Here is a 288,358-nt window from a genome sequence, read left to right as displayed (position 1 = left end):
CATTCAGCACAGGTGCTACTTCCAGACCAGAAGGTTCTGTGACATGCCAGTCAACTTCGTCTCTGCCTAGTTTCCCAACAGTTTTTTCTGTCCCCCTCCCCACACCACCATTACCAGTCGTCTAGTTCCCATCCTATCCTGACCCCCCCCCCCCCCAGCCAGTGTAATACCAGACTTATACATGCCTTTTGCCCCCAGGCAGCTGACCAACACCACACCCCAAGATGAGCAACTTACTCCAGGTGTTGCACTTCCTGGACTGCCAACCAAGAGTAATTCAGGATGACAATGAAGGCATGCCACTGGTTCTTCCTGCTGTGCTGCCAAGATCAGCACCACACAACCTTCACCACTGGTTGGGGCATTTTCATCTGTACGCTCCTGTGTCCTGAGTCACTAACACCACTGAAGACCCGGATGACGACCCCATGGATGTAGTGTTCATTTGCAGCAGATGCTTCCCTGCTTCTGCAGGGGGAAGGGGTATGGTATCCATCACTATTAAAGCTCCATACTGAACATTACATTACTTTTTTATTGGTCCGTTTGATCATTAGTTGTACAAGGTATACAATATGATATTGGACAAGCCATCATGATTTACAATACATGTTTTTAAATCATACAAGAATATTTACACTGATTTAGGCTTAATATTATAACAACTGATGATTCAGCTTCCATACATTATATTTAACGCAAGTAATTATATATAATAATTTTTGTATTTGGCAATAAATTTTTATGTTTCAAGATATTCATCTATACTACACTGTTGGCCATTAAAATTGCTACACCATGAAGATGACATGCTACAGATGCAAAATTTAACCGACAGGAAGAAGATGCTGTGATATGCAAATGATTAGCTTTTCAGAGCATTCACACAAGGTTGGTGCCAGTGGTGACATCTACAACGTGCTGACATGAGGATAGTTTCCAACCAATTTCTCATACACAAACAGCAGTTGACCGGCATTGCCTGGTGAAACATTGTTGTGATGCTTCATGTAAGGAGGAGAAATGCGTACCATCATGTTTCCAACTTTGATAAAGGTCAGATTGTAGCCTATCGCGATTGCGGTTTATCGTATCATGACATTGCTGTTTGCGTTGGTCGAGATCCAATGACTGTTAGCAGAATATGGAATTGGTGGGTTCAGGAGGGTAATACGGAACGCCATGCTGGATCCCAACGGCCTCGTATCACTAGCAGTCGAGATGACAGGCATCTTATCTGCATGGCTGTAATGGATCGTGCAGCCACGTCTCGATCCCTGAGTCAACAGATGGGGATGTTTGCAAGACAACAACCATCTGTACGAACAGTTCGACGACATTTACAGCAGCATGGACTATCAGCTCGGAGACCATGGCTGCGGTTACTCTTGATGCTGCATCACAGACAGGAGCACCTGCGATGGTGTACTCAACAATGAACCTGAGTGCACGAATGGCAAAACGTCATTTTTTCAGATGAATCCAGGTTCTTTTTACAGCATCATGATGGTCACATCTGTGTTTGGCGACATTGCGGTGAACGAACATTGGAAGGGTGTATTCATCATCGCCATACTGGCATATCACCTGGTGTGATGGTATGGGGTGCCATTGGTTACACATCTCGGTCACCTCTTGTTCGTATTGACGGCACTTTGAACAGTGGACATTACATTTCAGGTGTGTTACGACTCGTGGCTCTACCCTTCATTCGATCCCTGTGAAACCCTACATTTGAGCAGGATAATGCATGACCGCATGTTGCAGGTCCTGTACAGGCCTCTCTGGATACAGAAAATGTTCAACTGCTGCCCTGGCCAGCACATTCTCCAGATCTCTCACCAATTGAAAACATCTGGTTAATGGTGGCCAAGCAACTGGCTCGTCACAATATGCCAGTTACTACTCTTGATGAACTGTGGTATTGTGTTGAAGCTGCATGGGCAGCTGTACCTGTACATGCCATCCAAGCTGTGTTTGACTCAATGCCCAGGCGTATCAAGGCCATTATTACGGCCAGAGATGGTTGTCAGGGAACTGATTTCTCCGGATCTAGGCTCCCAAATTGCATGAAAATGTAATCACATGTCAGTTCTAGTATAATATATTTGTCCAATAAATACCCGTTTATCATCTGCATTTCTTCTTGGTGTAGCAATTTTAATGCCCAGTTGTGTATAATAGCATTTTTGCAATAAATATTTATGGACAGCAGTTTTAAATTTTGAAGCTTCTTTTATTGTTTTAGTGTTTGTAGGTAGCTTATTGCATAGTCTGTTTCCTGTTTGAAGTGGTCCTTTCTGCTTTAGTGTTGGGTGTGCATGTTGAACACGTAAGTCCTGCTTTCTCCTTGTGTTACACAGGTGGATACTTTGGTTAGTTGACACAAGATTGTTGCTATTTTCTAAGATTTTCCTTACAAATATGATTACTTGTAAAATGTACAGACATGTAGTTTCTTGAATAAGGGCTTGCATGAGCTTCTTGATGCAGTATTTTCTATGGCTCTTACAATTCTCTTTTGGCATACAAAACAACTTTTGCTAGCTGATGCATTTCCCCAAAATATTATGCCATTTCGCAGTAAGGATACTGCCTGGGCGAAGTATACATCTTTTAGTGTCTCTTTCAATGAGCAACCAGAAAGAATTCTGATAGTGTAGCAAATGGTATTTAATTTATTTGTAATGTATTTTGTATGTCGGGCCCATCTTAGATCTTCTTGGATCCATATCCCAAGAAATTTTGTAGAGCTTACATTTTCGAGGGTTCTAGTAAACAACTCCGTCTGGTGATAGTGGACATTTATTTTGCACTGCATGTATATGCATTTTAACTGTTTTTTCTGTGTTTATTACTAAGTTGTTCCAGAAAACCAGTCTGTAATGTGGGTGGTACAATTTTTAATCTCATGTAGTAATTCTTCTTTGGTTCTTCCTTTTATCATCACATTTGTGTCATCCACAAATTTTATGTAATTATGGCATGGGCTAGTCGGTTCCAAGTCATTTACAAAGAGTAGAAACAGAACTGGTCCTAGAATGGAGCCTTGTGGTACACCATACTTGATGCTCTGCTTTTCTGAGCAGTAGGGCTTTATCTTGTTCCCTTCTTGGATAGTGAGCTGAACTAATTGCTCTATGTTTTGGAGATACGATTTTATCCATTTATAGGCCGGGCCCCTAATTCCACAGATTCAAGTTTCTGAAGCAAGATGTTGTGACTGATGACATCAAATGCTTTTTAGATTTTCGGAATCCATGTTGAGTATTTGAGAAATAATTATTTTTTATATGAAACTTATTAGTCTTTTATTATAGATTTTTCAATTATTTTGGAAAAACCAGATAATAGTGAGATTAGCCTGTAGTTTGACACCTCTGTTTTTATCCCTTTCTTGAACAGAGGTCTATCTTCAATTTTTCTGGGAACACTCCTTCTGATAGAGACCAGTTACAGATGTTGACAAGTGGCCTGGCTATGAGGGGAGCACATTTCTTCAAGATGTAGTCAGGGATTAAGCTGTAATGTTTGATTTGCAAGATGTTCAGCTATCTGTGTAAAGTAGGAATTAAATTTATCTGCAATTTTTGTAGGTTCAGTTATCACAGTTGAGTTCTCCATTAGCCAGTTAATGTTATGGAAGTCTATCTGTTCTACTGCAGTTTCTTTCCTGACAATATTCCCAATGGCTTTCATCTTATTGGTGGAATTTTTTATGTATGTGTCATTTGTCATTATTTTTGCTTGTTCGACAACATTTTTGAATATCTTTTTATAGGTTTTGTAATAAGAGTCAAATTCTGGTGATGTGAGATGTTTGGACAATCTGTGCAGTAATCTTTTCTTGTTTGAAGATACTAGAATCCCAGGAGTAATCCATTTATTTTTTGTTTTCCTTGTGTATGTTTTCCTCTGGGTTGGAGGGAAGCACAGTTCAAAATAGTAGGAAAAATTGTTAATAAAGTTATTATATTTTCCATCTGTGTGTTCACGGTTATAAATCTCTTCCCAGCTTTCTTTGCTCAAGTAATGGAGAAAATGATTTATATTTTCATTACTGTAGTTTCTACTGGTGGTTGTTAGGCAGTGTTTAAGCTGTAGCTCGGTTTCCATACTCAGAGAGAGTTTTTGGGCTGTGAGATCCCTAAAGCCTGTGTTTAGTGTTTCTATTGTATAGTTAATTTCTACATTTACAAATATCTGGTGAATCGTGGTACATGAAGTCTTTGTGATACGAGTTGCTGTTTCTATCGTGGATTTCATGTCAAAAGTTTGCAAGAGATTCAGTAATTCATTCTTTTCTTTGGTGTCCTACGTAAAATCAATATTAAAATCACCACATAGAATAACTCTTCTGTTTATTTGTGTTAGTCTGTTACGTGAATATTTCAAACTTTTTAGGGGAGTATTTATGTCACTAGTTGGAGCTCCGTATAAACAAATAGCAGCTAGTGTAATGTCTACTATCTTAACTCCTAATAGCTCTACATCTTTTTCCTTCACTATTTCAACAGGAAATTTTATATTTACAAAGTTTATATTATTTCTTATGAATATACAACTGCCATCATGTTTAATATTTTTTCCACAGAAATAACCACCAAGCAAAGTTAGGTAGGGGCACAATATGTAACTTGTGCTCATCAAGCCAATGTTCTGTGAGACACAATAATGAGGTACTTTTAATTTGCTTTCTAATAGGATTTGGATTTTGCTTGTTTTACTAGTTAGTGATGGCACATTTTGGTGAAAAAGAACCAAGTTCATATTTTTGTGTTTTACTTGTGAGTTTTTATTTTGTGTCCCCACAGAAAATCCTGGCTATGAAGTGGAGGGCTAAATTTCATCTGATACACTATTTCTGGTATTTTTTGAATTTTCTTTCCAGGGAGATGTTTTACAATGGGAATTTAACATTTCTCTGGAATATATTTGCATGCATGTATTTTCACCCCTATTACTGCTTATAAGTTTCCCTTGTTCATTATAATCTGACAAACATCTATGAACATCTTACTAAATATTCTAGAGCCTAATCTTTTAAGATGCAATTCATCTTTACCAAGACACTTGTCATTAAGAAATTTATTTGGATCAATGAATATTACACTCAGTTTATTACATTCCTCTTTAATATTGTCATTTATTCTGTGTGTATATTTGTCACTTACCGACCTTCTGTACACGATGCCACTGATTATAATTCTTGAGGTGTTGTAGTTGTTTCTGGCAGTTCTTATTAGGTTCCTCATGTTGTTGATGATTTCTTCTTCACTGCTGCTTCATAGACAGTTCCAGCGTGAATAAATACACCTTTGGATTTCTGTCACATATCTTTATGGCGCTTGTTGCTGATTTTAGGATATTGCTGAAATGTTTTTGTAATTGCTTAGTCCTGATTCCAGGGCGAATGTCTGTTTTCGAGTTTGGAACTATGATAATTTTTAATAATAACTCATTTTCTTTTGTACTACTCAGAGGACGTTTTTTTTCATTTTCGGCATTTGTATCACTTGCCCACTTATATATGCTTTTGTTTTTTGTATCTACAGCATTTTCTACTGTAATGGCGATTGAGTTGTTTTGACTTTTGATCATGTGTATCACTCCGCGAGTGCGAGTATTTGGGCCCATTTTCTTCTATCACTTCAGTTGTTTCACCACTAAGTGGCCGCTTCTTTCGTTTTCGTCATTTTTAGCACTTGTCCACTTATATTTATTTTGTTCACATGTCTCACTCTGCTCTTCAGTTTTTTTACAAACACAATCTTTTGTCTTTTTCGGCGCACTGTTTTCTTCCTGTAGCGATGACAATTCTGCTCTTAATGCGTTTATATCATTTTGCAGGATACGAATAATTTCGTCTTTTGTACTTATGGCAGAAGTCAATCACAGCTGTTCATCACTTAAGCACTTGGAGCATGTCCACTGCATATCCTTCCTTACAAATTTTAAACACACTTTGGCGCATTTATCATGCAGCCAGAAGTTACACACTTTGCACCGAATTCCTTTTGCTACACGTTTATTACACTTCCTACATGAATTTCGACTGTTTCTGGAGCTTTGTGACACTACACAATCCTACAGGCACCATACTTTACTCACAGTGACGTGCTCCATTACCAGCGGCCAAGAAATGCATTGTTGGCTATTTCTCTGAGCGCGGCCCACTGCTAACATCACAAGGCACCTTCGCGTGCACATGCTTCAAACCACAGTGATTGGCCACTCATAACACTCAGTGATTGGTCACCCAGAATTTACAGCGACCTCAGGCACCAGATCTGTTAACTAGGGAGCCTTATTTAACGCTGCTACTGATGTCTTCAAGCCAATTCTCATCGTGCTATGTTCTGCTCCACTACTCGAGAGTGCTACGCTGTGGTGGACCTGCTCTTCAATGTTGATTTGGCAGCACTCTGGACTTAGACTCTGAATGCTAAACTGGAACTTGGACTTCAACGCTCACTATGCTTAGTATGTCAATGGACTAGTGATTTTGCTGGAAGTCTGCATTTCACTTGCACTTCCTGGATACTGGTATAACCAGCATCAATTTATATAATTTTCCATAAAATGTTCAGCTAAAACTTGGTGCTTGGTAACAGAATTATTTGTATCAGTGTTGTGTCTATAAACCACTGAATGGGGATACATTTATTGTGTTATTCCTGGTTATAACAGTAACCAATCAATTTTAAGGAGTATATCCCCCCCCATGAACCATGGACCTTGCCGTTGGTGGGGAGGCTTGCGTGCCTCAGCAATACAGATAGCCGTACCGTAGGTGCAACCACAACGGAGGGGTATCTGTTGAGAGGCCAGACAAACGTGTGGTTCCTGAAGAGGGGCAGCAGCCTTTTCAGTAGTTGCAAGGGCAACAGTCTGGATGATTGACTGATCTGGCCTTGTAACAATAACCAAAACGGCCTTGCTGTGCTGGTACTGCGAACGGCTGAAAGCAAGGGGAAACTACAGCCGTAATTTTTCCCGAGGGCATGCAGCTTTACTGTATGATTACATGATGATGGCGTCCTCTTGGGTAAAATATTCCGGAGGTAAAATAGTCCCCCATTCGGATCTCCGGGCGGGGACTACTCAAGAGGATGTCGTTATCAGGAGAAAGAAAACTGGCGTTCTACGGATCGGAGCGTGGAATGTCAGATCCCTTAATCGGGCAGGTAGGTTAGAAAATTTAAAAAGGGAAATGGATAGGTTGAAGTTAGATATAGTGGGAATTAGTGAAGTTCGGTGGCAGGAGGAGCAAGACTTCTGGTCAGGTGACTACAGGGTTATAAACACAAAATCAAATAGGGGTAATGCAGGAGTAGGTTTAATAATGAATAGGAAAATAGGAATGCGGGTAAGCTACTACAAACAGCATAGTGAACGCATTATTGTGGCCAAGATAGATATGAAGCCCACACCTACTACAGTAGTACAAGTTTATATGCCAACTAGCTCTGCAGATGACGAAGAAATTGAAGAAATGTATGATGAAATAAAAGAAATTATTCAGATTGTGAAGGGAGACGAAAATTTAATAGTCATGGGTGACTGGAATTCGAGTGTAGGAAAAGGGAGAGAAGGAAACATAGTAGGTGAATATGGATTGGGGGACAGAAATGAAAGAGGAAGCCGCCTGGCCGAATTTTGCACAGAGCACAACATAATCATAACTAACACTTGGTTTAAGAATCATGAAAGAAGGTTGTGTACATGGAAGAACCCTGGAGATACTAAAAGGTATCAGATAGATTATATAATGGTAAGACAGAGATTTAGGAACCAGGTTTTAAATTGTAAGACATTTCCAGGGGCAGATGTGGACTCTGACCACAATCTATTGGTTATGACCTGTAGATTAAAACTGAAGGAACTGCAAAAAGGTGGGAATTTAAGGAGATGGGACCTGGATAAACTAAAAGAACCAGAGGTTGTACAGAGATTCAGGGAGAGCATAAGGGAGCAATTGACAGGAATGGGGGAAATAAATACAGTAGAAGAAGAATGGGTAGCTTTGAGGGGTGAAGTAGTGAAGGCAGCAGAGGATCAAGTAGGTAAAAAGACGAGGGCTAGTAGAAATCCTTGGGTAACAGAAGAAATATTGAATTTAATTGATGAAAGGAGAAAATATAAAAATGCAGTAAGTGAAACAGGCAAAAAGGAATACAAACGTCTCAAAAATGAGATCGACAGGAAATGCAAAATGGCTAAGCAGGGATGGCTAGAGGACAAATGTAAGGATGTAGAGGCCTATCTCACTAGGGGTAAGATAGATACCGCCTACAAGAAAATTAAAGAGACCTTTGGAGATAAAAGATCGACTTGTATGAATATCAAGAGCTCAGATGGAAACCCAGTTCTAAGCAAAGAAGGGAAAGCAGAAAGGTGGAAGGAGTATATAGAGGGTCTATACAAGGGCAATGTACTTGAGGACAATATTATGGAAATGGAAGAGGATGTAGATGAAGATGAAATGGGAGATATGATACTGCGTGAAGAGTTTGACAGAGCACTGAAAGACCTGAGTCGAAACAAGGCCCCCGGAGTAGACAATATTCCATTGGAACTACTGAAGGCCGTGGGAGAGCCAGTCCTGACAAAACTCTACCATCTGGTGAGCAAGATGTATGAAACAGGCGAAATACCCTCAGGCTTCAAGAAGAATATAATAATTCCAATCCCAAAGAAAGCAGGTGCTGACAGATGTGAAAATTACCGAACTATCAGCTTAATAAGTCACAGCTGCAAAATACTAACACGAATTCTTTACAGACGAATGGAAAAGCTAGTAGAAGCCAACCTCGGGGAAGATCAGTTTGGATTCCATAGAAACACTGGAACACGTGAAGCAATACTGACCTTACGACTTATCTTAGAAGAAAGATTAAGGAAAGGCAAACCTACGTTTCTAGCATTTGTAGACTTAGAGAAAGCTTTTGACAATGTTGACTGGAACACTCTCTTTCAAATTCTAAAGGTGGCAGGGGTAAAATACAGGGAGCGAAAGGCTATTTACAATTTGTACAGAAACCAGATGGCAGTTATAAGGGTTGAGGGACATGAAAGGGAAGCAGTGGTTGGGAAGGGAGTAAGACAGGGTTGTAGCCTCTCCCCGATGTTGTTCAATCTGTATATTGAGCAAGCAGTAAAGGAAACAAAAGAAAAATTCGGAGTAGATATTAAAATTCATGGAGAAGAAATAAAAACTTTGAGGTTCGCCGATGACATTGTAATTCTGTCAGAGACAGCAAAGGACTTGGAAGAGCAGTTGAATGGAATGGACAGTGTCTTGAAAGGAGGATATAAGATGAACATCAACAAAAGCAAAACAAGGATAATGGAATGTAGTCTAATTAAGTCGGGTGATGCTGAGGGAATTAGATTAGGAAATGAGGCACTTAAAGTAGTAAAGGAGTTTTGCTATTTGGGGAGCAAAATAACTGATGATGGTCGAAGTAGAGAGGATATAAAATGTAGGCTGGCAATGGCAAGGAAAGCGTTTCTGAAGAAGAGAAATTTGTTAACATCCAGTATTGATTTAAGTGTCAGGAAGTCATTTCTGAAAGTATTCGTATGGAGTGTAGCCATGTATGGAAGTGAAACATGGACGATAAATAGTTTGGACAAGAAGAGAATAGAAGCTTTCGAAATGTGGTGCTACAGAAGAATGCTGAAGATTAGATGGGTAGATCACATAACTAATGAGGAAGTATTGAATAGGATTGGGGAGAAGAGAAGTTTGTGGCACAACTTGACCAGAAGAAGGGATCGGTTGGTGGGACATGTTCTGAGGCATCAAGGGATCACCAATTTAGTATTGGAGGGCAGCTTGGAGGGTAAAAATCGTAGAGGGAGACCAAGAGATGAATACACTAAGGAGATTCAGAAGGATGTAGGTTGCAGTAGGTACTGGGAGATGAAAAAGCTTGCACAGGATAGAGTAGCATGGAGAGCTGCATCAAACCAGTCTCAGGACTGAAGACCACAACAACAACAACAATCCAGAATGGTATTAGGTATCACTAGTAATATTTGCATAAATTATAATTATTTACTTTTACTGGCAGTCTAATTTCTTCATTTATTAATTTTCCTGTATTTCCTGCAATTCCCACAATATATACAGCAGTTAGAGGTAGCAATGGACACTTTCTTGCATCAGATTGTTGCTGGGAAATCTTGGCATATTAATGAAGTTTCACTTCCAGAATATATGTAGATACTGACATTATTACCATATACATTTCTGATACTTAATTTGTTCTTCACATTTTATTTTGTCTTCTTCTGACAGCCACACGCATGTCAAAATGGCATGGGTGAATGCCATCAGTCTTCCTTATGATTACATTGTAACATCCTTGATCCTTGCCCCTACACCAAGACATTCCATTGTCCTGACATTGGCATGGGATATGATCCATTTGAGGACACATAATTTGGAAAAGACATATCAGAGGGTACATGGTTCTCTGGAATATTTGCTGTGTTGGGTATACATACTTGGGACGGATTATTTGGCTGGCTGTTTCATGTTTTGTTTCTGTGACTGCTGTTCCTTTTATTTACTTGACAGAAGTTACTTTCTTTCCTCTTTTGAAATTTAGATGAATAACAACTAACTCCCTCTTTTTTGTGGCAGTTTTCTCCCTTTGTGTAATCCCTGCATTCTTTGTTGTGTGTGTCCAAGTCTTCAGTAAAGGTTAACAGATCATCGAATAGTGTTCCAGCCTGATGCTATATTTCTTTCCCCACATAGTAAGATAGTCTCCTAATGAGGATGTTTATAAAAGTGTTTTCTCAAGTGGGTTATCTAAATGTTTAGACCTAGTCAAGTGCCACTCAGTGTATTTCATGTAACTGCCCCATGTACCGTTATAGTATTTGGGAAGAAGCAATTCCAGTGTCAATTTCTCCTGTATACTAAATGACCAATATTTCCTTTTGAATTTTTCATGGAATTCTTCTTTAGATTAAAACTCTTCTGAATAAATGGTTCTCCACTCAGCTGCACCACCTAACAGGTAACTAAGTGGCACGAGTGACCGATCGGACTTTAAAAACAACAACATTTCAAGTGTTCCCGTTGATGTCTCGGTAAACTCAGTAAGCCAAAAACTGGAAGATAAATATAAATGGAAGGTGGTGACATACAGCAAAAGGAAAAACAAGGTGACAGATACACAACAAAAGGAAAACGACTTTTTAATAATTGGCGATTCGCTGCTGAAGAATATCGCTGTCCCCAATTGCAAGATCGACGTACGACCTGGAATTAGAACGCATCAACTCGGTAAACATTTTAAAAATATGGTAAATGCACGTCAAGATACTACAGAACCAGATTCTGAAACCAGACATAATTATAAAGTGGCGTTTATACATATTGGAATGAATTCGTTAAGGAGCAGCAGTGAGGAAGAAATGGCAAACGAAACAAGAAACATGATTCGTTCTGCAAGAAATATGTTTGCAGGATCTCAGCTAATACTTAGTGGAATTATAAACAGAAGGTCGGTGAGTGAAAAATATATCGCCAAAATAAACTGTGCTCTTAAAGAACAATGTGATCGTCTTGGGGCAATTTTTATAGACCCAAACAAATTCCTATGTGAAAACTCACTAGTGAAGGATGGCCTGCATTTAAATAGACTGGGGTCTGTAACATTCAGTAGAATGTTTGCAGATGTCTGCAAAATCATTAGAAGCAAGGGAAACTAATATGGCCTGAAGATGGTGAAAAATCATATACTCTACCTGGAAAAGAAAAATATAAGCACCATATAAAAAAAAGACGATACTAAAGAATTTGCCCCAGAATACAGCTCACAACATGTAAACCAACAAAAGAAAAATTACATAAAAGTACTTCATCAAAATATTCAATACTTAAGTAACAAAAAATTAGAAGTACTCCTGATTGAAGTAAGAGCAGACATATTATGCGTAAGTGAACATGGACTAACTGAAAGTAAAATACATAATGTTGCAATAAAGGACTACAAACTAGCTAGTTACTTCTGCAGATCTAAATATAAGGGTGGTGGCGTTTGTATATATATTAAAACAGGTACTCTATCAAAGAATGTAAACAGTGAAGCTGCTACATTGCCCACAGCTAGAGAAAAAGACTTTGAAGTTACTGGTATAGTGACAGAGCATTTTAGAGTGTTTTGCGTGTACAGGTCACCATGTGGCAATATTAGCATCTTTCTGAAAAAAATTGCCAGCTTATTGAGAATGAATATGAAGAGAAATCTTATTATATGTGGAGACTTCAACATTGACATGGGAAAAGACATAAAAATAAGACAGGATTTTGAAGAATTGTTAATACAGCATAACATGAAAGTAACAATAACTGCACCAACAAGAGTGACTTCACAAAGTGAGACAGTTATTGACAACATAATTACTAATATGTGTAACTATGAGTCACATGTAGTTCATACAGAAATATCTGATCATCATGGACAACTAATCAGCTTTTGCAGAAGTAATGACACAGTATCAGAACCAAAACAGACAACCAAAGAAATTAGGATCATCAGTGAACAAAATATCAACATCTTTAGAACAATGTTAAGTAAGCAAACCTCGAATGAAATCCTACAGGCCCAGAGTGTAAATGAAAAATATGATGCATGTATTTCAACAATTAATTACCATTTTAATGTAGGATTTCCCAAAGTAAATAGACAAGAAAGGCAGCCAGATCAAAAACAGTGGATTACCAGTGAAATACTAGAACAGTGAAGGAAGCTTCAGGATGTGAGATGGATGGGCGAAGTTGAAAACTATAAAATGTTAAAAAAGAAGTATAAAAAAACAATAAGAGAAGCCAAAGCAAGAGCAATTGACACCACCATAACAAACTCAAAAAACAGGGCAAAGGCAGCTTGGAATGCAATCAATGCTGAGAGAAAGGAAAAAGATGGGTCAAACAAAGGAGAAGGTACTAGGTCAATTAAAATAGACAACACAGTGGTCACAGATGGTATGGAAATAGCAAACATACTGAATAATAACTATATCAGTGTAGTAGAAAACTTAAAATTGGAAAGAAATAGTCAAAAACAGAAGCGTATTAAGGTACCAAAAAGATCATGCAGTACTTTGTTCTTAAGACCAGTCACGGAAGATGAATTGTGGAAAACTATACAGAAACTGAAGTCCAAGAAATCAGCTGGTGATGATGAAATATCAAATCATTTAATAAAGCTGGTAAGTGAGGAGATAATAACACCACTGCTGAACATAGCAAACTGTTCTTTCAGAGATGCAATTTTTCCAGAGGAACTGAAGATAACGAAGGTAGTGCCAGTGTACAAGAAAGGGTATAAGGATGATCCCAACAACTACAGACCAGTTTCACTGAGATCAGGTTTCTCAAAAATCCTAGAAATGCTTATGCATACCAGATCAGTTAACTATTTGGACAAACATAACATTCTCATACCCTCACAACATGGTTTCAAATGGGTAAATCTACAGAATCAGCAATTGCCAGTCTAACAGAATACATTTTACAGTCCTTAGATGAGAAAAAGGTTGTCTCTGCAACGTTTCTGGATCTTTCAAAGGCATTTGACACCACTGACCATGAAATGCTGATACAAAAATTAAGCAACTATGGCATTCGAGGGCAACCAGGTGAATGGATAAAATCATACTTGTGCAACTGCAAGCAGTACGTATCATTAGAAAACTCATACCAATCAGAAACCAAACCCATCAAATATGGAGTGCCGCAGGGTTCCGTAATGGGGCCATTGTTATTTAATGTGTTTGTTAATGATATAGGTGTTGAGGAGGAAGAAAAGAAAATATTGTATGCTGATGACATGACAATACTAAATAGTGACCAAGATATGGAACAGCTTGAGAGAAGAGCATACATATCTGCAAATGTCACAGCTCAATGGCTGTTGGAAAATGAACTGGTAATAAATCTAAAAAAGACTATGTATGCAGTGTTTAAAAACAAGGAAAAGGCTGTAGACATGGATTTGGAGGTTAATGGAACAAGGCTGGAAGAAGTAGAATCTGCTAGATTCTTAGGTATTCTTGTGGATAATGAACTGAAATGGAAAAAACATATTAATAAAGTCTGTAAGAAACTGAGGTCTGTCATATTCTTAATGATGCAGCTATCGCAGTATTCAGACAAGAACCTTCTGTGTACAGTATATCACGGACTTTTCGAACCATACTTACAGTATGGAGTGACTGTGTGGAGAAACTCAAACAAACAAGAGACAAAACGAGTGTTCACATTAAAAAAAAAAAAAAAAAGAGCAATTAGGGCCATTTTAAAAAGAAAGACCTCTGAAACGTGCAGAAACTTTTTCAAGAATTTTGGTATCTTAACTTTTTCATCATTGTATATATACAAAACAATAATGTACATCACACAAGGTAGTTAGGACTGGATTACCAATGCTAGTGTACACACCCACAATACAAGAAGGAAGAATGAAGTATGGAGCATACCCCACCGACTGGCAATGCTAGAAAAAGGACCCCAGTACTCTGGTATCAGACTACTAAGAAGTCTGCCTAAAAACCTGCAAGGTAGCGTACTTCACGACGACTTTCCAAAGAAACTTAAGGACTATCTCATTGAAAAAGAGTTTTACAGTGTTGCAGAATACTTATGCCATTAAATATGTATATATTGTTATTCATTATCAATGATGTAAAAATGTAAGCTAAAGGTGTAGAAAAATAAGTGATAATGAATGTTAATACTTTGACATGTCCTATATTACACGTACATTTACTGTACACAATGTAACCTTACAGGATCAAATAAAATTCAATTCAATTCAATTCAGTTTTCTTGGAATATCCTCACCTCTTTGGTTAGGATCTAGAGAACATACTAATTTTTAACTAAATCACCCACAAAATTTGGTGTACTTACAGTTGAGTCCATTCTGGCTTGCACCTTCTGCTCAACTAGATCATTTATTTGTTCCTCCAAACTAGTAAGAACAGGGTGGGGCCTAATTGTTGCGTTCAAATCCTTAATCTACCGTAATACATTTAGGCTCACCTCAGAATCTGAGATTTGCTCATGAACATTGTTAAACTCTTGTTCTGTAAATTATTTCATTTGTTTCAAATATGATGTAATTTACAAAATTAAAATCAAATCAGTTGTTCACCTCTATGTAATTCACCTTTTGAAGTGATTATAGCTGTTAGCAATTCTGAAATCTTAACACTAATCTCTTTCTTTTCCCATCTGGACTCCTTAGACAATTCATCTTTACTGTTCTCTATATTAGTACTTAACTCATTTTTTAATTCATCATTAGAGATTGCAGAATAATTTCTTAAGTCAGAATTAGACTGAATAATTCTTCCAATTTTTTAAAACATTTATTGAAAATTGCTCTCAATGCAATGGGTAACTACAGGTGTACAGTAAATTCAACAATACACTCCTAAAAAGAATTAATTTGGTATTGTAGCAGCACCAAATCACTAACTGGTACTACTAATTCACAAAAAGTCCACCCATTGTTCAACAACAACAACAACAACAACAACAAATCGTGCATCACAGATATATCTTATCCAAGTTGTGTATGCACACGTCATCATGATGAAGTGGTGGCATCAATGTAACCTGTTGCTGTTCACACCCCATCGGCAGACTTGCTCGGAACCCTGAAACTGGAAGGGCAGTGGGTGGTGGTGTGGCTGCACAGTATGCTGCTACTGTTGCATTGTGATGAAGCTTCTGTTGTGCAATCATGGTGAACGGATGTTATAATGGTAACCTGTTGCTGTTCACACCCCACTGGTAGATTTAAGTGCATTGCCAAAGTTTGAATGGCAGTGGGTTGTGGCATGGCTCCGCAGTAGTCCACTAGTGTCGCATCGTGGTGAAGCTGTTGTGACAATCGGAGCTCGTACAAGCAGCTGTTGTTGCTCTTCAGACTCGTGGACTTATCAAACTAGTTCCATGCTGCAATCTGTCATTGTAATAATAAAAAAAACTGTTAGTTAATCAACTAAATATATTTTCTTCTCTTTATTTACAGGCAGTGTGTTTTAGTAACATTTACACTGTAACTTAATTGTGGCTGTTGATCCTCATTTTCAAGATCATCATAACATTACTCCAGTTTCTTCTCGATAAAGTTATAAAAAAAATCTTATTCTTCTCTGGCACAGCTGTATTAGCATCCTTCCCTAGGACACCAAAACAGAATGTTTATTTTTTATCTGTGTCTTTTGGTTGATCAATGAATGGTACATGAGGTATTTCACATGGATACCAATGTCATGAATTACAATTCAGAGCTGCTAATCAGATCCGAATAATTGTGCTTCTATTCTTCTTAGTGGTCTTCTTTTCCTCTGCAGTATCTTCGGTGCTCAAGGCTGAAAGCAAGCTGGAATCCTCCTCAAATCTATGTACTGTCCAAGGAAATTTGTTTCTTTCAGTCGCAATCTACTAAAACTTCTTTATAAACAGACACACAACTTCCATCTGACACATATAATACAATCGTATCAAAATTGCTTGAATTACAGATGTCTTGTTTCATTAGATTGCACAATATAAATAAATTTCAACAGAGCAAAACATCTGATAATGAATGACAGAATGACTGTGTTAAAATTTCTTCTGTTTTTGCTTCTATGACATCACTATTGTTACTGTGAATGCTGTTCTTCCATTGTCACAGCACACCTCTAAGCCACATCATCAAAGAATAAATGATCCACAGCAGGTGGAGACCCTGAATTTGTTGTTTCATTCTAATGTAGCAGAACAGTAAAACATTTAATGAAAACTATGATACCGAGAATAAAGAAGTATGTGATAGTAGGTTGCAAAGTTATTTAAATGAAAGAGGCTGTATTATAATAATACTGGATTACTGTATTTATGAAAATAGGTCAATTTGTAACATATCAAGACAAAATTAAGATGATATACTGGAATCTCTAAATAATAAAATGAAGGCAGTTGGAATATTTTGTGATCTGTCCAAAGCCTTCGACTGTGTGTACCACAGAATACTCCTCAACGAAGCACGCCACTATGGGATCACTGGGGCACTGGGAAGCTGGCTAAAATCCTACCTCCAAAACGTGAAGCAGAAGGTAATTCTCAATGGGAGCAATAAAGAGGGAGAGGTAGTAGAGTCAGACTGGAGCACTGTACTCCATGGAGTACCCCAGGGATCCGTTCTTGGTCCGTTGCTGTTTCTGATATACGTAAATGACCTACCTTTTTCATGCAATACGTGCAAGTTCACCATGTTTGCTGACGACACCAGCATTTTGAATAGTAACAAACGGCTCACTGATATAGAGGTTGATGACAACAAATTACTTACAGTACTATTAACCTGGTTCCAAGTGAACTCGCTCACAGTAAACCTGAGCAAAACAAATTATATCCATTTCAGCCTTGACCACAAACTCCCCCAGGAGATTACTGTTTTAAATAACAATAATCAGATAGAAAGGGTACACTGCACCAAATTCTTAGGCCTCCACATAGACAGTAGGCTCAACTGGGACCACCATGTCCTCGAGACTGTAAAAAGGCTGTCCTCAGCAATTTTTGCCGTTAGGACAATCTCACAATTTGGAGACACAAATGTCACGAAGTCCACATACTTTGCATACTTCCACTCCATTATGTGTTATGGCATCATCTTCTGGGGCAATTCACCATCATCAAAAAAAATATTCCTCATGCAGAAAAAAGTAGCCCGTATAATGTGCAGAGTACCCCCGAGAACCTCCTGCCGTACGCTCTTTAAAAAACTTGGAATACTTTCCACAACCTGCCAGTATATTTTTTCCCTAATGAGTTTCTTGGTTGACAATCCTGCCCACTATGAAACCAATGAAAGCTTCCATCATCATAATACAAGAAAGAAGGCTGACCTCCACTTTGAACTAAAAAGTCTAACTCAGGTACAGAAAGGTGCATTACTCCAGTGTCAAAATATTTAACTTATTACCAAGCTATATAAAAAGTCTACGTAGTAACAGTGCATCATCCAAAAACAATCTAAAGACATATTTAATCGAGAAAACGTTTTACCCACTTGATGAATACTTCAACAGAGAAAAGTAGTCTTTGTATGTATTTATATTTACTGTTGATTGTTTATGTTCTTTTTGTTCCTATTTGTAACCATATACTTACTGTGACAAATAGGCTTTTGCATTGTGATAAACGTATTATTCCTACAACTTTATTTTAGTTCATTATTATTTTTGCAAGTCTTATGTAATTTATGTCTAGTTCTGCTCTTGTAAACTAATTGATACCATGGTCTGTGAACATATATTACTCAAGTCATTCTACATCCTAGCGACATACGCATAACAGGATCTATGGAATTTGTAGATAAATAAATAAAAATAAAATAAAATAAATAAGGATAATTAAACACAAAACTAAAAAATATCAACATCAATATAAACAAAAGTTCAATTTATCATTCACAGAATTTGTACAGATAAAAGTGATTCGAACTCAGCTAATTGTAAAGTCACAGAATTTATGTTAGTAACAAAAACTAATCTGTGCTTATAAAATTGTCACTGAACATGATTAGAACATTATTGTGGACACTTATTTCATGTAATGTCATGATGAGTATTGCAATATTTCGAAAAGCAAATTGATTTAGAAACTTGTAACAAATTAAGATAAATTTTGTAATAAATTTTGTAAAAGCAATGAAATCTTAATTTTAAATTCTATGAACACCAATTTAAACAAAGCAGAATGTAACTTAATGATTTTCAAATGCTATATCAGGGAAAGCGGCCGTAGTCATACACAGTCATTCTCACATTATCTTTAGGCACTAAACCAGTGTGAAACCTTTGTCAATTTGTGAAGTAATAAACAAGTTTTAAAGTATTTTGACTGTCATGGCTTCAGTATTTATTTGATTAACTTGACACAGAGGGCTTGATATGCAATAAGTTGACCCAGATGCTATTTCAGGTGGAAAAAATGCCCCAAAACTGAAGTACAGACCTCAATCAAGAATGTCGATATTCAGCAAGTTAAGCACCTTAATTGTAGCCATGCAAGCTAGTTATGTTTTACCATTTTGCAGATATTGTAATAAAATGTTAGGAAAGAGAATTCATATCCTCCCAAGATATGAGAAGATGCAGAAATTATATCCTCTGTGTAAATTGTTTGTTATGTTTCAGTTTTTAAGTAACTGATAGAGCTAGCTCAGTTCTTCTTGTACCGCTTACTTCCTGGCTTCTCTCCTGTCTGCTTGGAAACCAGACAGTGATACTACACTGAAGTGCCAAAGAAACTGGTATATGCATGTGTATTCAGATACAGTGATATATAAACAGGTAGAATACAGCGTTGCGGTCAGCAATACCTATATAAGACAAAAGTGTCTGGCACAGTTGTTAGATTGTTTACTGCTGCTACAATGACAGGTTATCAAGACTTAAGTGAGTTTGAACATTGTGTTATTGTCGGCACACAAGTGATGGGACAGAGCATCTCTGAGGTAGCGATGAAATGGGCATTTTCTGTACAACCATTTCACTAGTGTACCGTGAATATCAGGAATCCACTAAAACATCAAATCTCTGACATCGCAGCAGCTGGAAAAAGATCCTACGAGAATGGGACCAATGGTGACTGAATAGAATCTTTCAATGTGACAGAAGTGCAACCTATCTGCAAATTGCTGCAGATATTAATAATGGGCCGTCAACAAGTGTCAGCATGCGAACCATTCAATGAAACATCATCGATATGGGCTTTCAGAGCTGAAGGCCCACTCGTGACCCTTTATGACTGCATGACTCAAAGCTTTAGGCCTCACCTGGGCCCATCGACATTGACCTTGGACTGTTGATGACAGGAAACATGCTTCCTGGCAGACAAGTCTCGATTCAAATTGCATCGAGCAGATGGACGTTTACGGGGATGGAGATAACCTCATGAATCCATGGATCCTGCATGTCAGCTGGGGACTATTCAAGTCAGTGGAGGCTGTGTAATGGTGTGGGATGGGTGCATTGGAGTAGTATGGGACCCTGGATACGTCTTGATACAACTCTGACAGGCGACACATATGTAAGCATCCTGTCTGATCACCTGTATCCATTCATGTCCATTATGCATTCCAACGGACTTGGGCAATTCCAGCAGGCCAATGCGACACCTTATACATCCAGAATTGCTACAGAGTGGTTCCAGGAACACTCTTCCGAGTTTAAATACTTCCGCCCACTACTAAACTCCACAGACATGAACATTGTTGAGCATATCTGGGATGCCTTGCAGCTTGCTCCTCAGAAGAGATCTCCACTACCTTGTACTCTTACGGATTTATAAACAACCCTGCAGGATTGATGATGTCAATTCCCTCCAGCACTACTTCCGACATTAGTCGAGTCCATGGCAAGTTGTATTGGAGCAGTTCTGCATGCTCGCGCTGGCCCTACATGATATTAGGCAGGTGTATCAGTTTCCTTGGCTCTTCAGTGTATAATTCAACGTACAACTTAGATAGTGACATATGATCTAAAACCCAATTACTCTTATATCTTTCAGAAATGTCTGAAAGAACAGACACTGTTTTTGATCCAGCAGCCATTATGAATTAAGGCACATTGGCTGCAAGTCGTGATCAAATTAAACCGATGGAGAAAGTTGAAAATTTGTACCAGACTGGGGTTCAAACTTGAATCTCCTGCTTACTAGGCAGATGCTCTGACCACTAAACCATCCAGACATAGTGGTCATCACAACTGCACAGAGTACCCTAGCATGCCACTTGTCAGTCCCAAATTCTCAATTTATTAACACACTACTAACTTTTGTTTAACATTAGTAGTATTTCTTGTCCTAATCTTCTTTTTAAATGCGTTTTTCAGGATTGTAATCAGTGAGCAAAAAATGACGTTGGTGTTACAAGTATGGTGAAGCTATTGATTGGCTGCCATCACTGCAGTCTTAAGTGCGTATTACATAATCAATAAAAGAACCTGCATTTATTCTATTTGTTTTTTTTTTTCTACAAAGCCTAATCTATTTAAAAGAAATACTGCTATGTAACACAACTACTAGGGTGGAAATAATTACATTTCTTTCCATAATTATGCATCGCTCTATTAGTAGTGGACCAACAATCACTGGTTGTGCCGATTTTTTAATGCCACTCCCATCATTAAGATAATTCTGTCTTCTCTTCTTGCTAATACTATAAAACATATAACATTTAATTACTCATGAAAGAGGAGGAGGAACTGTAATGGCAAGAGTGTGACAAGATCTGTAAATGTCTTACATTGTTTGTTATACATTTCATGTCCAACACATAGCTGGAGTTGTGAAATTATTGTGTTGGAAATGAGAAGAATCCTCCATGGAACAGGAAATAAATAAAACAAGAATGATTTTTATGGAAAAAAATCAATGGGAACTGGGACAGAGATTACAACATGCCACTACTTATTTTCCTTGTCTTCAAAGGGTGTACAGTTTTCGACATTAATACCTTCATCCATCATTAAAAAAAATTAATTAACTACATATACAATTTTTTTCACAAGATGGTCACTCTGGTAACATACTCCATTTAATGGCAATCAATCTGTGCTGCTATATGTCTGATGCTTTGTATTTTATTGAGATAAATGTGAATGTTCAGTACTGTTACTAGTAGATGCTGTTTCAGATCATAAGTCATTCAAAATTCTTTTAGACATCTTTGCTTGACTTTCATGTTATGGTAAAAAGAGGAAAGAATACAAAAGTGGCTACTGAAGAAAATAGTAGCATCAAGCTTAACACTGAGCACAATGAAATCGGTAATGCGGAAACTGAGAATTTACACAGTTCAGAACACAATCTAAAATCATGCTCTGAAAGCGATGCAACTACTTTTAACTGATAATCTTTTGCGTGAAGTTGATGCTGATAGATAATTCTTCACGTAATGCAATTGTTCAACATGATGACGCTTCACATGAAGTAAAAGTTTCAGTGGATGATACTTCACATGAATCAGATGAGCACATATGTGGTCATCTAACTGATCCAATTACTCTATTATTATTAAGTTATAAGAAGTTTGTTTGTGTTATTGCCCCGGATGACAATTACACAAAATTTTTGTCAGGATTTGTAACCAGTGGGTCCTTGGGGTACAAAAATACGCAAACACCGAGAAGAAAATTTTAACAGTTTATTAACAAAAGGCTGGTTATAAGACATGCATGCTATGTGCACCCATCATCACTGTGTCTGACATCCTAACTCTGGCTAATTACAGTTGTATCAAAAGGCTCCATGGTGAGCCAAGAAGAGAGACATATTCGCGCCTGAGGCTGCGCTAGTTATCTGACATGCTGTGGACGGTGGCCAGTGGCTTACTCCCTGTGGTGCACTGTGGCCAGACGCACATCTACTGACCAAGCAATTTGTCAGCATTCCAAGATAGCTCGGCTGGCGAGCACGTGATATGTACTGTATGGCTACATGCAAACCCATACACCCTTACAAAGTCTAGGATCAATGGAAGAAAAAAAAAGCCTTAGAATTGAACAACAAACAGACATTAACCATGTATCAACACAACAGAAAACATGTTAGAAGATTTATAGAAACAATCCCATGATTTACAACAACAATCCAATGATTTGAAGAAACAATCAGATGGTTTAGAGGAACTGACTATTATTTTTAACACTTTGTCAGTGCAGTCTAATACTTTGACAAATGATGTTCCACAATTAAAGAAGACTTATTGTGGTCTCTGAGAAGACACAAAGATATTGTCTAAAGAACAAAAACAATTAAAAGAAAGTGTAGTGAAGTTAGAAAATAAAGCTGATAGCTATGTGGAAGAACAGGGTGCAAAAAAGCAATTTAATGATCATTGCAAACGTATTGCTGAAGCCTTTTCAGAAGATCTCTTGCACAAGGATGTAGAAATTAATGTTAAATTAAATGCAGAATTAGAACGCATGGTAAGTGAAACAGTCACAACAGCTATGTCCTAGCAAGACAATTCTGGTGAACCAATAAAGTCCAAATTGACAAAGATAAAAGTCACTTTAAGCAAGGATTTGCCAGAATGATGTGACAAAGCTACTGTGCAAATAACAACTGTGCAACAGCAACTGTCTGAGGTCAGGGGCATAGTACAAGCCACCCCATCATCTGCTGATAAAGTGTACAGTAGTGATAGCAGTCCTGCTGTATACTGTGCGATGTATGGTACCAAAATGAATTCCAATGATTTATCATCAAACCACATACTGTACAAAGTACAAATTGTGCCTTTAATATCTCCAGTACCACTTGAAGAATGTATAATTAAGCACACACAATTCCAGTCTTTTTCCCATATTAACTTGTATGACAGCCTATTGTGTTCATAAAGGCTTTCAATGGTGGGTTGCCCCCATCCTGGACTGAACAACAAAAGATCTGCTTCACAACAGGATGAATCAGAGTGATGGCATCCTTTGGGCCGCAGACACAGTAGAACTTTGCTAAACATGTGAACAATGTGAAAGAGCATTTCTATCTAAATATTGTAAAGATATCAGGAGGAGAAACTTACGAAACAGGTATTCAATCCTGAACCCTATCATGCCAAACAATGTGATCTCCATAGATGTTTTGAGAAATACTTAAACAAAATTTATTTTCGGGATGAACCTATTTCTCATAAAGATGTGTTAAGAATTCTTAAAGGGAAGTTGCCTTAGACATTCATGAGAAATTAGTATGTCACGGACAATGACTTGAACATTTTATCCCTTTGCAGCCCATGAATAAACACAGGAGGGAAAATATAACAATTTCTTTATAAATCTATCTGTATTGTTGCAAAAAGCAATAAGGTGATATAATAACAATAAAATTTGAATTTCATAATAAAAAAATTTGATTGGTTTCAAAGGAAATCACCGGTTTGTTATGATGATTTTCATGGTCACATTTCTTTTTGTGAAATTCCATGAAAAAATTCTTTGTTTTTGTTAAACACAAACCAAAAATAAAATAAAATAAAAATGGTTTAAATGGCTCTGAGCACTATGGGATTTAACATCTGAGGTCAACAGTCCCCTAGACCTAGAACTACTTAAATCTAACTAACCTAAGGACATCACACACATCCAGGCCCGAGGCAGGATTCGAACCTGCGACCGTTGCAGCAGTGCGGTTCCGGACTGAAGCACCTAGAACCGCTCGGCCACAGCGGCCGGCAAACACAAACCAACATTGCTTGTATTACACATTGATTGTGTATGACGCGGTACTTTGGAAGTACCACAGTGTGCATATCTTCGAGATGGTCCGCTTTCCGATATGTGGAATGTGTTGTCAAAGTGCTTATATGGTGAAAGAATGGCTTGAATCTGTTCTGCTGGATCTGAGACCTCTTGCAATTAGGAGATGATGAAGATGCTCCAACTAGACCAGCAATTACAGAGAGTGTGAAATGCTTCAAGGATATTTGCTCGTGACTGCATGTTCCTTATAATGATGAAGGCATTTACTGCAGTGACATCAAGAAAGTGCGAGAAAATCTTGTGCCACCACTTTTTGCTTTCACTATCAATCTCTTGGACTGAGTTTAACACGTCATATTTGTCTACAAGTCCCATATTGGCATTGTAATCCTTTACAATATCTGTGTGTGAAATGACTACAGAGGCACCATCATAACATTTCTGAGATGTTGAGTTACATTTTCAATATTGTAGAAATTTGAAAGAAACTGTATTGGTTTGCGATCTTTCAAAATGACTGCTGTAATACCTCACCTGCTACATTGAAACTGAGATTCTCCCCGAGACATGTTCTTTTTATTTTCGAAGGCTTTTGGGAATCCAGCTCTCCCTTTCCTCACAATCCCATGAGCATATATTCCCGGTTTCTGCAGATAAAGCATGAGGGATACAAAACAATGATGTTTTACAACTTGGAAACCTAAGCACCTTACTGTCTCCCGGTCAACTTTCCCAGAATAGAGCTGTAATTTGGCAACATAACCAGTTTCATTCGTAAATACCTAAATTTTGTATCCAAATTTTATGGGTTTCTACGGCATATACTGCTTGAGGCTTGACCTAACTTTGAAATGAATCAGGAATCCATCCACAGTGAGATGTTCTGTTGGCTTATAGCTTTCAGGGTAACTCTTGCTAAGATAATCCAACAGTGGGCGCATCTTGAACAGTTTATCGTAGCCTTCCTCCTCCTTTGTTGGCTGCTATCATTATCATTCACATGCATATTTCTTAGCAACCATTAGAATCTGTTCCAAGGCATGAGAACTGGAACATAGGAATCATGGAGAGCTGGGTCAGACAACCAATAATCCCTATATGAAGGATATTTCTTGATGCCCATTAATAAATTAATGACAATAAATTTCTTCATTTCATCAATATTAGTTAGTACGAAAGCTGCAGAAACTTTAAGCATTTGAGTTACATACAAATTGGTTTGAAATACTAGATGGTCTTGTAAGTCATTACAAAATAAGCAGCCAAATATGTCAATGGGGTATGTGTTGACAGATAGGATATTTGAACCATAATTGTGAGAAAATTCAATAATTTCTTTTGCATGTATCTCTTGTACCCATTCAATATGCTCCATTAGTTCTACACTGTCATTACATTATTGTGACTTTCAACACAAAATCTGTGACCCACTTTGTCTCCAAGTTCAACTATGTTCTCTACAGGTGGAATTAGTTGTGGTTGTTGATCAGTTTCACCTGATTCACTTTCATTGTTTAAAGCAGTACTCTGGATCACTTGGAATTTCAGCAAGTATCTCCAGTAGCATATCTGTGCAGAGGTCACAAACTCTTGGCAGTGGTTTACTATCTATACTAACACTCTATTTAAAAAAAAAAAAAAACTGCGTCTTGATTTATTGTATGAAGGTTGTTTCTTCCCCGTGCTTTCAGAATTAGTGTGCAGTACTGGCTTCAATATAAAACCAGCTGGGCACAAATAGGAGCAAAATAAAAATATAGTTTCAAGCTTGGCTCAGCCAAATGAATATCATGTTGTACACATGATATCACCTCCCTCGCCACCTGGGTATAACGCACAATGTTCTCACTACAGACCACCGAATTTGAATCATAATAGCAGCAGAAAATACAATAATCAGTATCATCATGGTTACCAAGGAAATGCGGTGGACAGTTATATGGGAATAACAGCAATGGTTACTGGAATTCACAATATGTGAATCAGAACCACAGAAATGTGAATAATATTCACCTGCCAAATGGTCCACTTGATACTAGTTGATAGTTAATAGTTATAGTTTCACAGTGATTTTAGATGTGTTATGTTGCAAATTTATAAAGAAATAAACAAATTTCTTTGAAATGTGTCATTTGATACATGAAATAATTCTGTAGTAATGTTCACTGATAATATTTTTACTCAGTGATATATGATTGCCTGCATTGATTTATGCAACAGTCTAGCACACACAGGGAAAGTCTACAATCTAATTATTATTTTTTGTCATACTGCTAATAATAATCAATACTACGTTTAGAAGAACTGACGACTAATTTTTTTAGTTCATCTATGTTAAACTCTCAGCGTAGAAATATTAGGACATTTATAAATTACTGCAACACTTCATCTTAATCTGCATGTTTTCTTCTATATTTTTGGCACTACACTTCTTTTTCCTTTTACTTCTTTTGGGAAAATTTGACATTCCATCTTATATTTGACCTATGGATTTACCAACAAGTACTGGTTCACCTTATACCAGCATCCAGAGATGAGGTGTTCCTTGAGTTTTCTTTTGAAGGTGCTCAGTTCCTTTATGCTCTTGATGTTAGATGGTAGTCTGTTATAAAATGTTTCCATCAATTGTAGGGTCCTTGTCTGTCATTTTCAATCTTTTGGTGCAGATGTGGTAATTTTCTCTGGTTCTTGTGTTATGGTCATGAAATTCTCTGTTCAGAGGTGCTGTACTATTTACCTTCAGACGAAGTATTGTCTCATATATGTACAAACATGGTACAGTTAATACTTTAAATTCCTTAAATTTGTTTATCCAGGATTCCCAAGGCGATAGCTTAGCTATGCATCTGATAACTTTCTTTTGAAGTTTCAGGACACGCTGTAGATGTACACCTGCTGCATACAATACGTGTGGGAAAATAAGTTCATAGTACTTTTTAAGCAAGGTTTCTGTGTCAGCCGTATAGCACATTTTTTTCATTAAATATATTTGTAGTTATTTTGTCCCCCCCATGAACCATGGACCTTGCCGTTGGTGGGGAGGCTTGCGTGCCTCAGCAATACAGATAGCCGTACCGTAGGTGCAACCACAACGGAGGGGTATCTGTTGAGAGGCCAGACAAACTTGTGGTTCCTGAAGAGGGGCAGCAGCCTTTTCAGTAGTTGCAAGGGCAACAGTCTGGATGATTGACTGATCTGGCCTTGTAACAATAACCAAAACGGCCTTGCTGTGCTGGTACTGCGAACGGCTGAAAGCAAGGGGAAACTACAGCCGTAATTTTTCCCGAGGGCATGCAGCTTTACTGTATGATTACATGATGATGGCGTCCTCTTGGGTAAAATATTCCGGAGGTAAAATAGTCCCCCATTCGGATCTCCGGGCGGGGACTACTCAAGAGGATGTCGTTATCAGGAGAAAGACAACTGGCGTTCTACGGATCGGAGCGTGGAATGTCAGATCCCTTAATCGGGCAGGTAGGTTAGAAAATTTAAAAAGGGAAATGGATAGGTTGAAGTTAGATATAGTGCGAATTAGTGAAGTTCGGTGGCAGGAGGAACAAGACTTCTGGTCAGGTGACTACAGGGTTATAAACACAAAATCAAATAGGGGCAATGCAGGAGTAGGTTTAATAATGAATAGGAAAATAGGAATGCGGGTAAGCTACAACAAACAGCATAGTGAACGCATTACTGTGGCCAAGATAGATACGAAGCCCACACCTACTACAGTAGTACAACTTTATATGCCAACTAGCTCTGCAGATGACGAAGAAATTGAAGAAATGTATGATGAAATAAAAGAAATTATTCAGATTGTGAAGGGAGACGAAAATTTAATAGTCATGGGTGACTGGAATTCGAGTATAGGAAAAGGGAGAGAAGGAAACATAGTAGGTGAATATGGATTGGGGGACAGAAATGAAAGAGGAAGCCGCCTGGTCGAATTTTGCACAGAGCACAACATAATCATAACTAACACTTGGTTTAAGAATCAGGAAAGAAGGTTGTATACATGGAAGAACCCTGGAGATACTAAAAGGTATCAGATAGATTATATAATGGTAAGACAGAGATTTAGGAACCAGGTTTTAAATTGTAAGACATTTCCAGGGGCAGATGTGGACTCTGACCACAATCTATTGGTTATGACCTGTAGATTAAAACTGAAGGAACTGCAAAAAGGTGGGAATTTAAGGAGATGGGACCTGGATAAACTAAAAGAACCAGAGGTTGTACAGAGATTCAGGGAGAGCATAAGGGAGCAATTGACAGGAATGGGGGAAATAAATACAGTAGAAGAAGAATGGGTAGCTTTGAGGGGTGAAGTAGTGAAGGCAGCAGAGGATCAAGTAGGTAAAAAGACGAGGGCTAGTAGAAATCCTTGGGTAACAGAAGAAATATTGAATTTAATTGATGAAAGGAGAAAATATAAAAATGCAGTAAGTGAAACAGGCAAAAAGGAATACAAACGTCTCAAAAATGAGATTGACAGGAAGTGCAAAATGGCTAAGCAGGGATGGCTAGAGGACAAATGTAAGGATGTAGAGGCCTATCTCACTAGGGGTAAGATAGATACCGCCTACAGGAAAATTAAAGAGAACTTTGGAGATAAGAGAACGACTTGTATGAATATCAAGAGCTCAGATGGAAACCCAGTTCTAAGCAAAGAAGGGAAAGCAGAAAGGTGGAAGGAGTATATAGAAGGTCTATACAAGGGCGATGTACTTGAGGACAATATTATGGAAATGGAAAAGGATGTAGATGAAGATGAAATGGGAGATATGATACTGCGTGAAGAGTTTGACAGAGCACTGAAAGACCTGAGTCGAAACAAGGCCCCCGGAGTAGACAATATTCCATTGGAACTACTGACGGCCGTGGGAGAGCCAGTCCTGACAAAACTCTATCATCTGGTGAGCAAGATGTATGAAACAGGCGAAATACCCTCAAACTTCAAGAAGAATATAATAATTCCAATCCCAAAGAAAGCAGGTGTTGACAGATGTGAAAATTACCGAACTATCAGCTTAATAAGTCACAGCTGCAAAATACTAACACGAATTCTTTACAGACGAATGGAAAAACTAGTAGAAGCCAACCTCGGGGAAGATCAGTTTGGATTCCGTAAAAACACTGGAACACGAGAGGCAATACTGACCTTACGACTTATCTTAGAAGAAAGATTAAGGAAAGGCAAACCGACGTTTCTAGCATTTGTAGACTTAGAGAAAGCTTTTGACAATGTTGACTGGAATACTCTCTTTCAAATTCTAAAGGTGGTAGGGGTAAAATACAGAGAGCGAAAGGCTATTTACAATTTGTACAGAAGCCAGATGGCAGTTGTAAGAGTCGAGGGACATGAAAGGGAGGCAGTGGTTGGGAAGGGAGTAAGACAGGGTTGTAGCCTCTCCCCGATGTTGTTCAATCTGTATATTGAGCAAGCAGTAAAGGAAACAAAAGAAAAATTCGGAGTAGGTATTAAAATTCATGGAGAAGAAATAAAAACTTTGAGGTTCGCCGATGACATTGTAATTCTGTCAGAGACAGCAAAGGACTTGGAAGAGCAGTTGAATGGAATGGACAGTGTCTTGAAAGGAGGATATAAGATGAACATCAACAAAAGCAAAACAAGGATAATGGAATGTAGTCTAATTAAGTCGGGTGATGCTGAGGGAATTAGATTAGGAAATGAGGCACTTAAAGTAGTAAAGGAGTTTTGCTATTTGGGGAGCAAAATAACTGATGATGGTCGAAGTAGAGAGGATATAAAATGTAGGCTGGCAATGGCAAGGAAAGCGTTTCTGAAGAAGAGAAATTTGTTAACATCCAGTATTGATTTAAGTGTCAGGAAGTCATTTCTGAAAGTATTCGTATGGAGTGTAGCCATGTATGGAAGTGAAACATGGACGATAAATAGTTTGGACAAGAAGAGAATAGAAGCTTTCGAAATGTGGTGCTACAGAAGAATGCTGAAGATTAGATGGGTAGATCACATAACTAATGAGGAAGTATTGAATAGGATTGGGGAGAAGAGAAGTTTGTGGCACAACTTGACCAGAAGAAGGGATCGGTTGGTGGGACATGTTCTGAGGCATCAAGGGATCACCAATTTAGTATTGGAGGGCAGCTTGGAGGGTAAAAATCGTAGAGGGAGACCAAGAGATGAATACACTAAGGAGATTCGGAAGGATGTAGGTTGCAGTAGGTACTGGGAGATGAAAAAGCTTGCACAGGATAGAGTAGCATGGAGAGCTGTCTCAGGACTGAAGACCACAACAACAACAACAACAACACTTATTTTGTAACGGATCATGTCAATGTGGTTTTCCAATGTCAGGAATTTGTCCACACCTATACCCAGAAAACTGTTACAGTCCACTGATTCTAAGTGTATATCTCTAATACACAGAGTAATTTTCCTCTGCTCTGTTGGATCTGTTTGTTTCGAAATTTGTACACACAGATTTCTTTCTGTTAATCAATAAGTTATTTTCTGTAAAATACCTTTCTGCCATTTACAAGTTCTCACTGGTTCTTTTTCCCAACTCCTTCACTGAGTCACTACAAATTAGTAAAGTTGTGTCATCGGCATACATGATCACTTTTTCATTTACAACAGTGGGCATATCATTTATATATAAGATAAACAGCAGAGGTCCTAGTGCTGAACCCTGAGCTGCTCCATATTTTACCTGCAAAAAATCAGAGTTGACATTTCTCTCTGTATTTCCAGATTTATGTTTTATTTCAACATGCTGCTGTCTGTTTTCAACAAAGGATTTTATTATATCAGCAGCTTTCCCTCTTATACCATAGCAGTCCAGTTTCTGTAGAAAAGTTTTATAGCATACATAGTCAAAAGCTTTTGAAAGGTCTAATTAGACACTAGATACTTTCTTTTGCAGATCCAGTGCCTCACTGATGTGTGTTATGAAGTGTGTCACTGCAGACTTGGTGGATCTTCCCTTTCTAAATCCATGTTGTGCCTTATTTAAGATGTTAAGCTTCTCTATGAAGTTAATAAATATATCTTTAATCTCTGTTTCTATTATTTTAGACACAACAAGTGTGACCTTTATGGGCCTATATTTTCCAGGGTCTCCTTTACCCCTCCTTTGAATGCTGACACAACTTTATTCATCTTTGAACATTTTGGGAATACTTCCTACTTCATTACTAAATTTGTCACAAATGCTAGAGGCTTAGCAAGAAATCTAGCACAGTGTTTGACCGTTTTTGCTGAGATACCATCCAGACCTGCAGTTTTACTTTTTAGTGCTCCAATTTTTTTAAGAACTTCCGATTCATCTGTAGGGAGGAGATATAAACTTTTGGCCACTGTTTTGGGAATTTTCATTCTTATTGGTACTGATATGTTTTGTTTTAGAAGTTTCTGCACTATAGTGCTGGTTGAAAATATTGCACAGTTTTTGTGGATCGGTCACTTCTTCCTCCTCCCTTGTCATAGAGGGTTGGGTGGTTTTGGGGAAGGAGACCAGACAGCGAGGTCATCGGTCTCATTGGATTTGGGAAGGATGGGGAAGGAAGTTGGCCATGCCCTTTCAAAGGAACCATCCTGGCATTTGCCTGGAGCAATTTAGGGACATCACGGAAAACCTAAATCAGGATGGCCGGATGCGGGATTAGTTGTCCTCCCGAATGCCTTGTCATAGAATCAGAGCCTGTCAGTAAACATCACAACTGACAAACAATAAAGAAGCTTCATCAAATTAATTCCAACCTCATTAAACCCTTTGAGGATGGTTGTTTATGGTGTGGAGGCAATCAAGTTAACCTGTTAAGGTATAATGGAGGTATCGATATAAGAGATGAATTGAGTATGAATCAACACACATTCTAATAATTTACAAGTGTTAGTTCAAGCTTCGACTGATGCTATAGTTGGAAAAATACCTTTTTAAATTGTTTTAGATGCAAGTCCTCTGTTAACATTATGTCACAGAACTTATTCAATAAGGTTTCAGTGACACACAGAAGTGCCAACCAACGAAGTACAGAACTGCTGCATAACTGGAGCTTTAGGTGCAAAATCACAACCTGTCAAGTGGCACACGTAAGTATTTGTCATAATGGGAAATTGAGTCCTGTTACGCCCATTCCTAATTTTGAATGGTCTCGTAGTTGAATGTTTGCTTGGCATGGACTTTTCCGAGAAAAGTACATAAAGTTAGACTTTTCTTTGGGTAAATGCTATTTGTGCAATCAGGAAAAGATATCATAGCTGATTTAATGCAAACCCCAGTAGCACGTGGCAAATATTATCAGGATATTAAGGTGAAATTCCTGAAAACAAAGAGTGCACCCATGAATAATTCTTCAAGTCTCTGTAGTAAGAATGTGGATAACAAAGCTTACATCCATGACAAAGTAACTAAATACACCTATCTCAGTCCGGAACAACAAAAAAATACAAGGAACATACTTATGAAGTATTAACATGTATTTGACGAGAAATCCAGTGTAACAAATATGTTTGTGATTCCACATGTATGATATATTTTGTCAAAAATCCTACTCTATCACATCCTTCCAGTTGCCTGAGAAATAAAACAAATGCTTTGTTTGACTGTCATTGAACCACCTTTCTCAATGTACTGTAGTCCATTATTATCAGTAGATAAAACCTGATTGATTTAGTCCTGAATGCATGTGCCATCAACAAAATTATGGCAGTTCCGACACAGCTTTAAAGTTTAGACATGCTATTGCAGAAATTTCACGTTGTGCAATGTTTAACTGGCATAGATCTCAGATATTCACAGTGGTAGGTAGCCCTTATTGCCCAAAGAATTTAAAAAGTATAAAGCTTTTGTCCATGCTGGCAGAAGCTACCATTTTCAGGTATTACCCTTTGGACTCAATGTAAGTTCTGGGGTGTTCACTGCTGATCTGCATACAGTTCTAGGACCAGACCTGCTAGATAAAATGACATTGTATGTAGATGACATCTTAATTGCTACTGCTATGTGGGAGGAACACCTTTATTTACTTGATAGGTCACTACATAAATTTTAACATGCTGAAGAGACAGCCAACATCCAAAAGTCAAACTTCAGCAGAGAATAAATTAAATTTTTAGGACACATTTTCTCTCCTTCAGGTGATAGCCTAGTAAAATAAGTACAATAAAGAATTTCCAAGCTCCTAAGACAAAGAGGCAGTTAATGGCCTTTATTGGTCTCTGTTCATTTTTCCGTCATTTTGTAAAAGATCAATTGCTAATTAGCTCAGAACTGTTGATGTGAAAGAAAAATGCAGTATGATGTTGGACAGACAAATTTCAGTCAGTTTTAGATACTATAAAAATGCTTTGGTAAATTCTGAAGTCTTGTGTCATCCTGACATGAATTTGGACTTCTGTATTGCCACAGATGTGCCTGTCTGTTTCAAATGCCTGGCAGACCGACATGACCAGGAACCCACAGAAATATCACACTGGACCCACCACGAGTGAGCAAGTGACAGTTTTCCTGGACCTGCTCCACTAATGGATGGGCAGTGTACAGCGCATAGACTTTGAAGGGCACTAATTGAGTCTGAGCAGAGGACACAATTGAAAAGGCTGTGTCGCCAGTTGTATTTCGTGGCCTGATACAAGGCGAAGAGCTTGGCTGTAAATACTGAGGAGTGTGCCAGACACCGATATCAAAAGACATGGGTACCAATGACGAAGGCACACCTGACCCCACAGTCAGTCCGAAAGCCATCAGTGTATACAAAAGTACGATCATGAAGTTTCACGCAAAGGTCGTGAAACTGAAGGTGAAAGACCGAGGCTGGAGTAGTGTCCTTAGAAAGCAAATGGAGGCCAAGGTTAACATGGGCCACTTCACGATGCCAAGGTGGTGAAGGGTTCACACCCTTCAGGAAAGTTGCGGGTAGTGTGAAGGTAAGCTGCCGTAGCAAGTGCTCGAAGTGGACTCCAGGAGTAACAGAGAAGGGGGACGAGCCCCATACTGATGTTTAAAGGAATCATCAAAGAAGGAGGCGTAGGATGGATGGCCACACATGGTACACAAATGGCATGCATACCTGCTTAGGAGAAAGTCATGGCGGTAGAACAGTGGTAGTTCAGCAGCTTCAGCATATAGACTCCCAACTGGGCTGTGTAAAAGCACCCATGGCCAAACGGATGCCATGATAGAGGATAGTGTTGAGATGGCGTAAGTGAGATGGGCATGCAGATGCATAAACACAGCACCCATAGTAGAGTTTCAAACGGACAATGGACCGGTATGAACGGAGGAGGGTGGCTCGATCGGCACCCCAGGAAGTACGATTGAGGACACATAGGACGCTGGGAAACCACGTACAGCGGTCTGCCAGTAAGACACATGGGAAGACCACGAGAGTTTCCTATCAAGCATGAGTCCCAGGAATTTCATAGTTTCAATGAATGGCAGGACAATAGGCTCAAGATGTAAAGATGGTGGGAGAAACCACTTACGTTGCCAGAAATTCATGCAAACGGTTTTGTCAGTGGATAAATGAAAGCCATTGTCGATGCTCCAGAAGTAAAGATGATCAAGGCATTGCTGAAGACGCCGCTCAGTGACACAGGTCCATGGAGAACTGCAATAGATGGCGAAATCATCAACAAAAAGGGAGCGGGAGATGCCCGGCGGGAGACAGGCCATTATAGGGTTAATGGCGATAGGAAAGACCACGACACTCAGGACGGAAACCTGAGGCACACTGTTTTCCTGGATAAAGGTGTCCGAGAAGGCAGAACCCACACGCACCTTGAAAACTTGATCTTTTAAAAATACCTGAAGGAAACATGGCAGACGGCCATGGAAGCCAGACGTATAAAGAGTATGGAGGATACCAGTTCTCCAGCAGGTGTCATAGGCCTTCTCCAAATCGAAAAACATGGCCACAGTCTGGGATTTCTGCAGAAAACCATTAATGATATGAGTGGACAAAGTAATGAGATGGTCAACTGCAGAACACCGGGCTCAAAATCCACACAATGCATTCGTCAGTAAATTGCGAGACTTGAGCCACCATACCACCTGGGCATGAATCATATGTTCCATCACCTTGTAAACGCAGCTGGTAAGAGAGATGGAGCGGTAGTTAGAAGAAAGGTTTGTGTCCTTACTGGGTTTAGGTATGGGTATGATGGTGGCTTCATGCCAGCGTACAGTAAATGTGCCCTCTGCCCAGATGTGGTTGTACATGTTAAGCAGAAAGTGCTTGCACACAACAGAAAGGTGCTGAAACATCTGAATGTGGATGGCATCTGGCCCTGGGGCAGAGGATCAGGATGAACTGAGAGCATGGTCTAGCTCCCTCATAGTAAAGGTGGCATTGTAGCAGTCATGATTCGGAGAAGAGAAGAGTATCACCTGAGCCTCCTCCACACATTACCAATGGAGGAAGGCAGGTTGACAGTGGAAAGAGCTCGAAACTTCTGCAAAATGGTGGCCCAAGGTGTTGGAGATAGCAATAGGGTCCACAATAACAACGTCTGCTACAGTGAGGCTGGAAATTGGGGAATGGATCTTGGTTGCATAGAGCCATCAGAGGTTGGCCCACATGACAAAGGAAGGGGTGGAACTGTTAAAAGAACTAGTGAATGAAATCAAGCCAGCTAGTTTGCTAACCCGAAGAACGCAACGACACTTTACGCGCATCTGTTTATAATGAATGCAATTTGCCATCATAAGATGACAGTTAAAAACACAGAGAGCACGTCTCAGTGCGCGAATTGTGTTGTGTCAAGCCTCAGTCCAGCAAGGGACTGGGACATGATGTGGTAAAGAGGAAGGGAACATTCTGCAGCAGTAAGGGTAATGCTGGTGAGATATTCGACCTGGTCATCACAACTGGGGAAATATTATTCTTCAAAGGTTGCGAGGGAGGAGTAAAGCTACCAGTCAGCCTTAGTAAGCTACGATTTGGGCATGCATGCAGATGGGGTAGGAGTCAGCGAACGGAGAACACATGGGAAATGGTTGCTCGAGTAGGTGTCAGAGAGAACGGACCACTCAGGATGATAGGCAAGCTGAGAAGTGCACAAGGATAGGTCCAAATGGGAATAGGTGTGCGAGGAGTCGGAAAGGAAAGTGGGTGCTCCACTGTTAAGGAAGAAGAGGTCAAGTTGGTTAAGGTCAGCCAGGAGGGCACCTGTCTGACAGGTCCCAGGAGAACCCCAAAGGGGATGATGCGCATTAAAAAGTCACCGAGTAGCAAAAATGGGGGAGGTCGCTGCCCAATAAGCTGAACAAAGTTTACTCTTGTGACGTAGAATGACAGACGGGTGTAAATGGTACAAAGGGAAAACATTAAGTGAGGAAGGAAAAGGCGAACTGCAACAGCTTGAGGATGGGTAGTCAGGGAGATGGGTTGACTGTGAACGTCATCCTGTATGAGCAGCATGACGCTCCCATGAGATGGAATGCCGATCTCAGGGGGTAAGTTAAAATGAAATGCTAAGTAATGTGGAAGCTCAAAGCAGTCGTGTGGGCACAATTTCGTTTCCTGAAGGCAGAGTTCAAGGGGCTGCTGCAATGCTAAAAGCAGCTGTAAATCCTCTTTGTGGGACCTAAGGCCACAAATGTTCCATTGGAGGACAGTCATGAGGAGGAAGAGATGTAGGGGTGTCAACTTGGCAGCTGCCGAGTGACAGCCTGTGTAGAGTTGTTACTACAAGGCACAGAAGCAGGAGAATTCTGTTCCATGGGGTCTGTTCAATGGGGTCCACAGAAGCATCAGCTTGCTTGTGTGTTCGGTCTGTGGTGTCCAATGCTGAAAAATGATTGGTGGTGCACACCAATTATACAGAGGCAAACTGAGCTAAGGTACCAAGTGGTGACACCGTCAAAGAGGATCTTCGAGTTGGCGAAGGAGAAGACTGTTGGCCTTTGGTGGGTTTCTTCGAGCCGTTCCAGTTAGAGGAAGACTCGGGCGTTGTTTGGCTGGTCGGATGGAGGAAGTCTACACAGGAGCAGTCCTTCTATCCTTACTGGCCTACCGGTTGTGTAGCTGGTGGCTTTGCCCCTCGAGGTGAGAGTTAGACAGCTTGTTGCACAGCTGGATGGGGGGATGGCGATGCTACCTTGACAACTGGGTGATTTCACAACCTCAGACCTGAATTTGAGATCGCATGTCTGTGTGGCCATGTCCTTCATGGAACAAGGGGTAACAAGAACAGAACTATAGGTGCCAGATGGGAGAACACAGGGTTTTCGACTAGCCAGTAACTTATGAGCGACTGGGTAAGGAACATTTTCCTTTACGCAGGTCTCTTGGACAGCCCACTCACTGAGATACATGGGACAATCCCGAGAGGCGGCGGTGTGGCCACCATTGCAGTTGATACAGCAGGGAGAAGGAGGCGGAAAATCACCCTCATGTGCATCCCTACCACAGGTTACAGATTTGGCTGGGTGTCAAAAAGACATTCTAGTGTGGTTGAAACAATGACACTGGTAGCAGCGCATGTGATAAATTTCATTGCCTGCTTTGATCTTGGACGGCAGCACCATTCTATCAAACGTGAGAGAGGAGTGTGGGTGGGCACTAAGGAGGAATCTACCTTTTTCATTACACGATGGACGGCAATGACACCGTGATCAGAAACGTAAGATTGGATTTCGGCTGTCGAGCAGCCTGGTGTAAATTACACCATGGAAATCCTCGACATGAACAGGGTAGCCATGGAGAAGCGAGATGGCAGGCAGTAGTTGTGCTTGAGAATCAGAAGTAGTCTCCAAAAGCAAAGTGTCATTCCGTAAATGAGAGCAGGATTTCACAGGGCAGGCAATTGCATCAACACCTTTCTGAATAATAAATGGATTTACGGTGGCATACGTGAGACCATGAGGAACCATGGTGCAGCAGGAAGGGTCTTTGAATTATTAACCTCATTACGTTTACATTTTGTAGACATTGATTGGGAAGATGATTGACTCATAGGGAAGAAATCTCCCATGATTGCCAGCATCTCCAATAGTGTGCTCCTTCCAACTGGAGGTCCCCTTCACAAGGGGGCACACTCACCTTAGGTGATTGTTCACACCTCAGGTCACACTTCCAGATTACCTGACAGAGGGACCAATCACCAATTTGGGAACATTGCAATGCAGGCAACCACCCCTCCCAGGGCCTGGCCTGTACCAGGGGGTATGAGTGAACCCTACCTATCAGCCCGGGACTAGGAATTACATGTTACCCAGTCCCCAGTCCCCAGATGCATGGGCTGGCCTTCAGGAATGCACAGGGAGGAAGTAGAAAAAGAGAAACTGAAGCGGAGGAACGAGAGGAGAAGTGAAACAAAGAAAGGAAAAGAGAGCAAAAAACAAAGGTTAGACTGTTCTTATGTCAGCGACAGACTATGCAGAACATTCCCAATAACATCCCAGACATGTTGCCCAGGGGAGGGGAAAGAGAGCAGCAAGAGGACAGACATGCAGCACGGAAGGGAAAAGGTGCTGCAAAGACTGTGGCCCCATGGTAGCCAAGCACAAACCTGCCAAAGAGTGGCAAGTCCCTTGGGGGTCGTGTGTGTGTGTGTGTGTGTGTGTGTGTGTGTGTGTGTGTGTGTATTGTCTATTTTTGATGAAGGTCTTGCTGGCTGAAAGCTTATTTGTGATGTTTTTGTTGTGGCTATCTGCGACTCTGCATCTCCGCTATATGCTGAGTAGTAACTTTCCTTTTCAAAATATTGTAAACTTTCAAACTTGTCAGATATGCCAGAGAACAAAACCGACAAACAAGTCCTGCTATACAAAAGTACACCCTATGTTATTAACTCAACCTCTGCCAGTAGTATCTGTCAATGTTGCTGGTCCAGTACCCTCTGCAAAAGATGGAGTTAAGCACATGATAGATCTTCATCATCTTTTTTTTCAAAATGTGTCAAACTGTATGCTATAAAGATGACAATGATATCTGCCATTGTATCAGAATTCTTACGGACTACATACCAACAGCTGGTAAGACTGCACATTGTAACAAATAACGCTTCGGACTTAACATGCAAAAAATGTGAATATTTCCTACAGGATTGTAAAATGAGAAACATTTTTATACCAAAATTTCATCCACAAGGTAACCTGAATGAACGTGTTTTCAGAGAATTTAATTGTTCTGTATACACACATGTAAGTGCACAACATACACATTGGGTGGAATTTATTGAACCTTTGAGTACATAGTTAACAACTTCTAATTTACACAACTCCTTACACACCTTCAAATTAATTACTGAGTCAAAAAGAAGTTAACAACTGGATAAACACTGGGAGAAAAGGTAAGGAATACACTGATTACACTCATCCGACAGGCTAGAACTCAAACGAATGCCTATTATACAAGAGGTTAGGATGTGCACAAGGATATTCAGCCGAAGAAACCATAAATCACTTCCAAAATCTTCAGCCTTACAGAAAAGAAATAGTAAATGCCAACTGTACATAGGACCATATAACATCCTCCAGATCCAGCATCCAGGGAGTTATCTTTTGGCTTTTCCAAAATCAGACAAAGTTAAAGGGTTTTCTTCTGTCTGATTCATGCAATTGCATAGAAACACATATGTTTGCAAATTTCAGGCAAAAACAGTTTAGAGCTTTATGCAGCATTCACTGTACCTAAATTGATACACTACGACAGAACTATACAAATATGAAATTTTTGTGTGAATCATTAATTAAAGATTTATACCTTTTATATTATCTCGATTCAAAGGAATGAAATCATCACTATTACTGATGCAGATACCTTTTGAAATCATGCAGAGATTGGGAGGGCAATGAAAAGTTATTCTAGGTGTGGCAGGCAAAATCTCAGACAGAATGGATCTCATTTCAGGGCATGATTTTAGGAATTCACGGCCATGTCAAAGTAGCTGATTGATACATCCAAGATCAAGATAATACTGGGTGACAAGTGTTGTGCTCTGAAGTTGCTTTTTGAAGAGATCAGCAGTACCAGGACTGGATGTGATGGCCTGGAAATCTGCTTTTGAACTACGCTGTTGGGATAATTACATCCATTGAAGGCTGAAGTGAGAGTGGCGGTGTATTGCTGTAAAGAGTCTGCATCTGAACAAATACGTTTGCCTCGAATGCCAAGGCTGTATGGGAGGGAACGTTTGACATGAAAAGGATGGCAACTGTCAAAATGTAAGTATTGTAGTTTGTTAGTAAGTTTGATGTGGAAGGAAGTGTGTAGCTGGGTTTTGATGAGGATGAGATCAACATCAAGAAACGTGGCATGGGATTCGGAACAGGACCATGTGAAATTTAATTGGGAGAAGTATTTAGAGATTCCAGGAATTTTAAAAGGTCACTCACCATGAGTGCATACAGCAAAGATGTCATCAATGTATCTAAGCCAAACCAGGGGCTGAAGGCTTTGGATCCCAGTAAAGCCCCCTCCAGGTGACCCATGAGAAGGTTGGCAAAGGATGGAGCAATCCTGGTTCCCAGGGCCATACCCCTGATCTGTTTGTACACCTGCCCTTCAAAGGTGAAGTAATTGTTGGTAGTATAAAGTTAAGCAAGAAGGATATTATAGGCTTGGAATCAGGTGGGCACTGACTGAGGAAGTCTTCAGCAGCAAAGTGAGGGGAGAGTGCTTTGGATCAGAGGTTGACAATGCTGATCCATAAGCCTTCAGCCCCTCGTTTGATTCAGATACGTTGATGACATCTTTGCCACATGGACACATGATGAGGCTGACCTGTTAAAAATTCCTGATCCATAAACCCCCAGCCCCTCGTTTGATTCAGATATGTTGATGACATCTTTGCCATATGGACACATGAGGAGGCTGATCTGTTAAAATTCCTGGAATCTCTAAATACCTTCTCCCAATTAAATTTCACATGGTCCTATTCCGAATCCCATGCCACTTCCCTTGATGTTGATCTCATCCTCATCAAAGACGAGCTTCGCACTTCCTTCCACATCATACTTACTTACAAACAACAGTACTTATGTTTTGACAGTTGCCATCCTTTTCATGTCAAATGTTCCCTCCCATACTGCGTTGGTATTCGAGGCAAACGTATTTGCTCAGATGCAGACTCTTCATATCAATACATCACCACTCTCACTTCAGCCTTCACTGGAAGTAATTATCCCAACAGCCTAGTTCAAAAGCAGATTTATCAGGCCATCAAATCCAATCTGGGTACTGCTGATCTCTCCAAAAAACAACTTCAGAGCACACAACTTGTCACCCAGTATTATCCTGCTCTCGAATGTATCAATCAATCAGCTCCTTCGACAAGGCCACGTCTTCCTAAAATCATGCCCTAAAATGAGATCCATTCTGTCTGAGATTTTGCCCACCACACCTAGAATAGCTTTTCATTGCCTTCCCAATCTCCTATGCTCTTTCTGCACCCATCTCCCTACCCTATGGCTCCTACACTTGTGACTATTCCTGCTGCAAGCCTTGCCCTGTTCATCCTCCTACTACCACCTATTCCAGCCCTGTAACTGGCAAAACATATACTATCAAAGGAAGAGCCACCTGTGAAATGACACTTCACATACCAGTCATTATTTAAACACTGTTCAACCTTTTACATTGACATGACTACCACCCAGTTATCAGTCATGATGAATGGGCATAGGCAGAGGGTGTACACAGGCAACGCACAATATCCTGTTGCAGTGCATGCTGTACAACATGACAGTTGTGACCTCAGTGCCTGCTACACCACACACAACATCTGGATTCTTCCCCCAGAAACCAGTTTCTCAGAACTCTGCAGGTGGGAACTAGCACTACAACATGTCCTTAGTTGTCGCCACCCACCTAGCCTTAATTTACGTTAATTTCTTCCATCTTGGCATTTATTCACAGTAACTACTCCATTTTAGTTTCCTACATCTTTCATTTTCTGACTTGTCTATTTTTCATGATCCCACCTCTGTTACATACAATGCACTTAGCTTTTCACACTTATTAACTCATGCATGGTGTTTTAGTAGTAATCTCTGTCTTGCATATTACCTTGTCTTCAACCTTTAAGCTCTCAGGTTTTCAAATCTCATCCGGTGTAGTCACCAATCATCCCGTCTGGTAAATCTCCCCTGATCCGGGGTTCTGGGCGACTTTTTTTGAACTGTATCCCTTTTCCTAAACCTCTCCAGTCCTTTTCCTTCCCCTTCAAGTCTTCTGCCAGAAAAAGGAGCCACTGGATCAGAAAGCTTGTAAAAGTTACATCCTTTTGTGTGTGTGTTCCTCTTCTGTCATCACTTGGTGAATAGATTTTTTACCTATCCATTTATAAGAATATATGTAGTAAGAAAATATTTTTGAGTTTCTTGAAGACTAACAAGATCAATGGGGACTAATTTGGAATATGTTCATTTAACATAAAGCCAATGACAAAACCATTGTGAAATTTGTTTATGCACCTAAAAAAGAATTAAACATTTGAGACTGGAATAAATATATTAAAATACTGGGCAACATGTGAGCAAAATCCTATACCTGGCATGTGTTGTGCAATGCCACCAGACAGTTTTGCTCATGCAGATGCTTCAAAGAGGTGAAAACTAACCTTACCTGCATTCAATCCCATGGGCTTCTAGTTGCCTGTGGTTTGGTGTGCAGAAGAGGGACATACGGACATATTTGAGTTGATTGACGTGGAATCCCACACAAGAACACACACAAACACAGTAACCATCATGCTGTATCGCCAACTGACTGTGAGCCTTGGCCGTGCACATAACCAGCAACAATCACATGCAGCAAGAGGAATATGATTGTTAGTGGTGTGATGCAGAGGTGGCACCGTTAAAAGACATTCAAATGACATGATCAGGGTTAATACAGAAATAGGTCAGGTGAAAATGTTTGCAACTATGAACCTTAGTGAAATGTAAGACTGATTGAGCACATGTTGTGTTCCACAATAAACAAGGAGATAGTGAATTCTGCTACAAAAATGTTTTTATAAAAAAAAGAATAAGCTCTAAAACCATGTACCCAAAGCAATAATAATAATAATAATAATAATAATAATAAGCACCACAAAATGTACTGGAGAATGATGAATACAAATTATACTGGAACAGAACCATTACAACAGATAAAACAACACCACATAACAAACCTGACATCATACTCACCAATAAAAAGAAGAAATTAACACAACTAATCGAAATATCCATACCCAATACAACAAATATACAAAAGAAAACAGGAGAAAAAATTGAAAAATACATCCAAGTGGCTGAGGAAGTCAAGGACATGTGGCATCAGAATAAAGTTGACATTATACCAATTATACTATCAACTACAGGAGTCATACCACACAATATCCACCAGTACATAAATACAATACAGCTACATCCAAACTTATATATACAATTACAGAAATCCGTAATTATTGGTACATGTTCTATTACCCGAAAGTTCCTAAATGCAATATAACATATACCGTACAGTTAAAAGGAAGTGACGCTTGATCAAGGTCCGTGTCACGTCCCATTTTTAACCAGACTTAACGTCTGAGAAAGTAAAGAAATAATAATAATAATAATAATAATAATAATAATAATAATGTATATGTATTTCTTATATAATCTAGGTTTGACTTGTAAGCAAAAACTTATGTTTTGTAATAACGACATTTATTTCAGCACTGCCACTGTGAGCTGTGCAAAGTCATTTCTGATCCTACATGGCTGTTCCATGAAACCTGTCCTATGCTGGAAACCTAATGCTTGTATGAGTGACCACCTGGATTATTTCAACCACGTAACTCATTGTCTGGGTCCTATCCTTCTGATTGGCATCTGACAACCACTGACATCACCTGTCATATGTCCCTACGTCCATTTTGTCAACTGTTGAAAATGTGTTAACCAGACTACTTTAGGCTTTTTGTAAATCAGCCCTAACATCAATATTTAGTCTTCATGAAATGAAAATCAAACAGTTGTTTACTTGTAGCAGTTACATAAACACACTATGCTTTGTGTGTGTGTGTGTGTGTGTGTGTGTGAAACTGTTTCTTAATATGAGTGAACTGTCACAGTAATGGAAAATGAAAAGTAACAAACTCCCTTATGTGAGTATATCTGCAGGGAGGTGATTCTTTGAATGGCACTGTCAAGTTGACTACAAAAAACTGTGCCAATACCATTCAAGGAGACCACGTAATAGAAAATTATGAAAGAGAATCCACAGCCTCTCAAGATCTGAGATGATAATTTTTGTTTTAAAACAAGTTATAGGTCTAGCTCAGTTCTTTTTGTACCACTTACTTCTTGGTGCCTCTCCTGTCTGCATGAAAAGCAGAAGGTGATAGTATTATTCGACGTACAACTCAGATTAATTACATAATCATGATCTAAAACTGAATTACTTTTGTTTAACATTACTGATATTTCCTGTCCTTACCTTCTTTTTTAAATGTTTTTTTTCCAGGACTGAAATCGATGAGTTGGTGTTACTTATATCATGATGCTATTTATCAGCCACCATTGCTGTAGCCTAGAATACATATTGCATGACCAATAAACGAACCTGCATCCATACAAAATTTGTTTTATGGAGTCCAATCTATTTAAAAGAAACACTGGTATGCCACATAAATACTAGCACTGAAATACTTATTGTTGTGACTCGCCGATTATTCAAAGTGCCGCCGCGCAATTACGCACATCCTCTACGTGCGGCGCTGTCTGCCAGCCATGCAGCAGGTGCGCCACCTAAGCGGCCAGCCGAGCAGCGGCCGCTAGACTGAGACTCAGTGTTTAATCGAATGCCAACTTGTTCACAGGTCCACTTACTCAGTGACTTATATGTGTTGTTGTGTTGTCCGAAATATATGTGTTAAATTTGAAGATCTAACAATTGGCGACGAGGTAGTGGATTTTTCCTTTTCACCGTTGACTCACAGGGTTCCATGGCTACTGTCGAGCAGCTCTTGCAAAATCTCCTTGAACAGCTAACGCTTCTAACAGCGGCAATTCGTGATTTCGTCGCGGCGTCAAATGCGGGGCGTTTCTCGTCGTTGGCTGTACCTCCTTTTCCACCTTACGACGAGACGGCGGAAGATTGGTCTGATTATGAAAAACGTCTTCGACGGCACTTCTTGGCATTTCATGCCATGGACGAACAACCATGTAATTCTCTGTTCCTTTCCTGGATTTCACCTCAAATGTATCGGTTGTTGTCGCAATTGGCTTCTTTGAAGGATCCTGCGTCTTTGTCCTTTGCTGAAATGTGCTCCCTTCTGTCTGTCTATTTTCAAAAGCAAACGCATGTGGTAGCCTCTCGTGTTGCCTTTTATCGTTGTCAAAAACAACCAAATCAGTCCTATCGCGCTTGGGCTGCTGAACTTCACGGCCTCAGTCAAAAGTGTCAATTTGTTACTGACGTTCACAAAGAATCCTATGCTGATTCCATGGTATGGGATGCTATTATCCGGTCGGCGCCCGACAAAGAAGTTCGGCAACGTGCCCTTCAGTTGGCGAATCCGACTCTCGATGAAGTTCTCTCCATTGCGCAGTCTTTAGAAATTTCTCGTGCCGCTGGGGCGCAAATAGAAGCGTGTGGTGACGTCGGGGAAATACAACCTCTGTGCACTGTTGTCGACGCGTACGGCGCGTCCCCGCCGGCCGACGTGGCCGCAGTACGCTCCCACGCACAGCCTCGGCCTAGCCGTAAACAACCCATTAAGAAACTGCAGCAAAATCCCCGGCAACTTCCTTCATGTCCGCGGTGTTTTACGAAACATTCACGCGAGAATTGTCCCCAACGTTGGGCTGTGTGTCACAATTGCAATAAGAAAGGTCATGTGTCTTCCGTTTGTAAATCCGACCGCATTCACGATGTTCATGAACATGACGCTGATTATGATTCTGTGTTGTCTGTCAATTGCACTTCTTCCCTTTCAGGGAAGTTATTCCTCACTGTCCAAATCCTTGGTCGAGATGTTCGTATGCAAGTGGATACCGGTTCTGCTGCCACTATAATTAATTCTCAGACGTATCTTCAGCTGGGTTCTCCACTCCTGTCCCCCGTCACTTGGCAATTACGGACGTACAATAAACAGAAGATTTCTCTCTTGGGACAGTTTAATGCTGAGGTATCTTACAAATCCGTCGTTCGCACTGTTCCCATATTTGTGATCAACCAGAGCAACGCAGAAAATCTTTTTGGTTTCGATGCCTCTTGCGTTTTTGGGTTTTCCATAGATGACTCTGTCAATATTGTCTCTGACGCTATTCCTTATGCTCAACTGGATTCCTTGTCGACAACATTTTCGTCCCTTTTTTCTCCTGGGTTGGGCCGTGCAAACGACTTTGAAGCTCATATCATGCCCAAACCTACTGCTCGGCCTAAGTTTTTTCGGGCTCGGCCCATTCCTGTGGCCCTTCGTGATCAGGTAAAACGGGAGTTGGATCGTCTCACTGCTTCAGGGGTCTTGCTTCCTGTCACTTCCAGTGAGTGGTCCTCTCCTGTCGTTGTAGTTGCTAAGCCCAATGGTGATATTCGTCTCTGTGGCGATTTCAAAGCCACTGTAAATGCTCAATGCCTCATCGACACTTACACTATGCCCCGTCCTGAAGAACTGTTCACTAAACTCGCTGGAGGACAGTATTTTTCTAAAACTGACCTGTCGGAAGCTTATCATCAACTTCCTCTCGACGCTGCTTCCCAGCAGTTTCTGGTCCTTAACACGCCTTTCGGCCTCTATCAATACCAATGCTTGCCATTCGGGATTGCTAGCGCTCCTGCTCTTTTTCAGCGATTCTTGGAACAATTATTGCTCCCTGTCCCGGGGTGTATCAATTACATGGACGATATAGTTGTCACTGGCTCCACCACTGAAGAACATCTTCAAAATCTCCGCACACTTTTTAATGTCTTACAGACTGCCGGTCTTAAGTGTAATCTTCAGAAATCACAATTTTTTCAGGCATCTATCACGTACTTGGGGTTTCAACTCTCTCGGGATGGTATTCGTCCGCTTCAACACACTATTGCTGCGATCGATGCCCTTCCTTGCCCTACATCTGTTAAGGAACTGCAGGCCTTCTTGGGGAAAATAGCATACTATCACAAGTTTTTACCATCTGCGGCGTCGGTGGCTCAGCCGTTGCATCGCCTGTTGCATAAAAATGTGCCTTTTCACTGGTCCGCGTCATGTGACGCGGCTTTCCGGAAATTAAAGACTATGTTGAAACAGGTCCCGTGCCTGGCTACTTATCAACCTGGCCAACATCTTATTCTTGCCACAGACGCCTCTCAATATGGGGTCGGTGCAGTCCTTGCGCACCGTTTTTCTGACGGTTCGGAACAACCCATCGCTTATGCCTCCAAAACGCTCACGGATGCCCAACAAAAGTATTCTCAAATTGAGAAAGAAGCTTTGGCCATCATTTATGCTCTTCATAAGTTTGGTGTTTTTCTCTATGGCTCAAAATTTCATCTTGTTACGGATCACAAACCACTTGTTTCCTTGTTTCATCCATCAACGTCACTTCCCGACAAGGCTGCACACCGCCTCCAGCGTTGGGCTCTTTACTTGTCCCGTTTCAATTATGAGATTCATTTCCGGCCAATGGCTCAACATGCGAATGCTGATGCTTTGTGTCGCCTTCCCATGGGTCCGGATCAGGCATTTGATAGGGACGAACTTTTGTGTTTCCACCTGGATGTTGCCGAGCAGCGGGTTGTGGACGGGTTCCCCATCACTGGGGACAGGCTGGCGGCTGCTACGGGTTCTGACCCTACCCTCTCCCGGGTTTTACGCTGTATTCAGAAAGGTTGGCCAGATCGCCCGTCCGCTAAGACTTCTGATCCGTTGCGGAACTACTACACTTTGCGCTACCACCTCACGGCTAGGGATGGTGTTATCCTCCTCTCCACTGACAATGCTTCGCCGCGTGTTGTGGTACCTGCGTCTTTGCATGCTTCGGTCTTGCGCCTCCTTCACCAGGGGCACTGGGGTGTGTCTCACACAAAATCTCTGGCGCGCCGTCATGTGTACTGGCCTGGCATCGACTCTGAAATCGCACACATGGTCGCTGCCTGCGGCCCTTGTGCGTCACAGGCCGCTGCCCCGTAGTCATCTTTGTCACCGTGGCCTTCGCCTGAGAAGCCCTGGGAGCACATTCATGCTGACTTTGCGGGACCCTTTTTAGGTACTTATTGGCTCCTCGTAATTGACGCCTACTCTAACTTTCCTTTCATTGTCCGTTGCACGTCACCTACCACCACGGCAACCACCAGTGCTCTCGCCTGCATTTTTTCTTTGGAAGGCCTCCCCTCTACTCTTGTTACTGATAATGGTCTGCAATTTGCCTCTTCCGACTTTGTGGATTTTTGTTCTCGTCACGGCGTTACGCATGTCACGGCCCCGCCGTTCCATCCACAATCCAATGGTGCGGCTGAACGACTGGTCCGCACATTTAAGGCTCAGATGCGGAAACTTCTGACTTCTTCTGCTGCTGATGATGCGCTTCTCCAGTTCCTGGCGTCTTACCGTTTCACCCCCATGGGCAATCACAGCCAGGCTGAGCTCTTACATGGCCGACAGCCCCGCACGCTACTTCATCTTCTGCAGCCTCCCACCTCATGGCCGCGGGTGCCTTCACTTGGCCGGTTCACTGCCGACGACCTCGTCTGGGTACGGGGATATGGCAGGCGGCCAAAATGGAGCCCGGGCCGCATCTTGCGACACTGTGGCAGATGCCTGTATGAAATCCAGACGGACACGGGTGTTGCAGTGCATCATTCGGACCAGCTTCGGCCTCGGGTGCCAGCAACGCCTGTTCCGAATGCCACCACACCACCTTTGGCTCTACCTGATGCTCGGGATCTTGGCATCTCTCAATACTCACAACGCAGCCCTCTCACCGTCATCGCGATGCCAGCACCAGAACGGCCGCCACCAGGAGACGTGCCCATGCAGGAACCGGAGGACCATCCTCTGTCAGAGTACATCTACTCGCCTTCTCCTCCAACGGACGCCGACACATCGCCCATGTCTCCTGTCATATCAAGTGGACTTGCCACAAGGGGCGGATTGGTGCATGGGGCCCCAGCAGATTCGACCCCTACGTCTCCTGTCATCACGACCCGTTATCATCGGGGACACTTCCGTCCGCACGGGAAGCCTCCTCCTCGAGACTTTACGGTGAGTCAAACAACGCCTATGGATGTTAGCCATCTCCAGGACACCTCCATCAAGACCAGTGCAACCATTTCAAAGGGGGGAAAAGTGTTGTGACTCGCCGATTATTCAAAGTGCCGCTACGCAGTTACGCACGTCCTCTACGTGTGGCGCTGTCTGCCAGCCATGCAGCAGCTGTGCCACCTAAGCGGCCAGCCGAGCAGCGGCCGCTAGACTGAGACTCAGTGTTTAATCAAATGCCGACTTGTTCACAGGTCCACTTACTCAGTGACTTATATGTGTTGTTGTGTTGTCCGAAATATATGTGTTAAATTTGAAGATCTAACACTTATATTTCTTTCCACAATCATGCATCACAATATTAGTAGCAGACCAACAATCACTGATTGTGACAATTTTTTAAAACCACTCTTATTCTATCTTCTCTTCTTGTTAATCACATAAAACAAGTGATTCTTAAGTTATTCACAAGAGAGAGGGAGGAATTATAATATGCTGTGTCCATGTACCTTATATTAACTGCACATAATAATAGACCATTTCTCTCACAATATGCTGCCTGAAACTTAACTATTAATAAAAAAAATTAATATCTCCATCATCTCTCATCTTTTAGAAGTACAGACAGTGTAACCCATCATTTGCCGTGATATAATGCATTACACGTTACTGTTTTCAAGAAGTTTGCTACCTTAGTTGAAAAGGATACAGAAGGGATTAAATTAAATGATTGTGCTGCTGCAACAAACTTTTGCTACAAGAGTGTTTTAAGAAACTGTATTTAAACTGTCAGCAAACACTTTTTTCTGTAAGCAGACCCACTGAACATGCAGATGATTTATGATTTATAGATATGTTAAAATACCCTGCAGGAGATCAGCATGCATACTAGGTTACATAGGATTTGCTATGAAATGCCCTTTTTGTTGTACATGTACACAAATGCTGCTTGACAAAATTTATTGGTACCAATGTCCTTAAATATATAGCAATTCCTAGTGTAAGTGACAACTACTGCCACCATATTTGCTAACTTAAGTCCTGTAAAACATAATATATATGTATATTAGTGATCAAATATGTTCAGAGAGGGGGCATTACGTTAACTGGGTTTAATGAATCTAATTCATGAATGTAAGTAGTTCATTAATTTTACTCTTTCATCTTTGAATAATCTGTTGCAACAAGCACAGCTGACATTTATACTGACCAAATTAAAATTGGGTGAGGAAAAGTTCTGGTGATTCCTAAACATTTTTAATAACTGTCTGCACAGCTGTAATTTGCTTGAGTTACACTGTTGTTATTTTTCTCTGTTAAAACTCCCTACCATAAAAAAGGTCTGCTCTGATACTCACAACCATTCATATTTTAACCTCATGACAATGATGGTCACTTCCATTTTTTAGTTACTTTGCTATTAACCAAGCTGTGACTGGTGTTATCTAACCTAATGATAGAAGTAATTGGAACGACACCATATGTGACTCTGCCACCAGGCGTAAACAACTGTTCTAACACCAACTTAATTCTCTTGAAAGAAATTACAAATGACATTGATTATGATAGCTGTCTGTACTTGTTTACCCTCTACAGCTCACCTGCAATGTCTTGCTTTGTAAAATTTTCATTCTGGGACTCTATATCCCATATTGTCCGCCGCTCGTGGTCTTGCGGTAGAGTACTTGCTCCCCGCCCACGGGGTCCCGGGTTCGACTCTCGCTGGGGTCAGCGATTTTTCCTGCCTCGAGATGACTGGGTGTTGTTGTGTCACCTTCATAATCATCATTTATTCCCATTAAGGTCAGAGGAAGGCAATGGCAAACCACCTCCACTAGGAACTTGCCTAGTACAGTGGTGTGGGTCTCCCGCATCGTCCCCTAGGCTCCTCGGAGTATGGAACCTCTCATCATAATCATCATATCCCATATTACCTGACCCAAAATAGCACTACGTTTAAAAACATGATTTGGTATTCATCCTGCATAGTTAGCTGACATTTCCAGTATGAGAGCTATGAAACAACAAAATTACTAATTTTTCTACATTCTTGTTACTGAAAGTTTGTAGCGCTCTGTGTACACTTGCATCTGCCGGAAGCAGAGGGGTGAAACACTGTATAATGGCTGAAAGAACATAGACTTTTATATCCATTAGAATCACAGCCTGGTAAGGGCTCACCAACTTAGCACCCAATTCAGTGCCAGTTAGCACTCCATGTCCACAAATACTACAGCAAAATAAAGTTTCTGGCAATACACAGTACATCTAATAAATGTTAATGTGAGTGTAATGCCCAGAGGCTCAATATGCAAGAGATGCAGTACAATAGAACTACACAGTGCCAGTACTCAGATATCTATCATCATATTTATGTGTATGTCATAGTCTCTTTGTAAAACTGTTTCACTCAAATTAATAACATGTAATATAATCTAGTAAGGGACTTCAAGTGAGAGAAATAAATCCAGATTGTTTAATTTCTCTTACGCTTATATAAATTACCAATATCAAACATAAAATGACTCACCTCCTCACAAACTACTCAAAATTCTGATGACTTTGGAAAGAAAATCATTAATAATGAAGGTATGAATATTAGTTCATATTTCATGAATAATGTATGGAGAATCTATTTTTCTCCTAAAGCGATCTAAGCAATATGAACACTACCCTTTGGCTTACTTCTAAATCTACGAAATACCTCACTTATGCTGATTATCTGCCAGAAGGTTGGCAAAAATAATTTTACAATAAATTACTGTTGTGTTCTTGAACATAAACTTCTCTTCTCTGGATTTATTTTCTTTGAAATGACAAATGACCATTAATCATCATCGTAAGACCTGTGTTGATACTGCTGCAAATAGCACACTTACAAATGGTTGCAGTGCAAAAGTTTTAATGACAACAAAAAGGAGAAGGTTACAGACTGCACACTGAATCATTTGTTTTAAAGTTATGAATTAGTCTTTCTTTCATAAAATTTACTTTTTATTTTGGTGCTTAATAGTTATTTAATTTAGTTACAATGACAACACGTAATGTCTGATCAAATGCTGTACATAAGGCCAGTCCTATTTTATCTGGATTCCAGTCATAGCTTGAGATTGGCTGACTGGATAATGTGTTGTTTTGCAGTAAACTAACTGTCCCCACTACACCTACTGCTCCATCATCTGTTGTTTTCACTCGCTGTGCAGGGTAATTGCTGGAACAACCGAAATGAATAATTTTACTATTCTAGAGTGACTTTATTAATATGCAAGCTAAGAGGTAATAAATGGCAATGCTATGAATGATTCACATTAAAATCCTATTGGCTATAATATATTAAAATAGCCATAACTCTCTTTTATGGCCAGTTCTCAACAATCAAATTATCAACCACAATGCAAGAGAAACATGTGTGACACTGGAGACTGTCTGCAGAAAAGGCAAAAATTCGCTGTTCTTCTTTAGTAACAATATGGTAGTACATGACATATGAGGCTCCCTTCTTACAGTCATGCAACATCAAAGGAGTAAATTACAGCATAAGCATGGTAAGGCTAGCTGTAATTCAAAAGTAGCTTACTGAAGTTGGTCATTAAAAAAATGTAAATTTGCTTAAAAATTCCAAATAAATTATCTTATAACATTATAATGAGTATGTAAAATAAGAGAAAGGCAACCACTCACCTATAGCAGACTGATATGTGAAGCATAGAGACATTTAACAGAGAACACAGTTCTCACTACCTTTCAAACTTTTGCTCTTTTTTCTAGTGAAAGTACACACAACCCCAGGGACACTGAAATGCACACTTTCATGACCATGGCAGCGTGCATTTGGGTGTCTGTGTGTACTTTTACTAGAAAAGGAGCATGAGCATGAAAGGTCATGTGAATAGTGTTTTCTGTTATGTGTTTCTATGCACCACACATCTGTCCGCTGTAGATGAGTGGTTACCTTTCCCTTATTTCACATGTTGCACCTTCCAAGAGTTTCCACGACAATGGGTACAGCATTTAAGAAATTACACAAAAATTGGTTTTAGCCTTTAATTAGACAAACATACCTATACATCACTAGGCTCATAAATTGATGTTTTTGTATTACAAATGTGTTTTAAGTGACACATGAATGTTAGTATGAAACAGGAGAAATCAGTAACCTTTTGTTTCACAGTAAGCACACAAATCACATTGAGCAATTAATTATGTTTACAGTGATCATCCAATAAATTTACAAATCATATAAGTGAATTTTACATGAGAGGCTTATACCTTTTCCCAGAAACTGCAAAAAGAAACTGCCATTAGTAGACAAGTGATAAAATAGAGTTTTTTAAAGATTATTAAATAAGGCACACAACAGCTTTTTGCCATGTAGGCAACAAAAGGATGAGGTATTTCTTTATCCCCAAACTATTACACATATGGCTGCTGAGGATGTATCCGAACCAAGAGCTGCCAATGAAATTTTGAGAAGTGAGGAAGTGTAAAAACTAATTTACTACAGCTGTTTTAGAAGGCACAAGAAAAATATTCCACAATTCTCGTTCTCGTGCATGCTCTGGTAGATACTGAGAACCCAAATATAAAGCTAGTAAAAATTAAAACAGTAAATATATATCGGTTACCTCTCCATCAAAATGGAACTTCTTGACATGCACTGCTTCTATGATTTTCCAAGATATTGACTACTGCAATGACTTCACTGGCAGGAGGGGTGGGATGGACAACAACATGGTGCCTTTCTGTCCCAGAATAGGGCAAGCACAAAACTTGTTGCTTACAGGTGTATGAAAACTTACACAGTTTGCGTAATGAGGAATTTCACCATTTTTTGCTCGCTCTCTTCATCTCTGATTGACTATAATGGACCCAGGTCTTGTCTCTGGGTTCTTCTCTTCACAAAAACTTTTCACATGTGCTAATACATTGCTCTTTCACCTCATGAGTCAGCTCCCGCAGCATACATCTTCCAGACACTTTATGAAAATTGAGTTCTTAATCATTCATGTGGAAAGTATAAACATGACTAACATTTAGAGTTGTTGCAATAGTGTTCAGCAGTTTTTCATTACAGTCAATCCCATGGCTGTAGCAATCCTGATAACATAATGCAATCTGCCTGACCCAGAGAAAACTCTAGGTGCCACAAGTGTCATATAGTTTCTGAACTTCCAACTCCAATAGTAGATTCGTTGCTGTCACATATGCATCATTGTACTGGACCTTTATTCTCCAATTAATTTCAGTAGACATTAACTACACATAATTCAAATAAGAAATCAATTTTCATCCCTGATGCAAGTTGCTAATGGGGCAGCCATCTTCCCAGTGTCATGTGGCTATGTGTACAATGCTAATCTATGTAAATAAAAATATAAATGTTCGTTTGTACAAAATTGTAAATCTCCAAAAGTTCTTCACTGATCGCTTTGAAATTTTCCCACAATGTTGTATAATATGAGGGTTTGAAAGGTTCTCAGAACAGAATAGAAAAAAAGTAACATCACTGAAACTTTTTTTTATTTTCCAATGTAGTCTCCTTGTAGATTAATTCACTTGGTCCAACGATGTTCCAGTTGACAATGAGTTTCCTCCAGTCCTGCAAAATAGTTGTCAACTCCTGCTATCAATTCTTCGTTTGAAGTGATTCTTCGTTTGAAGTGAATCTTCGTCCACCAAGAAAAATTTTCGGTTTTGGGAAGACACAGAAATCTGATAGAGCTATATCAGGTGAATAAGGTGGGTGTGGCAACAATTCGTATTTTAGTTCGTGTAATTTTGCCATAGCAACAGTACATGTGTGCGGGCGCCAGTGTCAAGAGTCGTGGCACCCATCTTGCAGATAATTTTTTCATTTCTAATTCTTCAGTTAAAATGTGATATACCCTTTCAGATGATATCTGGCAAGCATGAGCAATATCATGCACTTTCAATCGGCAATCCTTCATGACCATTTTGTGTACTTTTGCAATGCTTTCTGGAGTAGTGACACATCTTGGCCAACCACTGCACGGATCATCATCTAAGATCTCCCGACCAAATTTAAATTCATTTGACCACTTGGCAACAGTTGAGTATGAAGGAGCAGAGTCTCCCAGTGTATTCTGGAAACAGGCATGAACGTCCTTTGCTTTCATACCTTTCTTTACAAAGTACTTAATCACTGCTTGAATCTCCATTTTTTCCATCTTCACAAATCACTACGCGGGAACAACAACAGAGCCACGTCACTGCCACAGCTCTCTTCCAAGAGCACTGATGTGGCATGTGTTTACAGGCAACAGTCCAATGAATATTACTTGAGCAACTCATTGCGCTAGCGCTGACCTCTCATGGTGGTTCCGAGAACTTTTCAAACCACCCTCCTATGTACAATACACATATTTATACACTCTATGACACTCCACGATGCATATAAAAACATGAGCACATTCAAATGCAACACTGTGTCACAATTTCGAAGGAATCAGTGAACAAATTTTGGAAATTTAAGATTTTGAACAAATGAACATTTACCCACATATAAATAAAAATGTAAATGTTCATTTGTTCAAAGTCTTATACCTCCAAAGATGTTCGACAACTACTTTCAAATTTTGACACAATGTTGCATTAGAATGCACACATTTCTTATATACTTATGGGACTGGAATATAGTGTGTATGTGTCTATATATGAATGTTCGTTTGTTCAAAATTTTAAGTCTCTGAAAGTTATTCACTGATTCCTTTGCAAGTTTGAAGCAATGCCGCATTTGAGTAACTGCATATTTTTATATACATACTGGAGCACCATACGGTATACGACACCTGTCTAAAATGTACCCAACCTTTGGCCCGAAAAAATATTTCGAATACCTAATGGGGTTGGGACCCTAATCCCCTTCAAAGTAGGCCCCTTGTGCATGCACACACTTAGCCCACCGATCCTTCCACTGCCGGAAACACCTCTGGAAGTTTTCTTTTGGAATGGTGTTCAGCTCTGTCATTGTGTTCTCTCTCTGCTCTCTTCTCTGCTCTCAAAATGGGATCCTTTCAGTGGCCTTCAATTTTGGAAACAACCAGAAGTCACAAGGAGCCATGTCTGGAGATTAGGGAGGTTGGCGAACAGCTATAATTGCATGTTTGGCCAAGAAATTTTGGATCAAGTGGGATGAATGTGTGGGGGCGTTGTTGTGATGTAGTTGCCAGTTTTTTGTCATCCGCATGTCTGATCTTTTGCGCCGAACTGCGTCACAGAGTCACAGGAGAAGATCTCGATGGTACTCCTTTGTTACTGTTTGTCCTTCCAGTGCACATTCATGATGCACAATTCCACGGACATCAAAGAAGACAGTCAGCATCACCTTGATTTTGCTTCGCACCTGCCGGACTTTCTTCAGCCTTGGAGACTCGGGATGCTTCCATTGCAATGACTGTCTTTTTGTGTCTGGGTCATACCTGTACACCCATGACTCATCTCCAGTTATCACAGCGTTCAGAAACCCAGGATCAGTGTTGGTGGTGTCCTGTGTAACGTCAAAATGGAGGTCTTTTGTTCTGGTGACAACAACTTGGGCATGAATTTCACAGCCACTCGGTGCATGTTCAAATCATCATGCAAAACTGCATGTGCAGAATCTTTACTCACTCCAACTTCTTGGGCAATCTCCTGCACAGTCAAACAATGATCTGGCATCACCAAATTTTGCACCCTTTCAACAACAGCTGCACTACAAGTAGTTGGGGCCTGCCAGAACACTGGTCACTCTCCACTGATGTGCGGCCATTTTTGAATTTTTTTGTGTTACACCCATCACATCTCATCCAAACACCTGCTGAATCTTATGAATTGTTCGCTTGGAGAATCACAAAGCTTTTGACAAAATTTGATGCAGTATCTTTGCTCAACGTGTTCAGTCATCTTGAGAGAATTGGTAATCCTACGAACACGTGTAGCATCTCACTCAGCGACCGACAGGCAGCAACTGACATGCTGGAAAGCAGGGACAAAATTCACGCATGCACATAAAGGTCTCTTCCTTTCCTGTGTACAGCAGTACCGTGCTATCGTCTCTATTTTGTGCGGGAAAATCAAAGGTCGGATACTTTTTAGACAGACTTCGTATATATTCACATTTTTATTTAATATGTATATAATTTATATAGCACATGGTGTTCCAGAAGGTACGTAAAAACACGTGCTTATTCGAATATAAAATTTTGTCAAAATTTCAAAGCAATTGGTGTAGAATTTTCAGAGATATATGATTCTGTACAAATAAACATTAACATTTTTATTTATACAGATACGTAATATGTAAGGGAGAAACATTTTTATGAAAGATATCACAACATTCTTCACAAAAATGCTCAAATGGTTCGGACCACTATGGGACTTAACATCTGAGGTCATCAGTTCTCTAGAACTTAGAACTACTTAAACCTAACTAACCTAAGGACATCACACACATCCATGCCCGAGGCACGATTCGAACCGGTGACCGTAGTGGTCGCGCGATTCCAGACTGAGGTGCCTTGAACCGCTCGGCCACACCGGCCATCCATTCTTCGCAGAATTACTTCAAATTTTAAATGATGCTCTACTAAACACTCAGATGGACATAGACTATATCATTTTTTAGACAACAATATATACTGTTTCCAATGAAACTGACTGTAGGAAAGAAAATTCTCTGCTGTAAAAATGTGTGGATTTGATGCCTTTATCGCAGGCAATTTTAATCACAACAGCAGAGCATTTAAACTGTTTCTCACACACAAATATTCTTCCTTATTACATATATTTTAAAACATACACTGTACACATTACAATGTGCTGTTTTGGTTTCTTTCTCACAGATGGTTTGTACAGGCAAAAAAGGAAAGCTGTATTTCTGGCTTGTGATTAGAAAACTGCTACAGAATCTGAATTTGCAATAACAATAAACAAAGCTCATAGTCAGAGAAGAGAAGGGAAGGGGTGAGAGGAGATGGACATAGAGAGCAGGAGGAGGAGATGGATAGAGAAAGGGGCAGGGAGAGATTATGATGTATATCCAATTCCCACATAAATTAGAAACATGTCCTCTCTATTTTCTCTGTTTTCCATTTAACCAGACTAAGCTACAATGAAGTGTGGCTGGGTGCAGCTAGTACTTAATAAATTAATGACCCTTCAGTGCACTGTAATAAGCTTACCAACTTACAAGCTACAGATGCCACATTTTGATTTTTTGTGACATGTTTATGGCTTTCATTTGACACACTTTCTATTTTTTACAAGGTTTTATAATTAAGATTTAGCTATGCACATCAATACACACTGATGGGTCAAAACATTATCACTATTGCCCACCATGAAACTGAACGAACATAGTGGTAATGTGGGCACTTGACATGGTCAGGAAACTACATAAGCAGAGCACAGATGAATGGGGAATCATTCTAGTGACAATACAGGGTGCAAATGTGGCAATTCACAGACATAAACGACTTTGACAAATGGCAGATTGTCATGGCCCAGCGTCTGGAGACAAGCATCTTTGAAATGGCAAAGATGGTTGGCTGTTTTATGGAATGTGGTTGAAGTACAGTGAACTCGTGAGTAGGTGATGGGCATCCATGCTTCATTACAGAATGTGGATTTCCAATGCATTTTTGCCCTGTGAAGAGGGTCAGGTGGCAATCTCTCACAGATCTGATAACAGAGGACAGTGTTGGTGTTGGCACAAGTGTTTCAGAGCACAATGTTCTGCACACATATTTGAACATGGAGGTCCACAGCAGATGATCCTTATGTATTCCAATGTTAGCCCACTGATACCATCATGATTGCAGTGGGCATGGGATTGTAAGGACTGGTCTGTGGATCAATGGAAACATGTCACCTAGTCAGATGAATCACAGTTCTTGTTACACCAGGTTGTCATCTAGGTGATGGGCTGCTCAGAACTTGCGCCATGTCACACACACAGACCAGTGGGAGCAACATTATGCACTGGAAGTGAAAAGGGGGGGGGGGGGGCTGTATTCACCTGGGCTTCCATGGGACCAGTGTTAATAACCGAAGGCTAAGTAAAATGATGGCAACAGAAAAAAAAAAGAGCACAGAAAATATGTCACAAACAGCACCAATAATTGCTTAAAACATGCTGTAGCATACAATAAATAAGGTAGTATGAAAGTATCAATATAAAACTATATTTCAAAAGATGATTAGTAAAAATGTAATAATGTTTTACTGTGTTTGTACAACCATACCATTTTCTGCATTTAGATTAAAAAACCGCACTGATGATGGTGATATTTGTTGTCGAAACTAGTTTGGGATAATTAAGAAATAAACGAATAACAAGGTCTTTTGTATCAAGGCAGACTCAATTTGTGATATTACTGTAATGCTGTTCAAACCTGATCTGATAACTTCTTTATCGGAGAACCAGGTGATTTTTACAGGCATGGAGTTAGTGAACTACCTGAGTTTTGTTGGTCTGTTAGATAAAGCAAAAGAATATATACGGTGCCCCAGGAGGAATGTTCAGCATTCGCAGATATAACAGGAATGATTATTTGAAGCAAAAAAGTCTAGTAAATGTGGGCTCTAAGAACCAAACATTAAGAGCTATGAGCACTTCTTTATCTTCAATATTGTGAAAAAAAATATCTTCTACTGCATGCTCTTTGCTTTCCATATTTTTAGAGGTTTTAATATGGACTAAAGCAAAAAAAAAAAGGCTAGTGAACATGGACCCTAAGATGCATACCCTCAGAGCTGTGAGCACTTATTCAGTAGAAGAGATATGTTCCACCGTAGCAACATTACAGTATGCTCTTTAGAGCCCATGTTTATTGGACTTTTTTTTTCTTGCTTTGGTCCACATTACCACCTCTCAAAATATGAGAACCTTGGACTTCAAAATGGTCTATGTGTACTTGTCATCTTGTGTCATAAGCAAATACAATGGAAATGTGACATTTCAAAAAGAAAATGTGTATTCACAGCTACCAAAAATTCTCTCAGCAGAAGTGGATGGAGGCATTATCAAGTTTGCACTAACATAAGTTATTCAACCTTACACTACGAAATACTGGAGATAGTGAGACAACTTTTGATGGAGAAGATCTCTGATTTTCGATCTGGCTGCTTGTAGCTTTGTCCCAAAAAGTTAAGAAATCTGGTCTTCAGCGAGACTGGAACAGCGAGCCAAAGCAGCCTTAATGTTACAGGCAACTATGTCACCTCAGAGCTGAAGTATTGGTCTCTCCATTATTGTCCTAGGTATCTAGGAACGATAAATCACAATGTAAAAGACGAGATTAGTTGCAATTTCCACATGGAATGACTTTCCTGGACTAAAAACCATAAATTGATAACGTTATGTTACACTCTAAGTGAAAATCATTCTGATTATTCGATAGAAATATCATGAAAAACCAAGTGAATTTAGCAGGATAATTCCGTGCTAACCAGGAAGTAACTCGTTGGTCACAGAGTTGCCACAAATATTCTGTTTTGTTGCCAAAAACTCGCCTACACTATTATCAGGAAAGATACCAGCTCATAAGTTCCCTCAGCAGGCTAGGAAGTGGCTGCAGTTTGCTTTTCTCAAAGATGCGCCTGTCAAGGGCTCGAATATCCAAAGTATGAGCCAATGAGTCTTACTTTCATTTCTGTAACTAGTTTTCGGGACTAGAGTGCAGTTATGAATAATACAATGATGCACTAGCTGCAAAATAAACATCATAAGTCAGTAACTGTCACAATTAAGTGTGTTTTTCTGTCTTAAGTGTATAGAAAACTAAAACACTCATTCACCAACCAGGGTTCACATTTTTGGAGCCTTCCATTATGAATAGGCAATGGGTCTTTTGATCACTGTAGACTTTGAAAATATTTTTCTTAGCAACATTGTCATAGGCACTATTCCCAAAATGTGAGAACACGACTCACAATTCCTGAATGAGATTTTCACTCTGCAGTGGAGTGTGTGCTGATATGAAACTTCCTGGCAGCATTGATTACAGAGTGTAAACATCCACAGAGGGACTCTGAATGGTATGAATAATATAAATTCCATATCAAGAAAGTTTACTGTGCACAGAACTGATAGCCATGACCAAAAGACCCAAAACCATGATAAAAAAAGGCAGTCTCAAAAATAGTAGAGAAAGTCAAACCAGCCAACATGGAAGGAGAAGCAACTGTTATGAGAACATGGAACAAGGACCACAGAACGCTCACAGTAATGTCTAGAATAAGTCATTCTTAAGCAAAACTGTCTTCCAGTCTATAAACACTGAAAGCATAATAAAAATTATCTATTCATCATGATTACAACACCACCACTTCTGATGCTTACTCAATAAATGCAAATAGCATCTATGTTGAACAACTTATCAATTGGCAGTACACTTTAGATAGAGAGAACAAAGTTAAGTGTGGTGCTAATTGTTTATGCAGTACTTCACAATTGGTGCAGTGTATTATTAATTTAATCCCTGATGGTTCCAAACAAACAAACCAACTAAGGTGCCACAATATTCATATGAGAATTAACAAGATGTAATGTGATGGCTGTGTTAGTAGGTGGTTCCCTCCCATGGCATGGCGAGAGCAGGATTATCTCAGGGACTGGCAACCTTGCCCTAATCAAACATTTGTTCTTATTCTCCTGCAAATACTGAGGAGAATATGCTGTAACACCTTAATCCATCCAAATATCTACTAATATAATAGAGGGAAACATTCCACACAGGAAAAATATATTTAAAAACAAAGATGATGTGACTTACCATACGAAAGTGCTGGCAGGTCGATAGAAACACAAACAGACACATACATACACACAAAATTCAAGCTTTCGCAACAAACTGTTGCCTCATCAGGAAAGAGGGAAGGAGAGGGAAAGACGAAAGGATTTGGGTTTTAAGGGAGAGGGTAAGGAGTCATTCCAATCCCGGGAGCGGAAAGACCTACCTTAGGGGGAAAAAAGGACGGGTAAACACTCGCACACACACACATATCCATCCACACACACACAGACACAAGCAGACATTAGAAACTTAAAACAAGCACACCCCAGGCAAGTATGTGTCTGTTTGTGTTTCTATCGACCTGCCAGCGCTTTCGTATGGTAAGTCACATCATCTTTGTTTTTTTACGTTGAATGTTTCCCTCTATTATAACCAAATATCTACTAAAGCGCTGGCAGGTCGATAGACACACAAACAAACACAAACATACACACAAAATTCAAGCTTTCGCAACAAACTGTTGCCTCATCAGGAAAGAGGGAAGGAGAGGGGAAGACGAAAGGAAGTGGGTTTTAAGGGAGAGGGTAAGGAGTCATTCCAATCCCGGGAGCGGTAAGACTTACCTTAGGGGGAAAACAGGACAGGTATACACTCGCACACACGCACATATCCATCCACACATACAGACACAAGCAGACATATTTAAAGACCTTTAAAGATCTTTAAATATGTCTGCTTGTGTCTGTATGTGTGGATGGATATGTGCGTGTGTGCAAGTGTATACCTGTCCTTTTTTCCCCCTAAGGTAAGTCTTACCGCTCCCGGGATTGGAATGACTCCTTACCCTCTCCCTTAAAACCCACTTCCTTTCGTCTTCCCCTCTCCTTCCTTCTTTCCTGATGAGGCAACAGTTTGTTGCGAAAGCTTGAATTTTGTGTGTATGTTTGTGTTTGTTTGTGTGTCTATCGACCTGCCAGCGCTTTTGTTCGGTAAGTCACCTCATCTTTGTTTTTATATATAATTTTTCCCACGTGGAATGTTTCCTTCCATTATACAAATATCTACTAAATCATACACAGAAAATCCACCTCTTGTCAACCCACATTGGACCAAAATAAGAAAAGATGGTCCAAACCTTCCCTGAATGAAAATTTAGAAACTTAAAACAAGCACACCCCAGGCAAGTATGTGTCTGTTTGTGTTTCTATCGACCTGCCAGCGCTTTCGTATGGTAAGTCACATCATCTTTGTTTTTAAATATACAAATATCTACTAAATCATACACAGAAACTCCACCTCTTGTCAACCCACATTGGACCAAAATAAGAAAAGATGGTCCAAACCTTCCCTGAATGAAAATTTAGAAACTTAAAACAAGCACACCCCAGGCAAGTACAGGTGGAGACTTGGAATCTCTCACTGAAATAGCAGTCTGCCCCACAGATTCCAAATGATGGAAAGGGGAGAGGCAAAAGATCAACTACTCATATTAAAGTACACAATAAATGCACAAGAAGAACATTTTGGCCGTTTGCAACATGAACTGCAGAACATCAAATGTTAATAATCAACTTTTGAAAATGTAATGTAATTGTATAGATGGCAGCACAAGAACACACATGTTAAGGCATTGACATTTGCTAGCTTTTGGAGCCAGTGGCTCCTTTTTCTGGCAGAAAGGTTAAAGGGAAAGGAAGAGGGGTGAAAGAAGAGGACTAGTGAGTTTTAGGAAATAAGGAAAGTTTTGTAAAGTAACCCAGAACCCTGGGTCAGGGGAGATTTACTGGACTGAGGAAAGACAGACTGTTGGGGACTGTACCAGATGAGATATGAAAACCTGAGAGCTCAAAGATAGAAGATAGGATAATACCCAAGACAGGGATTACTGACAATACACTTGCACAAGCAATAAGCTAAGTGGATTATATATGGTAGATGTGGGAGAAGGGAGGCAGAGGTAATGGCAGGTCAGAAAATAAAAGATACAGAAAACTGAAAGGGAGCGAAGAAAGGAATAGTTATTGAGAAGAAACGCTGAGACTGAGTAGGCCAGGTGGGTGGCGAGAACCAAGCATGTATTGTAATTCTACTTTCCTACGTGCAGTTCTGAGAAACTGGGGTCTTGGGGAGGAATCCAGATGACACATGGGGTAAAACTGGCGCCAAGGCTGTGACTGTTATGTTGTAAAGCATGCTCTGTTGCAGGATATTGTATGTTGCCAGTATACACCCTCTGTCTAGGCCCATTCATCCTAACTGATAACTTGGTGGTAGTCATGCTAATGCCAAGGCCAAACAGTGTTTTCATAACATGTGTCATTATACAGGAGGCTCTTCCTTTCATAGTACATGTTTTGAAAGTTTCAGGGTTGTTATAGGTGGTGGTAGCAAGGTCCATAGGGCAAGTTTTACAGTGGGGCAGTCATAGCAGTAATAGCCATAGGGCAGGGCAATGGGTGCAGAAGGAGTATAGGGTCAGACAAGAATATTGCGGGGACTGGGACGGCAGCGAAAAGCTATTCTAGATGTGGTGGACAAAATGTCAAGACAGAATGGGGCCTCATTTCAGGGTACAATTTTACAAAGTCATAGCCTTGTCAAAGTAGCTGATTAACACATTCAAGACCCGTATAATACTGAGTCACAAGAGGTGTACTTCTAAGTTGTTATTTGGTGGGATCAGCAGTACCAGGATTGGATGTGATGGCACGGGAAATCTGCTCTTGAAGTAGGTTGGTTGGGTGATTATGTCCCCTGAAGGCCAAGTTGAGAATGGTGGTGTATTGCTGTAAAGGAACTGGAACAAATACATTTTTCTTGAATACCAAGGCTGTATGGGAGGGCACATTTGACATGGGAAGAGTGGCAACTGTCAAAATGTAAGTACTGTTGTTTGTTAGTATGTTAAGTGAAAAGAAGTGTGTATCTGGCCCTTGGTAAGGATGAGGTTAAAATCAAGGAAAGTGGCATGGGATCATGTGAATCTTAATTGGGAGGATGTATTTAGAGAGTCAAGGAATTTTAACAGGTCAGCTTCACCATGAGTCCGTATGGCAAAGATGTCATTAATGTATGTAAACCAAACCAGAGGCTGAAGGCTTATGAATTCCAGGTAAGCCTTCTCCAAGCAACCCATGAAAAAGTTGGCATAGGAAGGAGCCATCTCGGTTCCCATGGCTGTGCCCCTGATCTGTACGTAAGTCATAAGGTTGATTCAGTTGAGCAAGAAGGACATCTTATATTTGGAATTAGGTGGGCCTTGACTGAGGAACTGTTCAGCAGTGAACAGACCATGCACATGTGTGATGCTGGTAGCAAGGTGTGTGGTGGGAGAGGGATAGGCACAGATCTCAGACAATCTAGGAAATGGTTGGTGTCTTTAATATAAAAGGAAAGTCTTTATACTGTAGGTTGCAGGTGTTGATCAACCTTTCAGCCGTTATATGTGTGTTCTCCTGCCACTGCTTGGTGAATTGATATTTTATTGACCCAATTACAGAACTTCAAATGGGACATACTCAGAAACAGTGAGACAAGATTCAAAGACGAAGGAATTGCTGTCCTCAAGTCTGGCCACATCCTATTACAGAATAACTCAGATATAAATTCCCATATTGGCCGGGTAGGTCTGCTAATTCACAACAGGAGGGAACATTTTATAACCAAGACTATGATCAATTCAGACAGAGTGATCTATGTAACTCTTCAACTGAATCGTAAAATTAGCAGTCAAATCACTTGTGCCTATACACACCTACTTCCACTTCAACTGGTAAAGAACCAGAACAGTTCTGTGAAAATCTGACAACAGCAAAAAATTCAGAAACCAGCACATTTTTATTAATACTCAGTGATTTTAATAAAAAGATAGGAGCAAAGTTCACACGAACTGATCTCTTCAGTGCAAACTTTGGACTCTCCACATGAAACGTGAGAGAACAAATGATGGTGAGTTTTCTTAACAACCAACAGAAATCTGAAGAGCAATGGAATTGAATGAGCTCACAATAAAAAATTACAAGAAGTAATTGATCAGCAGTAAAGAGAGTCAGTGCAATCCAAAAACAGAAAAATTCAAGATTCGGCCTTGAAACATAACACCTTACAGAGGAAAGGTGAAACACTGGCAGAGATGCACCCAAATACAGAGACATCAATAAAATCATAAAGAAGGTGATCAGAAGAGATCAGAGAATGCAAAACACAAGACTGATAGAGGAGGCCATTAAAATAAATGTAAACTTGAGAGTATTTTGTCCCAGTCAGTCAAAATGCAAGCTTATCATGCACAATATTTGGAACAACCAAGCTGGAATTGTCACTAAAAGAGATGAAATTATAAAAGCTGTTGATGACTTTCATCAGAAGCTCTGCAGTCAATCACTATCATGCCAAAGCCTGCATAATGAATCACAAAGTTATGTTATGAATGTGGCACTGGAAAAATTGGAACCCATCAACAAAAATTAAATGGAAACAGTTCTGAATAATTCAAGAATTGTAAGGAGCCAGGAGAAGACCAGGGCATGTGTGAGATGCTTAAAATTGGGAGAATAACGAAGAAGCACTCTTAACTATATTACATGACTTGAGGAACAGAAGATTCCAGAGTCACGGAAAAATGCAGAGTTCATTCTCCCCTTTGAAAAAGGTGGCAACACAAACATCAAGAATTACAGGCATATTAGTCTTTTATCTATATTTTATGAGCTGCTAGCAAAAATCATTAAGAACCACTTGTATCAGAAATTTGACTTTTATCAGCCAGCCAAACAGGCACGGTTCAGAAAAGGATCAGTGCTGTTAACCATATACAAGCAGTACACAGATGACAGAGAAATATATGAGGTACAATGTTCCATGGACTCCAGAGACATGAGAAGGCATTCAGAAAATTGAAACCTGGACAATATTGAGGACAACACACAGACCCCATGTTGACTAAACAGATACAATCTGCTAAAATCAAACAATGGTAAATCCAGGATGGACTGTAACAACATTATGAGAAGGAAAGTTGCTACTCACCATATAGTGGACATGCTGAGTCACAGATAGGCACAACAAGAAGAATCTCACAATTATAGTTTTTGGCCATTAAGGCCTTTGTCAACAATAAGACACGCACACGTACAGGGTGCATTCTGGGTTCCTAGGATTCTAGGGTTCCTAGGTTTAGGATTCTGGTATCCTAGGATCCTAGGGTTCCTAGGCTTAGGATTCTGGGATTCCTAAATCCCTCACCTGGCTCAGATTCATTGATGACATCTTTGCTATTTGGATCAAAGGTGAGGACACCCTATCAACATTCCTCCAGAACCTCAACAACTTCTCCCCCATTTGCATCATCTGGTCCCACTCAACCCAACAAGCCACCTTCCTAGATGTTGACCTCCACCTCAAAGATGGCTACATCAATACCTCCATCCATATCAAACCTACTAACCACCAGCAATACCTTCACTTTGATAGCTGCCACCTGTTCCATCCAAGAAGTCCCTTTTGTACGGGCTAGCCACCCATGGTCACCGCATCTGCACGGACGAGCAGTCCCTCTCAAAATATATCAAGTGTCTCACTGAAGCCTTCACTGACCACAATTATCCTCCCAACCTTGTACAAAAACAAATCTCCTTTGCCTTGTCTTTCCAGTCTTTCTCCACCTCCCAAAGTCCCACCATTCGCCACAGAGGAGCATTCCCCTCGTAACTCAGTACCATCAAGGACTGGAGCAACTGAATTACATTCTCCGCCAGGGTTTTGATTACCTCTTGTTATGCCCTGAAATGAGAAATGTCCTGTCCACTGTCCTTCCCACCCCTCCCACAGTGATATTATGTCATCCACTGAACCTACACAATATACTCTCCACCCTTACACAACCCCTGCTCCCCCCCTGACAAACTGTTGCCAAGAAAAGAGTGAATCACCCTGTTGCTGAACATGCTGCCATACACGATATCCTTCATTTCAATGACTGCTTCACAGCCTGTTCCATACAGATCCTTCCCACCAACACCAGATTTTCTGAACTGCACAGGTCACAACTTTCCCAGTAACACATCCTACATTTCCATAACCCTCCTGGCCTCAACCTTTGTTAGTCACTATCCTCACCCATCCTGTTCCCATTCCATCAGCACTACACAGCCATTATTCCACAACTGCAACGGGTCTTTTTATTTCTCTCCTTTTCTGCTACTCTCCCCCCCCCCCCCCAGCTAACCTGCAGCACTTCACTGTGTGCCTCCCCACCCCAGCCTCTTCCTTACCCCACCCAGTCACCACTCCCATCATCCACTGGTGCTGCTGCTTGCAGTGTGGTTTCAGCAGTTGCCTGAGAATGCAGTTGTGTGTGAGTTGCATTTGTGTGAGTGTGGGTGTCTTTGTGTATGTGTGCCTATTGTTGACAGAGGCCTTAATGGCCGAAAGCTATAATTGTGAGAGTCTTTTTGTTGTGCCTATCTGTGACTCAGCATCTCCGCTATATGGTGAGTAGCAACTTTCCTTCTCATAAAATTAAACTGCTACATTTACAAGAATGATCATCTAGATATGAAAAATGTAGGACAATTGGATTATTGGAAACATTCCTGTGGGAAGCAGCATCATACAAGGAGGGACAATCTCACTTAAGCTATTCATTTTCACTATGGGGGATGTTTTAAATTATCCATCCTGTGGATATAAAGGTACCAACATGAAAAGTTTCCAAGTCATCTTTGCTTCACAGATGATATTATCCTCTTTAAGAATGGCACAAATGAACTGTCAAATATGATCTGAGAATGGAAAGATGTTTTCCATGCTTTAGTCTCAAAATTAACTTTCAAAAGACAAAAAACATGAGCTCTGTCAGTATTGTAGGCTCCATCAGAAGCTATGCTCTGGAAGTAATAAATGAAGACCTTTATCTGGGGCACAAAATCTAACTTGGGAAAGATAACCAGAGAACAGAGATCATGTCATGCATTGGCCTCATCTGGGTGACATTTGGGAAACTTGGTTACGTTCTTTGTAAACTGAGTATCCCCAAAAATTTTAAAAGAAAGGTTTACAATAACTCTTTATTAAACCAAAAACAAACAATATCTCACAAATTTTAGGCTTTTTCCAACATGCAGCTCCATTTTACAATGCTTAAACATCATTCATAAGCTTCATGTACTTAAAATATAAAACATAACAGCAAGATAAATACTAGAACTTCAAACAAGGAAATTACAGTTGATAAATTCATGTGTAGTGATGCACCATAGCCGGCCGGGGTGGCCGAGCGGTTCTAGGCGCTGCAGTCTGGAACCGCACGACCGCTACGGTCGCAGGTTCGAATCCTGCCTCGGGCATGGATGTGTGTGATGTCCTTAGGTTAGTTAGGTTTAAATAGTTCTAAGTTCTAGGGGACTGATGACCTCAGAAGTTAAGTCCCATAGTGCTCAGAGCCATTTAAACCATTTTTTTGATGCACCATGGTCAACTGTTTGGACAGTGTTTGGTGGAAGGTGGAAGGCGGCATGTGGCTGGTGGCTGCAGAGGGGTGAGAAAACTGTCAAACATGGATGTGATGATCTTGAAGCAGCCAAGAGCTGTTTTGCCAAATTGTTTCTGGAAGATTTTTCTGTTACTGGTGGATTAGAAAGTATGTGCATTATCTTTGAGATTCCATCACACTATAACTTTAGCAGACAGCCAGACTCCGGTTTAAAAGTAGGGGAATGTGTGGACTCGAACTCACAACTTAGTGTCTATGTTACAATTTAAAATTCCTTCTGAAGTACATATAAAATAGCTCGATAAAATATGCCCCCCCCCCCCCTTCCTAGAAGCATATACACAAATTCATTCACACAAGCAATTACACCGCACACACACGTGACCATCATCTCCAGCATCCCAGACTGTTGGTAGAAGATGTTTTTGAAAGTGTGTTGATATTGCTAAGAGCATGCTAAAAAGTATGTTGTTAATATAGGTTAGATACAATTATAGTTTTTTTATTTTTATTTTTTAGGTTGGGCATAAAGTATAGTCCCCCTGCCCCCCCTTGGTAATGCGCGTTATCGAAAATACGTTGATATTGTTAGGGTTAATGCAACCTTTGCTGACCCCGCACAAGGATCAGCTTGTTATATGCTCCATTATGGTTCCACTTGTGTGCTCCAATTGGAATTTCACTCCACATAACTACTGAGTAACACCACATAATACAGGAGTACTATTCGAAGCATCCCGTTATGATATCCTGGGGTCTGGATTTCGGTTCTCCACACAATGGAAAGAAATTTTGAATGCCACTATTGAATCATTCTTGTTATGCATCCTTGGAACTTAACTTCCCTCTCAGTATGCATCCTGTCTGATCAGTTCTTTTGGATACTAACAACACTGAATTGCTCAAGTCCTCCGATCAGCTGATGGCTCATGACCAGAAACGTATCACTAGATTGAGATGCTGCCCATGTTATGGCATTCCTGCAGCAGGTTACAGTACTCTCTTGACTGTCTGGCTCATGACTACCCACCCTCTGTACTATCCAACCTACTTACTTCATATCATTTTTTTGAACCTTTAGCAAGAGGATGCCCACTACAATGCCGTGTGGCCTTTCAAAATGTATCACGTGTCTTTTGTGCTTCTAGCACATCTGGATTCACAATTATAAGGGAAATACTGTGTTGTTAATAATGGATAAATTTTCAGAACCACTCTTCAACAAACAATCCTTAGACGCCTCCTTCCAGTGCTCACAAACAAGAATGAACACACTGTAATATCTCTTTATATTCTACTAATTATCCCTGCACAATTCTATGAGTGAATTATGTTTCCTACTTGACCATCTATATACTCACAGAATCAATGAGCAAAGTAGTACAGTACTATTACTAATCCATGAGCGCATAATTACTCTTTGTAATATTCTCTCTGGTGTGTTGAGAGGACTTTTAGGATCTTCTCTTTGCCGAATATCCGCATTGAATAATTGTAATTTTGCTATCAAGATTACTGGAAGACAGAGATTGAAAATATATTGTATGCTACTCAAGAAAATATATATTGAGCATTTACATCAAAGGTGTATAAGGAATTTCATTACATATGTATTCTCTAATTGGAAATTTGCACTGAGGTGTTGTTTCATTGGTAATCAGAAGGGAACTTCCGATGAATTGGAAATGAACCTGCAATTATTAGCTCCAAGAGCTCCATTATTTCATCGGATAATTAAACTCTATCGAAGCAAACTTTCCACTTCATCTGAGGTTTCCCGACTGACTACACAATGCAAGAAAACCAAGACATTTTATTTACACAGGATTGCAGATCGCTTCGAATCATTGAGATTGTGGACAAGGAGAGTCATCGTCCAATTCTGATTAAACAAGTAAAGCTTAATTATAACTTTCTGGAGCGACTGTGATGACTGTGATATGGCTGCTTATGAATGAGATCATTAATAAAATAATAATAACTAACTTTCCTCCTCACCAGCAACCAGTATAAACACAATATTAATTAAAATTATAATATGGAGAGAGCAGCTGTGTTGGCAAACCTTTGTTCTTTGTTTCTTCAGTTGTATATCAGATGCAAAATGTGTGTGCATTGTTGAATTGTTGTTTTGTGTCATCCTTTATATTTTAATTAGAGTCTAAAATGGGTGGTAAATGAAAAAAACTGTAGCATCTATGGATCAACATTACTTGTATGGTCTCGCAAAATTCTTCTAGACCAAGAAGGTGGACACTTCAAGTTGGAATCCATGTGTGAAACTGAAGTCAAAGAAGGAAACGATGATATCATTTTGTTACTAAAAAATATACCGGTGTGTGAGGCTGTCGATGCAGAGGACACCATAGAATGGATAGGAAATGATAAAGCTGATGAACTAACTGAAAATAATACTGTGGAAAGAGGCATGCAGGGGGAACTAATAAAGGAGAAAAAGGCAAACTTAGATGACTGGAGAAATCTCATCCCAGAATTGGAAGCATCCAAGATGACTGCAGTACAATGGTGAGCAGGAGGAAGTAACACCAACTGATATCATCTGTTTCCATAAGTGAAGGGATACTGCAGCATGGAAGGGTGTTAAAAGAGGGAAACAAAGACTCTTTTAAAACCTCAAACTTATAAGTTCATCTTTTTTGCTATGCCTGGCTTCTCACAAGTAGGTAATCATAAATTCATACTTTTCAATGCTGATCATTTTCTTTAATTACTTTTGAAGGGTGCAGTGTGTACATATATACACTTCAGATGCTTATTGTAAATCATTTATTATTTATTTATAGGCTGCGTTAATCCAATGAGAAGCGAAATGTTTGCAGTTGTCATTTTATACTTTGTTAGTTCAATCTATTTAATTTCAGATGGCATTCTGGTTGGTGTTCAGTTAGATTTAATCACGTTAATATGTTAATATATTTCCAGTTTTGCAACTTTTCTTTGGTCAGTTAAATAGTTACAACATTATTTATAGGACATAATCAGTGGTGTTAATGATCTTGAAATAAATTTTACTTATATCACTTCAATCCTCCCTCCAACCTCCCTGATTACAGTTAAAATAACTGTTGTGTTTCAAAATTCTGTTTCGTGATTTTAGTCTGCCTCACTGTCAGGCTGGCAACCAAATGGGGACACATTGGTGATTATCTGGCCACAATAAAGACAAGAGACTGTGTGCTCAAGTTGTCTTCAAAAATTCGACAGCAGTCTGACATGGAGGTCTTTAAACATCAAGTGGCCCCTATCAGTGGGTCCATTAACTCTTCTAATGCTAGGAGTCATTCAGTCACTGCTTTCATTAATCTTGTAAAACTGACCTGTAAACATGTATTGCTTATTTTAAATAATGTTTTAATCTTTGTCACCCGAGTGTCTCAGTTACCTCTACTTCTTAAAACTGTCTCTGAAACCAGCTTTGGCTATCTTGGGATGCTGCCACAGTCACAGTCCTCTGCTGCCAATTATAGACACTGCTGAGTGATGTAACAATTAAACTCACATTTCAAGATTTCAGTTGTTAAATGAAATTAAAATAATGAATTGTCAAACAAAGTTAAACGTTGTTAGCCCTAGATTAAGGCCCCACTGAGACTGGTGAAGCCCTGCCATTAAATCATGCTGCAGAGTCTGACTTGTGAAACTGTGCACTCTTGGAGCAGCAGCCGAGAATCTCTCTCTCTCTCTCTCTCTCTCTCTCTCTCTCTCTCTCTCTCTCTTGTGTTCCACGCCAATGCCTAACACAGAAGCTAAATGACTTAGTTCTCTTTGCATTTTCCTTCTCCTCTGAGATAGGTAGGGGCACCTGGTGCTACTTTCTGTCATTCCCCTGACAGTCCTCACTGTGTAACTCCAATGAATAATAAACCACTACGATTGCTTTTTCTAAGTGTGAGTACCGTAAGTTAATTATGAGTCTACACTGCTTTCCAATCCTGACTACAACCCCAAGCAGGTGTACAAAAAACATGGCGAGCTCAATGAGTATTCCACAGGAAGTACAAACAGGTGGACTTTTTAATAACTGCAGATAGCCATAGATTAGTGAACAAATTCCTTACACAAAGACAGGTCATTATCATTTTGTCCCATTTCTGTGATCTGAGGGTGGAACACAAAAACTGAATAATTAATTTCAGTGACTGTAGCTTGCTCTCTCTCTTGTCCAGTGACTCTCTGCCCTCCCACACATACACACTGAAAAATATCCTTCTGGCTCAATTTTGTCTGTTGAAATGCTTGTACGGCACCTAGGTCCTGAGCAGTTGGTCTGCAATTGAATTTCTACAGATCCATAGCTCATTGTATCCAGCAACAGGGTGCCTTCTTAGCTGTCTTGAAAACTTTGGAATTGATGTATCAGTTGTATGGCAAGCTGTGCTGCTGATGTGAGTCACACAATCCTGGATCCTATCTTTACATTCAGACACTACCAGTATATGCTATAATGGACATTAAATCGAGCCACAACCAGTACATTTTCTTGAAAAAATATGCTCATTTACTGTTAAATACACCCAAACATTAGACAAAAGGAGGCCTATCTTCCACCAGGAATGAATGAATGTATCAAGTTGATATGTGGAACAGTTTGGTCTATACAGCTTTGATAGATATTTGTGTATTATTTATTCAAATAGATACACTGGAATATCATGCCATCACAAAATTTATTGTTTTACATGGTTTATTGTTGACAAATATTTTTCCTACATTGGGGAGGCTTACAATCATTCAGTTTCTTCACTGTCAATACTTATGACTTGGATCACTGAATTCAAAAGTGCAAATTTCTTATCAATGTGATTCACATGAAGGATGAAATTCAGCGATGTTGAATCCAATTAGTAATTCATCACATGAATTTGCAATTGCGAATAAGGATTACCATCAGCTGTTGAATGGAATGACAACAATGAAAATTTGTGCCGGGCTGAGACTTGAACCTGGATTTCCCACTTATCGTGAGCAGTTGCCTTACCATTTGGCTATCCATGCACGACTCACGGCCAGACCCAAACTTCAATATGTCGTCAACCATGCATCTACAACTGGTACTCATACATCCATTATGTATATTCCCGTACAGGTCAGATGCTGTACTCGAAAGTCGCTTGCCCAGTATCGGCAAGGAAATACGATATTGCAGTGCCTGTGTTATTCTGATCATGATGCACTGTGGCGCCCACTGCCCTTACAAAACACAGCAAATGAATTCGCAATTGCAAATAAGGATGCATGGTTGACAAAACATGTAAGTTTGGGTCTGGCCATGAGTCATGCACAGATAGCCAGATGGTAAGGCTCATGATAAGCGGCAAATTCAGGTTTGAGTTCCCCGTCTGGCACAAATTTTCATTGTTGTCATTCCATTCAACACCCGATGGTAATCCTTATTCACAATTGTGAATTCATTTGATGTGTTTCATAATGGCCGTGCCACAGTGCATCGTGATCAGAATAACTCAGGCACTTTTCAATATTGCAATGAGTAATTGCATGGCTTGGATGGGAACAACAGGTGCTGTTGACTCAATCCCAAAGATGTGCCCAACTGAGACTTGCACTAGGTTGTCGAACCATTCAACATTATTATTATTATTATTATTATTATTACTCTTACTATTATTAATATTATTATATAAAGGACAATCAAAAATGCAATGACAGATGAAAACATGGTGAATGTGTACAATATGGTATTAGAAGAATTAAGCATTGGGCATACTCTAAGACACTTGGTTCAATTACAAATTCCATTAATCGAGTCTCAATCCAAGTTAGATTACTTGGTCCAAACAAAATCATTACTTTATGGGTGGCAGGAAGACAAGATGAAAGATGTTGAATCTTCACCTTTTGGAATCAAATTCATCAAGCACTAAAAAGTACAACAGAGAAAGAAATATTTGTTAATAGCAGAATAAGAAAACAGAATGCCAATTAATATCAGATTCTTTTGCAATACACAGGGTTGGTGCACACAACTGGAATGAGATGCAAATAAAGGTTTGAAACAAGCAAAATTCAAGTTCAAGGGAAGTTTGAAACCTTTTGAAGTATGAATGGTAATTAAGTGTTCAAATTGCTTCTGTTTTCTAAGCAACTTACAGATGCAGGGTGTATGAAGATAAAGACCACTCAGCATTAGTACAATATCAAATGGAACCCTGCAGATATAAAGGAGGGATATCAAATAAGAGTATAAAATGTTATACAACTCACCCACTGTTTCTCTGAAACTGTGACTTACCTACTCAATTTAATATAGTATTAACCTCAGCAATCAACTATTACTTCTCAAGCAGCCAGTTGTTAACTGTCAATGAATTTTAATTTTATATGCTGATTTAAAAAAAAAAAAGTGCCTTCACATCTTTGCTAATGAGAAATCACAAAATTTAACTACAGACGAGGCACCTCTGGTAGGAAGATCTTGTTGACAAGGCTATCAGAGTTGTGCTGTGTCATACAAACTATTGTTTCTTTAATTTAACATGCATCTGTTCCAAGAAAGATTCACTAGAGAAGTAAAAATCATTCATTTCTTAAATTTATACTTGCAAAAATTACAATGAAATCTATGATTCCCTAAATTGAGGAAATTGTGAAATTAATTTGAAGACTCTAAAAGTGTTGCTTTTCATAACTTGTAAAATTATGAAACTTACTATTTCCATAAACATACTGAGCCACTTCCTCCACAAGTGACAAAAATGTCACGATTCTGTGGTAAATGGCGCGCTAACCATATTGTTGACTTGTGAGCCTGGAACAAGAATAAACACAAAAAATATTGTTTCAGTTCCTACAATGGGTTAAACTACTTTTCAGAGATAATAAAAAACAATGAACACCAGCAATAAAGAACCACATACACTATCTGATCCTACATAAAGGATCCTCCATGGAAAATAAAAGAACAATTTATAGTCATGAATAAGGCATTACCGATAAGGACAAGGCTGTTTAGAAGCTTTTAACACTTTAAGCATTTAAATAATTAAACAAAGCTATGGGAATACATCAACACCCAACCAAAAAGCATATAATGTCATTAGCAGAGCACCATTAGGCAAATACACTGCCCAGTCAAAATAATGTGATCACCTGGAAAAAGCCTGAATAACCATCCTTTGCAGCACAGACTCGTGCGAGACATGCAGGAAGAGAATCAGTGCGGCTCTGGAAGGTACTGACAGGGATGTGGAGCCATGCCGATTCTAGTGCTGTTGGCAACTGCACTAGGTTTCTCATCTGAAGTTCAATGGCACAAACAGCCCAATCAAGGGGGTCCCACAGATTCTCCATTGGGTTTAAGTTCGGAGGGTTTGCTGGCCAGGGGAGTATGATGAATCCATCTTGGCGGTCTTCGAACCATGCACATCAACTGCAACATTGTGCCAAAGAAAAACAAACTGCAGTAGATGACATTCCGCCGATGAAACTGTGGTAGAAGACACTGTGCTGAGGAAAAACAAACAGCATGTAGGGGTGGACATGGTCCCCAAGTATAAATGCATACTTGTATTGATCCATCGTGCCTTCCAGACTAACAAGATCATCCAGGGATGTCCTCTAGCCTGAGCCCTTTTGATGATTGTTGCAGGGTGTTTACTTTCAGACATTTCACAGCGTACATGCCAGTAGCCATCTGTGCTATGGGGCATAAAACATGATTCATTCGAAAAAGCCAGTTGTCACCATTCAATGGACATACAGCTGTGGTATTAGTGCACAAACTCCAGCCTTCATTGCCCCTGAACAGCAGTCAGTATGTGTACATGAACCACGTGCTTGCTTCAGAGACCCATATGCAACAATGTTCACTCAATGGTCATTGCGGAGACAATGTTGGTAGCCCCTTGCTTCATCTGTGCAATCAGTTGCCCAACAGCTTCATGTCTATTTGCCCACATACACCTCTGCAGCCATCATTCACCCCAGTCACCTATGGCCTGTGGTGCACCACAGTTGCCTCAGCAGCAGTTTTGGATAGCGCCATTTTGCTACAGACGGTATATACTTCAAGCACAGTGGCACGAAAACGGTTCACGAACTGAGCCATTTCGAAATGCTTCCACTAGAGCCCTGCAACTGCCTACCCTATGCACATGGCTCACATGCACCTGCGGTGTGCGAGTAAGAGCACTAATACGCTTTGCAAACATTGGTGGATGTTGCCAAAGATTACTACGCGGATTTCCTGCACCTGCACCCACTTGTACATAGGCTGTGAATTTACAGTGTGCGCACGTGCAATGCACTTCTGTTAACTCCACACTTGGGCAAAATTTATGTGAATGACAAATATTGTATAGAGATATAAATTGCTATTCATTATTTGTGAATAACAAAAATTGTCTGAAATATTACTCACTTACACGAATAAAAACAATTAGAAATCATCTGTGGATAAAAAGTGTTAAGGATAATACCTGCAGATGAATTTGGAATCCAATTGCATTTATAGCGCCAATTCTTTGTCATTTATTAAACAAATGTACCTTTTGTTCCTTTTAAATTAGTTTTCAGAACAACTCTTTTATTTGAAACATTCCACCATTTATTTGATTTACAAAGATTTACCATTGTGAGACTAAAGAAAATACATTCTACACATGGAATGCATTCCTGGATTGATCTATAATCATGACTTCAATGTACGAGTTTCAGCAAATATGGAGAATTTTACTTCACTTCTCAAATCACATTCCTAATAAAATCTTCTTTTTATGTCTTAATGTCATTTGAAACTCGTGACCAGATTTCTTTGACATTTCTTTGGCTACTATATGTCTGAATTGTTTAAGCCTCCCTTGGTCACAGCCACAAATGGAGGTGAACTACTTTCTTTTAAATCATGAGAATGTCTCTGTAACAATAAATGCACTCAGTATATAGAGAGAAAAAAGTCTTACAATCATCATTTGACGCTTCCATGACACGCAAGTTGCAAGCATGCTGCAATATTACGAACTCTTTTATATACAAAATTTTTAAGGCTTTCGTGGTCACTTGTTGACAAACTGCCTATTGGCTTCTGTCTTGGGTTCTTCGGCCACATTCATCTGATGATTTTGTTGACGTTTCACCAGCACGAGTGGCTGGCAGTGTCAAAGATTCACCCTCCATTGCCAGTGGTGAACTGGAGCCGAGCTCGCGGTCACAGACTATATGTATCTGGCGCACCAACGTCTGAGGGCTTCTCCGTCATAATTTCCGGTGTGTTTCTCCAGGTAGCAAGAGGAGAAACGCACTGGAAATGACCGCGGAGAAGCCCTTGGACGTTGGTCAACCAGATATATACAGTCTGCGGCCGCGAGCTCGGCTCCAGTTCACCACTGGCAATGGAGGGCGAAGCTTTGACAATGCCAGCCACTCATGCTGGCGAAACATCAGCAACATCATCAGATGAGCATCGGCTGAAGTACCCGAGACAGAAGCCAATAGGCAGTTTGTATCTTTTATATACTCACACCCAGTGTCTCTTCTGAAATTTTTGAATCTCAAAACTCTATATAATTGCACAGACGGATGTCGAAATGAAAGCTATTCCATATTCTAATGGCACGCTCACTCAGAATTAATCCTGAAACACTCTGGTTGATTCTGGATATTGAGCAGCATTCCATAAACTATCAGGAGACTTAATATCAAAAGTCTGGAGATGTTAATCAATAAGAACCACTGGGTTCTTGCTTGGATCACTCATTCTATAGCACTACAACAACAAACTGCATAATTATACTAAGGAGACACATATTCAAAAGTGTTAGCAGTCTAAGAAAGGAGTTTTTGTCTGCAGCATTCTCATCACTGGCTGCTTACACAGAGTTCTTGCACCATGTTAGCAGTGAGATGGGGAGACGTATTATCTGGTGCACAGAGAAATGTAAGGGGCTGTAATGTTCTAGGCAGGCCTTCTGCATCAGCCAATATAAAATTGAAGTGATGTAGCCCGCATACTGGGCCTCTGCGACAGCTAGCTGGCTCCGTGCTGCCACTTATGAGCAGGCTGTCTCATGGAGAACTTATGTGGCTGCCTTCAATGTCTGTGCACTTGTCAAAGTAACCAGACATTCCCTGAATCCTGAAACAAATTTCATGATGACTTTTAATAACTTGTAAGACTTGGGGAAATTTCCATTTTGAAGGGACATACAATAGGTCTTAAAATTTTCACTCATTGCTTTCTAGCATGTTAGCTTGTAAAACACAGCATGCATTTATTGCACCAATTGCAAATTCATCTCAAACATCCATTGGGTGATGAAAAATGTTCTGTTCTCCATTTATTTGTCAGTGTGTATTCTATAAATTGCTTAGTCTGAGACAGTCAGTTTTTAAAGGTCCTCTTATTGTTTGTTGAACTCCTTCCTCCATAAGCATGCATTAAATTTTCAGATATACCAAATGCCTCACCCGCGACAATGACGCATGGTGTTGGTACTCTGTTGTTTGATATGGGGCTTTTCTCCGATATTTGTAAATTTTTACTAATGAGAGTTTTGTGCAAAACTGTGGAAAAATAGATGAGTCACTATATTTCCTATGTACATGAAGTTATAAACCACAGTGTATAAAGCAAATAAAATGATGGAAAAATAAATTTTACAATTACAGTAAAGTACATCAGATATGAGAAAAAAGGCATAACATATTCCACATCCATCTCACTCAGCTTATCGGTCATGACTGACTGTCAGCTGGCTGACTAAATTGGCTGCTTAACATTGGGGCTACCTAGTGCTTTACGGCCCAAACCACTGAGCCTGACTGCCGATAAGTATTTTTATGTTTTATTTGTTACACTGCAAATCAAGTAAAGCAGTGCTCAACTTGATGGGTGGTTTCAGCACTGCAGTGACTTACTAGGTGTGGTTATGTGCCCTTGACTTCCTCCCACCTATGAACAGATACAGCCAGTTAAAGGGGGACCTACATTTCAACACATACCCCAAAATATGGTGCAACTTGCCATGGGGTTACTGCCATTGTTGTTGCTGTATTGAAGTTCATTCAATATTTTGTTATCACTTTAATTTTTGTTACACTGTGGTGACTCTCACGTGTACAGTGCATACCTTCCCCTTAGAAAACATGGAAAATCGGCAGCTAATAAAGAAATTCTAATTCTAAATTCATTCAAACACTTGCTAGACCCATTAGTGTGGCTATGTTGTGTTGAAGCTGTATAGGTAGCATCTGTGTTTCCTTATACCTGCTTGGTAGGGCCAAACGGCTGTTGCCCATCACTCCATGAGTGAGAATTGCTTTATACCAAGTGAGTCAACTGGCAGCCTCGAGCACTATTCAGGCTGATTTGCCATGTGGCTCCTGTTCTGCAGCTGTGACTGTAGCTGTATAGGTAGAAGCTATGTTTCCTTATACCTGCTTTGTAAGGACACATGGCTGTTTGCTGTCAGTCCATGAGTGAGCATTGCATGATACCAAGTGAGTGAACTCCAGTCGCATGCCTCCGCGTGCACATTAATAGAGAGTAATTATATATAAAAACAAAGATGAGGTGACTTACCGAACAAAAGCGCTGGCAGGTCGATAGACACACAAACAAACACAAACATACACACAAAATTCAAGCTTTCGCAACAAACTGTTGCCTCATCAGGAAAGAGGGAAGGAGAGGGAAAGACAAAAGGAAGTGGGTTTTAAGGGAGAGGGTAAGGAGTCATTCCAATCCCGGGAGCGGAAAGACTTACCTTAGGGGGAAAAAGGGACAGGTATACACTCGCACACACACACATATCCATCCACACATACAGACACAAGCAGACATATTTAAATATGTCTGCTTGTGTCTGTATGTGTGGATGGATATGTGTGTGTGTGCGAGTCCACACATACAGACACAAGCAGACATATTTAAATATGTCTGCTTGTGTCTGTATGTGTGGATGGATATGTGTGTGTGTGCGAGTGTGTGCCTGTCCTTTTTTCCCCCTAAGGTAAGTCTTTCCGCTCCCGGGATTGGAATGACTCCTTACCCTCTCCCTTAAAACCCACTTCCTTTCGTCTTTCCCTCTCCTTCCCTCTTTCCTGATGAGGCAACAGTTTGTTGCGAAAGGTTGAATTTTGTGTGTATGTTTGTGTTTGTTTGTGTGTCTATCGACCTGCCAGCGCTTTCGTTCGGTAAGTCACCTCATCTTTGTTTTTATATATAATTTTTCCCACGTGGAATGTTTCCCTCTATTATATTAATAGAGAGTAATGTAGACGAGTGCTATTCACGTACATTTGCCATGCAGCTGCTGCTCTCTAGCTTCCACCCTTGGCCAGAAAGTCAGTGATTATGACCCTTCAGATGTGAGATAAATAATTTGGTTTCCACATTACGACTGCACTGTTTTCCGTGCCCCCCTCCCCCCACCATACTTTATATAACTTCCTCTGCTAATGCTGCCACCTGCCATCTGTGAGTCATCATTGCACGCTTATGTAAAACATAGGTGGAGGACACCTTAATGTGACTGGACTGCACAGGATTACACTGTTTTCCCCATCCCCCTGACATGCTTTATATAACTTCCACTGCTAATGCTGCCACCTGTCATCTGTAAGGCGTTACTGCATGCTGACATCAAGCACAGATGGTCGACACAGTAATGTTAGTGGAGCATGATTTGTGGGTTATAATATTATGTAGTTACAGCTAATAATGAATAGATTCAATACATTTCCAAAATAAACACGGTCAACAACTGAAGTGCTTTTATCTCTATAGGGAGCAGAAGCTACATAAATATCAAGTCAGTGTGTGACAAGACAAGTCTGAAATAAAGCAACTACCAAATACATGATGTCACATTGCTAGTGTTACTGATGGTGTATTAAAATGTTGCTAAGCTTTGTTACCTTGTTAATCACTGACAAAACTTAGCTGAATATTGAAACTGGCATCTCGTGGGCGGGGAGGGAGGGGGGGGGGGGGTGCTCATGTGCCTCAGGTATTTTATGTGACATCTGTATTCGCAAAACATTCCCGCAGTGTTGTGACTTCTGATAAAATATCAGCTGCTGTTGGGTGTGAGTTTTCATCATACAGTTTTGATTCATTTGATCCTAATGGTATACTTTTGATGTCATGAAACAAGTGCTGGAGATAATGACACCTTGTGTATGTATTTAAAAAAAAAGTGAGAATATTAAAAAATTATTAAGTGTATCGGTGACTCTTATTTTTCCTAATAACAGCTTTACAGCAACGTATCTATTACCTGTATACCAGATTTTATTTCTACATAAACATCGCTAGCTGGTGAAGAAATTATTTCACATTACAATGGGAGCTGATGGGGTCTCTATTCTCTCGCATATTAAAAAGTAGTTGTTGAGTAAATAACTAATGAAGCAAATGTAATGGAGTTTACCAGTTAACATAAGTTAACAAACAAAATATTTGTTACCCCCTTGAAAAGACCACTTTGTGAGCCTCCTGCACTGACATAAGGCATGGCAGTGAGGTCGTCTGTATAAGCCACCCAGTTGTATGGAATCAGTACCACAAGATGAATTGACAAGGAGACATGACAGACTGTCAGGAAGAAGCTAACATGTTTGGGTGTGCCCATGACCATTGCCAGATTTGTTGGTGTATCAATGCAGTTGTACAACATGTTTACAATGAATGGTCTACAATTAACAGCATTCTAGCTGACAGGTACTGGAGACGAGACACACAGTAAAAGCTGCTGTCAGTGATGTAGGCCCATGTCAACTATTTTCTGGGTTAACATTGTGAAGGGAATAGCATGCAATGGACATTTTGAGTCGAATACAACACAAGAGGTCATTATTAAGAGAATCATGTAAAGTTGCATATATTCAATGAGCCAAACAACACAGAAACTGAGTAGTGGCTGACTACAGGCTTGTAATGTTGACTGAGACGTCAGGATTTCACCTTTGCAAGAGATGAAAGGTGTTGAGTGCACTAACAGCTTAAAGAAGCATTTAATCCACTGCATGCTGTGAGTGTAGTTCAGGCCAGAAATAGTTCTGTGATTTTCTGTGGGTATTTTTCATGCCACGACTTGGGCCAATTCACTCAGGTTACCATGAACAAGAACTGAATTGTTTATTTCAATATTCTTGTCAACTGAGTGTTGCCTTTTCTTCTACATCTTCTGATCACCACCACCTTCTGTAACCCAAAGTTGATTTAGTAACATGAATCTTCAAGCTTTACCAGTGGATGTGTTGTAAATAGTCTTCATGGTTTTGCCACTGGATGACATTGTGCGAATTCTAAAATATTTATTAATTCTGAAGTAAGTTAATAATTTGGGTAGCTGGTTAATTCAGAGAGAAGTAGCAATGGTAGAATTTGAATATACAGTTTTCATAATACTCATCTTTTATTCTTCTTCTTTGTTGTAAATTGTAGGCTCATAGTCCATTCTAAAATGTAACTTTTTATACTGGTCTAGAGGAAGCTCAGCTTCATTTTGTTGAATAATATGAACACTGGTGGACTTTCTGGTGTTGAACACAAATATTTTCAGTCATTTCACTTCACAATACAAATCAACATCAACCAAATGCTAACACAGCACATATAACTTGTACTCCATCCTCGCACTTCAAACTCATACTACTAACTACCCAAAGACAATGATTTACATCTAACAGCATGTAGCAAGGAAAATACTATCATATGTCGATCTATTTGTGCAAAATATCTTTGAAACATACAGTTCAAACATAAAATAATTGTTTATCATTGCTTATCTTTTTAAGAAGTCCATAATCATCAATGTACTACATTAAGTGGTTACATTATACCAATATTTATACATTTTCGTATAGCTATATGGTAGAGGATTTCTGGGTTTTGAGTCTTCAACTTGGGAATCAGTTATTTTATATAATCCAAGATTGGTTAGAATCAAACAATGGAAAATCCAGGATGGAATGTAACAATATTATGAAAAGGAAAGTTGCTACTCACCATATAGCGGAGATGCTGAGTTGCAGACAGGCACAATGAAAAGACTGTCACAAATAAAGCTTTCAGCCAGTAAGGCCTTCATCAACAACAGATGACAGAGATACATACACACACACTCATGCAAATCCAACTCACTCACACATGACTGTAGTCTCAGGCAACACAGTCGTGTGTGTGTGTGTGTGTGTGTGTGTGTGTGTGTGTAACTATACTCCCACAACAAAGATTCCAACGCCCATTTCTGATTATCAGTTAATCTTTTTGCTTCCGAAACCTTAGTTATTTAAATTCTGTATCTAATTCTGGGATATCTTTGACTATAAATCTACTATCTTTTAAAAATTGTATACTATTTATTTTATTGTCCTCATAAGATATAACTGACTTCATATAATTAGTACAAATACAATCTCCATCAGATGCATTAATAATCAACTTCTGTCCTCCCCAGACAGAACCTGCATTCACACTAACCATCCATGACATGCTGAGGATAAGATCCGCATCAAGATCCTGAATTATTAAACATATATGTGTGTAAAAGTTACTCCCTAAATTGTAAAACTATTAAAGCCTGCCTTTTAACCACTTTATTATGTCTCCCAGTTGCACCTTTCATCTGTACTAAAATTACAGTCCTCATAATGTTTTACTTTTTTACTTAAGGATTCAGACACTCCTGAAATTTGGCTGCCTGTGTCAACATGACACCTGCCGTCCCATGATCCTATTCTGAGTTTAATGAACAGACAAGAAACATCAGTACATTCATCGGTCTTAATACCCTCATATGACAGGTCATCTTCTCTCTCTTCAGAACTAAAGCCACCAAAATCAGTGTTGTTCTTACCATTTTCATTGCCTTGGCACTGTTTCATTAAATTAGCACAGGCATCACTATCACTGTCACTAAGAATTTTATCAATCCTTGCACACTTACTTACTTTATGTAGATCAACAACATGGTACTTATCTGTAAGTTGTTTTACAATAACATATTTAATTTTATGCCACCAGTCTGGATATAAAGTTAAATACAGAGTTTTTTCACAATTCTAAAGCTTTCATCTTTCTCAATAGCACCTCTATTTAGCCACATATTATATAAAAAAGATTCATTCTCATTCATAACATTAAGCATCTTACTGTGAATTTCATAACTGGTAACTGAACTAGTATGATTATCTATACATACTAATGTCCCTTAATCCTTTAACAGTGTCCTTGGGTACCTCTACAGTATCATAACCACAATTACACATTTCCTTATAATTACCTAATGCCTGTATATTCATCATCACTTACCCTTAATTTATTATATTCAAAAATACCACAAACATCTTCAATATTACCACACAAATAACCAACATCTTAATTCCCTATTTCATTACTGTTTACATACTTACTTTCACTCAACTTTCTGTTCATTAACAAAATATTCACTTTTTTCCTCACCTGGTTCTTCCACTAATTTCTGAATTCCAAAATCCTCACAAAAATCAGTTCCTTCAGCATTTAACAAATGAAACATCTCAATCCAGTTATAGAATTCTGATAAATTAAATTCTCCTGTATCTTCTTTTCTAATTTCTATGTGCTCACTTACCTTATTCATGTGTTTTGCCGTTCCTGGTGAGCATACCTCTTTCTCAACAGATTAAACAGCATAGTACATATCTTCAAGATAGATCCTGTTCACTTCACTAGAGTGTTTTTCTTGTGTGTCAGTATTTATGTAATTTCTGGTCCATTTGTTATTTGTTTCATGAGCCCCAACTTATGGACTAACAATAGGGCCCAAGCTAGTTTTTTGTTTCCTGAATTAATACCACATCCTGTTTCCTTGTATTTTAATTATCCTTTCTATTCCAATTTCTGTTCCAACTATTGCCATGTTGCTCCTCAGGGTAAAAGTTGTTACCATTTACCATACTATGTTCCTTCTGTTGATAATTGTTACCATTGTAGTTACTATATTTGCTCCAGTTGTGATTATTACTGTGCCAATTTTGATAACTACCACTTTCAAAATGTGTGTGCCTATTGTGGCTGTATTTCCCTGCTTTTTCCAAAACTCTAATTTATCTACATATTTCAAAAACTGGTCTATTGTGTCATCTGGCTCATAGACTAGGACCCACTGTACTACAACTGGTTAGCTCTTTTTTTTATATCATCTATCTGGATGAGTTCATTGAACAGTTTGCTCAAATAAGCTAATTTTTTAAGTTGATTTTTGCAAAACTGTTTCGTGCTACTATGTCCATCCCTGTAATTTGGTCCACTGAGAAATTCGCTTTTTATTCTATTTTGTTCTGTCCCTGACCAAAATCTATCTAAAAATCCTTTCTCTCAAAATCTGCATAGTTGTGTCATCCTAAGTATACTGATTAGCCCAACTTAGTGCTTCACCTTCCAGAAACTTCTTAACAAACTTGATTTTCATAACATCAGTCATATTAAACACAAAATTATCTCTGAAATGCTGCGGAAAATCTACAGGATGTAAACTATCTTCACCTGAGAAGTTTTTTACTGGAATGTTGCACACACATGGCACCAACATTGTTTATAAGATTTCTATTAACTACTTCATTGTACAATTCTTTAACCTTTTTGCATGGAACGTAAACACTACTTTCTAGGGTGCTGGTTTTGTTGTTACAAAATAATACACTTTCTGTGAGTTTGCTGTCTGCTGTCTTCAATATTTTCAATGAAACTGCTTTCAGCAAGTAGCAGTTTAGTATCAACATTAGCTTCCAAAGCTGAAACTCAACTATATAGATTTTTTTTTCAACAGTACTTATTTCCTCTTACACTTTTTTGAATTAATTTTTTCCTACCTTCAGCGACCTCATTTTTGACATTTTTGACTTTCAGTGCTAAATTTAATTTCAATTTCTACCAAGCATCGGAAAATCCAGGATATTAAAATGTAACAATAAAATGAAAGGAAAGTTGCCACTCGCCATACAGCAGAGATGCTGAGTTGCAGATAGGCACAACAAAAATACTATCACAAATAAGCTTTCGGCCAACAAGGCCTTTGTTGAAAATAGATGACACACACACACACACACACACACACACACACACACACACAAAACTCTCTCTCTCTCTCTCTCTCTCTCTCTCACACACACACATACACACACACACACACACACACACACACACAACTGCACTCTCTGGCAGCTGAAGCCAGACATTTATACAGTTTCAAATAGCTATATGGTAGCGGATTTCTGGGTTTGAGTACATGAAGAGCTCTCCCTTCTTGGATTCCCAGTACACAAGGTCACCCAAATGTCCATCCTGGATGCAGGCGCCACGGAGAGGAGGTTACGACCAAACTTCATAGTAGAACTGGAAAACTCAGATGAAGGCAGAAAAGTATACAAACTTAAGTCACTCCTTCACCTCGGAGTGACTGTAGAGTCATACAGGGCCCCCAAAGGCCCAACTCAATGTCACAACTGCCAAGGTTTCAATCATGGCGCCAGGAACTGCCATCTAAAACCAAACTGCGTAAAATGCGGCAAACAGCATGCGACCGCTACCTGCACCAAGAAACGAGAAGAAAAACCAAAATGCTACAACTGCCAGGGAGAGCATACTGCAAACTTCAAAAAGTGCCCGGTTTACCTAGAAATTCTCAAGAAAAGGGAGGAGAGAAAAAACGCCTCAACCACAGCCATGAATCAAACTAAACAACCACCAGTACCTGCGATGACCGGGAAAAGCTGGCCAAATCTATGGCGCCGACAAACCATGACAAATCAAAATCCGGCAAACGCACCGACTTCAGCGGCCCAGAACGAGGCACCAACCGCGCAAGACGAAGGTGCCAACACCCCCTTCCCTGGAATCGCAAGCCTGGGAACAGATGTAAAAGAAATTCTCGGTCTCATCAATCAGTTCAATGTCCCAAAAATACTGGGAACAATTCAGAACACAGCAGCCCAGCTAAGGCAAGCTGCTGATGTTGTTGTTGTTGTGGTCTTCAGTCCTGAGACTGGTTTGATGCAGCTCTCCATGCTACTCTATCCTGTGCAAGCTTTTTCATCTCCCAGTACCTACTGCAACCTACATCCTTCTGAATCTGCTTAGTGTATTCATCTCTTGGTCTCCCTCTACGATTTTTACCCTCCACGCTGCCCTCCAATACTAAATTGGTGATCCCTTGATGCCTCAGAACATGTCCTACCAACCAATCCCTTCTTCTGGTCAAGTTGTGCCACAAACTTCTCTTCTCCCCAATCCTATTCAATACTTCCTCATTAGTTATGTGATCTACCCATCTAATCTTCAGCATTCTTCTGTAGCACCACATTTCGAAAGCTTCTACTCTCTTCTTGTCCAAACTATTTATCGTCCATGTTTCACTTCCATACATGGCTACACTCCATACGAATACTTTCAGAAATGACTTCCTGACACTTAAATCAATACTGGATGTTAACAAATTTCTCTTCTTCAGAAACGCTTTCCTTGCCATTGCCAGCCTACCTTTTATATCCTCTCTACTTCGACCATCATCAGTTATTTTGCTCCCCAAATAGCAAAACTCCTTTACTACTTTAAGTGCCTCATTTGCTAATCTAATTCCCTCAGCATCACCCGACTTAATTAGACTACATTCCATTATCCTTGTTTTGCTTTTGTTGATGTTCATCTTATATCCTCCTTTCAAGACACTGTCCATTCCATTCAACTGCTCTTCCAAGTCCTTTGCTGTCTCTGACAGAATTACAATGTCATCGGCGAACCTCAAAGTTTTTATTTCTTCTCCATGAATTTTAATACCTACTCCGAATTTTTCTGTTGTTTCCTTTACTGCTTGCTCAATATACAGATTGAACAACATCGGGGAGAGGCTACAACCCTGTCTTACTCCCTTCCCAACCACTGCTTCCCTTTCATGTCCCTCGACTCTTATAACTGCCATCTGGTTTCTGTACAAATTGTAAATAGCCTTTCGCTCCCTGTATTTTACCCCTGCCACCTTTAGAATTTGAAAGAGAGTATTCCAGTCAACATTGTCAAAAGCTTTCTCTAAGTCTACAAATGCTAGAAACGTAGCTGCTGATCCGATCTCAAAATTCACGATTATATGCCATGCAGTTGTCAGTCTTCTCGGGCCTTAATCAAAGAAGCACAATCATGACTTGGAATGCCAATGGCATTCTATTTCAAAGGAATACCCTCCAAGAATTCCTTGACTCATACAACGTTGGTGTGGCACTAATTACAGAAACGCACCTAACACCAGATGATAAAGTTAAAGTACGGAACTACACAATGTACAGAACTGACAGGCCAAACCGGCAAGGGGGCGGTACAGCCGTGTTAGTCAAAAACAGATTGCCGCACAGAAGACTAAACACGCCAAGACTCAGAAGAGCAGAAGCCACAGCAGTAGAAACGACAATAGAGGGGAGAACAGCCACCCTAATCGCTGTCTACAACCCTCCATGCAAACCAAATATACAACCTGAAGACCTAACTGACCTGACAAACATGGCCGAATATATCATTATAGGTGGGGACTTAAATTCCAAACATGGCACATGGAACTGCAGGGCCACCAACACCAATGGAAGAATACTACGAAAATACCTGGACAACCATAGGAGCCTAACAGTCCAAGCGCCAGACACCCCTACTCACTTCCCATACTACTCGACACACAGACCAGACATACTGGACATATTTATATGCAAAAACCTGAGACACCAGGCCACCATTACCGTGGTAAATGATCTGGACTCAGATCATAATCCAGTTTTATTGACATTAGATGACAACCCGGCAAGGCAGTTCGACACCAGAACTATTAAATCGTTTCACACAAACTGGGAAACGTTCAACAACATTGTTCAGGAAAAAACACCGGAGATTCCTCAGCTCCACACAAGGAGAGCAATCAACACAGCAGTAGAAAACATCAGCAAAATCATAGTAAAAAGCGGGAAGAAAGCCACTACTGCTATAATCCACACCACCTCCAGAAATGCTCTCCCTCAGCACATCCAAGACTTACTGCAAGAAAAGAAACACCACCGCCAGAGATGGCAAACCCTTAGGGACCCAGCAGACCGAGCCAGAACCGACAGACTCGCCAGAAGAGTCAGACGAGAACTTCAGGCCTTTAGAGAATCCACCTGGGGAGATGTTCTACGCGATGCAGACAACAACACCGAAAAGTTCTGGAAACTTATCAAAACCAGAAAGGGGAAACCAGTTGACAATAAGCCACTCCACGGCAGGAACGGAATCGTTTACGAACCGGAGGATAAGGCTGAAACAATGGCCGACACTCTCGAACTACAATTCACCACGCCAGCAGCTGTGGATGACGAGAGCGACGATCACGAGGAACACGTCATAAGACATGTCAACAGAATACTCAGAACCCCAAGCGACACCACATTTCCACCAGTGGACTCTGAAACAGTCAGAACATGCTTCAGAAACATAGGAAACAAAAAGGCGCCTGGACCAGACAACATCCTACCTCTTCAACTGAAACATCTACCTCAAAACGCACTAGAGTTTCTAACAGCAATCTACAACGCTTGCCTAACCTTGCAGTATTTTCCCATGGCTTGGAAACAAGCTAAAGTGATAACCATACCAAAGCCAAACAAGGACCACCTTTTCCCCCAGAACCACAGACCAATTTCCTTACTGAGTTTCTTGGGGAAAGTCCTAGAAAGGTTCATCTACAAGGAGCTCCAGAAATTCAGCACAGAAAACAACATCATCATACAGGAACAGTTCGGCTTCAGGGGTGAACACAGCACCATTCACCAATCGATGAGACTGACTGACGAACTATGCAGAGCTCGAAGTATCAGGCACAGCACAGGGGCAGTCTTCCTTGACATAGAGAAGGCCTTTGATAAGGTCTGGCACCAGGGCCTTATCTACAAGCTCAATCTACAAGGCTGTCCCAAACACATCATTCAAATCCTGGCATCCTTCCTTAGGAACAGAACTTTTTATGTAAAACTATCAGGTGCCCAAAGTAACATCAGACAAATAGAAGCTGGAGTGCCCCAAGGTTCAGTATTGGGCCCAGCTCTCTACTCTCACTATACAAATGACGTACCAAAGCAACCAGGGGGCCACCTGTCACTGTTTGCTGACGACACTGCGGTGTACAGGAGCAGTAAAAACTTACTGTTCATCGCCAGGAAACTCCAAGATCACCTACAATTAATCCAGAACTGGGCCAACCTGTGGAAGATAACCATAAATAGTGCCAAAACATAGGCTATTATGTTCACCCACAGGAGAATGAGCCCCAACATAGCCATTAGATTTAACAACGTAAACTTAGAATGGAATGATCATGTAAAATACTTAGGCATAATATTTGACAAAAGACTGACATTCAGCGAACATGTCACCCAAATCTGTAACAGAGGGTCACAGCACATATGTACATTATACCCCCTCCTCAAAGGAGAAGGACTATCAGTAAATACCAAGTTAAAACTATACAAGTCAGTAGTGCTGCCATCCATACTATACGGTTCAGAACTCTGGTCACTGGCTTCAAACAAGAACATCAAAAAAGTTCAAGCAGTGCAAAATAGATTCTTGCGCTTGGCACTAAATGCGTCCCGCTATTTGCCAAACAGACACCTGTACCTCTTGGCAAACATCGAGCCCATCTCCCAACTCATCAAAACAAAATCCGAAAAATTTTTTGCCTCAGCCTCCATTTCTAATCATCCAACCATCAGAAGCTTAGGAATCATTCCCGACAACCCCACAGCAAAATACCCGAAAATGACGCTCACGCGACAATTTCACATCTAAAAGAAAACAAACAATCCGACTAACATTCAATCATGAAACACTACTCAATTCATTATCAAACACATCCCTTATCATCCTACCACTTTATCATGCAACACGACTCATGACGCACTCCAAACCCATCATTCCAATCCCCACATCTCAGACAGAAGGTATGGGCTTCAATCAGTCCCGGTCCTTCGAAACAAATAAGGGGTCCAGAACCCATCCGACATCCCACGCGGTTTTGAGTCTTCGTCTTGGGAATCGGTCATTTCATATAATCCAAGATCGATTAATACATTTATCTCTCCATAACCAGTTTCATTACAATCTTCATGACGAGCAGCCTGTGGACACTTCCATCTTCCAACAACACAACAGCTGTGTTCTCAGGGCTGCACATATACACTCAATCACCCTATGCCAGGCTCATCCAAGAATTTCCTCTGGCGGGCGCGCCCGCACCCCGCGGGCGCAAGGCAGTGTAGTTCAGCGCCCCGTCCGCGACCGTGTATCGCTAGTGTCGGCATAAGAGCTGCAGAGCGAATGAGACCACACAACACTGTGCTGCCCTGGACTGTCCCGCAGTCAGATCCAACGTAAACAAAGTAACAGAGGAAGCGCACCTCTGTAAAAGAGGTCGATGATCGGTAAAACAAGCAAACCATCTACTGTTTAGGTAACAACTAGGTTTCGTGTGGCAGAATTACTACGCAAAGCTTTAGAAAACAATATTCAAAACAAGAATCGAGGAACATCTTAGTTGTTTTCTGACCCACAGGTTCATTCTATTAGTACTGCACATGTACACTCGTCATATATGTACAATAGGCATCTTCTGAAAAATATATCAGTTTCTTAAATGAACTAGAGTCATAAATATTCTATTTTAGAAATAATTTTATGTAAGGGATATAGTCTCATTCATACTGTTTTCCTTCGGGGTACATGTTTTTGTATCCCTTTTCAGAGTTTAGAAATCGGATTCTTAGTTTGCTGTTTTGTATGTAATAATTTTAACTGTCCATGTTTGAATAATTATTAAAAAATAGAATTAAGGTTATAAAGTTCTTTAATTCTTACAATCAACATTCTTAAAGAAGACAATTACGTACGAAGCGCGTGTACAGCGGCATGGCGAGGCTCGGCTTGGCCACTGCGACAACAAACGAATTCGCCCGGGGCGCTGGCCGCGGGCGATCGCGGGCGCTAGCGCCCCAGGGGCACAGTTTGGACGAGCCTGCCCTATGCACCTCAACTGGTCTTCTAAAGCACCTGATCATAACCCCACAGAAAATGTCTGGCACTGTTTGTAACAGTGAGTGAAGCATAGCATACAACATCTCTACAAATTGGTAGCTCTACAGAATCTAGTCATGTGAGTTTCAGCTGGATATGGCATACCTGATCTCTTTACCTGGACTGTCTTCTTTGCCAAACTGAATAAATTATCAAGTCTAGAACAATGCTAAATGGTATTAGTGTGATGTCTCTTGGGGCTTTATAATTTTTTGTCCAGTGTGCTTGGATGAAAATACTGAAACAACACATCTGTGAAGCAGCTGCTTAAATGGCAGTGACCAAAATCCAATAAAAAAGAAAATATGTGCTTGTAATGAAATTCTTAAAACAGCTATCATCCACACGTTTTCCAATAATACCAACAGAAAAAAGGGAGCTAGCTGCATGTTCATTCTAACAGCATGCATCATTTAATGTCTATGACAGACAAAGTTACTCACTGGAGACAGTCCCATGCACAAAAAATAAATAAAAGTTTTCAGTTCTTAGCTCAGTGTGTACTAACTTAATGAACTAAATGAAACAGTTTTCTGATAACTGTATCCTTCAATCATATTTTTCAGTAAGATTAAAAACAACTTACCCTTTCTGACAGACTTGCAAAACCTTTCTTGGGATGAAATGTTCTTGTATCATACACATAAAATTTTGATTCAAGAGTTGTAGCTATGAGTTTATTCATTGGAATATCTTTTCGGTCAAATTCAAGACCACAAACCTGAAAAAAAAAAAAAAAAGAGTTTTGATTTGAAAATTTCACAGAAAATAAGTTACTAAAAACTGTTGACTAAAAGGTAAAAAGAAAAGAAGAATGGTTCCATGTCATAATCATCCCAGTTTCCCTCTTGGATCTTAAAGCTATGTTTGCAGTGAGCTGATTAGCACAACTCAGAATAGTTTAGACAACATTAGCAGCTAGAATTTCCAAAATTGACTTGATTCAGTGAAATCTAAATTAGAGAAGCCAGTTTGAAAACAATTCCTAAAAAATAAAAACACTCTGGTTTTCCCTTTCTACACAGTTGCTTCATTTCAAAGTCACAAAAAGCAACACCACATAACCAGCATACAAATTAGGAAAACATATTTAGTATTCAGAATGAGATTTTCACTCTGCAGCGGAGTGTGCGCTGGTATGAAACTTCCTGGCAGATTAAAACTGTGTGCCGGACCGAGACTCGAACTCGGGACCTTTGCCTTTCGCGGGCAAGTGCTCTACCAACTGAGCTACCCAAGCACGACTCATTCCCCATCCTCGCAGCTTTACTTCTGCCAATACCTCGTCTCCTACCTTCCAAACCTTACAGAAGCTCTCCCGCGAACCTTGCAGAACTAGCAATCCTGAAAGAAAGGATATTGCGGAGACATGGCTTAGCCACAGCCTGGGGGATGTTTCCAGAATGAGATTTTCACTCTGCAGCGGAGTGTGCGCTAATATGAAACTTCCCGGCACATTAAAACTGTGTGGCGGACCGAGACTCGAACTCGGGACCTTTGCCTTTGGCGGGCAAGTGCTCTACCAACTGAGCTACCAAAGCAAGACTCACGGCCCATGAGCACTTGCTCGCGAAAGGCAAAGGTCCCGAGTTTGAGTCTTGGTCCGGCACACAGTTTTAATCTGCCACGAAGTTTCATATCAGCGCACACTCCGCTGCAGAGTGAAAATCTCATTCTGGAAACATCCCCCAGGCTGTGGCTAAGCCATGTCTCTGCAATATCCTTTCTTTCAGGAATGCTAGTTCTGCAAGGTTCGCAGGAGAGCTTCTGTAAGGTTTGGAAGGTAGGAGACGAGGTACTGGAAGAAGTAAAGCTGTGAGGATGGGGCATGAGTCATGCTTGGGTAGCTCAGTTAGTAGAGCACTTGCCTGCGAAAGGCTAATGTCCCGAGTTCGAGTCTCGGTCCGGCACACAGTTTTAATCTTCCAGGAAGTTTCATATTTAGTATTGGTTATTTATAAGCTGATGGAAAATTGGATTGGCAGTGGAACAAAAATATGTAACTGGGGATAGATTATGGATATTTTTCTTAAAAATGTAAGTGTTCTTAAGTGACAATTTTTACTTAAAAATTTGTTTCTTTCACTCTAGTCTATGATCACTAATACTGTCTTTAGACTATCGATTTCAAATTGTCCTGACCATCCTCAGAGGCTCAAAAAAGAGGAACCAAATATAACTAATTTACAGTCTACATCTTATGTTCTTCTTCTTCTTCATCATCATAATCATTGTTTCAAGGATTAGGCTATTGCCTGTTCTGAACTCACACACAAAATCATTCCCCACTGTTTTCCCATCTGGCTTGTTCTTCATGATCTTCTGGGGAAATCGATGATGTGGGATTTTCACGCGGTGTTTTGTCTAATGTTCATGATACTGTTGGATAATTTCATTCTTTCAAACATTGGGCCGTAAAGTATAAAAAGAGCTCACCATGAAATTATTAAAAGAGATGGCGGTTCCTGTCGTATCCTGTGGAAGTGAAAGCTCGGTTTCCACAAAGAATAACAAGTAAACAAAATTTGGACAGCACAAATGAGGTTCCTGAGGAGAACAAAGGGTTGTACAAGAAGAGAATTAGTCTACATCTTGCAAATAGCAAATTATGATACAACTTAAGCTATTAATTTCACAAATATAAAATACATGAGTTTAAAAATGTGACAAAACATACCTGCATAAAACATGTACTATTATAATAAAGTCAGAGTGGCATCATCAAGGGATGGAAACAGAGTTAGCTAAGCATTGTCAAATAAAACTAATATTATGATGAAAATACGCCACAATGCCAACAGTCATAATGTGAATGGCACTACTGTTCGCAGCAATTTGAGGTGCAGCGGGAGCAAAAAAAATATGTTTGTGATGCAAATGCATCATGTATCATTACTGTAAATATATCTGACAAAAATGCAATTAAGAAACAACATACAATTAGGTAAAAACTATTTTGGAATTATAAGATGTTCTAAAAACTTTTACAGCAATAAAATGACATACATAAAAAACACAAGTGAATTTTTCTTTTAAATTATTAAAAACCTGGCAGATAGACAGGAAAGAAGAATAAGAATCTGGAAGTAAAAAGCAGTGATAGCATGGTTAAGTCTAAGAAGATGGTTAATAAGAAGAGGAACCTGAAAAGATACAAGAAAGCAAGGAGATGTGGAAGGAATATTTTGAAGAGCTACTTAACGCAAATTGAAATATGGAAGAGGAAAATGAGGAGCCTGGGTATGGGAGCTGTGGGGACACAGAGGACATCAAAATTGACCTAACCTAGGCAGAAGAATTTGTAGTGAGGGTATCTTCCAGGATGTAGAACATGTCAGGAAAGTCACAATACACAATAGATATTTACTAAGAAAAACAAATATGCTACTGTACCTTCCACAGATGTCAAGTGCAATGGCCCTAATAGATGTGGAATAAATAAAAAAAGTCTTTAAACATATCTTTATTTAAAAAGTAATAAATAACTAGTCACAAAGCCTGTAAATGTTCAATAACACTGAGGAGAATATGATCACTCAAAGCTTATTGTAACCAACAATCATCAAACAGAATAATCATTTTATTGCACAAATTTATATCAACAGTATCATTCTACTGAATTTTTATACAAAAGTCAGACTGTACAAATACTCACATAATTTGACATTATAAGTAATGCATATACATCAGTTGATTCTACAAGAAATTCATCAGCGGGGTATGAGTAGTTGGCCACCAATAAATACTTCACTCTTCCCTTAAACTGAACGTTATTAGTAGTTGTACTTTTTATGGTTGCTAGCAAGTTATTGAAAATGTGTGTTTCTGATTAATGGAAACATTTCTGGACCAAAGTAAGTGACTTTAAATCTTTATGGATATGATTCTTATTTCTAGTATTGATTCCAAGAACTGAGCGGTTGGTTTGAAAAAGAGATATATTTTTAATGAAAAATTTCATTAAGGAATAAATATTTTGGAAAACAATAGTTCATACCCTAGTTCCATAAATAGGCCTCTTCAGCTCACATCAGTGGCGGATACATATGGGAACTCGCCCCCCACCCCGTGGGACCAAATGCATTGCCACCTGCGCCACCCTCACAAGTCAGCCCACACGCTATTCGTTCATTTCTTTTGTCAGTTGACTTGACTGAAGCGAGTTATTGAGTACGTGTACTTTCCTATGTAGCATGCACGTCCATGTCAACATATTTTATACATTTCTGTCTGGCACACAGATAGCTAACACGTACCTATGAGAAAAGTTGCAGCCAGTCTAGTGATCTTGATACGTTATTCTGTCTGGAATATGTTTGAGAAAAGTCGCGATTATTCTACTGTTTTCTTGTACAGAGAACCTCCGATACATAGTGTTATAAATATGGACTATTTGCCGAATAGGAAGGTAGTTTACATTCAGAAACAGAAGTATTAAGACTGAAGAATGAATAAGTAAATAATCAACTTGTCAGGAAGAATAGGCGCTTGGAATTCATCATTTAAGGAAGAGAACCAAATTGTAATTTTTTATGTCATAAGATGGCACTGTATTTTATATGTGTATAATCAGTTTAAATAAAACTTTCTTAAACTTTGCATGCGACTTGATTATTTTTTATTATGGTAAAAGTAAAGGTAGTTCAGGATATCTTTAGTGCCCCCTCCTCGAGGTTTTTCTGTATCCGCCACTGGCTCACACCAGAAATAATTCTTATTAAACATTTCTGTAATCTGAAAACTTTAGTTCAGCTTGATGAATTACTTAAAAATAATCCTGCATGACACTATAGACTGAATGTAATCATTGTTTGCCAGCTTTTATATTTTTATGTCATCTACAACTCATAACATTCATACTGCAAATGGAGATGTGTTTAGGCACTACAACAGTTCTTTGGTATGTTCCTCCGAGTCGAATTTATCATCAGGCTGTAATCTTATGAATTAAATACTGTCAACTTCTTCTATCGCATTGTTGACCTATTTTGGGCATATATACTGGTGAGAAACCTTTTACAAGTTCTAAACTTATGTAATGAGTTTTTTCAAGTTTAGTGACAAAGAACTGGCTAGGAACCATTTATTAATGTCCATAAAAATTTCATTAATCAATTTTTCTAAGATCATACTTGATTTGGTATTTATTGCAATGTTTGTGTCATCTGCAAACAAAACAAACTTGGCCTCTGGTAATTTTAAAGATGAAAGGTCACTGATACACACAAGAAAAGTAAGAGCTCTAAGATGGAAACTTGTGGGACATCACTTGTAATTAGGCCCCAGCCCAATGATGCATCATAGCTCAGTACATGCCTCTTTCCTAATGATAACCTTTGTTTTCTGTGAGAGAGATAGAGGATTTGAACCATTTTGCAGAATTTCCTGTTACACCATAATATCCTAATTTATTTAAAAGGATGCTGTAATTTATAAAGTCAAATGCCTTTGACAGATCACAAAATGTACCAGTAGCCTGTAATTTATTGTCTAATGAATTAACTACTGTACATTCTTGCTGTATGTGTAGGTAGCCTTCTCAAAGTCAGAACCCTTTAGAAATCTGTTTTTTTGACAATATATTAATTGCTGTCAGATGGATAGAAGCCAATTGTATATTACCTTTTCTAAATTTTTTGAGAATGCTGGCAAAAGTGAACCTGGGTGGAAAATACCAGTATTTCTTTATCTCCTTTCTTAAACAAAGGCTTAACCTTAGCATATTTAAGACATTCAGGAAATGTTCCACTAAAAATTTACAGGTAACTTAATATGTTATTAAACTCAGAGGCACACTCTTTAATCAATTTTGTTGACTTTTGTCATAACCACTAGAACTTTTTGAGTTTAAACATTTTATGGTGGACATTATTTCTACAGGTGTAGTGAGGGTCATATTCAATTACTGAAGTTATTTGTAATTACTGGTCAGAGATATTCCACGCCATCATCTACTGAACTTGACAACCCCACCTTTTCAGTAACAGATATGAAATGATTGTTAAAATGTTTTGCAATGTCGCACACATCTGTTACTAATGTATTACCTATTCTTAATGCTACCTGCTCTTCTTCATATCTGCTTCTGCCAGTCTCCTCCTCCACTACATCCCATTCTGTCTGGTTATTTGATGTGATTACCTTTTCCTCATAATGCATTTGCTCTGAAGGCCATATTACTGTCTTCAATAACTTGAAGTATGCCTTGTAATGAGCAACAGAATCAACATCAGAGTTGTCTATGACTGACAAATACAGTTTCAATTTTGATTCAAAAGATACCTTTATTCTTTGAGTAATTCATGGATTCTTTGTAGATTTTGGTTTAATCTGAGTTAATTTTGGGAGAAATTGTATTCGAGCAAAGTAAGGACTTTATTAATAAAAGTGAAGTATTTTTCATTTATGGCTTTAGCGATTTGTACATCACTCCAGTTCATGTCTTTGAGAAGTGTCCTAAAATAATTAATTTCTGGCTTACTGATTACCATCTTGAATTCAGATTTAGTAGATTTTATATCTTGTTCATATTACTTGATTTTGACGAAAGTGATAGCTCTTCTACAGAGTCCGAAAGTTCTATTCATAAACCGTCCACGACAGCAGAGGTGTCAAAGCAGTCTCATGTTTCAACAAGAGATGTTAGTTGTTCTGAATCTGAAGAATCAGAAAGTGATAGTGAAATGCCTACGAAGAAAGCACGTCTTTGTGATATATGTGACTGGTAAGAAAATGACTTTCAGCCAGTTAATCATGTATTTGATGATACGCTGTCGGGACACGTGTGTCAAATAGGAAATGAGTCAAGTATTCTGTCAGTTTTCATGTTATTCTTTACACAAGAACTGATGAAATATATAGCTGACGAAATGAATCGGTTTAATTTATTCAACAAGGAGAATACTCCCGAATCAATGCATTCTCGAATCTCAAAGTGGAAAGATACTGGATATGAAGAAATGTATTGTTTCATAGCTGTTTGTCTTCTGATGCCTCGCGTGAAAAAACTGAAAATTAGCGAATACTGGACCAGAAATGTTGTTCTAAATACGCCAATTTTTAGTGAACTCATGTCAAGAGACCGCTTTTTGTTACTTATGAGAATGTTACATTTCAGTGACAACTCTGCCAATACTGGAGCAGACAGATTATTCAAAATTAGGAACATTGTCAATAAAGTTCGTACAGCTTTCCGTTGTGCATTTAATCCACATTAGAAACTCTGCATTGATGAAAGTTTGTTATTATTCAAAAGGAAAGTTATCTTTCAGAGAATTCATTGCCTCGAAACGGAGTAGATTCAGTATAAAAACATTTGTGTTATGTGATTGTAAGACTGGCTATGTCTTGGATTTCATTGTTTACACAGGGGCATCAACAGAAACTGAGTTCCACAATTTGGGGAAAAGTGGTGACATAGTGGCTACACTTATGAAGTTTTATTTAGAACGTGGACATACCCTCTACGTCGATAACTGGTACTCAATCCCAGACTTGTTTGCCTGGCTTCACAGTCACGAACGCATGTGGTACTATCCATAAGAACAGACGCAACATGCCGAAACTTCAGAAGAAACTGGAACGTGGACATATTTAATTTATGTGTACTGACACAATGCATGCTATAAAGTGGTGTGACAAAAGGGAAGTGTGGATGTTGACCACATGTAACACCACAGAAATGGTTGACACAGGAAAGATTGACAGGAATACTGGAGAAAAAATTAAGAAACCACACAGCATTGTAGATTATAACTTGAATATGGGAGCAGTTGACCGTTCTGATATGCTGCTTAGCTCTGTCGGATGTATACGGAAAACAATGAAGTGGTATAAAAAGTTCTTTCAGATCTGTGTGTTTTAAATGCTCATGTTCTACACAGATCACTAACAGGTTGTAAAATGATGATAGCAGAGTTTCATCTGTCACTGGTAAGGAAACTTACAGAAACGTATGCGTTAGAGCACGGAAAAGCTGGCAGAGGAAGGTGTTCTGATGATAACCCTCTAAGATTTGTGGGAAGGCATTTTCCACACATTATAACAAGTGAGCAATCCAAGAAAAGTGTGCTAACGCGTAGATGCATTGTTTGCTGGAAACTAAAAGTGCGTCGAGAAAGCAGGTACGAATATAAAACTTGCAAGGTACCACTGTGTGTCGTACCCTGTTTTGAAAAATACCACACAAAACAGAATTACTAATTGCAGCATAGAACAAATACAATAATGTTATTCGAAAAATCTTCGAAAACGAAAAAAATATATAAAAAGGGAAAAACAAAATAAAAATGTTTTTAACTTCACCACTGCCGGTCCAAAGCCTGGATCAAAAAGAAGGATGGGAAACATATTCACAACGTGTAAAAGTAACGCCTAAATTTACAGTTCATGACTTTGAATTTTCTCTATAAGTGAATTTAATGTGCTAACAGAAAGACAGAGATTTCACAGCTTTCAAATGTTGGAAAATCTGTTTAATACTTATGTGCACCAATCACAAGTATTGTACAAATTTCGCCAAAGAAATGAAATTACGCATAATCGGGTAATTGCAAAGTGTAACAAATATTCAGGCAATTCAGCGATACTAACCGTAGGCCATGTGAAATTTCTTATCACACCAGAATACGAATTTAACGACGTGAAGTAAAATTGTTCTTATCATTGCTCACAGTAAATTCCGATGTTGTAGCGCGATATGAAAGATGATCTGTATGTCTCTTTCTCCTATAAACGACGTAATACGATGTTGTGAACAACGAAAATAACATACAGTAATCTATAATCTATGGTTTATTTTATTCGTTCTTGAGTTAGTACGGTGAGGAATGCATAGATAAATGCAGACATTATAAATGGGTATCCAAGAAAGAACAATAAACTATTGATGTAAAGCTAACGAATCACATAGTGCAAGAAAACTACAAGCAAGATATCATTATTGGTGACGGAAAATAGTTTTACCAGACAGTTTGAGTCTGTAGAAATTCACCTGCAGGGGAACTACGTAGTGAGAGCATTTACGAGTATTCTGTATCAGCCGTGAGAGGACACAATATTTCGCGTGGAGTCGCAGTCACTGCAGAAATATTCAACACAGGGCGGGTGGGGCAGCGAGGGTCGCTCCGCCCCAGACGGCAGCTCGAGGGTCAGGCACATTAGTGCAGGAATACAGATGACAGTGCAGGCCGCAGCGCCTCAGCGTGCCAAGCGGATCGTGCACCTCCAGCAGTCAAAGGGTTAAGGTCAACTCTGAACTCATTTAGGATGTTCAGCAGGACCTTCCGGTCTATCGAGTCGTATGCCTTCTTGAACTTCACAAAGAGTGACACGTAGTGTTTGGACCTTAGAGTATAATATCTGATGATTGTTTTGAGGTTGTAGATCTGTTCAGCTTTTGAGTGACTTTTTATGAAGCCCCCCCCCCCCTCCTCCCTTGGTGTTCATCTATATGATGTGTGACGTGTGACTTGGCTTCTAAATGCTCCAGAATGGCGAGTGAGAGAATGTTATAGGTTACAGGTAGCAAGGATATTCCTCGGTAGTTGTTAATGTCTTTCATGCTGCCTTTCTTGTGCAAGGGATGGATCAGGACCATTTTCCAATCTTCAGGCAATGTTTCCTCATTCCAAATTTTTTCTATTTGTTTTTATAAGATTTCAAGTGATTCCTTTGGGGCATATTTGCACATTTCTGCTACAACTGAGTCTTCTCCAGGTGTTTTGTTGTTTTTGAGACGGGCAATGTGGCACTTGATTTCATCTTTGTCAGGTGGTCTGGACTCTGGGCACTTGAGCAGTGGTTCTTTGGTCTCAGTGGGGTTTGGCGGTTTATTACAGTTCAGTAGGTCTCAAAAGTAGTCTGCTAGAATCTGACAATTTTCTTCATTTGAAGCCACCAGTGTACCGCCCTTGCACTGAAAGCATAGTGACAGTAGTTTGTAACTGATCAGTTTGCGTTTGAAGGCTCTGTAGTACTCTCTGGTTTCATTCTTCCTAAAATTTTGTTCTATCTCTTCAATGAGTGATTTTTCATACTTGTGTTTCTCAGTTCTGATGCCCTGGCTGTTTGGGCAATGTTGGATTTTATAGGTTTCCCAGTCAGTTTCCAATTTAGTTCAGTAGTATTGTTTCCATGTGGTGAGCCTTTCCATGAGGACTGACTTGCATGTGTCATTCCACCAGGCATGCCTTTTGCTTCTTTCGATTTCTGCAACTTCTTTGGCAGCCTCCATAGGGCACTCTTTGGTGGTATTGAAGTCACAGTTTGCCTTTTCTTGGAACTCCATGACCCTTTGTCGAAGTTTATCATTGTCAAAGTGTATAATTTTTTTGGTCACCTTTCTGGTGCTTACGGGTATAGGTTTGAATATAATTATGGACATGTAATGATCTGAAGCTACATTTATGTTTTTCTTTACTTTGACAATCATAATTTCAGGGATGTTCCTCCTGGAGATCACGACATGGTCTATTTGGAACTCGCTGATGGTTTGGACGGGAGATCTCCAAGTGGTCTGCTTTCTGGGCAGATGGCGAAAATGAGTCGACATTACCTGCAGGTTGTGATTTTCACAGATAGATGCAAATCTTTTGCCATGTTGGTTGGTTTTCTATGGGCAGGGTAATTTCCTATCATTTTCTGGTATTTGCGTTCTTGGTCAAGTTGAACATTGCAGTCACACACGGAGTTTCACATGGAGCTTGGGAATTTTAGATAGTCTTTAATCCAGTAGGTCCCAGAAGTTATCCACTTCTTCTGGGTCAGATCTGTCTTCATCATTTGTAGGGGCACACACGTTTGCTAGGGAGTAGATTTTGTTTGCACATTTGACTGTCGGTATGGATAATCTGTCACTCACTGGTTCAAAGTTTGTGACTGATTTAAGGATGCTTTATATATATGCTTCATTTTGTTCCACTGCTCATGTCACCCCATTTTTTGACTCTCTGACTGTGTTTGTAATGTATTCATTAGCTATCTAATCTTTCTGATTGACTGGCAAAATGTTTTATCATTTTCTGGATAAGATGTATTGCGATGAATGAGGGGCCCTCAGGCAGGTGTGTTCATTCAGTCAGAACTTGCCTATGCTATATCCTGATGGCTGTACCAACATTGATCACCAATTACCTGCTCCTCTCTTAACTTTTGCTCACTTAACTTTTTTTCAGTAGTCATTTTATCATTTTTATGTATTTTTGTTAGCTCATTAAATGTGATACTTGGATAAAAATTATTATTCTTTATCTGAAGATACCGCAATAGTGTTTCAGACTCACATGTGGTCACTTACCTCTTTCCTTAATAATGATTTTTTAAAATTAATATTATTTGCATTTTTAATTGATTTATTTTTATTACTGTAAAAACTTATAACACTTTGTAACTCCAGAACTGCTTTTACCTAATTGTATGTTTAATACTCCCACCAGCAGTCATGCACATGGATGCAGATTAGCTGTCATGGATTATGTAGCAAAGAAGTGAAGGAAGCTGCCACAGAAGGCACATGCAGAGCACCATATGGGCAGAACTGCACACACAGGTATTTACTTGCTGGTGGTGATAGGTCAAGCCAGTAGATTCTTACGATGAGATTGACTAACATGGACTTGGCTTTCATACTGTACTGTGCTCTTTGTTCCACGCACTAGTTGTTTCAGCCATTCGCATATGTTGCATTTTATGCTTTTCTCTATCCCATTCTTAATGCAGTGTTCGGGCTCTCTGCCCAAGTAGACTGACCTGCACATCAAGTATTTCCTTTTCAAGATTTGAGCTCCCTTGCTTCCAGCTTGAGGACTCACCAACGGCTAGAGCAGTGACACTTGTGCTGAAAGGGTAGTTTCGCGGTATTATCACGCCTGTGCAGAAACAAAAGTGATAATGAAGGATGTTCTTCTGGATACGAAACTTTTTTTCCCCACAGTTGATATTTGTGGCCACCATGGACCCACTATTTTTGCAATGCTGGCAGGAACATTTGTACTTCCTGAAGCAGCAGCAGCAACAACAACAACAACAGGAGCAGATGCAGGAGATGCTCAAGCAGAATTCAGAATTGATCCACTATGATGCTGTGCTGGTGGCTGGCCAAGGCCTGCAATATGCCTTCTCCCCTGCCAACCCCCCTCACCACACCATTCACTAGTTTCAGTGAGTCTACAACAAAGATGGGAAAACTATCTTCTTCAGTTCTTGCTGCACTTGCATGCTGATAAGGGCAGATTGTTATTGTCCAGAAGTGTTGGGTTGTATACATGGTGCAAAATTTGAAGTCATCTGATGAGCCTGAGTAACTTAACTTTGATGAACTCTCTCAGCTGGTCATGCAGTGTCTTGGACTCAACCCTTGTGTTGGCAGCCTGACTGCTGTTTAATCAATGCCACAAGCATTACAGGCAGTCACATATGAATATGATCACTGATCTGCGAGGCCTCTCTTGAAAGTGTTGGTTTCAGTTTCCCAAATGTTCTGTCTCATATGCAGACTCGCTAATTAGGGATGCGATCATCCAATTAGAAACTGATCTAGGTCCAAACTAAGCCATTGACCTTCTCTGACCCGACCATTCTCTATCTGAAGTTGCCGATATCGGTGAATTGCGTAAACTTTTGTACTTCAATACACAATGTGAAAAACCCTCAGTGACCTTGCCTTTGGCTAAGACACTATGTGATAATTCCATTGATGATTTGAGTGTGTAAATGTCACAGCACTGTCCATCTTCATCTGTGGAAAACTCAGTGGGTCAAAGTAAGTCAAAAAAAAATCATGATCCCCACTCTAGACTTTTTCAGGCTCTTGATTTTGCTCTCCTTCTGCATCTGTTTCTGTTCAATAGGCAAGTCAGTGGTCTTGTCCCAGTTGCAGTTTGGTGCATATTAGACAGGACTGCCTGTACGTAGATACCATGTATGGGGTATGCTGAGAAGCAGGCCCTCTTAGTATAAGTTTGTGACAATCTGTATGCACAGGATGGCCCAGTGTTCTTCCTAGACTTGGGGGTTGTCTCCGATGCCTCACAAGCATCACCCCAGTATATTCTGATAATGTTGATTGTAGATGGGTGACTGACTGAGTTTCAGGTAGACATGAGGGCAACAGTCAGCCTTCTTCCTCTTCCTTTTTTTTCCCAGTCTTCTGACTGATTTGACGTGGGCACCATGAATCTCTCTCCAGTGGTGCCAACCTTTTCATCCCAGAGTAGCATCTGCAGGTTACATCCTCAAGTATTTGCTGGCTGTATTCCAATTCCTAATTTTCAATATTCTTCTGCACCCCACATCTCAAATACTTCGACTCTCTTCCATTCCAGTTTTTGCACACTCTATGTTTCATTACCATACAATGCTGTGCTCCAGTTGTCCATTCTCAGAAATTTCTTCCTCAAATTAAGGGCTATGTTTGATACTAGTAGACTTCTCCTGGCCAATCCCCTTTTTGCCAGTTATTCTGCTTTTTACGTCCTCCTTGCTCCATCCATCATGGGTTAATTTGCTGCTTAGGTGGCAGAATTTCTTATCTTTATGTACTTTGTAATTACCAATTCTAATGTTAAGTTTCTCGCTGTTCTCATTTCTGTTACTTCTAACTACTTTTGTCTTTCCCTGATTTACTTTAAATCCATATTCATTACTCATTACACTGTTTGTTCCATTCAGCACATTCTGTAATTCTTCTTCACTTTCACTGAGGATAGCGATGTCATTAGTGAATCTTATCATTGATATCCTTTTACCTTGAATTTTAATTCCACTCTTGTTTAATTCTGCTCTTGTTTAATTCCACTCTTGAACCTTTCTCTTATTTCCATCATTGCTTCTTCGATGTACAGAGTGTACATGGGGGAAAAGTTACATCCTTGTCTTCCATCTTTTTAATCTGAGCACTTTGTTCTTGGTCACTCACTCTTATTGTTCCCTCTTGGCTTTTGTACATATTGTATATTACCTGTCTTTCTCTATAGCTGACCCCTATTATTCTCAGTTTTGAATACCGTGCACTATCTGATGTTGTCGAACACTTTATCCAGGTCAACAAATCCTATGAACTTATCTTGATTTTTCTTTAGTGTTTCTTCCATTATCAACCAGAACATCAGAATTGCCTCTCTAGTGCCTTTACCTTTCCTAAAACGAAACTGATCATCATCTAACACACCCTCAATTCTCTTTTCCATTTTTATGTATATTACTCTTGCCAGCATCTTGAATCCACGAGCTATACGGCTGATTGTGCAATAATTCTCATGCTTGTTGGCTCTTGGAATCTCCGGAATTGTGTGGATGGTGTTTTTCCAAAACTCTGATGCTATATCGCCAATCTCATACATTTTACACACTAAAATGAATAGCCATTTTGTTGCCATTCCTCCCATTTATTTTAGAAATTCTGATGGACTCTAGTCTACCCCATCTGCCTTATTCAATCCTATCTTCCAAAGCTCTTTTAAATTCTGATTCTAATACTGGATTCACTGTATCTTCTATATCAATTCTTGTTTCTTCTTCTACCTCATCATCAGACAAGACTTCCCCCTCATAGAGGCCTTGAATGTACTCTTTCCCCAATCTGCTCTTTCTCTGCATTTAACAGTGGAATTCCCACTGCATTCTTAATGCTACCACTCTTGCTTTTAACTTCACCAAAAGTTGTTTTGACTTCTCTGTATGCTGAGTCAGTCCCTCTGACAACTATTTCTTTTTCAAGTTGATCACATTTTGCATGCAACAATTTTGCCTTACCTTCCCTGCACTCCCTACTTATTTCATTCCTAATGACTTATATTTCTGTATTCCTGAACTTCCCTGAACATTTTTGTACTAACTTCTTTCATCGATCAGCTGAAGTATTTTTTCTGTTACCCATTGTTCTTTCGCAGCTACCTTACTTGTACCTATGATTTTCTTTCCAACTTCTGTGATTAAACTTTTTTAGAGATGTTCATTCTTCTTTAACTGAACAGCCTACTGAGCTATTCCTTATCATAGTATCCATAACCTCAGAGCACTTCAAGGGTATCTTGTCATTCCTCAGCACTTCCATGTTCCACTTTGCACATAGATTACCCCTGACTAATTTCCTAAATTTCAGCCTACTCTTCATCACTACTAAATTGTGGTCTGAGCCTGTATCCACTCCTGAGTATGTCTTAAAATCCAGCATCTGATTTCAGAATCTCTGCTGCTTGACCATTCTGTAATCTAACTGAAATCTTCCTGTATCGGCCAGCTTTTTCCAAGTATACCTCCTCCTCTTGTGACTCTTGAACAGAGTATTCACTGTTACTAGCTGAAATTTATTGCAGAACTCAATTAGTGTCTCTCCTCTCTCATTTCTAGTAACAAGACCATATTCTCCCATAACCCTTTATTCTCTTCCTTCCTCCACAACCACATTTAAACCCTCATGGCTATTAGATTTTCGCCTCTCTTTACGTACTGAATTACCCATTCAGTACCCTCATATATTTTCTTTATTGCTTCATCTTCAGATTGCAATGTGGCATGTATACCTGAACTATCATTGTCAGTATTGGTTTCCTGTAGTTTCTTACAAGAACAATCCCATCACTGATCTGTTCACAGTAACTCACTCGCTGCCCTACCTTTTTATTCGTAACAAATCCTAATTCCATCATATCATTTTCAGGTACTGTTGATATTACCCTATAGTCATCTGACCATAAATCCTTGTCTTCTTTCCATTTCGCTTCACTGAACCCCGCTGTATCTAGACTGAGTCTTTGCATTTCCCTTTTCAGATTTTCTAGCTTCCCTACCATGTTCAAACTTCTGACATTCCACATCCTGACTCATAGAACACTATCCATTCATTGGTTATTCAATCATGTTCCCTCCCCCTTGACATTTCTCTCCCAGATATCTGAGAGGAGGACTATTCCAAAAATTTTTGACAATTCAGAGCTCATCATGACAATTTTTCAATTATAGGCCGCATATCCTGTGCAGTAGTTTCCATTACCTTCTGCATCCTCACAACATTGATTATTGCTGATTCTTCCCTCTTTAGGGGCAGTTTCCCACCCCAAGGGTAAGAGAGTGCCCTGAAGCTCTGTCTGCTTGTCTGTTCTCTTTGACACGGATGTTGACTAAATGAGGGTGACCTCTTATGCTGGAAGTCTTTGGCCACCAGTCAGCCTAATTAACTTAAAACACACCCATTCTCTTGGGCTGCATTATGTTGAATGACAGCTACATTCAATGTTATCTTATAGTAGATAGTGTATCCCACTATATGGGCAATTCTCTGTATCAGCACTTTATACAATAGTGGAATGGCAACTTGCCTTGTTAATGGTAAATTCACTGTTGGTGCAAAATATTTTTTGGCTAGATGCCTCTTCTGTTTTTGGATTCCAGATCATTAACAAAAACTAATCAGCGTCCCAGTTGGACCCATTTCAAGATCTGGACTCTTTCCTAAGGTCGTAAGACCTGCCGTTTGAGAATATCTTTGGTTGGATAGACAATTTTGATGCCTATGTCTCCTTTAAACCCTCAGCAACATCTAAATTGTTTAATCTGCACCACATTCCCTTTGCCACACATGACATGGTCAAGGCCAAATTGCAGGCTTGGAATTAAACTGGCATTCTCTCTCCTGTTTTATCTAATCAGTGGACCACTTCTTTGGTGGCGAAACAGAAGCCAAATGACACCAAATGCTTTTGCGTTATTTGAAAGAGACAGTCAACATGCAATGTGTCATGCACTCATATTCTATTCCATGTCCGGAGTAGTTGTTGACAAAGCTGTCACGGGGGGCCAGTATTTTGCCTGCGCCAACTTTCGGTCCTACATCTGCAGTTACAATTGGATGCTTTAACCTCTTGCCCTTTGGACTTTCATCTGCGCCAGGAAATTATTAAAGATATTAGGAGCATTTGATTAAGGGCTTTTCCTGTTGTGTCAGCTATCTTGATGACATCCGGGTCATTGGTTCCACGCAAGAGGGGCACTTACAAAATCCGCTGGCAATTTTTCATCGCCTGTTGGAGAATGACCTTTTTTGGAAAAATGTCCCCCCCCCCCCCCACACACACACACAAGGTGTGGACAAGTACATCAAAGCCAAGATCAACCTGTAGGAGCTCCAGGTTTTGGTGGGCAAGATTTCTTGTTTCGTTAAGTTTATTCCTCAAGCTAGGCACACCTGATGTCCTCTTAGCCAGCTTCAACAAAAAGGCATCAAATTGGTGTGGTCTGTGGACTGTCAATGAGATTTTCACCCCTCACACAGCATTTGTGCACCAATCTCCATTTGGCTTCCTTTATGCTGGGTAACCTGTTAACTGCGGCCACCGAAGCATCCTTGTGTGACATTGGCGTGGTTCTGTCATATCAGATCATGAGTGGCACCATATCGCCCATTGCTTATGCATCAAATATGCTCTCAGCAGCATGAAGTAGCTATCCACAGGAGGAAAAAGAGGCATTATCACTTTTGGCATTAAAAAGTTCCTTGTTCTTTGTATGGGGCAAAGTTCCTACTTATCACCAACCACAAGCAACTGATTTCATTATTTGACCCTTGTTCTAAGCTACCACATAGGACTGCTGATTCAGAGATGGGCATCCTTTCTCAGTAATTACTGTTAAGACATTCATTACTTGTCCACTGCCTGGCACAATAGTGCAGATTCATAATCGCTGTTGCCAGTGGTACCTGATCTGGAGTTTGATCAACAGGGGAATCTATTTTTCACACTGAACAATACTTTATAGCACACATTGCTGGCTTTTCCTTTGACAGAAAATCATTTCAGCCATCCAGATGGGATAGCACAAGCATGCTCCTTCAGGATCACATCTGACACAGCACATGTTTTTCTTTCTTCAAGATTGATTTAAAGATGCCTAGGGGTCTTCATATTTGCCACACAGGAGCAAAGCTATTGAGCAATCATCTCTCTGCCATTGTGTCCTCACCTATTCCAGCTGCTACATGCATCACACTTGGGTATGTCCCGAAGGCTCTGGCACTGAGACATTGAACATCTTGTGTGGCTTGCATGGCATGCAGAGAACCAGCCTATGCTGCCACATAAGCTTTTCTCTTTGGCAGTCTTGGAGAACCTTTGAGACAGGGTGCACATTGACTTCACAAGCCTTTTTTAGGGAAGCATGCAGTTGTTTATGGTGTATATATTGTCCAGTTCCCTGCATGTAGTCAAAACATCCTCCACAATGTCAACAGTAACTACTCACATGTTGTCAGTCATTTTTGTTATTGCGGTCTTGCCCCCTCCCCCTCTGCCCTCCAGACTATCGTATCTGATGACCATCAGCAATTTATGTCACAGAAATTTGAAGATTTTTGAATTTGAAATGGTATTCAGTATCTGACCAATGCCTGTTTCACCCATTGAAGTCATTCGAGAATTTCTGCGTAAATTCTAGGACCACTGAGCCTTCTATTGTCTCTAACACATGATATTCTGGATATGAGTGTGCGATGGTAGAATCCTACTTACTGCATGTCACATGTTTTTGTGTGCAGGTTTAAAATCAGTTGCGAGAAGAAAGTAGACGCGGCGGACGAATGGCGCCGACAAGTACCTGTCGGGCAATCCACAGATGTTTTAGTGAGTGTGTAAGGAAGAACCATGGAGTTTATATGGAGCTCTGTGCTTATTGGGACACTGACTATTGTTATTAAAACAAACACAGTTGAAAAAGAAGTCTTGGAAACTCTTGACGTAACCTTGCTATAGGCAAGACTTATTTTCTGATTTATGTTAAGAAAAGTTATGGTATCAAAGCCAACTTTCTTTTGACTGTAATTTAATCTGCTTCTGATGTTCGGCAGTACGAGGGACTTACTGGAAGTTACATGTTTATGTTGAAAGTGAGAGTTTTATTGTGTATGAAAGTCAAATACATTATTAATTGATGAAAATCAAAGTTTGTATGTCTACTTATTTCATAAGTAGAAAGAGTCTAAAAATTCCTGTACCTAGTGTTATTCAATGGAGAAGAAGTCAAGAGGGTCTCCAGCAGCTGGCTATCTACTAAAGAAGAGTGGCTGCAAATTTCAAGTCAGTCACCTCGTAAAGAAGTGGAAGTTGGTTTGGGGGAATAAGCCTAAATAACCCAGATTCACACTCACACTTTACGTTGGAAACGTTAGACCATCTTCTAACACAGAGGCGGAGCGATCCATGCAAACTTTCAAGACCCAAATGAAGAAGTCCCAGTCTGTCTCATCCCATGACAATGCACAGTCCAACTTTCTAGTCATGTACCAGGTGATGCCAGTCAATGTATGCACGCCTGCAGAACATTTGCATGGGAACCTTGAGTTGCATGGCCTGGAATGTCATGGCTTCCTGTGTTTACCTTGTACGGCTGCTGTTTGGGTCTGGTCTTTTTGGCAGCCAGGCAGACTGCCAGGTGTGGTCCAGAAAGGTTGGCATTTGTTTGTGATGGATGTCAGTTGGAAGCAGCTAACCCATTATTCAAATCAGTTGCATCTGTGACCCAAATGGACCTCCAACACTGCTGTCTCCATGCCAGCCAGACATTTTCCTGGTGCGAGGCTCCCAACTGCAGCAGTGTGAAAATCACTGGCATCCCCACTGTGTTCTCTGCCACATTACTTTCGTCTGCAGAATAGTAAGCCAGCAGCAATCTCTCCCAGTACACCCAATGCTGAGTCCTTGGACTTGGAATCTGCACTCTCCTTTCCCATTTGTCTGCAGATGAACCCTCATCTCTACCAATGGAGGCAGACCAACCATTATGCTTGACTCCACAACTTTCTGCCATTTGACCACAGTCAATCAACTCGCTGCTGTCTACTTTGGTGACAGACCCACTGCAACAGAATCTCAGACCCTCTTCAGTTTTACAATGAAGGTCAAAGCAGAAACTAAGCCTTTTCAGCCCTACACAGCCTTTTCTAGGGGTAGGAATTTAGAATCCCCATTGGCAGACACACATACAGACACACATGAGCTGGTGTGAGACTTGTGGCAGAGTAGTGCAGAAAGCAATCACATGGGCAGAACCAGTGACCAGATGTTTATTTGTATGCGGAAATAGGCTGGGCCAGATAATTCTTATGCTGAGATTGACTAACATGGACCTGGCTTTAGGATCATGCTGTGCTCTTGGTCTTTCTTGCTGCTTGTTTCAAGCATTCGTACTCGTCGCATCTTGTGCTTTTCTCAGTGCCAGTCTCTAAGCTGTGCTCAGACCCCTCACCCCAGAGAACAACATGCACATCAAGTTTCCCTCTTCTGGGGTCCAGTTCCCCAGCTTATGGACGAACACTCACTGTAGGCTAGAGTAAAGACATTTGTGCTGACAGGATGGTTTTGTGGCATTGTCACGCTTATGCAGATACAAAAGTGTGCTTTTACTTCAATCCATATTTGTCAAATACGAGTACAGTAGCAATATCTGATGAGTTTATGTCACAACATATTTTTTGTGCTCTCACCACACCCCGGTTTGCTGCAACCAGTAATGTCTCCACATTACACCTCTGTGGCACTGTGGCCTAGTACACACCATAATACTGCACTGCTTGACAGTTACTAAGGATCAGGGACATTGTTGGACTGGAATGATCACAGGAAATGATAGACAAGATGAAACACACTACCTTACATAACAGAGGTGGAGTGGTATACTTAAAACAAAAAATGATACAGATTTCATCATATGGGAAAGCAGGATAACAGACATAAACAACTTTCATGTTTGACACATGTCAGACTCATCTCAGACTTCCACTACCTCAGAGAAAGTGAAGGGAGGAAATAGTTCATAATGCACATTTTGCACCTGTTATTCGTGCTGGCTACCAAACTGTTCAGGAGTACTTGGGAAACATTGTTCCAGTCCTCTCTCAAGGCTGTTTTCAGTTCTTGTACAGTTCAACAAGGACGTGGTTAATGAGAAACACGTCTTCCAAGGGCATCCCAGGTGTAATCTATATGGTTTAGGCCCAGGGAGTGCGCAAACCATTTCATGTATTCAACATTTTCACTTTTCATGAGTGTGACACCTCAGCAGTTCTGTGTGGGTGGGCATTGTTGTGCATAATCAGAAAGTCAGGACCTACCGCACCTCTAAATAGAAAGGACATGATCCAGAATAATTTCCCTGCAATACCAGTGTACTGTAAAAGTGTCTCATGCAAAGATATGCTGTGATTTTTAGCCGTAATCCATAATGTCAGTCACCACCATAATGCCTAGGGCATACCGATGTTGTTCATCAAAATTCTATGATGTGCAATGTATTTCTTTCTCTCTCTCTCTCTCTCTCTACACTAACTAGTGGCCAGAATCACTTGCCACAAAGAAATGTGAGTCATCAGAGGACATCACTCTGGACTGCTGTTTCTCATCCCTATCAATTATTGCAACAATTTTCTTAAGAACATGGCTACTTCGACATTCAATAAATCAATTCTCACCAAGACACCTACACCAACGAACTCTTTCCCGACGATGGCATTATTGAAGTGTGATGCATCTAACACGTTTCTGAACATACAAACTGGCCTGATTTGATTGCCATGAAATGGTTCTGGCAGAGACATATAACACTGGAAGATGCAAGGTCTACAGAAATCTGTCTAGCAGTGAGATGTCTATTCCTTTGCACCACTAGGGCTACATATCAAACCTCTTGCAATGTGGTGTGCCATTTAAGAGAAGCAGCGTGCTTTCATATAGCATTTTCACCTACAGCAGCCTTGCTTAATCCAAGATGACACTTTTGGACACACCAATTACTGTGGCTACAGTAAGGACACTTTGTCTTTGAGCTGCCCTACTGCCCGCCCCTGATTGTAAACACTCAAATGATATCTTGCATACATGTTGCCATACTGCATGGAATATCACACTAATATGTTTCACGACAAACTTTGTCAAACACTGTACTGCATGTATATCCACAGGCTCCACTGCAGCGAACACATCCTGTCCTTTACATTTGCTTTTAACGATGGAGAAACTTTTTTGCTGAGAATATCTTATTCTTATGTTTTTTAGGGTGGGAAATCCAAATCTGATACTCCAAAAACTGTATCATCCAGCATTTCTTCACATTTTACAGTTAAATTTATTAAATTAAGAGATTTTTAAAGAATTTAACAGCTTTTATTCAGTTAAATTAATTTAAAAAGGAGGTATAATGAATTTAGATGACATTGGTAGCACTGCTGAAAAACATTTGCTGGCAAAAAAGGTCAATTCTATTTTTGTGTTAACAGATGGTGTTTTGTTTACTGTCAACCTAACACCTCACTTTTCCATTTCCTGTACATGTGCTCAATACAATGTCTAACAATGGTTGAAAAAACTCTGCTGACAGTTTTTGTTATGTTTGTGGTGAATTTGTGATTAAAAAATACCAAACAAACATTACAGACTCTACATATAAAGTTAGGCCTATTGAAACAGTTTGTATAGGCTTTGCCTAAAGATGGACCGTGTTTTAAGTATCTGCCAAAAGTTTCCACATCTTTCAGAAGCTAAACTAAAAGAAGGCATCTTTGTCACACCTGACATTAGAAAATTGATGTTTGCAGTTAACTTTGAATCCACAATGACCTTAATTGAGAAAGAAGCATGGGTATCATTCAAGCAAGTCGTTACAAAGTTCTTATGACATGAGAAAGACCCAGAATATGTTTCTATTATAGCTACGAGGTTAAAGAAGTTTAAAACTTTAGGATGTTTAATGAGCCTGAACATTCACTTTTTGAACAATCACCTTGATTACTTCCCAGAAATATGGGAGATGTTAGTGAGGAGCAGGGAGAGCGTTTTCATCAGGACATTAAAGTGATGGAAAAACGCTACCAAGGCCACTGGAACACAAACATGATGGGGGACTACTGTTGGTCACTTCACTGAGAAGTTCAGCAAGCAACTCATCACAGAAAAAGCTACACAAGAAGCTTCAAAGAAAAAAGAGAAAGAAAATATAAACCAATTACAGTTGACAAGTGAAACCTCTATTAACACGTATCATTGTTTTAAGTAGATTAACAAACAACAAAGCATTTCATTAATTTCCCCCATTTATATTATACTACATAACAAAAAGCATATTGCTCAAAAACTATAAGTGATACAAACAAACTAAGGCTAGAATTGGATTCAGCTCATAGAAATCTACAAAGATCAGCTATCAAGTAAAAAACGTTATCCAAAAAATTTTTTTCGTTGGCCTTTCTAATCATTATCTTCAAAGAAATTGCTGCTCTAAAAGAGTGTCAGTATGTGCAGATGCTTGTATTTGTCAAGAAGTGACTCAGTGGAGTTACAAAACTTTTCATTTGTGATGAGAATGTAGTTAAATTACAGACTGCCTGTTGTGGAAGTTCCTACCAAAAAAGTTAGCACTGTTAATGAGTGACAGGGATCATAAACTTCTGCACTGATAAAACTAAGGAAAAGGAAAGAAAGCAAGAAAGAGAGAGAGAGAGAGAGAGAGAATGAACTTCTCAGTAATGAAAGATAATTTCATCCAAGTGCATAATGTGGTTAGAGCACTGTGTTGTTTTTGGAATCTTCAAACAATGGCAGATCTGATCCTTATTTTTGTATCAGTAAGATGAAAGTTCACGGGAACACATCTCTGTACTTTTGAAAAGTTTCACCTCTTCCCACTGTTTAAGCAAAGCTTCAAACTATTCAGTCTAATGTTGAGAAACTTCAGTTTTCCAGAATGCATGTGATGTGGCACACAGAAGAACTCACAAGAAGCATTTTCTTACACCAGTTAACATTGAGCCTCATGTTTCTGAGCTTCAGTCAAACTGTGCAAAATCTGTTAGGAACAGATCTTTTTCACAGTTAAATTTTCAAGCAAAATTCAAGGTACTGAAGTCTCTGATATGCCTAGGGACATCTATATCTCATGGTGGACTCACCATGTACATCCTTTTCAGTCACACTGTGCACAGCAATTTTGTCTTTTGGGAGAAACTAATTTTGATCAACCTTCATAAAATACATCACTGAAGGAAGGATGACCACGGTAAAATCCTGCAGACTAATAATAAAAAGTTAAATGCATCATTTGCCAATGAAACTACAGCTCAGTGAAAGATGACCTTCGTCTAAGAAGGCTTGGTGTCTATAAGATTCCATGTCGCTGCAGGAAATAATACATTGGGCAAATTTGTTATATTATGCAGGACAGATACGTCAAACATGGATGACACATACATCTGGACCAGCGAGAGAAAACTGCAGTGGCAAAGCATTGTCTCAGAACGGGAGACAGCATGGAACACAAAAACACCAAATACTGTCATTGACGTGTTAGTACTGAAACTACATTATTATAGCAGCAGTGGAGATTTGCAGCTCAACTAACCTGCTGAACAGGGACGTGGGACATGAACTTAGCACAGCAGGGGATCCAGTGCTGGCCATGTTAAAATCACAGTGAACACAAAGTGGAACTGTTGGTCACATAAAGGCTGACACTGCAGTGGTGACATAGATATTCAGATGACAATGGCAAGGATGGGCACATTCTAGTGAGGGCACACACAGCAGAAGGTGACTCCCAACAGCGGGAACTGAGGTGGGCAATAGCAGCGCACAGTAAGAATGACAGCCTCTGCACATGCATCGAAGCTGTTAGTACACCAAATGGCAGGTGGTGTAGCTGCCTCTCTTGCTACTGATCAGGATATCCATGCTAATGGTCACCAAATTACATGCATTCACACCTGTGCAGTTTCTTCTCAGACTGGCGGAAATTGGAGGCTTTGGTCACAGCCTCAGCAGTGTGTTTGCCACAGCTGAAGATGTCAGTCAGTTGTGCTGATGAAATATTGTGGAAATTTCTCAACAACATCAGACGTCTCACCTTAGAACCATATTTACGATTTGTCCATCAGGAAAGTCTCACGCAACACCTACTAGTAAAGAGTCCGTCCTGAAGATGACCAGTTACCAAAAGGCGAATGAAGTTGTCTGACACTGTTGTTGAGTCAGGCCTTTAGTAAAACCTTCACGTGAAATTTCCATATTTTTCACAACACAGTTTCCTAAATTCTCAGGGAATTGTTTATATTGATTGGTGTGGCCACTCAGTATATATGTAAAGGAATCACTATATTAATTATGTAGTGGGAAAGACAAACGTAACAGTGTCATTCATTTGAAAGTTACTGAGGTGTTGTATATTCTTAATAATGAATAGCAGGCAGGCACTTGTGCTGATTGGTCACTGAGCATAGCAACTCTGTCTTGGATCTTTGACAAGTGGGAATGACTAAATAAATTGAAAAATTCCAGAAAAATGCTTATATCTTATGTGTTGGGTCTACTCTATATGCATGATCACTATAAAAAAATAAAAAGACAAATTCCTATAATAATATTATGAAAAGGATCGACTACTGCTCACCATATAGTGGAGATGCTGAGTCACAGAGAGGCACAATAAGAAGTCTTCTTCTGAAGTAGACAAAACACACACACACACACACACACACACACACACTCAAGCAAACACAACTCACACACCCGACGACTGTCTCTGGCCAAGCAACTGAGAATGATGGGAGAAGCAGCCTGTGTGATGGGGGTAAGGAGGAGGCTGGGGTAGGGAGGGGGAGGGATAACAGGGTAGGTAGCATTGGGGGTCAGTAAAGTGCTGCTTGTGGGAGCATACAGGGACATGGTGGGGAGAGGGCAGGCGCAGCTAGGTGCAGACGTGAAGAAAAACGTGGGGCGGAGGGGGGGGGGGGGGAGGGGGGGAAGGGAGTGGAAAAAGAGAGAAGTATAAAGACTGTGGGTGTGTTGGTGAAATAGAAAGCTTGGTAGTGCTGGAGTGGAAACAGGCTAGGGGATAGATTGGTGAAGAACAGTGACTAAGAAAGCTTCAAGCCCGGCACCCACAGTCTTAACACTATTCTCCTTTTCCAATCTCCTCCACCTCCCTCCCACCCCACGCCACATTGTACTTCCTTTCACTGGTTTGATGCAGCTCTCCATGCTACTCTATCCTGTGCAAGTTCTTCATCTCCCAGTACCTACTGCAACCTACATCCTTCTGAATCTGTTTAATGTATTCATCTCTTGGTCTCCCTCTACCCTCCACGCTGCCCTCCAATCTCCAATACTAAATTGGTGATCCCTTGATGCCCTACCAACCAATCCCTTCTTCTAGCCAAGTTGTGCCACAAATTTCTCTTCTCTCCAATTCTATTCAATACCTCCTCATTAGTTATGTGATCTACCCATCTAATCTTTAGCATTCTTCTATAGCACCACACTTCGAAAGCTTCTATTCTCTTCGTGCCTAAACTATTTATCGTCCATGTTTCACTTCCATACATGGCTACACTCCATACAAATACTTTCAGAAACGACTTCCTGACATTTAAATTTATACTCAATGTCAAAAAATTTCTCTTCTTCATAAATGATTTCCTTGCCACTGCCAGTCTACATTTTATATCCTCTCTACTTCAACCATCATCAGTTATTTTGCTCCCCAAATAGCAAAACTCATTTACTACTTTAAGCGTCTCATTTCCTATCTAATTCCCACAGCATCACCCGATTTAATTCGACTGCATTCCACTATCCTTGTTTTGCTTTTGTTGATGTTCATCTTATATCTTCCTTTCAAGACACTCTCCATTCCGTTCAGCTGCTCTTCCAGGTCCTTCGCTGTCTCTGACAGAATTACAATGTCATTGGCAAACCTCAAAGTTTTTATTTCTTCTCCATGGATTTTAATTCCAACTCCGAATTTTTCTTTTGTTTCCTTTACTGCTTGCTCAATATACAGATTGAATAACTTTGGGGATAGGCTACAACCCTGTCTCACTCCCTTCCCAGCCACTGCTTCCCTTACATGCCCCTCGCCTCTTATAACTGCCATCTGGTTTCTCGTGGTTTATGTGACGCACAGTTCCTGTGCTTATTCAAAGTTCAACAGCAATGTCACATGTCGCGATCCAATGATTTGTTAATATGAGCTCCTCCACAGCTGAAACCATTAAAGCACTGGAGGTAACAACATGTGCCTCCTTAGGTTGTGGTATTTTCTGGTTGTATACTGTCCTGATCCATAATGCTGACACCACCAGGATATTGTGCACCATATGAGACACTGTTCTCCCACACTTCTTTCATCTTCCAATAATTTTGTGAAGCATGTTTCACATCTGCACAAAGAAATTGGATAACTGCTCTTCATGCTGATTAGGAGGAATCCATCATGCAAGGAACATTGGATTGGAAACAAATTTCCAGAAAAGAGAAAATTACTGTGAAGCTGTTAACTCTGTTTGTGCAACTGGGAATACCACTACGCCATCTGTCGGCAAACACATTCACCCCTGGGATTACATACAATGCTGCTACAACAAAGGTCTCCTTTTTAATAAGACATACCTTATATATTACATTAAACTGTTTTGAGTTACACTCTTGTTGAACTCCCAGGCAATAATAACGGTTAGCCAGGTGTGACAGATGGATTGCCCACCTTCAGTACCAGAAGCTTTTTGAATGGTGATAAGTGCTCCCTACTGCATAATTCCTCCCCTTCCCCTTCCACCATTCTCACATGTTTCAGTTAACTATTAAAAGCTGTAATAAACATAAAACTTGTGTGAGTAATTTGACCTTGTTTCTTCTTAGCTGTTCATTACTCACAGTTTTTGAGTCTTTCACATTTTTCCATTTGTAAAAGAGATTAATGTAGTAAGTGTCTGTCATCATAAGTGTATCACTAATCTCCAGTATGCAACAAAAGAGAAATCTTTAGGTAGTCATAAAATAATTTCTTGTGACAAAAGATACTGTAAAAATACTTGCAAAACCATATGTAAAAGAAGAGAGAAAAATACATTTTCTTTATCATGGCAATTACTGAATTTTAATTTGTATTTTCCCCCTTTGTTCAATATACTTACACCATTTTTCACATTTGTTTCCCATCTAAGTTCCATTGTTTTTAAGTCGAACAGCTTAATGTCACCATTATCATAACCAGCACATACCATCCTTTCCTCTGAGTTGTATGAATTGCCTGAAAAATTGTACATGACAAGGTTTACAACTTTGACGCCAAAAAATAATAATTTAATAATATATACTCAATACTGAGGTGTATCTATTAAGTATTCAGTGGGACTTTGGAGTAAATTCAAAATGAAATGTTATAGAAAACCAACGACTGTTTAGCTAAACCCAACTGTATGCACATATGACAGAATAACAGCTATAGAAGCTGGCTGACAAAGACTCTATGTATTCTTCTGAAGCAAACGTAGACATGTACAGAGATGTCAAAGAAAAGGAAAGAAACACATCAATTAAATATAAATACAAGAGAAAAAAAGTGAGGTGCAAACAATGGAATGAACAATTAATAACCTGCAATAAGAAATAAAGCATTCAAATCATTTAATAGTGACAACAATGGGGTATGACGATTAGGATTTAGCATCCGGTTGTCAATGAGGTCATTCGAGGTGGAGCACAATCTCAATTTGATGTAGGATTAGGAAGGAAAATTGCAATGTCCTTCTCGTAGAACCATCCTAGCTTTTGTCTTATGGGATTTAAGAAACCATGTAAAATATAAATGTGGGTGGTCAGATGGGATTTCAGTTCACATCCTTATGAATATAAGTCCAGTGTCTCACCACTGCACCACCTTGCTCTGTAATAGTTGTGTTTCTAATGTTCCAAACAATGTGTGTCTTCATAACTAACAAAAATACACATGAAACTTCCTGGCAGATTAAAACTGTGTGCTGGACCGAGACTCCAAGTCGGGACCATTGCCTTTCGCGGGCAAGTGCTCTACCAAATGAGCTACCCAAGCACGACTCACACCCCGTCCTCATAGCTTTACTTCTGACAGTACCTCACAGGAGAGCTTCTGTAAAGTTTGGAAGGTAGGAGGCGAGGTACTGGCGGAAGTAAAGCTGTGAGTATGGGGCGTGGGTCGTGCTTGGGTAGCTCAGTTGGTAGAGCACTTGCCTGCGAAAGGCAAAGTCCCGAGTTTGAGTCTCGGTCCGGCGTACAGTTTTAATCTGCCAGGAAGTTTCATATCAGTGCACACTCCGGTTCAGAGTGAAAATCTCATTCTGGAAACATCCTCCAGCCTGTGGCTAAGCCATGTCTCCACAATATCCTTTCTTTCAAGAGTGCTAGTTCTGCAAGTTTCGCAGGAGAGCTTCTGTAATGTTTGGAAGGTAGGAGGCGAGGTACTGGCAGAAGTAAAGCTGTGAGGACGGGGCGTGAGTCATGGTTGGGTAGCTCAGTTGGTAGAGCAATTGCCCGAGAAACGCAAAGGTCCTAAGTACGAGTCGATTCTCAGTCTGGCACACAGTTTTAATCTGCCAGGAAGTTTCATATCAGCACACACTCCACTCATTCTGGAAACATCCCCCAGGCTGTGGCTAAGCCATGTCTCCGCAATATCCTTTCTTTCAGGAGTGCTAGTTCTGCAAGGTTCACAGGAGAGCTTCAGTAAAGTTTGGAAGGTAGGAGGCGAGGTACCAGCACAAGTAAAGCTGTGAGGACGGGCATGAGTCGTGCTTGGGTAGCTCAGTTGGTAGAGCACTTGCCCGCGAAAGGCAAAGGTCCCGAGTTCAAGTCTCGGTACGGCACATAGTTTTAATCTGCCAGGAAGTTTCATATCAGCACACACACTGCTACAGAGTGAAAATCTCATTCTGGAAAAATACACATGTGTGACTACACTACCCTGGCTGGCTTCATGTCTCACTTCTGCAGCCCAACTGCTGTGAGAGGGTGCATTAAGTTGAGTGGGTGAGAAGGAAGAATGAGGGGAGAGAGGAAGGAAAAGTTGGAAGGAAAGGAAGCTGAAATCTCAGAGGGAGAGGTGGCAAGTGAATGGGAAAGAAATGTGGCACTGGTGAGACAGTCTTCGTGAAGGCAGGAAAAGTTGCATACGACACATGAAATAATGAAGGTATCGGTCATCAGGAGGGAGCAAGGTGGGTGGGAGACGTGGCAAGTGGGAGGGGGGCCTGACACAGAAGGAACAGAGAATGGAGTTACTCAAAGGGAAGTGGGAGGCACATGGACAGGATGGAGGTGAGAATGGGGCGAGGGTTAGTAATGAATGAGGCTAGGAGGATTGTGTTGTATGAACAGGTTCCATTTATGTAATTCTATCTGGAGTGGGGAGGGGTGGGGGCATGGGGAGTTGGGGGGGGGGGGGTTGGGGGGGGGGGGGAGATGCTAGTTTTGAAGCAGCCACTGGAGTCAAGCCTGTTTAGCGGAGTGGCATGTTCTGCCTCACGCAGTCAACTCTGCTCTTGGAAACAATCTGTCAGTGGTCATCCTTTCTGGTAAACAGTTGGTTTGTGGGCATGCACACATAAAAGTTAGTGTAGAAGTTACATCAGACTTGACAAATCATGAAACTGCTTCCACATGTGGTCCTTCTTCTGATAAAGTATGCAGTATAGAGTCGGGATTAGCGACCATAATGTCATCATAGTAATGATGGTTACTAAAGTTAATAAATCCATCAGGAAGGCTATGAGATAATTTTTTTCTAGGAAGAGCAGATATTAGTTGTTAGCATCCCATTTAAACAATGAATGGATGTCATTTACTTCCAATATGATGGATGTGGAGGAATTATGGCCAAATTTTAAATGAATTTTAAGCCATGCTCTGGAGAAGAATGTGTAGAGTAAGTGGATTAAGGACAGGAAAGACCCACTATGGTTTAATAACAAAATTCGCAAAAATTTTGAGGAAGCAGAGACCATTGCACACTCTGTTTCATTCAAAAAAGAATGTGTGGATGACAACAGCCAAAAGTTGGTAGACATTCATATATTTGTAAAAAGATCAATGGGCGAAGCCTACAACAACTATCACCATCGTACCTTAGCAAAAAAACTGCAGAGGCCTCGAGAAAAGTAAAATCACTAAGCGGGTCGAAGATTCCTATCCAGTCACTCACTGACCAGTCTTGTGTGGCAATGGAAGACAGAAAAAGGAAAGCTGACTGTTGCACAAACTCCCATGTGGAGGACATAGTAACAGGCATACCTGGCATAGAGAAGCAACTGAATGAGGTCAAATTCACCAGGTCCAGATGGAATCCCAATTTGGTTTCACAGGCCATTGGTTCAGGGGCATTGGACCTTTACTTAGCTTGCATTTATCACAAATCTCTTGCAAAAAAAAGTACCAAGCTATGCGGAAAAAGGCACAAGTAACGCCTTTATATAAGAAGGGTAGAAGAACTGACCCATAAAATGACAGACCAATATTCTTAACATTGGTTTGCTGCAGAATTCTTGAACATTTTTTAGTTTGGAGACTGAAAAGCTCCTATCAAAAACTAGAACAGATTTCGAAAGCATCACTTGAGTGAAACTCAGCTTGTCCTTTTCTTGCACGATATCTTGTAAACCATGATTGAAGGACAACAGGAAGTATCCACAGTCCTAGATTATCCAGAAAGCATTTGACATGGCGCCCCACTGCACATTGTTGAAGAAGGTATGAGTGTATAGAATATGTTCCCAGATGTGTGAGTGATTCAAAGCCTTCTTCAGTAATAGAACCCAGTATGTTGTCCTTAGTGGTGAGTGTTCATCAGTGACGAGGGTATCATCAGGAGCACCTCAGGGAAGTGAGATGGGACCACTCTTATTCCTAACATACGTAAATTATATGATGGACAGGGTGAGCATCAGTCTGTGGCTGCTGCTGATGCTTTGGTGTACCAAAAAGTGTTGTCACTGAGTGACTGTAGAAAGATTCAAGATGACTCAGACAAATTTTTAGTTGGCCTGTGAATAGCAGCTGACCTTAAATGTGGAAAAACGCAAATTAGAGCTTATGAGTAGAAAAACAATACTATAATACTTGAATGCAGCACTACTAGTGTGTTGCTTGACAATCACATTCATTAAAACCCAGGTGTAACATTGCAAAGCAATTTGAAATTGAATGAGCTTGTGAGGACAGTAGCAGGGAAAGTGACTGGCCAACTTTAGTTTATCAGAAGAATTTTAGAGAAGTGTGGTTCATCTACAAAGGAGATCACATATAGAATACTACTGCCATCCATTCTTGAGTGTTGTATAAATGTTAAGGATTCCTGCTAGGTCAGATTAAGAAAGATATTGAAGCAATTCAGAGTTGGCCTGCTAGATTTGTTACCAGTAGGTTAGATCAACATGCAAGTACTGGTAGATCCTTGGTGAACTCAAATGAGATTCCCTGAAGGGAAAATGTTGTTCAAAATGGTTCAAATGGCGCTAAGCACTATGGGAATTGACATCTGATGTCATCAGTCCCCTTGTCTTAGAACTACTTAAACTTAACTAACCTAAGGATATCACACACATCCATGCCCGAGGCAGGATTCGAACCTGCGACCGTAACAGCAGCGCGGTTCAGCACTGAAGTGCCTACAACCGCTCGGCTGCAGCAGCCGGCTGAAAATGTGGTTCTTTTTGTAACACACTATTGAGAATTAGATAATCAGCATTTGAGGTTGACTGCAGAATCATTCTACTGCCTCCTACTTAAATTTTGAGTAAGAACCACTAAGATAAGAAAAATTAGGTCTCATATGGAGACACATAGACAATTGTTTCCCTTTCTCTGTTTAAGAGTGGAAAAGAATAGGAAGTTAATAGTAGTGGTACATGGTACCCTCTGCCACCCACTGTACAGTGGTTTGCAGAGATGTAAATGTAGATGTAGATCCAAGAAGACACATTTAAGAACAAAGAACAATACCAAATAAAAACACCAATATATCAAGAAGCAGGAGGCATGGGCACATATGAAGTAGCTGACACAAATGTTAGCCTTCAGATGTACAAGGTGCTTTAGTCAGTGAATCAACATAAAATGCTGGAGGAAAGTTGTCGTAATTCACTTGGAACTGGGCAGGTTGAGAGTGAAATCAGTGTCGTAATGCAATTAGAAGAAAGAATTTCAAAACACAAAAAGTTAAACATGGATGAATTACATGACAACAAGGTCATTAATGCAATGAGTGGTGACAACAAGTTAGTGGCAGTGAAAAACAGAACCACAGACAAGAGTGGACAACAACAGAGCAAAATAAAAGTGGGAGGAAATGGTAAAGAAACAATTATTGATGAAATAAAATTGTGAAGAAAGGTAACAAAATACTAAGGGAAATGAAAAGTAACAGGAATAACTGTGAAAATTTGAAAAAAAAAATTGTATGAAAAAGGGTGGGGTTAGGGTGTTGTTAGATGAAGGGGAAAGAAGAAATGCCCATATCAACAATAACTTCTGCAGAGAGAGGTCACTCCTACCAAGTTATGGTGTTAACGGAGGTAAGATTGCAAAACACAAATGTGCTCATAATCATGGCTGTAATTTTGGTAACCATGTTTCATTACAAGTTACCAATACTGAGTCTTTGCTTTCACCCATCTTCCCAGCTGCCAGCGATCTTTGTACCACCAAAAATGTTAAATTTTGGTTATCAATCAGTTGATAAATGGTGTTTCATGCTATTAATGATCAGATTGGATTAGGAAATGGGTGAAAGATGCTCATGACAAATATGGCAAGACAGATAGTCATTATATGAATCAAGTGCCAGAAAAATGGGTTGGGTGGGTGTCACAGTACTAGACTAGATGTTGAGGAACATGGAAAATAACCAAAAACCTCATGGTGTTAGGAAACTAGAGTAATGTGCATCTCACTTTAGCACATAAATTCATAAAACTATGAATATGGAGAGGTTATATTCCACACCAACTCAAACAAGTGTTCTTTCTTCTACAGTTCGTTGTTCACTGTGTCAAGGTTTGAAATTTGTCTCTTATATCCAGATGTTTGTATTTTCTTCCCTTCCAGCATTATCCTTGTATTTCAGATGACAAAATATACCAAAAAACCAACCCTTGCCCATTTCTGTCTGTCATTTAACATATAGGTTTCTTCTTCTTTCCTATGGTTCCCAGAGCATGACACTTTGGATTGATACAATATTGTCCTACAAAACTTTTACAGTGGCTGAGAGTTCTTGTGCAACTAAATGATTGTTTAGTTGACTGAAAGTAGTTACAACAAGATTAAAATAATATGCAACTGGCAAAAAATTTGTACAAATTAACAATGAAGCTATAGAACAGTTAATTTGTTTTGGTTTTCACAGTAGTTAAGGATACTGATGAGACAGAGAGCAAAAGATATAAGCAGATATGTAAAAATAGCCTGGACTGTTTTTGATAAACAAAATAGGGTTTCTAAAACTAAGATCCCAACATAACTGCAAGGAAAAGTTAACAATCAATGTGTCTTATCCATTCTGATTTATGGCAGTGAGACATTGACTTTTAATGTGAAAACCATTCAAAAACTGAAGGCTGCTCAGTGAACAACGGTGAAATGTATTTTGGAAATTACAAGGAGGGACACAAAGAGGAACAAGTGGATCAGGGAAGTGGAAGACATAATTATGACTGTAGTGAAAATGAAATGGAGTGTGGTGGGACCTGTGGCTTCACAAAATGATGGTTGTTGGACTAAGTAAATTCTTTGGTACTTTTCTGGATTCATATAGACAATAAAAGAGTGAGATGATGACATAATTGGAGATGGGTACATGACATTATAAAACATGCAGAATCAACATAGATGCAAACAAAATATGCAGAAAACCTGTAGCAGGTATTTATCCAGCAATAAATGTCAAATGGACGTTGGAGGTGGTGATGATATGGTATTAAGTAAGGCCTCTATAATAGAATAAAGAAACGAAAAATCTTAATTTTTGATTGCTGCAGAGATCTGTGTTGTCAATACAAAAACTACTTATACTGAGAATATGTTTTAATTTCATGTTTTTAGCTCCTTTATGAAAATAATTTTTTGTAAAGATTGGCACAGTGTTAGCTGCTTGTTACAGTCTCTGTACTCTTGATAATACTATTGCAGCAATATAATAACAATTATAATGAAAATTGTGGCAGTTTCAATTGCGTGCCAGACTAGAACTCAAACCTAAGCCTTGTGTTGCATGGGCAATGCTTTTACTAACTGAGCTATAGCAACTAACTCGTGAACCTTCAACACTATTTTCATGTGTTTCAAGTAACCACCCCTAAATGGTAGTGTTCTTTCTTTTTGTCATGGTCACTTTTGGATCTTTCACTCTGCCCTATGTTGAACCCAGGGCTCTATCTTTGTGATCTTCTCTCCACACATTATGCACCCAAAATACCACTTGAATTTTGTCAAAACCACAAGACAGCAACGTAGTTATATAAAGCAGTTGTTACTGATATACAGTCATGGTCATAATAGTAAATCTGTGTGTTTTAACTACAAGTTTAAACAATCCTAAACAGACTCCTTAATTAACGACTATTTACACTGCAGCACCAAAGAAACTGGTATATGCATATGTATTCAAATACAGAGATATGTAAACAGGCATAATATGGCACTGCTGTCAGCAATGCCTATATAAGACAACAAGTGTCTGGCACAGTTGTTAGATTGGTTACTGCCGCTACAATGGCAGTTTATCAATATTTAAGTGAGTTTTAATGTGGTGTTATAGTCGGCGCACGAGTGATGGGACACAGCATCTCTGAGGTAGCGATGAAGTACAACCATTTCACAAGTGTACCATGAATATCAGTAATCAGGTAAAACATCAAATCTCCAACACTGCCATGACTGGAAAAAGATCCTGCAAGAACAGGGCCAATGATGACTGAAGAAAATCGTTCAATGTGACAGAAGTGAAATTCTTCTGAAAATTGCTGCAGATTTCAATGCTGAGCCTTCAACAAGTATCATCACGAGAACCATTAAGTGAAACATTGCTGATATGGGGCTTTGGAGCTGAAGGCCCACTAGTGTACTCTTGATGACTGCACAACACAAAGCTTTAAGCCTCACCTGGGCTCGTAAACACTGACATTGGACTGCTGATGACTGGAAACACGTAGCCTGATCAAATGAGTCTCGATTCAAATTGTATCGAGCAGATGGATATTTATGGGTATGGAGACAATTTCATGAATCCATGCACTCTGCAGTAATGGTGTGATGTGTGTGCAGTTGGAGTGATATGGGACCCGATACATCTAGATACAACTCTGACAGGTGACACATACGTAAGCATCCTGTCTGATCATCTGCATCCATTAATGTCTATTGTGCATTCCGACAGACTTGGGAAATTCCGGAAGGGCAATGCGACACCCCGCAAGTTCAGAATTGCCACAAAGTGACTCCAGGAACAATTTTTTGAGTTTAAACACTTCGGCTTGCCACCAAACTCCCCAGACATGAACATTATTGAGCATAACTGGGATGTTTGCAATGTGCTGTTCAGAAGAGATCTCCACCCCCTCATAATCTTGCAGATTTATGGACACCCTTGCAAGATTCATGGTGTCAGTTCCCTCCACCACTACTTCAGGCATTAGTTGAGTCCAAGCCATATCGTACTGCGGCACCTCTGAGTGCTCGTGGTGATCTACATGATATTAGGCAGATGTAACAGTTTCTTTGGCTCGTAAGTGTATCAAGCTGTTTAACACTTTGAGAACTGAGCTGCTATGGTGTTGTTCAATTAGTTATCAGCTTAAGGGGACCACACCCTGCCTATCTAACCCATGTTAATTAAGGCAAGTATTTGACCCATTTCTGAAAACACTATTTGATGCAGGACCTTAATATTTTTACTGTATGTTACATGATACTAATAGAGTCAACTGTACTAAAATCTACTTTATCCATTTTATAGTTTTTAAGAAATTCTTTTTTAAATTTATGAACCAAAAATTAAGTTTTTTCTGCAGAAAATATTTTTGTGAACTTCCTAATGGGGGAATATTAATGAATGTAGTACCAGAGGTGGCTTTTTATGTTATGCAGAATCTCTGAAAATGTCATTCATTTATCTATGATAGTTTCTGATATAATGGGGCATACGTATTGAAAATTTTAGTTTGCAGGAAATTGACTTTAAAGAAAAACTTTTGAAGTTTGTTACTTACAGTTAATCAAAACTGTCCTGCTGCATATGATGGCCTTTCTTAGGCCTCTGGTAGGTCTTCCAGCTTCTTTTTCACCTTCCTGGATGTTTGTCTTGCTTTCTTGGCCATATTAGATGTAGACCTGTCTGCACCGACTATCCTCATTTTATCAAAATGTTGCAGCCCAGTGATCATATTTTCACCAGGATTAATTCCCAGCTTTTTCAGTACCCAACACTTTCCAATATTACCACAATTGAATGTAATAACAGCATCATTAACTCCTGGTTTCACTGTATGCATGCCTACAAATACAGTTTTAGGAATAAGGTTCCAGATTATGCTGTTGAAACATTCATTTGGGTTCTGTGTCTACACATGCAGACATTTCCTTAGGTCAGGATGAGCCAAGTCTCTGAAAACAGGTTTAATTGCTGTAATAACAGCAGCAGGAAGAGAGTGCTGGTGAGAATAAAACTCTCCAGTTGCCTGAGTCCTATTGTATTTGCACCACGAATTTTCTCCTGATGGACACAATCCATGGCATGGCTTCTCATCCGCAGTGGACTTACGGAAGAATATGGCCCAAACACCTCTCTTCATTGCCTCCATATTTTCTTTATTTCTCCTAATTGCCTGCCCATAGTATACCTGCAAGTTTTCTATTTCAGTTTTAGACAACCGACCCTGTCCGGTCAACAATTTTCAATCTTCTAATTTTTTTCCTCTCATTTCAACAGTTAGTTTTTTCAGCCTTGTTCCCAAACATTTTTGAACATGGCCTATACATTCTATTCTGCTAATAATGGCATCTCCATATGGCTTAGAGTTCACCACATTGTTGTATGCCCTACTGTCACCCCGCCCAAATTTTGTTGTACCTTAAGCCTCTAGTTTCTACAGAGCGATGAAATATTTGTTGTACTCCATGAATTTCCATACCACCATTTGTTCCTCTAAAATTAGCTACACAGTTGTGTTCTTTATGTTCATTGACTTTACAACATTTGCAATATTTAGACATTATCTCCACATCTAACAATTTACCAGTGTCTACACTCGTGGCAGTCACTACTCCATTCAGAGAAGTATGTCCTCTTTTCTGCCAACTTCCATCAAGTGCAACTGCAATATCCAAACATCCATCATTTCCTCCCACTGCTTCCCTAGCAGTCAGTTTCATGCTTTCCTCACTGACCTCACATAGAGCTTTCTCTAATATTGCAGTCAGTTTTTCAAATTTATTTGGTGGTTGATGTAAGTTCATCACTGAACAAAATGTTCTCCCTGCACCCATGCCCTTGCTAATGGAGAGTAAGGCATAAACTAATCTAGTATTGATTTCACAAGGGGCACTTGCATCTGGTTTTGAAGAACTCATAGATGAAATCACAGCTGAGCATTTAGTGCAAATTAAATGCAAAGCAATTGCTAGGTCTTTTCTCCCACTGGCCACTCTCACAAATATTCACACTCTGCGACTCAACACACTGTCTACATTGTACAAATTTAGAAATTACATCTGATAACATTATCAAATTTATAATAATGTTACTGCACCCCTTGTCACTTACAGAAATTCGTTGTAACTCTCTTGAAATGGTGAGCTGCTTTGATGACACACTTGTTGAAGAATTACGAGGGTGAATCAAATGAATTTGTAATAACAAATCGAAATTTTGGGCCGTTACCCTGCAAGTTGGTAAGCATGCTACAAACAGCATGCAGAATGGCCTGAAGGTGGCAGCATAGTGCAGATGCACACATACTGTCGCAGTATCAGTATAAAAATGGCCACCCCACTTGCGACTTGCACCAGGGAAGAACAGCGTTCTGTTATTCGGTTTTTGCATAGTGTAGGTGTGAAACCTATTGAAAGTCATCGACGAATGAAGGTTCAGTACGGTGATGCATGTTTGACACAGCAGGAAGTCTATGAATGGAGTAGGAAGTTCACAAATGGTGTGACTTCAGTGGAAGATGCTCGTCATCCAGGTCGGGCGCAGCAAGTTCTGACTCCACAGAACATTGCAGCAGTTGAAGCCATAGTGAAGGAAAACCGCTGAGTGACACTTAATGACTTTGCAGCATGTTTACAGATTAGTCATGGGTCAGCACACCACATTATGCATGATTTGCTCCAGTTTCACAAAGTGTCTGCAAGTTGGGTGCTATGGCAGCTGACTCCTGAAATGAGAGAACGACATGTTGATGCTTGTGAAGAACTTCTTTCGTACTTTGAACGAGAAGGTGATGGCTTCCTTGCAAGAATCATTACTGGGGACAAAACCTGGGTTCACTTCCACCAACCAGAAATGAAGAGAGCGAGCAACGAATGGCGCCATTCTTCATCATCAAAACCAAAGAAGTTTCAAACAGAACCATCAGCAGGGAAGGTTATGCTGATTCTCTTTTGGGATGAAAAAAGGCATCATTTTGGAGCATTACATGCCTAGAGGGAGCACTGTCACCAGTGCATCATACACAGATCTCCTAAAAAATCATCTACGGCCTGCAATCAAATCAAAGCGACGTGGATTGCTGTCAGCAAGTGTCCTTTTGCAACATTACAATGCAAGGCTCCACACTGCCCGTACAACAGTTGCAACAATCACAGACCTGCATTTTGAGTGTCTTCCTCATCCACCATACTCACAAGACCTTGCCCCAAGTGATTTCCATATGTTTGGACCACTCAAAGATGCAATGGGTGGAGGACTTGCATTGAGCGTGGGGGAGATTATGTTGAAAAGTGATACAGCTTTGTACCACTTCTGCACAATAAATAATATTTTTAAAAATATTTAAGGTTTTCATTTGATTCATCCTCGTACAATTAGAAACATCGCTGCCAGGTGACATAACCTCTTGTACAGAAAGCTTTCTAAACCTGTTTCCTCTAAATTGTCATTTCTTGAAAATGCCTTTACATTTCGTCATCTTCAATAAACACAACAAAACACACATAAAGAAGCACTGCAAACGTAAGTATAACAACTACTCGCAATCACACTTGAACAAAACTAATAGTGTGTTTGAAAGTGTGTTGTTTAAAAACAGCAGAAACAAAAGAACGCCGACTGTTGCATTCCAAGAATAGCTAACACACTCAGGAGTAAAAAAAAATCCCTAACATGCAATGTAGTGGATATAAAGATCTAAAATATATGTAGAAAAGTGGGGGACACAAAAGTGGGCGTGGCACATAAACATACGTGGTAGGAAAATGCTCTTGAAATGCTAGAAAAATTTTTTTTTCAGAAAAATCCTTTTCAGAGTACTTAAATAAAACCTTAATCCATCGAAATATGATGAAAACCGAGAATTGATTTTTTTCGACGTGAACCACACAGTGGTCCCCTTAAAGTTAAGTCAGTAAACTACTTTATTCAGAGCGTAAGTCATGCTTGCAATAGAATAATGGTGTTTGTTAATTTGAGGAGGATATCAACAGGTTAAGGACCTAATAAAAATAGAAATGCAATTCAAAAGAGTTGTTTGTATGCTATTGTTTTTAGCATTTTCAAGTACGATGTCATAAAATATTTGGATCTTGATACACTTAAGGTTACTTCTTAGACCTGATCTATGAGGGTAATCCCAAAAGTATAGTCTCCTATTTTTTTTATAAGTACAAAACTCTGTTTGTGTGGCAGTTGGTCACACTGTTATGAAGAGTGCTTCATGTGCTGTGTGTAAACATGCGCACGCCGTGCTGAGGTGTTCAGTCTTGGCTAGGCAGCCATTGAGAATGGAGCTCCTGTTGGATGTTACAGCCAAGCGCGAACTGCGCGCAGTTATTCAGTTTTTGAAAGCAAAGGGCACTGCGCCAATTGAAATCCATCGCCAATTGACAGAAGTGTATGGCGGGTCGTGCATGGATGTCAAAAATGTTCATAAGTGGTGTAGAGGGTTTGCAGCTGGTCGGACCGATGTTCAAGATGAACAAAGGAGTGGGAGACCGTCAGTTCCTGAGGAGACCGTGTAGAAGGTTGAGCAAAGCATGCATGAAGATCGGCGTATCACCCTGGATGATCTCTGCACGTTGGTTCCTGGGGTTTCCCGAAGCACCACTCACAGAATTTTAATGGAAACATTGTAATACCGGAAGGTGTGCTCAAGATGGGTGCCACGCATGCTGACTGAGGACCACATGTCGCAACGAGTTGATGCTTCCTGCACATTTCTTCATCGCCTTGCAGCCCAACAGGACCAGGACAAGTTCCTGGGCTCAATTGTCATGGGTGACGAAACCTGGGCATACCACTTTACACCTAAGACCAAGCAACAATCACACTAGAGGTGGCATCCTTCTTTGCCAAATCCGCATAAATTCAAACAAATACAGTCTGCCAGTAAAGTCATGACAACCATTTTTTGGGATCGGAAAAAGGTATTGTTGGTCGACTTTATGCCCATTGGGACCACAATTAACTCTGACAGGTAGTGTGAGACTCTGAAAAAACTCAAATGGGCTAATCAGAAACGGAGAAGAGGAATGTTGAGCTAGGGCATACACATTCTCCATGACAATGCTCACCCACACATCGTTCGACAAACCATTGCTCTCCTGCATCAGTTTCAGTGGAACATAACCACCCACCCACCCTATAGTCATGACTTGGCACCCAGTGACTATCACCTGTTCCCTAAGTTAAAAGAACATTTGGCCGGAAAGCGATTCAGCTCTGACGACAAAGTGAAAGAAGAGGTTCATAAATTTCTGAACAGCATGGCGGCGCGCTGGTATGACATGGGCTACAAAAACTGCCACAGCGCCTACAAGAATGCATCGACAGAAATGGTGATTATGTTGAAAAATAGCTAAATGTTCAAGTTGTAAACTGATGTAAACCATTGTAGAAATAAACAGGTCTATGTACTCATAAAAAAATAGGAGACCTTACTTTTGGGGTTACCCTTGTATTTTACCATAGCTTAGGTCAGTCAGTGTCTTTTGTAGCCCAAATAATATTGTAACCATTTAAAAAGCATAGGTTTTTCTGCACCTACCATATTCCCTATGCAATTAAAGGTTCTGTAAAGCATAATTAGATCACCAGATTGCTCTAGGAGTATTTCAGCCCACCTCATCTAGGTTCTCAGCTTCTCTACTTGTGTCAATTAAAACACCTTAGTACCTAAGGTTTGTTTTAAGTATGGGGCCATTCAGCCCACACAGTGAAAAGATGCTGTGATACATGGCCTCTCAAAACCATCCATTCATTTTTAGGAATTCCAATTATTTTGAGCAAAAAGAAATCAGTAAACTGGGTTGATCTCAGAAGGACTAGATATATTATATTTCTTGAATGCCCCTTGTACATGAGTGAACTTATTTTAAGTAGACATCAACACGCAGAGTAGCCAGATAATCCGTTTGTAATGGATTCCTTCGTTTTTTGGCTTTAATTTCACCCCTTAATTTTTTTCTTTATTCGGTGTCACTAATTTTCCTGTTTTTTAAAGTTGTGAAAAATGTGAGATTTTAATTGAATCAACTGTGGGTTCTTGGTGAAACACTGTAAATTAAATAAACGAAAACTGTTTTTTGCCTTGTTTCACAAATATTATTATTTATGTTACTGCACAGCCCAGGTTTCAAGTTATAAACTCATTTTCAAGTACGTTACTGATTCCCAAAGATGATAATGCACAAATAAACATGATGATAAGGCAAAGATAGTCATCTCAACTACTTAAAGTATTGATCCATGGCTTAATGTGAAATTAGTTCAATGACCTTTTCTTATTTTTCGTTAGTACAGTGGGATGTTGTTTAAATCAAAATTATTTCTATTTTCAAGGGAGCAAGTGTCAGCAAGCAGATAGGCTGGCAATAGGTTCACCTTTATCCCCTTTACCAGCAGAAATGTTCATGGACAAGTGGGAGACTGATTGACAAAACATGTTGTGTATTGTTACGGATATGTAGATGATATTCTTTGTATGTGGAAAGGTCCCAATAAACAACTTCACAAATTTGTGGAAAATATGAACCAGTGGCACACTAACATAAAGGTCAGAATTGAGTTGGGGGGTTCCAGCATAAATTTTGTGGACATTAGCTTAAAAATAGAAGACAGTAACCATAGACTCCTTCACTGAGACATTCATCTGGCTTTCTCCCAACATCCTACAGCCTATAAACATGCAACATTCCACCACATGATCCACTGTCTACTTTCTATCCCTGTGTCCCAAGAAGGCTTTGACCAGGAACTTAATACAATAAAAACAATAGCCACAAAAAAATGAAGAAGCAAGCCATGCCCCAACTGTCCTCAATGAAAAACACAGACAAACAGAAAAGTAAATGGTGCAGATTACCTTTCATAGGGAAAACATCAAATAGGATATGTAACATTTTGAAGGAAAATGGTTTCTCTGCATTTTTCTATGTCCCTTGGACAATGAGTAGTTGCTTGTACACTGCAAAAGACAAACAACCAATCATCTTAAAAAGTGCGGTTTATAAAATCACATGCCATGAGTGTCAGTCTTATACATTGGACAGACGGTGAGGTCAATCTGCACCAGGCTTAAAGAACACCATAGAAGCTGGAGATTGAAGAACCCTGATTCAACCTTTGCAGAACATTGCCTGAGCAATAATCACAAAGACATAATAGATGTATAAGGTTTACACGCAGAGGAAAAGGGGGCTAAACTCAATCAATTAGGAATTTTAGAAATTAAAAGGCAGATGTGTACATCCCCACACCTGTTATTAAACAAGGAAATCCAATTGAATTATTTACCAATTTTAGATGATATCACATCTCCACAACAGAAGCAAAACTTTGGACCTCAGTCCATCAGCAGATAAAAAGTTCTTGGCTGATGCATAACTTTAGTCCCGTCATGTTAGTGTAATTGCTGAATTGTGTAATTCTGTATGTAATTGTTAAAAAAAAAGGTCACTGAAGTAATTTTACATGAAGCCATGGATCAAAATATTAAGAAGTTGAGATGACTATTTTTGCCTTATCATCGTGTTTATCTGGGCATTATCAACTTTGGGAATCAGTACGGTACTTAAAAATGGACTTAATCAAAAACCTAGGTTGTGGAGTAACAATAAAAAAATTTGTGAAACAAGACAAAAAACAGTGTTTATTTAGTTAAAGAGAGATTTAATGTGGCCCATAAAAGAGAAGATATTTTTCATTCTGAAATGTGGCTATCCCTGGTCAGAGATCTCACCCCCTTCTTTTTTATTGTATATACCAACATTGGCAACAATTGTATATACCAACATTGGCAACAACAGCAAGCAAAACAAATGAAGAGTGATTTGAAAGTAGCACCCTTCTGGTGTTTGCTTGTAGTGTTTAAGCCCATACAATACGACTGGCACTGTTTCTATTCTGTGTTCACCAATTGCATTGTGTTCAAGCAAATGGCTGGATCAAGTTTACAGTCCTTTACACATCATAATTAGAAATGAGTGGAGGTGAAAACAATGTTTCAAAAACATCTCCAAAGAAGGAAGTAAAATCTCAACATCAGCAGGTGTATTTCAAGGAGTTGATAAAATTATTTTAAGAGGTAAAACTGGGGGTAAAATAAAGATGGGTCATATTGCTAGGTGTGCAGAAAGGATTTTAACATTGTTCAGGGTGGATAAAATGACCTTTCAAATAACTTTCTCCATATAAAGAACATAAACTGAAGAAAAGTTGAAGTGTAGGCAATTCTAAGCTCTCAAACTATTTTTTTAAACTTAAATAACAAAAACTAGCATGATGGTGTTGCAGTATTTGAACTGGGTTTAGTTTAACATGGTGTAAACCATAATTTAAGTTATTCCAGCCTTGACTGTGGCAATAAATTAGTATCCTGTATTTCCACCAATCCAACAACTATTGCTTCAAAATTGAAATGTGGATGTATGAAGGCAGAAGTGCTTGTGGAAAATGTACTAGCTTCCATGAGTAAGACTTTTTAGAAGCTTTAAACCATAAAAAAAGCAAAATTCTTTACTCTGGCAACAGATGCATTGAATAGAAACAACAAAAAACTGTTCCTAGTCTGTATATGCTAATTTGGTCCTCCACAGGGATTTTGTCAAGAATGCTGATGAAACTTTGGTAGTTATAACTGATTTAGTGTTACAGAGGTTGGAGACCCATAACTTGAATGTTAATCAGGTTATCATCACACAGTGATCATAATGCAAATGTTAATTTCAGTTTCAGATAAAACAGTCAGTTGCTATGCAGTAGGAATAAGAACATTTTGAAGGTAAATTATTCTAACCATATTGGACACAATGTATACCTGGCAGAGGGGGGGGGGGGGGGCGGGGGGGGGAGGGGAAATCCATCAGAGTTACTTTTAAAAACCATGCGGTATGAATGATCAAAAATCGATTAAAAACAACTAATGAATGAAGGAATTTCAACAATTGGCCAAAAATGAAAATGGACTCTTTTCAAAACAAATCTCTTAGAGGTTTGGCAATAAATAGCTAAAAATTGGGAGAAATAAAGGAATAATACAGAAGTGGGAGAAAAAGAGGAAAATCAGGAGTCTTCTGCATAAATTGGAATGGTTGGTGTGTACGACAACGTGATGAAATTTGCTATAGATAAATTAAGTACTGACTTGGAGAACCTTGTACTGAAAATTCATAACCATTTTCCAGTCTTTGCCATGAGAAGAGAGCAATAAAATCAGTTTCCCGATTTGTAAACTTGGAATGAGCTGAAATTCTATGCCACATACCCACGAGATCACTTCTGTTGACTTCTGCCATAATCAGATTGCTAGACAACTGGGATGCAGTTAAAAGCTATTTCCAGAGTACTGGTGATTTTCTAAGTTATTATCAAAAGTTTTCATTAATGATGGCCCTAAGAAAGTAGTTTGGGCTGAAATTTACTTCTATTTTAGTAGGAATGTTGAAAACCAGTTGAAAATAGTGACTAAAACAATGGAAAAATATGATTTAAGTATTTTGGAAACATTCAAACAAATGAAACTTCTCATCATAAAAATCCAACAAAGAAAGAAGGATAACTTGTATGGCAGTAAGGCAAAGGAACTACTGGATGGGCTGTCTGTGATAGTGCCATGCAAAACAACAAGAGGTTCAAGCCCCCTCCACGGAAAACACAACCACATCATAACACCACCACCTCCGAATTTTACTGTTGGCACTACACACACTAGCAGATGACTTTCACCAGGCATTCACCGTATCCACATGCTGCCACTGGATCACCACATTGTGTACCATGATAGGACACTCCATACAATGTGGACCTATGGATGTTCATGAATGTGGAAATCTCATGTACAGAAATTTGACACAAGTGACACACAATCACCTGATCATGTTTAAAGTCCATGAGTTCCACAGAGCACCACATTCTGCTTTCTCTCATGATGTCTGATGACTACTGAGGTCACTGATATGCAGTACCTGGCAGTAGCTGGCAGCACAATGCACCTAATATGAAAAACATATGTTTTTTGGGGGTGTCCAGATACTTTTGATCACACAGTGTAAGTATGCATTTTTAGAAGCCTTTGCTCTATTACAGGAAATTTGCTTTCACAATTTTGAGAATGCAGTGGAAATATTTCATCTTAGTGAGCATGTATGAAGTGTTCAGCTGTTACAGTGATAGCCGGCCGCGGTGGTCTAGCGGTTCTAGGCACTCAGTCCGGAACCGCACGACTGCTACGGTCGCAGGTTCGAATCCTACCTCGGGCATGGATGTGTGTGATGTCCTTAGGTTAGTTAGGTTTAAGTGGTTCTAAGTTCTAGGGGACTGATGACCACAGATGTTAAGTCCCATAGTGCTCAGAGCCATTTGAACCATTTTGTTACAGTGATAATCTCTCAGAAAGTGTAAACAAGGAACATTGTAGCATATCAAATTGGGTTCATATTTTTTTTACAGTGACTGATCATGATACCTTAAGCTTGTTTCAAGTTGTTAATACAAGGGTAAGACAATTATTATCCACAAAATAGTTATAAAATTTTATTGTAATCAAATAGGAAACTTACAAGAACATCATTTTTCGACAGAGTCTACTCGCGTTTCAATGCACTTGGTCCATTATTGTACAAGCTTCCTGATGCTCTCATAAAAGATGGTCCTCAGTTGAGCAGTGAGCCAGGAATGCACCGCTTCTTCACTGCTTCGTCTGAGGCACATCAAAGGCCCCTTAATGGCTGTTTGAGTGGACCAAACAAGTGATAGTCAGAAGGGGCAAGATTGGGATTATATGGAGGATGATCCAGTACTTCACATTTGAGTTTCTGGAGCAATTCAGCAGTGTGGGCAACAGTAAGCAGACGGGCATTGTCGTGCAACAACACAACATATTTTGACAGCAATCCTTGGCGTTTGCTTTGAATTGCAGGCTTTAGCCTGGCAGTAAGCATCTCACTGTAATGTACACTGTTTATTGTTGTGCCCCTTTCCCCATAATGATCCTGTCTGAGAAGTTGTCTCCTTCGTTACCATAGCAATCCAAATGTTTTTTCCAGATGTCCAAGCACTTTTGTTTATGCAATTGTGTGAGTTGTTTTGGGACCCATCTTTCACAAACTTTATGAAACCCTAGTCTGTTGTTGATGATTTCGTAGGCAGAACTGCAACTAATTTGCAGATGATGTGCCACTTCGTCAATCATTTCACGTGAACGTTCAATGGTTTCTTCATTTGTGGCAGTAGACGGTCCTCTGGCTCCTTCATCGTGCATAACACTTGTGTGATCATTTCGGAATTTTTCAATCCTTTCATAGACACTCCATTGTGGCAAAACACTGTTTACGTACTGTACTGAAAGTCATCGATGAATTTCAGTCTGTGATATGCCTTATGACTACAAAAAACAGATTACTGAATGTTGCTCTTCTTTGGTGCAAATAGACAGCGGAGCAGCCATGATTAACAGCATAGCAGTGATAACGAAACTAACCTAGCAGCTTTAAAATTGCAAAGATATAACAACAAATAAACAAAGCCTGTGTCATCAATGTAAAATGACAGTACTATCAAAATAAACAAAAATATAATTAAATTGTGGATAATAATTGACTTACTTTTGTATTTCGTTTAGTGTCCCAGGCTTCAATGCCTTTGTGGAGATAGTCTTTTCACTTATGAAAAGCAAGTGGAGTGACACAAGAAACAGGTGCTCTATAGACTTAATCAATGCAGAACTCGAAACAGTGGTAAATTATGATAGTCAATCTTGTTAAGGTTTTATAAATTTGTAAAGGGTGATACAAAATTGCTGTCAACAAAGTATAACTGAAGAAAAGTAGAATATGAAATATATCAGGATATACTCTTGTGCAGTATAACAAAACATCAAAAGGTAATGTTTCGTTCTTCTAGTTTATTAAATCACAGTAACTATGTGTTTAGTATTTATGTAATATTTTGTTTTTCATTTACCTGTTTATTGAAAAATGTGGCTTTGTTGATTACAGACAAGCAATAGGCAGTATATATGATTTGTAGGGCCACATTTTCTGGTGTCGGATAAATTTCTTTTTGTAATCAATCATAAGCTGTTATTAGATCTTTCCAGCCTCTGTGTGCATTTGTGGGATAGGGTGAGACAATTATTACAATACTAGGTCAATATAATTATGAGATCCATTTGGAATCAAAATCGTCAAATGCCAATGCGGACACTGTATCTAGTCTTTCACACAATATTCAGTATCACTGCTCATGCTACAGTTAGCAATTCACACCCAAGACAGGTTGATGAATATGTCAAATGCGAGAGGCTACAGCATTTACCAACTTCTACCAGCCCAGCACAGCTTTACAAAATTATTTTGTGCTCAACTGCAAGCTAGGGCTAATCAACAGTGTCCTACTCCTCAGCAGAGAGAGCACACATAATCACATGGTCATCCCTCCACCCTGTGTGTCCAGATTGAAGTCTTGCTGCATCACAGCCATGGGGAAACCACTCATTAGCCTAAAATTGATGCTTGATGAGAACGTATAACAACAGCATTCGTACTCCTCCTGCTGGCACAATCAAAAGTGATATTTAATTTGGCTGTGCTTTGTTTCAATGAGCTATTATTCAATTTATTTACATGTTTTCTTTCACAAGGATTTGGTTCTGGCTGATGTTTCCTTTTATTTCATGTGAGGTGAGCAAGTGCACCAGCCAATTAGGGTTTGCCCACTGCATATCATGGACTGCCTACTGTTGTGCCTGCTGTGTCGGTCACAGATGTTGATAGAACAAGATTCACAATGCCACATAGATACTGTTCTTTTTTAACATTAATTATTGTTTTTTCATTTAGTTTTTCTATGCCCATGAACCATGGACCTTGCCGTTGGTGGGGAGGCTTGCGTGCCTCAGCGATACAGAGGGCCGTCCCGTAGGTGCAACCACAACGGAGGGGTATCTGTTGAGAGGCCAGACAAACATGTGGTTCCTGAAGAGGGGCAGCAGCCTTTTCAGTAGTTGCAGGGGCAACAGTCTGGATGATTGACTGATCTGGCCTTGTAACATTAACCAAAACGGCCTTGCTGTGCTGGTACTGCGAACGGCTGAAAGCAAGGGGAAACTACAGCCGTAATTTTTCCCGAGGACATGCAGCTTTACTGTATGATTAAATGATGATGGTGTCCTCTTGGGTAAAATATTCCGGAGGTAAAATAGTCCCCCATTCGGATCTCCGGGCGGGGACTACTCAAGAGGACGTCGTTATCAGGAGAAAGAAAACTGGCATTCTACGGATCGGAGCGTGGAATGTCAGATCCCTTAATCGGGCAGGTAGGTTAGAAAATTTAAAAAGGGAAATGGATAGGTTAAAGTTAGATATAGTGGGAATTAGTGAAGTTCGGTGGCAGGAGGAACAAGACTTTTGGTCAGGTGATTACAGGGTTATAAATACAAAATCAAATAGGGGTAATGCAGGAGTAGGTTTAATAATGAATAAAAAAATAGGAGTGCGGGTTAGCTACTACAAACAGCATAGTGAATGCATTATTGTGGCCAAGATAGACACAAAGCCCATGCCTACTACAGTAGTACAAGTTTATATGCCAACTAGCTCTGCAGGTGATAAAGAAATTGATGAAATGTATGACGAGATAAAAGAAATTATTCAGGTAGTGAAGGGAGATGAAAATTTAATAGTCATGGGTGACTGGAATTCGTCAGTAGGAAAAGGGAGAGAAGGAAACATAGTAGGTGGATATGGATTGGGGGGAAAAAATGAAAGAGGAAGCCGCCTTGTAGAATTTTGCACGGAGCATAACTTAATCATAGCTAACACTTGTTTCAAGAATCATGAAAGAAGGTTGTATACCTGGAAGAATCCTGGAGATACTAAAAGGTATCAGATAGATTACATAATGGTAAGACAGAGATTTAGGAACCAGGTTTTAAATTGTAAGACATTTCCAGGGGCAGATGTGGATTCTGACCACAATCTGTTGGTTATGAACTGCAGATTGAAACTGAAGAAACTGAAAAAAGGCGGGAATTTAAGGAGATGGGACCTGGATAAACTGAAAGAACCAGAGGTTGTAGAGAGTTTCAGGGAGAGCATAAGGGAACAATTGAAAGGAATGGGGGAAAGAAATACAGTAGAAGAAGAATGGGTAGCTCTGAGAGATGAAGTAGTGAAGGCAGCAGAGGATCAAGTAGGTAAAAAGACGAGGGCTAATAGAAATCCTTGGGTAACAGAAGAAATATTGAATTTAATTGATGAAAGGAGAAAATATAAAAATGCAGTAAATGAAGCAGGCAAAAAGGAATACAAACGTCTCAAAAATGAGATCGACAGGAAGTGCAAAATGGCTAAGCAGGAATGGCTAGAGGACAAATGTAAGGATGTAGAGGCTTGTCTCACTAGGGGTAAGATAGATACTGCCTACAGGAAAATTAAAGAGACCTTTGGAGAGAAGAGAACCACTTGTATGAATATCAAGAGCTCAGATGGCAACCCAGTTCTAAGCAAAGAAGGGAAGGCAGAAAGGTGGAAGGAGTATATAGAGGGTTTATACAAGGGCGATGTATTTGAGGTCAATATTATGGAAATGGAAGAGGATGTAGATGAAGATAAAATGGGAGATAAGATACTGCGTGAAGAGTTTGACAGAGCACTGAAAGACCTGAGTCGAAAAAAGGCCCCGGGAGTAGACAACATCCCATTAGAACTACTGATGGCCTTGAGAGAGCCAGTCATGACAAAACTCTACCATCTGGTGAGCAAGATGTATGAGACAGGCGAAATACCCACAGCCTTCAAGAAGAATATAATAATTCCAATCCCAAAGAAAGCAGGTGTTGACAGATGTGAAAATTACTGAACTATCAGTTTAATAAGTCACAGCTGCAAAATACTAACGCGAATTCTTTACAGACGAATGGAAAAACTGGTAGAAGAGGACCTCGGGGAAGATCAGTTTGGATTCCGTAGAAATGTTGGAACACATGAGGCAATACTAACCTTACGACTTATCTTAGAAGAAAGATTAAGAAAAGGCAAACCTACGTTTCTAGCATTTGTAGACTTAGAGAAAGCGTTTGACAACGTTAACTGGAATACTCTCTTTCAAATTCTGAAGGTGGCAGGGGTAAAATACAGGGAGCGAAAGGCTATTTACAATTTGTACAGAAACCAGATGGCACTTATAAGAGTCGAGGGGCATGAAAGAGAAGCAGTGGTTGGGAAAGGAGTGAGACAGGGTTGTAGCCTCTCCCCGATGTTATTCAATCTGTATATTGAGCAAGCAGTAAAGGAAACAAAAGAAAAATTCGGAGTAGGTATGAAAATTCATAGAGAAGAAGTAAAAACTTTGAGGTTCGCCGATGACATTGTAATTCTGTCAGAGACAGCAAAGGACTTGGAAGAGCAGTTGAACAGAATGGACAGTGTCTTGAAAGGAGGATATAAGATGAACATCAACAAAAGCAAAACGAGGATAATGGAATGTAGTCAAATTAAATCGGGTGATGCTGAGGGGATTAGATTAGGAAATGAGACACTTAAAGTAGTAGAGGAGTTTTGCTATTTAGGGAGTAAAATAACTGATGATGGTCGAAGTAGAGAGGATATAAAATGTAGACTGGCAATGGCAAGGAAATCGTTTCTGAAGAAGAGAAATTTGTTAACATTGAGTATAGATTTAAGTGTCAGGAAGTCGTTTCTGAAAGTATTTGTATGGAGTGTAGCCATGTATGGAAGTGAAACATGGACGATAACCAGTTTGGACAAGAAGAGAATAGAAGCTTTCGAAATGTGGTGCTACAGAAGAATGCTGAAGATAAGGTGGGTAGATCACGTAACTAATGAGGAGGTATTGAATAGGATTGGGGAGAAGAGAAGTTTGTGGCACAACTTGACTAGAAGAAGGGATTGGTTGGTAGGACATGTTTTGAGGCATCAAGGGATCACAAATTTAGCATTGGAGGGCAGCGTGGAGGGTAAAAATCGTAGAGGGAGACCAAGAGATCAATACACTAAGCAGATTCAGAAGGATGTAGGTTGCAGTAGGTACTGGGAGATGAAGATGCTTGCACAGGATAGAGTAGCATGGAGAGCTGCATCAAACCAGTCTCAGGACTGAAGACCACAACAACAACAACAATGCCAATGTTGAAAAGTTAAAAAGAACAAACAAAGGGGAAGGACAGCAAAAATAAAAAATTACAGAATTTGTAAGCCGTCTTCAATGTTTTTAACTAACAGACAGACTTTCTGAATTAGATGTTAACATGACAAAACATGAAAAGCAACTGGAAAATCATATTACAGAGTTGAGAGTAGAGAAAACAGACTTAAAACCATATATTAATATAATAAAATGATATTACTATTATTGATCCAGCAAACAATTCAAAATAAACATCACAATAAGAGCTGATTAAAAATAACAGGTGTTTGAATGAGGAGTTTTGCAACACTTTATAAGTACTGTGAAATGATGTCACATAAATTGTGCAGGAAGTGTCATCTGATGCAAATACCCAAAGAAAATTACAGGAAGAGGGTTTCTTGGATGTAGCAACTGAGTTAAGAGAAAACAGTAATTTTAAACTCTAAAGGAACAGTTGAACTGTAACAGTAACTTTTATACTGAACTGAAACCAACAGCCCAAAAACACCTGGCTATGAAAATGGGAATAGCACGTTTAGTACCTTTCGATTTTGTACACAGAATAGAACATACTGAGAATGTGTTACAGGAAATTACTAGACACATGCCAGAGGTGGCTACAGCTAACCAAACAGACGTTAAATGAACTGAAAGGAATGTTAGTAAAGATAGTGATGGCAGAGATTTTTGGACCCACACTGCTAGTTTAAAGGAGAAATTTGATGAATCTGAAGACATAGGAGATGTTAAACAAAGTGCCATGCTCTCACACCACAGAAAGATGATAGGAAATGTGATGACTGATGGGCGGAATTCCATCTAGAACATGGAATTAATTTACCTATTAAGTTCCCATATTTCAAGCCTGAAGTGGAAATACATCCTATAGCCTTTTTAGAAGTAGAATGATTTTGAGAAGCAACAAGAGAAATATTAGTCTGCAGCAGAACAGCAAAAACCAAATGTAGAATTACTGGATGCAATACCACACAACCCCGAATGGAAAGGATTCTCAAACTATTTTGAATGGCACCTGACAAAGGTAAAGCTCTTAGATGAACCAATAAGTGAGATCCATCTACTAAGATCATTAATCAGTTGCACGTCGAACTACGTACATGAGAAAACTGCTGGGAAGGAATGGTCATGAGTCAGTTCAGTTTTAAGTTACTTGGAACAACTGGATATTCTTAATCATGCTTATGAAGAACAGAAATGAAGAAAGAATGGTCAGAGTCCAAAAAGAGAGACTAAACCCCATCATGGACGGAAGGTAAGCAAAAATAGCTAGTTCTGTAATGGGAAGGTGAGGGATACTGAGAGATCATACAGGGGATACAACAATAAAGCAAGAAAAACAATTGGGAACAGAGCAAACGAAGGGGAAGGACACACAAAAAGAATTTTTGAGATAAAATATATGGAAAATGCTGCATATCCTAAGGAAGAGGCTGTTCCCAGGGGCTGGGTATGTCAGAGTTAAGGCAGAGATATTAGGACAGGTGATTTAGGAGGAGCAACAAGAACTTAGAGATGCCATATTACAACAAGTAGTGCCAGAGAGGGCAGCCCAGTGTAAAAGGCATAATTGAAGTCATTCTGTATGGTGAAATAATAAATATGGTAGTTGATTTGGGTAGTGAAATGACATAGTACCAGAAAGTATAACTGATCAAAAACAACAGAAATGGGACTTCAGCTTGCTTCCAGTATCCAGGGATTGCTAGATAAAAGGGTTAACCTATTAGGGAAGTAGTTCTCCTCAAATTTCTCATAGGAGCTATCTTTTGAATAATCGTTTTCAGTTGTACCCAAGACACTCTTGGGAACAGAATGGTTGAGACAATATACGGCAGTAGTGGTTGAGCCAATGTGCGACAGTGCTGAACTTCTGTCTAAAGCCGTTAATACTGCAGGGTGAGTCACGAGGTTTTCCCCCGGTTTCTGGAAAAAAAAAAAATGTAAATAAAGTAATGGAATCAGATGCATAATTAAGACGCTACAGCAATTGAAAAACTCAGGAAAACAGCAGAAAAAACTTTTGTTGTAGGATTTCACTACCAAAAATGCACATAATAATTACTTTAAACAATTTTGTAGCAGTTTCCTGCATTCAGAGTGGATTTAAAGCAAGTGATCAAAATTTCCTCCCTGTATTTGAAGGCAATGATTTTCACTGGAGTAACCACGAGAGTAGTATTTCGTAATTTCACATGCTTGTTCCTTATTAACGTTGCGGCATCAAAAATGCGTTGTATTAATTCTTCTCATGTTCCCACCTTAACTTCATACACAATGTCTTTTATTCACCCCCAGATGCAGTAATGTAGGGGTGTCAAATTGCCAGTTAATAGGGCCCCCACGAATGTGGGAATTGCTGATTAAGATAAGCTGTTACCACATGGTGGAAGTGTGCAGGTGCCCTATCCTGTTGGATGTACATGTGGCACCTTGTTTCCAGAGGAACATCTTCAAGAAGCTGCAGTAAGCCTTCTCATAAAAATTTACTGTAAATCTGACAATTTAAATTTCCCAGGAGAATAAACCACCCCAGTAACTAGCCACAAAAAACACCACACCAGACATCGAGATTGAATCTGCGTTGAAATTGACATACTATTGTGGCATTGGGATTTTCGTCTCCTGAGACATGCATGTTATGCATGCTGTTGATGCCATCTCTTGCAAATGCTGCTTCATCACTGAACATTATGAAGCGATAGAGCTGCCAATTTCCATTTAATTAGTTACAAAAGTGAAAATGGTTGACACAATCATGTGGTCAACTTTCTGGACATGAAAAGTATACCATCCATTCTAATGAAGAATCCTACATACCTACCTTAGATTGTGAAACATTCAGTCGGGTAGCCAGGCATCTTGTTCTTGAACGGGGACTGTGCTCTACTGAATTAAGAATGTTTTCCTCTTCTTGAATGTCATGATGTCTTTTGGAGTGTATACAAATCCTGGGAAGAGTACCAGTTTCTTGCAATGTTCGATTTGTTCCACTAAATGTTTTGGCACTCAGAATCCTATGATTAGGATACCGACGGTGATATTCGGCAACAGCAGCTTTCACATTACCACCATATAAGCCCAAAATGTACAATACTCCTACGATGAAAATTTGTATAGCATCGCAAAGTGTACTGTACACAGGAGACAATAACAGAAAACAGTGACTGTTGTTACGCAAACATACTAGTTGTCTACCTAAGACCGATCCTGTGTCCTGTGAACACAAGTGTAGCACTCCATGCACTGTGGCATGTTCCAGAAGTCTGTTGTAGCTTCTTAACTATGGATCTGATCACATTACTGTATTTCCATTTTTTGTTCCAAATAACCTAAGGAATAACCACCAGCAACTGGGGGAAAACCTCGTGACTCGCCCTGTATATGATGATCAGAAAGATGTAATCATTCCCTTCTTAGAGGAAGAAACTCCATTAAGTTTAGAAAATGAGGGAATGTGAATATTTGAAAATATAAAATACCTGAAATCTAACAGAATCAAGGTAACTAGTAGGAAATAGATTTGTCCCTATATAAGGAAATTTTCATCTCTAAAGTAAAAAAAAGTGAGTGGAACAACAGGACCTATGTGAGCTGTTGCTACATTACTGCATAGTGTTTTCTCACTAGTCAAGGGCAATTAAGAGATATGAATGTAATTTTTCAAAAAAAGTGAAAAATCTTTTAATAAAGAACCTTGTGTAAAGATCCAGGTGAGGTTGTTCATGGTTGAATGATTGTGATAGAAAATGTGAAATATACACACTTTTTGCCCAGTAATAATACACTGAAATCACTTGTGTGAATACAATGAAAGCTCAGATCGAACAGTCTCAAAGACAGTCCTGTAACAGAGTTTTGCTATATTAGTTAATGTAACCACTGCTGCGTCACCACAGAGACCCGCCCTGGGGGCCGGACCATTTCTCAGCACATCAGCTAAATAAAGCAAAATGTGATAGCTGCTGATAAATGAAGATGATAATGTTTGAGGTGAGTGGGGAGATGGTGCAGTCACGTGTAACAGGACTGATGCTCAGAGCTGGAAAGAGGAAGGGGGTTAGTGGTAGATGCGGCAATGTCATGGCTACTGACGCATCCTGCTCCACTTACAAATGTTGAAACTGTGGCTGTTTCTTAGCAGCTGTGAAAGTGATGGTTCCATCCGCCAAAAGCTGAGAAGTGATTGTATATGGGTCGACATCCTGCAGGAATCTGTAGTTGTGAGAGAATATTTCTCACAAGCCGAGAGCAATTACGTGATATGAATTAACTAATTAATTTATTTTTTAAAGTGTCCCTTCATCAGCCACCACTCTCTGTGCTGTCCTTTCATGATGAGAATGTCATCGATGAGTTTAACCAAGATATCTTTGGGCCTAAACTGTTGCATGTCTGCAGTACTACAAATACATCATCATCTGTAATGATGTGAATGCTCTCATCTGTGTGGTCGGTGTCACTATTGGTCAAGTCAGAGGTATCCTGTAGGATCCATGCAAGCTTGAGTCTACTGATGATAACACTCATTGTCTTCCCTTGAAGTAAGATCTCAAATGTGTTTTTGCCGCACTTCATCAGGTAGGGCCTCTGTCCACTCTCCTCTGTGGCACATAAGGGCTGTTTGAGTGTGTGGTGCCAGCAGTCCATGAGACCATTACTTTGAGGATGGTATACTGTGGTTCAGAAGTAACAGTTTGGTAAAAAGTGCCAGTTCAAATTGTCTGCTTTGATTAGTCATGGAAACAGGGCAGCCAAAACAGGAAATCCATAAATGGACAAATGCTTTTCTCTGTGGTTTCCACCGAAATGATAGATATTGCTGTAGCTTCAACTCAGTGAGTTACCTCGTCAAGTGCTGAATGGATGTAAGAGAAACTACCTAATTCAGGGAGGGACCTAACGAGATATAGGTGGATATGCTGAAAGCAGCCCTTAAGGATTGAATAAAGGCTGTATTGTGGCCGTGCATGCCATCCTATCTTAGAGCATTGGCACGCAGAAAATGCTTGGGTCCAATTTTATAGTCTCTCTTGACATTTGGCCACAAGAACGCATCTGTGACATGTCTCCTTGTTGGATGGATCCTTGAATGGGACAGCCCTTATTGTTTATCCAATGACTTTCCTCATACTGGGGGATATGAGTTGTCAATGATGATTCTGGGAAAAATCACACAATACATGTGCTGAAAAGCCAAGAATGATGCAGCATTCTATGCACAAACTCATTGTGGTGTTGCATAGGAGTTTGCATAATTGTGTGTACTGTAGTGATTCTGCTAGTTTGTCATAATCAGGATCCACTGAGAGTGGCATCAAAGACAGATGGTCTGAAATGACTTTGTCTGTGCCATGGAGATGTCAAACATCAGTTTCAAAGATTGCAAATGGAATCTGTCAGTGGATCTGTGCAGATGTCACAGGCTTCCCCCCATATCATTTTCAAACCGATTTACTGCTACATAGACAACAACTACTGCCTGTTATACATTGATCACTTGCACTGGGAGTCAGTCAACTTCCTGGAAAAGAAGTGTAGTAGTGGTTGTATTCCAGCTATTGACTGTTGAAGAACTGATCAAATTGTGGAATCACTTGCATCAGAACTGACTGAAATGAGTGTGGTGGGTAGTGGTTGTGGCAACGTCATTGCATGAAAAATGCAGTCTTTAATTTGTTAAAATTCCTGTTCCATTTCTTGGGCCCATTCAATATCTTGCTTGATTGTTATGTGCTTGCCTTCTAACACATTCATCAGTAGTGCTTGGATGACTGCTGTGTGAGATAGCTGTCTGCAACAAAAATTAAACAGGTTGAGAAATTGGTATAATTCTTGAAAGTTTCATGACTGCTGTAGTTGACTAATGAGTTCATCCCATTGCATTGTAGGCTGTAAGCCTTCAGTGCTAACTGAATGGCCAAAGAACTTAACTTCTTATTGTTGCTGTTCATATTTCTCATCACTGTGTCACTCTGAGCTTGTTTGAGGCATCAAAAACTAGTTTGAGATGTTCTTCATGTCTGTGCTGAGAAGTAGAGAAGACAAAAATATCATCTAAGTAAGTATAGCAAAAGGAAAACTTGAAAAGAAAATTGTCTATGAACCTCTGCCACGTCTGCACTGTATTTTTGAGTCCATATGGCATGTAAAGGAATTCATAAAGTCCAAAAGGGGTCATAATAGCTGTCTTTGGGAATCCCTCTTGATTCATGGGAATCTGCATCAGCTGTTCATGGGCCCCCTGAATTTGATTCTCAGCCAGACTGGGGACTTTACATTCACCCATTTTCATGTAGAATGTATGACTATCATCAGTTATTTATTTGTTTCATTGCATAATTTTACGGCTGTGTCATACTTCCGATTTACAGATTAAAGAAGTTAAGGTATATATTAAAGCAGGAAAATGTCATATTTGTCATCCACTAGATGAACAATATTGAATAATAATTCCAAATTATATAAAATGGACATAAAATATTGTACTCTTGGTTATCACTCTACAGCAGAATTAGTAGAGGTGATTTGGTTACTATGTGTGTAGCAATTAATAACAGATTAAAGAATCACAAAAGACACCTCTGTTTGGGAAATGAACTTAATTGAACTGAATTTGGATTTAATATTTAAAATACTATGATTTGCCTGATATCCTTTAAATGTGCTTAACCTACCAAATGCTACTGCCCAACAGTCTCTTCTAATTTCACCTTCTTCCGGTTCCATGACAGCCACTGGTTTCCCCTTTTGTCGAATGTCCCATACCTTCACACTACCTGTAAGAATAACAAGCTGTTCAGAATAATAGTTCTTTATCTTGAGTTTGACTATCTAATATTCAATTAACATGTCTATAAAGGAACTAAGCACAAGTGAAGGATAGAAGGAAGAATAAGGTAGTCCCATTTTAACAAATTTCAAGGGAAGTAAGAAAATTTTAATTTACTTCTTTTTTAAGCTATATAATTACTAATTAATTAAATTGCAGATTAATACATTTAGTCCCACCTGGTTCTTGTTTCTCATATTAATACTATTGGTTTTGTTCTTCAAACAACACTAGTAACATACATTTCAAACAGCCAAATAATTTAGATAGCTGAAAATGACTTACAAGTTCATGGCACCCTCCATCGGTAATGCTAGAATTTAGTATGGTGTTGACCCACCCTTAGCCTTGATGAAAACTTCCACTCTTGCAAGTATATGTTCAATCAGGTGCTGGAAGATTTCTCGGGGAATGGTAACCCATTCTTCATGGAGTGCTGCACTGAATAGAGGTATTTATGTCGGTCAGCGAGGCCTGACACAAAGTCAGCATTCCAAAACATCCCCAAGGTGTTCTATAGGATTTAGGTCAGGACTCCATTACAGGGATGTTATTGTTGTGAAACCACTCTGCCACAGGCTGTGCAATATGAACTGGTGCTCGATCTTGTTGAAAGATGCATTCACCATCCCCAAAATGCATTAATGTAGGCATGTGCTGTGATAGTGCCATGAGAACAACAAGGGGTGAAAGGCCCTTCCATGAAAAACACGACTACACCATAACACCACTGATTCCAAATTTTACTATTGGTACTACGCACGCCGGCAGATGATGTTTACCGGGCATGTTCCATACCCACACCCTGCCATTGGATCACCACATTGTGTACCATGATTGGTAATTTCACACAACATCCAACTCTCTTACACCAAGCGAGGTGTCATTTTCAATTATGGGCGCGATGTGTGGCTTATGAGCAGCCACTCGACCATGAAATCCAAGTTTTCTCACCTCCCACCTAACTGTCATAGTACTTGCTGTGGATCCTGATGCTGTTTGGAATTCCTGTGTGATGGTCTGGATAGATGTCTGCCTATTACACATTACAACCCTCTTCATCGGTCAGCGGTCTCTGTCAGTCAACAGACAAGATGCTGCATGCTTTTGTGCTGTATGTGTCCCTTCATGTTTCCACTTCACTATCACATCAGAAACAGTGGACCTATGGATGTTTAGTGTGGAAATCTCACCTACAGACACATGACACAAGTGACACCCAATCACCTGACCACATTCGAAGTCTGTGAGTTCCACAGAGTGCCCCATTCTGCTCCCTCACGATGTCTAATGACTACTGAGGACACAGATATGGAGTACCTGGCAGCACAATGCACCTAATATGAAAAATGTGTGGTTTTATGGGTGTCCAGATATTTTGATCACATAGTGTATGTAGCCCTTGTTACAGTAGCATGTAGGAAGCTACAAAAGCTACTTCTCTTTTCTTTAATTTTTATTTATTGGAATGTGGTGTACGAGGGTGGTTTGAAAAGTTCTTGGAATGGAATAGAAAAAAGTATTTACATCACTGAAACATTTTTTTTTATTTTTCAATGTAGTCTCCTTGTAGATTAATGTACTTGGTCCAAAAATGTTCCAGTGCCTTGATCCCATCTCAAAAATGAGTTTCCTCCAAGCCTGCAAAATAGTTGTCAACTCCAGCTATCAGATCTCTGTCTTAAATGAATTTTCGTCCACCAAGGAAAATGTTCAGTTTTGTGAAGAGATGGAAGTCTGACGGAGCCATAACAGGTGAATAAGGCAGGTGTGGTAACAATTCATACCTTAGTTTGTGTAATTTTCCCTTGCCAATGGCACATGTGTGCGGGCACACATTGCCTCGATGGAAGATGACTTTTTTCCTTCATAAACCTGGTTTTTTCTTGCGTATCCATCGCTGCAATTTGTCCAGGAGGTTAGCATAGTATTCTCCAGTAATTGTTTGCCCAGTGGGGAGATAATCTACAAACAGAATCCCCTTCGCATCGCAGAACACTGATGCCATGACTTTTCCTGCCAAAGGAATTGTCTTTGCTTTCTTTGGTGGCAGAGAATCAGCATGTTTCCACTGCTTTGACTGTTGTTTTGTATCTGGGGTATAGTAGTGTACCCAAGTTTCATCTGTGGTCACAAACCAGCACAAAAAATCTTGTTTCTCCTAAAACGGGCCAAACATTGTTCCGATACGTCCATTCTCATGCGTTTTTGATCCAACGTCAATAGTCGTGGCACCCATGACATATGGCAAGAGTGAGCAATTTCATGCACTTTCAATCGGCAATCCTCCATGACCATTTTGTGCACTTTTGCAATGATTTCTGGAGTAGTGACACATCTTGGCCGACCACTGGGCGGATCATCATCTAAGTTCTCCCGACCAAATTTAAATTCATTTGTCCCCTTGGCAACAGTTGAGTATGAAGGAGCAGTGTATTCTGGAAATTGGCATGAATGTCCTTTGCTTTCATACTACAAAATACTTAATCACTGCTGAAATCTCAATTTTTTCCATCTTTGCAAATCACTACATGGGAACAACAACAGATCCACATCACCACCACAGCTCTCTTCCAAGAGCACTGATGTGGCACATGTTTACAGGCAACAGTCCAATGAATATCAAGTGAACAACTTGTTGCACTAGCATTGACCTCTGCTGGTGATTCCAAGAACTTTTGAAACCACCCTCGTACAAACAAAATAGTCAAAGTCTTATTATACATGTTTTAGGTTTCTCTTCAGTTCACAGTAAATCTGCCAGGAAGTTTCATATCCACACACTCTGGTGCAGACTGAAAATTCATTCTGGAAACAATTTCCCAGGCTGTGGCTCAACCATGTCTCTGCAACATCCTTTTTTCCAGGAGTGCTGGTTTTGCAAGTCTCACAGGAAAGCTTCTGTGAAGTTTGGAAGGTAGAAGTGGAAGTAAAGCTGTGAGGGTGGGCCATGAGTCATGCTTGGGTAGCTCAGTTGGCAGACCACTTGCTCATGAAAGCGAAAGGTCCTGAGTCTGAACCTCCATCCGACACACAGTATTAATGTGCCAGGAAGTTTCTTATCGGCATACACTCCACTGCAAAGTCAAAGTTCATTCTCGAAACAACTCTCAGGCTATGGTCAAGCTTATGGCTATGGCTAAGCCATGTCTCTGCAATATCCTTTCTTCCAGGAGCACTAGTCTTGCAAGTTTCACAGGAGTGCTTCTGTGAAGTTTAGAGGGTAGGAGATGAGGCACTGGCAGAAGTAAAGCTGTGAGGATTAGTTGTGAGTCCTGCTTGGGTAGCTCAGTTTTTAAAGCATTTGGTCCTGAGTTTGAGTCCCGGTCTGGCATGTAGCTTTAATACCCCACGAAGTTTCTCATTGACCATATTTGTGACAACTGTGGGACATGTCAGAACATCAGACAATGAAACCAATTTCTGTAAGGAAACCCGGAGTACATCGTAATAGTTGATAACAGGTCATACTAACAAATTATGGCAAATGGCATCAAATATTATTCTTTTAGATTATTGAGAAGATGAAAAGATAAAAAAAGGAAGGGGTACAACTACACTAATTCGTAACAAAAATAAATTGCTACTTAGTTCTAGCACAGTAACACATGGTTGTAAAAAGACTACTCTTTTTGATAAGAAAAGCACAGACCCCATATGTCACTGATTTTTCTCATCTTTTGCAAGATTGTAGCACACATTTAAATGTAAATATCCACTTCAGAGTAAAGGAGATCACTCATCGAAAAACAGATATGTTGAGTCATCAAGTGGAACACACAAAAAGGAATGAAAACTTGCTAGCTTTTGGAGTAATACCTTTTGAGCTAGGACACACACACACATATACACACACAATGTATGGATACACACACCTATGTCCTTACATTGTGCCGGCCGGATGCAAGATGCCAGCGCCGCGTTTCGGCAGGTGGACTAGGTAGGGGTGGGGTTGTGTCATGTGGCATGGATACAGGAGAGAAAGGTGGGAGACAGGGAGAGGGACTGAGGGTGGGTGGCTAGCTGCTCAGAGGTTGGTAACTGTTTTTCTGGCTAGGAACATGAGGGATGGCAGTTGCATGGTCTGGACATGTGTCTGAGCCACTTGGGAGCAGCACATGCTGAATGGAACATGGGGATGTGAATTGGGACAGTCTAATACGAGAAAGCGATGTGGGGATGTAAATTGGGACAGTGTAATAGGATGGAGGAGGGGAAAATTGTTGGGTGGAGAGTTTGGGGTATTGGGTTACCAGAAACTGAGGTCAGGGCATTTATAGGAGTGGTGGATGTGTTGCAAGGATAACTCCCATCTGTGTAATTCAGAGAAGATGATGGTGGCGGTAAGGCTGCCGATGGCTCAGATTGTGAAGCAGCCACTGAAATTAAGCATATTATGCTCATCTGCATGTTGTGCCACTGGGTGGTCAACTTTATTCTTGGCAACAGATTGGGAAGTGGCCATTCATCTTGGTTGGTAGTCATACCAAAATAAAAGGCTGTGCAGTGTTTGCAGCAGAGCTGATATATGACGTGGTTTCTTTCGCAAGTGGCCTGTCCCATGGTGGGGTAGGAAAAGCCTTTGACAGGAAGTGCTGCGTGGATAGATTGGGCAGGTCTTGCACCTTGCTCTTCTGCAGGGATATATTTACTGTGGCAAGAGGATGGGAGCAGGAATGGCGTAGGGATTAACTAGGATGATGTGTAGGTTGGGTGGGCAATGGAACACGAATTTAGGGGTGTGGGAAAGATCTTGGTTAGAATGTCTCTCATTTCAGGACATGATGAAACATAGTCAAACTCCTGACAAAGGACATGGTTCTATAATTACACTTAAATGTAACAAATGCTGCTGTAGCACAATGCACTTCTCATGTGTTGATGTGTAGTCAAGAAACTGAGGTTCGCAGTTTTAGAAGGCTGTTGAGAACCATACAAGAGTGCCAGCTCTTGACCAGCAGTGGTAGTGCACCTGGCTAAGGCAGTAGACTAGAAGCCTACCCATAGTGCATTTGAGACATGTCCCTTTCTCTCCTAACCTTCCTCCAAAGAGTTGCCTTGTTATAATCAAACATATTTCTTCAGAAAGGAAGAACAACAGCAGCAGCAATAATAATAATAATAATAATACACTGAAGCACCAAAGAAACTGGTATAGGCAAGCATATTCAAATACAGAGATATGGAAACAGGCAGAATATGGCGCTGCAGTCAGCAACGCCTATATAAGAAAACAAGTTTCTGGCACAGTTGCTAGATCAGTTACTGCTGCTACACTGCTAGTTTATCAAGATTTAAGCAAGTCTGGATGTGGTGTTATAATTGGCACATGAGCAATAGGGTACAGTATCCCCAAGGTAGCGACGAAGTGGGGATTTTCCAGTATCACCATTTCACGAGTGACCCTGGAATATCAGGAATCCGGTACAACATCAAACCTTGGACATTGCTGTGGCTAGTAAAAGATCCTGCACGAATGGGACTAACAATGACTGAAGAGAATCGTTCATTGTGACTGAAGTGTAACCCTTCCACAAATTGCTGCAGATTTCAATGCCGGGACATCAACAAGTGTCAGCGTTCAAACCATTCAACGAAATGTCATCAATATGGGGTTTTGGAGCTGAAGGCCCACTCATGTATCCTTGGAGACTGCATGTCACAAAGCTTTACACCTTGCTTAGACCCGTCAACACAGACATTGGACTGTTGATGGCTATAAACACTTTGCATGGTTGGACGAGTCTCGATTCAAATTGTATTGAGCGGATGGACATGTATGGGTATGGAGACAACCTCATGAATCCATGGACCCTGCATGTCAGCAGGGGACTGTTCAAGCTGGTGGAGGCTCTGTAATGGTGTGGGTTGTGTGCAGTTGTAGTGCTATGGGACCCCCGATATGTCTAGTGATGCATACATAAGCATCCTGTCTGATCATCTGCATCCATTCATTCATGTCCTTTCTGCATTCCGATGGACTTTGGCAATTCCAGCAGGATCAACAAGACACTCCACACATCCAGAGTTGCTACAGAGTGGTTCCAGGAACATTCTTCTGAGTTTAAACACTTCCACTGGCCACCAAACTTCCAAGACATGAACATTATTGAGCATATCTGGGATACCTTGCAATGTTCTGTTCAGAAGAGATCTCCACCCTTTATGGGCAGCCCTGCAGGATTCATGGTGTCAATTCCCTCCAGCACTACTTCAGACAATACACGAGTCCACGGCACATTGTGTTGCGGCACTTCTGCATGCTTACAGGGGCCCTACGTGATATTAGGCAGGTGTATCAGTTTCTCTGGCTCTTCAGTGTAGTAATAGTAATAATAACAATAATAATAAAATTTCTGTTATGTACATTTGGTATTAAACAATGATAGTGATAAATACATCTCATGAACATTTAAAAACAATGACCACTGAGAGATAATTTCTAACAAAACCACACGCACGTCAACATAAGAACAATTAGTGGGGCTGTCAATGGATGCAACACCAGGAAGTGAAGAGTAATGCAACCTAGAAGCCTTTATCTACAGCCCACTTATCTCATGAATGAATAGATCAAGCTGGGGTTTACATGATGCGTACTTGCACAAAACATGCTGGTTCTCACATAAGAGGTGTTTGGCCTCCATTAAAGTCATTAAAAAAAAGGACAAAAGATGGTCCTTATTGCTGCAACAATGTTACTTCATGGAGGTCTTGTGTTATTGCAATTAGTACAGGTAGAAAAGAAGTGAAAGCTTACTTGCTAATGCAATTTTTTTATAATTTAAGTGGCTCTTCTGCTACCTAAAACATAGGTGAATAAATGTGTGTCTTTTTTTTCTTTTAAGTGAAAATTGAGTAATAAAAAAGCAAGAAGGTTGAATACCTATTCAATATCAGGAGTTTTGTTCTACAAGTCAATGTTATTTTTCAGCTCTTTACAATACTTTGTGAATACAAAAAGGGGTGAAAGACAGAAAACACTAATGTACATCATGATTCAGCATCCAAAAAAAAATTACTGAACAATTTGGGGCACAGACTCACATTTAGGACTTGGATGCACATACCAAGCTGCCATCCTGATTCAAGTTATCCACACTTTTTTCCAAATTACTTCATGAATGTAAATGTAGCTTCCTCTCTCTATTGCCCTAATCCAAATTGAGTCTGTGCCCCCATCTCTGATAGCCTAATTGTTGACAGGATCTTAAATTTTCACCTTCTTCCTTTTCAACATGAAACTTCAAATGCCTTTAAAACTGGCTGTGGCAGCTAAATGACAGACCAGAGAATAGTAGCAACAGTATACCTTCTCCAATATGGATGTTGTTTTTATGGTCTTCAGACCAGAGACTGATTTGATGCAGCTCTCCTCGCTACCTTATCCTGTGCAAGCCTCTTCATCTCCGAGTAACTACTGCAATTTACATCCTTCTGAATCTGCTTAGCATATTCATCTCTTGGCCTCCCTCTACAACTTATACCCACCACACTTTCTTCCAATACTAAACTGGTGTGTCCTTGATGCCTCAGAATGTATCCTACCAATCGATCCCTTCTTTTAGTCAAGTTGTGTCACAAATTTCTCTTCTCCCTAATTCTATTCAGTACCTCCTCATTAGTTACGTGATCTACCCATCTAATCTTCAGCATTTTTCTGTAGCACCATATTTCAAAAGATTCTATTCTCTTCTTGTTTAAACTATTTATCATCCATGTTTCACTTCCACACATGGCTACATGCTTTCTTTTCCATAGCCAGTCTACATTTCATGTCCTCTCTAGTTTGACCATCATAAGTTATTTTGCTCCCCAAATAGCAAAAGTGATCTACTAGCCCCACTAATTGTAAGTGTCTCATTTCCTAATCTAATTCCCTCAGCATCACCTGATTTAATTCAACTACGTTCCATTATCCTCGTTTTTCTTTTGTTGATGAACATCTCTTATCCTGCTTTCAAGACACTGTCCACACCATTCAACTGTTCTTCCTGGACCTTTTCTGTCTCTCACAGAATTACAATGTCGTCATCAAGCTTCAAAGCTTTTATTTCTTCTCCATGGATTTTAACTCCTATTCCAACTTTTTCTTTTCTTTCCTTTACTGTTTGCTAAGTATACAGATTGAACAACATCAGGAATAGGCTACAACACTGTCTCACTCCTTTCTCAACCACTGTTTCTGTGGTATACACCACTTCTAACAAACACCGAACAACGCGCTCCAGTACGCGGCCGCCAAATACATCGCTGGCCGCACTTTTCTGGGCGGCCCGCTGCTTCCATCGCTGGCCGTCTTCACACACATGCTCCCTTACATGGCCGAGAAATACATCGCTGGCCGCACTTCTCCGGGTGGCTCGCAGCTACCATCGCTGGCCGCCTTCGCGCGCGCGCGTTTGTCAGCACACAGCAATTGGCTACGCCAGGAAACATTGCGATTGGTTTTCCCTGGAAAACAGCGACCCCAGCCGATGGCTCCATTAACTAGCAAGCCTTATATAACCCCGGCTGCTGCTGCAAACGACAGTTCTCATCATCGGGAAGTGCAGTACGCTGTGTTCCAGCTGCTTGTGGATGACTCCCCGCACCACTCGAGGTTACCTGTCTGCTCGGCGGAAATCTAGCGACTTCACTTGGAGAGACTGAACTTCACTGGACTTGGGAATAATTACGGGACGTGCACCCCACTATGCACATTTGGACATTGGTATAACCAAACTTTAATTATGCATTACTTCTGAGTGTGAGCCTGGGTAGACGCTTGGCTAACATAATTGTTAAAAAGTGATTTGTGATTTAATAAACCAGACTGACGAGGTTATTGTGTTATTCCTGGTTATAACAGTTTCCCTTTCATAACCAGTGGCTAGCACACTGGACTTGCATTCGGGAGGATGATGGTTCAATCCCTCGTCTGGCCAACCTGATTTAGGTTTTCCGTGATTTCCCTAAATCGCTCCAGGCAAATGCCGGGATGGTTCCTTTGAAAGGGCACAGCCAACTTCTCACCCCGTCCTTCCCTAATCCGATGAGACTGGTAACCTCACACTTTGGTCTCTTCCGCCAACCCAATCCAACCAACCCTTCACAACCCTTGACTCTTATAACTGCCATCTGGTTTCTGCACAAATTGTAAATAGCCTTTTGCTCCCTGTATTTTACAGCTGCCTCCTTCAGAATTTGAAAGAGAATATTCCAGTCAACACTGTCAGAAGCTTTTTCTAGGTCTAGAAATGTAAGTTTGCCTTTCCTTAACCTATCTTCTAAGAAAAGTTGTAGGGTCAGTATTGCCTTGCTTGTTCCAACATTTCTACAGAATCCGAACTAATCGTCGCTGAGATTGGCTTCTACCAGTTTTTTCAATCGTCTGTAAACAATCTGTGTTAGTATTTTGCAACTAAGACTTATTAAACTGATAGTTTGGTAATTTTCACACTTCTCAGCAACTGCTTTCTGGGGAATTGTAATTATTATATTCTTCTTGAAGTCTGAGGGTATTGCCTGTCTCATACATCTTGCTCACCAAATGGAAGAGATTTGTCATGGCTGGCTCTCCCAAGGCTATCAGTAGCTCTAACAGAATATGTCTACATCCAGGGCCTTGTTTCGACTTTAGTCTTTCAGTGCTCTGTCAAATTCTTCACGCAGTATCATACCTCCCATTTTGTCTTCATCTATGTCCTCTTCCATTTGCATAATATTGCCCTCAAGTACATTGCTCTTGTATAGACCCTCTATACACTCCCTCCACCTTTCTGCTTTCCCTTCTTTGTTTAGGACTGGTTTTCTGCCTGAGCTCTCGATATTCATACAGGTTGTTCTCTTTTCTCCAAAGACCTCTTTAATTTTTATGCAGGCTGTATCTATCTTAACCCCTAGTGATAAATGCTTCTACATCCTTAAATTTGTCCTCTATCCCCTGCTTAGCCATATTTCACTTCCTGTCAGTCTCATTTTTAAGACATTTGCATTCCTTTTCACCTGCTTCATTTACAGCATTTTTATTTTTCCTTTCATTAATTAAATTCAATAGCTCTTCTGTTACTGAAGGATTTCTACTAGCCCTCATCTTTTTACCTACTTGATCCTCTGCTGCCTTTACAACTTCATCTCTCAAAGTTACCCACCTTCTTCTTTCCCCTGTTGTCAATCATTCCCTAGTGTTCTCTCTGAAACACTCTACAGCCTCTGGCTCTTTCAGTCTGTCTAGGCCCCATCTCCTTAAATTTCTAACTTTTTGCAGTTTCTTCAGTTTTAATCGACAGTTCATAACCAATAGATTGTGGTAAGAGTCCGCACCTGCCCCTGAAAAGTCTTACAATTTAAAACCCGGTTCCGAAATCTCTGTCTTACCATTATATTATCTATCTGAAACGTTCCAGTGTCTCCACAGGCCTCTTCCACATATACAACCTTTTTTCATGATTCTTAAACCAAGTGTTAGCTATGGTTAAGTATGCTCCATGCACAATTCTACCAGGCAGCTTTCTCTTTCATTTCTTACTCCCAGTCCATATTCACCTGCTACTTTTCCTTCTCTTCCTTTTCCTACTATTGAATTCCAGTCCCCCGTGACTATTAAATTTTCATCTCCCTTAACTATCTGAGTAATTTATTTGATCACATCATGCATTTCTTCAATCCCTTCATCATCTGCAGAGCTAGTTGGCATATAAACTAGAGCTACTGTGGTAGACATGGGCTTCGTGTCTACCATGGCTACAAAAATGCATTAAACCTACTCCTGCATTATCCATATTTGATTTTGTAGTTATAACTTTGTATTCACCTGACCAGAAGTCTTGTTCCTACTGCCACCAGACTTCACTAATTCCCACTATATCTAACTTCATTAACCTATCAATTTCCCTTTTTAAATTTTCTAACCTACCTGCCTGAGTAAGGGATCTGACATTCCACACACTGATCTGTAGAACGCCAGTTTTGTTTCTCCTGATAATGACGTTCTCGTGAGCAGTCCCTACCCAGAGATCCAAATGGGGGACTATTTTACCTTGTACAGAATCCTGAGTGCAGTCCTATGAATTAAATGACATTGAAAGGAAAGCAGAGGCTGAAAAGGGAGTGACACGAGATTGTGGTCTATGTCTAACGCTATTCAATCTGTATGTTGAACAATAAGAAAAAAGGAACAAAGGAAAAATTTGGAAAGGGAATTAAAGTTCAGGGAGAAGAAATAAAAATTTTGAGAAAGAAGGGCATTAATCTACCCGGCTGTGTTTAAAATATTTGATTTGCACTACTAAGTTTGGCATTGGCCATTCTCAAGTGGATCTACTTTAACAGATGTGGGGCCCACCAGAAAAAAGTGAGGTTTGGCAATGATACTGAAATTCTGTGAGAGATACCAAATGACTTGGAGGATCAACTGAGTGAAACGAATTGTGTCTTGAAAAGAAGTTGCAAGATGAATATCAATCAAATTAAAATATGAGTAATGGAATGGAGTCGAATTAAATGTGATGATGCTGAAGGAATTCGATTAGGAAATGAGACACTAAAACTAGACAAGAATAGAACAGAAGCTTTTGAAATGTAATGTAGCAGAAGAATACTGAAGATTAGATGAGTAGATTCTACAAATAATGGAGTATTGAACTGACTTTGTAAAAATAGAAGTTTATGGCACAACTTAACTAAAAGAAAGGATCAGTTGATAGGACGCATCTACAAGGATAGAAAAATCATTAGTTTGGTGATAAAGGGAAGTGTGGGAGACGTAAAAATTGTAGTGGGAGACCAAAGCTTGACTACAGTAAGAACATTCAAATAGATGTTGGCTGCAGTATTTATGCAGACATGAAGCGGCATGCCCAGGATACTCTAGTGTGGAGAGCTGCATCAAACCGATCTTCATACTGAAGAACACAACAACAACAACAGCTTACGATAGAAAACAACATACGTAAGTATAATGTAATCAATAGCGATAAGTTTCATGCAATCACATTCCCAGTTCATAAAATCTAAATCTCCTGAACAAGTAGTTCAATGCTGACTGAGAATGAACAACACTGGAAGGAAATGTTGAGATGGATAAGAAAAGTTGTGTTCATGCAAGGAGGGGGACCTTCTTAATTAACATATTCTCTGGATGAGGAGACCAAGTTTAAAATTCATTATCTCTGACGGTCATTTCTTGTCAACTGAAGGTAGACAGAATTATAATTCCTCTCACATGACCCAGTATACAAATTTCATACAAAATTAGTGTACAGGGGGAGATGAATAGCAAAGAACTTAAAGGAGTTATAAATTCACTGAGGTGAACAGGTATGATCAGATACTAAATAGGATATTAATGGTTTATGAACTCTACAATAAGCAATGTCCAACAATTTTAAGTATCCTTTTAGATAGGTTTTTTCCTGAGAGACTTACAAATCCAATAATAATGTCATCAAGAGAAAGGGATATTGGATGGAGTTGAGAAAGACAGACCAATCTTTATCACCTGTGTTAGTAAAAGTTTTTGTAAAGATGATGTACTATTAAGATGTTACATGTTATGCTAACAACAGCTTCTTAAAAGTTTAATGTTTTTTTTTCCATGTATGGTTTCATTAGTTGAGATATAGAAGCCACAGGAAACCATGAGAAACTATGTAGAAATTATGTTACTTACCATCACGACTTCCAGTTACTATTTCAGGAGCACCACATCCCACATTTAATCCACCAATTCCATCAATACAGTTGATAATCTGTTTGTGTGCTGAAGCTGTGTACACTGGGTTTGAAGTGTCCTCTAAATTCCTGAATAATAAGAAGAACACAAACTGTTCCAGGGCATATGCTATGAAACAAAAACAGCACCACAAATAACAATAAGTTTATTAAGAAAGATAATAAACTCCCTGAGTCTGTGATCATTATGAATTTTGGCAAATAGTGTCATTTATACTATGTAATGTATTTTTTAGTTACTTCACAAGTGGCATGTTTCGGCTATTGCCATTGTCAGATCTTAAGTTTACAATTTGTGAAATGAAACTGACACCAGTTGCAATAAAAACTATGCCATTTTTTTACCTTCAGACCTGATCATAGCAGTAGCTGATATGAGACACTAATGTAATTAATGACAACATACAGTAAGTCACAATGATGGTATTAGTCAGAAGAAAAAAAAAACCAGACTGGTTTATACAAAAACAGCAGTATCTTTCAAGACATAAAATCACAATGTTGCATTTAAATAGGCAAAAAATTAACATTTTGTATGATGTGTGATTGGAAAGTTTTAAGAATGGATCCGCTACTGCTTACTGGTTTGATGAGCACGTGCACGGAGGGTGGGGAGTGAGTCATTGCCTTGTCCTTGAATGCCCTCCGACAGGAAACTGCGTTTCCTTCATTCAGTTCTTGTGGCAGCTGGTTGGGTGCAGATCGACCTGCATGAAAATGGACGTAAAAACGGAGCAACAAGTTTGCGTGAAATTTTGTTTTAAAAATTGGAAATCAGCTTCTGAGACTTACGAACTATTAAAAATAGCTTTTGGAGATAATTGTATGAGCCAGTCAAATGTTTTTGTCTGGTTCAACAAATTTAAAAATGGCTGCATTTCATTTGAAGATGAACCACGGTCTGGCTGTCCTTCTGCCTCAAAAACGAATGACAATATTGTGAAAGATCACGACTTAGTGTGCTCTGATCTTAGATTTACAATTAGGGAGATGGCCGATGAACTTAATTGAAGTTTATATTCAGTTCAGACAATTTTAACTGAAGATCTGAACATGTGTCGAGTGTCTGCAAAATTCATTCCAAAAGTGTTGTCAAGTGACCAGAGACAATACAGACTTAAAGTGTGTCAAGGACTGATTAATTGGATTAAATATGACCCAGAGTTGTTAAATAGGGTAATTACAGGTGACAAATCATGGGTACATGGATATAATCCTGAAACCAAAGTGCAGTCTTCACAGTGGAAGACTCCAGGTTCACCAAGACCGAAAAAAGCACAGTAAAGTCAGTCAAAGGTGAAGACAATGTTGGTGATTTTTCTGATTCTACCGGTATTGTGCATCATGAATTTACCCCTGGAGGACAGACAATTAACTAGGAATACTACAAATGTATCATTGAGCGTTTGCACGAAAAGGTGCGGAAGAAAAGGCCTGCATTGTGGAAAGACAGGAGTTGGGTGCTACACCATGACAATGCTCCAGTTCATTGTGCCTTCTCCATCGTTGAATTTTTCATCAAATTCAAAATTCCTGTGCTTCCACAACTGCCATATTCCCCTGATTTGGCCCCTGCAGACTTCTACCTGTTTCCTAAACTGAAATTTTCACTGAAAGGGAAGTGATTTGACTCAACTGAAGACATCCAGGCAAATACGGAGAGCGTCCTTAACACACTTCAGGAAGAAAAATTTCCAGGAATGTTTCCAAAAGTGGAAACACCATTGGAGTCAGTGTGTTCAGTCAGAAGGGAACTATTTTGAAGGAGAAGCATCACAGTAGCATGTAAGTAGCACCACTGTACAATTACGAGCCCATTCTTAAAAATTTCCAATCACACCTTGTACTCTGTGCAAAAGACGTTGATGAACACTAAATCAAAATAAGAGTAAAAAACAACTATTAACATTTGAAATGGGAGTTAATCTACTTATATGTATGCATGTCTGTCAATCCAGCTAACACGTCAGATGGTATTTTCTCACTAAACATTAAACAGTACTGTTTAAATTAATCTGAAAAGTTATTATATCATTTTCTCATCAGAAGATAACATTTCAACAAGGGTCTCAATAACCTAGGTCACAGTCTTCATGTACTCATATTAAATCTCCCACAGACATTCCACTAAATTTAAATTTGGAGAACTGCTGAATTTTAATACAACCATTTCCTTACCAGTAGGTCATTTCTTTCATTTGCAGTTGCACAACACATTTGACGAACTGGTGGTCCCCTCTCCAAGACAAATGAAAGCATTTCCTTGTACCAATCATATGAGAAAATAACTGACAGCTCATCTGTACTATTATATAAAGAGAAGTCGTTGTTTAATGTTGCTACCCAAAATCTTGAAAAGTACTTGACTGATTTACTTCAGATTTTTACATAATACTCTAATGAACATTCAGATGGACAATGCTATACATTATGCAATACATAAAAGATATTAATATATATGTAATATGCAAAGGGGAAAAGTTGCTATCAAAACCTCACAAACTTCTTGACTGATTTACTTGAAATGATACTCTAATCAAAATTTAGATGGACACGGACTACATACTTTTTAATAGTATTTATATATGCAATATGTAAATGGGAAATGTTGTTACCAAAGCTCTTGAAAAGTTCTTGACCAATTTACCTTAAATTTTGAAATGATACTCTAACATACATTCGGATGGACATAGGTTACATATTTTTTAATATATATAACAAATATTTATGTAATATAAGAAGGGAAAATGTTGTTAACAAAAATCTCAGAAAGCTCCCAAATTTTTACAGAATACACAAATGAAAATGCGGACAGACATAGCCTACATATTCTTTAATGTACAGAGATATGGATAATATATATGAAGGGGAAATGTTACCAAAACCCCAAAAAGTTCTTGAGTGATTTACTTTAAATTTTTACACAATACGTAAATAAGAATTCAGATGGACAAAGGCTTTATATTCTCAAACATCAGTGTAGGGGTTTTCTGTTAAAACTGACCGCAAGACAGAAAATTCTGTGCAATGAAAATGTTTGGTAACATTTTCTTTCTCAGGGACAGTTTCAACTACCCTGCAGGGCATGTACACTGTCAGACTGTCAGAAAAAAACCAGCACTGGTGCCATCTCAAGGTCAAGCAGACCTGCCAACTGTAGGGGATATAAAACTTGGAGAGATGATGAATCAAACACCACAAACTAGAAGAGTGTATGTCACTTTGTACAGATTCTAGGACACAATAAAACTAGGGAGTTCTTTATTGAACGCCCTGTACTGTCATTGTCTTCACACAACCATTGATACCAATTATCCCAACCAGTTTACCCAGTCATTTTAACATTTGGAGGACTGGGTAGCTATGGTGTCATTCAGCTGGCTGATAATATGCTTCATCGCAACTCTTCTGTATTTTTTTGGCAGGTTCCGCAACACATAACATAAATCAGTTTATTTATTTGAAATAAGTATTTTTTTCAATGAAGTGCCACAAAAAAACATGGCCTTACATCAGTGACAATTTTTTTTAATAATGAAACGAATATGTGTTTTTTCACAACTTTTTTTTTTCATTTTTCGTTACCTAAATGGAGTCAGGATTAGATATATATACTAAAAATAAAACAGGTTGAAAATATGTTTTTTTTACTGGAAATTAATTTTTTTCTGTTGCCTGAGTATGAAAAAATTGAAGCATTTTTAGGAAACAAAGTTCTACATCATATTCTTCACAATGTTACCTGGTATCTTTTCTTGTCTTCCCAGATATTGCCTTACTGCATTCTGCACAATCATTACATCTCCTGTAATGCTATTCTGATATTTCTGTAGCCAGAATCAATTTAGGAAAATGTCTTCCTCTGAATCCATTTACAGGTGAACTATTTTGAGTCTAGGTTGATACAACCAGGCCTCCTTTATTAAGCAATGGCTCTGCCAATTCAATAATGAATTCAACATGTATGCAAATTAGCCTACAAAAATACTTTCTTCCATTATTCTGCTTCCTCTCAAAAGGAGTGTAGACCAAAAGATGGTCACTCTGATCCATACCATCTTTTCTTTTTTTTTAGTATAATCAGGTCCCTTCTCTATCATTCCCAATTTTGTTCTTACAGTTACATTGGGTGCAATCATTTTGTATTTCATTAACAGGTATCTGTCGTATACCACACATTATGTACATTTACAGAAAAAATTTGACACAACAAATAGCTTTTCGTCATTGCTTTCGAAATTAGAATATAGTTCATCAAGCACTGAAACACTATTCTTCAATAATCTCCTCATTACCTGTGGTCATCATAAATAGATATACAAAGCATGTAGCAGACAAAAATTTTGGCCATTTGAACTGTGGGTGACATTGTGAGGCATGGAAAGCAGCAACAAAAAGGAGAATGTGAGCATTGCAAAGCACATTACAGTTAATACTGTGTGTTATCTGTATTCCTTTCCTGCCAATACAAGCAACAGGTGTGGCCATCTGTGGTTTTCTCTTGATGGTACAAGCATCACAGAGTACATTTACAAAGATGACAGACATAAGACAAGTGTTGGAATGCATTTACAAAGCTGATAGATAAAAAGCAGTCATAAGTCCTACACTGCTAGTCTTTTTGGAGTATAATATGTGTGATGTAGGAGCTACGTCACTCATCTCCAAAGTGTTAAGCAACTTCAATTCCCAATCAAGGTTTTGTTTGCAATAACAATAACCAAAGCTCAAGTTTAGAGAGAGGGATAAGAGGACAGAGAGGAGACAGGGAAGAAATGGACACAGAGAGGAGGGAGGATGACATGCTGGACAGAGGGGGAGGGGAAAAGAAGATGGACAAAGAGAGGGAAGAGGAGGAGATGGGCAAAGAGAAGGTGCAAGAGGAGAGGGACAAATAGAGGGTGCAAGTAATTTAGGATGTATAAGGAGTTACCACACATATTTAGCAACTGTGAAGTGTTGCCAGGTTTACTAGTATAATATTAGATTCACAAGACCAAACATTAAACACCCCATTACAGGAGAGCTGGTATCATGTAATTCATGACACTGAAATGGCATCATGACGAAGAGGTGTGTGTGTGTGTGTGTGTGTGTGTGTGTGTGTGTGTGTGTGTGAATTGGGGGGGGGGGAGGGGGGGGGGAGGCATGGGGCGAGTACATGCATGCATATCCCAGCCAGTTTTATGGAAACAGTGCAGTACAGTAGGTGAATGTGGAGATGTTACATAATGGTAAAAAGGAGTTATTGTGTTAGACATGCCCATCACCACACTGTGAATGAAGTTTCCTGAGTATCTGGTGTATCAATGTGGACTATCCAACATGTCTACAAGGAACAGTGTACCGCTTACAGCCATGTAACATGGCATAAAAATACTAGTAATACAAAATTCTAGGCAAAAATGACTGAACGTCAGTGCCACATCTTGTCAGTAAGAATCGGTTCCAAAGCAAAAGGGAGTTGTTGTTGTTGTCAGTGAAACCAGTTCCATCTCAAGTAGATTATGAGTGAACGTAATGGCACGCGATGGACATCTGGAGTTGGGTGCCTCCAAAAAGATGATTGTCTACAGCACTACATAAAACTATACAGCCTGAATGGGCCAAACAATACAGTAACTGGACAGCAGCTGACAGGTGTATAGCGAGGGAAAATAGGTCACAATTATGCCTCTTTTCAAATTATGCAAATTGTTGAGTGCACTGATGTTCCAATGATGGGTTTAACCTGTAGCATGTGGAAGGTGTAGTTCATTCCATAGCTTGCGCTCACTCATTCAAGTTATTATGAACATGAACTAGGACATTTAGGTCACCATTCTTGCTGACAAAATATTGCCCTTTCTTCTACATCTTAATGATGAGTATTTTATGGACACTCCCATCTTTCAAGAGACAACAGCCATGCCCACAGAGAGCTGCATGCACACATTCCTAGTCTGACAAACACTCAGGCACCTACCATACCTCAACTTACCCATTAAATCAACAGATTGTAGTAGCAGAGAAAATATCTAGGCCTACTGGAAACAGAGGATGAAACATTATCAATCAACATCCACATAATCTGGCATATCTGAGGACACTTGAGCATTCTCTTCCTCACCAAATTGACCCATTATTAATAACATCCATAATATTGTTATAACATATATAAAACTAATATTTTCTATGGTTGGCTAAATACTAATTTTTTGCCTGTGTGCTTTGTTTGCAGAAATACACCAACATTTATCTTATGGTTTAAGTGTAACGTCTGATATTGTCACTACCACAGTTGATAACCATACCTCCAGGCCATCAAATGCAGGAGTTAGAAAGAGAAGTTAAACTTCCGTTTCACTTTTTCTCTGTCTTTTTCTATAAAATACTTCATGTGCAGTAGTCCATAGTGAATATATTTTCATTGAATTGAAGTATTTATTTTATATTTTTTATGAGATGACAATATTTTCCATTCACACAAGTCCTCTTCCGATTTTCAACAGTCTTCTCCACATTTCAAGCTTCACTACTTCATCAGTCAAGTCAGCAGCTAACAGTATATGAGTTATTTTCTTTATCTCAGGTGACAAACTCTGGACGTATACTTTCCCTTCTCTCTGAGGAAATACCAAGTCATTCACTTGTGTGAAAATTCTGATTATGGTTGCAACACTAACCAAATAGTTTGCAGCAATCATCCTCATAAATGTGTTTAAGCACTAAGACTATGTCCCTTTTTCATCATTTATGAGATGAAGCAGTAGTTACAAATTAACCAAAACTGAACTTGATAAAGGAGGCAATGCTAACTGTGATATCACATATCGATATCAACCCACAAACACAAAAATTGGCAATAAAACTGCAAGTTTCTGTCAGATGCCAACAGCAGTCATGCAAGATCCAGAAGCAACAATGGTGCACACCCGCTGAGACACACCTCCAGCAGCTCTGTACCACGAGCACCCTCTGCCGCTGTGGTACAAGACAGCTGGCAGCAGGCACACAGCACACTCACACTTGCCACTTCGCTACTTTACGCTACGCAGACACTGCCTAGTTGTGGCTCCAACACCATCGCTCATGCTTTAGTTCACAGAGCCTCATCCACGGTGCTATTATATGAGCTGGACTTTGTTTCTTGCTGCATTATTTGTAATGAGTCTTCATACACTTTGAGAAATACAAGTTAAGTAAATCTTCTGTTTGTTGTGTTTACTTGTTCACTAATCATTTCTGCTCCTATCCACTTTCCCTATGATGACAGTTGGTACACCACTTTGTAGCACATCTCTCCCTATCATTGTGTACAAAGCCATACACAACATACCTGGCGATGCAATGAGCGCTAGAGCTTGTGTGTGCTTTCTTCCTGTTGTGTCATCTTTTTAGTTCGTTTTTGGTGTTATTGATTGTTTTCTGTTTCCCCAGTGTTTGCCTTTTTGTGCTCTTTATGTTCAAGGTTCTGAGGTTGCTGCTTTTGCCCCCCACCCCTTCTGCTCTCTCTGTGGTTATTTGTCTTGTTATTCTGCTCATTGCTCCATTAATATGGCTGCTATGCCACAATTGCCCGCTGCACTGCCTGCAGCTGATTTAACTCAGTTTATTCAGTTTAAGAATCAACAAATGGCACAACTGCTTCAAGTGATGAATCGGTTCATGAGAGCATAGATGACTTCACATAAGACACAGGACCCAATGGCAGCAGCACCATTTGCATATGTGTCACCATTTCATGAGTCTGAAGAAATGAACGAAGACTGGATACAGGACCTCACACAATTCAAATTACATTTCACAGCCCATCACATACAAGGTACTTAGAAACATTCTTTTTTCTTGGCCATGTTGGGAGTGACTGTTTACAGACTTTGTGCAAAACTTTTTCCTTTATCAGACCCTGAACTAGTACAATATGAGGACCTATTGCAGATGCTTATGAAGTGTTATGTGGACAGGATACAAGTTGCCCGTTATAAATACTTTAGGTTGCATGAGCAACAAGGACAGACATGCCATCAGTGGGTTACCGAATTGCAAGGCCTTACTAAACAATGTAGATTCAAATGTGATTGTGGCAAATACTACAGTGATGCAATGATTTGTGATCCATCACGCACAATGTAGCTGACTGTCAAATTCAGGAAAGGAGTCTTAAATACCCAGCTCCTTCCTTGCAAAAGGTTCTGCAGATTATAGACTATCAAGATTCTTGCGAAAGCACAGAACACAGTTTTGAAGTGGTGCCTGTCTGTTCTGTGCCGTGGACAGACCTGACAAACAGATATCGCAGTCATAAATAGCAGTCCAGCCAGCCACAGCACAGCACTTGCATAAACACGTTTCATGCCCAGCATAAATTGTGAATCATGCCTGCAGTGTAATACAGCACAAGATCGCCTATCTTGCCCCTCGTTTGAAAAGAATTGCTTCTTTTTTGCGGCAATTGGGGACATGTATGGTCCATGTACTTACAGAAGAGTAAGGCACCCCCTTCTGCTACTCCTTCGCGCAAGTCTAAGTCACAAACAGTGTGTAGTGAGTTTTCATAGCCCCACAGCGTTGTTAGTGCAAAACAACAGTGTAACAGCTGTTCACAAAAGGCTCCCATTTTATCTGCAGTGCTACATTAGGATAACAAACTTTTTTGTGTCTGAGTATTTCTGGACAATCAGTCCCTTTGCAACTTGACAATGAAGCTTCACTGACTTCACTTAACAATAGTACTTCTGAATTGCTTGGCAAACCTAAGTTGTGCACATTGCGCCATACACTGATGGTATATAATGGCCAAGGCATTCCAGTCATTGACAGTTATACCTTGCCATGCATGGAAGAATTGATGGATACAATTAGTGGAGGTCATTATTTTTACAAAACTGATTTGCACAATGCTTACTTGAAAATTCCTCTGGATGAGCAGTCGCAAGAGGTCTTCGTCATTAACACTCATATGGGGCTCTTCAAATTTTTGAGCTTGCTGTTTGGCAGTGCTTCCGCATCTGCCATATTTCATCACTTTCTGGAGTAGCTGACTGCAAAAGTTCCCATTTGCTCGAATTATTTAGATAACACTGTCATCACAAGTCACACTCCTGAAGAACACATTAGCAACCTTTGCAACCTGTTTCAAGTGTTGTCTGCTGCTGGTTTCAAATGTAACAGAGGCAAATGTGTGTTTCTTCACACTGAACTTGAATACTTTGGACAAGACATTAATAGCAAGGTTGTTCACCCATTGCAATCACACTTGCTTGTTATCCATGACCTTTCAGTCCCACGCAATATGTGAGAATTATAGTCTGCATTAGAGAAGCTTGCATATGACAACCAGTTTATTCTTAACACTGTTCAAATCATGTGTCCTTTGCACTGCTTGCTCAGAAAGAATGTTCCTTTGATTCAGTCGCAAGAGTGTCAATCCACTTTCCAAAAATTGAAGGACACTTTGCTTGGTGATCAATGCCTTGTTCATTTTGATCTACCCAAACACAAGGTCTTGGCTGTAGATGGTTCCTCTTATGATATTAGTGCAGTTTTTCACATGAACTTGGTGCTGTCGAGGCTGACTGCCTTTGCTTCAAAGTTGTTGACCAAAATGCAATGTAGTTATTCATAAACTGAAAAGGAGGCTCTCCCCATCGTCTGTAGTGTTACTAAGTTTCACCGGTATCTTTTTGGCAGAAAATTTTACTTGGTGACTATTAACCTCTGCAAACTTTGTTCAATCCTTTTCATTCAGTCCCAAATTGCACAGCAAAGAAGGTCCAAACTGGGCTCTTTTTTTGTCAATTTACCAACATGAGATTGCATATTGGGCCACTTCTAAGCATGCCAATGTAGATGCTCTTTCTCACCTCCCAGTTGGCCCAGATTCAACGTTCACTGAGTTCTCTGCTTCTTGTTGCTACACTGATGGACAAGACACAGATGTTTTGCAAAGCTTTCCACTTAATCACCAGAAAATTGCCCAGGCCACAGCTGTGTATCCTGGTTTGCAGATTCTGTTACACTATGTCCATAAAGTTTGGCCATTTTCTTCCACGCAGATTCATAGCTCTGTGGTTCACTGATATTTTGGCCACCATCATGCCCTTGCAGTTCACCAAGGTGTTATTTTGCTTCGCACCATCAATGACCAGTCTTATGTTGTGATTCCACAGGCTCTCCAGATTGAAGTGCTTCATTTGTTACACCAAGGTCATCGTGGTGTCATTCACCTCAAGCAGATGGAGCAAACTCATTGCACTTGGCACAGCTTTGACGTGAAATTGAAGAGTTCACTTTTCAGTGCTAAGCCTGTGCTGAACATCAGTCAGCTCCAACTCAGCAGTTCTTTCCTGTCCCAAACCTCAAGCACTTTGACAACACATGTTGGCTTTCAGCAAATTTCCCTTCATAGTTCCTAAGCACTCTACTATGGCTCATTCCACAATCTAGGTCTTGTCATTGATCTTTTGCCTCAATGGATTACCAGAAGTGGCTGTGACTGACTGACAAAATACCCCAATTTGTTGCCGCCAAGTTTAAACAGTTTTGTAGTACCTCTGGCATCAACCATATAACAAGTGCACCATTCCATCCACAATCCCACATCAAAGCTGAATGCTTTGTATTAAGATTGTTATGTGGGCGGTGCCACCACATCTTGCTTCAGTTGCTGCACTCATAACGGCGTGCAACACCCACTCCGCTCACATAAGCGAAGTACCACACTAACGATTTGGTCTTTTACAGGTTGTATCATGGATGGAGGTGCTGGGAGCATGGCATCATTGTACATATTGGACATTCTCTGTTTCTGATGCAGAGACTGAAAGGAATGCAGAGATGCCACCAGACTCAAATTCATCCATGTGAACTGTGTGACCTTGCCTGAGGCTTTGTGCTTTCAGATCCATGGCTGCCTGACGCAGCAGCCCTCATTGCATCCAGCTCCTGGGGGCCTTGAGCCATCAGTGCTGGTCCTGTAGCCGAAGGAATTCAATGCCCTATCACGGTCATCACCTTCTCGACAGCCACCATTGTCTGGGTATGGGCCCCTCTTCCCGGTGGCTGTCTCAAATTGTGCCTCAGGTTACTATTCAGTTGTCAAGATGCCTCTGTCTTCATTTGCTGCTCTGCCGCTGGATGTAGGTGTGTGCCCTCTGCACATGCCCAGTTGTTTGGCTGGTGTTCCTGGGCGGGCTCAGGGCATACGCTGGCATGTGGGAGGCTCAACACAAGCCTCAATTTCAGCTCTCATTTCCTCATTGCCACCTACATCCAGCACCCCCCCCCCCCCCCTCCGTGTTCTGTTTGCTCATCTGTGATACACGATAAAAGTGAGGAGATTTGGGGGAGGGGGATGGATGTAGTGTCACATACTAATATCACCCCATGGGTGTTAAAGTTGCCGACAGAATTGTAAGTTTCCGTCATGTGTTAATAGCAGTCATGTAGGATCTGTTGGAGACAATGGTGCACACCTACTGAGCCACACCTCCAGTGGCTCTGTACTGTGAGCACCCTCTGCCACCACAATACAGAACGGTTGGCAGCAACCACACAGCCTACTAGCACTTGGAGCCACTTTGTTACATGACAGTATGTAGATGCTGCCTAGCCTGGCTCCGACGCCACTGTTAGTACTTTAGTTTAGACACACTCATCCTTGTTGCTACTGTATGAGCAGGACTCTGTTTCTTGCTGCATTATTTGTAATAATTTTTTGTACGCTTGGAGGACAACATGTTAAGTAAAATTTCTGTTTGTTGTGTTAACTTGTTGGCTAATCATGTCTGCACAATTGAGGTTTTTACCAGGCAGCACAGAATAATGTGAATATTAATTTTGTATTATGTGATTCATTATTTTAGTGCTGACACAATCAGACAATAGACTACACAGCTAAGGAAAAAGCATGAATATCATTTTCATCATATTGCGAGAAATGCATGTAGAATGAGAAGAGTTACCCCAAAATATAATACCATACAACATAAGCGAATGAAAATAAGCAAAGTAGACTAATTTTCGTGTCGAATGATTACTCACTTCAGATACCGCTCGAATAGTAAAAATAGCAGCATTAAGTCTTTGAACAAGATCCTGGATGTGGTCTTTCCACAACAGTTTACTATCTATCTGAACACACAGAAATTTGAACTGTTCAGTTTCACTAATCATATGCCCATTCTGTGAAATTAAAACGTCAGGTTTTGTTGAATTGTGTGTTAGAAAATGTAAAAACTGTGACTTAGCATTAGTTTATTTTCTACAAGCCATGAACTTAGGTCATTAACTGCACTATTTGAAACTGAGCCAATGCTGCACACAACATCCTTTACTATCAAGCTAGTGTCATCAGCAAACAGGAATATTTTAGAGTTACCAGTAATACTAGAGGGTATATCATTTATATAAATAAGGAGCAGGAGTGGCCCCCACACTGATCCCTGTGGCACCCCCCCAGTTCACAGAACCCCACTGAGACACCACATCACAGCTATTCTCAATATTGTGAATAATGACCTTTTGCTGTCTGTTGCTAAAGTAAGAGGTGAACCAATTGTGAACTATTCCTCATATTCTGTAATGGTCCAACTTCTGAAGCAATTGTTGTTGTTGTTATGGTCTTCAGTCCTGAGACTGGTTTGATGCAGCTCTCCATGCTATTTTATCCTGTACAAGCTTCTTCATCTCCCAGTACCTACTGCAACCTAAATCCTTCTGAATCTGCTTGGTATATTCATCTCTTGGTCTCCCTCTACGATTTTTACCCTCCACGCTGCCCTCCAATACTAAATTGGTGATCCCTTGATGCCTCAGAACATGTTCTACCAACCAATCCCTTCTTCTAGTTTAGTTGTGCCACAAACTTCTCTTCTCTCCAATCCTCTTCAACACCTCCTCATTAGTTATGTGATCTACCAAACTAATCTTCAGCATTCTTCTGTAGCTCCACATTTCCAAAGCTTCTATTCTCTTCCTGTCCAAACTGGTTATCGTCCATGTTTCACTTCCATACATGGCTACACTCCATACAAATACTTTCAGAAACGACTTCCTGACACTTAAATCTATACTCGATGTTAACATATTTCTCTTCTTCAGAAACGCTTTCCTTGCCATTGCCAGTCTACATTTTATATCCTCTCTACTTCGACCATCATCAGTTATTTTGCTCCCCAAATAGCAAAACTCCTTTACTACTTTAAGTGTCTCATTTCCTAATCTAATACCCTCAGCATCACCTGACTTAATTCGACTACATTCCATTATCCTCGTTTTGCTTTTGTTGGCGTTCATCCTATATCCTCCTTTCAAGACACCAACCATTCCGTTCAACTCCTCTTCCAAGTCCTTTGCTGTCTCTGACAGAATTACAATGTCATCGGCGAACCTCAAAGTATTTATTTCTTCTCCATGGATTTTAATACCTACTCCGAATTTTTCTTTTGTTTCCTTCACTGCTTGCTCAATATACAGATTAAATAACATCAGGGAGACGCTACAACCCTGTCTCACTCCCTTCCCAACCACTGCTTCCCTTTCATGCCCCTCAACTCTTATAACTGCCATTTGGTTTCTATACAAATTGTAAATAGCCTTTCGCTCCCTGTATTTTACCCCTGCCACCTTCAGAATTTGAAAGAGAGTATTCCAGTCAACATTGTCAAAAGCTTTCTCTAAGTCTACAAATGCTAGAAACGTAGGTTTGCCTTTCCTTAATCTAGCTTCTAAGACAAGTCGTAGGCTCAGTATTGCCTCATGTGTTCCAATATTTCTGCGGAATCCAAACTGATCTTCCCCTAGGTCGGCTTCTGCCAGTGTTTCTATTCGTCTGCAAAGAATTCGTGTCAGTATTTTGCAGCCGTGACTTAGTAAACTGATAGTTCGGTAATTTTCACATCTGTCAACACCTGCTTTCTTTGGGATTGGAATTATTATCTTCTTCTTGAAGTCTGAGGGTATTTTGCCTGTCTCATACATCTTGCTCACCAGATGGTAGAGTTTTGTCAGGACTGGCTCTCACAAGGCCGTCAGTAGTTCTAATAGAATGTTGTCTACTCCCGGGGCGTTGTTTCGACTCAGGTCTTTCAGTGCTCTGTCAAACTCTTCACGCAGTATCATATCTCCCATTTCATCTTCATCTACATTCTCTTCCATTTCCGTAATATTGTCCTCAAGTACTTCGCCCTTGTATAGACCCTCTGTATACTCCTTTCACCTTTCTGCTTTCCCTTCTTTGCTTAGAACTGGGTTGCCATCTGAGCTCTTGATATTCATACAGGTGGTTCTCTTTTCTCCAAAGGTCTCTTTAATTATCCTGTAGACAGTATCTATCTTACCCCTAGTGAGATACACCTCTACATCCTTACATTTATCCTCTAGCCATCCCTGCTTAGCCATTTTGCACTTCCTGTCGATCTCATTATTGAGACGTTTGTATTCCTTTTTGCCTGCTTCATTTACTGCATTTTTACATTTTCTCCTTTCATCAATTAAATTCAATATTTCTTCTGTTACCCAAGGATTTCTACTAGCCCTCGTCTTTTTACCTACTTGATCCTCCGCTGCCTTCACTACTTCATCCCTCAAAGCTACCCATTCTTCTTCTACTGTATTTCTTTCCCCCATTCCTGCCATTTGTTCCCTTTCGCTCTTCCTGAAACTCTGTACAACCTCTGATTCTTTCAGTTTATCCAGATCCCATCTCCTTAAATTCCAACATTTTTGCAGTTTCTTCTTAATCTACAGTTCATAACCAATAGATTGTGGTCAGAGTCCACATCTGCCCCTGGAAATGTCTTACAATTTAAAACCTGGTTCCTAAATCTCTGTCTTACCATTATATAATCTATCTGAAATCTGTCAGTATCTCCAGGCTTCTTCCATGTATACAACCTTCTTTTATGATTCTTGAACCAAGTGTTAGCTATGATTAAGTTATGCTGTGTGTAAAATTCTACCAGGCAGCTTCCTCTTTCTGAAGCAATATTTTGTGATAAACACAAGCAAATGCCTTAGTTAAATCAAAAAAATATGCCTAGCATTTGAAACCTTTTGATCAACCCATCCAGTACCTCACAGAGAAAAGAGAATATAGCCTCTTCAGTTGTTAAACGACTTCTAAAGCCATACTGAACATTTGATAGCAAATCGTGTGATATAAAATGATCAATTATCCTTACATACACAGCCTTTTCAATAACTTTAGTAAACACTGATGGCATAGAAATAGGTCTAAAAATGTCTACATTATCCCTTTCTCCCTTTTTATAAAGCGGCTTTACTACTGAGTACTTTAATTGTTCACGAAACTGACCATTCCTAAAGGAAAATTTACAAATATAGCTAAATACAGGGCTAACATGTGCAGCAGAGTACTTTAATATTCTGCTAGGCACTCCATCATATCCATGAGAGTCCTTAGTCTTCAGTGATTTAATTATTGACTCCAATGGTTCAAATGGCTCTGAGCACTATGGGACTTAACTTCTGAGGTCATCAGTCCCCTAGAACTTAAAACTACTTAAACCTAACTAACCTAAGGACATCACACACATCCATGCCCGAGGTAGGATTCGAACCTGCGACTGTAGCGGTCGCGCGGTTCCAGCCGGTAGTGCCTAGAACTGCTCGGCCACTCCTGCCGGCAATTATTGACTCAATTTCCCCCTTGTCTGTATCACAGAGGAGTATTTCAGACATCAATCTCAAAAAGGTATTTGCCAAGAAAGTTATATGATTCCCTGTAGAAACTAAATTTTTATTTAATTCACCAGCAATGCTCAGAAAATGATTTTTAAATACTTTACATATATCTGATTTATCAGTAACAGAAATATTTTTACTGCGAACTGACTTTATATCGACGACTTTCTGCTGCTGACCACACACTTCCTTCACAACTGACTATATTGTTTTAATTTTATCCTGTGTATTAGCTATTCTATTTGCATACCACATACTCTTTGTCTCCCTAATAACATTTTAAGCACCTTACAATACTGTTTGTAATGGGCTACTGTAGCGTGATTGTGTCTGCTACTAACATTTTGATATAATCCCCGCTTTATTCTACATGATATCTGTAGTAACACGGTTCACGTTTTCTGTCGCACTTCACATAGCATAGACCGGGAACTGTCTTCTAGGCCTGCCCGATGTCACTGACTGGGCACGGCCCGTGCTGCCTGAGTTGTTGTTGTTCCGCTGGCAGAGGTCGCAGCCGTATTCTCGCGTGCCCTCTGGTGGACGGGACTTTACTTGCGGCAACTACCGTTCGTGACGCGCCGTGCCAATGTGCGCCTCCCATGATCTTTCTGGTGGCTACTGCACTCCTCCTCCTTCAGGGGGTGAAGCCACTGTGATCCCATGCGTCGGAAGGTGGAGCGTCATGCAGGAGCGATGACCTCCACATCCATTGGCAGGCCGAAGTCGAGGGGATCTGCCAACCCTCGAGCCGGACCCTTCGAATACGGCTGGAAGTGACCCACACGAAGAGGCCCCCATCGTCCCACCACTGGAGCCCGGGACAGAACGGGAGACAAGCCGTCGAACTCCGGATCTTGGTCCTGGTCCATCTCGGGAGGGGCAAGACCCAGTGGCGGGGACGATGGGGAAGGGACGACCACAGGTGAACCAGCCTCCTGAGAAACTGGGCCTGCGAGGGGGGCTGGCTCTCGCTGGGGCATCTCTAACGATGGCGATGCCGGTGCTGGAGCTACTGGAGGCTGCCAAAGCTGAGAACCATTGCAGTGCAGCTGAGTCACAGGGGGGAGGGGTGGTAGCGTCCCCTGAGAAACCAACACGGGTGCCAGCAATGGGGAAGCCGGTGCCCGAGGGGTCGGAGGGTGGGTGCTCAAACGTGGACGTAGCTGATTTTGGTGATGACGTACCTCCCGGTCCCCCGCCTGCAAAGTATAGAGCCGGCAGCCATTTCGGCACAGGACCACCATCGGTATCCAACGTGGATTGCGACCAAACCCACGTGCCCAGACCGACATACCCAGTGGAAAGCCGGGTACTCCGTTTTGTGAAGACTGGCGAGGACCAGGCCGGAGGAGGTGCAGCAGAGTCCTAGGTTGGCGCCCGTAGAGGAGCTCTGCGGGGCTGCGTTCTCCCATTGGTGTGGTCCGGTATGCCATCAGGAAAAACGTCAACGCCTCCTCTGCAGGAAATGCGTGCACATACTTTTTCATCTGCGTCTTAAATGTGCACACCATGCGCTCTGCTTCCCCATTCGACTGTGGATGTTTGGGGGGAGAGCAAACGTGCCGAATACCGAAGCGCCTACAAAAATCCTGGAAGTCTGCGAAATAAACTGCGGTCCATTGTCCGAGACCAGGGTGATTGGCAGACCTTCCACAGAAAAGATTTTTGCTAGTGCCTGGATTGCAACTTCGGAAGTGGTTGAGGAGCAGCGAACCACATATGGGAATCGGGAATAGGCACCAATGACAATGAGCCAAAAGCCATTGAGAAACGGGCCCGCAAAGTCGATGTGAACACGTTCCCATGCATGGGTTGCAGGCGGCCATGAAGAGAACGCTGACCTTGGAGATGCCTGTTGGCTCGCACACTGGGAACAGGCACCCACCAAGTGCTCAATTTCTCTGTCAATACCGGGCCAGCACACATGTCTGCGAGCCAAGGTTTCAGTACAGGAAACACCCCAGTGCCCCTCATGTAATAACGTGAGGACTTCCCTTCGCAAACTTGCAGGAACAACCACACGAGGAGCTGTTTCATTGGTAGCCAGGAGGAGAACTCCTTACAAGACAGAGAGGCGGTCTCGTAGAACAAAATAATTATGAAGAGGGTCCGAGGCCTGGCCTGGAGTTCGGGATGACCACCCCTGCTGAATGAGGCGAACTACTTGCCAGAGAACCGGGTCAGCTGCCATTTCCCTGGCGACTCTAGAACTAGTGATCGGGAAGCCATCAACCACTTGGCGGGACGCCACATCCAAATGAAAACACATAATCTCCTCTTGATCAAACTTAGGATCCGGGCCCACTGGAAGACGGGAAAGAGCGTCTGCATTGGCATGCTGTCCGGTAGGGCAAAAATGAATGTCATAATGGTACTTAGAGAGGAACAAGGCCCAGCACTGTAGTCTGTGGGCCGCCCTATCCGGAATCTGAGAGGCGGTGCCAAATAACGATATTAACAGCTTATGGTCAGTGATTAACTGAAGCTTCGTGCCATACAAGAAAGGGTGAAACTTGGTAACAGCATAGACAATGTCAAAGCCTCTTTTTCCTCCTGGGAGTAATGGGCCTGTGCAGGACTAAGAGTTTTAGACGCAAATGCCAGCGGCTACTCGGAACCATCCACGTTGCGATGGGCCAGGACCGCTCCCACCCTATTCTGCGAAGCATCTGTAGCCAGGACCAACGGCTTATGGGGGTCAAAAGTAGCCAAACAAGGCGCTGACGTGAGGAGGCCAATGAGGTGAAGGCTCGCTCGCATGCAGGCGACCAATCGAAAGGAACACCCTTGCGCAGAAGGCAGTACAGAGGGCGGGCTATGGTGGAAGCCCTGGGAATGAACCGGTGGTAATAGGCACTCTTGCCTAAAAAAGCTTGTAACTCCTTCAGCAAAGTGGGCCACGGAAGGTTGATGATACCTTAGACCGAACTTCCTAGCAGCTGGACGCTGTGCTGAGAGATGGTGTAGCCCACATACTCAATGGACAGTTGGAAGAAGTCTGACTTACGCAGGTTGCAACGCAAGCTGACGGACCTGAATTTGAGAAAGAGGGTGCGAAGGTTGTGCAGGTGTTCCTTCGTGCTGCGGCCTGTAACAATTATGTCGTCCAGGTAATTAATACAATGAGGGATTGTCGACGTGACATGCTCAAGATAACGCTGGAATATCGCCGAGGCACTGGATATTCCGAAGGTCAACCTCTGGTATTGGTAAAGGTCAAACGGGGTGTTGACAACCGCCAGCCGTTTGGAGTCCTCATCAAGTGGTATCTGATGATAAGCCTCTGAAAGATCGATTTTCAAAAAATATTGGCCTCCCACCACGCCAGAGAACAATTCATCAGCACGAGGCAAGGGATACGTGTCCACAACCAATTGGGAATTAATGGTGGCCTTGAAATCACCACAAAGACGTAATTTTCCCGAGGGTTTCCTGACAATAACGAGGGGCAAAGCCCACTCACTGGAAGAAATGGGAAGAACAACCCCTAGGGCTGTCAGCCGGTCTAGCTCTTCTTTTACCTGAGGGCGGAGAGCCAAGGGGATCTGCCTCGCGCGTAGAAAATGCGGGCGAGCCGACGCCTTCAACGTGAAGTGAGCTTCAAAGTCTGAAACACACCCCAGGCCCTCCTCAGAGATATCCGGAAAGTCAGAGATCAAAGATTCCAATGATTGATAGGGAACGTCTTCAGAGATCAACTGTATAGTGTCAGCAACAGAAAAATCGAAAGCTTGAAAGGCATCCAAGCCAAAAAGGTTAGCGCAGCTCGCATCACTGACAACAATAAAAGTAGTAGGCCGAGTGACTGATTTGTAAGTCACGTCGGTAGTGAATTGACCCAGTAGGGGAATGCACTGTTTACCATAACCGTGTAGATGTCGGTAAACTGGCGCCAACGGGGGCGACCCAAAGTCGGAATAAGTTTGTGCGTTCAACAAAGAAACTGCAGCGCCCGTATCTACTTGCAGTTGTAATCGGCGCGACCGTACTGACACCTCGATAAAGAGTTTGTGTGCCGATGCGTCGGGAGCCTGGCCCGATGAAACTTCCTGAATGTCAACGTCCATGTCCTCTGTACCTGCTTCCTTCAAATCGTTTGAGGCTGAGTGGCAAACTTTAGCAATGTGTCCTTTTTTATTACATTTGCGACAAACGGCCCAACGCTGGGGGCACTCTGACCGATCATGATGTATATAGCACGACGCACAGGACAGTAACAGGGGCCAGCGGCCGGAACTCTGTTTACGCGCTGTGCAGGAGCGGCCATAACGGCCGGATTGTACCGCTCGCACGTCGTCCACCCCAGACACAGTGGATGCGGCCGCACCACCCTGAATCGCCGCGACGTCGCACCATGCTTCCAACTGTTGACCTGCAGCGTGAGAGACTTCATACGATTGAGCAATGGACAGGACTTCCTCAAGGGAAGGGTCTTCTAACTGCAGGGCCCATTGCCGGACCTCCCTATCAGGGGCCAAACGAACAATGACGTCACGCACCATAATGTGGGCATACGACTCTCGCGACTGTTCTGTGACAAAATGACACTTGCGACTAAGACCGTGCAGGGTAGTGGCCCACGCCCGGTAAGACTGATGGGGCTGTTTCTTGCAGTGATAGAACTCGACCCTAGCCGCCAAAACATGTGTGCGGCGGCGATAATATGAAGACAGCAATGAACACAATGCATCAAAAGACAAGGACGAGGGTTCCTGCAACGGCGCTAGCTGCCGCAAAACTTGATACAGCGAGGGAGATATCCAAGACAAGAAAAGAGTACGACATACCTCCGCATCGGCAACATGAAACGCCTGGAAATGCTGCCAAAGGTGATGTTCATACGCGTCCCAATCCTCCGCCATCTCGTCATACTGGGGAAAGGGAGGAGGGAACGGCGCTGGAGCAGACTGGGTGGAGGGCAACGCCAGAAGCACTTGTTTCATGGTGGCCATGAGCTCCGTCTGCTGCTCAACCAAAATCCGCACTAAATCCTCCATGCCGTGGATAAGCTGCGAAACCGGAACAATGACGCAACATGCGAAGGAACGACCCTACTCGTCGCCAATTGTGTAGTAACACAGTTCACGTTTTCCGTCACACTTCACATAGCGTAGACCGGGAACTGTCTTCTAGGCCTGCCCGATGTCAATGACTGGGCACGGCCCGTGCTGCCTGAGTTGTTGTTGTTGTTCCGCCGCAGAGGTCGCAGCCGTATTCTCGCGTGCCCTCTGGTGGACAGGACTCTACTTGCGGCAACTACCGTTCGTGAAGTGCCGTGCCAATGTGCGTCTCCCGCGATCTTTCTGGTGGCTACTGCAATATCCCTATTCCGCTAGTCAGCCACCTGGGCTGCCTATTACTGCTAGTACCTTGTTTAGAACATTCTAATGGAAAGCAACTCTCAAAGAGCATGAGAAATGTGTCAAGGAAAGCATTATATTTTTCATCTATATTATCAGCACTATAAACATCCTGCCACTCTTGTTCCTTGACAAGGTTTAAAAAACTCTCTATTGCTGTTGGATTAACTTTCCTACATAGTTTGTAATTATATGTGACATTTGTTCGAGTAAATAAGACTTTTAGTGTTAAAATTTCTGCATAATAGTCTGAAAGACCATTCACCCTTTTACTAACAGTATGCCCATCTAGTAATGAAGAATGAATAAAAATACTGTCTATGGCTTTGCTACTGTTCCCCTGCACACAGTTGGAAAAAATACAGTCTGCATCAGATCATAAGAATTTAGGAGATCTACCAACATCTTTTTTCTTGCACTATCATATACAACATTTATATTGAAGTCACCACATATAACTAAGTTCTGGTACTTCCTACAAAGTGAATCAAGAACCCTCTCTACCTTGAGCAGAAATGCTTTGAAGTCAGAGTTAGGGGACCTATAAACAAGAACAATTAGAAGTTTAGTTTCACTAAATTCAACTACCCCTGCACAACATTCAAATATCTGTTCAGTGAAGTGCCATGATACGTCTATGGACTCAAATGGAATACTGTTTTTTATGTACATAGCCACTACCCCAAGGAACTCCGTGAAAAACAGCAGGCTAATCTTTATCCTGGTAAAGGAAGATTCTGAATTGTCAAATTATTTAAGTGGTGCTCCGATATATCAATGATTTCAGAGTCAACATCTATAAGCAGTTCACCCCCTTATATTTTGATGAAATATGCTAATTCCTTCTCTACTTGGAAACATGACTTCCTCTGAATGTACGCCTTTAGTGAGAGGGACTTCCTTTAAGCAGGTATACCTATCAGCTGAATTAAATCTAAAAAGGTTCAGTTCTAACACCAACTACTACAGGAATTTGGTCTCAACATCACAACCATACACCCACCTCCTTTCACCAGTTATGATACCCTTAAGGAACGTCTCATTCTCATTTGCACAATACAAAAGCTCTTCATAGATTGTGAGGCAAAGGTCTTTCTGGTCATGAATCATGAGCCATGGAACGAATTTGGCAGTAACATGATGCATTCCAAGATGCTGTGTCAGGATTTCATCACATGATCCATCCGAAATTTTACATCCTCCTGCAATCTCTCGGACAGTTAGTCTTCAATTGGTAGGCACAATTTTGTTGACATTCATGACATGAGCATCGTCAGTAGACGTCAAAGGGTGTCCTAAATGAAGCCCATGTTCAACTTTGCTCTGGCCATTTTTAAACTGTGTGAACCATATGTAACACCAAGTACGGCTTAAGCACTCATCACCTTAGGCCTCCTACGTCATTTGGTGTATCTCTACGAAGGTTTCCTGGCGTTTCACACAAAATTTAATGCAGAGACACTCCTCTAACCCTACCATCTTGGAATTCGCAAACTGTGTGACACAATGTTCTGCTGAATACAGCACTGAATGATAACTAACAGACATATAACAATGAAACGTCCAGCAGTTACACATTAAACACAGGCATGCGCAGGGATGCCAACCACATTTCACTCCAACACACCATTTACATGAAATTAAGACTATTCTAGAATTTTTTGAACAGACCTTGTAGGTGGTTTGCCTCACTTAGTTACCCTGAATTACGTGGCTAGGTGATCAACTGGTACCTCTGCAAAGTGATAGGGAATGGTTTTGGCATGTTGGAGTGTCCTTTTCCAGGGCATGGAGATGAGCTTTGGCCCACAGGTCAACTATAATCATTGGCAGTTGACTCGCATGAGTAAGGTTGTTGTGCTGGTTGATACCGTATTTACTCGAATCTAAGCCACACTTTTTTTCCGGTTTTTGTAATCGAAAAAACCGCCTGTGGCTTAGAATCGAGTGCAAAGCAAGCGGAAGTTCTGAAAAATGTTGGTGGGTGCCGCCACAACTAACTTCTGCCGTCGAATATATGTAGCGCTACAGAGGCATGCTTTGTAGGCACAAAGATAAATACTGGCACCAAAACTGCTGCGTCATTAAATAAATTTAAAAAAATAGGTGGGAGACGAGATTTTTTCTCCACCCTGAGTTTCGACCACTGCATTTTCGTACATTATCCTACGAAGTAAATACAAATTCTGTATTGTTCATCTTCAAATGTAGCAGCAGCATTTCAATGTACTACGAAAATCCGACTGGCAAGACTGTTTGGGATGTTTGTCAATACGGTCAACTCTACATTCTGGATTTTTTCCTACCTGTGAGAAGAGATGGTTGCTAATAGGAACTTTTATGAATTGTGAATCACGTGCAGTATTCTCTTCACCATAAGAATTATATGAATATAAACATTTTACCATGTATTGTTTTGTGTTTGCTGCTATCTCATTTAAATCCTGTCTGCCTAATAAACTACGAAACTAGAGTGAGACAACAGCAAACGCGGAAGAATATACTTATCATGTCATCTTTATATTCGTATTATTCTTATGCCTAATAGTGATACAGTCAGAAATGCAGCACGGCAATTGACTAGATTTTTAAATCTAAGATTACTCTAATTTCTGTGCAGAATGTAATGTACTAAAGAGGCGCCTGCAAAGATTTTCAAACGGAGAAAAATTTTCGCTAAACTCTCGTTCAGAACATCTATCATACGCAGTCTATTATTTGGTTCTTGTTGATCATTAGCAAAGAAAGCAGCGGTGTAAGTAACAACAAATAGCAGTCTCTTGCCATTGTTTCGCTAATGAGACGATTCCTTTTTTTTTTTTTTTTTCTTTTTTTTTTAATTATAAGCAATGGTAGCGCGCACAAAAGGAAGCCATGCCGTGAGCGGCGACAGGCTGTAAACACTCACTATCAGAATGCAACAAACTTTGCATGACACAGTACAGTAATGCATTTTCAGCTTAGAGTAACGTAAACACCTATAACAAAGAAAACGGTGCTTATCAGATCAAAGAAAAATAAGCAATCAATTTAAACCAGACGAAGCACGTGAAAAAGGAAGCATACCCATATAAATAAGGACGGAGCGCTTCACGCATAGCAGTGGCTACCTGGTAAAGCGTAACTGCTAAGCTTACGACTCGAACCAAACTACTGTAGCTGTATCGTCATTCATTCGATCTAAACTGTGTCTCATATTACAATGGACCAATTTTGTTTCGATTTGGAGATGCGGCCTAAAACTTTTGTCTCCCCTTGAATTTTGAGTCTCGAATTTCAGGTGCGGCTTGGATTTGGGAAAATTTTTTTTCCTTGATTTCAAGTCCCATTTTTCAGGTGCGGCTTAGATTCGAGTGCGGCTTAGATTTGAGTAAATACGGTATCTTGGAGCATAAGAGTTATTGAACACTCATCATCTTTCCCTGCAGTAGCACACAATGTGTCCAGAGTGTCCACCCAGAAAGTAGGGTCATCAATGAAACACAGCACTTAGAACTGAAAGCACATTTATTTCGAATACCATAATACAGCCAAAACAGAAATGAACTTCTGCTCATAGGCAGATTGCTGTAGATCTTGCAACCACTACAGGTACACATGTCTTTGCCAGAGCTATTTGACAGCAATTAAACAGCAATTAAATCAGGCTGGTTTGCATGTTCAGAAGCCTGTTAAATGCATCCTACTTTGAGCACGCTGTCATCGAGATAGAGTTAATTGGTGTAGAGAGCAGGTTGGTAGGGATCGCAACAATGGTCCAGAGTTATGTTTTCCAGCGAACCCCAGTTCACTGTGGCAAGTGATTCTGGCCACCAGTTAGTGTGGAGAAAGAGACGAACACAATAGTTTTCTATCCTGTGTGGCGTAGGTAGACTGTTCATCCTCACTTGTTCCAGTGGTACGTCAAACCACAGGGAAACGAACACACATTCTTATAAGTCCCCAATAGACTATGTTCATGAAATGAATGAAACACTAACATGTCTGGGATGTAGCAAAGTCAGTGTAAAAATACAACAGTTCCAATTCAGTAGCCACTTGAGACCAGATAACTTACAGAGTCAACATGATTGTGAAGTGGCACAATATGAATGGCTAAGAAGTACAGCAAGTAATGCGCGACACTGCATAGACGGGTCACAGGTTCAGTGGCAAATTGTTGCCACAAGATGTGCACATCTCGATGGTGGCTCTGCTTACAAAGGCGGCCTGAGGCTACCACTCACACCCTCAGTACCTCTCACATGCCCATGTGTGAGCTATGTGGGGGGTCCAGATAACTATCATATACAAAAATTACACAAGACAGAAAGTTTGTGAACATCATCGATACGGCCAAAGCGTTATGGTATTGCCATGCGTTATGCAGAATGCCTGAACACTGCTCCATATCTCTGTGTGAGGTACCTTTACAGCACAATGATACTGCACGAAAATTATTCTGGATCATGTCTGACTGTTAAAGGGGTGCAGAAGGTCCCAACTTTCTGTTCACGAATGACAACGCCCACCCATGCAGGGCCGCTGAGGTGTCAGACACACTGGAAAGTGAAAATATTGAATGTATAACTCATCAACCACGTTTGGTCATAAATGCGCAAATTTGGAAGTGAATTGCAGTAGTATCAGCCCCAGGCGAGCATGGGTGTTATGCTTTACAAGACATAATGGACATCGCAATGTTACAGGGTGAGCTGGCCTGGCGGAGTGTGAAAGGAGTTGTCACAACAGTATACAAGCAGTAGATGCAATACACCTTTCCACACTAGCACCAGCCGAAATGCTTAGTACACATGCTGCAAGGCATAGCAAAGTCCAAACAAGTAAAGCTCAACAGCATATAAACACCTAGCAATTTTACACTAAAAAGACTTCTGTTAATACCACAGACAGTGTCGCTTGGTTGCCATCTGGAATGCTGTTCATGGACCACAGTCTGACTCTATGTTAGGGCAGTCTACCCCGAGACCTTGGGACCTGGAGCCTCTGCCACAATGGACCAGCAGCAGTCATGGAAAGCAGCTCACCGGCCACTGGCTTGGGGGCAGTAGGTCACTGCCATTATGTCATCAGCCTGCCACATTGATGCACAAGCCATGCCAGAATGCACATAGCTGCAGCTAGCCGAGGCCACCCAAATCTGGAGCCGCTGCTGACAGAAGCTGTTGTGTCACGGGCCTCTGTCTGGCCAATGCTGCGCTCTGTCAACATGCAGCAGGCCACTGGATGATGCTGTCAAGCTGCGGTTTCCTGTACTGAGCCACAGCAGGGTGCCATAATACAGCATTTGGAATTACAAGCTGTTTAGTTGGTTCTGCACAGTGTACCCCCAACCCATCTCCACCAGTCCACCTCCAACTGGTTTCAGAGTACTGATATCACCTTTTAATGCAATGTCGGAACCAGAGGTCTAGAGTATGGTGAGTCAAGAAATTTAATTGTTGTTGTCAAAGTGTCTTTGTCATGGAAAATAAACTTGACTACCAAGCTTTTTGTATGGTTAAATTTGTTTAAGTAAGGAGGCGGTGAGTTTGTTACACTGTAGAGATAGTGGGGAACGTGACTGGCTAGTACTTGTCAGATGTAAGCAGTGTAACTTAGATAGTCATTCAGCTTCAAGTGCAGAATCAGTAACAGTAGTGTGTGTCACATGTAAGTATTATATAGGCACACAGCTAGGAGCAGGGACAGGGGTTCACTGCCATTATGTAACCAGCCTGCTGCCTTCTGAACAGCGTAGGGTGCACAAGCCATGCCACAACACAAGTGGTCGCAGGTAGCTGAGGCTGCCCAGAGCTGGAGTTGCAGCTGATGGATGCTGTTGTATCACAGGCAACTGTCCGGCCAATGCTCTGCCCTTATGCCATGATAAACTATTTGAAATTACAGGCAGTTTAATTGGTACCACAAGGCATCCCTCCATTCCATCTCCACCTTACAAACATATGGAATGGCCTGTGTACTCCCCAGGCCTAAACCCTACAGAGCATAACAGGTACAAAATGTGCATTAGTGCATGAGGAAGGCATACTGCTTTTCAACAGTCTGATAATGACTTTAATGTTGGGAGTCTGATCTGTGTCAAATATAAACATTATTTATGTCTTTATCTTACTTTCCCATGTGGTGAAATCTTTACCATTTTTTGTTATGCATACATCACTCCACCTCAGTTACGTATGTACTGTGTTTCATGTTGTCCATTATTGCCTGTGATTATTCCTGTCCAGCAATGTATCTGTTCCTTAGCAATTATCAATCAGTGTATATGTGAAGTGGGATACTATAGACTAAAAGCTTTGTTACTGACAGTTTCAAACATCAGAGAAAGTCATAAAACATACAGTACCAAATTATTTGAAAAGTTCAACCTCTTGTCTGTAAACCAACACAGATTTCACGGAGGCACTATCCAAGTTAATGAAAATATTGAAATGAGACTTGATAGAAACAACACTTCAATAGGAATAAATTTCAACTGAAAATGGGAATGTTGTGTGACTAGGCCTCCCATCTGGTAGATCATTCGCCGGGTGCAAGTCTTTCAATTTGACGCCACTTTCGCGACTTGCGCATCGATGGGGATGAAATGATGATGATTAGGACAACACAACACCCAGTCCCTGGGCAGAGAAAATCTCCGACCCAGTCAGGTATTGAACCTGGGCCCTTAGGATTGACATTCTGTCACGCTGACCACTCAGCTACTGGGGGCAGACAATTTCAACTTAACCAAGTGGTTTAATACTGTCCAATATGATGTTTTGCTAGAAAAAGGTGAAGGTATAAGTTATGAGGAATGGCAGTTAAATGGTTTCAGTAACATCTACAAAATAGGACACAAGTAGTAGAATTGTATCTCAAAGTATTGTTTATCGGTCTCCTATTAAGACCGTACCAATAGGGATACCACAAGGCACTGCCCCAGGAACTTTCATTTTTTATTTATGTAAATGACATTGAGATTTCAACCAATGTTACTTTGTTTTCTGACAACACAAACATTGTTGCAACCAATATAAAGCAGGCAAGGTCATTACTAGGCATTTTGCTGCCATAGGTGAGAAATGAAAAGCAATGCCCCCTCTTTTTCAATACTCAGCCTCCCCGATATCCCTCCTCCCCCTCCACCATCAGCAACGTCCAATGGCACAACAATGCAAATCTCCTATTATATTTTTAATCATTAAACTAATGTGACCAGAGTCCTCATCATCTGGGGACAGTCCTTAGTTTTCCTGTTTTGCCCTCAGTTCCTTTAAAACTGATTGAGGACAACAAAGGTCCTCAATTTCTTACTTTTTGTCCTGAATCTTTGCGATTTCCCAAAATAATTGAAATAAGAAGGATGTGCTGAACATTTTAAACTAGAATGCAACTGAATTTACCAGTGCGACTAAATCTGGACTCAATTACTTATTTTATTTGATTGCAAGAAAATGGGCTACTAGAGGTGTGAAACTATTTTATGGTATGAATGAATTTTTCCTTGAATTTAGAAGTTACGCTATACTCATGAGAGGTATGCTGAAGCATCAAACTAGGTCATCTGAATAACTGTAGTGTTATTTCACTTCCGTTCTTATTTAAATATAATAAATCTCACATTTTTCAGTAACCACATTCTTGAGATTAGATAAATAATTGACACCTTGTTTGCATTTTCTGTTGAGAGTTCTACAACTTTTATTAGCCACCTCAGTGTTTTAATTTTTTTCTCTTTTTCAATTTTTATCCTCATTTGCACAATTTTTTTGATGTTTGATTTGAAATTAATTTTTGCCACCCCTCAAAAATTTTGGCATCCTACATGGCTGTTTAGTCTTACCTAATGGTAGAAATGGCCCTGCAAAGAGATATTGTCCACATTTTCATCAATGTGTTCCTCTACAGGGTGATTCAAAAGTTATGTCCCAAAGGACAAAAGGGTGGATCAGAACTCCACTGACAAACTTTTAGAGGAGAAAGTATGGACTAAAACAAGAAAAAAATGTCACTAAACATGGGCTTACCTTAAGAGCTTACCTTCAGAGCTATGAGCATTCCATCTTCAGTGCTGTGAAACAAATCTCTTCTAATGAACAAGTGCTCATAGCTCTTAAGCTACGCACTTTAGAGCCCTTGTTTACTAGATACTTTTCTTGTTTTGGTCCATACTGCCAACGCTAAAAATATGAAAAGCCAAGAGGTTCCAGTAAAAGAAATTTCACAGTAAGGTATGCATTTTAAAGTCCATGTTTATTTGATTTTTTTCTTGTTTTGATCAACACCACCACCTCTTAAAGTTTGTCAGTGAAGTTCTGGTTCACCCTATTTTCCCTATGGAACATGACTTTTGAATCACCCTGTATATACAAAATTGGTTTGAACTTCACAAGTTAATGAAAATCTTTCAAAAACCAGTTACATTCGTTGTTGTTGTTGTGGTCTTCAGTCCTGAGACTGGTTTGATGCAGCTCTCCATGCTACTCTATCCTGTGCAAGCTTCTTCATCTCCCAGTACCTACTGCAACCTACATCCTTCTGAATCTGCTTAGTGTATTGAACTCTTGGTCTCCCTCTACGATTTTTACCCTCCACGCTGTCCTCCAATGCTAAATTTGTGATCCCTTGATGCCTCAAAACATGTCCTACCAACCGATCCCTTCTTCTAGTCAAGTTGTGCCACAAACTTCTCTTCTCCCCAATCCTATTCAATACCTCCTCATTAGTTACGTGATCTACCCACCTTATCTTCAGCATTCTTCTGTAGCTCCACATTTCCAAAGCTTCTATTCTCTTCCTGTCCAAACTGGTTATCATCCATGTTTCACTTCCATACATGGCTACACTCCATACAAATACTTTCATAAACGACTTCCTGACACTTAAATCTATACTCGATGTTAACAAATTTCTCTTCTTCAGAAACGATTTCCTTGCCATTGCCAGTCTACATTTTATATCCTCTCTACTTCGACCATCATCAGTTATTTTACTCCCTAAATAGCAAAACTCCTTTACTACTTTAAGTGTCTCATTTCCTAATCTAATCCCCTCAGCATCACCCGATTTAATTTGACTACATTCCATTATCCTCGTTTTGCTTTTGTTGATGTTCATCTTATATCCCCCTTTCAAGACACTGTCCATTCCGTTCAACTGCTCTTCCAAGTCCGTTGCTGTCTCTGACAGAATTACAATGTCATCGGCGAACCTCAAAGTTTTTATTTCTTCTCCATGGATTTTAATACCTACTCCGAATTTTTCTTTTGTTTCTTTCACTGCTTGCTCAATATACAGATTAAATAACATCAGGGAGAGGCTACAACCCTGTCTCACTCCTTTCCCAACCACTGCTTCCCTTTCATGCCCCTCGACTCTTATAACTGCCATCTGGTTTCTGTACAAATTGTAAATAGCCTTTCGCTCCCTGTATTTTACCCCTGCCACCTTCAGAATTTGAAAGAGAGTATTCCAGTTAACATTGTCAAAAGCTTTCTCTAAGTCTACAAATGCTAGAAACGTAGGTTTGCCTTTCCTTAATCTTTCTTCTAAGATAAGTCGTAAGGTTAGTATTGCCTAACGTGTTCCAACATTTCTACGGAATCCAAACTGATCTTCCCCGAGGTCCGCTTCTACCAGTTTTTCCATTCGTCTGTAAAGAATTCGCGTTAGTATTTTGCAGCTGTGACTTATTAAACTGATAGTTCGGTAATTTTCACATCTGTCAACACCTGCTTTCTTTGGGATTGGAATTATTATATTCTTTTTGAAGTCTGTGGGTATTTCGCCTGTCTCATACATCTTGCTCACCAGATGGTAGAGTTTTGTCATGACTGGCTCTCCCAAGGCCATCAGTAGTTCTAATGGAATGTTGTCTACTCCCGGGGCGTTGTTTCGACTCAGGTCTTTCAGTGCTCTGTCAAACTCTTCACGCAGTATCTTATCTCCCATTTCATCTTCATCTACATCCTCTTCCATTTCCATAATATTGTCCTCAAGTACATCGCCCTTGTATAGACCCTCTATATACTCCTTCCACCTTTCTGCTTTCCCTTCTTTGCTTAGAACTGGGTTTCCATCTGAGCTCTTGATATTCATACAAGTGGTTCTCTTCTCTCCAAAGGTCTCTTTAATTTTCCTGTAGGCAGTATCTATCTTACCCCTAGTGAGACAAGCCTCTACATCCTTACATTTGTCCTCTAGCCATCCCTGCTTAGCCATTTTGCACTTCCTGTCGATCTCATTTTTGAGACGTTTGTATTCCTTTTTGCCTGCTTCATTTACTGCATTTTTATATTTTCTCCTTTCATCAATTAAATTCAATATTTCTTCTGTTGCCCAAGGATTTCTATTAGCCCTCGTCTTTTTACCTACTTGATCCTCTGCTGCCTTCACTACTTCATCCCTCAGAGCTACCCATTCTTCTTCTACTGTATTTCTTTCCCCCATTCCTGTCAATTGTTCCCTTATGCTTTCCCTGAAACTCTCTACAACCTCTGGTTCTTTCAGTTTATCCAGGTCCCATCTCCTTAAATTCCCGCCTTTTTGCAGTTTCTTCAGTTTCAATCTGCAGTTCATAACCAATATATTGTGGTCAGAATCCACATCTGCCCCTGGAAATGTCTTACAATTTAAAACCTGGTTCCTTAATCTCTGTCTTACCATTATGTAATCTATCTGATACCTTTTAGTATCTCCAGGATTCTTCCAGGTATACAACCTTCTTTCATGATTCTTGAACCAAGTGTTAGCTATGATTAAGTTATGCTCTGTGCAAAATTCTACAAGGCGGCTTCCTCTTTCATTTCTTCCCCCCAATCCATATCCACCTACTATGTTTCCTTCTCTCCCTTTTCCTACTGACGAATTCCAGTCACCCATGACTATTAAATTTTCATCTCCCTTCACTACCTGAATAATTTCTTTTATCTCGTCATACATTTCATCAATTTCTTCATCATCTGCAGAGCTAGTTGGCATATAAACTTGTACTACTGTAGTAGGCATGGGCTTTGTGTCTAGCTTGGCCACAATAATGCGTTCATTATGCTGTTTGTAGTAGCTAACCCGCACTCCCATTTTTTTATTCATTATTAAACCTACTCCTGCATTACCCCTATTTGATTTTGTATTTATAACCCTGTAATCACCTGACCAAAAGTCTTGTTCCTCCTGCCACCGAACTTCACTAATTCCCACTATATCTAACTGTAACCTATCCATTTCCCTTTTTAAATTTTCTAACCTACCTGCCCGATTAAGGGATCTGACATTCCACGCTCCGATCCGTAGAATGCCAGTTTTCTTTCTCCTGATAACGACGCCCTCTTGAGTAGTCCCCGCCCGGAGATCTGAATGGGGGACTATTTTACCTCCGGAATATTTTACCCAAGAGGACACCATCATCATTTAATCATACAGTAAAGCTGCATGTCCTCGGGAAAAATTACAGCTGTAGTTTCCCCTTGCTTTCAGCCGTTCGCAGTACCAGCACAGCAAGGCCGTTTTGGTTAATGTTACAAGGCCAGATCAGTCAATCATCCAGACGGTTGCCCCTGCAACTACTGAAAAGGCTGCTGCCCCTCTTCAGGAACCACATGTTTGTCTGGCCTCTCAACAGATACCCCTCCGTTGTGGTTGCACCTACGGTACGAACATCTGTATCGCTGAGGCACGCAAGCCTCCCCACCAACGGCAAGGTCCATGGTTCATGGGGGGGTTCATTACAAAAACAAATTTACATCACAATATGGATCTCAAGAATTCGAAATAAATAGGTCAAGGGGTGGATGGCGCTAAACTTTTAAGTTGTGTATGTTGACTATTTAGACTAAAAAGCCCATATCCTCTACTGACTTATGAGGTATGCTCTTGCATGCTTTTCATTACTAATTATTACTGTGTGTACTAGATAATGTAGCATAATTTTCTATTTCTTACATTCATTCTGCTACAAACCATGGCTTTATCATTTGGGGTCACAAGACAAATCTGAAAATCATCTTCTCTACACAAAAACAAGTTTTCAGAATAGTTGCGAACATTTCAAGGCTAACAGCTCTGAAAACAAGTATTTGAACAGCTAAATATTCTACTCTCCCATACCTGTACATACAAAAAAATGTAATTAATATAAAAAGTTACTTTGTCAGTTTCAAAACTAATTGAGAACTTAATTCTTACAGTGCGAGAATGTGCAAAAAAGGGTAAACAAGGCTTTAACGCAAAAGTAAATAAAATTTCATGGTACTAGGTAGCATAAAAAATTCCCAGAACAGATAAGAGAAATTGAAAAATTGTCATCATTTAACCATCTATTGCATGCCCTTTTTTTTTAGGAAACCAATTTCAGTGAAAAAAATGTCTGGGGACAATGTCAGACACGTAAAATATGGCAAATAATTAAAAATTGGTTAATTTTTAATGATTCAGTTACTGAGACATGGAAACATAATCTGTGCTATCATTACCATAAACATCATTTTATATACCTTAAAAGTCTAACTGGATGTGATCTAACAATGAGAGGTCCCCAGTGATGAGATTGACTCTTTGAAAGCAAATATACAATGATGTAGGTTAAGGTCCCAGGTATTACACCCAGCAACCATTCATTGTGGTGGGCCCTCCTTTGCAAGCAATTGATGACAAAAGTTTTGGAACTTTGCGTGATGCTCAATAACATTGAAAAACTCAAATTACATAGTCTGGTTGCTTGGTGTAATGGATAGGATAATAGCTTCACATGCAAGAGGTTGTGGGTTTGAATCTTCTGAGGTGCAGTATGTTTTTTATTTTTAAATCTTTATTGAAATGACTTTGACCACTATCTTTTTTTAAATTAACTAGTTTTAATGTATTTTTTTATTTTTATTCCTTTGTCTCATTATAATTGCCATTTGAAGTTTTTTCATTTGGTTAATTTTTTCTTTATATCACTCTTTTTCCAATCGGAATTTGTGTGAATATAAATTAATTGTTTTTATCTATTATAATTTTCAATTATTTGAAAATTCTGATCTATCAGTTAAAAAAGACCAAGTAATCTATTTATACTGACTGTGTAGTGGTGTGAAAAATGTATTTTTTGTTACCAGATGTGCAATTTTTTGCATGGTAATCATCATATAAACATTTAAAACATAACCTAACTACCTACTGCACTATGGACAACAAAATTCAAACAAAATGAGAAATAAATATAATGAACATAAAAAGGTGGAAGGAAAAACAAGGTGATAAAACAAAATACATTAAATCAAAATTAATACATAAAATTAATTAAAGAGACATGAACAAAGGTTTCAAGTGGAAAAAGAATGACAGGAAGAAAAATGAGAGCAAATGAAGCAGTTGATATTATGTTAAATGGAACAAAGGAATGGAAATAAAAAAATTTCATTTAAATCACTTAACTGAGTATAAGCGATGATCAAAGTCATTTTGATAAAGATTTAAAAATAAAACAAATGTAACACATCACAAGATTCAAATCCACAACGTCCTACATGTGTTGCACCTGTCCTATCCAGTACACCAAACAATCAGCCTATTTGACACAACTTTTTAATGCTATTAGGTATCAAGCAAAATTTAAAAAGAAAATTTTTTTGTCAATTACTCACAAATGAGAGCCCACCAGGGTGAATGGCTGCATATATGGTTTCAAAAAGTCGATCCCACAACTGCAAACCTCTCCTTGTAAGTATCAGAAATAAATCACTCTTCAGCTGCTTTCATGTGTGTTTACGTGGACTCAACTTTCAGTAAAGATCACTGATTATCAAGTGTTTCTGCCAATATAATGATGCTAAACACAGGCTAGCTCAATGCAGCCAGACTGTTTATGATGCCAGATGGCAACATCATGCATATATGAGTGGCTTCCTTAATGTTATATGTAAATTTACAGTTTGTAGCCAAATGGAACACCATGCAGGGAGCTGTATAGCAGGCAGAATTCAAATTTTTAATGACCAACTACTATTATGTTGCACTGTAAACTTATATATATTGTTAGGGAAACCACTCATATATGCATGATGTTGCCATATGGCATCATAAACAGTCTGGCTGATCAAGCTAGACTGTGTTTAGCATCAAATAAATATATAATTTTACTATGTGTCAATTGCATTTTCAAACAAGTGCTTTCATGAATGTGAGTACCAATGTGTTAGAATTCAGATTTAATTTGTAAATCAAAGTCAACTCCATGTATGCTATATAAAATACCTCTGTCACACATTTTTGTAATTCATCAGCTTTATATATGCAATTTTGAATTTGATACTGTGTAGGGTGCTATACACTCTTCTACAGTGTAGAGTACTATACATTTGTTATTTTTTATACTATGTACTTTATGATGAAATACACTATGTGATAAAAAGTATCCGGACACCCCCAAAAATATATGTTTTTCTTATTAGGTGCATTGTGCTGCCACCTACTGCCATGTACTCTATGTCAGTGACCTCAGTAGTCATTAGACATCATGGGGCGCTCCGCAGAACTCACGGATTTCGAATGTGGTCAGGTGATTGGGTGTCACTTATGTCATACATCTGTACATGAGATTTCTACACTCCTAAATATCCCTAGGTCCACTGTTTCTGATGTGATAATGAAGTGGAAACATGAAGGGACACGTACAGCATAAAAGCATACAGGCTGGCCTCTTCTGTTGACTGACAGAGACATCCAACAGTTGAAGTAGTAGTAGTAGTAGTAGAGTGGTTTTTGGGCGCACGACAGCAAGGTCTTCAGCGCCCGTTCAGTAACAGAGTGAGACGGGTGTCAAGTAAAATCCCAGAACAGGAATATAAAACGGAACATAAAACACGGGGAACAATCATTGAAAAATATGTGCTCACCCACACCGAAGCATGGGATGAAGCACGGTGTCAGCAGTAAAATATGGACAAAACAGGAAGAAAATGGTAGAGGGAGCTAAAACAATGTAGCAGATGGAAGTAGCTGGCTGACAGCAAGGAAAAAAGGGGAGGAGACAGCCACTCTGCAATACACTAAAACCTCCAGCCTAAAAGTTTAGGCCAGAGTCCAGACACATCACAAAACTTAAAAACCCTAGACACACACGTCTCATCATTAGCTAGAACAGAAGGCAGATCCCCATCAACTTGTGCTTCTGCCCTTGCATTACGGTATAAAATGCAGTCTGTTAAAATGTGCCAGACAGAGATGTGCACACCACAAGCATCACAAAACGGAGGATCCTCCCGCCGTAATAAAAAGCTATGTGTGAAAGGACAGTGCCCGATCCGAAGACGTGTGAGGGCCACCTCTTCCCACCTGAGCAACCAGCAGGAGGAACGCCACGGCCGAGTGGTTGACTTTACCAACCGCAGTTTATTGGCCATCACCGCCAGCCATTCGTCCTCCCACAACTCCATGCACTTCCTGTGGAGTGCAGCGATGACTGACTGCAAGGGGATAGGACACTGGACCACATCCTGCTCTCTGCAGGCCTCCTTGGCAGCCCGATCGGCCTGTTCATTGCCCCATATTCCGACATGACCAGGCACCCAGCAGAAGGACACCTCTTTACCCCGCCGTTGGAGCAAGTACAGTTGGTCATATATCAGCTGGTCCATCTCCTCAGCCGGGTATAGGTTCTGCAGTGATTGTAAGGCACTAAGAGAATCGGAGCAGAGAAGAAATCGATCGCCTCGAACACGATGCATCTGCTCCAGTGCCTTCAGGATCGCGTGGAGCTCCACTGCAAAAACGGTATATTCAGCAGAGAGGCGAATCCGGGTAACATGATCAGGGAACACCACAGAACAGCCAAGGAAATTCTCCTGTTTGGAGCCATCAGTGTAAACGACAGTAAAACCGTGATGCACATCTAAAACGTTAAAAAACAGAGGTTGGAATGTAAAATCTGGTGTGCCATCTTTCTTAAAATTAGTCAAATCTAAAATAAGGTTGGGTCTCTGGAGGAGCCAAGGTGGAGATCTGCTCCAACCGCGACGTAAAACACGAAGACCAGCCATAGACATCGCAGCGAGGCAATCCTGTGCGCGAATCCCATAGGGCTGCGTCGCACATTGCCGGTTATGAAATAATCGTGCCAGAGGAGGCTGAGCAACGGTATGGTATGCAGGGGTGTATGGTGTGGACAATGTTTTATATGCCTGGCGTACTGTAAGTAGCCATCGCCGCATATGAAGTGGCTGTTCACCAGCCTCTGCACAGAGGCTTGGTATGGGGCTAGTTCGGAATGCCCCAGTGGCCAGCGGAAGCCCTTCATGGTGCACAACGTCCAACATCTTTAAGTAAGAAGGCCTCGCAGACCCATACACCGTGCACCCATAATCGAGCCGAGATCGCACAAACGCCCTGTAAAACTGGAGCAGACAAGTCCTGTCAGCTCCCCATGTACTGTGGCTAAGACATTTTAAAATACTTAAAGCTTTAAGTGACCGTCATTTCAGGTCTTTAAGATGAGGTAACCACATAAGCTGCGAGTCAAAAATGAGCCCCAGAAATCTCACCGTATCTTTAAAAGTAAGAATAGTGTCCCTCATCCTCAACTCAGGAAAGGTTAAAATCGAACGAGAACGGTTAAAAAGAACACAGACAGACTTCTCGGTGGAAAACTTAAAACCACTCTTCTGCGCCCAGTCATCCAAACATCTAATAGTAAGTTGCAACTGACGCGTTGTCGTTGCAAGGGTTGAAGACGAGCAAAACAAAGAGAAATCATCCACAAACAAGGAACACTGGACAGGACTTTTCACTATGGACGTAATGCTATTAATAGCGATGGCAAAGAGAGTCACACTTAAAATGCTACCCTGAGGGACACCATTCTCCTGCTCAAAGTGATCAGACAGGACGTCACCAATTTGGTATCTAAAATATCGTGGCGAGAGGAAAGACTGAATAAAAAGAGGAAGACAACCATGAAAACCCCATTTGTGAAGCAGCTCCAGGATGAGACGCCTCCAAGTGGTATCATAGACCTTCTCGATGTTGAAAAATACACCTAGAAGATGATGATGGCGTAGGAAAGCTTGTTGTTTAGCCGTCTCCAGGAGGGCGAGGTTATCGAAGGTGGAACGAAACCTCCTGAACCCACACTGAAAGCGACTAAGGAGTTGCTGGGATTCCAACATCCAGACAAGGCGGCGGTTGACCATCCGCTCCAAGGTCTTCCCCATGTAACTAGTGAGGGCACCACTATGGTAGCTACTCGGGCTCGTGCGGTCTTTCCCAGGTTTTAAAAAAGGAATTAAAACTGCCTCACGCCACGCGTCAGGAAAGTGACCCGACGCCCAAATGGCATTAAAAAGTGCGAGGAGGATTTCTTTGTTGCGCATTGTGAGGTGCCATAGCATACTGTAATGGATCCTGTCATGACCAGGGGATGTGTCACGAGCTCCAGACAATGCAGAATCCAGCTCCCACATAGAAAATTGGCAGTTGTAAACTTCATGAGAGGTGGACTGGAAGTCCAGACTACATCTCTCAGCAACGGCTCTATGGCGCTGGAAACCTGGATCCTGACTGGTTGTTGCAGTAACTGTCACAAAATACGCTGCCATAGTCTGGGCAATGTCTCGCGGATCCGTGTGGAGAGTGCCGTTATTCATTACAGCAGCCATCGGGCACCTCCCTCCTCTACCAGAAATTCTCCTGATGGTCTCCCACACAATGGAACTTTTGGTGGAACGATTAATGGTGTTCAGGAACTGTTGCCATGACCTCTTATTGCTCTCACGAATAATGCGGTGACATCTTGCCCTCACCACCCGAAAGGCTGCAAGATTGTCAGTAGTCGGCGGACACTTGAACCGACGCAGAGCTGCATGCCTGGTCCTGATTGCAGAGTGGCATTCGGCACTCCACCAAGGCACAGGTGGCCTCTTCGGGTGGCCTGTGGACTGTGTAATGGATGCTGCAGCAGCGTGGTGGACCGTTTTGGTAATATGATCCACCCACACCTCAACATTCGCACAGTGTTCGAATTGAGCCAACTGGCTATAAAGTGTCCAGTCAGCTCCACTGAGCACCCATCGTGGTGGTCTCCTTTCGGGGCCCACACCATCTGGCAGGTGAATCCAGAATGGGAAATGATCACTGCCGTGCAAGTCAGCAACCACTTCCCAGTGAGCACTGGTGGCAAGAGCTGGAGAGCAAAGCGAGAGATCAATGGCAGAGAATGACCCAGTCGCTGTGCAGAAATGAGTACTCTGTCCTCCATTGAGCAAGTAGGCATAGGATGACAGGAGAAGCCTCTCAATTGCTCTACCCCTGGGGCAGGTAAGTGCAGAGCCCCAAAGCACATTGTGGGCATTAAAATCACCACAAATAATGAATGGCTGGGGGAGCTGTGTAAGAAGGTCGGTGAGGGCCACTTCATCAAGTGTGTCATGTGGGGGCAAGTAAAGTGCCATAGCATACTGTAATGGATCCTGTCATGACCAGGGGATGTGTCACGAGCTCCAGACAATGCAGAATCCAGCTCCCACACAGAAAATTGTCAGTTGTAAACTTCATGAGAGGTGGACTGGAAGTCCAGTCTACATCTCTCAGCAATGTCAATGGATGACGCACGTGCACGGACACAGTAACGGCCTGTAAAGTCGTCGTAAGCGAGAGAGGCGAGGAGTGGTAGTCCGTCCTGACGAAGATACCTACGCCTCCTCTAGCTCTCTCTCTCCACGCAGGTCGTCCTTTTTGTGGAGTGTATAGCCTCGTAGCTCAGGGGAGTATGAGGGATGGAAATAAGTCTCCTGGAGACAGAGACACATTGGTCTACCCTGAGAGAGTAGATGAAGTTCCTCCACATGCGTCCTGAACCCTTGCAAGTTCCACTGAAGTATGGGAGCCATCTATGATGGGGGCAGCACCTTCATCCTGTCTCTCCGACGGGGCAGGGAGACGGCAGCAGGTGGAGGGGCAGGCGTGGGGCGAGATGATTTCCCCAAAAATACATCGGATTCCATCCACTCTGGGGAAGAGTCAGACGAAGCCTCATGTAAAACAACATCCGCATGGTCAGACGGTTTACCACGGGATTTGGCCTGGTGTTGCTGCTGTACGGGAGCTTTCTGCGGTTTGGTGGGCTTTGGGGGAGCCGATGTGGCAGTGGTAATGGCCGTACTGGGCCTTGGAACCGCCTCAGTTGTTGGAGGCGCCAGGGGCTGGCCCAAGTTCGCCACTGTACCCTTGTCTGCCGTTCGAGTAGGGGCTACCGGCTCTGAAACACTGGCTGCATTGCGAGTGCACTGACAGCTGCAGGTATTAGTACCAATACTCACCACCTCTGTCTGCATTGAGGCATCGGCTTTTGGAGAAGGCTTTTGAACCAGGGATGCAAAAGATGTAGCAAATGTGGGAGGTTGCATCGACTTATAGATCTTCTTGGCCTCACCATATGGGATACGCTGGGTTGTTTTTATTTCCTGGACTTTGCGTTCCTCTAAAAATATTCGGCAGTCCCTACTCCAAACAGGGTGGTTTCCAGAGCAATTGATACATCTGGCTGGAGACGAGCAACCTACTCCTTCATGAGCAGCCACCACAGTTGCCACAAGTCGCTTCGCCTTTACACCCTAAGGTGGCATGCCCAAAACGCTGGCATTTAAAACAGCGCATTGGAGACGGGAAATAAGTCCGCACACTAAGGCGAAGGAAGCCGGCTTTAATATGTTCTGGAAGTTTCGTGCTACTGAAGGTCAGAATAAAGGAGTCGGATTTCACAAGATTGCCATCAACCCTCTTCATGACATGTTGGACATCAACGATACCTTCTGGAGCCCACTCACGTTGCAGTTCGTCTTTGGGAATGTCGGCTAGATCCCGGCATGTCACAACACCTTTGCTATAATTCAAGGTGCTGTGCAGTTCAGTGTCTATGGCATACTCCCCAAGGCATTTAGCAGCTTGGAGGTTAGTTGCTTGCTGGGAAGTGGAAGTTCCCACGAGCAAGGTCCCATTACGCAAACGCTTCACTGATTTTAAGGAGCCACAGATGCCCTCCAAACCCTTTTGTATATAGAAGGGCGAAACCTTCTCAAAACTACCCTCCTTCTGTTTTACAATGAGAAACACGTTCTGATTACCAGAATGCATTCTGTTACTAAATACTTGACTGGTCAAAGATGTGCTGCAGTCAGGGGGACTGACTGCATGAGCCCTCTTCAGAGACTGGGTGTTAGAACCTTCCAGCGGCCCACCCTTTCCGCTGGGAGGAGGAAAAGAGGATTTCGAAGCATCCATCTCGGTCCCACGAGCAGCTAGGGAACTAGAAGTCCACCTAGACAGAGCCCCGCGTGCCTAGGTAAGCCTTATACAACTGGGGTGCACAGGTGCCCCAGAGGTTGCCCGCTTGTGACTGTTCCACCCCAACAGCCATGCATCTTATAGGCGTGCAGCACACCCTAAGATTGAGGGGTTTTTATAGAGGTTTACCTTCCTCGCAATCCAGGCAGTCAAGCCACGATTACCATTCACCACAGCACACAACATTCCACCGTCGCACCATACGGTGGTCGCTGAAGCATGTCCGGGGGTTACGGTGACAGGAGACTGGCGGCGCTGACCAGTCCCCAGCTCAGGGCCCCGGGGTCGCCAAGCCCGTACTCAGCAAATGAATGCTGAGCCCCTGGGGGCCCAACAGTTGAAGAGGGTCCTAATGTGTAATAGGCAGACATCTATCCAGACCATCACACAGGAATTCCAAACTGCACCAGGATCCACCGCAAGTACTATGACAGTTAGGCAGGAAGTGAGAAAACTTGGATTTCATGGTCGAGTGTCTGCTCATAAGCCACACATCATGCCGGTAAATACCAAACGACGCCTCGCTTGCTGTAAGGAGCATAAACATTGGATGATTGAACAGTGGAAAAACATTGTGTGGCATGATGAATCATGGTACACAATATGGCAATCCGATGGCAGGGTGTGGGTATGGCGAATGCCTAGTGAACATCATCTGCCAGCGTGTGTAGTGCAAACAGTAAAATTCGGAGTCGGTGGTGTTATGGTGTGGTCTTGTTTTCCATAGAGGGGGCTTGCACCCCTTGTTGTTTTGCATGGCACTATCACAGCACAAGCCTACATTGATGTTTTAAGCACATTCTTGCTCCCCACTGTTGAAGAGCAATTCAGGGATGGCGATTGCATCTTTCAACATGATTAGGCACCTGTTCATAATGTACGGCCTGTGGTGTAGTGGTTACACGACAATAACATCCCTGTAATGGACTGGCCTGCAGAGAGTCCTGACCTGAATCCTATAGAACGCCTTGGGGATGTTTTGGAAAGCCGACTTTGTGCCAGGCCTCACCAACCAACATCGATACCCCTCTTCAGTGCAGCGCTCCATGAAGAATGGGCTGCCATTCCCCAAGAAACCCTCCAGCAACTGATTGAACATATGTCTGTGAGAGTGAAAGCTGTCATCAAGGCTAAGGGTGGGCAAACAACAGACTGAATTCCAGAGTTACTGGTGGAGGGCACCACGAACCTGTAAGTCATTTTCAGCCAGCTGTCCGGATAGTTTTGATCACATAGTGTATATGTGCCATGTATATAGTCTCTGCAAAAATAAACTACTACTGCTATACTACTACTACTCAAATTTTCCTTGAAATATGTCACATAGTGTCAAAATAAATTACCAAACATTTAGCTTGCCATCAAAATCTCCAGTTGCCAAATGCCGTTCCCTCAATGAAGATGCTCCAAAACTACCACATTTAAATGGCTTGCTTTTCTCCACCTGTAAGAACATTTTCAATTAAATCATTCTGCATGATTTCAGTATCTATCAACAAAGTCCACAAAACAATATAAAGACAGGTAACAGAATTAATACTAAACACATCTTACAGTTAATATAAAGAAGCAGTGATAATTGAGTATTTACGAGGAAAACAGAGACATATAATGTTGTAATGGATGTAGAAAACTGCAAGAGAATGAAATGATTTCATTGTAATTCTTACAGATTCAAAGAATAAAAAAGATGAGTTTAAAGTAGGACATCATTAATAGTGACTAAAACTGACTGTGTCTAAACCAGAAGCTGTGTTCTCTGTGTCTAAAATAGTAGCTGGTGTATATGAAAGTGCTTGGCTTACATCAGTGAAGTCAATAACATTTTCAACAAAATACATGACCTCTCTTAAAGATTAAAGATAAGAAATAAGCAGAAACTTGATCCTTCATTAAAGATTGCTTAATGCTCCTTATGAGTCTCAAACATAGCATGTGGGATGTACGAACATAACCCGAATAGAATGAAATCTTCTCAATTACAGTAAACTAAAACCACATCAGTAAAAATCACAAACAAATAAAGTTTTCTGCGGACCTCTAGTCCCTTCTACGGGAATAACATATGATTTCAATAGAATGAAAAGAATTTTATTAGCTGCTGTATGAACTGGTCACATAATTCTGATAATGAGTGAATTCAGTATTGCCCACGTAAAATGATCATGAGCTAATACCTGATTTCAGGTGTACTCTCCAATGCCTTAAAATGTTATTGTAACTAAATGTTTCAGAGGCAGAACATGAAAAAGCATCTCCAAACAAAAAATCTATTTTTCTTCTTGCATTGCCGCTAATGCCTATAAGCTGACAACACGTGCCCATCTCACAACTTGACGCAATAAATAAATTTTACACAGATAGCAGAAAGGCTTCCATGAATGTTATGCCATTACCACTGTTCTTGTATGTGATGAGAAATGGAAAACTGGGCCAAAAGAGATGATATGTTGCAATTATGTACTGTTTTTTAGAGGTTAATGCAAGTGAAAATAAGTAACACAACTATTTTCAAATGATGCATAAACCTTAAACCATTTCAGCAGAACCTTATGACTACAATAGGTGAATTTTTAAACCAATTTCGCTTGGTACCACAATTTAACATTTACCAATGAAAAACACAAACTGTTGATGTACTATGTACTGCAGTTAACCAAATTCATGAACCAGTTTCTGGTTCACAAAGTCATCAGCAGACAAATCATTACCATCACCAAAAAGGGTGGCATACTGGTAAACAACTTTGAAATAGATATTACACAAGGAGTGAGGTGCGCAGAATCAGAATAAAGGTCCTCTTCGGCAGTGTAAATGTACATACTTTAAAATATATAAGCTACACAATAAATGTAAAGGGAACATACCATAAAACATTTAGGCAAAACATTGAAAAAAGCTTTGTATGTGGTAGGCTAGGAAAAATAAAATTATACCACATCTAAATCTAAATTTGTAACTGTTGTAAGTACTACATAAATAGTAGCAGGTTTATATGAAAGTATTACAGAAATAGTAGTAAGTTTATGTGAGTAAGTATGAAGAATTACACTTACATACAGACAGGATGTCAGTATGGTAAAAAAGCAGAATATATAGCAATGTAAATTATGTTGCCAATCACAATAGATAAACAAAAGATGTCCACAAGAATAACAGAGCTAACAACATGGAAACAAGTATTATGTAGGATGGTGTTATGCAGAAACAAAGTAAAAATTAGATTTGACTGTCTCAACAAATCTGGAAATATATAAGCTAAATAATATTAAAAGTTTCAGTACTTAACAGCCTCTACTCCTTTTGCACAAACCTTTTACTCTGTGACCACAACTTCCTGAATGCCATCACTGCAATAGAAACTCTTGCCTTTCAACAGCTGGAACAGCATTCCCAGCACCATCTGAGAAGCTGTCCCAGCTACTCCTGTCTTATGCCTGGAGTCAACACTCTGTATTGCAGAAGTACCCAGATCATGCTATATTAGTCGGAGGCGACTTCAACCTACCTAGTATAGACTGGGATGTCTATGGATTCAGTACAGGTGGTACAGACAAGACATCGTGTGAATTACTTTTGAACACATTATCCAAAAGCTGTCTTGAGCAGCTAAATCGACAGCCAACGCGTAATGGAAATATTTTAGATCTGGTAGCCACAAACAGACCAGACCTCATCGACGGTGTCATTGTTGAGACAGGGATTAGTGATCATGATGTTGTCATTACGACTATGATTACGAAAGTTAAAAAGTCAGTCAAGAAGGCTAGGAGGGTATTCTTACTAGAAAGAGCAGATAAGCAGTTGTTAGCATCTCACATAGTAAATGAATCAACTTCATCTACTTCTGGTGCGATGGACGTGGAAGAATTATGGGCAAATTTTAAACACATTGTAAATCACGCATTGGAGAAGTATGTGCCGAAAAAGTGGGTTATGGACAGAAAAGACTCACCGTGGTTCGACAGCGCAATTCAGAGAATGCTCAGGAAGCAAAGACAGTTGCACTCAAGGTACAAGAAAGGTCGGGAGAATGAGGACTGGAAAAAGTTAGTAGAGATTCATGCTGCTGTAAAAAGAGCGATGCGCGAAGCATACAACCACTACCACCGTCATACCTCAGCAAAAGATCTTGCCGAAAACCCAAGGAAATCCTGGTCTTACGTAAAAGCGGTAAGTGGGTCAAAGGCTTCCATCCAGTCACTCACTGATCAGTCTGGCCTGGCAATGGAAGACAGCAAAATGAAAGCTGAAGTTTTAAATTTAGCATTTGAGAAATCTTTCACGTAGGAGGATCATACAAACGTACCGCTGTTTGAGTCTTGTACAGATTCCCGTATGGAAGACATAGTGATAGACATCCCTGGGGTGTGAAGCAGCTGAATGGGTTGAAAATAAATAAATCGCCAGGTCCTTATGGGATTCCAATTAGGTTTTACAGAGAGTATTCTACTGCATTGGCTCCCTACTTAGCTTGCATTTATCGCGACTCTCTTGCCCAACGTAAAGTCCTGAGCGACCGGAAAAAGCACAAGTGATGCCTGTATATAAGAAGGGTAGAAGGACGGATCCTCAAAATTACAGACCAATATCCTTAACATCGGTTTGTTGCAGGATTCTCGAACATATTCTCAGTTCGAATATAATGAATTTCCTTGAGGCAGAGAAGTTGCTGTCCATGCATCAGCACAGCTTTAGAAAGCATCGCTCCTACGAAATGCAACTCGTCCTTTTTTCACATGATATCTTGCGAACCATGGATGAAGAGTATCAGACGGATGCCATATTCCCTAACTTCCGGAAAGTGTTTGACTCTGTGCCCCACTGCAGACTCCTAACTAAGGTACAACCATATGGGATTGGTTCCCAAATATGTGAGTGGCTCCAAGACTTCTTAAGTTATAGAACCCAGTATGTTGTCCTCGATGGCGAGTGTTCATCGGAGGTGAGAGTATCATCTGGAGTGCCCCAGGGAAGTGTGGTAGGTCCGCTGTTGTTTTCTATCTACATAAATGATCTTTTGGATAGGGTGGATAGCAATGTGCGGCTGTTTGCTGATGATGCTGTGGTGTATGGGAAGGTGTCATCGTTGAGTGACTGTAGGAGGATACAAGATGACTTGGACAGGATTTGTGATTGGTGTAAAGAATGGCAGCTAACTCTAAATATAGATAAATGTAAATTAATGCAGATGAATAGGAAAAAGAGTCCCGTAATGTTTGAATACTCCATTAGTAGTGTAGCGCTTGTGTGTGTGTGTTGGGGTTTATGGGCGCTCAACATCGAGGTCATTAGCGCCCTGACACACAGTAAAAGGAACGAATGTGGAGAGACCTAATGAAACTGAAAAACACACTCAAAGCAGGAAAAGAGGGAAAATACGACCTGAGAAGGTAAAACCTAAGGTAAGGGATAACATAGCGACAAGGATGACATAGGAAACCGTCAGTGTCTGGCCACTTACATAAAATATGGGCGAGCTTGTCACACAGGAAACAAGTTAAAATCCCCTCCCTAAAATCTTTGTAAAAACATTCGACATGGCACAGAACTTTAAAACTTTAACCACATTCGTCCGAGTGTTGCCTAAAAGAGTTGGCAGGTCCGCTGGCAAGGCAGCCGCGGCCCGCTGGTCAGAAAATAAAACGCAATCCAATAAAACGTGGCGCACAGTGACCTGGACGCCGCAAGCACCACACAGTGGAGGGTCCTCCCGCCGGAGCAGGAAGCCATGCGTCATAGGGCTGTGGCCTATGACACAGTCACATCGATTAAATTTTTGGACTTAACATTGCAGAGCGATATTAAGTGGGACAAGCATGTAATGGCAGTTGTGGGGAAGGTGGATAGTCGTCTTCGGTTCATTGGTAGAATTTTGGGAAGATGTGGTTCATCTGTAAAGGAGAACACTTATAAAACACTAATACGACCAATTCTTGAGTACTGCTCGAGCATTTGGGATCCCTATCAGGTCAGATTGAGGGAGGACATGAAGCAATTCAGAGGCGGGCTGCTAGATTTGTTACTGGTAGGTTTAATCATCATGCGAGTGTTACGGAAATGCTTCAGGAACTCGGGTAGGAGTCTCTAGAGGAAAGGAGGTGTTCTTTTCGTGAATCGCTACTGAGTAAATTTAGAGAACCAGCATTTAAGGCTGACTGCAGTCCAATTTACTGCCGCCAACTTATATTTTGCAGAAAGACCACAAAGATAAGATAAGAGAGATTAGGGCTTGTACAGAAACATATAGGCAGTCATTTTTCCCTCGTTCTGTTTGGGAGTGGGACAGGGAGAGAAGATGCTAGTTGTGGTACGAGGTGCCTTCCGCCACGCACCGTATCGTGGATTGCGGAGTATGTATGTAGATGTAATTACCTATAATCTACAGCCAAGAAAAAGCCTACTGCTCAAATCCAACCTCGCCTCCCATCAAATCCTCATAACTCCCCAACCATGCCTTGCTCACTTATTCCACCTTCGACATCCCTCAAAACTTCCTCCACTCTCGATGGAACACTGCTCCTGAACACTCATCCCGAACCATTACTATCAACCTTTCTGCCCAAATTCTGACCCCTGCAGAAGTCTCAATACTTTCTAATTTGCAATGGAAACATTTCTTCACCATGCCCCCCCACTGACAACAGCCTGCCAAAAGCTCAAATTGTTTAAAACAGTTCCAACCTTTCTCCAATCGTGATTCTCTTCCTCTTCCATCCAACCATCCAACATTAATTTTTCAAGAATTCTTCACTTATAATCTGGCCTCACCTTCCTTGCCTAAGTCTCACCACAGTGATCCCAAACCACTCCTAAGGAACACACAGCTATTTGTAACCTGAAAACCAATCCAAACCTTATCATCCTAGCTGTATGCAGGGCTCCACCACAGTGGTCACAAATCATAGTGATTATGTAGGACGGTCTCCGCCAACTTTCCGACACCATACAACCACGAACACAATGCAGAAACAGAACATGACTTCCAGCAGCTTAGGTACATCGCACAACCTGACACATCATTCCATCTCACTCCTCAAACCAGCAACTCTCCAAACCCTACCTTTTTCCTACTTCTGAAACTCCACAAACTCAAACCCACAAGTCTCCCTACTGTCCTCTCCCTCTACGATTTTTACCCTCCACACTTCCCTCCAGTACTAAGTTGGTGATCCCTTGATGCCTCAGAACATGTCCTACCAACGGATCCCTTCTTCTTCTCAGGTTGTGCCACAAGCTCCTCTTCTCCCCAATTCTGTTCAGTACCTCCTCATTAGTTACGAGATCTACCCAATCAATCTTCAGCATTCTTTTGTAGCACCATATTTCGAAAGCTTCTATTCTCTTCTTGTCTGAACTGTTTATTGTCCATGTTTCACTTTCAGACATGGCTACGCTCCATACAAATACTTTCAGAGAAGACTTTCTGACACTTAAATCTATACTCGATGTTAACAAATTTCGCTTCATCAGAAATGCTTTCCTTGTCATAGCCAGTCTACATTTTATATCCTCTCTACTCTGACCACCATGTTATTTTTCTCCCCAAATAACAAAACTCATTTACTACTGTAAGCATCTCATTTCCTAATCTAATACCCTAAGCATCACCTGATTTAATTCAACTACATTCCATTAGCCTCGTTTTGCTTTTGCTGATGTTCATCGTATATACTCCTTTCAAGACACTGTCGATTCCATTCAGCTGCACTTCCATGCCCTTTGCTGTCTCCAAGAGAATTACAATGACATTGGCAAACAGTAAAGTTTTTATTTCTTCTCCATGGATTTTAGTTCTTACTCCAAATTTTTGTGTTTCCTTTACTGCTTGCTCAATATACAGATTGAATAACATTGGGGATAGGCTACAAACCTATCTCACTCCCTTCCCAATCACTGCTTCCTTTTCACGAACCTCGACTCTTATGACTGCCATCTGGTTTCCGTACAAATTGTAAATAGCCTTTCACTCCCTGTATTTTACCCCTGCCACCTTCAGAATCTGAAAGAGAGTATTCCAGTAAACACTGTCAAAAGCTTTCTCTAAATCTACAAATACTAGAAATGTAGGTTTGCCTTTCCTTAACCTATCTTCTAAGATAAGTCGTAGAGTCAGTATTGCCTCGCGTGTTCCAACATTTCTATGGTATCCAAACTGATCTTTCCTGAGGTCAACTTCTACCAGTTTTCCCATTTGTTTGTGTTAGTATTCGCAACTATGACTTATTAAGCTGATAGTTAAGTAATTTTCACACCCTTTCTTTGGGATTGGAATTATTATATTCTTCTTGAAGTCTGTGGGTATTTCGCCTGTCTATCTTGCTCACCAGATGGAAGAGTTTTGTCACGACTGATTCTCCAAAGGCTATCAGTAATTCTAATGGAATGTTGTCTACTCTCGGGGCCTTGTTTCGACTTAGGTCTTTCAGTGCTCTGTCAAATTCTTCACGCAGTATCATTTCTCTCATTTCATCTTCATCTACGCCCTTTCCAGTTCCATAATATTGCCCTCAAGTACATCGCCCTTGTAGAGACCCTCTATGTACTCCTTCCATATTTCTGCTTTCACTTCCTTGCTTATGACTGGTTTTCCATCTGAGCTCTTTATATTCGTACAGATGGTTCCCTTTAATTTTCCTGTAGTATCTAACTTACCCCTACTGATACATGCCTCTACATCCTTACATTTGTCCTCTATCCATTCCTGCTTAGCCATTTTGCACTTCCTGTCAATCTCATTTTTCAGATGTTTGTATTCCTTTTTGCCTGCTTCATTTACTGCAGTTTATATTTTCTACTTTCATCAATGAAATTCAACATCTCTTCTGTTACCCAAGGATTTCTAAAATCCCTCTTCTTTTTACCTACTTGATTCTCTGCTGCCTTCACTATTTCATCCGTCAAGTCTTAATATCTGCACTGATAGAGATCATAAACAAAATTGTGAGATACAGGGCATTTACAAAGGAAAGTATTACTTTTCTATATTGTGCGAAAAGTTTTAAATTTACGAAAAATGAAAAAATAGATGTATTTGTTCTTGTAATCTAACATTTCGATAACTAAAACTTAATTGAATAGAGGGAAAAAAGAAACTGTGCTTGACCATTTAAAACTAAGTCAGAATTTTGGGTTACATTTTTCATTGATAACAAGTATTTCCAGTTGCATTATTTTTCTGACTTACTCGGCTGTATGCAAACATCACAGTCTACATAATGTGGGTGGTTTCCAGATCATTTAATATTAAGAGCTGGCTGTGCATCAGATGTTGATTTCCAGGCTTCCAACAAATGCAGCTTTGTTTGCTGGGAGTAGGATGTGGAGGACTTGAGACTGAGGCTGTCAGCTACGGTTTCCCTCAGTACATGCTCAGCAAATGTGGTGTCAGAATTCTGAAATCTCCAGCTACATTCATGTTCATGCAATCTAGTTATTATGTTTGTTTGAACATTGCTAGTTCTGTAAGACATCTATATAGTGGGTATGGAATCATAAAAGGAAGGCAAAGGCAGGATACTAAAGCAAAAAAGTAATGAGATTAAATAGAAAATGCAGAACACAGTACAGTTGAAAAAGAAATGGTAGAGGTACATTAACTCATGGGGTGATGATGAAGAGTTTCTATGATTACGTAAGATTTGTAAATGGAACTAAGAGTATTCCATCTCTGGAAGAGAAAGAATATGATCAAGTCATATCTGTCAAGGAAAAAGCAGACAAGTTTAGTCATCACTTTTGAGAGATGGTGAGTAACAGAGCACTGCAAGCACATGCCCAATTTGCACGAGGCAATGAGGTGCGAGAGAGAGGGTGAACACAGTTTGCATAGTTTGGTGGAAGTTGCCAGAATTACTGATGCGGCTTCACCTACTGATAACTGAGTGAGTACTTGGGCACGTCTTCATGGGTCGTCCATCTGGATGTCAGGCGATTGCATTCTCTTGTACAAGGGCTGCGAATTCACATTGAGCATATGCATATGCATATGATTACCAGCCGATTGGGTGAAATTTGAGTTATGAGTAATGAATACAGTTAAAAATTATTATTTGTTATTTATGAATACCAAATATTACTCAAATCACAACTGACTTACATGAATAAAAACATTTATTTGTCATCTGAGAATACAAAGTGTTACAAAATAATAGATAAATCTGAAATACAATGACATTTATTGCTCCAATTCTTTGCCATTTACAAATCAAATGTACTTTTAAATGCTTTTAAATTACTTTTCAGAACCACTCTTTTTGTCAAACATCTCATCAGAAACTTTATTTGATTTCCGAAAATTTGCCACTGTGACATTAACGAAAATGCAAAAATGATATTGGTGTGTTATCTCCTGAATTAATCTTTATTTCCTGATAAATGAGTTCAGCTCTCAATCTTCATCAGTAAAAGTTGAGAAACTGTCGAATCTGCTGTACTTTTTGGTAAATAATTCATGCTTCACTTCCAAAAGTACATTCAAAATAAAATTTTCCTTTTATGCCATTACATCATTCAAAACTCATGACTCGATTTCTTTGACATTTCTTTGGCTATTATACATCTGTAGTTGGTTGTACACCCCCTTCGGTCATAGGTAGGAATGTAGGTGAAGCGTTTGTTTAAGTATTTGTTTTTAAATCAAAAGTAAGACATTACTGCAATGATTGCAGTTGGGTAAAAAGGCCAAACATTTCTTCTAATTGTCTCTTGACACTTTCTCACTAAAAACACTGCCAGTGTGCTGCAACATTATGAACTCTTTTATGTACTAAAACCCAGTGTCTCTTCCTAAGCTTTTGAATTTCAAAGCTCTATGTAACTGCATAGACACCTGTCGGGTCAAAAAACTATTCCACATTCTAACAGAAAGTTACTCAGGGTTAATCCTAAAATGCTTTTAGATGACTTTGGACATCCAGCAACACTCCACAAACATTTAAGAGTTCTTTATATTAATAGTCTGTTGATGTTCATCATTAGCAACTGAGTTCTAATTTTGTCCACTCATTTTGCAGCACTAAAAACGAGCGAGTTGTGTAATTATACCAACATGACACCCATATCCAATAGCATTAGCAATTTTACAGTTTGTGTTGGCTACATTTTCATTTTTGGTTCATTTAAATACTTTCATATGTTAGCAGGGTTGTGTAACTGCTAGGGTCATCTGCCTATGAAGAATTACAGGTAGGTTCTTCCATCATCCCCTTCACTGGGATGACATGTACAACAAAACTATACAGCATATGCTGACAATGTTGACGACACACAAGGAGCTCCGTATACCACGGCAAACTGAACTCATTGATGCAAGTGAATAAGACCTGCTATACTTGCATGGGACACTATGAGGGGGCAGTGCAGGCGATGATCAAACACGCGACACTGCGGACACACAAGCAACTGCGTTATCAGCCATGGAATGTTGCAAGGTGCTCGGCGATTGTTCACCACCAGAGCCAGTAGCAGCCAGTTTGCCACGGTATACGGAGTTCCATGTGTGTCTTCAACATGCCCCGACAGCATGTACGTGAACCGTTTGTGAAACTGACGGCGTTTGAGTGAGGATGTATAGTGGGCCTGCAGGAGGCAAAATTGCGCAACACGTGGGTTGAGAGGTCTCCACAGTGCATCAGTGTTGTCATCAGTGGTCAGCAGGAGGTGCACATGCCTGTCAAACTGGGTCTGGACAGCTGTGATGCACAGATGCATGCCAAGACCGTTGCACATTACGAAGTGCTGTACAGGACTGCACTGTCACTTCACAACAAATTAGGGACACTATTGCTCTGGGGGTATCATCAAGAATCAATCGCAACCATCTTCGTGAAGAATGACGGTCGAACGCATGTGTGGTGTCCTGCAGGGGAGCGCCAAAATCTGGAGTGTGTACAACAGAGGCACACAGGTCCAACACCCGGAATCGTGGTGTGGGGAGCCATATCCTACACTGGCAGTTCTCCACTGTTGATAGTAGAGGGAACATGAACAGTGAACGCTACACTGAAACCATTATTCAACCGGTCTTGTTACTGTTCATGCACCAACAAGGCGACAAGCTTTTCCAACAGGACAATGCACACCCATGTCTCCCGTACCACCCAAAGTGCTCTTCAAGGTGTACGCCAACTACCCTGGCCAGCATGATCCCCAGATCTGTCGCCAACTGAGCATGTTTGGGACCGGCTGAAACATCATCTTGCGCGGTCGTCACGACCGGCACAGAATCTGGCCCAGCTAAGGCACCAGGTGGACACTGTTTGGCAGGCCATTCCTCAAGACTACATTCAGCACATCTACCATTGTCTTCAAGGGAGAATTGCAGCCTGCGTTGCTGCAAAAGTAGGGTATACACAGTACCAGCGCCAACATTGTGCATGGCCTGTTGACTTTCCTGACATGGGTATGTCTCTGTCTTTGAGATCGTGTGTTGCATACGTCCCCAAGAGTGTGCCAATAAAATTTCCCTCTGCTGGGTCGACGAATTCATGGTGTTCTTTTTCATTTTCCAGGAGTGTATACACACCAATCACCCTCACATTTCCATCCAGCTATATCGTGTATGCCTTGTATCATTTTCAACTTTTGTAGTCCTGTCTTCCTCAGCTGCATGTAATATTATGGTATATTGATAATTTTTACTTATGGACTGTCTGACAGCAACTGAATATAACAGAATTTTAGTGACATACGTGTTTCGCCTTTATTTTCTGCAAGGCATCCTCAGTGGCAGGTTGCGTGGACAATTTCTTACATATTAAGCTCTTGTTGCATTTTTGTTGTTGTTGTTCTTCTTATGAATGCCAATTTGTTGTTTTTTCCCCACATTCAACAGCACTATGAACTGAACACTTGTTTCAATGCAATGTTTTGGTTTCAACATCATCTTCCCTTTTGAACCATAATGGATTAACTGCAACAAACTTCATGAGCGAATAAATATACTATGAAGCTGTAGTCAAATCTAAACTCCTTAAACAGATTTCTACAAGATAATCGTGGGTGAGCATCGCATAATATTCTTACAGCATGTTTTTGAGCAAGGAAGACTTTCTTTCTTAAAGAGGAGTTCCCCCAGAATGTTATTCTGTATGGCATTACTGAACAAATTTTATTCCGTCTGACATTACTGAACAAAAAAATGTGCAAAGTATGTCAACTTACTAATTTGTCTCTCTTTACGATCTCCAGTGATTGTTAGTGAAAATGTCATCCAACTAAGTTGCTTTAGGAGTTCCAAAATGGGCTTTCTCCAGTTTAAATTCTCATCAATATAGGCACCCAAGAATTTTGAAGTTTCCACCCTATTTATTATTTCTTCACCATGTGTAACACTTGTCAATGTTGTAATATCCCTAGACGTGCAGAGCTGAATATATTGCCTCTTTTTAAAATTGAGAGAGAGAGAGAGAGAGACCATTCACAGAAAATCAGTCAACAATACTTTTAAGAAAATGGTTTACCATTTTTTCTATTGCTGCATGTTTGCTTTGATTGATTACAATACTAGTGTTATCTGCAAAAAGAACTAATTCTGCTTGTTGTATATAAGATGGAAGACCAATTACACATATGAGAGTAACAATAGTGGATCTACAATTGAGTCTTGGGAACCAAATACATGATTTCTCCCGTCAGAATAATGTTCCTGGACTACATTGACTGAACCACTAAGTGCAAATTTCTGAATTCTTCTGATTAAATATGACATTATACACTGGTTGACTGTACCATAAATCTCATAACACTTCAGTTTGTCTAGGCAAATATTATGATTTGTGCAGTCAAATGTCTTAGATCAGGTGCAGTCAAGCTTTTCCCCCAACCACCACTTTTGTATCTCTGTTAGCAGTAAAATTTTCTTACTAGCAACTGGTTCTAAAATAATGATTATTTATAAAGTTGGGAAGTAACTTTACATTAAATATAAAATTCATAAAATATAGTTACAACAAACCAAACCATACAATAATATTTACTTTCCAAATTCTTTATGTCAAAATTTTATGAAAAACTACTGAAAATGTTTTTAAAACCCCCTACCACCAACCACGAATGCTGGAACGTTCACTAATGTGTGGTAGGGACCAGACTGAATACCACTGCCTTAGATAGATTACAGAAAATACCAAACGCACTATTTCGCTGCTTAATGCTTGTAAAATTTGTTAACTGAACATGTAAATGCCATTTTTGGTAGAGCAACTCTTCTGCAGTACAAACTGTGATTTGCTGAGGATATTATTGTTACTAAGGTGAGATACTATTCTAGAATACATCATCAGTGACACAGATTGGTAGTTACTGACATATCTCCTATCATCTTTCTTATAGAGGGGTTTAAAAATGGCATATTTCAGTCTCACTGGAAAAAGTTTTGAGTTGCATTACATATTTCAGATAAGACAAGCCTTATTACATGGGAACTCTATTGGACATACCATCAAAGACAACTGAGCTTTTATTTGTGAGAGGATGTACCATTTTTTTTTTTTTTTTTTTTTTTAATTTCAGGTGATGTTGGTGATACAGTTATGTGATTGAATTTTATGCGATTTGCTTTTACAACAAAATGCTGTGATTTTTTCCTTGAACTGTTTGTCACTGTACTTTCTACTACTGTTAAGAAATGATTACCTGTGACTCATAATTTGAATAGCCCTTCCATTCTGATCAGTAGTGATGTTATTCTGTTCTGTGGCTGGCTGTCCTGTCTCTTGTTTCACTATGTTCCACATAGCCTTAAGCCTGTTGTTGGAATTACTGATTTCCGACATTATGTGCATGTTTCTCGACTTTTTTTAATAAGTTCTCTTAGTAATTCTGTGTAGTTTTGTAGTGTGGAACTACTGCAAGATCTCTACTTGTTCTCACCAACAGATATTTTACCCTTTTCCATTCACAAGATACTTTAATCCTACCCCAATTCAACTAAGTACCTGGGTGTTAAAATTACGAACAACTTCAGTTGGAGAGACCACATAGATAATATTGTGGGGAAGGTGAGCCAAAGGTTGCATTTCATTGGCAGGACACTTAGAAGATGCAACAAGTCCACTAAAGAGACAGCTTACACTACACTCGTTCGTCCTCTGTTAGAATATTGCTACGCGGTGTGGGATCCTTACCAGGTGCGATTGACGGAGGACATCGAAAGGGTGCAAAAAAGGGCAGCTCGTTTTGTATTATCACGTAGTAGGGGAGAGAGTGTGGCAGATATGATACACGAATTGGGATGGAAGTCATTAAAGCAAAGACGTTTTTCGTCACGGCGAGATGTACTTACGAAATTTCAATCACCAACTTTCTCTTCCGAATGGGAAAATATTTTGTTGAGCCCAACCTACATAGGTAGGAATGATCATCAAAATAAAATAAGAGAAATCAGAGCTCGAACAGAAAGGTTTAGGTGTTCGTTTTTCCCGCACATTGTTCGGGAGTGGAATGGTAGAGAGATAGTATGGTTGTGGTTCGACGAACCCTCTGCCAAGCACTTAAATGTGAATTGCAGAGTAGTCATGTAGATGTAGATGTAGTGATCCACGGTGTTTTACATGCCTCTTTAGCATCCTTTCCAATTAGCTTAAGAGGAAAACAATTTTCAAACAATGATGTGAATTTATCATGAACCCCATTATTTTATGTTAGCATTTGGTTCATTATAAATTTCACCCCACATCATCTCTTGTAAACTATGGTATTCTTAAAAACATTTTTTCTGGAGTCATTAATTATTCTGATTCCCACTGAGGAGTATCAGTACTGCAAGGCACTATCTTATTTATCCAAACTAAGCATCCATCATGAGTAGAGAGAGCATTTGATATTGAGTAGACAGTTATTCTCTTGCTTAGAGCTTCTCCAAAGAAAAGTAGAGATTTATAGGCACAAAGAAGATGAGGGCTGAGATTTTTAGTTAATTTACTCATATCCTGCTACCACCTCAGTTTATTATCCATCTGAATGCCTATAAATTTCACATGGGTGTTTTCTTCAGTGTGTGATGACTAATTATAACTTATGGCACCTCTAAGTCATTTTTATTTCCTTGGAATTATACATGAGTTTTTGCAAGAACAGGGATAAACTTTTGTCTCTGAATCTATTCCACTATTCTCTTAGCTGTGTAAAGATGTGTGCGATACCTATATGGGTATACTTTATCACCAGCAAAATTAACAATATTCGAAGAGTCCTGCAGTGATGTTAGTAAATCCTGTATGTACGTTAAGAACAGAAGAGGACAAGTGGTAAACCTGTAGGAACATTCGTTTTATTCCTTAATTTGACACTGTTTTCTTTTGCTAATATATAACGTCAACCTTTTAAAGGCAATGCCTTTAATACCATAGGGCCTAACATTGTAGTTCGCATAGCACAGAATTATGGTAGACCTATATGAAATTGAAGGCCTTCACAAGATCACTAATATAATTGTCAAGAGGCTACATTTTCTTGTTTAGTTGTAATAGAATGAAGTTTATAAATCATACATTACTTTCTCCATACAATATCCTTCATGGAAGACAAACTGAGCAGTTTTTAAAAGATTATCACCACAAGAGGGTTGAGATTTCTTTAATAAGCTTCTCAATAAATTTTGGAACCATGGGAGGGGACGGAAGGAGGGGGGGCGGGGAGGAAAGACGGGTCTATAATTAGATATCACATTCTTTTATCTTCACTTTTATAAATAGGTGCTACTACAGCAAATTCCAGACATACAAGATATACACAGCCTCATTGAGTGATTACAAAAGGCACTCCCAATTCAGCACAAGATATCAGTACTTTGCTGGAAATATATGGATAAGAGTTATTGCCTTTCACTAACCTAATGGTATGTGTAATCTCTCTAAAACAGTGGAGTTGCTGGATATTATGCCTGCTGGTGGAGAACCCAATGCATGTCTACTGGTGGAGAACCCAATGCATGTCTACACAAAGCAAATGGTTCTGCTGTGACAGTAAACATTTTTGCTCTCTGCTACTCTTTGGAAACATTCACTGAATTTAATGGCTAATGAGCCACACCTAAAACTGTGTTTGTTTTATCTTGGTGCAGAACATCATTTTTCCTGTAAAGTTTATTAGTTTTCTGCCTAATAATGCTCCAAATTCCCTTGGCTTTTAGGAATTTTGAAATTATTGCACGTAGTATGCCAACACATTTTTTGCTTTTTGATGATATGAGGAAGAGCCTTGCCATATTGCTTGTAATGCAGCTTGAAGTTTGAGAGCTAGACCGCGGCATTAAATAAGGTTCTCTCACCCCGGTGTAGTTACTTTGATCCCACACACTAGTGTCATATCTCTAGGTTTCTACTGTAGTTATTCCTGATCTGCTGCAACAGAAAAATGGATTTATAGTGCTATAGCGACATTTTAAAGAAATTTATCATATACTGTGTAGCTTTGGTAATGTCTCCTCATAGTTTCTCCAGTAAACTCTCCACCAATGGTGTGCCCCAGCCAAATCATGTAGTGAAACTGTACTTTATACTTCCTTGCCAAATATATCTCATTGGGCCAATTTTTTGTGGCCATATGATTATCATCATCAGACAATAAATTATAATGAAGTTCACAACTATTTCAAGAAATACAGTTGGACTTAGAAATAAAGTAGCAATCATTGTTGTGGTATATCCTTTTATTCTTGTTGGGATTGTTGCCGTAGCAAACAAACCAAAGCTGGACAACAGTAACAGCAGGTGCTCCCAATCAGTACTATCCAAAATGAAATCAGTATTGAAATCGTAAAATATATTTATTTCCAAGTTAATAACTTGCTTGATGGCGTTTAAAACATTATCTCTGTGTGGACTGTTACTAACGCTGTCTTTTTATGTTCCCTTATCTATTACTGAACCACAGTATGAGACACCCCCAACTCATTTAAACTTTCTGCTTTATCCTCACCTAGTCTAATACTCCTATTTGTATGTTGACAAAACCGTATAGGGAAAATTATTTTTGTAGTGTAATTGACATGTCCTGTACTGTTGTGCTGAAGAGTCAAAGGACGAATAAATACGAGTTTATTCCACCTTCTGTGTATATGCAACCGTTCCCTCCTTCCTTATACAATGATCACTGAAATTTGAAATAAGCTGGATAACCTCTAATGAGAAAATGATCCAACAAACAACGAGTTTGAACATGATGCACCTCCCACTAGTGAAACATTTTTATATTATTTTCTTTTACAATAAATAATTAGTTCCGTTCACCTCATGGAGTAGTTTAACATCGCCTTCTGTTATTTCATAAATCTGAAGAGCGCCAGTTCCCTTGGGTTTGGATCCTAGAACTACGAACTTCGCCGAACAAGGGATCCACTTTCCATCAAAAAGTGAAAATGGCAATGATTTTTCCACATGGCAAATTATCTGCGGTTTGTCCATCATTGTCTTCTGCTACTTAGACAACAAATCTTTACATTCCTAAGCGCAAGGTATCACTCGTAACCCCGTAACCATGACAACCATAAACTTCTATGATTACAACTAAGGCCTTCACATTCCTCGCACAAAGTTCGACAACTGCTTCGAGTGTCATGTATATACTTTGGTTCAATCAGTGGATCGCTGTTTGTGCAAATCGCCACAGCTCAGTTACGCCCGGTCCACACGCAACGATCTGTCTGCGCAGACATTGGCGCAGATGTCTGTACATGCAAAAGATCGCTGCAAATGTGCTGTGTTCACACGACTACTCGCCTGCCATCTGTCGGTATAGAAAAGAAATATCAGTGGCAAGCGACTACGCTCCCCGTAAACGTCAAAAGTTTAATTCAGTTATTTTGAAATATAGAAATGGAGGAAGTTCTGTTGTGGTCTGTGTTCGCAACCTATGTTGCAAAAAACATTCAGACCAACCGCAGGAAACAGAGAAAGCGGTCGAAATGGCGTAGACAGTGGCTGCTAAAGCGAAAGCAGTTTTCTCACGTAAATTTACTGCGAGAGTTGCAGGGCGAACCTAACGACTGGCGAAATTATTTGCGGATGGATGTCGAAACTTATAATTATCTCTTAAAGCTTGTAACCCCTCATAATATGAGAAAAAATACTTGTATGAGAAGGACAATTTCTCCTCATGAACGGCTGGCGGTAACATTAAGATTCCTAGCAACAGGAAGGAGCTACAAGGATTTGGAATTTTCAACTGCAATATCGAAACAAGCGTTGAGTGAAATAATACCCAACACATATGAAGCTATTTACGCTGTCCTGAAGGATGAGTTCTTTTTTATAACAGCAGTTAATTTTCTATTATGTTTGCACACAAATATATTCTTTTGAATAAACTTTTGATAAACGTATGTGAAATATATTGTTTTACATTACCTCGTGTTCCATTTTCTCGCACATTGACACTTCAATTTCATCTTCAATTGTACTCCTGCTTGGTCTTGGCGTTTCCTGATCACTAAGAAAGCCAAGCAGATCAAAATACTATAACGTTGGCTGGTAACTTGATCTACTCCTACACCAGATCTTCTAGATTTCTGAACTTTGGATAACTCTTTTCGGTAAACAGATCGCAACGAATTTTATTTTTTTTTATTACTGTTTCTCTGTTTACCGAGGCGTCAACTGCCAGCAATTTTTTAATTAGAGCATTGTATGCTGCTGTCTTTTTGTTTCGGTCACTATATTTTTTACTTTTAATCTTCAACAAACATGTGTGGTTTCTATATATTTCAATGAATTCACTTACAAACTCTCGAGAACACTGACGAGTATCAGCTATTTTAATGCCCAATGCGCACAAATACAAACACTAGACTGAGCAAACAGCTGTTTCGCGCCAAATTTGCGGCGGTCTCCTGTCCACACGCTCCAACTTGTCTGCGCAGATGTGGTTTGAACCCACAGATTTGAGAGGTTTCGCTCAAACCTCCAACTCCCAGGTTTGCACAACCTCAGGTTGGTGCAAAGCTTCTGTCCACACGCAACGATCTGTTTGCGCAGATGTGATGTGCGCAGACATTTGCGCAGACAGATCGTTGTGTGTGGACGGGCCTTTAGTTTACATCTGCATCTATACTCTGATGACAGGGGACACGTGTAGTTATTAGGGCTTTTTCCCGTTCGATCTACATAGGGGGCGCAGGAACAATGATTGCTTAAATGCCTCTGTGCGTGCTGAAAATATTTGATTGATTGATTGGTTTTTAATTGCTTCAGTTTTATCATACATCACAAATTGTGCAATTGATTTCATTTCATGTTATTATCTTCCTGTAAATCATTTACATGATAGTGCGAGGAATGTGGAGGCCTTAGTTGTAATCATAGAAGTTTGTGGTTGTCATGGTTACTGGGTTACTAGTGATACCTTGCTCTTAGGAATGTAAAGATTTGATGTCTAAGTAGCAGAAGACAATGATGGACAAACCGCAGATAATTTGCCATGTTGAAAAATGATTGTCACAACAAAGTTATCATACAAGTACAAGTACTACAAACATAATAATGGAACATCACTTTCAAGGCATTTAAAAGTACAATATAGACATAAAAATTAAAATTTTTGACATAAATTTCCACGCAATCAAAGTACTCATCTATGTCATACAAAGTTTTGCTTAAAAGGTAATTTTTAAGGTCAGTCTAAAATTCTACTTCATCTATTATTTCCTTTATGTACGCAGCCAGAGCATTGAAAGTTTTATTCCAAAATAGCTTACATGCTTTTGGGTTTGTGTTGTCCTTACTCTCTCTACATACAAATTCTTACGACTTCTATTATTATAATTGTGGCAGTCCTCATTTGTACGTATATTTTTCGTATGTGCTCTTGTACACAGAATGGTTTTAAATGTATATAGTGATGAAATTGTATTTGCAGTTGTTTGAAAAGGGGCCTACAATGAATTCTTGGAGAATTATGTGTTATGATTTGTATAGCTCATTTCTGAAGATATCTGTTAACCTTGATCGAGTTTTATCCCAGAACACTATGCCGTAAGACACGATGGACTGAAAGTAAGCAAAATACACTAGTCTAGTACAGTCTGTGCTGCATACTCCAGATAATATCCTCAATGCATAGCATGCCGAATTGAGCCTGTGGGATAAACGCTTGAGATGCTTCCAGAATGAGATTTTCACTCTGCAGCAGAGTGTGCACTGATATGAAACTTCCTGGCAGATTAAAACTCCTCTACCAACTGAGCTACCCTAGCACGACTCACGTCCCATCCTCACAGCTTACTTCTGCCAGTACCTCGTCTCCTACCTTCCAAACTTTACAGAAGTTCTCCTGTGAACCTTGAAGTACTAGCACTCCTGAAAGAGAGAATATTGCGAAGACATGGATTTACCACATCCTGGGGGATGTTTCCAGAATGAGATTTTCACTCTGCAGCAAAAGGCAAAGTACGAGTCGAGTCTCAGTCTGGCACACAGTTTTAATCTGCCAGGAAGTTTCATATCAGCGCATACTACGCTGCAGAGCGAAAATCTCATTCTCGAAACATCCACCAGGCTGTGACAAACCCATGTCTCCACAATATCCTTTCTTTCAGGAGTACTAGTTCTACAAGTTTCGCAGGAGAGCTTCTGTAACGTTTCGAAGGTAGGAGACGAGGTACTGGCAGAAGTAAAGCCGTGAGGACAGAGCTTGAGTCATGCTTGCGTAGCTTAGTTGGTAGAGCATTTGCACGCAAAAGGTAAAGGTCCTGAGTTCGAGTCTCGGTCTGGCACACAGCTTTAATCTGCTTGAGATGGTCTTTCCAGCCTAAGTTTTGATCAATGTGCTTGCCCAAAAACTTTGTGGAGTACACACTCTCTATCTCCTTATTAATTAGTTTAAACTGTAGGTCCATATTTTTGGTTGCTTTGCCGTACTGTATATAATTTGTTTTACTTATATTATGTGTTAACTCATTAGCATTAAACCATTGTTGTATATATTTCAGGACTATATCAGTCATTGTCGTTAATGATGTTTTATCATCACTTATAATTATGCTCAAGTCATCTGTGAACAAGATTATTTTAACAGAAATTTTTGGATTTTTTATGTCATTCATATAAAGCAAGAATAATAAGGGACCAACAACACTGCCCTGTGGAACGCCTATTTCCACTTTATTTGCATCTGAAACCCATTTCATTTTCTGATTTTAATGTTCTGTGATGATTTCTACCACCTGAGTTCTATATTGAAGGTAAGATTCAAACCATTGCTTCATGAACCCCCTTACACCTGTTGCCTCCATCTTGTTTAACAGAATTTGGTGGTTTACTGTATCAAAAGCTTTAGATAGATTTAAGTTAATTCCCACTACAGTCCGTGGCTCGTGGGCTTGCAGTAGCGTTCTCCCTTCCCGAGCACGAGGTCCCAGATTCGATTCCCGGTGGGGTCAGGGATTTTCTCTGCCTTGAGATGACTGGGTGTTGTGTGTCTTTCACCATCATTTCATCCTCATTCACTCGCAAGTCGCTGTAGTGGCGTTAAAGAACTTGTGGAATTCCCACTACACATTTTTCACATTTTTTAGTGTCGGGATTCCTGTCAATCTCTTCAGTATACTCACGGATAGCTGATTCTGTGCTCTGGCCCGAGCAAAAGAAATGTTGATTGCAGTTTAGAAGTTTGTAAGCATCTAAGTAATTTATGAGTCTATTTTTCATTAATTTCTCTAGAATTTGGAAAATGTTTGGAGAAGGGAGATTGGTCTATAATTTTCTACCTTGTATGGATCTCCTTTTTTAAACAGAGGTCTAACCTAAGAGATTTTCAACCTCTGAGGAAATGCACCTTTGTTGCAAGACAAATTGGCAATATGTACCAGGGGCTTTATAATTTGTTGGGCAACTTTTTTTATTATTGATTTTAGACTCTTTATCACGTTTAATATTTCATTATCATTTGTGGGAGTTGACAACATACTACTGTCTACTTTTGGGGCTGTTAATTTCTCATGTTCAGTAAAGATTTTACTTAATGACACAGGTACACTTAAAAAGTAATTATTTATGTAATTTTCAAGAGTTTCATCTTTTAATTCAATATTTTCACTATTTTTGAGTACTAGTTCCTGATCCTTGAGGCCCTTACCCATTTCCTCTTTCACACTTTCGCAAGTAGTTTATGATTTATTCCCCGATATTGGACAGGTCAAAGAAAAGTTGCAATAATACAATGTATTATCAAATAGTAAGTAAATTAAAATAGGCTCCTATTCTTACAATTTAATTTTTAAATAGTTTTTTTGCTACATATTCAGAAATTCTTTTATAGAATAGAAATAGTACTTTATTTGAAATGCCTTTAGTTTAATTTTAAATATTAGATAGATAGAAATTTTTACTTCTTCTGGTATCTTATTATGTAGTATTACAACAGCGTTAATTATGCTCCTCTGATAGACTGTTGTTCTGTGCTATTTTTGATGTATAGTTGATTTCCCTCTGTTGCAATAGTTGTGCACATTTTTGGTCTGTAGCCCGTTTTCAAGAGGAAGTCTCTAGCGAACATGAGAGTTTCATAAATAAATCTGGAATACCAAGATCACCAAGCTAAGTAAAATGAGATTAACTGGGCTACTTTTTTAAGGGGACAAATTATTCTTAGAGCTCTTTTTTCATTTTAAAAACGTTTCCACTGTGAGTTGAATATCTCAAGAGAATAATTGCATAACAAAGCAGTGAGAGGAACTGTTCATAGAATGCTTGCTGTACCATTGTTTTAATACTCTTAGACCATAGCACATAGATGAGAGTTCCCTAGACAAGTTATTAACGTGAGTGTCCCACTTCAAATCTTCTGAGTCTACAGACTCAAAAGTTCTTTGACAGTTACGTTTTCCAGGGCAACATACTTTAATCATGCATAAATAGTCATTTGGTTAGATGGAGAAATTACATGAAAGTACATACATACAGTTTTTCAAGTATTTACAACGAGTTCGTTTTTGTTAAACCACTGAGATATTCTTTTCATAGAACTTTGTGCTGTTGACTGTAAGGTTTCTGAGGTGAATCCAGTAAGCAGTGGGCTCGTGTCATCAGCAAGTAGGACAGTTTTTTGGGGAATCATATAGTCAACAAATCTGTCCACATTAATCAAGGAGAGCAGTGGATCTAAGGTTGACACCTGCAGTATGCCATATTTTATAGGTAATTCGCTAGAAAGGATTGAGTTGTTTCTTGTTTTATTTTTAGTCTTCAATTCATTCTGAACTGATGTCTTCTGCCTATGATGTTTTAGGTATGAGTGCAATCTGCTATATGCTTCACCTCTTTCTCCTCATCTTTCTAATCTTTTTGAGCAAGAGTTTTGCGGTCCAGGATGTCAAAGACTTTCGACAGGTTTAGAAAAATACCTACAGCTAATTTATGTTGATCAAGGGATTTTAAAGCACAGTGTTAGAATTCAAAAATCGCTGTCTGAGCAGATTTAGACTTTCTAATGCCATGTTGTTGTACAGTAAGAGAAGAATATTTATTTATGAAACATAAAATCCTGTCATAAAAGACAGAATTTTTGAGAAGGAATTCAACTGACACAGATACTTAGTTTGATATTTTATCAGAGGAACCTTTTTTTAGCAGTGGTGAAACTTCTGCTATTTTGAAAATATATGAAAAGTACAAGTTTTTACAGAGAGGATGAAAATTTTTGTCAACAGTTTACGGTAGCTGTGTGGTGAGCATATGAACTCATGCACCTTTCAAGGCCCCTTGACATTTTATTGCTTAATGATTTACTTTTACCTATAATTTCATTGGAATTCGTTTCATAAACATACATAGAGGGATTCAAGATCACTGACTTGCTACAGGAACTTGGGATTCATCCTTTACATTTCACTTGAATGAGGTCTTCAGCAGTATTAGGACAAAGTTCGTGTCACCCCACTCTGCACTGTTGCCAAATTTATTTAAGATGGCGGATAATAGATGGTGGTGGTAAATATGGCAAAATCGCATTGGGCTACCTTCACTAACCTAATGCCCAACCCTTCTCCCTCCCGCCCTCTCCAAGAAAATGGCGGGAAGTTCAAATTTTGGAGAAAAAGGGCACTTGAGCTGCATCCACCAACCTAATTAAATATTGGAAAAAGATATCCGACTGCCTCCTCTTCCTAGGAATTGGGGGGGAAAGGACTCAGCCTGTGCTGGGCTGCTGGAAAGGATGGACATAAGTCTTTATTTGGCAGGCAGTCTTTATTTAAACAATCTGAGGTAGTAGCTCCATCCAGTGAATTCACCACGAGATCCAGAGTCCAACAGACCTATTACACAGTACTGTCACCAGATAGTGTTATCAGTTCATGGCGGTCTGGGGAGAAATGGCAGGAAAAGGACTCGACCTGTGCTGGGCTGGTGGAGAGAGAAACGAGTGTACTTTATTTATTTTGGAACAATTTATTTAGTGATGGATTTCACGTAGTTTATTTATTACACTGACACAAAGCACTCGCCATGACGTGCTTTGGGTCACAGTATATAGTCTAGAGACCTGCAAACTACTTGTAAATCACCGAAATAATGCAGTACACTGATATACAGACACACAAACAACTCGTAAATTGTCAAAATAATGCATGTAAAAGTCTCTGCAAACACTCAAAACGCTTAATCAGCCGAAAATAATGCAGTACACAAAGACTTAGTGCACATAAAAAGCGCCTTCGAACTATCGTGAACCTCGACATACCAACGAACTGTTCCAACATGTGCACAGGCTGACGCCGCCAAAACCGAACAGGCGCTTTGCAGGACCAGCCAGATGCAAGCCAGTGCTGGAGAGATGAACGCCGGGGCTCAAGCCTTCACTCTCATGCCGCCTGCAGCCAGCAGGTGAAAGTCGCGTCTATTTTCAGGTATACAGGCAGAGTTCTTCGAGTGTTATACTGAAATCAGATGTCTATGTAAATAAGAGCCAAGTCAGCCTCTGAACGTGCATGTGTTCACCTAACTACACTCCTGGAAATGGAAAAAAGAACACATTGACACCGGTGTGTCAGACCCACCATACTTGCTCCGGACACTGCGAGAGGGCTGTACAAGCAATGATCACACGCACGGCACAGCGGACACACCAGGAACCGCGGTGTTGGCCGTCGAATGGCGCTAGCTGCGCAGCATTTGTGCATTGCCGCCGTCAGTGTCAGCCAGTTTTCCGTGGCATACGGAGCTCCATCGCAGTCTTTAACACTGGTAGCATGCCGCGACAGCGTGGACGTGAACCATATGTGCAGTTGACGGACTTTGAGCGAGGGCGTATAGTGGGCATGCGGGAGGCCGGGTGGACGTACCGCCGAATTGCTCAACACGTGGGGCGTGAGGTCTCCACAGTACATCGATGTTGTCGCCAGTGGTCGGCGGAAGGTGCACGTGCCCGTCGACCTGGGACCGGACCGCAGCGACGCACGGATGCACGCCAAGACCGTAGGATCCTACGCAGTGCCGTAGGGGACCGCACCGCCACTTCCCAGCAAATTAGGGACACTGTTGCTCCTGGGGTATCGGCGAGGACCATTCGCAACCGTCTCCATGAAGCTGGGCTACGGTCCCGCACACCGTTAGGCCGTCTTCCGCTCACGCCCCAACATCGTGCAGCCAACCTCCAGTGGTGTCGCGACAGGCGTGAATGGAGGGACGAATGGAGACGTGTCGTCTTCAGCGATGAGAGTCGCTTCTGCCTTGGTGCCAATGACGGTCGTATGCGTGTTTGGCGCCGTGCAGGTGAGCGCCACCATCAGGACTGCATACGACCGAGGCACACAGGGCCAACACCCGGCATCATGGTGTGGGGAGCCATCTCCTACACTGGCCGTACACCACTGGTGATCGTCGAGGGGACACTGAACAGTGCACGGTACATCCAAACCGTCATCGAACCCATCGTTCTACCATTCCTAGACCGGCAAGGGAACTTGCTGTTCCAACAGGACAATGCACGTCCGCATGTATCCCGTGCCACCCAACGTGCTCTAGAAGGTGTAAGTCAACTACCCTGGCCAGCAAGATCTCCGGATCTGTCCCCCATTGAGCATGTTTGGGACTGGATGAAGCGTCGTCTCACGCGGTCTGTACGTCCAGCACGAACGCTGGTCCAACTGAGGCGCCAGGTGGAAATGGCATGGCAAGCCGTTCCATAGGACTACATCCAGCATCTCTACGATCGTCTCCATGGGAGAATAGCAGCCTGCATTGCTGCGAAAGGTGGATATACACTGTACTAGTGCCGACATTGTGCATGCTCTGTTGCCTGTGTCTATGTGCCTGTGGTTCTGTCAGTGTGATCATGTGATGTATCTGACCCCAGGAATGTGTCAATAAAGTTTCGCCTTCCTGGGACAATGAATTCACGGTGTTCTTATTTCAATTTCCAGGAGTGTATTGTGGCTGAAGTGTACATGCTGGCCCAGTGCCGAGAGAGATGTTTGCAAAGTGGCTCACCTTCGCAGATGAAGCTAAAAGGTTCTCAATGTTATACTGCTGTCACATGGCTATGTAAATAAGAGCTAAGTCTATATCTCGGAAATTGAAAACTGTTGGAGAAATTGTTAATGGTCGCTTTTGTAGGAGCTTTCGTGATGGCTCAGCTTGTTTCCATGGAAATGCTTGTCCTAACAGAACCTATTTACGAATACAGCCCAGAATAGCGCTGAATGCATTCCTCCTGATTGTCGTAATGTGGCACTCTGTCCACCATGTGTTACCCTTCATGGAAATCCTGCTTTCAACAAATATCTCTGTAACGCAAACATTCTCACTGCTATGTAGAGGCTCCAACGTCCCAGTACAAAGGATGCCTTGTGGATGAATAGAGAATTTTGATTGGCTCTTATTGAATTTACCTGCCAAATTACTGACGCAACCAGTGTGGAAGCGCTACCCGCCTGTTTTTTCTTTCTGCAAACGAGACTTTCAGTGGCAAAACTATTTTGTACAGATCGCCATGTTGCACTGGCAGTTAAACCCTGAAAAAGTGGCCTACAGATCGGATAATATGGAAACACTCTTGCTCAATTACACTGCTCTGCCTCTGACGGTGAAAGCTTAAATATTACAGCATGAAACCAGTCTCCAACCCAGCAATACATTGCCGCATATCGTGTCAGAGTAGTAAACATACAATTCGTATCCTGCACCATACAAAATCGTCCCTTTGCCGCCATGCATATAGCTATCGACCGCCAGACACTAGTACATATGCCATGAAGAAAGACAGCATAAGCACATACACTATAGGCATACTCCTCAGAACACTAGATATTTCCCGTGCTTTCTGGTGGTCATCCACCACAGCTGAGGGTCACAAGTCATCTGCTCCCGACGCATGACCAGAGCATCCTGAGCAGACTGAACTGTTGTACAAAATTGAGCTCATTTCCCCTTGGCACAAAGACATTACTGTTTCTGGCCCCGACCTGCTTGCTTGCTTGCTTTGTACACCCATCTCCAGACTCTGGGATTACAAAAACACATGGATTTTCACATAGTTTGCCAGAATATGATGTCATTAACTCGATACTTCTCGATATCAAGCACACAGCAATATCGCTTGCATAGCAGTATTGCTCGCACAGTACAATTCTGAAGATATAGACTCGAAATTATTCCTCTGGAAACTCGAAGCTTTAGGGAGGTGGAGCGTGCTGTAAACCACTGAGTAACTAGAAACTTATCCCGTTTGCGAAGACCTTTACATGAAAACTCGAAAAAATAGAGAAAACTTATATTTGCACTTGCAAATACCGATGTCGATGATGTAACAGATTCCAAATCATTCTTATGATTTATAAAGTTAACTAAGGTGTTTCTCATGCCTAGAGAACCAGCAAAAGTGTCTTCCACTCGTCTTTCACCTGCTAGATACACACACCAATCTTCCCTCAACTAAATAAAGCCGCGATATGTGTAGAAGCAGTCAACCAGACAATTTACATGGGAGGGAACAATGGTCCAGTGTAAACGCATGTCCATATTGAATCCTGTCAAATTTCCATGTGATCACGAAAGCTATCCAACACATACTAAGTATTAGTTCACTATTCGGCCGTCTAGAGGACGACACGAGTAAGTCAGTTACATTCATGCATCCCAACAGGTATCTCCATATGGACAGCACCTACCATTAGCTGGAAACGTGAATCATTACCACCATAGGCCACCGGTGCAGACAGATTCATCCTAAGAAACAGGCCACATATATATTTTATCAATGTACTTATTACAATTAAATATTACGACCGCGGTCTCAATTGGACGACATTCGACAATGAATGAAGTATCGGAAATTCAGCCTGCTGACGGCTGTGGCACTGAAAATAGAAATATGTATATCATTCTTATGACTTGACATACTCTTCCCTTTGCTGTCGCATTATTCAAAGCCAAATCCATAGCTTCCTTACGACTGGACATAGTGATTCCCTTTGCACATGTTGGTACACACACACACATACTTTATAAGCCTGATGCTTAACGTAAACCTATCATGTATCCCCTACTACTAAGTATAATACTCCGCCAGTAACTGACTGCTGGTGATTCGAAATAACACTGACCGAAAATCAGCGATGGGTGGCATGTCTCAAGAGTTTTTCTTGAGAATGGTACCACTGTGTCTTAGAAAAAGAGACGTAATCGTCTTACAAACGGCCAGATGTTAAAAAACTACTGTATGCTACTGTCACAAGTGATCTTGGTTCTACAGGTGCACACAGGTCCCATGTTAAAAGCTATACTGCCTTTATAAATCGAGTTATGGCATTACCTCTGAATGAAGTAGTTTTTTCCAAACAAATACCATGACACTGAATATAGACAGTGATCGACGGAGTGTATATTATCAGACCAACAGTGCGGTTTCATGTCACCGATGTTGCAGCCTTGTAATAAAATTACCGAATTTAGAAAGTGATTTGGCGAAGGAACATGGCATGAAACTGGTATTTGCAAGTCCCTCATGCCACCACTAATTATTTCTCCTGTATTTGTGACACATTCTGTGTTGATGCCACGTTAGAGGTTCGGTGATATACCGACTGGGTTATAGGCAATGGTTGATTGAGAAGGATCACAAACAGTAGATGGTGAGCTGAATCAGGTCGTAAGAAATGTACACTAGCTTTTCAGATCTCTAGTGCTATGCTTTCCGGTAGGAGTGATGTCTATGATTTGGAATAAAATCTATCCATTCAACCACATACCTGTGTTGTATCCAATAGACAAGTCCTTTAATGATTACAGCTATTAGTGAATCATATTTCTGGCACTGTCATATATCGAAATGTCACATTTTTCGAAACTATCTGCAACAGTAAAATTTTAGATAGTCCCTATGCCTCTAGCAACTGCTGCCATTTCTGCAGCTTTGTGCATATTATCGTTCCAATGTATGCCGAATTGAGCAGTCTCGTTTGCAGAAAGAAAAAAACAGGTGGGTAGCGCTTCCACACTGGTGGCATCAGTAATTTGGCAGGTAAATTCAGTAAGAGCCTATTATAATTGACCATTCATTCACAAGACATCCTTTGTGGCGGGACGTAGGAGCCTCTACATAGTGGTGTGATGTTTGTGTTTCGGAGATGTTTGTTGAAAGCAGGACTTAACAGTTTCTACAAAGGGCAACACATGATGGACGGGGTGCCATGGTAGGACAATCAGGAGGAATACATTCTGCGTTATTCTGGGCTATACTCGTAAACAGGTTCTGTTAGGACAAGCATTTCCATGCAGACAATTTGAGACATCATGAAAGCTGCTACAAAAGGGAGCATTAACTATTTCTCAAACAGTTTTCAAGTTTCCAAGATGTAGACTTAGCTCTTATTTACATAGCCATGTGAAGTCAGTATAACAGTGAAAACCTTTTAGATGCACCTGCGATGGTAAGTCACTAGGCGAACATTTCGCAGTGATGCGTCAGCCACAATGGGCAGGTATGCATGGTGGCTAAGTAAACACATATGCAGCCAGAGTCGTCTTGCATGTCCTGTTAGGATTGCTTCTGGGAAGCATTGCAACAGATTTCTGTAGTGCATTCAGAGGAGAGACTTAGCTGTTATTTACATAGACCTGTAACATCAGCATAACAGTGAGAACCTTTTAGCTGTATCTGTGAGGGTGAGCCACTATGCAAACATCTCTCTCAGCACTGGACCGGCAGGTACACTTCAACCACGGTGGTTAGGTGAACATGTGCACGTTCAGAGGGTGACTTGGCTCTTTCAGTATAACACTCAAAGAACTCTACTTGTATACCTGAAAACAGACGCGACTTTCACCTTCTGGATGTGGGCGGCAGCGGCGTGAGAGCGATGGCTCACGCCCCGGCGTTCGTCTCTCCAGCACTGGCTTGCATCCAGCGGGCCCTGCAAAGCACCCGTGCGGTTTTGGCGGTGTCGGCATATGCACACGTTGGAACAGCTCGTTGATACATCGAGGTTGATGATAGTTCGAAGGCGTTTTTTATACGCACTAAGTGTTTGTGCACTGCATTATTTTCGGCTGTTTAAGCGTTGTGAGTGTGTTTGCAGAGCCTTTTACATGCATTATTTTGACAATTTCGGAGTTGTTTGCGTGTCTGCACATGAGTGAACCGCATTGTTTCGGTGCTTTATGAGTAGTTTGCAGGTCTGTACACTGTGCAGTGCATTATTTCAACAGTTCACAATTAGTAAGCGTGTTTGCATAGCATCATAGATACATTCTTTTGAGAATTTACGAGTTGTTTTCACGTCTGTACCTCTGTGTACTGCATTATTTCGGTCATTTACAAGTAGTTTGCAGGTCTCTAGACTATTTACTGTGACCCAAAGCACGTCATGGTGACAGGTTTGGGTCAGTGTAATAAATAAACTATGTGAAATCGGTCACAAAGTAAACAGTTCCAAAATAAATGAAGTACACTCCTTCCTCTCTTCAGCAGCCCAACACAGATAGTCTTTTCCCGCCATTTTTCTCCAGACTGCCATAGGCCAATAGTGCCCTCTGGTGGCAGTACTGTGTAATAGGTAAGTTGGACTCTGGATCTCATGGTGAATACTCTGGATGGAGCTACTGCCTCAGATTGTTCAAATAAAGACTGCCTGCAAAATAAAGACTTACGTCCATCCTTACCAGCAGCCCACCACAGGCTGAGTCCTTTCCCCACCAATTCCTCAGAAGAGGTGGTTGTTGGATGACTTAGGTTAGTGAAGGTAGCCAAAGTTATCTTTTCCCCATTATTTTCTTAGATTAGTGGAGGCAGCCCAAGTGCCGTTTTTTCCCCGCCAGAATTTGAAATTCCCGCCATTTTCTTGGCGATGGGAGGGAGGGGAGAGAGGAGGGGCTTAAGTTAGTGGAGGTAGCCCAATTGACCTATTTTACCACCCAAATCCTAACTCTCGCCAAGATATCATTGCGATGTTGCCAAATCTACAGTCACCATCTTGGATCCTCCATCTTGAATAAATTTGGCAACAATTTACAGTGATTGCCTTCCTGACTACTCTACTGTAAATTCTTTTGTAGCCTTAAGAATAATCAGCAAATGCTTGGATGACTCTATATTTCTTACTACAGTACTGAAGAAATCTGTTCCTCTCACTGTAAATTTTTATGCCTTTAGTTACCCATTGCTTATTGTTGTTGGGTTTTAAGGTTCTTACTTCTTTTGGAAATGCTACATTATGATAGTAAAAAATTATTGTGAAAATGCATGTATGTGCTATCAACATTCTTCTAATTGCTGATGTTTTCCCAATTTTCCTTAGCTAGTAATTCTAATGTTATCTTCAGAAGAAGTTCCTTTTCTTGACTAGTTGTTTGCGATTGCTACAACCTGTTGGCGTTTCTATACACAACAGCTGTTCTGATAACTATAACCCATGCTCAATACTCTACTTGTGAATTTGTTACTTGTGTATGAGTTGACTATTTGGTCAATAATGGAGTTTGTAAATTTTGTTAATCTTCTTCAGCAGTGTATTGTGGGAATCATAGTGAACGTGTTGGTCATATTTATCAAATCATCTCCGATACTGCTGTCTTAGTATTAAAATCACCACAATGCATTATCTTCATATTTAATGAACCGATTCTGTTCAGCAGAACCTCTAGTTTGTTCATAAAGATTGGCGGATTTGCATTTGGTGCTCTGCAGTTGTTAATAATTATGAAATTAAGCTCTGAGGAAGTTCAAAGTCTTTTTCAATTGGGTCAATATAACTTTTACTGACACCACTAAAATTTATTTGCCCTTTCACAAAGATTGTAGAGTCACCATATTTGGAGAATTCTCAATCAAAATGATTTGCTAATGCATATCCTGAGGCTTAGGTAAATTTTTCTTCGGAATTTCGTACCAATGTTCAGTAATGTAAATTATGTCTAAAGTTCGTTTATACTCGATTATTGCTTCAAAACATGGTAATTTTTTTGTGAATGACTGAATGTTGTAGTGTAACACAGCAAAATCTCAGCATTTAGAAACTTAAGCTGAAACGGTTTCTAGTTCTTTATCTAATGGCATTTCAAATACAGCCCTTACACTTTCTTGTGTGTGGCTTCTGATTGCTGGTGACAGTCAATACGTGAGTTAAATTCTGGATCTTGTACAAGTTTTCTTCATTCATCTCTGTCCTCTTCGGTTTAAACCATTTCGTAATTTGCATTTGACTGACGATTTGAGTATCTGCTTCTCACCTATTCGGATTAAACAATTTCGTAATTTGCGTTTGGCTGAAGAAATTATTGTTTGTTATTTGACTAAAACACTTTGTAATCTCCATTTGTTTGCCACTTGTCGTTTTTCTTCACTCTTCCTCGAAATGCAAGTACATATTTTTTCTGCCAGTAATTTCTTTCCCAGTGCATTTAAATGCTCCAAGCTGCTGATGTCTACAGTTTCGACGTTCTTAAAGTGAGTACATATTTCAGTGACACTCTCGTTTGTAGCACTAATCTCGTAGTTCACGTATGACCAGGCTGGGAAATTAAGACGATGTGGGATATTCGACAGGAGTACATTTGTATGAATAATATTATTTAAACATTTCCTCATTTCTGTAGTAACCCTGTATGTCTCATTTCTACAGATATCGTTTGATCCTCTTATTAACACGACGAATGGAAAAACTGGTAGAAACTGACCCCGGAGAAGATCAGTTTGGATATCATAGAAATGTTGGAACATGTGAGGCAATACTGACCCTACGACTTATCTTAGAAGATAGATTAAGGAAAGGTAAACATATGTTTCTAACATTTGTAGACTTAGAGAAAGCTTTTGATAATGTTGACTGGAATACTCTCTTTCAAATTCTGAAGGTGGCAGGGGTAAAATACAGGGAGCGAAAGGCTATTTACAAGTCGTACAGAAACCATATGGCAGTTATAAGAGTAAAGGGACACAAAAGGGAAGCAATGGTTGGGAAAGGAGTGAGACAGGGTTGTAGCCTCTCCCCAATGTTATTCAATCTGTATACTGAGCAAGTATCAAAGGAAACAAAAGAAAAATTCAGAGTAGGAATTAAAATCCATGGAGAAGAAATAAAAACTTTGAGGTTCGCCGATGACACTGTAATTCTGTCAGAGACAGCAAAGGTTCTGGAAGAACAGTTGAATGGAATGGAAAGTGTCTTGACAGGAGGATACAAGATGAACATCAACAAAAGCAAAACTAGAATAATGGAATGTAACATAATTAAATCAGGTGATGCTGAGTGAATTAGATTAAGAAATGAGATACTTAAAGTAGTAAATGAGTTTTGCTATATAGGGAGCAAAATAACTGATGATGGCCGAAGTAGAAAGGATATAAAATGTAGAATGGCAATGGCAAGGAAAGCATTTCTGAAGAAGAGAAATTTGTTAACATCGTATATAGATTTAAGTGTCAGTAAGTCGTTTGTGAAAGTATTTGTATGGAGTGTAGCCATGTATGGAAGTGAAACGTGGATGATAAATAGTTTAGACATGGAGAGAATAGAAGCTTTGGGAATGTGGTGTTACAGAAGAATGCTGAAGATTAGATGGGTAGATCACATAACTAATGAGGTATTGAATAGAACCGATGATAAGAGAAATTTGTGGCACAACTTGACTAGAAGAGGGGATCGGTTGGTAGGACATGTTCTGAGGCATCAAGGGATCATCAATTTAGTATTGGAGGGCAGCGTGGAGGGTAAAAATCGTAGAGGGAGACCAAGAGGTGAATACACTAAGCAGATTCAGGAGGATGTAGGTTGCAGTAGGTATTGGGAGATGAAGAAGCTTGTACAGTATAGAGTAACATGGACAGCTGCATCAAACCAGCCTCTGGACTGAAGACCACAACAACAGCAACATTAACGCGATAAAAACGTCCTTGTTCAAACTAGTTACATCAGTTAATTATGTTGGGTTTGTTGTTACACTCAGTGGAGTCCTTGGTTTTACAAAACCAAATGCCTTGAAATTACATGTTCCCACCAACACTAGAAATTTTATGGTGGTGGCTATCGACTAACACAGAGTATTTTTTGTTTGACATTTTTTCACTCGGAGGATTTAAGGTTCTTCTGCTCCTCTTGGGTTGTTTTTTTTTCTTTGTTGCACGTGTTTTAAATGTACTTCAGTTTGCAAGTTCACAGTTTCCTGTGTTCAACTGACATCTGTGTCATTGTAGATGTGTGCATGTATTTTTGAATTTTTGAGCACCTTTCCTGATGCAGTATTTTCACTGTCTGATCTAGTTTCAACGAGCAACGGTTTGTTTACTTTGCGCAATTCATTTTCCAACTTTTCAGGTCTTTCTGATGGATGCTATGAATCACTTCAAAAGAGTTTTTATGCACTAAAATGTCACTAATTTTCTGATCTTTTCTTTTCTGAATGCAGTTTCCTTAAGTCACTGTCTTCCATTATCTCGATAACGAGTCTTATTTCTTCGTGCCTCACATCTTTCGGATTTTTGTTTATTTATGTCCACTTTTGGAGCACTGATTATGAACTGTAAAATTAGTATTCGTTCATTTACCTTCAATATCTCATCCTTATAATTTCGTACACTTGGTTTTTACCATAGAAGTTTACGTTTTTCCAAGAAGATACACGATTAGTATTATCTTGTTTTCACGACACTTGTGGGAGCAATACATATGCAGTTGTAACATCGTCCTAGATCCATCACTTAAAGTTAGTTCTAGAAACCTTGTAAGTATGTTTTCACAGCAAAGTTTGTGTCTATTTTCAAGTGTATGTCAGTTTTCTTACAGCATCTTCGTGACATTCTCTCATAGAACAAATCAACTTGTGTTGGCCTCCTTGTATACATCCAGTATCTGCTGTCAGGTCTGTCTTATTTGTTATGGCGTAAAGTCAGCGCCAGCACGCCAGTCGTGAACTACAGAGAAGAGACAGCTGCAAGAAAAGGTCAGCCAATCACACATTGACCAACCTCCTTCCAGGACGACAACGCGACAATAGTGGCCCCTACGCGAGGAGGACATAAGCGCCGCGCCCGAGTGGTGACAGCACACTTCGATAGTAGTTTTAACATTAGCCAACGCAATGTAGCCTATTCATTAGCACAAAATTGTGTTTGTCTATTCTGAAGTAGACTGATTCTTTATATGTCGCCTCTTGCTTGTAACACGTCTATCAAAATTAAGCATAGTAATTGTCTTGTTATAATAAAACTCATCAGTACGAGTTTTCAGTTGTTTGCCTAGTGCAACAAATTTGCAGTATTCCTAGACACAACAGGATTAGGTGTAAATATGAAGCTATACGATCGGTTACCGTTCATGTTATAATCAAGCTTTCTAGTATATGGAATGCAACGCTCTCGTACGAGAACAATTCTCAAACTTTTATTCGATTGCATATGCTTGAAGGAAGAGCTTGTTAATGGAGAATACTACTTTTGGAAGTTGCGCTTTAGAGTAGTGTTATCCCTAAAAGCGTTAACTATATCCATACTGTATCCACGATCTAAAAAAACAGTGACGAACGCTCTGGGGTGAAAGTTGTTACGCTTTGACAGCTGGAGCGACAATAGCGCTCGTCATGGCAAGGAAACAGAGTTACATGCGTCGTAGGGATAATGTATGTTTTTAATATTTTCTACTTAATTAACGGAATAGTTGTTATATTTTTGGGTTCTATGCGTTATTGTTGTCACCAAGAGATATGAACTGTCGTTAAATACATGTAAAAACAGCACGAAACACACTGATTTAGTGACTTAAGCTACAAGATGAGAATCTAAGCATTTGAGATATGTTGCTACAGGTGAATGTTGAAAATTAAGTAGACTGATAAGGTAACGAATGAAGAGGTTCTGCGCAGAATCGGTGAGGACAGGAATGTGTGGAAAACACTGACAAGAACAAGGGACAGGATGATAGATCATTTATTAAGACATCAGGCAACGACTTTCATGGTAGTGGAGGGTACTGTAGAGGGCAAAAACCGTAGAGGAAAACAGATTGGAATACATTCAGCAAATAGAGGACATACACAGCAAGTGCTTCTCTGAGACGATAATGTTTGCAGAGGAGAGGAATTTGTGGTGAGCCGCATCAAACCAGTCGGAAGACTGAGCCCCCTCCTCCCCCCCCCCCCCAAACAAAAACGAAGCTACAACTTATTCAAGATGAAACACTTCCGAATGTGTCCGTATTTGCAGCTTATCCTGTTGATAGCAAGAGAATACAAATCTATTTCATGCATGAAAAGCATATCTTTCTGTTGTTATTATCGCAGGCACTTTTCCTGACACTTAAAAAAAAATTTATGGACTTAATTCGCCCTGTCTTATGCTTCACTCGACTTTCTAACACATAAATATTTTTGTGACTGTAATTACTTGCGCTTCAAAAGTGAATGTGTTGAAGATCATTGACATTTGTGTCTCAGATTTAGCAACAATTGTGGAACTGCTTTCTCCCATGTTGGGAAACTCTTTTATTGCTTTTGACGATTTATTATCAAGTGTTTGGTTTTCCCTTAAGCTACAGTTGAAGTAGCTTATTTGTTATGTTAAATTATGTAGGCATTACATTCCATGTATGTTTCCTACATTCCACATTCATTTATTTGGCTGAAATTGTAGCGAGCAAAACATTGCTTTGTTGGATTGCTATACGACGCCTTTCTGTAAAAGGTTAGGTTTTCTGATGTTTACTAGTATTTTTTTTTATTAAAGGAAAACTACAATATTCAGTACAAGAGAATTGTAAATAAGCAGTTATGTAATACATGGTTTCGCATCCCCCAGAGTATCAGGAAACTAATCACAAATGTCATGTAATTTTTTTGTATATTGTTGATTTTTATTGCACTACTGGTCCCGCAGTTTTACTTGACCCCTCTGTGCTAGGTGGAAGAGCTTGTGAAACAGTTCTCCTTCCGAACGGGGTCGAGATTTCCCGATGGGCCGCAGCATTCGATTAGTATAGAATTTGTTCGAAAAATCACGTGGTATTTGACTTGTGCGGTGCGAGTAAAAGGAAAATGCAAGAAACTACAAACTGTCCTCAACAGTGAGATATGGCTCTGCGTAAATTTCATTGTTTCGTGAGACAGTGGTGGAAACAGCATTTGAGCTAATATATAATACGCGTTCTCATACAGCATGCATGGTTATAAGAAACTTTTATTTCGATTTTTAAGTAAAGGGAACAGACAAAGACGAAAATGTTTTATATTGCTTGACTGAACCCAGTATAATATTTCATTTTATTATGAGAGGCGGTAATGATTTACCAAATAGTCTGCGAATGAGAAGTTTAATCCCTGTTCACATATTTGCATAACAGTTAAAAACTATACCAGATTTTAATGAGTTTAAGCAAGATGGTATAGTGGATAAAGGTACGTAAGAAATGTTGTGGCAGTGCTGGAACCTTAGTTGAAGATTAATTCCTTTTAATTTTGGAGTAAGGTTTCATATTTACCTTGTCTCAACAACGATGTGCAACAATGCCAGTGCGGGTACATCGACTATTATCTCTTTGTGTTGACTTCCTCTCCAAAAAGATCCATTTAAAAATGTAAGTCCTTGTCACATAGGGGTATGCAGATTAAGATGTAGCTTAGTAGGAGAATGAGAACTTGCGACCTCCAGATACTGTAACTTTTAATTAACACACTCCTTCCCCATGAAGCATTAACCTTGCCATTGGTGGGGATGCTTGCGTGCCTCAGAGATACAGATGGCCGTACCGTAGGTGCAACCACAGCGAAGGGGTATCTGTTGAGAGGCCAGACAAACGTGTGGTTCCTGAAGAGGGGCGGCAGCCTTTTCAGTATTTGCAGGGGCAACAGTCTGGATGATTGACTGACCTGGCCTTGCAACATTAACCAAAACGGCCTTGATGTGCTGGTACTGCGAACGGCTGAAAGCAAGGGGAAACTATGGCCGTAATTTTTCCCGAGGGCATGCAGCTTTACTGTATGGATAAATGATAATGGCGTCCTTTTGGGTAAAATATTCCGGAGGTAGAATAGTCCCCCATTCGGATCTCTGGGCGGGGACTACTCAAGAGGACGTCGTTATCAGGAAAAAGAAAACTGACGTTCTACGGATCAGAGCGTGGAACGTCAGATCCCTTAACCGGGCAGGTGGATTAGAAAATTTAAAAAGGGAAATGGATAGGTTAAAGTTAGATATAGTGGGAATTAGTGAAGTTCGGTGGCAGGAGGAACAAGACCTTTAGTCAGGTGAATACAGGGTTATAAACACAAAATCAAATAGGGGTAATGCAGGAGTAGGTTTAATAATGAATAGGAAAATAGGAGTGCGGGTAAGCTACTATAAACAGCATAGTGAACGCATTATTGTGGCCAAGACAGACACGAAGCCCACGCCTACTACAGTAGCACAAGTTTATATGCCAACTAGCTCTGCAGATGATGAAGAAATTGAAGAAATGTATGATGAGATAAAAGAAATTATTCAGGTAGTGAAGGGAGACGAAAATTTGATACTCATGGGTGACTGGAATTCGAGAGTAGGAAAAGGGAGAGAAGGAAACGTAGTAGGTGGATATGGATTGGGGCTAAGAAATGAAAGAGAAAGCTGCCTGGTAGAGTTTTGCACAGAGCATAACTTAATCATAGCTAACACTTGGTTCAAGAATCATGAAAGAAGGTTGTATACATGGAAGAATCCTGGACATACTAGAAGGTATCAGATAGATTATATAATGGTAAGACAGAGATATAGGAACCAGGTTTTAAATTGTAAGACATTTCCAGGGGCAGATGTGGACTCTGACTACAATCTAAGAGCTATGAACTGTAGATTAAAACTGAAGAAACTGCAAAAAGATGGGAATTTAAGGAGATGGGACCTGGATAAACTGAAAGAACCAGAGGTTGCACAGAGTTTCAGTGAGAGCATAAGGGAACAACTGTCAGGAATGGGGGAAAGAAGTACAGTAGAAGAAGAATGGGTAGCTTTCAGGGATGAAGTAGTGAAGGCAGCAGAGGATCAAGTAGGTAGAACTCCTTGGGTAACAGAAGAAATATTGAACTCAATTGATGAAAGGAGAAAATATAAAAATGCAGTAAATGAAGCAGACAAAAAGGAATAAAAAAGTCTCAAAAATGAGATCGACAGGAAGTGCAAAATGGCTAAGCAGGGATAGCTAGAGGACAAATGTAAGGATGTAGAGGCATATCTCACTAGGGGTAAGATAGATACTGCCTACAGGAAAATTAAAGTGACCTTTGGAGAAAAGAGAAACACTTGTATGAATATCAAGAGTTCAGATGGACACCCAGTTCTAAGCAAGGAAGGGAAAGCAGAAAGGTGGAAGGAGTATATAGAGGGTCTATACAAGGGCGATCTACTAGAGGACAATATTATGGAAATGGAAGAGGATGTAGATGAAGATGAAATGTGAGATAGGATACTGCGTGAAGAGTTTGACAGAGCACTGAAAGGCCTGAGTCGAAACAAAGACCCAGGAGTACACAACATTCCATTAGAACTACTGACGGCCTTGGGAGAGCCAGTCATGACAAAACTCTACCATCTGGTGAGCAAGACGTATGAAACAGGCGAAATACCCTCAGACTTCAAGAAGAATATAATAATTCCAATCCCAAAGAAAGCAGGTGTTGACAGATGTGAAAATTACTGAATTATCAGCTTAATAAGTCATAGTTGCAAATACTAACACAAATTCTTTACAAACAAATGGGAAAACTGGTAGAAGTTGACCTCAGGGAAGATCAGTTTGGATGCCATAGAAATGTTGGAACACACGAGGCAATACTGACTCTATGACTTATCTTAGAAGATAGGTTAAGGAAAGGCAAACCCACATTTCTAGTATCTGTAGACTTAGAGAAAGCGTTTGATAATGTTGACTGGAATACTCTCTTTCAAATTCTAAAGGTGGCAGGGGTAAAATACAGGGAGCAAAAGGCTATTTACAACTTGTACAGAATCCAGATTGCAGTTATAAGAGTCGAGGGGCATGAAAGGGAAGCAGTGGTTGGGAACTGAGTGAGACATGGTTGTAGCCTCTCCCCAATGTTATTCAATCTGTATATTGAGCAAGCAGTAAAGGAAACAAAAGTAAATTTGGGGTAGGTATTAAAATCCATGGAGAAGAAATAAAAACTTTGAGGTTCGCCGATGACATTGTAATTCTGTCAGAGACAGCAAAGGACTTGGAAGAGCAGTTGAACAGAATGGACAGTGTCTTAAAAGGAGGATATAAGATGAACATCAACAAAAGCAAAACGAGGATAATGGAATGTAGTCGAATTAAGTCTGGTGATGCTGAGGGAATTAGATTAGGAAATGAGACACTTAAAGTAGTAAAGGAGTTTTGCTATTTGGGGAGCAAAATAACTGATGATGGTCGAAGTAGAGAAGATAAAAAATGTAGACTGGCAATGGCAAGGAAAGCGTTTCTAAAGAAGAGAAATTTGTTAACATCGAGTATAGATTTAAGTGTCAGGAAGTCGTTTCTGAAAGTATTTGTATGGAGTGTAGCCATGTATGGAAGTGAAACATGGACGATAAATAGTTTGGACAAGAAGAGAATAGAAGCTTTCGAAATGTGGTGCTACAGAAGAATGCTGAAGATTAGATGGGTAGATCACATAACTAATGATGAAGTATTGAATAGAATTGGGGAGAAGAGGAGTATGTGGCATAACTTGGCATAAAGAAGGGATCGGTTGGTAGGACATGTTCTGAGGCATCAAGGGATCACAAATTTAGCATTGGAGGGCAGCGTGGAGGGTAAAAATCGTAGAGGGAGACCAAGAGATGAATACACTATGCAGATTCAGAAGGATGTGGGTTGCAGTAAGTACTGGGATGTGAAGAAGGTTGCACAGGATAGGGTAGCATGGAGAGCTGCATCAAACCAGTCTCTGGACTGAAGACCACAACAACAACAATATTGGGAGAGTGCAAGCACATACAGGATGTTACAAAAAGGTACGGCCAAACTTTCAGGAAACATTCCTCACACACATATAAAGAAAAGATGTTATGTGGACATGTGTCCGGAAACGCTTAATTTCCATGTTAGAGCTCATTTTAGTTTCGTCAGTATGTACTCTACTTCCTCGATTCACCACCAGTTGGCCCAATTGAAGGAAGGTAATGTTGACTTCGGTGCTTGTGTTGACATGCGACTCATTGCTCTACATTGCATCAAGCACATCAGTACGTAACATCAACAGGTTAATGTTCATCATGAACGTGGTTTTGCAGTCAGTGCAATGTTTACAAATGCGGAGTTGCCCATTTGATGTATGGATTATCACGGGGCAATAGCCATGTCGCGGTTCGTTTGTATCGAGACAGATTTACGGAACGAAGGTGTCCCGACAGGAAGACGTTCGAAGCAATTAATCGGCGTTTCGCGAATGGTTCATCCAACAATGTGTCAATCCTCTTTTCATTGCAAATGTTCTCTTTATGGATGAGGCTTCATTCCAACGTGATCAAATTGTAAATTTTCACAATCAACATGTGTGGGCTGACGAGAATCCGTACGCAATTGTGCAATCACGTCATCAACACAAATTTTCTGTGGACGTTTAGGCAGGCATTGTTGGTGATGTCTTGATTGGGCCACATGTTCTTCCACCTACACTCAATGGAGCACGTTATCGTGATTTACAAGTACGACACAACATGTGGTTCATGCACGATGGAGCTCCTGCACATTTCAGTCGAAGTGTTCGTACGCTTCTCAACAACAGATTCGGTGACCGATGCATTGGTAGAGGTGGACCAATTCCATGGCCTCCACACTCTCCTGACCTCAGCCCACTTGACTTTCATTTATGGGGGCATTTGAAAGCTCTTGTCTACGCAACCCTGGTACCAAATGTAGAGACTCTTCGTGCTCGTATTGAGGATGGCTGTGATACAATACGCCATTCTCCAGGGCTGCATCAGCACATCAGGGATTCCATGCGATGGAGGGTGAATGCATGTATCCTCGCTAACGGAGGACATTTTGAACATTTCCTGTAACAAAGTGTTTGAAGTCACGCTGGTACGTTCTGTTGCTGTGTGTTTCCATTCCATGATTAATGCGTTTTGAAGAGAAGTAATAAAATGAGCTCTAACATGGAAAGTAAGCGTTTACGGTCACATGCCCACATAACATATTTTCTTCCTTTGTGTGTGAGGAATGTTTCCTGAAAGTTTGGCGGTACCCTTTTGTAACACCCTGTATATCTTTAACACAGCAATTGAAAAGACCGACACACATCATGATCAATGACAAAAAAAATTGACGTACTTAAAAAATTTAATACTATAGCTTACAGTTTTCTGTCATCTTACTCAGATATAATGATACCTCCCTACAATATCTTTTCTGCATGGCTACAGCGCGAATAATAATCATTACAACATTACAAATATTTGTTTACATATCTAGGCCATTTAAGGAACCTACACAACTCCTCCTCCCCCCCCCCCCCCCCCCCTTACTGTATACTAGCGTGATCCGTATCACTGGACTCCAACGTACAGTGATAGTCCATTACACTATTTGCACTTTAAAACCTTGTCTTCTCAGGATACGGAGATCTTTATTAGTGGCCAAGTTCACCCCTTTACTCCCAGAAAATATCTAATTTTTTTTAATATACACTTTACAAATTACTATTATAACTATTTACAAATTTTTGATGACTGTGTCAATAGGCGCATTTGAATTCAGAGCCTGTAGTTTGATCATTGGAATCTAACCACTGCTGTTGCAGCATTGTCCAGCATGTGCTCCTCAAATGACGTATGCTGCACACCCACTGAAGTTTCTTAAGACTGTAGTTACACTGTGCTGTCCTTGAGTGTGCTACAATTTCACTTATTTATCAAATTTCAATAAAAGTGAAACTTCCTGGCATATTAAAACTGTGTGCCGGACCGAGACTCAAACTCGGGACCTTTGCCTTTCGCAGGAGAGCTTCTGTAAAGTTCGGAAGGTAGGAGACGGGATACTGGCAGAAGTAAAGCTGTGAGGATGGGGCGTGAGTCGTGCTTGGATAGCTCAGTGGTAGAGCACTTGCCCGCAAAAGGCAAAGGTCCCGAGTTCGAGTCTCGATCTGGCACACAGTTTTAATATGCCAGGAAGTTTCATATAAGCGCACACTACGCTGCAGAGTGCAAATCTCATTCTGTTAATAAAAGTGTTCATCCCATTTCTGCAACATGGTGTGCTGAGGCTTGTGCTTAGTGGAGTCATCGATACAGTGGCGAAGAAGTTCATAATTTATGGCCCACGTGTTTGTTCCTGTCATAATCCACATGTTTAAATAGTTAAACCAGGCTCACGGTATCATTATCTCGCAGACATTTGAATGGGTTCAAGGTAAATCTCCAATGCCGTTATTAATTTCCATACCTCTCTGTGGTAGAACATCTTGTTGATACTCGAGTCCCCACATATATAAATGTTTGTTACTGCCCAGCACTGGCATAATTTTTATGTGGGAACAAACAGAACTATGGGTTTCAAACTTTCACAAAATGTTCATAGCACATTTACAATTATAATTCACATATGCAGTCCTGCAAAACATATTCAGCTTTACACTGCATCGTATACATTGTTCTACATTTCATCATTGTTACAATAACCTAGGCATTTACATTTTAAACTACATTCAACGCCACTTTTTCATATTTCTTACTACATACATATACATTTTAATATGGTATTTAAATGCCTTTACATAAATTTTGCACAAATATTATTCATACAAGAAAGGATTACATGCATTTGTTGTGATTTTATGTCGTGTAACTTTTTCAGTTTTTACATTATCATTTTTACCACATGTTGATCTTGCGCATTACCTGTTTCAATGTTCATTTGTGAACAATCTGTATTCATAGTCTCATCATACTTCAACATTACACAGGTTGTCATTTTTTCAGTGTTATTTTCCAGTATTGACAAAATATTTGAACACAACATTATCACATGATACGCATGAGTTTTGTGTTCACTCATCACACCTGATGCGAGTATCCATCATTACAGATGCTGAGGAAAGAAAGCTTCACAGCATGAAATTGTGATAAGCCTACATAATTGCCTTTAGCTACACCTCTGACTAGTTTTCAAGGATGTGTCTACTGGTTTACTGGAAATCTTATTGACAGGAAGAAGCATTCATTTTTAATCTGCTACTGCAATCCTTCGTTCATCCCAAAAGATCTACTGATTTCACCATTTCATGACTATTTACTCATATGAAACCATTTGCTTCGTGTTTACTATCTACTGATACATTCTGACAGCACAATATACAAATGTCATCATCGACTGTAAATAGTGTACTTCAGAGTCGGTGACATATTTTCTTTCCCTACATAATATTACCCTTGCGTATTCTTTTGAGTGTGAATATGTCTATATGAGGATTCTGCCAGTGGACAAGCGTAAAACAATGTTAAGACATCTTGTGTTCATGCACAAATTTACTTAGTAACTCTTCCTTGGTGCTCTTCTCAGTCACACGGACTTGTAATGCTTGGTCTGACCCCTTTCCATTTGTTAGCACAAGACCTAAGCTTAACCTTTTTATACATCTTGCATACTGTAGCTTTTCCATAAACACATTCACACCATCACACTCTCACATATTTTTATACATACAATTATTTATTTTCGGTGTGGCCCTAATGTTTTGGTATCAAACACGTAATTATTGTGTTCCCTATTTAACTGCATTATTTACTGGAAAGACACTTAAATACTAACTTAAAAGTAAGTGCATAGTTGCTCGCTGGTTACTAATGTATCATACTTTCAGTATTCATACATTCAATTTCTATCAGTATGCAGTTCCTTCTTTATCAATTTTTCATGAGCGCACATGTTTGCACTGTGGTTGTCATTTTGGCTTACCTTGTTGTGCCTGGAAAGAAAAGTGTTGTTGTAGGTGGGGCACAATACTATGTCTCGTAGTATACTCAGGACTTAGTATATATTTCTTCTTTCTTCATGTACATATCCCCTTTTGTGTAGCATGTAAATAGCTACTTTTATGAATGTGAACAGCTTGTACATGGTGGCATAGTGTGTTACTAGTTGTATGTAGATAGAGTTTACTTTGTCTTCTGTATATATATTTCTTAGCTTGGTTCTTCCTAATTCCTTAATTTTATTATAGTTCTTTAGTGTAGACGTTTTATTTCCTTAGTAGTCAACTCAAAGTTTCTCTAAGTGTAGATTACTTCTTGTTTCTTTGCTAAGTTACAATCGTCATCTGGCGGCAGTCCATTGGCTTAATCTGTGCTGTGCACATGCGCAGTCATGTCTTCACACCATTTTGGAACTTCCTTGCACTGTGTCTCAATCGCACGTCTACTTTGTGTTTAAACAGTACAGTGTCAAATTAGTTTCTCTCACTCTGTGAGAGTAATGTTTTCTTGTCTTCCCTAACTCATAAACATACAATGAAAATCTTACATAACTAAAACTTACATCCTAATAAGGCAACACACATGAAATAGGCAAAATGAAATCTTTCCTTAATACTAAACATCAATCGTAATAAGTATATTCGGCCCACCCGGTTAGCCATGCGGTCTAATGCACGGCTTTCTAGAGTGGGAAGGAGCGCCTGGTCCCTGGCACGAATCTGCCTGGTGGACTTGTGTCGAGGTCCGATGAGCTGGCCAGTCTGTGGATGGTTTCCAGGCGGTTTACGATCTGCCTCGGCAAATGCGGGCTGGTTCCCCTTATTTCGCCTCAGTTACTCTATGTTGGCGATTGCCGTGCAAACAAGTTCTCCACATATGTGTACACCACCATTACTCTACCACGAAAACATAGGGGTTACACTTGTCTGGTGTGAGACGTTCCCTGGCGGGTCCACAGGGACCGAACCGCACAATAATCCTGAAAGAGTGGTTAGGTGTGGGGTGGCAGAGGGGTGAAGTGGACTGCGGTAGTCGTCATGGGGTTGTGGACCACTGCGGCTGCAGCAGGGATGGAGCCTCTCCGTCGTTACTACGCCCCGGTTAACATACAGTACAATACAGTACAATAAGTATATTCAAGTGGACAGTATGTCAGGTCTTACATACACTTACACACATTGCTCCAAGTTGCAATTGATCAGTGCCAAATTCTGTTTAGTGCACAAATTCTCGTATATCTTTGTGTGGGTAGAGTCCTTTTTTCTTACCACTGTTTGAGTATATTAACGTATCGACTCCTGGGTGAGGGATTTTTGATATAACAAATAGTCCTGTGTACAGCAGTTTGCACTTGCGATTCAGCTCGTCGTACTTCGTCGGTTTGGGATGAGTCCTGAGGAGTATCTGTTGTCCTAGATCGTACTCTGCAGTGTCTCCTCATTTGTTATCATGCAACTGTTTTCTGTACACCGCCTTTTCTTCAGTGCTAACCAGTGCCCAACGCATTTTCTCTTCATGCGATACTTGCTCCCTACGGACTTTGGATGGAGGTTTTTCCTAATCGTCTACTTGTCTTTTGGCAAACAGTAATTCTGTAGGTGAAAAGCTGGTTGAGCTGTGTGGGAGGTCATTAACAACTTGGTGAAATGGGGTAACGTATTCAGTCAATCTTGTGTGTTTGTTAGGGGGAAAGGCGAGAGAAATCTGTTAAATTCCTCAAATATTCTCGCTATAGGACTTGCTTCTTGGTGAAACCTGGATGTAAGTATATGTGTAATGTTATGACTGTTCATGAACTCTTTCCAATAGCTGCCTGTAAAGTATGACACGTTGTCCATCATCAGTATTTGTGGCTTGCCTACTCTGGGTAGATAATCTGTTGTAATTCTTCTGATGATGGTGCTCACAGTCACCGTCTGCAAAGCACACAATTTGACTTGGAGAAAACATCAAATAGAGCAACAACATATCTTACATTTCCTTTTCCTTGTGGATACGGTCCAGTCACATCCAAGAAAACTATTAGTAAGGGTCTTTTAGGCAATATTGGGTGTAGTTCAATTATTTGTATGCATAGCCTCTCCTATTACTTGCAGAACTTTTCGTCTTAAAGTGCTTATCTTACTATGGCATTTGGAGACGTCATAGTGTCTCCAAATATTCTGAGTGTATAATATAAACTCGTTAAGGTGATTCTCCGACAAACAGACACAGCCGTCCGCTGTGGCCGAGCGGTTCTAGGCACTTCAGTCCGGAACCGCGCTGCTGCTACAGTCGCAAGTTCGAATCCTGCCTTGGACATGGATGTGTGTGATGTCCTTAGGTTAGTTAGGTTTAGGTAGTTCTAAGTCTAGGGGACTGATGACCTCAGATGTTCGGTCCCATAGTGCTTAGAGCCATTTGAACCATTTGAAACAGACACACCACAGGCTGTACTCTGGGTGGTATCAATGAAACAATAGACCTTGGCAATTCATAAAAATTGTTTTCAACCTGGCATCATTGTTCTGCAGCATGGTTAGCCTTACATTTTGCTACCTGGGATCCTTCTGCTGTAATTACTCCATGCATTCAAACCTCCGGGTGGGGACTACTCAGGAGGATGTCGTTATCAGTACTGGCGTTCTACGGGTCAGAGCATGGAATGACAGATCCCTTAAACGGGCAGGTAGGTTAGAAAATTTAAAAAGTGAAATGGATAGGTTAATGTTATATATAGTGGGAATTAGTGAAGTTCGGTGGCAGGAGGAACAAGACTTCTGGTCAGGTGAATACAGGGTTATAAATACAAAATCAAATAAGGGTAATGCAGGAGTAGGTTTAATAATGAATAAAAGAATAGGAATGTGGGTAAACTACTACAAACAGCATAGTGAACACATTGTTGTGCTCAAGATTGATAGGAAGCCCACGCCTGCCACAGTAGCACAAGTTTATATGCTGACTAGTTCTGCAAATGACGAAGAGACTAATTAAATGTATGATGAGATAAAAGAAATTATTCCCCTAGTGAAGGGAGACGAAAATTTAGTAGACATGGGTGACTGGAATTCAATAGTAGGAAAAGGAAGAGCAGGAAACGCAGTAGCCGAATATGGAATGGGGGCAAGCAAAGAAAGAGAAAGCCACCTGGTAGAATTTTGCACAGAGCATAATTTGATCATAGCTAACACTTGGTTCAAGAATCATGAAAGAAAGTTGTATACATGAAAGAAGCCAGGATATACTAGAAGGTATCAGATAGATTATATAATGGTAAGGCAGAGATTTAGGAACCAGGTTTTAAATTGTATGCCATTTCCAGGGGCAGATGTGGACTCTGACCACAATCTATTGGTTACGAACGGTAGATTAAAATTGAAGAAACTGCAAAAACGTGGGAATTTAAGGAGGGGAAGTGACAGAACCAGAGGTTGTGGAGAGTTACGGGGAGAGTATGAGGGAACGATTGACAAGACTGGAGGACAGAAATACAGTAGAAGAAGAATGGGTAGCTTTGAGAGATGAAATAGTGAAGACAGCAGAGGATCAAGTAGGTAAAAAGACGAGGGCTAGTAGAACTCCTTGGGTAACAGAAGAGATATTGAATTTAATTGATTAAAGGAAAAAATACAAAAATGCAGAAATGAAGCAGCAAAAAGGAATACACACGTCTCAAAAATGAGATCGACAGGAAGTGAAAAGCTGCTAAGCCGGGATAGCTAGAGAACAAATGTAAGGATGTAGAGACGTATATCATCAGGTGTAAGATAGATACTGCCTACAGGAAAATTAAAGAGACCTTTGGAGAAAAGAGAAACACTTGTGTGAATATCAAGAGCTCAGATGGAAACCCAGTTCTAAGCAAAGAAGGGAAAGCAGAAAGGTGGAAGGAGTATATAGAGGGTTTATACAAGGACGATGTTCTTGAGCACAATATTATGGAAATGGAAGAGGATGTTGATGAAGAGGAAATGGGAGATACGATACTGCATAAAGAGTTTGGCAGGGCACTGAAAGACCTAAATCGAGACAAGGCCCCAGGAGTACACAACATTCCATTACAACTACTGACAGCCTTGGGAGAGCCAGTCCTGACAAGACTCTACCATCTGGTGAGCAAGATGTATGAGACAGGCGACAAATCATCAGATTTCAAGAAGAATGTAATAATTCCAATCCCAAAGAAAGCAGGTGTTGACAGATGTGAAAATTACCGAACTATCAGTTTCATATGCCACAGCTACAAAATACTAACACGAATTCTTTACAGACGAATGGAAAAACTGATAGAAGCCGACCTCAGGGAAGATCAATTTGGATTCTGTAGAAGCGTTGGAACACGTGAAGCAATACTGACACTACGACTTATCTTAGAAAATAGATTAAGGAAAGGTAAACATATGTTTCTATCATTTGTAGACTTCGAGAAAGCTTTTGACAATGTTGACTGGAATACCCTCTTTCGAATTCTGAAGATGGCAGGGGTAAAATACAGGGAGCGAAAGGCTATTTACAATTTGTACAGAAACCAAATGGCATTTATAAGAGTCGAGGAGCATGAAAGGGAAGGAGAGGTTGGGAAGGGGGTGAGACAGGTTTATAGCCTATCCCCTATATTATTTAATCTGTATATTGAGCAAGCAGTAAAGGAAACAAAAGAAAAATTCGGAGTAGGAATTAAAATCCATGGAGAAGAAATAAAAACTTTGAGGTTTGCCGATGACATTGTAGTTCTGTCAGAGACAGCGAAGGACCTGAAAGAGCAGCTGAACGGAATGGACAGTGTCTTGAAACGAGGATATAAGATGAACATCAACAAAAGCAAAACAAGGATAATGGAATGTAGTCGAATTAAATCGGGTGATGATGAGGGATTAGATTAGGAAATGAGACACTTAAAGTAGTAAATGAGTTTTGCTATATGGGGAGCAAAATAACTGACGATGGTCGAAGGAGAGTGGATATAAAATGTAGACTGGCAATGGCAAGGAAAGCGTTTCTGAAGAAGAGTAATTTGTTAACAATGAGTATAAATTTAAGTGTCAGGAAGTCATTTCTGAAAGTATTTGGGTGGAGTGTGTCCATGTATGGAAGTGAAATGTGGACGATAAATAGTTTAGACAAGAAGAGAATAGAAGCTTTCGAAATGTGGTGCTATAAAAGAATGCTGAAGAGTAGATGGGTAGATCACATAACTAATGAGGAGTTATCGAATAGAATTGGGGAGAAGAGAAATTTGTGGCACAACGTGACTAGAAGAAGGGATCGGTTGGTAGGATGTATTCCGAGGCATCAACGGATCACCAATTTAGTATTAGAGGACAGCGTGAATGGTAAAAAACGTAGAGGGAGACCAAGAAATGAATACACTAAAAAGAATCAGAAGGATGTAGGTTGCAGTAGGTACTGGGAGAAGAAGAAGCTTGTACAGGATAGAGTAGCATGGACAATTGCATTAAACCAGTCTCTGGGCTGAAGACCACAACAACATAGTATGGCTGTTGTGTTTTATCTGTGATAAACAAAATCCTGATTTCTGAATTATTCTCCATGAATTCCAAGAATTCGTCTAGGGTTGAAGTCTCGATACAGCATCAGCAATTAGATTTTGATTATGTTTGATGTCCACAGTTACAAACAACACCTAACGGGCTGCTTTCCCCACAGGTAACATTCGAACTTTTTGAACACCCATATTACCTCGAGAGCTTCCAATTCGATCACTTGGTTGTAATAGCCAAGTAACTAGCTACTGTGTGAATGATGGATTTAATGAAAGCAGATGTAAATATTAAACCTGTAAATATTAGAAGTATAATTTTAATATATGTACATAATTTTACTGTTTATAGGCTGAGAATCATTAAAATTAATGGAACTCAAGTTTTTCTGATTACATTTTTGTAATGTGTTTATCTGACATGTTCCACACCAAGGAGGATCCCCTCTTTTGTGGGTCTATGGAATGAATAATTAATCTAATGTAATCTAATCTAATCTGATTGCCAGGTCCTTAACCTATTGGTTCTGGTAAGAGGATTGTCACCCCCTGGGGATAACCTGTCCTGTTTATTGGCAGGTCCTTAACCTATTGTTCTGCTAAGTGGATTATGACCCCTGAGGATAATCTGTCCTTCAGAGAAACCCATCACACCTCCCCCACTCCTCCTCCCCTCTTCCTCCACCACTCCTCTGGGAACTCCCCTCACTGAGACAAGCACACTTTTGATATAAATTTAATTGACTAATTAATTAACTCAATTAATTAATTGCACCTTCCCCTCTGGGAAGCCCCAGCCCTCCCCCTTCCCTTCCCCACCTGGAAATTGGCAGAAAAAAGATTCAATTGATAGCCCATTTGGCGGAAATCGATTGCAGTGTGTGGAATATTGGTTAAACAGTTTCCGGTAGACAAGCACTAAGTGGGATATTGTTTATTTAAACAATTGATGGGATATAAGTCGGCATATGAAATATGGTTTATTTATTTATTTAAAGAATTTGGCAGGAAATCGATTGCAGTGTATGGAATATAGTTTTAAACAATTTAGACAAAGTGTGGAATATTGTTTACTTAAACAATTTATCAGATACAATGAAGCATTTCGTATATAGCTTATTTATTTATTTAAAGAATTTGGTGGTAATTCGATTGCAGTGTATCAAATATTGTTTACACAGTTACATATTGTATGGAATATTGTTTATTTTAACAATTAACGGATACAAGGTTGTGTATGGAATATAGTTTATTTAAAGAACTTGTCAGGAAATCGATTGCAATGTGTGGGATGTTTAAACAACTGCGGCGCTTTTATATTCTAATCACTTAAAGAATCATGCAATTACACTGTCACTGATTGTTTAAACATATGTGAAAAACTTTCTCACATCTCACCAGCCAAGCAGGCTGCCCAGAATCGAAGTGCACAAGATGGACTTGGATCAACAAGTGTTCATGCCGGCCATTGCAAGTAGCAGTGCGCTAATCCCTGGGGACAAAAGCATACATCCTATCAGTCTCCCACAACCATCTCAAGTGATCACATCCTGTTTCTGCATGCGTGTACCAAACTGTTGGATACCAGTGCACACAGGAGGTCCCTTCCTTCCAAAGCAAATACCTGACTGTGGATCGATCCTGAAATACTGCTGAAGGTAATAAATAATTAATTTTCAGTCACATGATCATGATGTAGGGATATAAGGCAGACACAGTAGCAATTTCACACACACATAATTTGACAAATTAGCAGCAGGCTGTTGGACCAAGGTCCATAAACAAAAACATGGTAAGGTAATGATGCCCAAGCCATGTTTTAAAAGAAGCTCTGTAATTCTGGGATTGAACAGGAAAGAGATCAAACTTATGATTGCATTGATGACAGGCCATGGGAATTTCAAAAAAACACCTACACACAATGGGTATAATGGAAGAAGACCCTAACTGTAGGATCTGTGATGAGAGTGAAGAAACTGCATCACACCTAACCTTTGAATGCGCGACATTGGAGAGCAAAAGATATAGAATCTTTGGGACAACTACACCTGAAGAAACTGTGTCTAACAAAACACTGGTAAAGGGACTCCTTGACTATCCAAGGGCATTGGTTGGCTTTACTAGATATACAGGGAGCGATACCACACAATAAACTCAGTTTCGGTGTGTGCAGTTGTGGGTTAAGCCTAAGCTGTTTTAGCTTCCCTGTTAAAATCAAATCAAATCAAACTCAAGCAGCAGGCTGAGTCGAAATACACTTTAAAAAAGAATGTTCCATACAAAGAGAGAGAGAGAACGAGAGAGCCATAGTTTGCTTTGCAAATGACATAGGAACTGTCGTGGGGTGTTTAAACAATTATACTATTTCATTCTGTCATGGACACTAAACTGCCCCAGCCTTCCTGGTGCACTTTCTTGTGGTACACTTTGTAACATATCGATTAGAAGTTGGTTTATATTATGTAACTGTGTATCTGTAATTATGAAGTATGTATTCTTTGCTGATTAAGGTCATTGATTTGTGACAGAAATTTAAAGGCATTGTAATGTATATATGAAAAAAGCTAAATGATGTTTATATAATGAAATTTTATAATATGTGTATATTTAGAAGAAAAACATTGTATATTGGTTCATGCTTAGGGTACTTGTATTGTAAAATGTAAAAGATGTAGGGAAATCCCTCCACAATGGAAGTGGCTTGGCGTGATGTAAAAGGTGGTTTTGGCGGTAGAGCTGGGCGGCTCCTTGGTGTGAAAAGTATGCAGTCAGTGGCTAGACATTGCACAGTACACATCGACTGTGCCAAGGGAGGGAATTGGAAACCGCTTTGCAAGGAATTTTGCCTCGGATGTGGATGTAGCTGCTGTATGGTACTCTCGGCAATAAGGAACGGCTCTAACACATTAAAAATCCGTCGCCAAGGAGAAATTGTATAGAGCACTCCATCATCAAGAGGCGTGAGTATGGTTAGCTGCCACGTCGCTTGCCACCATATCTTCGCCACTACTCCACCACCTTCATGCATGCTGATATGTATCAGAGCATGGACCCGTTAATTTGTGTGAGTGATTTTAATAATAATCCAAGTGCTATAAACCAATGTTTAGAACTATAACTTTCATCCTGATCATGAACCTATGCAGGATATCCTCCTAAGTGTGTCCTGTTTAAAATGCACTATTATTGTTTATTTATGTTTGTCAGATGTGCAAGGATTATTAAAAGTGCAGCTAGTTAGAATTTTACTGAAATACTCTCAATTTATTGCAAAGTATCGTTTTGCAAAAATTTAGTACCAGGCTGTGTAAATGTTATTGTCTAAAATACCTGCTTCACAGGCAATGAAAAAAGGTAAATAAGTTATACTCATTTGAAACTTAATTTAGCTTTGATTACTATCATGAGCTTAGTGTTGAACAATTTGCCTGGAAAAGAGTGAAAACATAAACTATTCTAAGTGAAGCTAAGGATTAAATTTAGTTGAATTGAATTTTGCTACTGAAATAATCAGAGTTTAACTAGTGATACAATATCAGTTTATGGGTACCCACTATATTCTTCTCATATTAGAAAGATAATTGGAATATTATTGCTGCTAAGGAAATCCAATATATTTTTTTAAATGGGAGTATAAAGTGTGATATTATTTGCTTTTTTTATTTTTATTACTGGTTGTTACATGTCAGTTAAATTAGAAGCCCCTCCATGTCCAACTTTTGTTCAGTGCTTCCTGAAGTAACATCTCAGTAATGAGTCACGTAATGATCGTGATTGTAGTTGTTATTATTATGAGTTGGGTACAATTTTGCTTTCTGTAATCACTGGTTTGTGCATTATTGGTAACTACTGCTACCCACAGCTTAGACTGCCCTGTGTCCATTTGTATCCAGTTTGCTATTCAAAGAGAATCTTAATGAAAGTCACTTCAGCAACTAATATTCAATTTTCTTAAACATATATTTTCAAATTAATGTGCGTAATTGGGCTGGCGACCATTCGATTTTTCATTCGTATATGAATTTTACTACTTTCATTATCTTCAAAGTTAAAGCCTGTTTAGTTTTTCTATTAGTTGCACTATATTCAAAATTACACTCCGATACCTTCATTCATTGGGCAAACACGCGGTCAAAATTTCCCAAATCCTCTCAGAGGGAAACATTAGTTTGTGTCACGACAGGCTAGTGTTATAACTTCACAAACTGCTTCAGGAGTTATTAAATCTGGTGTGGAATATCACATCTTGATAATGTCATAAATGTTGTGTCACAAGAAATATTAATTAAATCGTTAACAAAGGTGTTGAAACAATTTTATTCAAAAACACACACATTGTTGAAAATTACTCGAAACTCGAAAAAAAAAAGATCAACACACCACCGTAGTTTTCGTGCATAAACAAGAGTGTTATGTTTTTGATGAGAAATTTCATTAAATAATCCTAACCTCTTACTATTTGACGTCACGACTGGAAGTGGTGATGTATGAAATACAAGTTGGAATATCAAATTTCGATGTGAGTGTATACAACCACACTTACATAATTATCGACTACTACTGATCTACTAAGTGTATTTTCTTTTTTAAAACGCTATAGAATTCTTAAAATCGGTACTCTCCACTACATTTGAAAGGGTGAGCAAGGGTCTACCACTTGATGGGATAGTAACAACAACAACAACAACAAATACCACTGCAAGACAGAGTTCATTGTGATGAATTGAGAAGCAGTTAACAGGACACATTTAAACTACAACCCAACCAGTGTTAGTAGCAACTGTCATGGCCAGATGTCAGAGATCGCTATCAATCGGGAATTTGATGTAGCGATTGGGTTTTTAAAGTCTTACAGAACTGCTGAATTGTTTGTCTGTGCTACATTCAGAATGAGGAGGAAGGGGATGAAGAAGAGTCGTGTTGTAGGATAGACGCAACAGCAAATGCCACTGCAAGACAGAGTCCACTGAGATGTATTGAGAAGCACTAAACACGACACATTTAAACTTCGATTCAGTCCATAGCAGTAGTTGTCCATTGCTAGATGCCTGAGGTCGTTGAAAACACTTGCACATCTGACTTGCTCATCTCCCAGATGTTCACACAGAGTGCCCGCCCACCGTACACTGACAGCGCCAATGCTCAGAGGCTGAAGAAAACAGCAGCAGACGTCGATGTGCATCATGCTGGAGTGAACCACCCCAACCAAGGAGTGCATTTGGGGATTATTGGAGTGGTAGGAATTCGGATTTTATCAATATGTCCAGAGTCAACAGTTGCCATATTGAATCTTCTCAAATATCCATGTAAAAATCGGGGAATACTCATAAAACACGCGATCGCGAAGGCTGCCCAACACATACTGAGAATTGGTTCAGAAAGAGAATAGCCATTCAGCCAGCCAAAACTTCTCTTTGAACCCGCCATTCGCGAGAACATTAATCTGGCAATGCCATTCGTTCCAGCCATAGGCTACCACTGCCGTGCGCTCCCACGCCCCAGTCTGTGTCGTCCTAGGAAACCAGTCACATATTTATCACTGTAATTACGAGGGTTGTCCAGAAAGTTTTCTCAGCCAAAAATAATGCTGCAAAGGCAAAACGTTACGTGTGTATTATCTGAAGTCTCCTGGGTGAGCGCGCCGAATTTCCGTCACTTCCGACAGATAGCGTAGCTGCGGGACGGTTTCAAAATGGCGCCTGTAGCTGATGTACGTTACAAGCAATGTGCCGTCATTGAATTTCTCACTGCAGAGAAAGAAACTATGGGGAATATTCACTAACGCTTGTGCAAAGTCTATGGAGCAACTGCTGTCGTCAGAAGTACAGTTACATATTTATATGGATATGGTGTCTGTTCTTTCAGACGTGACCTGCAGCCCTCTAGAACGAAATTAGAATTGTATTAATAATTTCAGCTGCTAATGGGCGTTGATATATATCAACGGGGACAGGTGAAAATGTGTGCCCTGACTGGGACTCGAACCCGGGATCTCCTGCTTAGATGGCAAACGCTCTATCCATCTGAGCCACCGAGGGCACAGAGGATAGCGCGACTGCAGGGACTATCTCGCGCACGCCTCCCACGAGACCCACATTGCCACCTTGTATGTCCACGCACTACATTCGTAGTGTCTCACCCCAACACACTCATTACTCGTGGAAGACATTCTTACAAAGTCCCGTAAGAGTTCGGGGAATATGTGTGCATCTGCACAGAAGAAGAAGGTCATGTCCGGTGTTGCCAGAACTATATACTTATATGAATATGGTGTCTGTTCTTTCGGACATGTCCGAAAGAACAGACACCATTGATGACCTGCAACCGTCTAGAACGAAATTAGAATTGTATTAGTACCTTCAGCTGCTAACGGGCGTTGATATATTTTCACCTGTCCCCTTTGATATATATCAACGCCCGTTAGCAGCTGAAGGTATTAATACAATTCTAATTTCGAAGTACAGTTAGTCGCTGCGCACAGAGGGTGAGGTCATCAAAAGGTGGTTCGGCGGTGCTCCACGATTTGCAGCCGTCGGGGAGACCATCCATGTCCATCCATGTCACACCTGACATGCTGCAGCGAGCTGGTGTTGTCATTCGCGAGGAAAGACGCATTACGACTCGGCAATTGCCGCTGCATCTGTCAATCAGAAAAGGAAGTGTGGCTCCACCACCAGGGCAAGGATTGGTACTGACAGGGCATACACACCCTTGTTTCGCGCTGGAGGAAGGCCATAGAATGGGATGGAGATTAAGTGTGTAGATCAAACACCATTCTTTCATGTGTGTAATTCTCATTATATTCAATAAAGAATTGTTGAAGCAAAAAATGTGGTGCATTACTTTCTGGGCAACCTGTGTACAATTAATTTGTGATTACAGCCTCAATCTGGTGACATTAAACAAAGAGCAAAGTATAGGAATTATCCCCTCCTGATGGCTGTGACTCTGGATATACAAATATCTATATCCTCTTTATGAGTAGACGTAATTTTCCACATAAAATCTTTCACCTCCTTGCGCTATCGCAATTCTTCACATCAAATCCATACCTACCCTTACCACAGGACATACTCATTTTTTTGCTCATGTCAGAACACTGACCTCAGTGCACCTACTTTATAGGCCTCCTCATCACAGTGAAACTATCACTCATCCCCTACTAAGTATAATACTTCGCGATTAACTGAGTGCTGGTGACACCAAACAATACTGAACGAAAATCCGCTATGGATGGATATGCCTCATTTGTTTTTCTAGCAAGCGGTACCACTGTGCCTTAGGAAGAGAGACACACAATAGTTTTATAAGCGACCAGCCATTAAAAACATGAACTGTCTCCCTGCATAAAAAGCGGTCTTGGTTCTACAGGCGCACACAAGTATCGCTAATGATATCCATGTTAAAAACCATAGAAGCTTTATAAATCGAGATATGACACTGCCTCAGAATCATACTGGTGAATCATACTCGTACCACTCTCACATCTCGAATCACCTTTTTTGAACTCATCTGCTAATGATCTCATAGAGCAAAACTCCAATGTAGTTTCTTAGACAATCCCTATGCATCTTGTAACCGTTCCTCAGTCTGTGTCCCGCCACCCTGCTGATCGTTCCAATATGTCAGAAACGAACAGAAGTCGGACAGTGCTGTATCTACCACCTTCTGTATGCCATGGAGAAACAGGGTGAGTTGAGTTAATGTGACAGGACTATGTTTTGGTGAAATCCCATTAAATATACAGGTATTGGTTCACTCGGTGGCACAAGTTGCTTACACAGACATGTGTAAACTTTCATCGCCTGTACTGTAGAAGGACCATATCCCACCAATCATTAGTTGCAAGAGAGGGGGTCTCTGTGTTGTTGTTTGACACATTTTTTTCTGCTGTAACACATCTAAGCAGTGTGTGACAACAGTTTCGTACACTGTCATATATTTTGTACTTCCACCACGGCTTCAAGGTCTGTGTCAGTTTCTAAACTGACATTAACATGTTTTCATTCATTGGCTCTCACAGAAAACTAGACATTGCACAGTATAAATTATGCTGCTGCTCCCACAACATACAGGATGACTGAAATAAAAGACAGACATGGTGTTTCTTATTGACAAAAATTCAGAAGATTTCACAACATATGGTAAATGAATGAGTTTCTCGGCATTGTGGAGCGTTTCCAAACAGCTGTCTGAAGTTGATGGCCTCTACATTTAATCTCATCTTTCACGGTGACGCGGTAGCAGATGTTTCAGTGTTCCATTTCCATTGAATCCTCATAGTGCAGTCATGTACATGATCACTGTCTCAGTGCTGACCACCCCCGGAAGGTGTTGCTCCCACCAAGATTCCATCTCCATCTCAAATAAGTGATGTCAGTCAATAATTATGTGGTAATCAACAGTACCAGTGGGCGATGGCACGGAAAAGACACTGTCGATGTATTTAATAAACATCACAGTCGATAGTGCGATCAATTTTAGCAGTTCTAATAGTTTTTCCCCGTAACTTCAATGACGACCAATGATTTATTTATTTATTTATCTCTTGTTCCGGTGATCCATGTTGCGACACTATCACAGGATATGGAACGTGTCAATTTTACTAGCTTTTGGCCAGAATTTATGGTAATACATACAACAAAACAAAAACAGTAAATAGTACCTTAGGTCCCACTACAAAAAAATACATTTTAGAGATAGAGAGAGATTACAAAACAAAAAACAGTAAACAGTAACTTAGGTCCCACTACAAAAATACATTTTGGAGATAGAGAAAGATTACAAAATAATAAGTGTTACAGAGAAATAAATATTGCAAAATATATGTTTACAATAAAAATATTCGGTATTACAAATACAAATTTGGGCATTTACAATACAAGAAATGTTAAACATTGTAGTTCAGGAACTCTACTAATGTATAAAGTGATCCTTGCAATAGGAACTGCCTTAAAGTTTTTTTAAACAAGAGATCATCTACCAAACACTTAATTCTTGAAGGGAGGGCATTAAAAATCTTACAGCCACTGAAATGGACTCCTTTCTGCACCATACTTAGATTTGGCTGTTCATAGTGGATATCATGTTTCCTTCTAGTATTGTGACTGTGATATGCACTATTCAGCTTAAAGATGGAGTTTTATTTCCTTATGAAGCACATCAACGAGAATATATATTGCGCAGTGGATGTAAGTATTTCAAGCTTCTTAAAAAGGTTCCTGCATGTGGCTCTAGGATGGACTCCACACATGATCCTTATGGCTCTTTTTTGTACACACAATACTTTTTTAGCCAGTGGCTGATTTCCCCAAAATGTAATTCCAAATGCCATAATTGCATGAAAGTAACCATAATACGCTGACTTCATGGTTTCCATATTTCCATAAGAAGAAACAATGCGCAATGCGTATGTTGCTGATCTTAGTCTTTTGCACATATCCACGATGTGGTTTGACCAATTCAGTTTGCTATCAATATGCAAGCCTAGGTATTTTGAGGAATCTACCCTGGTTATTGTCTGCTCACCTATCTTTACAAATATTTCCTCATCTTTGGATGTTTTGTGGAACTGAATGTAGTTTGTTTTACAGTAATTTAAAATAAGACCATTAATGTTGAACCAGTTCACCGTTTCATTTAAAACCTTATTTGCCATTACCTCAAGTTTATCTACTGAATTATCAATAAGTAGTGTAGTGTCATCCGCAAAAATAGCGAATCTACAATATTCCGTAGAGAGAGGGAGATCATTTATAAATATAATGCCATATTTCTGATATGGCAGCATGCTTCCCAATTTCTGTATCAATGCTAAATCACCCCTCCACTACTTTGCGAGTACCATATACTAGACTGGTAATCTAGATAGATGACTGTGCAGTACGTCCATTCTTTTTTAATTCTCGAACATATTTGTACCGAAGTATACCAGACAGCGTCCTACACCGACCTACATATTTCTGGCACTTCGATCATAATGCGTAATTTACAATTACGATTGCCCATCTATTCCTAAGTAGATGGGAGTCACAGAGCATTCTCACACTCTCGGGATAAAATTAAAGATTGAAAGATCTCCCCGCATTGTCTTTGAGCAATCCTCCCTACAATACTTTCACCGATTTAATTTGCAGCTAACCAGAAGTTGGAGGCTACTATATGTGCTACATTCCATGTCTCGTGAAGGAACAGAGCGAGCCCAATCCGTAACTACTGTTTAGAGAAGACTGTTCTGCACCAATCTTACTTACGGCACCCATTCAAGTGTGCAAGATCTCTCCAGATGTGCGCATTTCGAGGAGGTCAGCACCCCTTATCGGTGCATAGTAGATATGAGAGTATGGTGATGGTGTAACAGATGGTTAGGAAGAAGAGTGTGGTTTTATGCATGATGGAGCTCCAGGCAATCGGAGTTTGAAGCATTTTACGTAATTCAGCTGCACTATCGATTCCGAAGTATTGTTCTAGTGTCAATACCTAGGAGCAAGTGGCAAGAGAGAAATGATCGTGGACTTTAAAAACATGCGGTTCCACACTTGAAACACGCTATTATATTGAAGCAGTGTGGTTTCCGACCTATTAGTCATGTGAAATGAAATGTAGTTCCAGCGCACGACATACTTTCTCCGTGGAAGTTTCTCTACTGTAAACTATGGTGACAAACTGTAAAGTGATAAAACTACTACCTTGCACACCAAAGAAAACATCAATTCTTTGTAACCCATGCACTACATAAGTTTCCAGAGGTGTATAGTTCACGCCCAATTACAGTTCGGAAATTATGATATGTTCACAACAGTCCTATAAATGATCCTCGGCAGCCGCAAATGCATTCGAAGAAACAGTGACATCTTACGAGGAAATCGATCAGTAGCCAGAGGTCCGCCCCCGGTAGCTGAGTGGTCAGCGCGACAGACTGTCAATCCTAAGGGCCCGGGTTCGATTCCCGGCTTGGTCGGAGATTTTCTCCGCTCAGGGACTGGGTGTTGTGTTGTCCTAACCATCATCATTTCATCCCCATCGACCCGCAAGTCGCCGAAGTGGCGTCAAATCGAAAGACTTGCACCAGGTGAGCGGTCTACCCGACGGGAGGCCCTCGTCACACGACATATCATATCAGTAGCCAGAGAAGATGTAACAGTCATATCGCAGTTTTACCACCACCCCTGGTAATCTCCCTTTTGCACACAGAAGTCATGGTCCGATGTTATAGTGTATTGCTCATATGTGAGATAATATTACTGTTTCGCCTTGTCGCCATGTCTCTAGAATGCCTCCTCTTTCTACTATTAAGACGTGTATATGTAGCATTAGTCTACTCTCCACCTCCAGAAAACACAGTTCTGTTGATTTTGCCCAGTACTCATTTCATGGTAATTTTTTCTAATTTTATGTATTATCAGTCAATTTCTGTAATTTTACTATGTTTTCACGTTTTTACCTATTTAATCGTATTTCCCTCAATTTTTACGTATTTCACATCAATTTCCCGTGATTATACCAGGTTTTGCTCAAATTTTACCGATTTTATATCTTTTTTCATATTTTGCCATAGTTTTACATATGTATACGGTTGTATTGCTGACATACCCATGTGCTGTTTGATTTTCTACGAGAATATTTGCGCATGTGATACGCCAAACTACTAAAAAATCCTAAGACTTGTCCTCCCCAAATGATCCACATAAATGGATTTTGGATAGGACGATCACGAAAAGTATAGTAACAGTCGCCTCGTACATATATGAATCTGAAGACTCGATTTATGGCTTAGATGTGACAGAGAAATGGAGTACTTCGCATACATCTTCGTTCTTCTAGAGGAGGGAGTTGAAATAGGTTTCTCACCCATGAACATGATTCATCACAAATTCTTTGGAAGCCCTCTGCTGACAGTGGTGTGGAGACGTTTACTGCTAATGATTGCAGGTAGATAGCGCTCTAAGTCATACACAGAACATGCAATTATATACAGGTCGATCATACAATGTAGGCATACGATACAGTATACAGGTCGCTAGCAAGTTATACCACACAACTGACGCACCCAGAGAGAACAACGGAAAAAATGGTTAAATACATGATAAATGACCTGCTGCAACATTTCCCTCTTTCTAGAATGTATCATCAGTCTACTATTAAATCCATTGCTTGTTACAACCACTCTCAACCGATCACTCCCTTACTTTCTATCATCCTTTAACGCAGTTCCATATTAATTTAGAGGCAGATTGTTCTCTTTTCCAGGAAAGCATCCAAGATGCTACTCCGGTTGGGTGTAAATATGAATGTGCGTAACAGAAAATACTGAACGCGAAAATGAAGGAGGAGAAGGAGATTAGTGTTTAACATCCCGTCGACAACGAAGTCATTAGAGACGGAGCACAATCTCTTATTAGGGAAGGATGGGGAAGGAAACCGGCCGTACCCTTTCAAAGGAACCATCCCGGCATTTGCCTGTAACGATTTAGGGAAATCACGGAAAACGTAAATCAGGACGGCCGGAGATGGGTTTGAACCATCGTCCTCCCGAATGCGAGTCCAGTGTGCTAACCACTGCGTAACCTCGATCGGTGCGAAAATGAAGATTTGGCCCTGTCTGACTACCCTCTGAAGCAAATCTGAGGCTCTCTTAATGGTGATATTTCCTCCTTGTTGCTCTTTAACATATAAATTACATAAATGAATGATTAAGGGAACTAGTAGCTACAAAATGATACATGTTGATTCTGCTTATACATTTATTGTAGATTAAAACCCCTTTTATGTATCACAAATGTTTGTATATCAATGTCCAATGGACATAAAGAGACACAAATGAATTTCCTAACTAATATTAATCATCAATTGCCCAAATCTGCCCCTTTTTATGGCTATGTGATCTAATAAAAATAACGAGAGATGACTGACATCATCTATATACCAAACACTAGAGGACAATACTTTCAATCTACAGTGGTGTGCAACCTCAGTGGAAATAAAATTTACGTGATCACAACTGTTTAGCTTTATAGCCCTAATAAGCCGAAGCAATTAGCAATATCACCGTATGTACTGCGGCTGGTGCGTCAGAGTGATGGTTCTCGTACACGTCTGCGTAAATGGAAGAACTACAGCCACAAAATAAACAAACTCTTTCAAACACTAGGACGGCAGAAGGCAGTCCTCTGACTAGTATGATCCAATACGGTTCTCTCTTCTGAGTTCTACAGAAAAGAAACGCGAGCTCCCAGCCACAAGGATGGAATTCGGATAATGTCTCTATGTGAGTATATACAGAGGAAGTTCTCTCAATAACTGAACGCTGTGTACTCAACGACGACTCCCTAACCAGAAGCGAAGTCGAGAATCGTATAAGTTCGCAACAGTACAGTGCCTAACCGTTCTAACTATAAAATCTCCTGAGAGCAAAGACAGCAAGTCCGTCTGTACCAACAAAAGCTGATACTAAGCGACCATCAAACATGGGCGCTCAAAACGGAAGACCCTTTCTCTCCACCGCTGGCTTCCCAGGAAAGTTCGGCTCCTGTCCCTCGTAACTGCAGAAAGCGAATCATATTCTTGAAACCTCAGAATATTCTCCCTCTCTATAGCTTCTTCCGAACGCTGACCAACCATATTTTAGTCTTTTGTCATCCTGCGCGCAAAGTTTGTGAGGAAATACCTATCCTCGTTAATTAGGAATAAATACAATGGCATGCTTCTCAGAGTAAAAATTCTCAGAAATAACCCAGCCTGCATGATTTCCGAGGTAACACTTCCCGTTCCTCTCTGTTGCGTCCAAGATTTTCAGAGTTTTCCTAAGTATTATACGGTTATCCTTTGGCCCCGCTACAAGCCAGCCAGCCGCCACTGTATTGTGCTTCAGCGCTCAGGTGCCCCAACCGACCATCTTGGCTACTTCCTGTGGCAAGCAGGACCAACACACCGGCGTGGCTTTTCTACCCAAGGCTTGGGTTACGCCTACTGTTTCATTTCCACTGGCGATCCAACCTCTACTATTATAGGCAATCATTCATTACACTGTTTTGAGAATAAAGACACTTCATCACCTTTCAAGCAATAAGCGTTAACAACTATTTACAAGGTGTATGTGACAATGTCAGTCTTTTTTAAATATTCATATATACCATGTTCAACCTATCAAATATACCTAATTCCAGTTGTAAATCACGGCAAAGTATGTAGATGAGTGCTCGTAAGGCACGAAATTATAGCCACCTTACAAGCATCAAATACAACAGACAACATGCATGTATCACTATTACCTCAGTGGACATACAGTAGCATGTTGTTCTGCATGGTTCTGATTGGTGGAGAGTATAGAGAAGCACATTGTAAATACTATTGTTAAGACTTAAAACACCTAAACAGTCTTGCCCAGAATCAAGCAGGCAATCCATTCTGTAGTTGTATATTGCAGTCACCCCAGCTGGTAATACTATGCTCTTTAGCTAAGGACACTTTATAAAAGTTTATGAGTTTGTTGCTGATAACTTTGGGGTCATACCTGGGCTCGTGATCTGACATATATAATTTTATTATTCCTCACTTGGAGGTCATCCACGTTAAATATTCTATTTCAACTGTCTTATCGCTATCGACAAAAACTGACTTTCCCTGGTTACCAGTGCTTCCACGTCACATTTTGCTTGTACTCCTCTTGTTGTTGCGTACTCATTCCCATGTACAAGAATTTTCAAGCACCAGGCAGAAGGCATGCACCCAGCGCAAATGTACTATTTTTCTGGTCAGATGGTATAGTCTAGCTCTGTACTCGAATGCTACCAGTCACCTCCAACCACATATTCTACAGTTGCTGAGTGTTTGCTCTGTGACACACGCACGGACACAGCCATACTGAAAACAGAACAGAGCAGGTTGGTCTCTCATTATCCCTTAAATAATCTGTCCACCTACCTGGATAGGCTTCAGGTTGCCTGTCCCTTCACTCTTCAGTGGTAAATAATGGTTTAGCTTGCAAAAGCAGCGATGACGAAAATTCAGCTAATTATCTAGCACGCAAAGTCCACATAACTCCAGTCCATGGGTAGTAGCTGAAAGTTAGTTCAACTACCAAGCATCCAGGACTGCAGTACGAGTCATTTAAAAAATGTCATAAATTTCCTTTTAATTGATTTATTGTCTTTACAACAAGGAAAATGGCTGTCAAGTACGTTTTTAATATCCCAACATCAATTACGCAATATTACTTACTATCTCTGTTACATGTTCACATCCAAAAGCAGCCTGACGATATTTAGTCTGACCCGATATTTGGAACATGCTATGTAAGACAGTCTGGTATACATTGGTCCTAACGTTCGAGAATTAACAATGAATGGATGTACTGCACAGTCATCTACCTACATTTGCAATCTAGTATGTGGTACTCTCAAAGTAGTGGAAGTGTGGTTTAGCACTGATAAAGATACTGGAGGCATACTACCATATTATTGGTCCATGTTGAAATTAAGGGAAAAAACTGGTAAAACTGCTGAAATTCATCGCACTATCGACTGCGATGATTATTACAGTACATTAGCGGCGTCTTTTTCATCCCTTCTGCCTGCTGGTACACTGTTGATTACCACGTAATGACTGACTGACATCACTTATTTGAGATGTTGGGAGCAACACCTTCTGGGGGATGGTCAGCACTGAAACAGTGATCGTGTACATGAGTGCAGTGTGAGAATGCCATGGAAATGGAACACTGAGACGTCTGCTACCCAATCGCTATATAAAATGAGATTAAATGGAGAGGTCATCACCGTGGGACAGCTTTTGGAAACACTCCACAATGCCGCAAATCTCCTGCAGATTCCTTATGTTGAGATGTCTTCCTCATTTTTGTCAGTAAGAAACACCATTTCTGTCTTTTATTTCAATCATCCTGCGTGCTGTGAGAGCCGCAGTATAATTTACATCATGTGGTATCTAGTTTTCCATGAGAGCCAGTGGATCGAATTGTGTTAAAGTCAGTTTAGAACTTGACACAAACTTCGAAGTTGTTGTGGAAAATCAAAATTTGTGGCATTGTACAAAGTTGTACTCATACACTGCTTGGATGTGTTACAGCAGAAAAAAAATGTATCAAACAAAAATACAGGGACCCTCTCTTGCAACTGATAGTCGGTGGGATATGGTTCTTCTACAGTCCAGGCGATGAAACTTTACACTTGTCTGTGCAAGCGATTTCGACCACCTTGGACCAATACCTGTGTATACAGACGGTATTTGTTTTCGATATAAATATATACACACACATCAAAAAAGTTTTGCATCACCCTGGTTCCCAGAACTCCTGAAGATAGACGATGACTGTGGATATTGTATCACAGACACAGTCCCTTTGACTGTTCAGAGATGTCACTAAACCCACCCAAAGATGTAAACAACCATGCATGAGCAGCGCCTATTAGATGGAGGGGGTCTGACAGCCGATCAGATCCAGTTATTCCACCAGGAAGGAGGCACATAGCTCATGTTGTCTGTAGTTCAACCATGCCTAGCGGTTTATACCGCGGTTCGATCGCGTCCGCATTGTTACTTTGTGCCAGGAAGAGCTCTCAACAAGGGAGTGTCTAGAGGTCTCGGAGATAACATGAGCGATGTTGTTCGGACATGGAGGAGATACAGAGAGACAGGAACTGACGATGACATGCCAAGCTCAGGCCGGCTACTACTACAATGGATGACCGCCACCTACATACAGATTATGGCTCGGAGTTACCCTGACAGCAACGGCACTATGTTGAATTATGCATTTTAATGCAGTTACAGGACATCATGTTACGACTCAAACTGTGTTCAATAGGCTGCATGATGCGCAACTTCACTCCCGACGTCCATGGCGAGATCTTTCTTTGCAACCACGACACCATGCAGTGCGGTACAAATGGGCCCAAAAAAATGCCGAATGGGCCGCTTAGGACTGGTATCACATTCTCTTCACCAATGAATGTCGCATATGCCTTCGATCAGACAATCGTCTGAGACGTGTTTGGAGGCAACACGACCAGGCTGAACGTCCTTAGACACACTGTCCAGCAAGAGCAACAAGGTGGAGATTCTCTGCTGTTTTGGGGTGGCATTTTGTGGGGCTGATGTATGCCACTGGTGGTCATGGAAGGCGCCGCTGTACGATATGTGAATGCCATCCTCCGACCAATAGTGGAACCATATCAGTAGCTTATTGGCGAGGCATTTGTGTTTATGGACAACAATTCGCTAACCCATAATGGACATCTTGTGAATGACTTCCTTCAAGATAACAACATCGCTCAACTAGAGTGGTCAGCATGTTCTCCAGATATGAACCTTATTGAACATGCCTGGGATAGATTGAAGAGGGCTTTTTATGGACGACGTGACCCACCAACCACTCTGACAGATCTATGCCGAATCGCCATTGAGGAGTGGGGCAATCTGGACTAACAGTGCCTTCATTAACTTGTGGATAGTATGCCACGAAGAATACAGACATGCAACAATGCAAGAGAAGGTGCTACTGGGTATTAGAGGTACCAGTGTGTACAGCAATGTGGACCACCACCTCTGAAGGTCGCGCTGTATGGTGGAACAACATCCAATGTATGGTTTTCATGAGCAATAAAAAGGGCGTGAATGATGTTTATGTTGATCTCTATTCCAATTTTCTGTATAGGTTCCAGAACCCTCGGAACCGAGGTGATACAAAACTTTTTTTGGTGTGTGTGTATATATACATATACATGAAGAGAGAGACGTGGTAAAATGATATTGTGTTCTATACTGGACGATGTAAGTGCAGTTTTCGCAGTTCATAGTTTTTCTCTGACAATGATAGAGAGTATGTCTGCGTGATAGACATGAATACACCCTGAAGGACACACATCTCCTTCATACTGCAGAGTTGCAAGTACTTTGGAAAGTCACCACACTGCAGTAGCAAAATCCTTGTCGTCCTTCCAGTTCTCGTAGCTGCTCATATTGTCTTTTCTACTACCTGTGTTGTAGGAAAAGCTTCGTTTCGCGTTGGCTTTGCACATTGTACACGGGTGGCAGAACTACAACAACATGTTTCCATTTCCACCACGTGGACAAAAGACGGTCCTGTCACTAACTCAGCTCACCCTGTTTCTCCTTGGCATGCAAAAGGTGGTAATACAGCACTCTCCGACATCCATTTGTTTCCAACTTAAACTGGAATTATCATAGGACAAAGCTGTAGGGATGGCAGAAGAGGGACTGAGGAACAGTTACAAGATGCATAGGGACCATCTAAGAAACCACGTTGGAGTTTTGCTCTATGGGATTCTTAGCAGATGGGTTCGAAAAAGGTGATTCGTTTCTAGATATCAGAGTGGCACAAATATGATTCGCCAATGGCTGTAATCATTAAAAGACGTCTCCAAAGGGTCCAACGCAAGTGTGTGTCATTAAATGGATAAAGTTGATTCCAAATCGCAGACAGTGTATCTATCAGAAAGTGTAACACACACACACACACACACACACACACACACACACACACACACACACACACACACGCGCGCGCGCGCGCGCGCAAATAAAACTCACGCACACTATAGACCTGAAAAGCCAGTGTATTGGTCATAGGATTTTGTACATTTCTTGTGACTTCACTTTGCATTTTTAAGTACTGCATGCGATCATTCTCAATCAAACATCATACTCCCTCGCCTCCTATGGCTCAGTGGATATAATGCAGAACATCTGACATGGCATCGAGATAGAATGCATTGCAAATATTGTTTGTTAGCGCGAGAAATATCTAGCGGCGGTATGAGGGAGTTATAAATATCAGCTTAATACCATGTTCTTTAGCCGAATCACTTTCTACATTCGGTGAGAATGGTGATTTTTATTACGAGCTTATACCGCCAGCGATGTGTATTCGCGCTTTCAGTCTTAATACACACCCGAGCGATCACCACCTATATTCAGTGTCGCTGTATTTCTGTGGAAGACTTCATTCGCAGGCAATACCATACCTTGATTTATAAAACTTCTATAGTTTTTAACATGGACATTGTTAGCGATACTTTGTGTACCTGTAGAACCAGTAATATAGTCGTAGCGATCATGATTTTAATAGCTGGTCACTTATAATACGATTATCTCTCTTCCTAAGACACAGTGGTACCACTTGCAAGAAAAACAAATGAGGCATGTCCATCCGACGCGGATTTTCGTTCAGTATTGTTTGGTGTCACCAGCACTCAGTTACTGACGAATGCCGGCCTGTGCGGCCGAGCGGTTCTAGGCGCTTCACTCTGGAACCGCGTGACCGCTACGGTCGCAGGTTTGAATTCTGCCTCGGGCATGGATGTGTGTGTTGTCCTTAGATTAGTTTTGTTTAAGTAGTTCTAAGTTCTAGGGGACTGATGACCTCAGATGTTAAGTCCCATAGTGCTCAGAGCCATTTGAACCATTTTACTGACGAATTTTTATATTTAGTTGGAGATAGATTTGCTGTGATTAGGGGCTTATAAAGTATGCGTACTGATGTCAGTGTTCCGAAATGTGCAAAGAAAATAACTATGTCCTGTCGTAACGGCAGGTATGGATTTGATGTGGAAAATTTGGAAATTTGTAGTAAGGTCTTATGGGACCAAACTGCTGCGGTCATTGATCCCTAAGCTTATGCACTACTTACTCTGACTTTAACTTACACTAAGGACAACACACCCCCATGCCAGAGGGAGGACTCGAACCTCCGACGGGGGGAACCGCGCGGACCGTGATAAATCGCCTGAGACCGCGGGGCTATCCTGCGCGGCGTGGAAAATTACGATAGCCGTAAGGGGGTGACAGATTTTACGTGGAAAATTATGGTCGTAAAGAGGATATAGACATTTATATTTCCAGAGTCACAGCCTTGAAGGGGTTACTTCTGATACTTCACTCAATGGCGAATGTCACCAGATTGAGGGTGCAATCGCAATAGTTAATTGTGATACAGTGATAAATATGTGACTGGTTTCCTAGGACGACACCAATTGGGGCGCTGGAGCGCATTGCAGAGGTAGCCTGTGGCAAGAAATGAATGGGCGTTTCCGGATTAAGGCTCTCACGAGAGGCGGATACAAAGAAAAGTTCCTGCCGGCCAGCCTGTTATTCTGTTCCTGCCAACAGCTGCAGGGGCAAATCCCGGCGGCAAAGCGCTCAGGACAGCGGAATAGCGAACTAACACTCAGTATGTGTTGGGCAGCCTTCGCGTTCGCGTGTATTGTAAGTGTCCTCCGATTTTTACGTGGATATTTGAGAAGATTCAACATGACAAGTGTTGGCGCTGGATGTACTGATTACATCTGAATTCCTACCACTCCAATCATCCCCAGATGCCCTCCATAATTGGAGTGGTGCACTCTGGCATACATACACGTCCTCGATTGCTGCAGAGATGTGCGACTGTTTTCAGTGGTCTCAGCCATCTAAATCCTATGGTAACTATCGCTACGGACTGGAGTGTAGTTTAAGTGTATCATGTTTAGTGCTTTTCAGTACATCGCAGTGGATTCCGTCTTAACAGTGGCATTTGCTGTTGTCCCTATCCTATGACACACTAGATCCTTCTTGTTCCTCCTCCTCCTCCTCCTCCTCCTCCTCCCGAATGTGGCAGAGAGAACCAATTTAGGAATTCTGTAGGGCTTTAAAAACCCAATCGCGACGCCAAATTCCCGATTGATAGCATAGGCCAATGATGGAAAAACTTGTTTGCTGAAAATACCTTATCTTATGTTTTAGGGTGGGAAATCCAAACATGATACTTAAAAAACTGCATCACCCACCATTTCTTCACATTTTACAGTTAAATTTATTAAATTAAGCGATTTTTTAATGAATTTACAACTTTTATATAGTTAAAATAATTTAAAAATGAGGTGTAATGAATGTAGATGACATTGGTAGCACTGCTGAAAAACATTTGCAGGCAAGAAAGGTCGATTCTATTTTTGTGTTAACAGATAGTGTTTTTGTTTACTGTCAACCTAACCTCACTTTCCCATTTCCTATGCAAGTGTTCAGTACAATGTCTAATCGTGGTCGTAAAAACTCTGCTGACAAAAAAATGGTTCAAACGGCTCTGAGCACTATGGGAGTTAACTTCGGAGGTCATCAGTCCCCTAGAACTTAGAACTACTTAAACCTAATTAACCTAAGGACATCACACACATCCATGCCTGAGGCAGGATTCGAACCTGCGACCGTAGCGGACCCGTGGTTCCAGACTGTAGCGCCTAGAACCGCTCGGCCACCCCAGCCGGCTCTGCCGACAGTTTTTGTTATATTTATGGTTAATTTGTGATTAAAAAGCACCAAGGAAACATTACAGACTTTGTGAAAAACGTCTATCTATCATACTTTGAATCTAAACTTGGTGATGAAGATAATCTTGGGTGCCGCATAAGGTATGTTATGTGTGTGTTGAAGATCTGAGAATAATGGTCCAAAAAGGAGAAAAAAGCATTTAGATTTGCTGTTCCTATGAAATGGAGGGAGCCAAGAAATCATCCCAATGATTGCTACTTTTGCAGTGTTGATATTACTGGTCATAACCTTCCATCCACCATCTGACTGGAAGGGCATGATGTAGATTTACCAGTTCCTGAACCACCAGATGATTTAAATTCTATTCGAACGGAAGTATTTTCTGATGTACAATCCGATTTAGATGAATTTCATTGTAATACAGAAAGTCTAGAGCTCAAATTGTTCACTGAGATCGAGCTTAAAGATTTGGATAGGGTACTGGTCTTAACGAAAGAAAAAGCTGAATTGCTTGGCTCTAGATTAAAAGAAAAGAATTTATTGGCAGTTGGAACCAGCATATATATGTATAGAGAGAGAGAGAGAGAGAGAGAGAGAGAGAGAGAGAGAGAGAGAGAGCGCAGCAATTTTCCAAGTTTTTTCAACAATAAGGTGATTTAGTGTACTGCCCAAACATTCCCGGTCTGTTGAATGAGTTTGGTATTGAATTCAAAAAGGAAGACTGGAGGACGTTTATTGATTCATCCAAAATTAGTGATGTAAGAACGCTACCAAGGCCGCTGGGACAGCAACATGATGGAGGAGTACTGGAGGAGCACTGTTGTCAGCGACACTATCATCCCAGATCACTTCTTCGTGATCTGGGCTATCATGCAATGCGGTAAATATGCCACACTTGGCATTGTCAGTCTTGTACTGCTGCGAAATAATTGTAGACATGTGGTAAGAAAAAGACATCGACCAGTTAAATTTAAACATTTATTTTGTCCTTGACCAGTTGCGGTTATTTTGTATAACACTGTCAAGACATATACATTAATTACATGTCATAATCATGGACGGTAGGTTGTAACATCAGCGTACAACATGCCGTAGGACAGAAGGATTGTATTCGAACGGCCGGCCGGAGTGGCCGTGCGGTTCTAGGCGCCACAGTCTGGAGCCGAGTGACCGCTACGGTCGCAGGTTCGAATCCTGCCTCGGGCATGGATGTGTGTGATGTCCTTAGGTTAGTTAGACTTAAGTAGTTCTAAGTTCTAGGCGACTGATGACCTCAGAAGTTAAGTCGCATAGTGCTCAGAGCCATTTTTGTATTCGAACGTCAGCAGTTTGTTTTCGCTTGCTTTCTCTGGCACTTCACCTACCTAGGTCTACTGAAAATCGTTGGTCGTTCACGACGAAATGATGCTTCCCCTTACCAATGTAGATTTGTGCTTGGTTTTTCCTAAAAGTGTCCATGTCGATACGTCAGTTCAATGATAGCCTTTCAACTACAAAAAAAAAAAAAATTACTTGCTACAGCTGTTGGGATATAATAGTTTTGGACTGGAAGTGTCGGCATCTGTCCTCGCTTCTGTAATTGATCAAACAGGCCCTGTGAAATTACATTCGTGGTACCTCCAGTGTCCAGTACTATGCTTATCTTGAAATCAAGTATTTGTTCATTCCAGAATGAGATTTTCACTCTGCAGCGGAGTGTGTGCTGATATGAAACTTCCTGGAAGATTAAAACTCCTCTACCAACTGAGCCACCCTAGCACGACTCACGCCCCTTCCTCACAGCTTACTTCTGCCAGTACCTCGTGTCCTACCTTCCAAACTTTCCAGAAGCTCTCCTGCGAACCTTGCAGAACTAGCACTCCTGAAAGAAAGGATATTGCGGAGACATGGCTTAGCCACAGCCTGGGGGATGTTTCCAGAATGAGATTTTCACTCTGCAGCGGAGTGTGCGCTGATATGAAACTTCCTGGCAGATTAAAACTGCTCTACCATCTGATCTACCCAAGCACGACCCACGCCCTGTCCTCACAGCTTTACTTCTGCCAGTACCTCGTCTCCTACCTTCCAAACTTAACAGAAGATCGCAGGAGAGCTTCTGTAAAGTTTGGAAGGTAGGAGACGAGGAGGAGTAAAGCTGTGAGGACGGGGCAGGAGTAAAGCTGTGAGGACGGGGCGTGGGTCGTGTTTGAGTAGATCAGATGGTAGAGCACTTGTCCGTGAAAGCTAAAGGTCCCGAGTTCGAGTCTCGGTCGGGGCACACAGTTTTAATCTGCCAGGAAGTTTTATTTGTGCATTGATTACCGCCTGTACTGTGTCTCCAATTTCATCTACACAGATAGTAATATCTTCCTGACACAGGTCACTTCGGTATCACCACAGCTGTTCTATCTACGAAAAGAGCTTTTAACTAGTTCAATGCACCCACCGCTATTACTTGTCATCGAACGGGGGCCTATCGAGTTTTCCGAATTACCCTGACAACTGACATCCTCGTTAGGGACAACCTCAACAATGTGCACATAATGCATCTGGTTTCGTCAGTTATTATCTTGCGCGACTCTTGATTTGAAATTTTGTTGTACCCGGCTGCTATTCGAAACATAATTTTGATTGTACTGGTTGTAGTCAGGCGGCGAATTATTTGGTCGCCCGGTTGCGTTCTGGCCCTGCCAGTTGCCGTTCGTGTCACTGCCTCCGGTCGGCGGCGTGTTGCACGCTTGGTGACTATAACCTATCTGTCCAGTACGTCCTGACCGATTGAAATTCTGTTCTTGATTATTTTTATATATTCACTTGAATTTTTGTCCCTTTCCGTTACCAAATTTGTTCCTATTGGTATTGGCGGAGGGGGATATTTTTTGTCTTTTGTTTTTTTGTGGTTTTAGGGCGCACAACTTCAATGGTCATTAGCGCCCTGACTACTCTAAGAATACACCGCGAGGCACAAGTTGACCACAACAACTAAAAGGGGAAACACGATAAAAGACAGACTGACAGGCATAGGATTAAAAAACAGCATCATCAAATGTCCTTAGCGAGGTTTGTCAAATTGATAAAACGAAGAACACGAGCAGCTGCTCGTGGGTCATCCGCTAAAATGGCATCGAAAGTATTTGGCAGGTTAAGATCGAGGCGCAGTGTGTTAAGATCTGGACAGGACATTAAAATGTGTCTAACCGTCAGCAAGTGCCCACATGGGCAGAACGACGCCGGCGCAGCCGTCAGCAGATGGCGATGGCTGAACCGGCAGTGTCCAATTCTTAACCGGGCTAAAACGACCTCCTCCCGCCGAGAAGGGCGTGAGGAGGACGTCCAAGCCACGGGAAGAGGTTTTAAGGCCCGAAGCTTGTTGTCGGTAAGTGCAGCCCAATCGGCATGCCACAGAGATAAGATGCGCCGACAAATCACCCTGCTAAAATCGGACGAAGGGACGCAACAAAAAGCTGTCCGAGGCTGGAGGACCGCAGCCTTGGCCGCGGCATCTGCAGCTTCGTTCCCAGGGATACCGACATGGCCAGGAACCCACATAAAGCTAACTGGAGAACCGACGTCCACCAGCTGCTGAAGAGAGCGTTGGATCCGGTGTACGAAAGGGTGAACCGGGTACGGATCACTGAGGCTCTGGATGGCGCTCAGGGAATCTAAGCAGATGACATAAGCAGAATGTCGGTGGCGGCAGATGTAAAGAACAGCCTGGTAGAGGGCAAAGAGCTCAGCTGTGAAGACAGAACAATGGCCATGGAGCCGGTATTTGAAACTTTGTGCCCCGACAATAAAGGAACACCCGACCCCGTCATTGGTCTTAGAGCCATCTGTATAAATGAAAGTCATGTCGATGAACTTCGAACGAAGTTCCAAAAAACGGGAGTGGTAGACCGAACCGGGGGTGACCTCTTTTGGGAGCGAGCTGAGGTCAAGGTGAACGCGGACCTGAGCCTGGAGCCAAGGTGGCGTGCGGCTCTCGCCCACTCGAAAGGTTGCAAGGAGTGAAAAATTAAGGTGTTGAAGGAGGCGACGAAAGCGAACTCCAGGGGGTAGCAGGGCAGAGACATACAACCCGTATTGACGGTCAAGAGAGTCGTCAAAAAAGGAACGATAAGACGGATGGTCGGGCATTGACAGTAGCCGACAGGCATACCGACAAAGCAGTATATCGCGCCGGTAGGTGAGTGGCAATTCGCCAGCGTCAGCATGAAGACTCTCTACGGGACTGGTATAAAATGCTCCGATCGCAAGTCGTAAACCCCGATGTTGTATGGAGTTGAGGCGGCGTAAGATGGATGGCCGTGCAGAGGAGTATACGAAGCTCCCATAATCCAGCTTGGAGCGGACGATCGACCGATATAGACGAAGTAGGACGGTTCGATCCGGTCCCCACGACAGACCACTGAGAACACGGAGGACATTTAAAGAACGGGTACAACGGGCGGCCAAATATGACATGTGGAGACCAGCTAAGTTTCCTGTCAAATGTAAGGCCTAAAAATTTGGTTGTCTCCACGATTGGGAGAGCAACGGGACCGAGTCGTAAGGACGGTGGAAGAAACTCTTTGTAGCGCCAGAAGTTAATACAGACCGTCTTCTCGGCAGAAAAACGGAAGCCATTGGCGACACTCCAGGAGTAAAGACGGTCAAGAGAACGCTGAAGACAGCGCTCCAGGACACGCGTACACTGCGCGCTGCAATAGATGGTAAAATCGTCCACGAAAAGGGAGCCTGATACATCAGCTGGGAGGCAATCCATTATTGGATTGATCGCGATGGCGAAGAGAGCGACGCTCAAGACTGAGCCCTGTGGCACCCCATTCTCCTGGCGAAAGGTGTCGGACAGGACAGAACCCACACGTACCCTGAACTGTCGATCCATTAAAAAGGAACGAATAAAAAGAGGGAGGCGACCGCGAAGGCCCCATGTATGCATGGTGCGGAGAATGCCCGCCTTCCAACAGGTGTCGTAAGCCTTCTCCAAATCAAAGAACACAGCCGCGGTCAGGCGCTTCCGCAAGAAGTTATTCATAATGAAGGTCGACAAGGTAACCAGATGGTCAACAGCAGAGCGGCGCCTACGAAATCCACATTGTACATTGGTAAGTAGGTGTCGAGACTCGAGCAGCCAAACCAATCGAGAGTTAACCATTCGCTCCATCACTTTACAGACACAGCTGGTAAGCGAGATGGGTCGATAACTGGAAGGCAAGTGCTTGTCCTTCCCCGGCTTAGGAATCGGGACAACAATAGACTCGCGCCAGCATGCGGGAACATGTCCCTCAATCCAGATGCGATTGTATGTATGAAGAAGAAAACCTTTACCCGCAGGAGAAAGGTTCTTCAGCATCTGAATATGAATAGAATCTGGCCCTGGAGCAGAGGGCCGTGATCGGCCAAGTGCGTTTTCGAGTTCCCGCATGGTGAATGGGGCATTATAACTTTCACAATTCGAGGAGCGGAAGTTAGGTGGCCTAGCCTCCTCTGCCTGTTTGCGGGGGAGGAAGGCAGGGTGGTAATGAGCGGAGCTCGAAACCTCTGCGAAAAAGCGGCCGAAGGCATTGGAGACAGCCTCAGGGGCTACAAGGACGTCATTCGCGACCTTCAAGCCAGAAACTGGTGAGTGGACCTTAGTGCCAGATAGCCGGCGCAGGCTACCCCAGACAACAGAAGAAGGAGTAAAACTGTTGAAGGTGCTTGTGAAAGCAGCCCAGCTGGCTTTCTTGCTGTCTTTGATAATACGACGACAATGAGCACGTAATCGTTTATAATTGATACAATTCGCCACTGTAGGGTGGCGTTTAAATGTGCGTAAAGCACGTCGACGAGCACGTAAAGAGTCTCTACATGCCGCGGTCCACCAGGGGACCGGTACGCGACGTGGAGAAGAAGGAGGGTGAGGGATGGAATATTCAGCAGCAGCGAGAATGACTTCCGTGAGGTGTGCGACCTGACGATCGCAGCTTGTAAAGGTTTGATCCTGAAAGGTCGCCCTGGAAGAGAAGAGCCCCCAGTCTGCCTTGGAGATGGTCCAATTAGAGAAGCACGGAGAGGGGGTATGCTGCAGGAGATGGATAACACACGGGAAGTGGTCGCTCGAATAGGTATCAGAAAGTGCATACCACTCAAACCGGCGTGCAAGTTGGGGAGTACATATAGAGAGGTCTAAATGGGAATAGGTGTGAGATGTGTCCAAAAGAAAAGTAGGGGCGCCAGTATTGAGGCAGACAAGATCGAGCTGGTTGAAAAGATCTGCTAACAAGGAGCCCCTCGGGCAGGATGCTGGAGAGCCCCAAAGGGGATGGTGGGCACTGAAGTCTCCAGTTAACAAAAATGGTGCAGGTAGCTGAGCAATAAGTTGCATCATGTCTGCCCTGGTAACGGCAGATGACGATGGAGTGTAAACGGTACAAAAGGAAAACGTAAAAGTGGGGAGAGTAATGCGGATGGCCACTGCCTGCAGGCCGGTGTGCAACGTGATGGGATCGTAGTAAATATCATCCCGGACCAGCAACATAACCCCTCCATGAGCTGGGATACCTACCACAGGGGGTAGGTCAAAACGCACAGAGGTGTAGTGTGCCAAGGCAATTTGATCGCATGGGCGTAGCTTTGTTTCCTGGAGGGCTACGACGAGCGGACGGTGCAAGCGGAGCAGCAACTTCAAGTCCTCTCGGTTGGAGCGAATGCTGCGAATATTCCAGTGAATAAGTGCCATCGTAAGAAAAGGAAGATGAGAGAAGTGGTCACCTCGAAGGCCGCTTAGGGCCTGGCTTCGAGCGAGCACTGCCGCCGCTATCAGTAGGCGGACAGTCATCGTCCATGTGGTCTATAGGGTCATCGGCCATCTCGGGAGGATGGCCAGGAGGGGGAGCTTCCTCCGCCAGTGAACGGCCAGATGTACGGCTACCAGCGGTGCGGCCAGGCGAAACAGATGACGGCCTGGGGCGGCAACCGCTGGGTGGCGCAGGAGAAGGAATGCGCCGTGGCGGAGAAGGAGAACTGTGCTTCCTATGCGCCTTTTTGGAAGGACGTGTAGTGGAAGTACCGGTCGAAGGCTGGGAGGTCGAGGTACGGAGGAAGTCTGCACGGGATGGTTCCTTCTTGAAGGCCCGTGCATCTGACTTCGATGTCTTCGTCTTAGCAGAAGCTGAGGAAGGTGCTCGTGTCTGTGGGGTGATGGGAGGAAGAGGAGACGTCGACCGCGCGATCTTAGCACTGGCCGAACGGACGACCGTGGTGCTGAAGGTCAGATCGCATGTCTGGGTTGCTACCTCCCGGGTAGTCCGAGGAGAGGCGAGGACAGTACTGTATTTCCCCGCTGGGAGCAGCGTGGGCTTCCTACTAGCCAATAGCTTGTGAGCAGCCGAGGTGGACACTTTCTCTTTGACCCGAATTTCTTGGATACAGCGTTCTTCCTTATAGACAGGACAGTCGCGGGAGGATGCGGCATGGTCACCCTGACAGTTCACACAACGAGGAGACGGAGGTGGACAGTCACCCTCATGGGCATCCCTGCCACAAGTGACACATTTAGCCGCATTGGAACAAGACTGTCTAGTGTGATTGAAATGCTGACACTGGTAGCAGCGCGTAGGTGTCGGGACATAGGGGCGAACAGAAATAACCTCGTAGCCCGCCTTGATGCGCGATGGCAGCTTAACACTATCGAAGGTCAAGAAAATTGTCCGGGTCGGTACAAGGTCATTGTTGACCTTTTTCATGACCCTATGGACAGCCGTCACGCCCTGCTCAGCGAGGAATGATTGAAGTTCCTCATCAGTCAATCCGTCGAGGGAGCTAGTATAGACTACACCACGAGACGAGTTCAAAGTTCGGTGGGCCTCCACCCGGACAGGGAACGTGTACAGGAGGGTGGCCCGAAGCAGTTTTTGTGCCTGAAAGGCACTCT

The 288,358-nt window shown here is 40.6% G+C and overlaps 1 protein-coding gene across 1 annotated transcript; it reads right to left on the bottom strand.

The window, feature by feature from the left end:
- Positions 1-52,393: 52,393 nt before the first annotated feature.
- LOC126471479 (dynein axonemal assembly factor 10) lies at positions 52,394-225,874 on the bottom strand. Its single transcript, XM_050099685.1, has 8 exons — positions 225,563-225,874; positions 208,673-208,773; positions 165,917-166,047; positions 153,110-153,211; positions 121,720-121,835; positions 94,360-94,494; positions 76,360-76,457; positions 52,394-52,655 (listed from the first exon to the last, which is right to left on the bottom strand). Exons 1-8 carry the CDS (start codon positions 225,737-225,739, stop codon positions 52,451-52,453), a joined length of 1,065 nt encoding a protein of 354 aa, XP_049955642.1. The 5' UTR covers positions 225,740-225,874; the 3' UTR covers positions 52,394-52,450.
- Positions 225,875-288,358: the final 62,484 nt, after the last annotated feature.

The sequence above is a fragment of the Schistocerca serialis genome, chromosome 1 (genome assembly GCF_023864345.2).
Source record: "Schistocerca serialis cubense isolate TAMUIC-IGC-003099 chromosome 1, iqSchSeri2.2, whole genome shotgun sequence".
Taxonomy (NCBI): Eukaryota; Metazoa; Arthropoda; class Insecta; order Orthoptera; family Acrididae; genus Schistocerca; species Schistocerca serialis.
The sequence above is the reverse complement of the archived record's forward strand: the minus strand, read 5'-3'. Positions and strand labels throughout refer to the sequence as shown.

Coding starts and splice junctions, on each gene's coding strand:
- LOC126471479 (XM_050099685.1), bottom strand. CDS start 225,739: ATGATGGACAAACCGCAGATAATTTGCCATGTGGAAAAATCATTGCCA. Junction 208,774..225,562: donor ATGTTAAACTACTCCATGAG/GTGAACGGAACT, acceptor ATGTTCTTACAG/GTGGAGAAAAGCAAGCCATT. Junction 121,836..153,109: donor CTGTTGGGCAGTAGCATTTG/GTAGGTTAAGCA, acceptor ACAATTTTTCAG/GCAATTCATACAACTCAGAG.